The sequence below is a fragment of the Mustela lutreola genome, chromosome 18 (genome assembly GCF_030435805.1).
Source record: "Mustela lutreola isolate mMusLut2 chromosome 18, mMusLut2.pri, whole genome shotgun sequence".
In the NCBI taxonomy this organism is placed as follows: Eukaryota; Metazoa; Chordata; class Mammalia; order Carnivora; family Mustelidae; genus Mustela; species Mustela lutreola.
In genome coordinates, this window is record NC_081307.1 from 14,520,424 (window position 1) to 14,808,781 (window position 288,358).

The window sequence follows — 288,358 nt, forward strand, 5'->3', positions numbered from 1 at the left end:
TCATGATCTTGGGGTCCTGGGATCAAGCCCTGAGTTGGGCTCCCTGCTCAGCAGGGATTCTGTTTCTCCCTTTACCCTGCCCAAACCCCCTATCCTCCCCACCCCCACTCCTGCTATCTCTCTCTCTCTCTCTCAAATAAATAAAAATCTTACCAAAAAAAAACCCCAAAAAACAAAAAACCTTGCATTTTATACATCAAAGGATTGGGCATAAAATAATGAAGTTAGAATATTGATACCCTTACAATCAACAAATAGTTGGACCACTTTTTTTTTAAGCTTAAAAGCAAGCTTAACAAGCTGAGTATTAAAACTGAAGTAACTCTTTGTCTATATGTTAGATATATCTGAATATGTGTAAATTAAATTTCAAATAACTAAGCTCTTTTAGGTAGTCTCACAAGAGAAACTTTTTAAAAAAAAACAGAGACCCATAATTTAGGATATAGTCATGCCCCTAATTTACACCTTTGGCAAATTTTTGTGTTTTTTTCAGATATTTTATTAAATTCAAGTCTGCTTTTATTACCTAAAAAAATTAAAAAATAGTGGCTAATCATGAACCAGAGTTTCTGACAACAAAGGAAAATCCAATTCTATCATCTGCCAATGCTGACAGTCATTTCAGAGAAAATATTGAGGAACTGGGGTGCAAGAAAACATAGAAACTCCTTCTTGCAACTAAACTTACAACAGGACCTTCCTCTGGACGATCTATCATAGTAACACTCCACCAGCAGAAATGCCAGCCCTTCTGAGGCACAGGAAAGTTGCCAATGGCCTGAAGGATAGAGCACCACCTTCTTGCTACAAGAAGCTAAAAAAGGAAGGTTCCGGATTCCCCACTCATTTCTTTCCATGGCCTCTGAAAAAGAAGCCCCTTAGGAAGTTTGTCCAACTTAAGCCTTTTTCATTGTAAAGGTCCTTTAAAGCTATTTTAGATCACCTCCTAAGGGACAGAGCTATTGCTTTCACTGTTCAGCTGCTCTGAAACTACACACAGGGTAGTTGAAGGTGACCTCAAACCGAGTATTGTTACAGATCACAAATTCCATTTCCATGAGGCACAGAGCATGTTAAACCTTGGAGCAGATGGCCTTTCAGCATCACATCTGGTGAAGGCTCTTCTAGTAAATCAACTCAGAGACCAAAGTGTACATCCATGGAAAGATAAGTCCCAAAGCCCTTGGGAAGTGAACCTTCTGGTGACCTTGAGTGGGCACTAAAATGGATGTTTGTTCTACAGACAGATTCTCTTCTCATTCTGTTCCTCATGGCCATTACCCTGAGAGCATTTGGAGGGTGGATTGATGTAAACAGTCTATCTAACAATTGGGGAGTTTGAAAGATGTAAAGCTTGGCTACTTACCAAGATCTAAGAGAGCCCTAGCAAACAGGAGAAATCCATATAGGACCCCCCAAAATCAAGCACTAAGCAGGCAGAGGGCTGCTTCTCCCCAGGAAATGGGAACTAGTTTGAAAGGAGTAATTCAGAAATAAAGATAAATTTCATACTAATCCTGGAGGGGTTCCCCTGGGGTCCTCTGAAGAAAGCTTGAGTTTTGTAAGAGCAGCCTGGAAAAGGGGAGTGAGTCACCCTTTCTTTTCTCTTGCAGATTAAGTGCAAGCCTCCTGGAAGTTAGGCCCAGGCAGGCACCATTTAACATGACAAAAGGCAGAAAAGCCTGGGCTAATTACAGCCCTGGAGGGAGGCAGGTGGCCAGCATTTCCTCAACACCCAGCTGTCACAGAGAATGAGTCACTCTGAACCTGGCTGGGGGGCAGCTCAGTGCCCCTGAGACTTCATTTATTCAGGAACCACCATCTGAGCCAGCCCAAGACAAAACTGAGCCATTTGAATGTGCCCCTGGTATCCTCCCAAAGTATAATTTTCCAAGCCCTTTAGGCTCCTGAGCAGTAGAACATTACCTCCCCTCCCCTGAGATTCATGATTTTTCTGGTCTGTCTTATTGCTAGAAAGTTTCCAAAAAGAATTAGTTGGAATCATCACATGATTCCATGTTCCCATGACTATCCAAGTCATGGGAACAACCCCAAACCTGAATCTGCATCTCTCGATTGGAACTCTCCTGAATTCCCCAAATCTCCCCCTCTGCATCACAAAGCCTTTCTCCACAGTATGACCTGCATGTCCCAGAAGTACCTCTAAACACAGCCTACACACTGATATCTCTCAACCCAGTTCTCCAACACCTCCAGCATTCCCTCTTGCTAAACCACTACCATACAACCACTCTTCCCAGGGAGAAGCTGGGCACCATTACAGTCAGCTTCCCTCAATCCAGTCTCAAAAGCCTAACAATCAAAGCATTTTAATATCTTTAAAATGTGTCTCTTCTCTCTATCCCCATCACCTCCTAACTGATGTTAAAACTACAACCAAACCAAACAACAACAAATAACCGACATGTCCAAAATGGCATCACTTAGATTAAAGCCTCAAGTCAATAAACCAAGACTTATTAATACCTAAGTATTAAGTAGTTTTGATCCCCTAGGTATGTCACCTTTAACTAGCCAGCATGTGGACTTCCTGGTCAGCACTAGGAAATTCACTGATACACCCCTGTGATCCCATTAGGAGGGCAACCTTACCTAAAATGAATTGTTTGCTAGTAATTTCCATTTTCCTTCTCCCACTCCACCTTTAAAAACCTTTCCTTTCCTGTAGCCCTCTGGAGCTTGCTAGAATCAATTAATAAATCCAATTAGATCTTTAAAATTTGCTCAGTTGAATTTTTGTTATTGAACACTAAGAAGCTCCTGGGTTATAAAATTGAAGTAATTCCTTTTAATTGTGATTTTTTTTTTAATATTTGGAAGAATGAAAGATTATTTTTTACATTGGGAGTTAATTATTTCCATATTAAAAGTGAATAAATGAGGTTTTATCTGGAACCCTCAAGAAATGGGACCACCACTTTCTAATAGGACGTTCTTTAAGAGACATATATGAACCTAAATAGAAAACACCAGATAATACAGAATAGTATACACATATTGAAAGACCCACGGATCCCCTTACCCAAGAATCCAACACTGCCACTGGATGCAATCAGCAAGAGGTTCTTTATTGTTACGCAGGCGCCTGCGGGTGGTCAGCAGCTCCTGCTAGCTGAGCACACCCGGCTGGGGTGGTGCCGGGTTTTTATAGACAGGTACAAACAAGTTTTGGGTGGGGCGCAACTGATTGGTTGACAGTTAGAACTTTTGAAAAAGGCATACGTGGAGTTTGCTGATTGGCTCTAAGGACCCACGCGCGAAGAGAGAGGCGGGAAGGGGGAACAAGAAGGGGGAAGGTAGGAATGCCATCATGGCGTCCCTATTATTTCTATAAGCCAAGCAGTTACAGAAGGGCAAGAGAGCAATTAATCACGCAATTAATAACCTAATCTACGCCTAAAAGCCAGCAGTTCACAGAAAAGGAAACAAGCGGTTAGTTATCCTATCTATCTTCTAGGGGAGGGGTCTTTCAATATCACAGATCTGAGAGAAACTTGACTATTTCCTCCAGGTAACCCAGTATTTTAGACTATGTTAGGGTTAGTCCCTAAGCTGAGTATCTGCTCTTTGCCCTCTTTCATGTCAACCTTTCTCCCTTCCTTGTGACCCCAAGGAGGTTTACTGGAAGATGTTATATCAGGGGGATATTTTGCTTGTTGACTTCCATTTGGATTTGGCCAAGGGAAGGCACTGGGGAAGGATCAGAGGAAAGAAGGAAAAGAGGTTTGAAAATTTATTCTCTACCTTCCCCATCAATTCCCTTCCTCTGGTTTGCATTGAGTAGACTGACTGCCTCTTCCTCCCAAAGGCCACAACCTCTATCCAAAGCTTTCTCAACAGATCTTCCCTCTCCAGAATCCAGTGACCACTTCTGCCTCTTGCCTTTTCAGAGTGGTATCAGCTCCCCACAATCACTAACCCACAGTACTACATTATCCTCCATTGGTCTCCTTAAACCTTACCTATACTTTTTTAAATAGTTCCTTATCATTTCTTCCTCAAAATGACTACTTTGAGTGTACCACTTGTTTTCTGACAGGACGCTGACTGATGTAGTAATTGGTCCTAGAGTGATCCTAGGGAAAATACTTTAGAATGGAATTCCGTGACCTGAAAAGTGCCCAGATAACTCTTCTGTTAAGACAACATAGATTCAAGTAATCCATGGCACAGTTGGCAGGCATCACAATTACTCAAACTTTACAGGGCATGGATATACTACAGGTAGAAGGCAAGTTGCTGAGAAATGCTATGTCTGGGACATATCACTGCTATGATAATACTTGTCCTTATCAAAATTTGGAGAGGTTGATTATAAAGATTGTTGGGCCAGCTGGCTTCTGACAGCACTAGAGAACATATACGCAGAAAACAAAAAATTAGAGTTTGTGACCTTCTAGCTCAAAACACTGGTGGAAAATCAGGAAGATTCTATGGCAGAATTTAATGAGTCCCTTATCTTACCATAACATAGAAGATATATATGGCTAAGGTACAAGAGCAGGCCTAATTTTACAGGATATAAGTTGCAACACCTAGTAAATGTTCAGCTCCACCATGTCTCTTCACCAACATAAAGGTATTGGCTGGTGGTGAAGAAATGAAAACCTGAGATGTGCAAGGGGTCATTTTGAGCAGTCAGAAACGAGGCTGAAAATTTTGAAACCCTAGATCCTTCTGAACCTTCCTTAAAAGTGGAGCCAACCCTTCCCTACTCTCCACCTGAGGGATGCAGCCTTCTGGGGGAGAAACATATTTCAATGGCTATACCTGAAGTAGTTGCTTCAAAAATGGATGCATATTCTCCTCAGGAGCCGGCCCATCAACATTTTCTTGTCTCCAAGTTCATCATAGGAGTCCAGTTGGTAACAGAGCCAAGCCAAAGGAGTGAAACATCTGTCACAAGATTCTGAAAAGCACGTACACAAGTGATTTGAAGAGTGTGACACCAGGGAAACAAACATAAAGCTTCATTGGACGGATTTGTTGGCATGAGTACACTTATGCAGGAATTAGAATTGAATAAATTGGCTTTAGCACCCAGGAGTGGTGTTAACACTCGACTGGACTGGTTAATTAAAGTCTGGACTCAACAGGAACAAGCAGTCAATGAGGTTAAAATCCCCCAAATTCTCTGGCTTACAAGTAGAAGAAGAAATCCAAAATCTCAACAAGATGAAAATGTTGGACCAGGTCTATTTTAACCAACCTGCTCAGCCACTTCTAACCTAATCTTACCTTCTAGAAGGAACTGAGGACACTCCCTCCATGAAGACATTAGGAAATTAAGATATTTATTAATGAGAGGGGAAGGTATTATTGGTGAGGAAGGATGATAACTAGCCACTTTGAAAAGCTCTGTGGCAGCTGTCCTCTACCAACAACAGGGAGCGATGCCACAAGGGAACTACACTCCCTGCTTTCAGCGGAAATAATGGGATCCCCAAATAGAGACAAAAGGCAGTAGCCCTCATCACCACAGACAAGGTAGACACAAATGCCACAATAAGCCATAAGGACCAGGTTGTCAGCAGAAGGTCTAGAGTCACAGGACTCTGTAAGATCATCATCTAATTGATCATGAAATCCCAGAAATAAAGTGGTTGAGCAGCCTACAAAAGAGGCTGCTTGGCATGTAGAGGTGGAAAAATTCCAGGTCTGCTGGGCAGACGCCTAACTCTAATTGCTATAGTGAGCAGTTCACAGCCCCTTACCTAGTTCCCACCCCTAAATAAGTTCACAGATCCAGAACTCCTTGACTGAGCAAGAACTTTGAGAAAGATCCTGTAATGCAGTCACAGATATCTATCCATAAATCATCCTTCAAGGCTTTCCCAGAGGTGTCAACAGCCAGTTAAGAGAATAACTAGACACTGGAAGGTGAAACACCAGATATTTTGGAGTTACTAGATACTCCTCTAAAGTAACCCTATTCTCCAGAGATCCAATATCCACTGTGGTCTACCAGAGTGGAGGCTTCAGGTCAGGAGATAAATGGAGTCTTGGCCCAAATGGATCACCCAGTGGGTCCAAATGGGACAAGAGACCCATTCTGTTTATGGTTATTCCCCTTATCCCAGAATGTAGAGTGGGAATAGATATATTTAGTAACTGGTAGAATCTCTATCTTGGTTCCCTGGCCTTTGATATAAGGGCTATTTGGGTAGGCAGGGCAGAATGGAAGCCTCTGGAACTACCTCAACCCTTTCCAAGATAGTAAACCACACACAATGCAACATCCCTGAGGTAACTGCAGCAATCAGTACCACCACCATTAAGTATTTGAGAGATGCAGAGATGATGATTCATGGGTTGGTTTGTTTTACTTTTTCAAAAACTGTGGTTAAAAAAAACAACAACATATAACATAATTTACATCTTAACGATCTTTAAGTGTACAGCTGAAGAGTGTTAAGTGTATTCACATTCTCGCGTAAAAGATCTCCAAAACCTTTTCATCTTGCAAAACTAAAACTCTATACCGATTAAAAAAATTCTCCATTTTCCCTTCTCCCCAGTTCCCGACAACCCCCATTCTTCTTTCTGTTTCTATCAATTTTGACAGGATGGTATTCACTTTTTTTTTTCTTTTTATTCATTTGTCAGAGAGAGAGAACAAATGCAGGCAGAAGCAGAGAGCAAAGCAGGCTCCCCGGTGAGCAAGGAGCCCCATGTAGGACTCAATCCCAGGACCCCGGGATCACGACCCAAGCCCAAGGCAGTGGCCCAACCCACTGAGACACCCAGGCATCCCAATTTTGAGAGGATGGTATTCTTAACACACCATTTAACATTTGTGTTTGCCCAACGCAAAAGCCAGATAGAGCATAAAGATAAATAGATTCTCACAAACAGTAGCAAATAGTGATGCCAATCACTAGGCAATTCAGATGTGGTATCAGCACTGGATTAGCATAGCCCCTGTGCACTTAGCAATTTTTTTCATTCTTATTAAATACAATCAGAAGTGATTGCCTTCCTGTGGTAGTAAGAACCATATACCTACACTGCCTTGAGTCACAGCTATATACACAAATCCCAAAATTCAAAAGACATATTGGGAATAAAAATAAAAAGAAATGATACAGGAAATAAAATTTAGTAAGAAAATGAACAGATCAGATCTAAATCAGAAAAACATAATCTCTTTTTAAGAAAGAGAGAAGAAATTATTTAAGAAAAAAAATTTTTTAATATTCCAGAACTTCTCAATTGAAAATATCTACTAAGTACCCAACACAGTGAATGAGAAAACACACAAAACACATCATCAGGACATTTCAGAAGCCTAGCAATAATGAGAAGATCTTAAAAGCTTCCAGAAAGAAAAACAGTTCAGTAATGAAAATGATTTCAGGGGTGCCTGGATGCTGCAGTCCAATTCCTGGCTTTCAACTCAAGTTGTGATCTCAGGGTAGTGAGATTGAGCCCTGGGTTGGACTCCACCCTGAGTGTGGAGTCCTTGCTTCTGTCTTTCCCTCTGTCCCTCCCACTCTCTCTTTCTCAAATGTTTAAATAAGTCTTAATTTTTTTTTTTTTATTTTAATTTTTTAAAAACATTTTTTTTTTTAAATTTTTTTTTAATTTTTTTTTATTTTTTATAAACACATATTTTTATCCCCAGGGGTACAGGTCTGTGAATCACCAGGTTTACACACTTCACAGCACTCACCAAAGCACATACCCTCCCCAATGTCCATAATCCCACCCCCTTCTCCCAAACCCCCTCCCCCCGGCAACCCTCAGTTTGTTTCGTGAGATTAAGAGTCACTTATGGTTTGTCTCCCTCCCAATCCCATCTTGTTTCATTTATTCTTCTTCTACCCACTTAAGCCTCCATGTTGCATCACCACTTCCTCATATCAGGGAGATCATATGATAAATAAGTCTTAAAAAAAGAATAGCTAAAAAAAATGATTTCAGACTTCTCAACAACACTGGAGGCTAGAAGATAATGGAAAATTGTCCTCAAAATTGTTAGGAAAAAGGATTTCTTTCTTTTTTTTTTTTTAAGATTTTATTTATTTGAGAAAGAAAGAGTGCTCAGAGGCAGAGGGAGAGGGACAAGCAGACATTTAGCTAAGACTGGAGCCTGACGCAAGACTTCAGAGATCCAGAAACCTGGGATCATGACCTGAGCAGAAGGCAGACGCTTAACAACTGAGTCACCCAGGTGCCCTGACCTGACAAAAAGAAAAAAAATTTTTTTTTAATTTAGTTGACAGAGGGATCACAAGTAGGCAGAGAGGCAGGCAGAGAGAGGGGGGAAAGCAGGCTCCCTGCTGAGCAGAGAGCCCAAGACAGGGCTCTATCCCAGGACCCTGAGATCATGACCTGAGCTGAAGGCAGAGGTTTTAACCCACTGAGCCACCCAGGCGCCCCAGAAATATTTCTGATGTAGAAAAAACATATATATATAGTTTGCTATGGACTAAAGGTGTGTGAACCCTCAAAATTCATATGTTAAAGCTCTTACCCCCAATGTAACTGTATTTAGAGATAGAGACTTTAAGGAAGTAATTAAGGTTAAATGAGGTCACCAGGGGGACTGATCTGAAAGGATTAGTGCCCTTACAAGAAAGGACACTGGAGAGCTCTCTTGGTCTCTTTCCATATTTAACAAAGACCAGATGAGAACATAGTGAGGAGATCCATGTCTGCAAGCAAGGAAGGGTTCTCACCAAAAACAGAATCAGCTGGAACCTTAATCTCAGACTTCTAGCTTCCAGAACTGTGAGAAAATAAATGTCCATGTTTAAGCCAGCCAGTCTGTGGTATTCTGTTATGGTGTCATGAACAGATTAACACATAGTTGAAACTACTGAAGTATATGAGTAGAATGAAAACATGTTCAGACATGCAGAATTTTAAAAAGCTAACCTGACATGAACCCTTTTTCTAGAAGTTTTTAAAGAATGTGCTTACCAAGTATAGGAATACACCAAGAAAGAGGAAGGCATGTGGTCCAACACAAGAAAGAGACAAAAAGAATTTCCAGAATGATAGTAAAAAAAGGAAACCAATATTCAGAAAACCTCTTGGAGAGAATCTATTCAGATTGGGGCACAACTCAGGGCTACAGAAAGTCACCAAGTCTGGGCAGAACTAGAGGGAACGGGAGGAGGGCAGAGAGAGATTGGCAGGAAGGAAGGAAGGAAAGGGAGAAAAGAAAAAGTGCCCAATGTCTTAGAGTGTATTGTGATGAAATTTATAGTTCTGACAGATGCAGTTTGGGACTCAACTAAATAGGTCAATACAAAAAGCTAGAGGGTACCTGGGTGGCTCAGTCGGTTGAGTGACACACTCTTGGTTTCGGCTCACACCATGACCTCTGGTCATGGAATAGAGCCCCACATCAGGCTCCATCCTCAGTGTGAAGTCTGCTTTAGATTTGTCTCCATCTCCCCCTCTCTCTGTCCCTTTCCCCACTCTCATCCTCTCTCTCTCGAATAAATAAAAATAATAATAAACTTTAAAAGCTGGAAGTTTTAAAATAAGCACTATATTTAACAGATAAAAACCTAAAGTTGTATAAAAAAGTAAACTACAGGGACACCTGGGTGGCTCAGTGGGTAAAAGCCTCTGCCTTCAGCTCAGGTCATGGTCTCAGGGTCCTGGGATCGAGCCCCGCATCGGGCTCTCTGCTCAGCAGGGAGCCTGCTTTCCCCTCTCTCTCTGCCTGCCTCTCTGCCTACTTGTGACCTCTCTCTGTCTCTCTCTATATATCTTTCTGTCAAATAAGTAAATAAATAATCTTTTTTAAAAAGTAAACTGCATGCTCATCTGTGGATACGTACACAGTCAAAATAAACTTAAACACTGATTTATCATGTATGTGATACTATTAGGATGGGTTGTTATAGGTGTGGAGGGGTGGGAGGTATAAAAGTTTTAAGTACTCATCTGACAAGTGGAAATTTGGGGGAGGGAGGAGTCAATAAATAGTGATGTCAATATGCTATTTAGAAATATGACAATACAGGGGTGCCTGAGTGGCTCAGTTCGTTAAGCGTCCAGCTCTTGATTTCAGATCAGTTTAGAATCTCAGCATTGAGGGTTGGAGTCCCACATGAGGCTCCATGCTCAGCGGGGAGTCTGCTTGAAATTCTCTCCTGCCCCTCCCCCCACTGTCACACACATGCACACATGCATGCATGCTTGCTTGCTCTCTCCCAAATAAATAAATAAAGCTTAAAAAAAGAAAGAAATATGAAGTAAATAACAAAAGGAGTGATTAAAGTGTCAAAAACAGCAATTAGGGTGAGAAGCAACAGGGCCTTGTCAAATATTCTACTTTATATACTGTTTCATTGCTCTTTATTTTATAAATATTATAATAGAATGCCAAAGAAAGAGTACCCTCCTTAAAAATTATTAAACAACCATTTCTAACGGTGGAACCCAATCCTTACAATTAGTCCAACAGTTTTAACAGGAGAAACACAGCCTTTTTTAAAAGAGTAACCCTTTGATTCATGAAGATTTCCTTTAATAAACAATAAATTCAGGTCTTATGACTTTTATTTTGTTTCAGATGTTAAAACATCACTACAAACACCTCTGGCTCTTAAAAATGGAAAGGAAAAGGAATATTCCTCTGGTGACTTGTGGGGCTTTACTACCACAGACCAGGAGTAGCAATAACATATACCTGGTTCCATTAACTAATTACTTCCACTCTGAAGGTATTATTCAAGATGAACTATTCAAATTCAAAATCTGAGGTTTTGGTAAATGTAGTCTAATTCTTAACTGCCTAGAAATCCCACACTGTGTGTCTCTTTGGTTAACCTGAAAGATTCACCCAGAACTAATACTACCAAATTTCGATGCCTTTTTTTCCTTCTGCTTATATTGGGAAGCCTAAGGATTTTATGACCATGATTTCTTGTATAAAAACTTAGAATTCATTAACCCATTTGTTTTGTGTTAGAAACACTCCTGCTTTTTTATTTTATAAAAACAAAATCAAGTAAGTAAAATAAAATCAAACCTGTGCCTCATTCATGAAAGAAAATCTGAATAGTTTTCTACCCATGACATTTGGCTACACCCAAATCAACTACCTAATACAGAATACCATCCATCCAGACTTCCTGAAGGAGTATAATCTCACAATTTTGCCATCCAGTGCTGATCAAAAGCAGTTTCAAAGCATGATTTTATGGGTAATTGCTTGACAATAAAAAGACTGTTTTTTCCTGACAATCAAAGAACTAAATACCAGGACCACATCATTGAAGTCCTCATAGGATGGTTTATACTGAACTGTTAGTGACACCGTGACAGTAGCTCGCTTTGACAGATAAAATAAGCAGCTCTACCATATCCTTTATAATACCCCATTTAACACATCTTGATCAGCACAGATTTGTTATAAACCAATTTATGACGGTAAATCTTATGGGTCAACTTGACGGGCCTCAGTGCCCAGGTAGCTGATAAAATATTATTTCTGGGTATGTCTGCAAGGCTGTTTATGGAAGAGACTAGCATTTCAATCAGTAGACTGAGAAAAGAGATCTGTCCTCACCAATGTGGGTAGGCAACATCCAATCAGTGGAGGCCCAAATGGAACAAAAAGACATAGGAAATGAGAATTCCTTTTTTTCTTCTTGAACTAGGCCATCCATCTTCTGCCCACTGATATCAGAGCTCCTGGTCTCAGGCCTTAGGTCTCCAAGACTTAAACACCATTGGCGACTCCAGTCCTCAGGTCCTTTAACTACACCAACTTTCCTTGTTCTCCAGCTTGCAGATGGCAGACTCTGGGACTTAGTGGTCTCTGTAACTGCATGAACCAATTCCTAGGATGAATGAATGAATGAATGAATGAATGAATAGATGGATGGGTAGATAGATAAAAATATATATATATTCATCTATTCATGTTTCATTCTGAATACATATATATGTTTCTGAATATATATATTCTAAATATATATTCCTGAAATATATATATTCATATATATATTTATCTTTCTTTATATATATAAAATATATACATGTTATATATATAACATATATGTATATATGTATTTCTCTTTCTTTTTCTCTGGAGAACCCTAATGAATATACACCTGATTCTGAAATATCTTTCTAAATAGACATAAACAACTTTAGTACAGAGTTTATATACCTTCCCAATGTTTTGCCTGCTATTTTTAGGCATTCTTGATGACTCAGAGTCACCTGTTATATTAAATAGTCCTTCTGTCTCCAACTTTGCTGTCAGCTGTCATTGCAGTTTCTTTTCTCTTAAAATGTCTCGTTTCTTTTCTCTTAAAATGTCTCTTCTAGGCCATCTGTACCCCAATGTTCATAGCAACAATGGTCAAAGTGGTCAGACTGTGGAAAGAACCAAGATGCTCTTCAATGGATGAATGGATAAGGAAGATGTTGCCACAGTGGTCAAACTGTGGAAAGAACCAAGATGCTCTTCAACGGATGAATGGATAAGGAAGATGTTGTCCATATACACTTTGGAGTATTATGCCTCCATCAGAAAGGATGAATACACAATTTTTATATCAACATGAATGGGACTAGAAGAGATTATGCTGAGTAAAATAAGTCAAGCAGAGAGAGTCAAATATCATATGGTTTTCCTTATTTGTGGAGGATAAGAAATAACACGGAGGACATGGAGAGATGGAGAGGAGAAAGGAGTTGGGGGAAATTGGAGGGGGAGATGAATCATGAGAAACTGTGTACTCTGAAAAACAATCTGAAGGTTTTGAAGGGGCAGGGGGTGGGAAGTTGGGTGAGTCTGGTGGTAGGTATTTCGGAGGGCACGTATTGCATGGAACACTGGGTGTGGTACATAAACAGTGAATTCTAGTACACTGAAAATAAATTTTAAAAATAAAAGATAAGAAAAAAAAATGTCTCTTCTAATTTGCCACAAAGCTTTCTTTTTTTTTTCTTTTCTTTTTTTTTTTTTTTTTTTTTTTTAGATTTTATTTATTTATTTGTCAAAGAGAGAGCAAGAGCGAGCACAGGCAGACAGAGTGGAAGGCAGAGTCAGAGGGAGAAGCGGGCTCCCTGCGGAGCAAGGAGCCCGATGTGGGACTCGATCCCAGGACGCCGGGATCATGACCTGAGCCGAAGGCAGCTGCCCAACCAACTGAGCCACCCAGGTGTCCCACAAAGCTTTCTTTTAAGGAATCACTTCTACAAGCTGATTCTATATCAGTAGACACTTCAATAGGTCTCTCTGAGGAAGGCTCATTCCCAATGGATGGTGGTTCTCAGAGACATTTGGCTACACCACGAGTCTCTTCATTACTCCAACTGTTGATTTGCCTTCACAGTCAGCTGTATTACAAGATCTTCTTGACCTTTTTTGTTATTATATCATGGTGATCATCTGTGAGAGAGAAGCTTCATGGAAGCATTTAAGAGTCTGGATGGAATGGAGTGGACCAGCATCATGACCACTATGACAAAGGCAAGAACAATTAATAGTCCCTATAAGCTGCTGCAAAACCAGAAAACAAATCCCACAGGCCATAGGATCAAACATAGAAAGCCAAATGATTTTTCCCTCAAGGTAATGTTTCATTGATCAAAGTATAAAAAAAAAAAATTAGCAATGACACAGACATCACTATGACTGTTAAACAAGAAACCTAGAGCAATGCAATCACTCATCATGACACATGCCAATGAGTTGAGACTGATCTATTCTGTTTTGGGCAGAGATGGTGTCTTTAATGACTTCTGCTAGACTTAGTGATAGGTTTACTGACAGTCTTTTCTATTTGTGTGATTTCCACCACTGGGAACACTGCTCTGATTGTTCTAATATAAACAATGAGTCAGTAATTCCCCAATATAGTATGCCTGAATAATCAAGAGTGACCTCATTTTGGAGGTCTCATGAAGATCTGAGTCCAAACTTGGTGACTTTGAGAGTTTGGATCTCTGTTACAGACAAGTGTCAGAATACTATTCCTAAAGTGTATGAGGTACTAGTCTAAAGACAAACAAGACCAGGTGTCCTAGCGACAAAGGAAGCAGTATCCAGTAGGGGCACATGGATATACAGGGAAAAAAATGAAACATTCAGGACATAAGCTTGGAACCAACACCTTCCATTAGTTGAGTCACATACTTGGATCCCTATGAGTCTCTTCCAGATTATAAGTATTTGGTCCATTGCCCCATGAAGTTTGCTGAATTCAAATTTAGAATCACCTAGGGTCTGACTGATAGGTTGTAATTATTAGTTCTTTATCCGGGGCAAATAAATATTAGCAAAGTCACATGTTAATTTAAGGTCAGTTGTCCACGTAGGTACAAGTGGAAATGCTATCAGCTGTAAATCCCTATGGTCTCAGAATTGTACAGAAGTTTTATCATGGGGTCTGGTGATGGACAGCATATCCAGGAGTCAGTAAGATTGAGAGCAATGTTTACTGTTTGTTTAATCTAAGAATGGTGTCGGTATGAGTATGTCCTGACCTAACAATTATAATAATGAGGAAGAAGGAAAGAAAGGGTTATTATGAAAGGAAAAGACCAAAAGGCCTATATAAAAGAGTAATTATTATAATCAAGCAGGTAAATAAAATATGAATCAGATAAGGGTCTTGATCCAACCTCTTGGGCAGAAGCTACCCAATATCCATTGTCATCAGTTTGTTCTAAAGATGTTGGATCAGCTGTCTATTTCTAAAATTCAACTGTTTCTGGAATACTCATTTTGACTTACCCTATTGGAGTAGACTTCCAATTGTGCAGAGTTCTGAATTTCTGTTTCAGTTGTAAAACATGGACCCAAATATTAACTCCCTGGAGTTTTCACTGCTGTCTTTGTTGTTAATGGTGCTTATAGGGTCCCTTCCAACAAGTCTCAAGAATAGTTTTTCTCCAAGGTCTCTTCCAGTAGTGAATCTCCTGGTTAAAAATCATGGAAAGACTACTTCAGACTATCAGGAAAATGTTGTGGGAAAGGTGGCTTTAACCTATTGGTGAGAGAACCTGGTATAGGACATGAATCTCTTGTAATATTTTGCCATGTCCACATGCAGTAGGGCAAAGCCTAGTGTTCAAGGTGAAATCTAAATATACAGATTTTCCAGTTACTAATTCATGGGTGAATAACAAATGTGATCCTGAGAGAGTAGACTGCATGGCCATAAGGACTGAGGGGAATACTTCTGGCCAAGAGAGCTAAAGAGTTTCTAAAAGTTTCACTGATTTTAAGGATACCATTGGCCCTTTTAATCTTTTCAGATTGATACTATCAGTGGTAAGGACAGTGTAGTTTTTGGACAAGGGGTAATGCCTTACAGATTTCTTTTACAATGGTTTCCAAAAATGTGTACCCCAGTCACTTGATATGAAAGTATGAATGCCTTAAGTTGGAAACTCAAAATCCAGTGGCCTTTTAACAACTGTAAGGACTATAATTTTTTTAAAAAATATTTTATTTAGTCAAGCGGAGAAAGACAGCTATCATATGATCTCCCTGATATGAGGAAGTGGTGATGCAACATGGGGGGTTAAGGGGGTAGGGGAAGAATAAACGAAACAAGATGGGATTGGGAGGGAGACAAACCATAAGTGACTCTTAATCTCACAAAACAAACTGAGGGTTGCTGGGGGCAGGGGGGTTGGGAGAAGGGGGGGTGGGTTATGGACATTGGGGAGGGTATGTGCTTTGGTGAGTGCTGTGAAGTGTGTAAACTTGGCGATTCACAGACATGTACCCCTGGGGATAAAAATATATTATGTGTTTATAAAAAATTAAAAATTAAAAAAATAGATTTTATTTACTTATTTGACAGAGAGAGATCACAAGCAGGCAGAAAGGCAAGCAGAGAGAGGGAAGCAGGCTCCCCGCAGAGCAGGAAGCCCGGGGCAGTGCTCAATCCCAGGACCCCAAGACCATGACCTGAGCTGAAGGCAGAGGCTCAACCCACTGAGCCACCCAGGTGCCCCAGGACTATAACTTTTTGGCAAGAAAATGCCTCAACCCTTTCTGGAAATAGACATATTATAACTAAAACATATTCAAATACCACAGAGAATAAAGTTGGATAAAATCCATCTGAAGGTGTTCTAAGGGACCCTGAGGTTTTGATTCCTAACTGTGTTCCACATTTGCAATTTTCCCAGGATTATGTTGTTGACATATGGCATATGATATATGACACATGACCCAGAAATACTCTATGTCATATTTTTTAAAGTTTCTGTATCAATGTTGATTGAAGACACTAATCAATTTCCCTCATCTATGATGAAAAGTTTCATGGAAATCTTAGCTAATATCCATTTAAAATCATTTGGCGCTACCAAGCAGCCATTTGAGAACACAAGAGATTATCTGAGTGAAGGGTACAAGACTTTTTTTCTAATCCTCCTTTTCAAAATCAGGGACTACAGGCTGATATTTTATAATGGCCTCTTTGACTCCCTCAAGAGAGTTATCCTTTAAAGGTTTTAGTTAGGATCATAATTTTGGTTAAAGCAGCTTACTTGGTATAGTGATCTTCTACTAGAACATTTCCATTAGCTTCCATATTATCTGTGTATATGGGTTCCAACCTGTATAATTGCCACTTGTTCCATATCCACCTGGAATATGGGAGTGCATCTTGAAGTTCTTTAACTTGCTATTTGTAATAGGTATTCCAGCAGAGATGAGAAACCCTCTTTGTTTCCAAAACATCTCAAAGTCATGTAATACTACAACAGCACGCCTGCTATTAGTACATATGTTTGCTCTCTGCTCTAGTGAGTGCAGTAAATTCTTTCAGTCTGGGCCAATTTTACCTCAGGTCAAAGACTGTATTCTTAGATGAGTGATTGTATATCCCACTTGATAACTTCAAATTTCAGTTTGAAGTATAATTCATCAGCAAATGATATTAGGTTAGCACTGGGGCACCTGGGTGGCTAAGTTGGTTAAAAACATCAGCCCTCAGCTCAGCGCATGATCCCAGGGTCCTAGGATCAAGCCCAGCATTGGGCTCCCTGCTCAACAGGAAGTCTGCCTCTCCCCCTCTTTCCCTCTGCCTGCTCATGAGTGCTCACTCCTTCTCTCTCAAATAAATAAATAAAATCTTTAAAAAAATATATTAGGTTAATTTTTTTCAGTAAGAGTCTCTAATAAACCTTAATGGGGTACAGAAAGTTCCCCCCAAGGCAAGATGATCATGAGGCTCCCCTTCTTCTGGTAGGTGCAGGACAGGATTCAGGGTGTTTATGGTGGTGTAGAATTGGGAGGAGTCATAGAGTCCAAATGTTCCCCTGAGTCACCAGTAGAGACTCACATCGTTCTTGGTGAAGTTATGCCATTGAGAAAGACAGGCATGAAAATTAGGAGGTAATGAGAGTCTGGGTAAGATGCAGGCATTTTTCCTGGCAGAGGAGAGGATTTAGACTTAGACAACCCAGGAGATGTGGCAATGGTTGGAAGGAAGGTAATGCTTGTGCGCCTTGTGTCATGGGTTCCCAGCCTAAGACTGGCTGCCTCTGAAAGCAGACCTGATCATCTGCTCTTCCACCCCATTCCAGGCAGAAAACCAAATATTGCTCTCTCAGCATGAAAGCCAAACCAATCTAACATGTAAGGAAAACCTCCTCCAGTTTTATTGGTGATTCACAACAAAGCTTGTCCAAATGGCTGCTAGCCCACTCAGAACCACGAAGTCTGTGAGGCAGATTCAAACAGGCTTACAGGGCCTATGTCCTACCCTATGATTCTCCTTGTCTAAGGCTCTGAGACAGCATAACACAAAACAACAATGCAAAGGACTGCAAAAAGGGATGATGAAAAGGAATGGCTTGTCTCTACCAATGATGCTCCCAAAATGAGAACCAGTAACAAAACCTAGGACCAAACTGAGAATAGTCAAGCAACTCAACAGTAGAGCAGACTCTGCTTTGACTGACCATGTCATGTCATGGACTCAACAAGCCTCCAGCAGCAAGACAGAAGGGACCACTGGGCACTGCACTTGGTTGAAGGCTGGGATCTATGACAGAAGGTCATACAAATCAGGCGTCTGTTGCCTCTCCACAATAACTGTGGAGTAAAGACCACCCAAATGGGAAGCGGAGGCTATTTTGTCAGATCTTGCCACATATATCAAGGGAGTCAGCCTCTATCACTTGCATTTGGCAGAAACTTGAAGGCAGAGGAGTAGGAAAGCTTCATAGTGGGAAAAGGGGACAGCCTCGAGTATACCATGGCTGGAGGTTGTTGGCATGAGGAAGCTGTAGGAAAACTAACTGGAAGCAGGGATGTATTTGGCTTTTTCTTGTTGGTCCTAAGCTAGGAACACACAAAAACTAGGGAAGCTGTCAGTTATTAATCAAGTCCTGGCTGTTTTCACCAACTGTTATGAGGGCTATTGTCTGGATTCCTGCATTATTTGCTAGAAAGAGTGGTCTGCTTTCCCACAAGTCTGACCTGTAGATAGTAGGTGGCTTCCTGGGCTGTTTGCTATAGAAAATGGGTCGGTTTCCTGGGCCTTTGGATCATGGGTCAGAGTTCTATTTTTATGTATGATTTGGACACTGTTCATTTGTATATTCAGTCTCTCGCAACAGAGGGTAAGTACTATTATACTCATTTTACAAATGAGGGGAATGTGACATAGAGACACAGTAAATGGTAGAGCAAGAATTCAAACTAAGGCAATCTTTCCAGGGTGTGCTCTCAGCCCTGAAGGTAGCTGTCTCAAATGTTGCTATCTTGGTGTTGGGTCCATTCCAGAAAATTCTTTTTGGTGAAGAAGTTCAAATCTCTGTTCTTCTACCCAGTTGTTTGGGGTCCTACCTACTTGTTTTTGTGGCCCAACTAAAGAAGATTTATAAAGTATTGTTACATTAATAACTTACGAGATAATTTTTGGTTTTTAGTTTTTGTTTGCAATTTTCTTCCCTTTAAAGACTGGAGAAGGAGACATTTTATAGTTGGGTTCCCTGAAGCAGAGATGAGTGTACAGTAGGCTTATCAGAGAAAGCTCTTGAACTCAACCCCTGAGGAAGTGGGGGAGAGGCGAGCAGAACTGAGCAGAGAGAAGCTGAGCTATGATACAGTCTCAACCAAGGTCTCAGTCACAACCATGGGACTCAGTGGTGTTGGGATGACCCTTCAGAGTCTTCACTGTCTCCTAGCAACACTCCCAGCATCTAGGAGAATGAGTGCATCCCCCATAAAGGGGAATCACTGTGCAGCATGTTTAGGTACTGGAAATATCACTCTAAGAGAGAGCAGCTCTAAGAAATTACTCCTCAGAAACCATTAACAATTTAAAAAAAGGTGGAGGGTGGTGGTTTTGAGGGCTAATTCCTAGAAGTGCTACATTTGGCTGCACTAAGATGGAAACTGTTGAGCCAATAAAGGACAAATCCTGAAGGCTGAATGACAACCTTCTGGATAAGTGCACTAATAGAAGTACATACCCAGAAATGTCAGGGATGGTGGTGGTGGCAGAGGAACTTCTTCCAAAGATGCCTTGGGTCCCCGCCTGATCCTCATTCACACCACACACTGGGATTTCCTAATAACATTCATATAAGTACATGAGATTTGATTCCTGAGCTGCAATAAGACCAGAGCATGGGTTAATCCATAAATTCTTTTGGACTTATTCCTACTTGCTCCAGGTAGAAATCTTGTAACCTCTGAGCCAGGGGTCTCTCCCTTGAACTCAAGGGTGATCTGGAAAGAGATTGAAAAGTTCCATGAGGAGGCGGGGATGGAGCAACAACATGGAAGAAGAGAGTAGACCGATGTCAATGAGGAGGAGAGAGGGGAAAAGCAAACTAAGACTAAGAAGGGGGAGGCTGCTTACTTAGTGTCCTACCGAACCACTGGAGGCAGATTAGGAGACACTTCAACATTTTTTCATCCTCATGATTCTAAGATTAATTTGGCATTGCAAGTAATTTCCTGGTAGAGATCATATGTCCATCTTCCCACCTACCAAGGCTGGTCTTATGTTTGGAGAAAAAAACATTATTCTACCCCCCGCATGTCCTAGAGGAGAACACAGTAAAGCTTCAGAACCTTTCCTTCCTGTCAGTTGTAACAAATACTCTACAGAAAGACACAAATCATGCAATGTAGCAAGCCCTCCCCAAGAATAAGGAAAATGGGTGAGAGATGAAGCCAGGATATTACCTGAGTCGTGAATGCTGAAAGCTGTCTTTTCAATTCGCACTAAATGCAGGACTACAAAAAGGAATCATCTGTTTTCCAAGTGATTTGCTCTTTTATAACAAAGTGCTCAACGCAAAACAAAAATGCTTAACAGTTCAGAAAATAGCTTTGAAAATTCATATATAGGAACATTTTCTCAAAATGTTTCGCCTATGCAAGACTATACCACTTGTGGGAGAAAACATGGCTTTCCAAAATGTTGAAGGGCCCAATAAATGCATCTCTTAGATTTTTCTAAATACCCTAATAGAAAATCCTTCTCCGTGTTGCACTGAATGATCCCGTCAGAATGTTAAGCACAACTTTATTCTGAAAGTGTACTGCTTTGAGATTTGGATCTTTCTTCTTTTTCACAGGTCTCTGACCAAACCATTCAGGACTCCAGATCTCGTGCTGTCTCAGACAGCTCAACTCTTCACAGGTTAAGGCAGGTTTTGGAAACTTGTTTTTTTGACTTAAATATAGCTAATTCCCAAATTAATTTTTTAAAAAGTCATCTTTACACAGATTTAGCTAAAACTCAAGTAGCGTAAACCGCATTCACAGTAGAAGATGTTAGAAAGTATAACCCTTGTGTTATGCAATAAGATTATTTTTTCCCCTTAGTTTTATTGTTTGGCATTCAGCCTATAAAAGCCTAGAAAATGATTCAAAGTTACTAAGAGGGGATGCCTGGGTGGCTCAGTCAGTTAAGTCTCTGCCTTCAGCTCAGGTCGTGATCCAGGGTCCTGCTCTGCTTCTTCCTCTCCTTCTGCGCCTCCCCTCTCCCTCTTCCCCCCTTCCTCTGCCCCTTCCCCCCTCCTTCTCTCCCACCCCACCCTCTGCTTGTGCTCTCTCTCTCTCTCTTTCTCTCAAATAAACAAGTAAAAAATCTTTTTTTAAAAAAAGTACTAAGACAGGGGTGCCTGGGTGGCTCAGTGGGTTAATCCTCTGCCTTCAGCTCAGGTCATGGTCTCAGGGTCCTGGGATGGAGCTCCGCATTGGGCTCTCTGCTCGACAGGGAGCCTGCTTCTCCTCTCTCCTTTCTCTCTCTCTGCCTGCCTCTCTGCCTACTTGTGATCTCTCTCTGTCAAATAAATAAAATATTTTAAAAAAAAGTACTAAGACATGTCATAGGTATTTGGCAATCACTTAACTATCACTTATTTAGCCAAACTGTCCACTGAGGTCACTTCTGGAGAGGTTTTTTTCATTTTGTCTTTGGTTTTGTTTTTTATTTTGGTATTAGAAGATCCTCCTTCCTTTTTGGAAGCTATTAGAATTTTTTTGCATGTATTTAAACCGGAAATGTCTTCGAAGAAATTCGTAAGGTTGAACCATGGAGCCAAGAATATGCTCTAAGTTTTTACTGGGGGTGGGGCGGTCAGTCTGACCGAGTCTGTTGAGACTGACCGAGTCAGTCTCAACCAGGGATGACATCATCATCTCTAAATGTGGCATATCCTACTTCTTTTTATTTAGTGTTAGATGATAGTATTGTTGTTAGTACCTGAGACATAAAAAATAGGCTCACTTAGGCTGTCATTCCTCAGCCACCATAACACACTATACTAAGCCCAACCCCAGTCTCATCAACACTCTGGGACCCTTGGATTTCAGAGTCATGGTGTCTCCATTGTAGTGACTTCTCCACTTCAACAAGGTTCTGAAATTTTATATGACCTGTTTCTATAACTTGTTCCATTTTGTGCGGTATTATGTATCCCCTGGTATTATGTATCTGCCAGGGGAGACACCACTTGGCAGGAAGGGGCTCTCAGACTAGAGCAAAGTACCATATCACAGGAAGGCAAAGCTCCACAGAAAATGCAGAAAAAAACTGATGCATTGCAGTCTGTCACAGGAAGGAAGGGTAAATAAAAAATCGTCACTTCAGCTCTGCTCCCGTTTCCTAAATGCCAGTCTTACAGAGTGTGGATCTTGCTGCGATGGAGATGATGGTGCATGATTTCAGAGGCCCCAGGGCCAAGAATTTAATTTTCTTTTCCATCAAGTTTTGAAGTGGTATTTTTCTATTTTTCCCAGGAGCACAGAGAGACTAACATAGAGGAGAAAGAGAGAATTGGTTGGCGCTAGTGTTAGCAAATTATCCCAGTTTTGCTCAAAATAGACTTTGGTGAAATTCTACATGGGGTTTATGCTGTGCCAAACCAATTACATAACTAAGGTGCTAAGAGAGTATAGAGGAGTCAGCAAAAGTTTCTGTTTGAGTAGATCCGTGAAGGCTTCATGGTGGAAGCGACATTGGAACTAGGCCTTGAAGAGATGGCAGAGTTTCAGTCGTTGGAGGGCATTCTGAAGCAAAGCAGTCTGAAAGCCCCGGAACCCCCGTGGCAAGGCTGGCTGAGTGCAGGTGCAATGACTCTTCTGAACTCCTGGAAGAAAATAAAATATCCTGCAGTCACTTTCAGCCGTAAAATAGTGCAAATCAACAATTAAGATAACAAGTCCCACAGAACAGTGAACGTTCCAGAACTTAATTTAGTGTTACATTAACTTTGCTGGCTTCCATTCGGAAGTGGGGAAAGCAGTGTGTGGTTCTTCACCCTCTGCTCTCTTCAAGCTTGCCTCCTTCCCCAGGGGGAAGCTATAGTTTCAGAACCTTCCTGGGTCGAAGCAGGTGGCAGCAAGGGAGGAAATAAGAGCTTCTTGCTTGACTGGTTAGTATTCCCAGATGGATCTGGCTGGTAACACCACATGGATTGTAGTAGTGCTTTCCATGAGCTCTTAAACGTTCCCTGAAGTTTCCATGACCCAACAGACTGTTAACAACTCATGGGCATCCAGATGGGTACCGCCCTCTCAGGGCTGAGTTTCCCTCACTCTGCCAGTCAGCCCTCTGGGGCAGGCTCTCAAAAGACCCCAGACCAGGTCTCCCCTCCACTTGGTCCACATGTGTCCTAATCGCACATGCGCTACCCTGACAAACTCTAGGATACCAGGCTGCTCCCAGCACACCAAGTGCCTCTCCTGGCTCTGCCACCAGACCAGCTATTAGTCTCTCTAGCACACTCTGGAATCCTATACAGCTGTCAGACCCCGGTCCTCCATGTCTCCCAGCTGTGGAGAACACGTTTCAAAGCTGTCCAGCTGGCCCCATAGATTCCCTTGCAAGTTAAGTTTAGAAACGAACCCTCTCAGGACACCTGGGTGGCTCAGTCAGTTGACCACTGGACTCTTGATTTTGGCTCAGGTCATGATCTCTGGGCCTTGGGATCAAGCCCCAAAACAGGTTCCATGCCAAGCCCGGAGCCTGCCTGTCTCAGTTCCTCTGCTCCTTCCTCCCCACCGCATCCGCCACCCTCGGGTCCTGTGCTCTCTCTCTCTCTCTCTCTCTCTCAAATAAATAAATAAAATCTTTTATAAAGGAGATGAGAAGAGGGAAGGGAAGGGGGAAAAGGAAAGGAAGAGAAGGGAAGGGAAGAAGATGGGTATCCTCACTCAACTCTCTTCCAAAAGGTGCATTTGTTTGTGCACAGGTGTCGATGGATGGACGGATGAATGGAGAGAAGACAGATAAACAGGTAGATAGAATAAATGACATCTACTTAAATGGGATCATACCACTTTTAATAAAATGTATTGAATTTAATTTCACTTGAGTTTAACTGAAGGAAAATTATGAACATTACTCAGTGTTCTTTCTTCACAGGAGATACCGTTTCTTAAAAGACCCTTCTAAGGATAAGAAAAAAACATTCAAGAAAGTTTTCAGTCATTAGGTTTTTTGTTTTTTTGTTTTTTTTTTTTTGCTTACATGCTTCAATTTTAGACATAATTACCTAATGAAAGAACACGTTCTCCCATATTCCTTCTCCCAACTCCTTGATTTTTCTTACTGACATTATTATTTTATGCTGTTCAGATTTATATCATTGACTTTATATTCTGTAACCATGATTCTTAAAAGCTTTAGTATGAGATCTATGTTTAAATGGATTTAATGTATTTCACATTTTATCAGTGTCTCTATTCTTACATTTTTATTTTAATTCAGCTCTTTTTTTCTAGATCCATTTGGCTAAGAAATTTAAATGAGTATTATAACTTTTATGTGCTTTATATTAGGCAATAGGGACCAGCAATCTTTAGCTGAAGGACATCTTCACTGGCTATAATATTCTTGGGTCAGAATTACTTTCCCCCAGAATTTTGTAGACATTTTCCACTGTTCTCTGACTTTGAACACTGGGGAGCTGGGGGAAGGGTGGGGCCAGTCTGATTTCCCCCATGTAGCTGATTTGCTTCTTCTGTTAAGATACCCAAAGGTACAAATGGAGTTGAAGAAACAGAATATCACAGGAGCCAGAAAGGACCATGGTACCCATACAACAGCATAACCAAGGCAAGGCTCTTGGTTCTAGGCACAACCAAGTGCTCTCTGCTTGTGTTTTAATCACTCTCCCTAACGAGGAGCAAAGGTCTACAGGAATATTCTCTCCCCCAGAGAAAAGCAATGCTTTTCAGATCCTTGTGACTGGTGGGAACAGCCCAGATAAAAGTCTGTATCTTCCCCAAAAGTTCTAACACAAACAATATTGTGAATAGAATTTTTTTAAATAAATAAATCAAGGCCTATCAAGTATTTCTCCATCATAATATACAATTAGAACAATACAGTTTAAATATTTGGAATAAATAAGTCTAAATATTTGGAAAAGCAAAAGTTTCTTTGGTCCAGGCTTGATTTGAAGAAAATTACACATATATAGCAACTGGAACCTAAAGTTTACCAAATACATTTAAGGGGGGAAAAATGAGACCTAGGCACTAATAATCTTTAACAAGATTTATAAATTTAAATATTGTAATGAATTTCTTACAGTACAAAAGTCAGTTAAAATTCAATAAAAGTTTATTCAATGCGTATAGTGACAACTTATCTTAGAATAATTCCAAATTACAGTAGTTCCCTCTTACCTGTGGTTTTGCTTTTAACTTAAAAGCTCTGGATACAACCAAAAAGCATTGGGAAACCCTAAAAAATGGAAAGAAAAAAGTGGAATGCCCAGGGATCTCAAGACTTAAGAAAAGACAGTGGTAAGCCCCCTGGATGCATTATCAAGGCTCTACAGAGCAATAGAATGGAGGGTATATATACAGATTTACACAGAACGAGATTTATTATGAAGGCTATCTCACGTGATTATGGAAGTTGAGAAGTCACACAATATACCATCTGCAAGACACTGACCCAGAAAGTCCAGTGGTGTAGTTCCAGTCCAAACCAAAAGGCCTGAGAACCAGGGACCCAACAGTGTAAATCCTGCTCTGCAGAGTCTGAACCTGAGAGTCTGAGCCTGAGAACTAGGAGCACCAATGTGCAAGGGAAGAGAAGATGGATGTTCCGGATCAAGCAGAGAGCAAATTCACTCTTCCTCCTTTTTGTTCTATTCAGGCCCTTGGTGGATTGGATGATGGTCCACCCACACTGGGGAGCACAATCTACTTTACTCAATCTACTTGTTCAATTGCTAATCTCTCCCAGAAAAATCTAGTAGACACACTCAGAAAAGTTGTTTTACCAGCTACCTGGGCATCCCTTGATCCAGCCAAGTTAACACATAAAACTGACCACCACCTTGGGTTTCTTTGTTGGCACACTTAAATCCCTGACACAGTGCAGAAAAGCCTCCAACCTGAGATCACCAGCAGGAACATTAAAGCTCAAGAAAGGGCCTCCTAGCCGAAGGACTGAGGAAAAGGTGAGCTAACAATAGAAAATCTTTTTGGTAAGACCTGCTGTATTCCAGCCAAACACCAAAAGGAAAACCTACAGCCATCCCTATCTCCCTGCGGTCGGAAGGGGACAGGCAGGGATCGTCCCTCCCACCACTCCTCCTCCTCTCTGAAACAGGCATGAAGTGGTGTTGGTGTCAGTCGGGCCAAATAAGGAGGTGGTCTTTCATCAACCCCTGGATGAAGCGAATGATGCCTCGACCCGCCCCACCCCCGCCTGCACCCGCCAGGAGAGTGCCAGCTGGTGCCTTCAACCCCACCTGACAGTAATAAGACTTGAATGATGCCATGCAAAGTTCCCACTCCCCCACCCCCAGTATCTTCAGGACCCAGTGAGAACCGTGGCCTCCATCCTTGCCCAACAAACTAGAGAAACTGAAATCATGTCAGGTGGGTTAGTCAACACTCCACTCACCTTATTCCTCTTCCTGGTGGCAGGAGGGCCTAGTAGGGAGTTGAAGTAAAAATCCCACTTGGAAACAATAGGGCGGTAAAAGTCAGTGTCCCCCTTTGACCAGGAAGGTATCAGTGAGGACCAAGGAGAAATTTGAACTTCCACCCTACCTTTCTGGAAGGAAGCAATGTAAATCAGTGCTTCACTCTTTCTGGAGTGGTATCGGGGGGACCCCAGGAAGAAAGCTTAATGCTGGTCTTCCAGCAACACTTCAATAGGGGGACAGCCTGGTAAAAAGAAAATTAAATAGCATGCTGAGTCTCGTAATATAATATCCATGTTCAGAAGACAATTTTCTAATTCCAGTATAATCAACATAGGTGTTATATCGGCTTTAGGTGTACAATACAGAGATTCAACAATTCTATACATTACTCAATGTTTATCACCGTAAATATACTCTTAATCCCCCTCACCTATTTCACCGATGCCCCACCTACCTCTTCTCTGATAACCACCAGTTTGTCCTCTATGTTTAAGAATCTGGGGTTTTTTTGTCCCGGATTTTCTTTGTTCATTTGTTTTGTTTCTTAAATTCCACACATGTGTGAATTCATATGGTGTTTGTCTTTTTCTGACTAACTTATTTTGCTTAGCATTACACCCTCTAGACCCATCCATGTTGTTGCAGATGGCAAGATTTCATTGTTTTTGATGTCTGAGTAATACTCCATTGTATATAGATATACCACATCTTTTTATCCATTCATCTATAGATGGATAACTGGGTTGTTTCCATATTTCAGTTATTGTAAATAATGCTTCAATAAACATAGGGATATATATATCTTTTTGAATTAGTGTTTTTATATTTGGGGGTAAATATCCAGTAGTGGAATTACTACTAATTACTACTAGTTAATCATATGGTAATTCTAATTTTGATTTTTTGAAGAACCTCCATGCCATTTTCCACAGTGGTTGCACCCGTTTGCATTCCCACTAGTGATGCATAAGTGTTTCTTTTTTTAGGAGACAATTTAAAAAGTCACTTGTCATACCAGGAACCCGGTAAACTATAGCATGAATTTTCAAAGACATTTAAGGCCCAGATGGGTTTATCCATGAATTCTATACATTCAAAGGAAGAAATTATTCCAGTTCTCTGGAATTTTATCAGTTCTCTACAATCTCTTCCAGAAAATAGAAATGCAGAGGATACTTCCTAACTTATTCTATGGGATTAGCATTACCCTAATATACCAAAACCACACAAAGACATTACAAGGCTACAGACCAATATCTCATGAACATTGTTGCAAAAATCCTCAATAACATATTAGCAAATCAAATTCAACAATGCATGAAAAGAATTATACATGAGTACCAAGTGAAATTTATTCCAGGTATGCAAGGCTGGCTCAATATTTGAGAATCAGTTACTGTAATCCATCACATAAAAAAGCTAAAGTAGAGGGGCACCTGGGTGGCTCAGTGGGTTAAGCCTCTGTCTTCGGCTTGGGTCATGATCTCAGGGTCCTGGGATGAAGCCCTGCATCAGGCTCCCTGCTCGGTGGGGGGCCTGCCTTCCCCTCCCTTTCTACCTCCCTCTCTGCCTACTTGTGATCTCTCTCTCTGTCAAATAAATAAAATCTTTTAAAAAAAGAACAAAGGCTAAAGAAGAAAAATCACATGATCATATCAATAGATACAGGAAAAACATTTGACAAAACCCAACACCCATGCATGATATAACTTTCAGCAACTAGGAATAGAGAGGAACTTCTCAACTTTATAAATAACATCCATATAAAAAACCTACAATTAACATTTTGCTTAATTGTGAGAAACTAGAAGCTCTTCTACTAAGATCAGGAATAAGTCAAGAATGTCTCTGCACAACTCCTTTCCAATATCTTACTGTAAATTCTACCTAATGCAATAAAATAAGAAAATAAAATAAAAGGTATACAGATTGGGGAGAAAGAAATAAAACTGTCTTTGTTTGTGAATGAAATAATTGTCTATACAAAAAATCCAAAAGAAAGGACAAAACAAAACCCAAAAAATCCATTCTTGGAACCCATCAGAGGTCATAGCAAGATTGCAAGGTACAAGATTAACGTACAGAAACCTACCACTTTCCTATACACCAGCATTGAACAAATAGTGGAATTTGAAATAATTTACATTAGCATGCAAAAAAAGGAAATACATAGATATAAATCTAACAAGTATGTACAAGATCTATGTAAGGAAAATTATAAACTATGATGAAAGAAATCAAAGAAGAACTAAATATGTGCAAAATACCCAGAGCAATCTACAGATTCAATGTAACCTGTATCAAAATCCCAATAGTATTTTCACAGAACTAAAAACAAGTAATCCTAAAACTTATATAGAACTAAAAAAGACACCAAATAACCAAAGCAATCCTGAGAAAGAAGAACAAAGCTGGTAGTATCATGTTCCTCGATTTCAAATTATACTACAAAGCTACATACAGTAATCAAGTTTATATGATATTGGTACAAAAAAAAGACACATAAACTAATAGAACAGAATAGTGTCCATAAATAAACCCACACTTATATGGTCAATTAATCTACGACAAAGGAGACAGAATATACAATGAAGAAAAGACAGTCTCTAATAAATAATGCTGGGAAAATTGGACAGCTTCATGCAAAAGAATGAAATTGGTACACTATCTTACACCACACATAAAAATAAATTCAAAATGGATTAAGGACCAATGTAAGACCTGAAACCATAAAACTCTTTAAAATAAAACATAGCGGGCGCCTGGGTGGCTCAGTGGGTTAAGCCGCTGCCTTCGGCTCAGGTCATGATCTCAGGGTCCTGGCATCGAGTCCTGCATCGGGCTCTCTGCTCAGCAGGGAGCCTGCTTCCCTTTCTCTCTGCCTGCCTCTCCATCTACTTGTGATTTCTCTCTGTCAAATAAATAAATAAAATCTTTAAAAAAATAAAATAAAATAAAACATAGCATCTTGGGCATGGCCTTCGCATATTTTTCTGGATGTGTCTTCTCTGGCAAGAGAAACAAAAGCAAAAACAGCTGGGACTGCATCAAACTAAAAAGCTTTTGCAAAGCAAAGAAGACATCAACAAAACAAACAGGCATCTTACTATATGGGAGAAGATATTTGCAAATTATTTGACTGACAAGTGGCTAGTCACCAAAATATTTAAAGAACTCATATAACTCAGCACCAAAGAAACAATCAGATTAAAAGATGAACAAAAGAGAAATCAAAATACATTTTTCCAAAGAAGACATACAGATGGTCAAAAGACACATGAAAAAATGTTCAATATCACTAATCATCAAGGAAATGAAATTCAATGAGATACCACTTCATACCAATCAGAATTGTTCTTACCAAAAAGATAAGAAATAACAAGTGTTGGCAAGAATGTGGAGGAAAGAGAACACTTGTGCACTGTTGGTGGGAATGTAAATTGATGCAGCCACTATGGAAAACAGTATAGAGGTTTCTCAAAAAATTAAAAATAGGAATACAATCCAATAATCCCACTTCTGAGTATTCATCTCCAAAAGAAATGAAAACAGTAATTCAGAAAGATATATGCACACTATGTTTATTCCAGTTTTATTCACAATAGCTAAGATATGGAAGCAACAAAATGTCCTCTGATAGATGAATGGATAAAGAAGATGTTGTATAGATGTATAATGGAATATTACTCACCCAAAAATGAATGAAATCCTGCCACTTCTGACAACATGAATGGACCCTAAGGTATTATGCTAAGCAAAACCAGTCAGACAGAGAATGATGAATACCATATGATTTCACTTATAAGTGGAATCTAAACACAAACAAACAAACCAACAAACCAACTAACAAGAAAAATAGAAACAGACTCATAAATACAAAAAACAAACCAATAGTTGACAAGGGTCAGGGGAGGATGGGCAAAATAGGTGAAGTGTATTAAGAAGTACAAATTTCCAGTTATAAAATAAGTAAATCATGAGGATGAAAAGTATAGCATAGTCACTGTTGCATACTATCTAGTCAGTAATACTGCAATAATTTTCTATGGTGGCACATAGTAACTACACTTATGGTGAGCATTTCATAATGTACATAATTGTTGAAGCACTACATTGTATACCTGAAATCAATATAATTGTATATCAACTATACTTCAATCTAAAAAACTAAATAAATGAAGTGATGTTCCATATTCATGAATAGAAAGACTCAATATTGTCAAGATATTGATTGTTTCCAATTTGCTTTATGAATTCAGTGCAATCCCAATCAATATCCCAGAAATTTACTTGGTTAATACTGACAAGTTGATTCTAAATTGTGTATGGAAAGGCAAAAGACACAGATTAGCCAATACAATATTGAAAGATAAAAAGTTGGAGTACCCATGCTACCTGACTTGAAAACTCACTATAAAGCTTCAATACAACTTAACACCATATAAAGACAAATCAATCAAGACAGTGTTGTACTGGTGAAATAACAGGCAAATACATCAATGCAACAGAATAGAGAGCCCAGAAGTAGACCCAAATAAATAGTCAACTTATCTTTGACAAAGGAGCAAAGACAATACAATGGAGAAAAGGTCATCTTTTCAACCAATAGCACTGAAACGACTGAACATATACATGCAAATAAGTGAATCTAGCCACAGACTTTATACCCCTCACAAAATTAATCCCAAATGGATTATAAACCTAAATGTAAAACACAGAACTGTAAAACTCCTAGAAGATAACATAGAAAAAAATCAAGATAACCTTGGGCTTGATGATGGTTTTTATTTATTTTCTTAAGATTTTATTTATTTATTTATCTATTTATTTGAGAGAGAGACAAAGATAGTGAGAGGAAGCACAAGTGAGAAAGAGAGGGGGAAGTAGGCTCACCACTGAGCAGGAAGTCTGATGGGGGCTTGGTCCCAGGACCCTGGGATCATGATCGGAGCCTAAGACAGCCACTTAACCAATTCAGCCACTCAAGTGCCCCAGATGATGACTTTTTAGTGTAACGCCAAAATTACCATCCATGAAAAAAATAACTGCTAAGTTGTACTTCATTAAAATTTAAAAATTCTACTCTGCAAAAGACATAGTCAAGAGAATGAGAAGATAAGCCCCAGACTTAGAGAAGTATTTGCAAAGACATCTGACGAAAGACTGTTTTCCAAAATATACACAAAACTCATAAAATTCAACAATGTGAAAATGAACAACCTAATTTTAAAAAGAAGCCAATGATCTGCAGGGAAAACTCACCAAAGAAGATATGCAACATATTTCTCCACTTCATTGCACCAATCAAAATTATGTATGTATTTGTTTGTTAGGAACTGGATTTTGCATATCCCTAAACTCCCAGTACCTGGTCCAGTCCAACAGCATATCCAAGAAAGACCAATTGAATGAATAAATAATTAAATGAGTAGATGAACATAGCAGAAATAAAAATGGATAGTTTCACTTGTAAATAGAGGAAAAGTTGAAGAAAGCCAAGGAGAGGGAGAAGAGAAAGGTAAATGGAAAAGGAAAGGATATGTAAACAAAAAAGGAAGAAATGCACATAAAATCAAACTCAGAACTTTTTGTTTCAAGTTAGTTTATCTCGGGGTTTAAGAAGTTCTTATGGAGGTACAATTCAATTAATTATTCAAAAAAGTAACCTGACTGGTTGAAGTTTGGCATTCATGGTTGATTCATTTTTGTCTCAGGAGTTTGATTTAAAGGAATTTGTAGAGTCATGTAAATGAACACACATCCATATTCACATCCACCTAGTGAGCACTGATCACAGGAAAAATATATATATAAAGATGACTCAACTTCGGGGATCCTAGGTGGCTCAGTGGGTTAAGCCTCTGCCTTCGGCTCAGGTCATGATCTCAGGGTCTTGGGATCGAGCCCCACATCGGGCTCCCTGCTAGGCAGGGAGCCTGCTTCCTCCTCTCTCTCTGCCTGCCTCTCTGCCTACTTGTGATCTCTGTCTGTTAAATAAATAAATAAAATCTTTAAAAAAAAAAAAAGATGACTTAACTTCTATTTCTCATCCCAGATATTTATGCAGCTTAAGAAAATGCCCATTAAACTAGTGGCTTCTTAATATAACTAGGGCATTTTATCACAAAAAAGTCAAGGTTAGAGCCATCTGAATTAAATAAGTTCTCTCCCATTAGAGGAATTGAACTTTTGGAAGGAAGCTAATTGGTAGGTTCTACAATCACTCATCTCTAAAACTGCAAGGCACTTTTCTTTATTATGTTATATTGAAATGACATACCCTTGAGAAATTAGTTAACTTTTTAATATCATCAAAGCCAGGCAGTACATTGTTTTATTTTTAAATCAATATCCTGGCTCACTCGACAGAACTCTGAGCAGACTTATTGATGGATTAGCAGTCTGGGATCCTGGCACAGGAATTCTAGAGGAGACCTGCCACAGTGCAGAGCAGGATTAATCAGGCAGGCTATGATAATCTGATCATGTCATTTTTGAAGGGCAGAGTTCATCTCATTAATTAGAAAATTACAGTGGGAACCCAGGGCATTTCTGGGAATTGATGGTCATGAGGGAAACCTAAGGACTTCAGATTTTGTTTACTCTTATTATGCCTAGCCCTTAACCAGGAACCAGCCATTAGCTGCTCATTGATCCCCGGGATCTCCATTTTGTTGATCTCGCTCTAGTGTGGACCTCCCTTCCCCCATCCTTCTCCAATCCTGCCACCATCACTACCGCAGCCATAATCTTGCCATTTGAAGTTAATCTGGAGGAAAGTAGGTGCGAGGAGGGTGACCAGCCGACCCCTGGGATGGAGCCTACGGGAGGAGGACTTTGAAAAAAAAATGCAAAAAGCCTTTCCATCCTCAGAAGACTATACACTAACATAGTTAAATCATATTTAATACTGTTGGTTGATAAAACAGATGCTAAAATCTGGTGACGTCCATGTGAATGTCTCAGCACTCATGAAAAACAAAATTGGACCAATACACTTCAGCTCAATAGTGGGAAGTATCCTTTCTGCAGGCAGAGCCAAGTCCTGCTAATAAGAGAAATAGTCTTTCCTTTTCTTTCTCTCTTTCTTTTTATTTTTTTTTCCCCTTTCTCCTTTTTTTGGTCATCTGATCTTCATGCTGTACACTGTATCATTCCATCCCCAGGACTTATTTATTCTATAATTGGAAGTTTATACTTTTGACCAACTTTACCCATTTCACCCATATTTCTTTATTTATAAAGGATTAGACCATGTTGTACATTTTAAAAATTGCCTTTTAAACAGTTATTAGTTGACTGTCTAGCGGTTCCATTGGTAGGAAAATTATCCTAGAACTGAACCATTGTTCACCTTCTCACCTTCCCTGGACTCCAGCCCATTCTCCTGCCTGAAAACAGGTGCAGAGCCAAACAGCAATGTCTTTTCTTATCAATTCATTAAGTAGTCCTCTTTCTCCTTTTCCTGGGACTGAAAGATTAAAACAGAGACGCATAGCATTTCTGGATCTCCAATTCTAACACTGGAAATTACAGGAAATTTTGCCTATGAGATTAAGCTACAGAGAGAAATCACCAGACTCATCGAAAAGAAGTAAACATGGGACACCTGGGTGGCTCAGTCAGTTGAGCTTCTGACTCTTGGTTTTGGCTCAGGTCATAATCTCTAGGTGGTGGGATCAAGCCCAGGGAATCTATTTGGGGGTTCGATCCGTCTGCCTCTCCCCCGGTCACACGCATACTTTCTCTTTCTGTCTGTCTCTCTCTCTAACATAAATAAGTAAATATTTAGAAAAGTAAAAATAAAAGAAATGCACTATCATGAGGTATGGGAAGTACATGTCCCTTTATGATAAGATTTTCTTGCAAGAAACATATAGTAATCTTTGAAATATATTGTATTATCACTATAATTCAGAAGGATGTTGTATCTAAGAAATGGGGGAAATCCAAGGTCAGGGAAAAATGGAGAAGATTGTTAGTCTACTTTGATAAATTCAGAGGAATGTGGAGATGAAAGAAAGAAAAGAATGTGCAGGCCAGTATCACAAGGGTTCAGCCGAGTCTAGAAGCCCCTCAAGTCCGGATCCAAAACCCGGCTCTGCCTAAATCGGCAACCTACAGAATTATGTAGCCTTTTTAAGACTTTTTCCCCCATCTATAAAGTAGAATCAATAGTAACAGTATCTGAGTCATAGGGTTGTTGTATGATTTAAATGAAAAAATGTATGTAATGGGGGCACCTAGGAGGCTCCGTTGGTCAAGTGTCCAACTCTTAATCTCAGCTCAGGGCTTAATCCTGGGGTTAGAAGTTTAAGTTCCATGAGAAAGAAAGAAAGAAAGGAAGGAAGGGGAAGGGGGGCGCCTGGGTGGCTCAGTGGGTTAAAGCCTCTGCCTTCGGCTCAGGTCATGATCTCAGGGTCCTGGGATGGAGTCCCGCATCAGGCTCTCTGCTCAGCATGGAGCCTGCTTCCCTCTCTCTCTCTCTGCCTGCCTCTCTGCCTCCTTGTGATCTCTCTCTCTGTCAAATAAAATAAATAAAATCTTAAAAAAAAAAAAAAAGAAAGAAAGAAAGGGAAAAAGAAAGAGAAATAAATAAATAATTATATGTAATGGATGTGACTCAGGGCTTGGCATTTAGAAAACACCTAATAATATTACTGCGGATGTTGTTGCTGGTGCTGATGAAAATGATGTTGCTAATGGCAATAAAAGATTCAGAAACATGGACACACTTGTGGTGAGAATTGCGGAACGAGAGAATGAAGTAGACAGTCAGCAGCTATATGTCAGAAAGGATGTCTCGGCCACAAGCCATAGAAAACCCCACAAAAGTAGTATAAGCAATAAGGAAGTTGACTGATTCACAGAAAAGATACCCCAAGGTAGGGCAGCAAGATCCAAACCCGCTCCCTCTCTGTATTCCCCTGTCTCAGAGGCTGTCAGCTAACCCCCTCCCGTCAACCAGATGGCTTCAACAGCTCTAGGCCTCACATCGCCACATACCAACGTCTGCACCAAAAAAAGGTGGGATGGGGGCTCTCTCCTTGCAATCCACTTTTTGAAGCAAAGAAACCTTATCCAAAAACACTCCTAACCCAACAGACTTCCCCCGTCGCCTCACTGGTCAGAACCAAGTTCCATGCTCATCCCTGAACAAGGATGACGGGACACTCTGATCTCCATTAGGCCGTCTCTCTGTCCTAGCAGTTAACGAGGCAGAGTTACAGGAAAGTAGACTTCTGGCAAGTCATGTTCTCTGACTTAAGTTGGGGTGTCTATCAGCAACGTGTCCAGGTGCCCACTACAGGAAACACAACCATCGCTGCCATAGGTTGTTACGGGAACTTACCTACCCAGAAGTCCCAAGCTTGTGCGACTTGTCAGCAATGCCATCAGGGACCCAGATTCTTTCTTTCTTCTCTGTCGTTCTTAGCATGTGGGAGTTCCTTGTTAGGCTTGTCTTTGGTGTACCTCCAAACATCAGATCTGCATTTCAGATCTGCATTTCCTCACTGCGTTTCAGTGAGGAACTTTCCTTCAGTGAGAAGGAAGGGAAAGGGGCAAAGAAGCAAAAGGGATTCTCCTGGGTCTGCCTTTTTGTTCCCAAAGCGACTCAGTCTCCAGGAACTTGGGCCTACATCTTGCTATGCCGGAACTAGCTGTCAGGTAGACCAGAAATTGAGTCATTTTAGCTGGATACATTGCTGCCCTCAGCAAAACCCAAGTTCAGTTTCTAGAGAAAAATGGAAGAAAACATATTAGCAGAAACTAGCAGCGCTGGTTATACTCATAAAATGAGAAATAAAGAAGATAGACATTTAAAAACATCAAACACCCTGCAAATTTAAAATCAGTCTCCGTAGTAATCCCTGGATATAAGAGGAAATAAGAATTAAAATGCCACCCATACCAATTTTTATTATTATCATATAATAATATATGAAATTTTATATAATTTTAAAAATGTATATAAAATAACCCCAAAGTGCTAGAGTTAAGATTTGGTGTTTTTTTTTTTTTTTAAGATTTTATTTATTTATTTGACAAAGAGAGAGAGAGATCATAAGGCAGAGAGGCAGGCGGAGAGAGAGAGGGGGAAGCAGGCTGTCTGCAAAACAGAGAGCCTAATGTGCGGCTTGATCCCAAGACCCTGAGATCATGACCTGAGCCAAAGGCAGGTGCTCAACTGACTGAGCCACCCAGGTGCCCCTGGGATTTTATTTTTATTATTACTTTTTTAATAAAAATAAAGAAATTAATTGAGGAAACTATTAAAAAAAGACAACAAAATTAACCAAGTAAAAGAAGGAAGTAGAAATGAGTTATGGTAAAACAGAAATCAATTAATTACAAAATTAAAAAGAATTACAATTGATAAATAAATACCAAGTCTATTTTTTGAAAAGACCAATAAAAAAAATAAGAGACATAAACCTCTAACCAAGAAAAAAAGGGAGAAAGTGAAAATAAAATGCATTAGAAATTAAATACAGTCACAAATAAAGAGGAAAATTTCTTACTTGTAAGGCATGTATAATTTTTCAGTGATAAATGTGATGACTTTGATCAAACTAATTTCTATACCGATATAAATTACTACAATTGACTCAGAAATTAAGTTAAACTTTTTTTTTAAACAATAAAAATGGTAAAAAATATATAACTAAAGAAAAACTCAATATTTTAATGAAGCTGGGACAACCATATACTGAAACCTATTGAAGGAAAGATGAAAGGAAGGAAGGAAGGAAGGAAGGAGATAAGAAAGAGAAGGGAAAAAGGAAAGAAATAATGAATCACACTACAAACAGAACACAAAGTAAGATATGAATATATTAATTATGGCTCTAATTTAAATAATTCATCACTACCAGAAAAATAAGAATTCTGAAATACTAGAAAAATCTGTATATAATCAATCATATTTACAAACCCAATGTAAAAAAGAAAGTATATAAATCATTTGGACAGATGTCAATAAAAGTGTCCAATAAATAAAATATCCATCCTGGAAAAAAATTAAAAGCTTATAAATAGAAGGAAATTTCCTGGAAATAGTAAAAATGATCAGAAATCACTATTAAATATAATCAATGATAAAACAAAATTATTATCAGAAGCAAGACAAGAATACTTGATTTTACCACAATTACTCAACATTGCTGTCAATGTTCTTTCAATGCATTTAGAAAACCAGAAGAATTAAGAGATATTCATAACACACAAGAAGATAAATCATTTTTTTGGCACATGAAATGCTAATCTGAGCTATGATATGTTAATCTCTGGAAAGTCATAAAGACACAATGAAAAATTTATAAAACTAACAGTGCTCGCTCAAAAAATATTATTAGTCCTACCATAACAACTAGGAAAAGTTTCTATTCAGGACACCGAGGTGGCTCAGTCAGTTGAGCGTCTGCCTTTGGCTCAGGTTATGATCCTAGGATTGAGCCCCGTCATGGGAATCCCTCCTCAGCAGGGAGTCTGCTTCTCCCTTTCTCTCTGCCCCCTCACCATTTGTGCTCTCTCTCTCTCTCTCTCTCTCTCTCTGTTTCTCAAATAAATAAAATCTTTTTTAAAAAAAAGTTTCTATTCCTCATACACAAACAAGAACAACAAAAATTACCTAGGTATAAACTCAAGAGACATGATATATATAGAACCTAGACAAAGAAAACAGCAAAGTTTTCTTTTCTTTTTTTTTTTTTTAAGATTTATTTTATTTATTTATTTGACAGACAGAGATCACAAGTCCGCGAGAGGCAGGCAGAGAGAGAGGAGGAAGCAGGCTCCCCACAGAGCAGAGAGCCCGACTCGGGGCTCGATCCCACGACCCTGGGATCATGACCCGAGCTGAAGACAGCGGCTTAATCCACTGAGCCACCCAGGTGCCCCAAACAGCAAAGTTTTCTTGAGAGGCATAAAAGAAATTTAAGAAAACCAAGAAATAAGCTGTATTCCTTATATGCAAATTTTTATAATGTTGTAGTTCTCTTCCAAATTATGAAGTTAATCCAATAATAATCAAAAACAAAAAAAAATTTTTTTGCAACTTAAAGTAATTCTAAACTCATTTAGATGAACAAACTTAGAGTAGCCAAGAAATTTTTGAAAATGGTAAGGAAGGATTCCATAGTAGATATTAATTTATTAGAGTCGCAATATTTAATATAGCATAGCACTGGCACAGGAATTGATAGAACAATGGAACATAATAGACCAAAAGAGATCTAATTTCTAAAAATTCAGTAGGTAATACCATGAAAGCATTAGTTGTTCAGTAATTGGTCATGGGGCAACTGACCAAACATTAGAAAACTCTCTAATCTCACTCTCCTTACTCCAAAATAAATTCTAAATAGAATTTTATTTTTAAATATTTCTAAATGGAGCTTAATAAAATTTTATAATATATATGTCTTCATTTTGTTTATAGAAAATATATCATGGATACAATTAAGAGGTAAATGACTCCCCCTCAAAAAGATAAAGGACAACCTGGGAAAAATTATTAAATAGGTACAACAGAGAAAAAGTTAAATACTTCACTGATTAAGATGTTTTTATAATTTTATAAGTTGCTTTTTTTTTTTTTTTTTTAAAGAAAGAGAGCATGTGAATGGGACGGGGAGGGACAGAGGGAGAGAGAGAGATTCTTAGCAGGCTCCACACTCAGGGGACCCCAACTCAGGGCTCAATCTCACAACCCTGAGATCAGGACGTGAGCCAAAACCAAGAGATCAGATGCTTAACTGACTGAGCCACCCAGGCACCCCTATAAGGTTTTTTTTTTTTTTAAGGCAAAAAAAAAATTTTTTTAGATTTTATTTATTTATTTGATAGAGAACACAGGTAGGCAGAGAGGCAGGCAGAGAGAGAGGATGAAGCAGGCTCCCCACTGAGCAGAGCCCAATGCAGGGCTGGATCCTAGCTAGGATTCTGGAATCATGACCTGAGTGGAAGGCAGAGGCTTTAACCCATTGAGCCACCCAGGTGCCCCGCAAAATTTTTATTGGATAAATAAAAAATACAAATTGCCAAAGAAAACCCATGAAATAATGTTTGATCTTCATTAATAATAAAAGAAATTCAAAATATATACAGTGGTGAAACAACTTTTGTCCTATCAGTTAGGCAGAAATACAAAAAAAAAAAAAAAAAAGAAGAATAGTCCTGGAAAGGGTGAGAGAATGAGCAATTTCTGAAAGACAATTTAGTAATATGTATCAAAGCCCTAAAATGGGGGAGTTTTGACCCTACAAGTCTACATCCAGGAATGGAAAAATAGGGGGTTAGTTACATAAAGCAGGTAAATCATACACTAGAACTCCATTAGCCATTAAAAATGATGGGTGCATGACAAAATGTCAAAACCTATAAATGAATGAGAAAGCAAACCCCTGATGGAAACTGTGGTTAACTCTGAGTGGCTGGACTGTAAGAATTCATTTTCCTCATTGTATTTCTATTATTTTTGATGAACATATGCTATATTTGCAACTTCACTGCTAAGTTGAACATAAGGGAAGCTAGTGCCAAGTGCAAAAGGCCTTGCATTTCCAGCTAAGGTTCTTAGAGCAGAAAAAATCCAGACAGGACATCTTCAAACGTCAAGGAGCTTACTTCTAGCTGATGCTCTTCCATTCCCCTCTCCATTGTTCAGGATGAGCTCACCAGCTCCCATATGAGGTCTAAAAAGGGAAGAAATCGGCTGAGGCTTGCATCCCCACCCTGGAAAACCTCTGGCCCCAACAAGCTGAGTGTGTGAGTGGAAAACATCGCGCAGAGAAAGCCTGTCTAACAGTCCATTTTCTCAGGATGAGGTTGAGCGATCCAGGAACTCAGGGTGTTTTCATTTGCTAAGACTCCATGACCAAACACCACAGCTTGGCTGGCATCAACAGCAGAAACGTATTTTCTCACCCTTCTAGAGGCTGGAAGTCTCAGACAGAGGTGTTGGTCATCAGGGTTGGCTTGCTGACCTCCTCCGTGTGTCCCCACATGGTCTTCCCTCTCTGGGTGTCTCTTTGCCCAAATATCTACTTCCCATAAGGACACCGGTCATATTGGATCGGGCCCCCATAATGTCGTCCTTTAACTGAATTACCTCTTGAAAGACCCTACTTTCAAGTACAGTCACAGTCTGAGTTGCTGGGGGAGGGGAGGGGTTAGGATTCCAACATCCAAGTGTGGGGGGACACAACTCAGCCCACAACACAGGATCATCCTGAGATTTCAGTTATCCCAGCTGGGAATGGATGGCCTGAAGGTGGGTGTCGTCTAGGATGATAAGCAGTACAGTACTTACCGTAGGCTTCTGAGATGCTCTTTACAGAAGTGCTATCCCATCTTCAAGACACTTGGGATCTAGGTTTGGAGATGAGACATCATCATCACATTTGTTAAATGAAAACTAAGCATTGTTCTCGTTCTATGAGGCCAGGGGTTGAATTCTCTACACTGGGGTGTTACGGTAGATGAGAAGAAAGTTTTAAAAGCTCCTTTCTGGACTGTGGGGAACCACAGTGGGGAACCAAAGAATCTTCAGTCCTTTCTGGACTGTGGGGAACCAAAGAATCTTCTGAATCTTCATCCAGGTCCACGGAAGATTTCCAGTTGGGAGCAGAGAAGTAAATCCTAGTATGTCCTGCACATAGGAACTGATGAACAGGCTTAATTCAAATTCCTGCTGCTCTATAAATGAATGAACAGAATCCAGCTTCTCTGTAGCTCATAAAAAATGGCCCGGAGTAAATGCCTCTCTCTTTCCTTCCAAATCTTGACACATTAGCCACGCAGCTGAAGCCAAAACGGAAGCAAATGATCAGACTTCCCCGGCGCACCATATAACCTGAAATTACCGAAATTGACCAGTAGGTGGTGCTCTTGCACCAGCCAGGCAAAGAGTCCTCTCCCTCCCAGTGTGAAAATGATGAGCCACAGGAGCAAAAGAAAGAAACAAACTGATGATTCTTGGTGGATGCTTAAACGGTAAGAAATTTAAGTGAGTCAATGAAAGTACTAAACTGCCCCTATTAGAACTTAAGACAAAGAGGCTCTTGGGCCTTATCAAGTCCCATAACTTCCCTAAGGCTTACTTGCATGTTTCAGCAATCCCCAGCTTAACTATCTCTATCCTTAATCAGCTACAAGGAGCCGTTGAGGAAATTAGAAGAAATTTATTTTCAGAAATGTTGAGACTGGGTCTTAATAGAAAGCCAGTTCATGAACCAGAATATCTCATCAACTTCCAAATGTTTTATTATTCCAGTTACTTTCTTAAAGGCTTCTGGGATGCCCATTCCATCGTATCCTTTGTTAAATGAAAATGTTAAATGAAAAATAACAATTACTTTAGTACATCAGGAAATCTACCTGGTGCCTTTAAATATCAAAATTACCTAACCACTGTCTCTGACCAAACTACAAGGCAACCTTCTGATTAGAATATACTTCCCTGTAGCCTTCCTCTACGTAAAGGGTGAGATAGCATTATTCCCACAGTGTACTAAGAACTGTGCTAAATCCTGTACTTGTAATTCTCCAACTAAGCCTGTTTCCTCTTCTATAAAATGGTGTTAATAAATGAGACTTATAGAGGATTGATTTGCTCAAGGTCATGGTGAAAGCTGTCAAATCCATGCTAATTCCAGAGTTCATTTCTCAGCAAGTCCTTCTGTGACCCACTTTGCAACACTCCCCACCACCTTCTCTGCTTTGTCCTTCTAATGCTTATCACCATGTAACATTTTACTTCTTCTGTTTTGTCATTGTTGTGTCCCTAGCACCTGGGACAGTGTCAGGCACACAGTAGGTACTCCATAGAATTTGTTGAATATTTACTTCCATCTCTGTCAACTTGGAAAAAGAGAGTCCGAATCTACCTTTGAAAGAAGGATCCACTTTAGGGTGGGGACACCCTGAATTTCTGAGCGAGAACAATGAGGGGCACACACTGGACCATGGTGATTTCACAAGTAGTGACCAAATAATGTCTAAGGAGATAGGTCGCCTCCTTGGGACACCCAACCACAGAGTCTGTCTTTTCCCTTAGAAATTTCTACAGTTACAACTAGGTGAACGGCAGTCAAGTGTGCCAGGCATTGTTCAATGATCTACATGCACTGAGTTTAATTTCAGCTACTTCTCTTAGGGTTACAAAATGTCTAAATGAGCTGGAAGTATCAAAGCAATTTATGCAAAGTCACACAGCTAGTAAGTGGCAGCGCTATGGACTTTAGTGAACTACTAACGTCCAGAGGAAGTTATAAAGGGAAATTGGGCTATTGGTGCTCATGGACACACCCCACTCTATCGGCCCGTGGCTCTTTTCTGCACCACAAAGAGCTCCTGTGCAGACATGTGAACACTCAGCCTGGACATCCAAGCCTTGTCCATAGTCCCTACAAATAGCCATTTTTTGCCCATTCTTCAGGCCAGGAAGGAGCATACCACAGAGTGAACCAAGGCCAGAGGCCGGCCCCTGCGGGCTCAGGAATGTTCAGGCCAAACACTCTGGGGTCCAATGTACTGGGAATACAGTTTAGAAAAGGGGAGAAGGTATGGGCTCCTCCAGATAAGCATGACCCCTGATCCCAAGGATTCCTCACCTGCACAGAAAGGCAAGGGATGTCTTCTCATGAAGACTCAGCTGCCAAGGAGTCTAGCAGGAGGCAGGTCATCAGAAAGCTGTCAAAGCAACAGGATAAGCCCCTGACCCCTCAATCTCACAGAGTTCTCCCACTTGGGGAATGAAAAGAATTTGGTCTCCTTGCTTAGTTTCTCCTGAGTTCTTTGGGAGTCCAAAAGATCTGACACATCCCAGAAAACCCAAACCAACCTTCCCTCTGAGGTCCAGGCATCTCCCTGGGATCCTCCACAATCCTATCTTTGTCCTAGCTTTCCCTGACCCAGGTATCAGTCACCAGCCAGGGCTCTAAGACCTTGCTCCCCTGCTGGTCCTAGCCAGCAAGAGCGGCAGATGGAAGTTAAACTGGGACAGGGTGGAAGCAAACATACTGGTCTGCCTTCACCCGGGATGCCTTCCTACTTTAGTTTCATATATATATATATATATATATATATATATATATATATATATATATATATTTTTTTTTTTTTTTCCCTGCATACTGGTCATTAACAATGATTATTACACCAAAAAGCCATTTTTATTACACTTATGTGCATGTTAATGTTTTGATAAAAGTGCTATTTTTCTCATTTCCTGTGGAGGTTTGGCATAATCTTACAAAATCTGTAAAATAAAGAAAAATGTAGAACTTAAATTTAATTGTGACTAGGAAGCCTCAGCTGAGAAGGTCACTTCCCCTACTGAGGTGCAGAACAGCATTGGTGGCACACACTCTCACCTTCCCCCTTACTCTCTTGGGAACGAAGGGAGCACGGCGGCTTCCATCTTTTATGTCAGCCCCAGACTGTCCAAGCGCCTTCCGAGATAGCCTTCCCTACGTTCTGCGGCAACGGTGCAAGTAGGGGCCTCTTTCCCAGTTTCATTCCCCGCCCTGCAACTCCACTGCTGAAACAGGAGAGCCCCGTGTGTGATGAGGCTCCCACAGAAGGCAGAAGCAGGAGAGCCGGTGGAGAGCGCTTTCTGGAACTTAGCAAAGATTATTACATCCCAAAGCTGACTGATAAGAAATCTAACTAGAGACCATCTTTCTACATAATCCTAAGCTTCCAGAGACTTGAAGAAAAACCTACAGTTGACCTCATTTCTAAATTTCAGACCCTCAAGCCCCCACCAGACTGGTGTCTCATATTGAGTGGCAACATTGGAAACGGAGTCAAGGGTGACCTTGACATTCAGAGCACAGGGCCTCAACTGTGGGTCTGCCAAGAAGAAACAAGGAAAACAAAAAGGGGAGTAGGAGGGGGTGAGCGAGGTTGGGGTCTCCCCTTCCCGTCCTCACCAGGAGCAATTTCCTGCCTCTAAACAGTGTTAAGAGCTCACAGTGGCCGCAGCAGCATCCCTTTGTCTGCTCAGTTCCCAATCTCCTGTTCTGAAGAAAGACGGCATCTTCCAGGCACTGCTCTCCGCAAGAGGCCTGTTACTGCTCACAAGGTTTCCCAGGGGTGACCCCACTTGAGTCGATGCTGGACTGTTTCAGTAGAGTATCACCAATCTCGCATCCTCATCAAGCATCCGTGAACAACCAGTTTCGCTGACAGGTCCACAACCAATTTTGCTTTAAAGAGAAACTGGGTACGAATGTGTATTTACAAGATTCCCCCGTCTTTTAACATCAGTGGTCATTCCATTCAACATTTTGCTCCCATGTTATCTGTAACGGCAGTCTCTGAAGACCTATATATTGTCGAGTAGTTTGGTGAAGCTCTAACAGTTTTCTGTATGTATTTTTCTTTGCAGATGAGGAGGAAATTTTTTTTTTAAGCCAAAATGCAACTGAAACCGTAAGGATGGTACTCTGAAGAGTCTGTAATCTCTGATGTGATCTTAGGGATGGGAGTTCAGTTTTAATTTTAAAAGCAATATTTAAAACAGAGATTATAAAAATGGAAACATCTGGCCCTTCCACTCCCCCGAAATAATAAATGTTAATCATTAGGAGCGTCTCAGCCCACAACTTCTTTACGCTCCTACGACCACATAATGGGCGGACAGGCTGGGGTAGAAGCATAAACTTCTACTTTTTCTAATTGCCACGGAGTGTCAAATCTCCTTCCTTGACAGAGCGGCTCACTTTCTATTTCAGCCAAATTCGGGGGGTTTTGCATCCCTTTGGGGATGTTGGAATGCTCTCAGTTCAGTTTTCCATCCTCAGTGACACATACGAGTCACTGTTCTTCCTTTCACCCCGACCCCAGCTCATGCTAGACGGATGGCCGCAGCGGTCTCCCCTAAATCACCTCCCTCCTCTGCATCCTTACCCTTTGGAGTTGGGGGAGGGAGGAAGTGGAGGAAAAGCACAATCCCATAACTGACTAGCAGAATTGCTCATTCCTTTTCAATTCCGATTGCTTCTCTAATTGACTGGCAGTTGTTCAGCGCGTTCGCAGATACCCAAATGCCAGCTCTCTCCCGGGGTGCATTAGTTGGTGGTTTGTTGCCCTCCACAGGCTGTGTTCCCTTGCAAACTAAGTTCTCCCTCTCACCCAATACTGATCTTTCATGGAGGAGAATGGAGAAGTAGTACCAGGGCCAGTTTTCCTTGGTTACGTGTTCACATCTTGTGATCTTCTTTTCCCCGCTTTTATATTCTGTCTACACCAAGGTAAGCAAATACACGTAGGCAAATACAGGATTCTAACTCTTCATGTTCTGCGGAAGGGTAACTGCCCAGGGTGTGGTACACAGCAAATGCGTAATAAATGATTAGCTTAACGATTCCTTTATGGTCTCTTTTTTTCTTCCACATTGGTCATTTTTTTTCAGTATCTTAAAAGAGTATGTGATGTATCTTCTTCAAAATGTTTTGTTTGCTGCAAGAAAATACTTTTGTGATATGCTTTTTTGTTAATTCTTCACGGCATAACTCTTCCCCTCTCTTAAGCATGGGATCCATGTTGTGTTTCCTTCTTCTATTTGTTCCTTCTTTATAAGGCCAGTCTATTGTCTTGCAGCCTATGAATGCAAACGTTTACTGAATGAAGAAGTATTGAATAAATGAGTACACACTTCTCATTAATCCTTTTAAATCGAGTTAGAAAATGAAGCTGGATGTAAAGCAGAAGTTTCATAAATTTTCTGAAAAATAATGAAAGCTCTGGGTTTAATGGATATAATATTAATATGAATCTTAGTAGTAATAGTAAGCATAATGTTAGATCTTTTTTCTTTCTCTCACAAATGAAATTTGTTGGTGATAGAATTCTATGCAATAACATGTTTTTTAATCCTTATTAGATATTCCAATAATGTTTCAAACTTGGTAGGATTTCAGCTTTAAAAGAACAAGCATATGCTAATTTTTCAATGATACATATTTAAATGGAACCACAAGAATAATCTGTTATTCTAAAAGCTAAATTTTCCTGAGCATTTCAGATGCTTACACTATCAAATATAGACCTCTTATTCCTTAACCCTAAAATACTACCACCAAAGGTTTAATTTACTTCATATTCTACTTGTTTATAATTTCCTCCAACGTTTAAACACATTTACCTAAGGATGTCTGTATGTTACCCCAAATGATTTTTGGGTTGCCTTACCCCAAAAAACTATGTGGCACCTTTTCAGGTCGCTGAGATCCTGAAGTTTGCAGTTCCTCTCATGACTGTAGTGAACCCTCTTCAGTGTTTTTGTTGGTTTTGCTTTTTTTTTTTTTTTTTTTTTTGCTTCCCATAAGAGAGATTAATGTCTAGTTAGCTCTAAAATGACTTAACCGTCATGCCATTGGATCTTTCATGTTCTTAGTTACTTCTATAGCAACCTCTCTGAACATGAAGAATCCTACATTCTTTGCTTACTCTATCTGGTAGCACCAGAGACTTGTGGTTTTTTGTTTTGCTTTTGTTCTTAAATTCTAAATAACCATCAAGGCATTGTCTGACTCCATAGTCAGAATTCTAAATGACAACACAAGAGATCATCATCACTACTTTGTGGAGGACATAGCATAATACAAAAACCTTAAAAGAAACTCCTTATTTTTGAGAACGAACCTGAGGCAAACTGACACGGCTGAGGAATGATAATACACCCGGGAAAGTAAAGCCCAGTTCATCAGTTCTTAGTACGTTGTGCTGTACTGAGTCATTTGGTACTAGACACTTGCACCTGGTGACAAGGCCGAATACAGCAGAGCCTCCCCAACGCCCTCTGGTGGTAGACAGTGATAGGGAGCACGCCCCGGCGGAAGGGAGTGCTAGGGAGCTCACCCTCTTAGTAGGGAGTGGTTGGGAGCTGGACAGGGGAGAGAGATATGGATATGGAAGTTCTACAGGGAATGCAGGCGAAATGGGGCACCTGGAGATTTAGGAAGTCTGCCCCTCCACCAAGGAGCAAGCTGCTTTGTCGCATACTTTGGGGCACTAGCTCTATGAGCTTCCCACATCCTTCACCATTTAAAAAACATCATTATCTTTTGTGTCTGTTGTTGGGGGTGTCTATCAATGACATGACCGTACTGTGGTGACAAGTGCACAACACTGTAAGTTAAAAACGAACAAAAAACCCTTATTCAAACAGGTTTGACCTAAGTAAGGGGAATTTAATGCCCATGTATATGAAATATTCAAAGATATGTCTGACTTCAGGAAAGGCACGAACTAGTAGCAGGACAATATCACCAAGAACCTGATTTCCTGCGGTTTTCTACTCTGCCTACCTCAGCACCGGGCTTCACTAAACGATGACTCCTCAGTGTCCTAAAATTGCTCCAACGTTCCCAAGGTTCATGCTTCCTCATTAGTATCAGCAAGGGTAAAGAGAACATATTTGTGCCAGCATTACCATAAAAAGTCCCAGGATTCACTGTCATTGGAGTAATTTAGCCAGATCCAAATACTGTGGCCAAAGAGTAGCTTACATGAAGTCATTGGTGCCAATCCCATATCCAGATTGTAATTTTTCTCGTTGGAGCTAACTCAAACATAAATCAAGAGCCATGTAGCTAAAAGGCCAAAAGTCCATACAAAATTATAACCAAGACAAAAAATAATAACTCTCTCCCTCTGGCTATTTGGCATGAGATTATAACATATTTCATTTTAAGACTGTTCAAAGCAGAGCTTTAAAAGAGCAGAAAACTGGATGTGATTTAATGTGCAACAATAGGAAATCAGCTAAATAATTCATAGTATATCTATATAATAAAATACTATGTCAGCAGATCTCAATCTACTATATCTCAAGTTTCATTTATATTCTTAAAAATTATTAAGGACCCAAAAGAGATTTTGCATTAATGTGCATTAAATATATCATTATTTAACATTTTACAAATAAAACTGAGAAATGTTTAAGAAATGTTTATTAATTTAAAAAAACCAGCAGTAAATCCAATATATGATAACATAAATAAATTTTACAAAAATATCCCCCACAAAATAGAAGAATAGCATTGTCTGGCTTCACAGAAGTGGCTGGAGTCTCAGATCTGCTTCTTCATTCAATCTGATCCTATATTCAATATATGGTCTTTTGGTTGACGTGTGTGGAGAAAGTGTGACCTTAATTAAGAGTATTTTAATAGCTTTTCCAGATAATTATAGGCACTCTTCTTTGAAACTATACCACAACTGGACATCTGTAGTTTCTTAAAGACTGGCTGCAGTGTACAATCTGAAACCATATAAATAAATGTTTTCATACTCTGCTACATTAAAATCCATTGGGCCACTTTGTGGTTTGGATGACTCTTTTACTCATGCATGATTTTATAAGATCACGTATTAGTCACCTAGAAAATAATGGAGTTCACTGAGTTATGCAGATCTTCTAAAAATTTTGTTAATCGTATGAATAATATCTCATTAGAGAAGCCTTTATAATATTGGAAGCTTTCAAACTCCTGGCAGCAGACACAAGTTTTCCAAAACTATAAATTCTGCCAGAAATCTCAAATTTTATCATTGCCAACAAATAACCATCAGTTTTCCCTGAAGTGACAGGATGACTTGATTCAATTTTGAGAAAATATCCACCAAATGCCCAAGTCTCAATAACCAATCATAGTTTTCTATCAGTCATTCTTTTCAGTCAGAAATGGTAGTCCATGGAAAAAGAATTAATTCAGTTCACCATTCAAACAAGAGTTTTTCCTGGAGACAACCATCACACTTTGGTACAGAGCAGAAGTGTTTTATACACACTTGCCATTTCATCACATAAAAGATTGAGAAGATGTGTTTGAGGACTGAGAATTAATAAAACCAGCAATCTGGTGTCACTGTCTTGATTTGCACTTAAGTACCAGTGGTTTTACTCACGACTGCTTTGCACCCTCAGTGGAAAAAACATAGGACAAAAGGCAAATCCCATCTTGGTATTATGAAAATAGTTTTCCTTTGTAAATTCCCGGAAGGAGTCTCAAAAACCCCTAAAAGTCTGCAGACCACACTTTGAGAATCACTGTACTACAAAAAGCCACCGAAAAAGATTCTGTGGAAAACAATTTAATGACATGGAAAAAAATATTCATAATATATTCAGTGAAATATAAATTTCATTCTCTAATTCTACTTCTAGAAATAATCTAAAGTAGAAAAAAAAGACAAAAATCACCAATATGAAAGTGATTATATAAAATACAATATATTCAACATATAGAATGGTAGGGAGCTGTAAAAAAGAATGAGACAGACCAATATATATACTGACATGGGAAGTTCTTCATGACATATTAAGTGAAAAGAGTTTGTTGCAGAAAGTTGCATACAGCATGATCTAACTCACTTTAAAAAACAGGAATGTATGTGTAGATATATATGCAAGGCATATAAATGCATAAGGAATGATGAGAGAACTATAAGTCACGTACTTAATAGGAGTTACTTTCTGGAAAGGGAATGGTAATGAGATGCAGGAAAATGGGAATACAGAGATCTTTTGTGTTTTAACTTAAATGTTTTACAAAGAAAACACATTCATTTATTATTCATGTATCAAACTAAGAAAAGCAGTGAATACAGAGGCTTAGCAGGATACAAAGAAGGGGTTAACTGATGATCTGCTGGGTACAACCACCACTGATTTTTATTTTCTTCTTTTCATCTCTCCAGATTTCCTAGTTCTCCTACAATATCTCTTCTTTATTAATAGTGATTTTTGTTACAAAAACATCAGTTAAAGGCCGTAAGGTGAACTGGTTAAAGTGATATTAACCATGGTTTACCAAACTCAGCATCAGAGTATGGGTTTCGATCGCGAAGTCACATGTGCTACATAAAGAGGTATTACACTCAAACTCCAACATCCTCAAAAACTGAAAGTGCTCAAGGTAATTAAGTAAAAGTTAAAAAAATATATATATACACACACACATATATATATAAAATGCATATATAACATATATATTTTGTAATATTCAATATGAAGGAATTTAGTACTTGAAAGATAATAGAAATAGCATACAAAATACAAAGTGCATGGTTGCCTAGTGAAGTTGGTCTACTTTGCTACATTATTTTTCTCTACATGCATGGAACCCAGAATGTTTCATTTTCACTGGTCTGTTCCACTAATACCATTTATCAATGTGTCTAAGAGCTTCTTATAAAGATGGTAAGGACATTGTAAAAATAACTATGCTTCCTTCGTTCACAAGAAAGCAAGCTGGTAAGATATGAAGATTTTCTATTACACACGTAATCATCCTACAACCATCAGTCTGTTATTTATATCAAATCGGCACCCCTTAAATATACTGCTGAAATAAAGAGATTAAGAAACAGAGCAGTAACGGTTTCTTAGAGCAAGCGTAAAGGAGATTAATGTATTTATTCTATTCTATGATTACTCACTCAGGCTCTCAGAAGACTCAACTTTAGTAAACTGCACAAGGCTGGTTTAAGATGTTAGCTGTTCAACAAATGAGTCAGTCTTACTTTTGAGATTAGAATAATTTGTTAACTGAAGTACTCCTTGCCACTATTTTCAGAAATGAAACACAGTTCCCCTCTAATACAGTAAGACACACACAATTCCTCTGGCAATTGCCAGTTTAACTAAAAAGACCTTTCTTTTTTGTTCTGGCCATTGATTTCTGGCTGGTGTCAGCTGAAGTCTCTCTGCCTTTGGCAAACCACTCAGGTAATTTTCTCTTTGAGGTTACAGAGGCAGGCTATAGGAAAAAAACAGAAAAAGAAAATATGTTAATGTTGAAAATGTGTCGGTTGTAAAAAGTAACATAGGTTACTGTATATATACCCCCTACCTTCCCTTGTAGAGTAAAACAAAATAGTGAGAGCCACAGAATTTATTTCTAGATCAAAAAGTAAATAAAAGACAAAAATCGCTATATCATTTCTTCAGGCAATTTCCTGCCATCTTGTTATCTGTTCTTGGGCACTCAAGTGTACATACACATTTGAAAAGGAAAGAACTAGATATTATTTTAGACTTTTGTCTCATGTGTACTTGGTTTGGGCTGACCAAAATGGTTAATTTAATGTTCGGAGGAAGGCATCTGCTCAGGTGCACACGCACATATAGACACCCACACATACACACAGATACAGCCATACACAGAATCACATTAGGTGTTTGAAAAAGCATGTGTACTTCTATGTCTCCAAAGGTCGACTGACTAGCAGAGCGATTCAAACACTATCAGTGCCTTGCAGAGTTGCTGGGACATAACAGATACCCAAAAAACAGTCACTGAAATAAATGAAAAAAAATTTTGTTTCAAAGAGTTTTTTGAAATCTGCTAAAAACAACAATTCGTATTGTTACATATAGTCAACCAACTTCTGAATGTACACATATGTAATAATTGCACAATTTTAGGAGACTTAGGCACCAAATGAAGCCTCGAGACCCTAAGTTAAAAGTCCCTGAAAAAAAAAATTTAGGAACCCAAAGGCAGCAGTTGTGTATTATGTGATCTGCACTTGAAAAAGATAAAACAATTTTGAGTTATGCTCCCTAAGCATAAACTGGTAGTAATTATTGTTATCTCAGTTTGACAAGAGCCTCAAACCCACAAGACAGACAAATCATTCCAAAGTAAGCACACCTTGGAATCCAGCAGTTAATTTAGTTATTGGAACTATCTGAAGGACTTTATGATAAGGTGACCTCAATCTAAGTTATAATGTGTCTGTTAGTTGAAGGTAAAAAAGCACAATTTATTCAATTTCCAGAATGAAAACTGTATATATGGTTCATCAATTACCTGCTATGTTTTGTTACATTTTCTATGTTTAAAAATGGTTTCAAAAGATTTAAGAGTGGGGAAAAAAGTAAAAGATCCTTCACAGAAAACTATGAATACATATATTTAGAAAAGGTTAAAAAACCCTATTAGCTGTTTTGGCTTAATTAAAGAAATCCAATGAAGAAGAAAGAGCTACTCACACTTTAGTAAAAGCTACAGAAAAAAAACAGGCTAAGGATAGCAAATTTCCTCACAGGGAAGAAAAGTCCAGGAGAACAGATTACATTTACATAGACTGTATGAGATGATATTTGACTCAGAACTAATAAATACTGGCGATATATAATGCCACAGACTAAAGGTATTTGGGCAGAGATAAAACTGGTCCAGAAATATTTATTCTTCCATTAAGATTTTTTTTTTTTAATTTTATTTATTTGACAAACAGAGATCACAAGTAGGCAGAGAAGCAGGTAGAGAGAGAGGAGGAAGCAGGCTCCCTGCTGAGCAGAGAGCCCGATGTGGGACTCGATCCCAGGACCCTGGGATCATGACCTGAGCAGAAGGCAGAAGTTTAACCCACTGAGTCACCCAGGCACCCCTTCTCTTAAGATCTTACTAACATAATCCCTTGCAGCCTACAGTTGCTTGCAATTATAGTTAGAACACCCGCGTGCATCTGGAGGAAGGAAAGAAGTTAACATGGTAACAAAACCAAAAAGCAAAACAGAGCATGACATCTGCACAGGAACAGAACAGAGGAAAAAACACTAAGTCTTGTAGCTGAATACCATGGAATAAATAGGGACTGCCAACCAAGACAGAATTAGGTTTGAGCTCCAATTGAGTCACTTGCTAAATGTATGGCCTTATGAATGTTATTTCAGCCTCGGTTTCTTCACACAGAAAATGAGAATAACAGTACATAACATCTTTGGATTACCTGGAGGGTCAAATGAGAATATATGCAAGCTATCAAAACACATCCTGATTTAGTCTTGGTATTCATTAATTAGTAGCTAATGTCACTGAAAATGTTCTATCTTCTGTAATATTTCTACAGAATATGACCTTCAGTATTTATCACACTATTATAATAATGATCTGTTTCACTGAGAAAGAAGGAAAGTGCTGTATCTTTTGAGTCTCAACAATAAGTTTTTGGAGAGACTTTAATTATGAGAACTGAGTTACCTAACAGAAACAATGCCTTTCAGTGACTACTTTCTTCTTTAGTAGTCAACCAAAATTCCCAAAAACCATAGTTAGATTTTCAGGGGGGTTTTCTGATACCCCAAATTCTATTAACAAATATCATTAAATTGAAAATACAAAACATTAACTCGTTTATTGAGTATATGTGAGCATATATATGTAAGCAAACAGCGAAATATATGTTATATTCACATTTAATTTCATCTACACTAAGACAAATCTAAAAATAGTAATTATCAAGTTGGATGCAGTTATCACTAAAACTACTTTATTAATTTAATCTTAATTGAGAAATGAGAATCCGTAAATAAATCTGTTTTTAAATCGCTGGCTGGCTGATTCCAAGAAATTCCCAAAGTCTTAGGGAATTTTTGTGACTTTCATCTTTTGGTGAAAAATCACAAGGATGTTTTCGATCAACCTTTAACATTATTATAGAACACAAAATAGTTACAGCATGCACTATTTTCTTAGAGAACAATACAAAACAAAACTATGCCTAAAAAAGCAAAGTTTTAGAAAATCCTAATTGTTCTGAAGTATTGAATTTTAATAATAATAATTATAATATTATTCATAAGGCATTTTTTTCTGAGTATCTCAAAACAGTTTATAAATAATATTGTACATTTTAATTTATAATGAAACTTAGTGGCAGGGTAGAAAATATCGCATACATTCTCTCTTAGGCAGTAAAGAAAAATAAGGAGGAAAAAGGTGATTTGGGGAAGAGGGTTCTGGGAAGATGGTGGAAGCAGCAGCATAGTGTTTTAATCTCTCTGAAGCCCACCATTAAAACAGAATTGACAGGAAAACTCTGAACTCATAATCTACATTTACAATAAAACTAAGTTTAAAGGTATCCCAAGGAAATCCAAACACTGAGCATGTGAGGAGAAATCACCAGTAGCCATACGAGCTGCAGAGTACCACTTACCTAAAACAGAAAGCAGAGGAAAGCAGTGAGGTGCCCAAGAAAAGAAGAACCACAAAGTAGCCTACAGATAGACATCAGAAACCATGATAGATTAATGGGAAAACAGCAACTGAAAGTGAGAGGGCTTCTGCCTAACCCAACAGCAAATGACTTATAAATTGTGTCTTCGACGGCTAACGCAACTGGTTCCTGTGAACGCTCCTGACCAGCTACCACAATGCCTTCTGGGAGAACTACTGGAATGAAATCGAATTAGCAGTTCAAGTAAAACAGAGACAAAGGGAAGAGTGACAAAAGAGTATATCTCACAAACTAAGTTTCCATATTTTGAAAAATTACACAAAATACCAGAAGGGAGAGCTCTGTGAACTTGGGAAAAACTACCTTGAAACATGCTTTCTTTTGAAAGTGCAGGAAAACTAATTTCACGTGAAAATGAACAACAGGAAAGTATTAAGATCAAATGGGACACCAGAAGAGTTGCAAAGATATAGAATAAAACTGTAACCTCTTAAATGAGTTGAAAAACATTAAGAAAATTATTCAAAACATGAAAGAACACCATAAATCAAAATCAGAAAAATTCAAAATGGAGGAGAAAAGTTTAGTTAAGAATTAGAAGCAAAAGGAAAAATGTAAAGAAGTGAATACTAAAGTAGGAGGAACATAACAATAAACATAACAGAGTCTGTCCAGAGAAATAGGAGTGAAAAAGAAGAAGATGAAGAAGAAAATTTTAAATTAAGGAGAAATGGAAAGCTAGAAAGAATTCATGGAAAGTGACAAATATTGCAGCTAGGCAAAGAAGACCTAACATATACTCGAAGTCCCTGAAGAAGAAATATAAAGCAATGGGACAAATTCTAAGAAGTAAAATTTAAGACTTTCCAGAAATTAAAAAAAAAAAAAAAAAAAGATGCACTCAAATAATCCACTGTGTACCTGCATATTTTGGATCAGAACTACCAATATCAAGACAGAATCTTTCTTCATTAAAAAGGCATGATGGAGCTTCTATCTTGAGTAATCGCAATAGACGTAAAACTAACAATGCACCAACAAATACAAAGAATTTGTTTTGACATTATTCTTTATCAGAAGCCTCATATTCATCCAATGAAACAAATTAAGAGATATAATCCAGGTCAGCAGAGAAGAGAAGATGAATGTTAACAGGAAAGATCTGAAACCAGTCCTCCAACAGATTCTACAGTATTCGAAGCAGCCTTCTGTACTTGGGAGTCAGATGAAAGAAAAATACTTAGGCTGGCTCATTCATCTCTTAATCTACTTCCTGTCCCCAATATCCTTGTTCTCCTAAATGGGGGGGGGGGGGGTTGGTAAATCCAGTAGGCTCAGCATGACTTCTACCCATCCACCCATCACCGCCAAAATCTCCCCACTCTGTTGTCAGCATCTGATATTATTTCAATAAGGGAAAAGCCAAACGCTAATATGTGGCTAAAATAATAATTCATATAAAATGTGCACCAATAATCAGGAAAAAATAACAAGTTTCACCTTTTCCTTCACTGATATTTCCTTCACTGGGAAAAACAAGGTTTTAGGCATCTGGTATAGATTTCAGAAATAAAAGGCTGGGAATAGAGGCCAAATTTCACTACTACCACCCAACATTATTTTCTTTAATATCCTTCCCACAGCTACTTCAACTGACTAAATAATGTAAAGAATTCCAATTAGGTTATCTATGACATGTCTGTATACAAGCCTAACTGAAGTACAAGAATATAAAGCTCCTCTTATTTTTAAGCTATTGAGAAAATGGGTTTAATTCTTGGAAATCTATAAAGACTATCTTGAAACTGGAATGGAATCCCCAATGCACTATATGAGAAAACACCTACTACCATGCTCAATTTATGATCTAGAAACTAAAATAGTTTTTTAGTAAATCACTAGTTTTCACAACTTTTATCACAGAATCATAAAATTTTAGACCTGGAAGATAACAAAGGTTAAATTTTCAAATTTATACAATCATTTAATAGAATCATCATCAAAAACTAGTTCTCATACAACATATAGAGCAATAATTTCCAAAGCATTTTAATAAAACTAAAATAATACTAAATAAGACTAAATTCATGGTCTTTCTCAGAAATATGTATGGTATATGCGCAGGACCATGGGCAACAATTTTCCTTGTACCTAAGAGATTCAGTATGACAAGAACAAAGCAGGAGGAGATAGAATGATAGACAAACTAGTTTTGGGGGTATTTATAATGGAATTTGTTTTCATTTTCATAAACTACATAAACTGCCATAAGTTCAAAGCCAATAGTATGTCTATGAAAGCAAAAGGATTTCCTATATATATATATATGTAAAATCGGTATGAGGTAGAAGTAAAATTTCAGATGACATTCCACACAAAAAGCTAAATAGATGAGCTACATTTCCCTTTTTCTGTTGTTTAAAAAAATCACTTTTCTCAGATAAGATTTATGAAAAACAAAGGAAATAGAGCACAGATTTTAAAAAGTAACCTTATATCAGAATTTATAACAGTTTAAAAAATATAGCATTTTAGTGTTAGAATATGTAAATCGAACCAACCGACAATGTATGAAAATTCTACATATAATTAACACCTTGGTATTAGCGCCTACTTCTTCCCTGCTTCTCTTAGAACTTGAACAGCTCTCTTCAGAGTTGGGGAAATATCTCTTTCTGTTGGAAGTACATGAAAGCTGGTCTAACAGTCTGTTGTCACAGTCTTTTCCCAGGATCTCAAGTGCCATGTGGATAAGGTACGTGTCAATGTTTTCAGGAACCAGCTTTCTAATTAGTTTAACTTCATTTATATCTGTAAAGGATGAAAAAAAACAAGAGTTGAAAATAAATTACACAGAACATTTTAGAAACCTATGAGCTGGAAAGAGTGAAATGCTTTGTAGAAAGGAAGGAGGAAGGTGTCCGAAGAAAATGTTTCTCTGGGTGCCTGGGTGGCTCAGTGGGTTAAAGCCTCTGCCTTCAGCTCAGGTCATGGAATAAGGGCTCTGGGTTCGAGCCCCACATCAGGCTCTCTGCTCAGCAGGGAGCCTGCTTCCTGTCCCCCCACCACCTCTCTGCCTACTTGTGATCTCTATCAAATAAATAAATAAAATCTTTTAAAAAAAAAGTTTCTTTTTAGAATGCCTATAGCCCTACAAACCAAAATGAAGTAAAGCATATTCTCCCCTCATCTCTTACCACCTGCTGCCTTGCTTCTAAGACTTAAAGTCAGGTCAATGCCATTGACTCTGTATAAATAATGTTTCAAACTGCTTCTTGTGAGGTGCCCTGAGAACCAAAACCAACCTTCACAGAATTGTTTCTAAAGGAATTACACTTCAAATTCCAAATATCTATTACAATTTTTTTTTTTTAAGATTTTATGTATTTACTTGACAGAGACAGAGAGATCACAAGCAGGCAGAGAGGCAGGCAGAGAAAGAAGAGTAAGCAGGCTCCCTGCCAAGCAGAAAGCCCAATGTGGGGCTCAATCCCAGGACCCTGAGATCATGACCTGAGTGGAAGGCAGAGGCTTAACCCATTGAGCCACCCAGGTGTCCCTACAATTATTTTTCTAAGAGAACTTATTCTTAAAATAGAAGCTAATCGTACTTGTAAATCAGATGCTAATAAAAAAAAAAGACCCTTTCAATGGCTATTGTAGCTTAACAAAACATCAATCATTTAAAATGCATATAACGAAATGAGTTTTTTGGGAAAAAATCACTTATTTTCACAATCAAGGATTTTTTACTTTTTTTAACTCAACAGAACCAATTCAGACTGTGTCTTCACACCTTTTACAAATTATTTAGCAATCTCCTACAGACTACTACTTATGTTTCAAACACTTTCAACAACACATTCATCTGGAATGCCCTAGAGTATCATAAAACTAAGCAGCTCAGTTTCACCCATCTTCATGTAATTATAAAACTGGTATCAAACACTTCTGACACCCAATTCAATTTTTCAAGATTTACATTTTCCTTTCTTCCAAAGATCTTATCTTGCTACTCTTGAACTTCAAAAACAACAACAACAAAAAAGAACCCCTGCAGTTAAGTTTAAAAAACAAAAACAAAAAAAAATCAACAGGTGGTGTCTGGGTGGCTCAGGGTCCTGGGATCAAGCCCCACTTGGGCCTCCCTCATTAGGGAGTATGCTTCTCTCTTTCCCTCTGCCTCTTCCTGCCTGTGCTCTCTCGAATGCACTATAAAATAAATTAAATTTTTTTTAAAAGATTTTGTTTGTCAGAGAGAGAACAAGCAGGGGGAGAGGCAGGCAGAGGGAGAAGCAGGCTCCCCACTGAGCAAGGAGCCTGATACGGGGACTTGATCCCAGGACCCTGGGGTCATGACCTGAGCAAAAAAGACCCTTATCATCCTGAGCCAGCCACTCAGACATTCCTACAAATAAAATCTTAAAAAAAAAAAAAAAAAAAAAAGAAAACACGCCAGCAAGAGGTGGTTACCCAGCTAACAGAAACTAGGACCTTGGGGTATATATATATTTAGCCTGTACTCTGTTACTTTAAAGTGTTAAGATATAAAACTGATCCTAATCAAAATCTTAGAAAATAAGATTTTACCTCTAAATGTAATAAAATTAGCAATATGACTACTAAGTCTATTGACCAACTAAAATTCTATTTGTCCTTCAGTCATTATGCCATCCAAATACCACAGAAATTTGGCCAATTTTACTACTTCATTAATTTCTTAATGACTGAGGCATCTTCTTTTGTATTGTCTATCCAAACTTACTTTGAGTTCCCTTTTATTTGTCTTCAATTTTTCTTTGAAAACAAAATGACCCAAAGAATATTATATTACACATTTTTTCCATATCTCTAGATTCTTAGAAGTGGGATTGCTCGTTCAAAGGTTAAACACATTTTGTGTTTTCATGGGTATTTCCAAACTACCTCTGTAATTGTGCTTCTGCTACAATGAGCACTAACAACCTGTAGCTGACAAGCTCCTCAAATGTGGCTAGGATGGTTAAGAAACTCAATTCATCAATCTGAAATTAAATTTAAAAGGTGATACTTGAAAAAAAAAAAAAAAAACTGATATTTGATTTAATTATTGGAAAGATTTTAAGATGTTTGGAACACAGAGTATCTACTTTATTCAAATGTAAAGTTTATGAAAGCTAAATACAAATCAAGTATTTTCAATTAAAATTTAGCATCAGAATTGAGATATGCTAAAAATGTAAAACACATTCCTGATTTCAAAGGCTTAGTACAAAAAACACACAAATATCTCTTAATAATTCTATATTGATTATATGTTAAATGATAACATTTTAATATACTTGGTTAATTAAATTATATAATTAGAATTAATTACATGTTTATTTTTGTTTTTTTAATTCCATTTTTTAAACTTTTTTTTTTTTTTTTAGATTTTCAAACTTATTTTTATTCAGGGAGAGAGAGCAATCAGGCACTTGAGATTAATGGAGACAGGGGGAGATGGAGAGAGAGAATCTTAAGCGGACTCTATTCTTAGCGTGGGGCTGACACAGGGCTCAATCCCAGGGCCCTAAGATCATGACTTGAGCCAAAACCAAGAAATGGAGGCTTAAATGACAGTTACCCAGGTGCCCTATTTTTTTTTTCGACTTTTTTAAAGTGGCTAGTAGAACATTTAAAATTACAAACTGTGGATAACATATAGACTTGCTGAATCTCTGCTGTACATCTGAAACTAATGTAATGTTGTATGTCAACTATATTTCAGTAAAAGAATTTGTTTTAATTTAAAAATAAAATAAAATCACATATATGGTTTGTATCACAAACATCGCATATATGGTTTCTATCACCATACAAATTTTCCTGTACTCTAGCCAATTAACACAATTACATTATATTAAATTCATTTTCTTTAGTGGGTATTTAAACATTAGATAAATAAACTATGCACCCTTTATTTCATCACACTGTAAATGTACATTTTATATGACAATTTTTGGAAATATAGTTCAATAATCTTGAACTATCATAGCATCATAGGATCAATGAATTATTTTGAAAGGAAAAATGAGATATTTTATTCCATCAAAACAAATCTGTTTCTAAAATTAGAATGTCCTTTTTTCATAAAACTATGATGTATCATTTATTTATGGTTTTAAACCAGTTAGTTATTTAACAAATATACACAGTTATTGTACTATAATCTGAATATAATTTCTAGATATAACTAGAAAATCCATATATTCATTTACACATTTCTGTAAATCCTCTACATTTGTACCTTAAAGTCATCCTACAATATGCTTATGCAAAAAAGGGGCATCTAGCATTAAAGATACATCTGATTGTGTCCTAACTTTCCAGGCAAGTAAGTGCTGAAAATTTCTATTGGGAGAATAATGAACACCGGCTGCACTCCAGTGCTTTAAAAGAGATCATATTACTCCTATTTTTGTGTCAGGTCCCTTAGAAGCCACCCTTAATTTTCCAGTTACATGCACATAAAGAATGGAAGAATGAAATTATTCAAAATATTACCTAGACACCTCATTAAATGCCTTAATTTATTCTTAAGCATAGTTAGAATTTCAACTCCATAAAAGAAGCTTAAAATTACATAAGTGTGGATAAACTAAAAGATTAAAATGTTATAGAATTCCTTTAAATATTAAATTACAAGGACAAAAGATACTTAGCAAATAAGACAGCATGAAATAATACATATGATTTCTCAACTCAGAATTACTCTATTTTCAGGTATATTATGCCATAACAAAACATAGAGAATTCTCAATTCAGAATTTTGAAAAATTTAAGTGCCAATCAAACTTGTTCATTTAAACACCAAAATATGTGATAGAGCTACAATTAAATTAAAAAAAAAAAACATACCCGAATCATTAATGTAGTAAGTCCATCTGCATTTTTTTCTTTTCTTTTTCTTTTTTAAATTTTATTTATAAGAGAGAGAGATTTTATTTATTTATAGAGAGAGACCACAAGTAGGCAGAGAGGCAGGCGGAGAGAGAGGGGGAAGCAGGCTCCCTGCTGAGCAGAGAGCCCGATACAGGGCTCCATCCCAGGACCCCAAGATCATGACCTGAGCCAAAGACAGAGGCTTGACCCGCTGAGCCACCCAGAAGCCCCCATCTGCACAATGTTTTCTCAAATAGGAGAACAAACAGTATTTTATCAAGGAAAAACAAGAATTCAAAAGTAAAGTTTCACATCAAAAACTGTTGTCTTAGTATATACTCAGAAAACTATAAAGTACTCATGAAAGAAATTGAGGAAGACACAAAGAAATGGAAAAATGTTCCATGCTCCTGGATTGGAAGAATAAATACTGTGAAAATGTCTATGCTACCTAAAGCAATCTACACATTTAATGCAATTCCTATCAAAGTACCATCCATCTTTTTCAAAGAAATGGAACAAATAATTCTAAAATTTATATGGAACCAGAAAAGACCTCAAAGAGCCAAAGGGATATTGAAAAAGAAAGCCAACGTTGGTGGCATCACAATTCCGGACTTCAAGCTCTATTACAAAGCTGTCATCATCAAGACAGCATGGTACTGGCACAAAAACAGACACATAGATCAATGGAACAGAATAGAGAGCCCAGAAATAGACCCTCAACTCTACGGTCAACTAATCTTCGACAAAGCAGGAAAAAATGTCCAATGGAAAAAAGACAGCCTCTTCAATAAATGGTGCTGGGAAAATTGGACAGCCACATGCAGAAAAATGAAATTGGACCATTTCCTTACACCACACACAAAAATAGACTCAAAATGGATGAAGGACCTCAATGTGCGAAAGGAATCCATCAAAATCCTTGAGGAGAACACAGGCAGCAACCTCTTCGACCTCAGCCGCAGCAACATCTTCCTAGGAACAGCGCCAAAGGCAAGGGAAGCAAGGGCAAAAATGAACTACTGGGATTTCATCAAGATCAAAAGCTTTTGCACAGCAAAGGAAACAGTGAACAAAATCAAAAGACAACTGACAGAATGGGAGAAGATATTTGCAAACGACATATCAGATAAAGGACTAGTGTCCAGAATCTATAAAGAACTTAGCAAACTCAACACCCAAAGAATAAATAATCCAATCAAGAAATGGGCAGAGGACATGAACAGACATTTCTGCAAAGAAGACATCCAGATGGCCAACAGACACATGAAAAAGTGCTCCATATCACTCGGCATCAGGGAAATACAAATCAAAACCACAATGAGATATCACCTCACACCAGTCAGAATGGCTAAAATCAACAAGTCAGGAAATGACAGATGCTGGCGAGGATGCGGAGAAAGGGGAAGTCTCCTACACTGTTGGTGAGAATGCAAGCTGGTGCAGCCACTCTGGAAAACAGCATGGAGGTTCCTCAAAATGTTGAAAATAGAACTGCCCTATGACCCAGCAATTTCACTATTGGGTATTTACCCTAAAGATACAAACGTAATGATCCAAAGGGGCACGTGCACCCGAATGTTTATAGCAGCAATGTCCACAATAGCCAAACTATGGAAAGAACCTAGATGTCCATCAACAGATGAATGGATCAAGAAGATGTGGTATATATACACAATGGAATACTATGCAGCCATCAAAAGAAATGAAATCTTGCCATTTGCGACAACATGGATGGAACTAGAGCGTATCATGCTTAGCGAAATAAGTCAAGCAGAGAAAGGCAACTATCATATGATCTCCCTGATATGAGGAAGTGGTGATGCAACATGGGGGCTTAAGTGGGTAGGAGAAGAATAAATGAAAGAAGATGGGATTGGGAGGGAGACAAACCATAAGTGACTCTTAATCTCACAAAACAAACTGAGGGTTGCTGGGGGGAGGGGGTTTGGGAGAAGGGGGTGGGATTATGGACATTGGGGAGGGTATGTGCTTTGGTGAGTGCTGTGAAGTGTGTAAACCTGGTGATTCACAGACCTGTACCCCTGGGGATAAAAATATATGTTTATAAAAAATAAAAAAATAAAAAATAAAATAAAAAACAAAAAAAAAAAGTAAAAAAAAACAAAAAACTGTTGTCTTACATACCATAAGTGTATAATCAAAAGAAAATTGAGTTCCCATAATCTTAACTTTATCAATTTTTGCTTTGGAAGTAAATTACAATAATATATTTTTTCATATTGTATTGTATAACCTATATACAGTATACTGACAGAAAGATGAATTTAAAAGTGTTCTCCCTTCTTTAAAATTCAATTTAGTACTTATCCCTAAATGAAAATTTATTTGCTATATTCAGTATATAATGGTAAACATAAATGTTTTAAATACTGTTTTAGTCACTATTGATTACAGATGCTTCTCTTCTCTCAGATATTTGTTGAATCAGGCTGTGCAATTCTATGTGCAATTTTATATTCACATTTATATATTGTTTGACTTTAATTTTTTTTAAAGATTTTATTTATCTGAGAGAACAGAAGTAGATGGAGAAGCAGACTCCCTGCTGAGCAGACAGCCTGATGTGGGACTTGATCCCAGGACTCTGGGATCATGACCTGAGCTGAAGGCATATGCTTAATGACTGAGCCACCCAGGTACCCTGGCTTTAATAATTTTTAATTTAAAAAAGTTGTCTGGGGCGCCTGGGTGGCTCAGTGGGTTGGGCCGCTGCCTTCGGCTCGGGTCATGATCTCAGGGTCCTGGGATCGAGTCCCGCATCGGGCTCTCTGCTCAGCGGGGAGCCTGCTTCCTCCTCTCTCTCTCTGCCTGCCTCTCTGCCTACTTGTGATTTCTCTCTGTCAAATAAATAAATAAAATCTTTAAAAAAAAAAAAAAAGTTGTCTAATGTCAGAAATTAAAATTGCTAAAATCAAAATTTAGAGGAGACTAGATAGAGAATATTTAAAGGCACTATACATAAAATATGTTAAACTGAATATAATTAAGTATATCTATTTTACCTATCAATTAGAAGTTTATAAACCCAAATCTTGTATCAGGATTAGAAACTGCATACTTCAGGGTATCTAACGAATTCTTGATTTCAGCTCAGGTCATGATCTCAGGGTTCTGGGATTGAGCCCCACCTTGGGTTCCCCATGAGCTCGGAGTCAAAGTGGAATTGTCTCTCTCGCTCTGCTCCCCAACCCCTGCCTTGCTCACTCGGTGCTCGCTCTCTCTCGCTCTCTTTCACTCTCTAAATAAATAAAACCTTAAACCAAAAAAGAACTTGCATATTTCTTTCTTTAAATAGTTGGCAGTACACTTTAACATGGTATAGTAAAAAGAAAAACTTGCTCAGTCATTAATCTTTTAACAATTTGCAACTCTCTAGGCCTCAAATTCCTCTCTCTAAAACAGGGCGGGATTCGTAAAGTGAAAATTTAATGATTTCCAATTTCCTTCCCAAATCTAAAATCCTAACTTTACAACTATATGATTTGGAAAGCAACTTAGCAATACCTGGATTCTTCACCATCGCCAAATAAAATAAATGTTGTCAGTAATTGGGTAAATAACAGAATCTTAAATCCTCCTCTACCATTTTCTCCTGCCAATAATGAACTGAAATTAGAACATCTATTTTATGTCACTCAATAATATTTGCCCAAGAATTCTTCAGTACTTGAAAAAAAAAAAAGGTAATTATAACCAGCCTGAATTAAACCTTAAAGTCTTAAGGTTCTATAAAGTTCAGTTTTAGGGTGCCCAGGTGGCTCAGTTGGTTAAGCATCTGCCTTCAGCTCAGGTCATGATCCCAGAGTCCTAGGATAAAGTCCCACATCGGGCTCCCAGCTCCACGGGGAGTCTGCTTCTCCCTCAGACCATCTCCTCTCTCATGTTCTCTCTCACTGTCTCTCTCAAATAAATAAACAAAATCTTTTTTAAAAAAAAGTTCAGTTTTAAAATCTCTCTTTTTTTGTTTTTTTAAAGATTTTATATATTTATTTGACAGAGAGAGATCACAGTAGGCAGAAAGGCAGGCAGAGAGAGACAGGAGGAAGCAGGCTCCCCACTGAGCAGAGAGCATGATGAGGGGGCTCAGATCATGACCTGAGCCAAAGGCAGAGGCTTAACCCACTGAGCCACCCAGGCGCTCCTAAAATCTTACTTCTTGTACACTTTTTTATTAACTTATTTTCTTAATTAGCTACTAAAAAGGATAGAGTATAAAAGCAATCATATTTAGAGGGTTTTTTTAAAATGATTTTATTTATTTGACAAACATCACAGGTAGGCAGAGAGGCAGGCAGAGAGAGGAGGAAGCAGGTTCCCCACTGAGCAGAGTCCGATGTGGGGCTCGATCCCAGGACCCTGGGATCATCACCTGAGCTGAAGGCGGAGGCTTTAACCCACTGAGCCACCCAGGCCCCCTGGAGGGTATTTTTAAGAAGCTATAAGATCTTACCATCTACTTCTTCATTCATATCGTTATAATCACCATCACTGCCACCATCACCATCTACAAAATATTTATAGGTGCCAGAGCGTTCTGTCAGTCAGTATCTAATTATTTCTCACAGTTCTGTAAGAAGAGGCTACATTATCTTGCCCTGTTTTAGAGATAAGGAAACTGAAGCTTAGGGACACTGGGCCATTCACCCAAAGTCACATGGCTTTGAAGTGGTGCAGCCTATGTCGAAGTGAATCAGCTGTTACCAGAGCCTTTGCTCTTACTGACCAGGCTAACACACCCATCAGTACTCAGGATTTACAACAGACCGTCAATAATAGTCACAAAGGGAAAACGAAAAAAGAAAAAAAGCTGCACAAACTCAGATAATACGGCCTACTATCCAACAGCTCATCAAAAGACACATACATTTCTTTATGTCCGGAGAGATTATACATACATACATACATACATACATAAAGAAAAAAACACCAAATGTATTAAAATTAAGATGATATCTGAGTTTTTTTTTACCTTCTCTAAAATACTATTTTACTTTGCATTGGAGAAAGAGAGGTTTTATATGATCACAATTCTAACTCTATAGAATAATTACTGCTTTCCTTTCTCTGCCTTAATTTCTAGTTAGGTGGCTGCTGGAGTTACACTGGAATGGGACCAGGATAGCTGCTTAGCTTTCTTGTAAGAGGACTCAAAGCTAAGTTACCTTGGATGTTTTATCGCAGTCCAGGATATGGCCCTAAGGTTTTCAGATTTAGAAACCCAACTTTACCTTAATAGATCCACATTAACCATGTTCACAGATTGTCAGTTCACTGATTTACAATAATGGGTTTATAATTTCACATAGATAAGTACCCAGATTAGCATGACTAGTGCATACTTTCACTATAGATAGACCTACATGAAAAATCAAATTGTAACCAGAAAGTGAGGAAGTGATATAGAAGCAGAATTAGTTGTTATTTTCCTCAAATAAGATCTTGGCATAACTTATCAACAGGCCCTCAGTATACTTGAAGTCTTGTTGGCCAGGATTAGAAATTGCATATTTCCTTCTTGTAAATAATCAGCAGTACAACTTTAATATGGTATAATACAAAGAAAAAATTTTAGGGGACCTGGCTGGCTGAGTTAGGAGAGCACGGGATTCTTGAGTTGTGAGTTTGAGCCTCACAGAGAGATTGTGCAGAGAGATTACTTTAAAATAGTAACAACAATAATAATAATAATAACAGGGCATCTGGGTGGCTCAATCGTTAGGCATCTGCCTTCAGCTCAGGTTATGATCTCAGGATCCTGGGATTGAGCCCCACATTGGGCTCTCTGCTCAGCAGGAAGCCTGCTTCTTCCTCTCCCACTCCCCCTGCTTGTGTTCCCTCTCTCACTATGTCTCTCTCTGTCAAATAAATAAATAAAAATCTTAAAAAGAAAGAAAGGAAGAGAAAGAAAGAAAGAAAGAAAGAGAGAGAGAGAGAAAGAAAGAAAGAAAGAAAGAAATTTGAATAAATAAGTAAATAATGTTTTAAGAAAAAAAAGGAAGAAAAATTTTAGTTCCCTGAGAATAATTTAGATGACCACTGCCCAGATTTGTCCCTGTCTTTCTCCTGTGCTTCCACAGTTGACCAATGCAACACATGAAGGTGTTCTTTCTTTACACTTCAGTCAAGTCTTTCTGGAGTTCAGAATTAATGCTGTCTTTTTAAATATGTTTTTTAAAGAGTTTATTTATTTAGAGAGACAGTACAAGCAGGAAGAGGGGCAAAAGCAAAGGGAGAGAAAATCTGAAGTACACTCTGTGCTGAGCACAGAGCCCAACTTGGGGCTCAGGTTCATGACCCTGAGATCAAGACCTGAGCGAAAATCAAGTCAGTCCCCTAAGGGATAACCCAACTCCCTAGGGAGCACCCAGATGCCCAATGCTGTCTTTAAGGTGACTTTAATAATTTTGTTCTGACCAATTTAGTACAGTATTGACTGTACTTTCAGAGCGTGATCGTATTTCCCTTATTTTTAGATTTCTGGGGGGACCACCTAGTTGTTCCCAAGAATTCAAGTTAATAAAAATTTAAGTATTTGCATTGCAGTTCCTGAGATAAGGCTTTCTGTATGTCTACTGTCCTAAGAGTCAGTATGTTCTGTCCTAAGAGTCTGAAAATATACTGAGTTAAAACACATCTAGTTTGTACATTTATGGGGAAAAAATCCTCTGAGGTACCTAATCCTTAATTCTGTAAAAAAAGAGATAATCTAAAACTTTCTGCAGGGCAGGCAACTGTGCTCAGTCTCCACGAGCCCAGCTGACACTCTGCAGCAAAGGGACAACTGGAAGCCCTTCTACAAGGGGCCAAGAGACCAAGGACCATCCCTTCAACACCACAGCGACTGAGACCACTGATTGCACTGCTTAGAAAGATTACTTACGTGGGCCAATGACAAGGAATCTGTAAGATTTAGGGGAAAATGAGAAATCAGTAAGCTATGAGAAATGAATATGGAAAAAAAAAATGTGTTTTTACCAAGAGATGAGGTAGAAGTTAGAAAAGGATGAAAGCCCAGTTTGGGAATGGGAGCAGAAGTCATAATTTAAAGCTGCAAAGGAATACAGGAATTTCTCAGATTCAGACTTTCCTCTGATAATGGGAAGAAAGACTGTTTTTCAAAAACAACAGAAAAAGCATTACAAAAGTAAAGTTTCCCTTGTAGCATAAGGGGTTAATGCTGGTAAAGTGAAAAATGCGAGTGGGTTGCTTGTTTACTAATGACTCGAGTCATTGAGGGTCAGAGCATCACCTGAGTTGATGGGAGGGTTTCGGATAACATCAGCGATAATCTTCTGAACCTCCAGAGTCAGGCCTGCTCGTTCCATATCAAGTGGGCAGCCAGCTTTCAGTGCTTGGGTTAAGTGCATCCCAACCGTTGTGACAGGCATAGCCCTCTCCTGGGCTATACTTATCTAGAGAAACAGGAGCAAAACCACCAACAAGGTCTTAAGAGTTTGCAATGTACCATATGTAAATAAAATGTCCAAAACCTTCAGGTAGTCAATGTTCACCAAGAAATAATGCACTGAACCTTCACTTAAAATTTTCATTTTCACTATTTCTTTAAAACTACCCATGTTACAGATCTCTACATGTTCTACCTTTTATCCTTACTACAGTGAATAAAACAAAATCCTGCAGCTTTAGCTAAGAACTCAATCATCATCCCTCGGTAATTGTTCACTTCGAAAACCCATTAGTGGCAGAGACTGATCATTCTGTGTAAATCTAATAACTGCCACAGCCTTCTGAAAATATCATAAATTGTAATCCAATATTCTCTATAATTGAACTAACACACGGTACTTTAGTTATGTGAATGTCCAAGAAGACAAATCCTAAAATGCTTAGTGATAGTGCAAGGCTCCGGATGCATTCTATAAACGGTTCTTGAGAAAACTTTAATAGGGTGTTTTATATTGGCTCTATTCATAAAATAATAACCACAATTTATCAAGAGCTGTCGTTTTTTGCCTAGCATTAAACTTAACATGAATTGTTTTAAATTTAGGATAGCGTTACATATTTTATGTAGCTTTTTAAACAAAAGTAGCTCCAAATCCATTTAAGATGTACATTTGATAAAACATTCTTTTAAATACTCAGGAAGTTTATGCAGCTCTAGATTATTTCATGATACCTTCTTTTAATGCATCTTGGAAGTCTGAATTTGGACTGTATTTATGTGAAGGCTGTACTTTCACAGAACGGAGCATTTAAAGCAGTATTTTCAGCCTTCAAAGGTAGGTTTTAAGTTACCTCATTAAATGTCTACCTTTTTCTACTACACGGTCTGCACCATGTGTGCATAATATCAGGGTTATTTGATACCAGGCATCAAATTACCTAGAACTAATTGTATTATTGCTCCTGATTAATTAGTCCTTAGGCATGTTTAATTTTGTGGTTAACTGGCACAGACCCTCTCAGCCCCTGGGAGGAACAGATAATTATACCATGATATTACACAATAATATACAAAAAAAATAGCAAAAGATATCAATGAAAATATACCACTCTGTATTTTTAATCATGAATATATAATACAATACATGAAACCATGTATCAGGGCTGAGTATTACAATGTACTTTTATTCAGAAAATTTGGAGGCTACAACAAATTTTCTTAGTATTCAGTTATACTATATATATGGTCAAATTATGTATTTATAAGCATATTTAACACATGTAAGTTACTATTTAAATAAGAAACTGAACTTAAAATTTCTATTTATCATGCAATTCACTTCAAAAATAGTACAATGGAGGGCGCCTGGGTGGCTCAGTGGGTTAAGCCGCTGCCTTCGGCTCAGGTCATGATCTCAGGGTTCTGGGATCGAGGCCCGCATTGGGCTCTCTGCTCAGCAGGGAGCCTGCTTCCCTCTCTCTCTCTGCCTGCCTCTCCATCTACTTGTGATTTCTCTCTGTCAAATAAATAAATAAAATCTTTAAAAAAAAAAAAATAGTACAATGGAATTGTTGGGTTTCTTCTATAATGGCTTTTGTACTTTTAAGTTCAGGAATCTGACTGTTTAATTAGAACATCTATTAAGTGATGAAGACAAGCTATAAACTGTTTTTCTTATTTATACTGGATTTTAACCAGAATAAGAAGTATAATATAGCCTAGCGAATACAGACACAGAGAACATGAAAAGCAGGCACAGGACCATATAGCCTTTTCCAAATCAATTTAATGACAGAGAGGATAGGAATTCAAATTAGTTAAACCGAGCTGGAAGCCTAATTCTGTCCCTATTCCACTAAGTTATACTCTTCATTTTGTATATTTAAAGAAACCTCAACAGCCTTAAGGACTGAGGCCAGAACAGTGAAGAAACATTAAGTGTGGCCATTTTTCACAGTAATTAAGATTTTTTTCAAAGACCAATCAGGCATGGTTTAAAATAGAAAATAATAGTAGAGGATCTAGAATGAAAAGCAAGCTGTTTTTTAAAAACTTATTTCCAGCTTCTTGGACATCCTTCCAAAGACAGTTTACGCATTTTTGTATACATACACAAAAATATGTTAATATATAAGCATGCATATATACACTCACTTCATTTATGCTTTTCACACTGCTATCCATCTTCCTTTTCCTTAATATATCTTGGAGATTATTTCTTATCAGTACATATGCTAAATGTTTTTAAACTATTAATCCCAGTTTAAAAAAAAACAGTCTTAAAATACAACTGCTCTAATATCCCTAAGCTGTAAATATGTTCAGCAGAACCTCTGATACAACCTCTACAAAGTAACCAAAGTACACTTACTCTTTTTAATTAATTGACAAAGGTAGGTTTGGCAGAAAAAGAAAATGACATTCTAGCCCTAGATTAAATGTAAAATGAAACAATATAAAATACTGCAAGATTAGAAGAAATTTAACCCAAGTCACAATTTTACTATTTGAAAAGCTGATAAGAACACGTTTAGATAAATTTGAAAATCTGTTAACTTGAAAGTAAAATACTAACCAAAGACATCTTCTTTTCTTGGAATAAGTAATACGTGATGGCCATAGGCTGTGAAAGGGAGCATGCTTCATTTTTTGCCACCACACTGTTCCTTTGTTCTTCCTGAGGTTTTGTCCTTGAAAAGAGGTCTGTCTACAAAATTTTAAATGTAACACAAATGATCAATAATAATATCAATATAATGATAAAGCATCAGTATGATCATTAGGCATGAGGGGAAAAAAAATACACAAAACTTCAAAGGAATGATCAAAAATTCCCTTTATATGAAGAGCTGAAAAAGGGTTTTGTTTTCTTTTTGTTTTTGTTTTTACATATTGATCTAAAAAGGTAAAATAAAGATGGAGGGAGTAAGTTTTTAAATAAGATATATGTAATAGTAAACATGGTTATAAAGCTAGAAATTTCTAGTCTCTCCTTTAGCCAAGAAAGAGGGAATAAAAAATGAACTATAATGTTGACCACTCTGACTCTAAATTAGTCCCTTAATCTCTGGAAGTGAACACTGAATGAATGAATAAACCAAATTAATATTCAAATTTTGATACCATAGTCACAAATTCTGCTAACATTTTGTAAGTAAATACATTACTACTATATACATATAGTTTAAAAAGATACATACAAACTGTGGCTCTAAGCTTGAAGCATTATGTAAATTCTTAAATACGGTTCCTTAGGAAACGTTTAAAAGAGAAAAAGCAGACAAAGGATTGAAAAATGAGATTAATAGAGCAATAGTGGAATTTTTTAAGAGCCTGAAAATATGTAAAGACCAAGTGAGAGTTATGATAGAATTATATGATGTATGATTCGCATGGATTAAGAATAGTTTTCCCCATGCCAACTTTACTTTTCAAAACATAAGCACCAATTTAAAAGAATTAAATCCAACAGAAATTGGCGTATTGTAACCCACAGCAGTCCATTTCTACCCTAAATAAATAAGTGAGTCTGTAGATTAGTTCAGATACCTGGGACAATGCAATTTGGGGAACAAAGAAGCTAGACGATACCACAAGTTGTTTCTAGGCACCTCTAGATTTTCAAGGAAGAATATTTTTTATTAAATGAAGTGTTTCTATCTGAGACCTTAACAATGTCAAATCTGGCCTTAAAATGCTAGGCATGCTTAATATCAGACCCCATTAGCCCGATTCCTCAGTCTATCGGTATAGGCTATAGCTGGAGGCAACAATGGGATACCCCGATATCAAGGTCTTAGAAATGTGACCACTGTGAATTATACTGGCAAATCCATGAAGATTTTAGTACTTATAGGACAAAATCATGATGTCATCTGTAAATCTGAGACTAAAGGGTTTAGGAACATTCAAAACACTAAGCAAAGTACTATGAGGGCAGTAATCTCAAGAAGGAAGGGCTATTCTAATTAAGCAAAAGTCTAATCAAATCATGCTCTGTGTAGATAAAAGATTATATGAACAGAGAGTGATCAATGGAAACATAAGTAGGAAATCAGTGGAAACATAAATAAGAAAGGCAGAAGGACCAAAGCAGGCAATACCTAGCCAAGCACTGTTCAGATGACAAGACATCTTGGCTAACTAGATTTGAATGTAACAGTTTCCCTGGCAAGTAATGTAGGACAATGCCTAATCTGCCTTGATGTGACAGACTACTCTGACACTATCAGAATTCCCCTTGTGATATTCCAGGCTTTCTAAGCGACTGTCAGATAAGCTGGCTTCCCATATACCTTCTTACTCAATAGGAGAGGGGAAGATGCTGGTTGGGTCTGGTGAAACTTCTCAGTTACAATTCTCATGATAAATTAATGAATTTGCATTCCAATGTAACCACTTACATTCATATTTGCACACATGTATACATAAAAACAAGCTCACAGAGAAGGATAATGCAAATCTACTCCCCAAAACACAACTATTCTGTGACAAGACATATCAGATTTTTAAAGGGGGATCCAAATGTGCGTGTCCAAGGCTTACAGGAGATTCTTAGAAGCGAAAACAACCTCTTAATACTGCCTTCCATACTTTTAATGCTTCCAACTTTTTATACCCACCCCTTATCTTTTGTCTTTCTTTTTTTGTTAAGCTTTATTTATTTATTTGAGAGACAGTGTGTGTGTGAGCAGAGGAAGGGGCAAAAGGAGTGAGAGAGAGAGAGAGAGAGAGAGAGAGAGAAGCAGACACCCTGCTGAGTGCAGAACCCAGGACTCCAAGATCATGATCAGAGCCAAAATCTTAAGAGTCAGAGGCTTAAATGATTGAGCCAACCAGGCATTCCTATCTTTTGTCTTTCTAATTAATCTATTGTTTCCTTAATATGGGGAAGGAAAGTATCCTTTCCATTGTAGTCAGGAAATGGAAACCTAAAGATGTTAAAGAACACATACAGAGTCAGGCTCCCTGCTCAATGGGGAGTCTGCTTGTCCTTTTCCTTCTGTCCCTCCCCTCCTCATTCTCTCTAATAAATAAACTCTTTAAAAAAAAGGGGGGGGGGTGCCTGGGTGGCTCAGTCAGTTAAGCATCTACCTTCAGCTCAGTTCATGATCTCAGCATCCTGGGATGGAGCCCCATACCACTCCCCCAGCCTCCAGTGGAGCAGGAAGTCTGCTTCTCCCTCTTCCTGTGTTCCTCCCCTGGCTTGTCAAATAAATCTTTTGAAACAAGATGGGATTGGAAGGGAGACAAACCATAAGTGACTCTTAATCTCACAAAACAAACTGAGGTTTGCTGGGGGGAGGGGGTTTGGGAGAAGGGGGTGGGATTATGGACATTGGGGAGGGTATGTGCTTTGGTGAGTGCTGTGAAGTGTGTAAACCTGGTGATTCACAGACCTGTACCCCTGGGGATAAAAATATATGTTTATAAAAAATAAAAAATTAAAAAAAAAAAAAAAGAACACATTCGGCTTCAACAGGTAGACCATGGGAGAATTAAATTCCTAATTCCCTGATTCTGAGTTTAGTAGACTTTCTACTACCTCACAATGCCTTACTCCTATGTCAGAGTACACAAAGCTAATAGAGTCTGAATGTGGGGTTTAAAGAAAGAAACCCAAAGGATCCTTGTGGAAATGGCCATTTATGGTAGAACAAAGAGTAATAAAAGAATAGGAAGAAAATGCTATTAAGACTGAAGAGAAGAACATGTATTCTATTTAATATCAAAGGACAGCATGACTGGAAGGAGAGGGTAATTAGGGAATAAAATAAACAAAACAGAAAAGAAAGTGGCTGGGCTCCATGCCAAGTGATAGCAAGGTTAACTTTGCAGCTTTAATTTCTATCTCCATCTGAAAGTAAAATAATTTATCAACCTAAAACACAGTACTTTTTCAAATTGAAAAGCAAAATCACTCAACAGAACAGAAAGACATGAGCAGCCTGGACAACTACTTAAGCATCATCTTAAAAATTAGGTAACATGTTTTTGTAGGTGATTTACTACAAGAGTAATCTGAATTGATTTTCTAAGTGTCCAGTGTAGAAATGAAAACACAGCTGACCCTTGAACAAGATAGTGTGAAGTGGCCAGGTCCACTTAGATGCAGACTTTTTCAATAAATACAGTACAGTGCTAAAACATATTTTCTCTTCCCTATAATTTGTTTTGTTTCAAGTTTTTATTTAAATTCTAGTTACTTAACATATAGTGTAATATTGGTTTCAGGAGTAGAATTTAGTGATTAATCACTTACCTACAACACCCAGCGCTCCACAAAAGTGCCCTCCTTAATACCCGTCACCCATTTAACCCATCCCCTGCCCACCTTCCCTTCGTCAACCCCTTATGATTTTTTTTTTAAGATTTATTTATTTATTTGAAAGGGAGAGAGAAAGAGAGCGTATGCACGAGCATGGGAGAAAGGCAGAGTGAGAGGGAGAGAGAGATTCTCAAGCAGATTCCTGGCTGAGCGTAAAGCCCAAGGCAGCGCTATATCTCATGACCCTGAGATGATGACGGGAGCGGACACTTAACCAACTGACCCGCCCAGGCATTCCTCCCTTATGATTTTCTTAATAACTTTTTTTTTTCTCTACCTTACTTTATTACAAGAAAATAGTATTTGGGGCACCGGTGTGGCTCAGTCTTTTAAGCATCTGTCTTCAGCTCAGGTAATGATCTCAGGGTCCTGGGTTTGAGCCTAGAGTCGGGCTGTCCGCTCAGTAGGAAGTTGGCTTCTCCTCTCTCTGCCCTTCCCCCCATCCCTGCTTGTGCTCTCGGGCTCTCTCTCTCCCAAATAAATAAATAAAATCTTAAAAAACAACAACAACCAAAGAATACAGTAAATAAGACATATAACATACAAAATATGTGTTAATCAACTATATGTGTTCTCAGTAAGGCTTTTAGTCAATAGTAAACTATTAATGGTTAAGTTTTGGGGGAGTCAAAAATTATACATGGATTTTTGATGGTGTGGGGGTCAGTGTCCCTAACCTCCCACATTGTTCAAGGGTCAACTGTAAAGGGAGAAAATGTTTTTCAAAGGTGTTTTTTAAATCATCAAAAAATGTTCATTCTCTCACAATTCCTGCACACCACAGTATTTTACCTGAATGCTATTTATTTGACAGAAATCTTTGATGACTTCCAACAGAGGGGTCAACATATTAGCTTTGCCTTCAGACACACCATCGATCCTTTTCACATTTTCAAACGTAGTAGGTCTGTCATTTAAAAAAATTAAGAAGTCAAGAAACCACTAAAACATCATCACTCCAGCAACATAGCTGATGTTTAGCTTCATATTAATACTTAATAAATGTATATTTTTCCATTAACCAAAAGCAATGTGTAATACAAGTAATGATGTTTCTCTTAGCTTTCCACCATTTAAAGATTTTTATTTTAGCAGTTTTTGAATAAAAACACCACCACCATTATATCACCACAAAAACACAGTACTAACTGGCAAACAGGCCATTAGCATGAAGAAACAGGCTAATGTTCTACTCTATTACTGATCTTATCACTATTACTATTTTTACAGATATTAAAAAAAACTATGAGGCTCTGAGGATAACCAAGAGGCTAAGAAATACAAAAGAAAATCTCATTCATTATATACAAACTATTTACCTGTAATAATAAACTTGCTAACTACTTTAGGCTTTTAACTCAGTATTTCTTATTGTGTCCAAAATCCAAGAGATTGTATAATGTCTACTTTCTAAAAATCTGCCAATCTAATTATTACTCATTTTCCTTTAAATTATCTTCACTAAATATTGAAATGTGGTTTTTGAATATTCACTTTTAATAAAATAATTATTTTAAAATATAAGCACTATATTATTAAAATTCCTACACTAAAGTAACATCTTTTGGATAAAACTTAATGACAAAAACAATTTTTTTTAAAGAAAGTATAAAAGATGAATACAATTGGGATGCCTGGATGACTCAGTTGGTTAAGCATCTGCCTTTGGCCCAGGTCATGATCCCAGGATCCAGGGATAGAGTCTCATATCAGGCTCCTTGCTCAGCAGGGAGCCTGCTTCTCCCTCGGTCTGCTGCTTCCCCTGCTTGTGTGTGCTCTCTCTCACAAATAAATAAATAAAATTCAAAAAAGAAAAAGGGCGAATACAATTATCAGGCAACTGCTTTTTTTCTTTTAAAGATAGAAATTTTTTGGAAAGATTTTATTTATTTCTTTATTTGTCAGAGAGAGAGAGAGAGAGAGAGCACAAGCAGGGAGAGCAGCAGGCAGAAGCTTAACCCACTGAGCCACTCAGGTGTCCTTCAAAAACTGTTCTTTGGAAATAATTTCTTCTAAATACTTATTGATCACCTCATCTTTATTAGGCATTGTGCCAGGTGCTTTGGAAGACACAAAATAATGAGGAAAACAGTGTCTTTATTCAGAGTTTACAATCTGGAAGATACAAGCACATATACCAATAATAACAAAAAATAAAGCATTATGTGAGATGTGTCACAGAAGCATCTTCTAAATTTACATTTTAAAGTCCTTTATGAATTCAGGGGAAAGGAATTCCTTTGCTGCTAAGAGCATGAAAGACTTATGGAGAAAATCTTGAAGGATTTCCTAGCAGGAGTTTTGGGAAATCAAGGAAACGACAAGGCAGAAGCAACACTGTAAACAAATACATGGAATTTGAAAGGGGATCTTCAACATGCGGTTGGATAAACCACTCGAAATTCTGTGACATGGATGAAAAAGCATGTTTAAGTCCATAAATGGCTTTAAATTCAGGGCTCTGAATTACAAGCTAAAGAAGTTAAGACAGTTAGGAACTAGTTAGGCAGAAATAGGACATGAGAAAGAAAGACTGATTTGGTCTCATGTACCAGATGAAACAGAGACGGAGAGATGAAGGAAAGATTTACTAGTTAAGAGGTTTCTGCAACAGCCCAGGGGCAATGGTCTGAACTAACAGGGTGTCACAAAGAAGAGAGAGGACAGCATACACAGATGCACGAGGAACTCTTTAATGAAAAAGTCTCACAACTATTTAAGTAGGACTAAGACGGGAATCCACGTTAGAGGAGTGAAAATAACAACAGGCATTTTAAACATATGTCATTGAGAACATAAAGGTAGGAAATGACAAAAAAAAGAGAGAGAAGAGTTTTGGTAGCTGCACAAAATGCATGCACGGAGGGTTGCGGATAGTGAGTTGGATTTCATGTACACTGAATGTGATGGCTGAAAACGGTTTTCATTCATGTTGAAACATAAGACTACAGCTCAGTGGAGAGATGGGGCGCAGCATGGGAGACTGGGGAGTCACCTCATAGACAAGACAGCTGGACCCCAAGTCGTACTGTCACTAAACAATCTATTATGTTAGGAGAAAATAAGTTAGAACACATACCTCATTTTGGCCATATCCAGTAGTATCTTATTTGTTGCCAGAATAGCTGGAGGGACATCCATTTTACTGGCTTGTTTCTGCCTGGCTTCAACCAGTTTGCCATACAACACAGTCTGAACGAAGAACAAAGAAACAACTGAACATTTGTTGTTGTTTTTTAATGTACTGAGAAAAATCCAGTCCTTTATTTTTAGAGTTTCAGCTATTACATTTTCCCTCAGGATGAAGAATTAACTATGTCTCAGACTCAAGCTCAAGAACAACTTTTAAAATGCTGGCAACAAAATTTTAAGCACGCATATAATCCTTTCAAGCACTGCTTTTTCACAAAAGCCATACCTCAGTCTCCTGCTCTTGAGCTGAAATAACAGGTTCTGAGGACTTGTGAGGTTTTCCTGGTGAATGCACCATGAAGCTAAAATATGTAAAAGAAAATACATCGTAAAGGCTTTTCTTTCTCCATGTTCACTTTTTATTTCACCCCCAAAATGAGAATATTGTTGCAAGTCAACGGTAACATTTATTTTTCATAACACCAGTAAAATAACTGTGACTTATATGGCAGCCTAGATTTTAAGCAATTTCAATCAAATGCATTCATTATAATAGTAAAGTTAAAACTGTAATTCGAATTCATCAAAATGTAGTATACTCCAAAACAGCCTTTGCCCCATCCTCATCCTCAACCAAATTCTTTAAAATACTCCTTCCTTATCTATACTGAAGATGACTTTTTTGTCCAAGAGAGATATCATCTATGATTCTTTACTGTGACATCACTAATTTTTGGTTGGTAAGGAACATTAGCATGGGACTAATCAAACTGTTCACGGTTTTCTTCCAAATCAAACAAAACTAAACCAAAGGGGATTTGTCTTTTGATTCCACAAAAGAAAGATAAAAAGCATGCAATTAGCAAACAACATGGAAGGAGTAAGGCAGCAAACTAGACAGAAAACCAATTTCTACAAAGAACATTGCCCATTGATGAATTATTTCTAAAGACAAAAAGATATAAAAATGGAATTGCATGGAATAGCTTATATAAAAGATGCCCAATTTAAATAAAGCCCTTTTTTGGTAAGGAAAGGGCGAACATGTTTGATATTTAACAAATGTTTATAGTAAGATTTTCACAATTATCAAATCCTATCGCTAAAATAAGCAGATTTAAACTAGAGGGAAAAAAACACCAGTTCAAAGAATTAGTAATATCAGGTTATTCAAGATAATTATAAATTTGTTTTAAATAATAAAATTATATAACCCTTTATAATAGTATTTATAAAAGTCTTTATACTAACATACTGCTTACAAAACGGTATTTTAAATTATTTTACAAATAAATTTTATTATCATATATATTGGCAAAATATGGGCAATATAGCCCTGAAGGAGAAATATACATGGAAAACAATAATAAATGTTTTGCCTATGAATACTATTACAAGTGCACAGAAGAAAAGCCCAAAATTACTATAATGAATATCGTGAAAAAGTGGAGATGTTGGGGGCACCTGGGTGACACAGTCGGTTAAGTGTCCGACTCTTGGTTTTGGCTCAGGTTGTGATCTCAGGGTCATGGAATCAAGCCCTACATGGGGCTCTGCACTGAGCACAGAAATCTGCTAGCTTCTCTCTCCCTCTCCCTCTCCTCTGCCCTTCTGTAATCAATGAATCAATCAATCAGTCAATCTTTGGTGGGGGGAATAAAAAGTGGAGATGTTCTACGCATGAAACAAGAAAAGACTACCATGTTAAAGAAGAAACAGAACAAGAAATAGTTCTTAGAAATTAAGATTTTAATAACTAAAATTAGAATCTTACTAGATGGAAGGGAATATAAAGTCAAGGAATCCAAAAGAGTACACACCAACAAAAAGAAATTGAAAACAAGGGGGAAAAATGAGTAATAAAAACACTAAAAACCAAGCCAAGAAAACAAAAAAGACAATTACTAACAACAAGGAAAATTAAAGTAGTCATGCCATAGCCACACAGACTGGCTTAGTAGTATACAATATCTGTCTAAGTATCATAACGTAAAAACAAATTGTTAATACAGCCACAACTTGAAATGTAATTCTGTTTTGGTCAAGGGAGGAGGTTAAGGAAGGGAAATGAGGGAAGGCCATGTGGAAGATAAGCTACAATCTACCATTATAGGTCAATAAAAAAACTTCTAAAACTGATAGGTCCAAAAATAGGAATCTAAGAATGTCACTTAGAAATATGGAGGCAGGGGAACCTGGGTGGCTCAGTTTGTTAGGCATCTGACTCTTGATTTTGGCTCAGGTCATGATCTGAGGGTCATGAGGTTGAGCGCCAGGACAGGCTCCATGCTCAGCAGGAAGTCTGCTTGAGATTCTCTCTCCCTCTCCCCTTACCCCTCCTCCACCTTAAAATAAAAAATGCAGGCAAATATCTGCAAGCCCAGCTGAAAGATTAGAGGATAACCACTTCTACAGAACAGAGCAAAGTGGATTTGGGAAGGATGTGAACTGGCTTGCTTTGTTATATGCCATTAAGTACCAACTGACTTTTAAAACCATGTACATGAATTATTTTAATGAAAATTCAAATGAACTTTAAAATAATAGTTATTGATATGTAAGCATCTTTCTTGCTCCTATACACTAAACCCATATATTAAAATTAATTTCTGGGCCACTCCACAGGTATGTCAAACCCAGTATGTCTTTTACGAAACTCCTCATCCCCTAAATACCCAACTTCTCAAACCTGTGCTCCTCTTATGTTACCAGCGAAGGGAATGACAACACTCTCACCTGCAATCAGACACAAACCTAAGTGTCATGTTCAAGTTCTCCACTTTCCTAAGCCCACCTCTGTTTTCAATCACTTAGTCCTAACAATTCTAACTCCTAAATATCTTCTAGTCCTTTCTCTTTCCATGCCCACTGCCATTTCCCTTGTCTAAGTTCCCACCCTCTCTTGCAATAGCCTCCTTATTGTGTCTCTACACTCTGATCCTCCTGCCTTCCACTCCCTCTATGGCCAGAGTCATGGATCAAGGGTCGGCACACTAGGGTGCACGGGACAAACCCATCTGTTCTGATAAGGCTTGTAAGCTAAGAATGGTTTCTTACATTTTTAAACAGTCAAAAAAAAATCAAAAGAACATTTTGTGACATGTGGAAATTATATGAAATTCAAATTTCAGGGTCCATAAATAAAGTTTTATTGGAATACAAGCCACATTTTCTTTACATATCAACTATGGCTCCTTTAAGGCTACAAGAGTAAAGTTAGACAGAGACCACATAGCCCTCAGAGCCTAAATTGTTTACTATCTGATCCTTGATGGAAATGGCAACCTCTGTTCTCAATCGTAAATTTGATGTCATTGTCCTACTGAAAAATCCTTCCTTAGCTCCCAACAACTCCTCTGCTTTTATGATCAAGTTGAGGGCTGGACAGGAACTGGATATTCTGGGCCCTATTTAATTCTTCAGTCTTAAATTTTCGCCACCCCTCTGCTTCCCTCTACTAGGTAACTGCTAGGACTGTTGAGTTCCTTGATCATATCACACCCTCTCTTGCTTTCCAGTTTTAAAAAGTGGGCCATTCCTCTGCTCAGAGAACTTATGCTCACATCACTTAACTTCTACCTAAAGTCTCAAGTGTCATTTCCAAGTGTGTTTCCAAAGTATTACAACTCTGGATTGTAATTTCATGTTCCCCTACCCGTATATCCCACTAGAGTATAAACCCTGGGAAGGCCAGGGACTATGTCTCTATTTTCCCTACCAAATCCCAATGCGAAGAGTAATACCAGGCACAAAAATGTTTACCAAAAATGAAACAAATGTTTAAATGAAGAAATACTTCAGCATACTGAATGGATATCTTGTTTTATATACTCCTTAACCCTTTTGTTTACACACTGTAATTAATTAGCCCACATCTAAACAAAAATAAAGTGTTTTGAGTGAGAGACTGGTATTAGGGTAAATATTTCTGTCAGATCGAAAGTAGTATTATCTAAGTGAGGAATCCACCAGAAAGTAACAGCATCAGAGCACATTAACTTCCGTTCACCTGATATGTATATAAACAAAGTCCATTCAATAATCTGTATATAAGTCCTGACAAGTTTTTCAAACTCTCCATCTTTAGACCTTCTCTAATTCTGTACATTCTCCACACTTTCATTAAGTCAGCAAGTCAAATACTAAGCTCCAAAGTGTAATAGGTCCATTCACTATATCTACGAACTCTAATATCTACCATTTTATGTTTTCATAACATATATTTTATATGGCCTTGGAATATATATTTTATACATATGTAGTGAGTGTTTAGGAGCTAAAGGTTGGGGGCGCCTGGGTGGCTCGGTGGGTTAAGACTCTGCCTTCAGCTCAGGTCATGACCCCAGGGTCCTGGGATCGAGCCCCGAGTCAGGCTCTCTGCTCAGTGGGGAGCCTGCTTCCTCCTCTCTCCCTCTCTGCCTGCCTCTCTGCCTACCTGTGGTCTCTGTCTGTCAAATAAATAAAAAAATAAAAATTAAAAAAAAACTTAAAAAAAAAAAAGAAGCTAAAGGTGGACAAATATAGATTTGAAAGTCAGATCTGCCATACGTGACTGAACAGTTAACTCCTTAACCCTTGGTATCTTCAACTTTAAAATGGGAATAAATAATAGTAGCCAACTTACAGATTGTTGTAATAATTAAATGAGATGTTACAAATAAAATACTTAGCATGTAGCGTATGGCTTGGCAAATAATAATACCCAAGAAGTATTAGCTATTAAATTAATATTAATACTATCATTTTATAGGTCTTATTTAATAATTATAATTTATATATTATATATAATAATTTTATCCACATAATAATTATGATAGGCTTATACTTTAACTTTAACTTCCTTCTACCAATGAAACAGTCCAACATCTGACAGACCTTTCTCTAGGAAAGAAAGAAAAAAGGTGTCAATATAGTTAACACAGAAAATAAACATTTTGAACTCTGTACCTTTTTTTAGGAATGTTTCTCCCAGAAGAAATTTTATCAGTTGCTTTATAAGAATACATCTTCTCCAAGTTAAGCTGCTTTTAAACATGTAAAGATTCATTACAAAAAATCAGAAGTTTCAAAACTTTCAAATACAAAAAAAAAAAAAAAAATAATAATAATAATATACAAAAACCTCACGATGACAACTTTTCCTCTGATTAACCAAGTTACCAAATAAAAGTCATCACCTGAAAATAACTCTTGGATTATCAATTTCTAGGATTCTAAAGGCAGTTGGAAATGTAATGTCCTATTTCTCCCAAATCTATAGAGAATACATAATCAGAGTAATTATTTGAGGCACAGTAGAGGCCCAACTTATAAAATGATTCAGTTAAATTCTGCATACTTTAATAAAACAGAAAAACCCTGACAAAAAATTAATTCAGCACATTTTCCTGTTATTCCAGTGTTCCAATTAGTTTAAGTCTGCCTGTGGTTCTTTAACCTGTAACTGTTATCTAAGATCCAAAAACAAAGCAAGAAAGTATGTGTGCATGTGTGCGTGAGTATGCATATAGCTTTCATGAGAACACTTAGGAATCGGGCTTATTATTTCTCTTAGTTTTAAGTATTGTACTTTGTAAAAAACAAAACAAAACCAAAAAACTCCAGGCCAAATGAGTTATAAAACAGGTTTTAAAAAAATTAAAATAAGTCACTTTCTCAAGTATTTTTAACTGTCCTATTAGTCCCAGAAATCACATCCTGCATCTTTTATTCTGTTCACATCACTACTCTTTCCAAAGTTTATGTTTTATTACATATGGCATTTCGAAGGAAATCAGTAGGAACCACCTCTTTAAACAAACCAACCTTCTTGTCTATTGTTGACTCAGCTGGTACTTGATTATAGGAACCCTGTTCAACGCCGGGTGGTACAGTTTTAGAACTGAAAAAATAATAAAATCAAATTATCTCAAATGCTGAAATATGGTTATTCAATTATCTAATATCATAATGCATCCAGTCTCACAAAGACAGATGAGAGTCTACTGTTCCAAACTGAAATTTTTTTTTATTTATTTTTTAATTTTTAAAAAAGATTTTATTTATTTACTTGTCAGCGAGAGAGAGAGAGTCAGAGAGAACACAAGCAAGGGGAGTGTCAGGCAGAGGGAGAAGCTGAGCAGAAGCTGAGCCCAATGTGGGACTCGATTCCAGGACCCTGGGATCATGACCTGAGCCAAAGGCAGAGGCTTACATGACTGAGCCACCCAGGAGTCCCCAAACTGAGATTTCTTTAAATTAATTTTTTTTTAGGACAAGCTCCAAAAGTACATTTTAAGCTCTTTAAAATTTAAGTTTAAAGCTCTTTAGAGCTTTTTGACTTTAAAAGAAAAATTGATAATATAATGCACACTATAGGGATTACCATCAACAATATTATATTATAAACTTCAAAGTTGTGACGAGAGTCGTATTCAACACAGAAATGATAATTATGTCACAAGATAGAGGTTTTAGCTAAACCACTGTAGTAGTCATACGACATTATATAAATCTATCACACTAACACGTTGTACACTTCAAACTTACAAAATGTTATATGTCAATTATATCTGAATTTTTTAAAAAAGGAAAAAACCCATAAATGATCAACAACATGTAAAGATACAAAAAAGAAGGCAACAAGTATATTCCCTTCCCACCTTCTAACATAAGAAGAAAATTTGAGGGGTGCCTGGGTGGCTCAGTGGGTTAAGCCTCTGCCTTCGACTCAGATCATGATCTCAGGGTCCTGGGATCGAGCCCCACATCAGGCTCCTGCCTGCTTCACCCTCTCTCTCTGCCTGCCTTTCTGCCTACTTGTGATCTCTCTCTCTCTGCCAAATAAATAAATAAAATCTTAAAAAAAAAAAAAAGACAATTTGATAAATGGATGCTTCAACATTGACCTCAGTGCTGTTTCTTTAATCAATGGAAAAATAGCTTTCTAAATACTATAATACTCAACTACTTCTTATCAATCAAGAAAATGATCTATGATTTATCTTTCACCCACTAACTCCCAATTTCAAACTAGCTAAAAGACGTATGCAAAGCAATCTTTACTCACTTTATCTTTGGGGTGCCTGTGAATTGGTATGATCTGACATTTCAACAACAAAAATACAGAAGTTAAGAAAAAATGAAAAATGAACCTTGGTAGAAGAAATACCCTCGGACACAATTCTTCACTAGCTTGGAGGATAAGTTTCTTAGGAGACTCTGTACCGGCTTCATGAAGCCAACATCTGCCCTATTGAACACAAGAAGAATCTTTTAATACATAGTGAGAAAAATTAAATCAAACAGGTAGTCTTCTACATTGCTTACCTTTTCTGTAAGAGTGCAAATCCTTACAAATCTGCGCTTCCCAGAAACTTCTACCAAGAATCCCTCAGCCATGAGCTGGTGGGACAAAGCCTTCCACCAACTCTCTGTCTGATTCTTGCCACTGCCAAATAAATTGTGTCTGCGATACTGATCTGGAAGACGCTGGGAACTCTGAAATTAGGAATAAAATCAGTGTCTAAAAATGCTTTTTTCACTTAACAGGATAAGTAAAATGGAACTGCCTATTCACTTTTTGGATTTAACACTAAATTTCAGCTTTAAATACCTACAAAATTTAATGCCCATCCTGCTTTTTCTGAGCACTTAAGTAATAAATAAATATATAATCAAAATAGTGTTGCTTTCCTGTGTAAAATAATGGCTGATAATTTGATACACGTTTTCCAATGCACAGGATTGGATATGTTTGGCATATTTAACCTAGGCTATTTAGGCCTTTTATCAACACACATTACTGTCTGAAAACAGTACTCATTGTTTTTTTTTTTTTTAAGATTTCATTTATTTATTTATTTGACAGAGATCCAAAAGTAGGCAGAGAGGCAGGCAGAGAGAGGAAGGGAAGCAGGCTCCCCACTGAGCAGAGAGCCCCATGCGGGGCTTGATCCCAGGACCCTGGGATCATGACCGGAGCCAAAGGCAGAGGCTTTAACCCACTGAGCCACCCAGGCGCCCCTGAAAACAGTACTCATAAGCTATAACTCAAGACTAGAAGCAGGGGTGTTAAAAGGCAGGGGGACCCCACAGCTAGTCATCAGTGAGCGCACTGCAACAATTCAGTCCCCACAGCGTGGCTGCATTCACTGTACTTTTGTTCACGAGGTACTACAAAGTTTACTTAATCATTTCTGATTTAGCTACTTTACAAAGAAACCCCAGGGAAAACAAGTGCATGCTACACAGGAACTGTTTTTGAGATTCTTTTTTTTTTTCCTAAGTGACGAGAGGATTCCAGTAGGAGATTCTGCACAGGCCATCGCATTCTGGCAATGTTGGGGAAGATGGTCTGCCACGTGCAGAGTCTCCTATGTAACTCTCCTGCCCTCTGACGGAGGGGACTTCCCCCACCTTCACTCTCTGTAAAGTACTTTTCCGTTCACTGTGCTCTCTTACTACCTCCTCTACTTGCCCTACACATGCAAGAACTGCCTTTAGAAGTCTATAGTATTTTATGAAAATAATGCTTTATGGAAAGTTGCTCCTGTCTAATGTACTTGTGGTGAATACGTCAGATGGTCTTTCAAGGATCATTCTAACCCTCAGCCACTGTACCCTCTTTCACTGAAGAATCTGCAAAGTTATAAATATTGTTTCTCAAAATCCCTTTCCACCAGAGTTCTGGGTATGACTTAAGAGGCATTTTTGTGTGACATCTCTAAGCAGGAGATGAGGTCGGGCTACTCTGCAGCTGTTCTTGCAGGGACACGTGATTGTGGAGGTGTTCGCTTTTTATGAGAAAGTGTTAGCCAAGAACCCAGCATATGATTACTAGCATCCTAAGTCTCCAGAGGCATATACTTTTTGGATACAGATTATAGCAAGTACAGGTGGTCACCAGAACAAGAAGGGGAACCTCCCTGGCTGTTAGAGCTCCCTGTTCGGTGCACTGTGGAGTCTGGTGCTATAGCGGCAGCTTCCCAGACTGACAGCTTCTTGTCACAGAAGAGGCAGCAGGTCTCATAATCGATTATTTTACAGTACAATCTATAAGTTTTTTAATGCCCAGTAACACACAGCTTTCTGTTTAAATTATTTAGAGTGATTATGAGCAAATATAAATTCTGTATTTTAGGTTATATTTAGATTTCAAAAAGAGTAATCCCTTGACTATGTTAAGAGGTTATTCTAAAAATTTCAATATTAAATGCAATCTAAAATTTTTGAAACAGGCATAGCCCGTCATTCAACATTTTTACATTTTACCTATATTCCATGAAGGCTTAATAATCAATGCATATAAAAATCCAGGGGTCAAAGTCAAAACAACTCATAGACAGCAGACATAACTCAAGTACTAGAAGGTTCTCTATTATGAATGTACTGGTTTTATTCAACTGATGAAAATTGTTACAGCTACCAGTTTATCATTCTGGAACATTGAAACATGTGAATAAAAGTGAAAGAACCCTGGGAGGCCTGTGTGCCTCAATCAGGTGAGTGTCTGTCTTTGGCTCAGATCATGATCCCAGAGTCCTGGGACTGAGCCCTGCATCAGGTTCCCTGCTCAGCTGGGACCCTGCTTCTCCTTCTCCCACTCCCCCGACTTGTGTTTGCCCTGTCTCTCTCTCTCTCTCTCTCTCTCTGTCAACACATGAAGGAAACCTAGGCTGATGTTAGATTAAAGTGGAACAAATTCCCATCAGAGACACTTCAGTGCCTAGAAACTGAGCTTAATACCCATCGGCTTCTGACAGGTTAAAGAGTCTATAACATGCATTCTACTTACCTTAAAAATAGAAATAGAATTATTTTTATTACGATAGATAAGTAATGAGCTTTAGTATCATGGTGATTATATTTACCAAAATTTTATCAGAACAAGATTTAGAGAAATAGAAACACCCAGGTACAACATGGTACCCTTTTCCCTATCTAAGTCAAATGACTTGAAAAGAATGCTTAAACTCAAACATCAGAGAATTTCAGAGCTAGAACACTGGAGTTCTTTGATCCACATGGTTATTTTTTACTCATATTGCTAATAAATAGTTAGAGGCTCAAAGAGTTAAGTGGTACCCTAAGGTCCTAGAACTAGGAGTAGAACACGGGCCTCCAGAGTACTAGTTTGAAACTTTCATTATTATATCATGTGAATACACACAGAAATATACATATGCAATACATACATATACAACAGAGATACCACATATTCATCCCCCACATATCTATATCCACACACACACACACACACACACACACACATTGTTTGTAGTTATTACAGCAAGACTACCTGGATTCAAGTCCCAGGAATACTTTCTACCTTTTTACCAGGCAAGTTACTTAACTTACCTGGGCTTCTAGTTCCTCAGCTGCTACCCAAGTATTAACAACACCTTCTATCTCTTGGACATGTTGTAAAGACTGAGTAACCAAGACAGAGCCTGACTCAGTAACATTAACTTTCTTCTGATTAGTTAACAGTTGATCCTTTAACTCAACCTAAATTCCCTAATCTAAAAGAAAAACCATTATAGGGACACCTAGGTGGCTCAGTTGGCTAAGTATCGACTCCTGATTTCTGCTCAGGTCATGATCTTAGGGTCATGAGACTAGGCCTTGGAGCTGCGTGTGGAGCCTGCTTAAGATTCTCTCCTTCTCCCTCTGCCCTTCCCTCCCACATAAGCACATGCATGTGTGCACTTTCTCTAATAAATAAGTAAATACCTAAAGAAAAAAAAGAAAGAAAGAAAGAAAAATCACTACCTAGTATCTAGTCAGATTTCCTTGTAACACTGGTAATGGTACTCTACATCTACGAGGGGCTTATCCTTGCAGCAGGAGATTCTACTGCTTGCAAACTAGTAAGACCATAGGTATTAAATTGCCTAACTAGCACTTACTAGCAATCTCAACACTAAAATTATTCTTCTAGCCTTTCCTTTCATAAGAAAAAAAAAAAAAAAAACCGACAAAACCTGAAGGGAATGAACACATTCACCAGTATGAAGCAATAAGATTTTTTCCTAATCAGCAGGGAGTAATTGTCCTTCCCCTCATGATCAATCACTGCAAATACTATATACTGTGTGAATAAATTCACATTGTCTTGTTTCCATGGCAATCACCGTGCCCAGAAAGCTGCTATAGAGAACACAGGGATTTGGGCATTGATTTTTAAGGAAGGCACATTTTACAGACACATCCTGTACCAACTGCATTCATTCTAGTATCTCCAGATCATTTAATCTAAAAATAAAAATGTAAAACTGCATGTGAACAGCATAATGAATAGAAAAGGCACTAGAACAGTAGTCAGGAAAGCTGCTTGCTCATCCTGATTCTGGCACAAAATAATGTGACTCAGGGAGGTCCTCTAAATTTCAGGGATTCAGTATCAACCACTGTCAAATAAGGCAAGAGGAATAAATAGGGTTTTTTTGCTCTAGGAGTCTACACTTCTATGGGACACACTCAAAAAGGGAAATTATCTCATTCTTTTCTTTTAAAAATCAGGTTGGGAAAATAAGGAGCACCAAACTGGTATCAAGCAATATGGAAACCCACTAACTATGGATAGTGTGTGAACAAAAAGAGCAGACTGGCTAGAATCCATGACCCAAAGTATCACTTTCTGATAAAAGCAAAGTCTGAACCTTTATCTGATAGAGGAAAAAAAACAACAATAACACACAAATCTGCCACCTGTCTGAAGTAACTTCTTTAAAGATCACAATCGTTTTGTAAGGTAATCTTTCTGCTGGGAATGCCACACTCCCCTCCATCTTTCTTTCCTCATCTCATGTCTGAATGCCAAAATCTACTATTATCTCCCACAAAAAAAGAAAGCTCCAGCAATACTGACAGCATCACAAAGACTTCTCTAACTTGCCGGCTGTGAACAAGCACTCTCTCCAGAACCCATGTCTATTCCTATGTCTTTTATCTCTTTCAATGCTACACTATACTATTTTTTCCCAAGTAATACCTTTCATACTAGAGGATGAGTTTTGGTTTTTGGATTCCCTACAAAACACAGTGCCTTACGCACACATACACAAAAAAGAGGTTTAAGAACGAGTGGAAAAAAATAGGTATGAGCTCTCTCAAGTTTTAAATCTCTAAGTTCTTAAAGCGTAAAACAAGCCCACAGTTTCTGTCTACATTTTAACTTTTTTTGCCTCTTTCCCAACTCCTACAAGCCAAAGAAGCTTGGAGCTGCCACTTCAGGGCTTAACAACGTCACTTCCAGGGCTTTTATTCTAAATGCAAAATAAAATTAAAAGATTTTTAAAAATTATCTCTAGGAATATATTTCAATCAGACAAAAGCTTATCCAGAAAATAAAATTGATAACCCTCTCCTGTTCTCAGACAAAATAGCTTATCCAGAAAATTAAATTGATAACCCCCTCCTGTTCAATACTTTGAAAATTATAAGGGGTGTTAAAACCACCAGTAGTTTTCTTGTGGCTGCCTGTAGTCAGAGCATCTTTTATCAGAAGTATTACCTAATTCTGGAGCCATGACAAGGCTCAGCACTTTGATAATATGATCAGGAATGAGGTTTCACTTAATGTCCTGGTTATGCAAATTAAGTTCTGTGTTTCTGTTTTCGAATCTATACTGTTTCTGTTTTCGAATCTATACAGTTATTATTGTATAGATTCGAAAACAGAAACTTATTCATACAGGGTGTTTAAAAATATTTATGTAATGAGCTATTTAGACAGCTAAAACAAAGTTTCTTAGGCAACATTTCTAGTATTTAATTTCTAATTAAACTTGTACTATTTAAAAACAAAGTTTTAAACTCCATTTACAAATACGTGGATGGGCTGTACAACTGTTTATACTATTTAGAAAAATCTTGTGTAAGAAATGAGAATCACATGCTGCTTAAATTATATTTCTTATATATATATAAAACTATTATCTCTTTAAAACTCTAACGGTTTTCAGTTTAATATATTTATCATCTTGCAGATCAAAATTATCTACAAAGCTATAAATTTTACCTAAATTAGTTAAGGTGGACGATTTACTAAATTCCTAAAGGAATCATAATTATAATTTTTAAAACAATATCCCAATAGATACCAAGATCACTGAAAGGAAGGGGAAAAAAAATTACCTTATTTTTCCTTGTAGATAATGTCCACAAATTTTTGTTAAGTGGTACTTTTTTGAAAAGTTTTATACCTTTATCTAGCAAGGGTAGTATAAAATTTCACAAAGAATAAACTTCTTAATTTAAAGACTCCCAGAAGAGACTGTCAGTATAAGCAGTCTGACTTGGTTTTCAAATAATAGGTGAAATCTGATCCCTCTTGTGGCCAGTTCAAGTTTGTGTAGGAGCCCACTTATACTTATTTGTTGATACTGGATACTGCTGGCTTAATCCAAATTAAAACAAGGATAATTTTTATAAATTACACATTCAACTGGGATACACAGATTTTGAAGATGACAGAGACAGAAGAAACTTTCATAGATCCCAATTAAGCTTAATCTATCTCTTGTAACTTAAATTCTTTAATAAAAAAAGATACTAGCAAAAAAACAAAAAAAATAGTAGCACTCATAGCAGCTAAAACCAAGTTCCTTAACTTGGAACACTACTTAAATAATAAACAGTGACAACACTTATTAAATTTCTAATCAAACTGGTGATTTAAAAACAAAATTATAGCGGGGCTAGGGAAAAAATAACAAAAAATAAAAACATAGTATTTTAAACTCCATGCAGAATCTAAAACCATCACTATCTGAAAAGTTCACATGTTTTCAATATTTCATTTAAAATATTTCACAAATAATTTAACATGTCCCTTTCTAAACAAGATAAAAACTCAGAAAATAAAGATTTACATGAAGCATTCAAGTATTTAACAAATAAATGCTTACTTAAATTATTTTTTAAAATTCCATGCAAACTGAGAATATTAATCTCTACTTTTAAGTATATTTTTAATAAATATACATATTTGTGAAGGATTCTACCTCCGACTTTGTTTTACTCAACTAATAGCAATGCATGACACTTGGCTTTGCTTTAGAGAACTCTAAGCCAGGAATAAAATCATATGAACAAAAGGATTACTGACTGTTAAGGGTCATGACTTACTCATAGTGTACTTGCAAATGTTAGCATAATTCTGGCATGCTAATCACTAAAACAAAAAAAAAGTAGCTGAATTGACTATCGCTATTTATTCAATAGTAAAGCCAAAAACGAAACAAACAAACAAAAAAAACTTGGAATTTTAAATACCTGAGATGAGAAACAGAAAAAGTGTAAAAAGAAAAAAGTATACCTCCAAATATTGTTACTGAACTTAGACATTTACAAATAATCACTGAAATTAAAGTTTTGCTCAAAGAATTTACTACTTTTCAGGGCACCCAAAGAGATACTTTTGTTCTGTCTCCTGATACAATGAAAGCTAACTTTTCTTGATTATCCTAAGAAAGACCAGTTTAAGGATTTATCCAACTGTAATCTAATAAGCTAATAGAATGCTTCTAGAATGAGCTGCAAAGCTGAACATCAACTTGAAATATGAAAACAGCAGTACATGTGATAACATGCAGGTTTTGTCAAAAGTAATGAATGTTGTGTTTGACTGGAGCTTCATAGGGCTGACTTCCAATAACTCATCTAAAGCCAAAGCTGCCATCCCAAGACAAACTTCTGAAGAAAAGTGTAACAGAAGTGCAAGAAGAATTATGAAGGTGATTCACAGGTATACTTACAGATCCTTGGAGAAATAAAATCGGAAGTCCAATTCCAAACTTTTCTCCTAAGATTTCTACAGCAGATAATAGCTGGAATGCTTGTGGACCAAAGTCCTTTGATGTCTCATCTGAGTCATCAATGGCACAGCAATGATCCAATCTAAGTAACAGTATAATAGAAAGTTTAGCTAAGACATGTACCTTTAGAAAGAAAAAGATTCCGTGTAACAATTAGCTAAGTAAAAAAAAATCTCAAATACGCCAACCGAATCATAAGCTAACAAAGTTCATTACAGCCAAGACCATGTGAAGTATATAAACCATGAAATATAAACCATAATTATAGCTTTGTATGTTATGTTGATGGTTCTCAACCCTAGAACCTTGGAACCCAAATTTCATGGGAAGTATCTTAGAACATAAATGGAAGATTAGTGAGGTTCAAGCAAGCAGAATTCAGAAGTGAAAAGCTCCACTCGAATGATTATATAAATACTGGGCTTTTGGGTTAGGTTGTAATGGGAGAAAAAAATTTTTGCAAAAAAAACGAAAGTTGTTAACTTAAAAACCAAATCTCCTATGCAATAAATTATTAGCTTAAACTCCGATGTCTATAAAATATGACACAAAGATAAAGTGCACCTCATTTAAGTCCACTTGGAAGTTACATTCCTAAGCCATCCTTCAGGTAGATTTAGAATTATCATTAATGCAAATGAGAATTTTTTTTTAAGATTTTATTTATTCATTTGACAGAGATTACAAGTAGGCAGAGAGACAGGTCTAGGAGGGGAAGCAGGCTCCCTGGTGACCAGGGAGCATGATGGGGGCCTCAATCCCAGGACCCTGAGATCATGACCTGAGCCAAAGGCAGAGGCTTGATCCACTGAGCCACTCAGGAGCCCCAAGAATTCTTTAAAGCTGCTTGAGAACAAAAGGACTCCTTAGACAAAATCAACTAATACAGTTCAACTACCTAATTCAATAGCTTTCTTTAGAACAAATAGCTTTGAAACAGCAGTAGGAATACAGTCAATATTCCAGCTATAATATGTTTTGGGGGAAAGACTACATTTAGGTTTATTCTCCTATTCTAGCTTCTTTAGTAGGAAACTTAGCTCATTACTTTTCTTTTGTAGTATGAATATTTAGCTATCAGATTCTCACAAAGTGCCACCTCTGCTGTATCTCCCAAGTTTTAATGTATAATATTGTAATCATTACTAAAGTTCTAAAAATGTTTTAATTTCATCTGATTCCTTCTTTGATTTATGAGTAAGTTAAAAGTGTTATTTATTTTTAATGTCCAAGTGAATGAGAATTTTGTTTATCCTCTTATTTTCTTCTTCTTTTTTTAAAAAATATTTTATTTATTTATTTGACAGACAGAGATCACAATAGGCTGAGAGGCAGGCAGAGAGAAAGGAAAGGAAGCAGGCTCCCTGCTGGGCAGAGAGCCCGATGTGGGGCTTGATCCCAGGACCCTGGGATCATGACCTGAGCTGAAGGCAGAGGCCTTAAGCCACTGAGCCACCCAGGTGCCCCATCCTCTTATTTTCTTCTAATTCAATTGCATTCTGATCAGATGAAGTGGTGTGTTTAATACCAATACACTGAAAACTTCCGAGACACTGCAATCTAGTATAAGGGACAGAAAGCTTTTTATAAAGGGTTAGATAGTAAACAGTTTAGGTTTTGTGGGCCATACTATCTTTGTGTCATAGCTACTGGGCATTCAACTCTGCAAAAACAGCCACAGACAACATATAAACAAAAGGGTATGTTGTTTTCCCAGAAAACTTCATCCATAAAAACAGGCAGCAAAGTGGGTTTGGTATACAAGCCATAGTTTGCCAGCCCCCTGCTTTAACACGGAGGCAAATTTTTATCAATGTTCCATGTATGTTTGAGAAGTGCAGTCTCTAATTCAGGGCTTCCCAGCTAGTGTGCTGTAAATGGATTATAGGGATGCTACAGAGTTAACCACAGTTCTGGACAGAATCTGGACCTGAGTAGTAAATAGCCTAGTGTGCTATAGTGGTATTATCACTAGTTTTGTGGATCATGAAGTGAAAATGTTTGCAATACATTGTTCTAAATGCTTAGTATAAGAGTTCTAAATAGCAAGTGTGTGATAAATCAAACTTTTTACTATGTTGACCAAATTTTCTACAGCTTACTCATTTCTGGGTTGTTTAACCTACCAATAACCAAAAATTATGTCAAACTCTTCTACTTTAATGGTGGATTTGTTGATTTCTTCCGGCTGTTGGTTTGTGCTTTATGTATTTGTAGGGTTTGGGGTTTGGTGCATAGAACAATTCTGTCCTTTTGCAGAAAAAACTTTTTGTCACCACAGAGATCATCTTCCTCCCTAATAATTACTTCTTTGTCTCATAGTTACACAGCTACTATGCCTAGGTACCTATGGTTAACTCAACTAGTCATACAATTTGTTTTTATTTTTTCAATTAATATACAGTTAAATTGACTGTGCATCTGTGCATATGTAAAGTTCTACTAATTTAAATACATCTATTGATTCATATGCATAGATTCATCCAACAACCATAATCAGCTACCATCACAATGAGGACACACAACAAATTCATCAGAGTAAACACTCCCTTATGCTAGCCCTTTGTAATCATAACCTCCACCTCCCTCTAACCTCTGGCAACCACTGATCTTTTCTCCATCCCGACAATATAGTCTTACTTTTGCGAGATTACCATATAAATGGGACTATACTGTAAAACTGGTATTATTTCTTCCTTTAAAAGTTTGGTAAAATTTGCCATTCAAACCATTTGGGCTAGGAAATTTTATTCCAGAGGTTTTTAACAGCTCTAATTTCTTTAACAGTCGTACAACTATCCGGGTTATCTATTTCGTTGTAGGTGAATTTTGTCAGTTTGAAGTTATCAAGGAATTGGGTCTGTTTCCTCTAAATTACTGAATGTACATGCACTGAGTTATTCACAGTGTTTCTTTATGACTCTCTTAATGTCCGTTGGGCCTGTAGTGAAATTACTTTCATTCCTCATATTGGTAATCTCTGTATTCCCTTTTTTTTCTTGTGAGAAGTTTCTATCCATTTTATTGACCTTTTCAAAGAATGCGCTTTTGAATTCTTTGGTTTTTCTCTTTTGTTTTTGTTTTCTATTTCATTTCACTTATGCTCTTCTCTTTATTTCCTTCCTTCTGCTTCCTTTTGGTTTATTTTGCTCTTATTTGTTATTAAGGTGGAAGCTTAATTACAGCTTTGAAACTTTTCTTTTCTTCTAAGTATTTAATGCTCTAAATTTCTCTCAGTATTTCTTTAGCCGCATCCCATACATTTTATATAATGTATATTTTATATACATTTCATTTCATTCAGGTCAAAATATCTTCCAGTTGACCTTGAGGCCTCCTCTTTGGCACATGGGTTACTTAGTACTGTGCTATATAATCTTTGAGTGTTTGGAGGCTTTCCTGCTATCTTTCTGTTATTGGTTTCTAGCTTAATTCCTTTAAGGTCAGAAAACACATTCCATATGAGCCGAATTCTTTTAAATGTATTAAGGTTTGTTTTATGACCCAAAATATAATCCACATTTGTGAACATTCCATCAGTACCTGGGAAGAATGTTTACTCCACCGTTGTTGGGTGGAGTTTCTATAAAAGTTAATTAGATCCAGTTTGTTGGCAGTCCTGTTCATTTCTATCTTCTTACTGATTTTCTGTCTATTAGTTCCATTAATTACTAAGAGATGTTGAAATCATTAACTATAATTATGGATTTCTTTATTTCTCCTTTCAATTCTGTCCGTTCTTTTGTTAAGTATATACACATTTAGGATTATGTGCTCTTGAATATGATGGTTAACATGAAGTGTCAACTTGGGGAGGCTATGGTGCCCAGTTGTTTGGTCAAACACTAGATGATGTTATAAATATTTTGTAGATAGGATTACCACCTCCAATCAGCTGACTTTAAGAAAAGGAGATTACCTGTAAAGTTAAGTCTCATCCAATCAAATGAAGGCCTTAAAGAGCAAAGACTGAGGTTTGTTGGACAACAAGGAACTGTACTCAAAAATATTAACACAGAAATTCTGCCTGACTTTCCAGCCTGCCAGCTTATCCTACAAATTTCAGCCTTGCCAACCCCCACAACTGCCATCAGCCAATTCCTTAAAATCAATCTCTGTGTGTATGTATGTGTGTGTGTATCTCTGGTGAACTATGATTCATTGGTAAACTGACCCTTTTACCATCATGTAATGTCTTTCCTTATGCCCGGTAATATTCTTTCTCCAAAGTCTCCTCTGTCTGATATTAAAATAACAACCCAGCTTTCTTTTGACTAGTGTTTTCATGGTATATAGTTGTTATCCTTTTATTTTTAATCTACCTGTATAATTACACTTGTGGATTTCTTATGGTCAGCATATATTTGGGTCATTTTCTTCCCCCAAGTTTACTTATTAATTTTTAAATAATCTCTATACCCAATCTGGGCTCAAACTCATGACGCCAAAATCAAGAGTCACATTCTTCTCTGACTGAGCCAGCCAGGCTCAGTTGTATTTTTAAGCCAATTCTAACAACGTCTGCCTTTAAGTGGTGATTTTGGACCATTTACACTTAATATAATTATTGATACATTTAGATTTAGGTCCACCATTTATCTATTTATTTATCTATTTTGATTGTCTATTATCTATTTGTTTATCTATTTGTAAAGCAAAATAATATTGCTTGCTTTTTCCTACATTTAAATAAATTATTTTGTTTTTTAAAACTGTAATATATATCATTCAACAAAAACTCAATTGAAAATTATTTGAGGGGCCACTGGGTGGCTCAGTCAATGGAGCATCTGACCCTTGATCTCAGAGTCTTGATCTCAGAGTCATGAGTTTAAGCCACCTGTTGGACATGAAGCCTACTTAAAAATATATATATTTGAAAAGGAAGAGAAACAAAGACTTTTAGAACCTCCATCTAGAAGAAAAATATCTTTACCTGGACCTGCAATTATCACAGCATTTTTCAGTTCCCATAATACCCACGGAGGCCTTTCGTAGTTGTTTGTCTTCAAAATGAGACAAGATGAGTCTACCCAAGAGAAAATTTAAAATTAAATAAAAGAACAAAACCATATATGTTAAAATCATTGCTTAAAATAATGAGGTGAAATCATCACTAATTGATTCACCTGAGATCTCATTATCTGGCTTCAGTTTACTGAGGCACAAAGGAAGTTACCTTAAAAATTCAGCACATATGTAATACCAACAAGATATGGTTTTTAAATATTTCTAATTATTTTGCATCATTCCTAAAAGAATTCCTAAAAGAGCATCATTCCTAAATCTGTTATTAATTAATATAAAACAAATAATACCTACTTTCGCCTACACCTTCTGGAATGAAGATATTTTTCCATCTTTGCCATCATCTTTAATTTGTATAATCGAAACTTTTCATTGGGAATCTCACTAAGGCGATGCCTGTCAATTACAAATATCACAGGAATATATAAAATTGCAATAGTGATTTTGTTATTTTTACATTTATTACTGTTTACTCTTCACAACCTATACCATCTACACTTCTATCAAGATAAAAAAAAATTTCTATCATCCCAGAAAGTTATATGTCCCTTTCTAGTCAAGTCAATGCCCCTAAGAGGCAAGCCTTTTTCTAACTTCTATGAAAATTACTTTTGAAAAAATTCTATATCTATATTCAAGTTATTCAAGCATCAATTTTTTAGCTGCCTTTGAAAAAATTATTATAAACCCTAAAATTTTTCATTTTTGATTTATATTCTACATGCTTTTTGGCAATATTCCCACAATATATGGATTTTTACATTTTCCCAGCAAAAGGTTATTGTTTATTTTATTTTATCTGACAAACTAAAACATACTGAAAGAGGTTCAAATCCAAATATTAGCCTTAATCCCTATTTGCTCTTCAGAGGATTTCTCATCCCCCCTAAAACTATCCCTTTATACTATAGTCTATTTTGGGACACTAATAAAACACCAGAATTAAATTCTTCCTCGAACAATTATAACTTATTTTTCTATAATACTGAATTTACTTTAAAATTGTTAGCACTAGACATGTTTGTCTTTAAAAAGTTAATTCTAGTTTACTGTGAAGAAATTCCATGAATATCAGATATCAGAAGATGATGCACATCTTTCCAAGAATTCTTTCAAGAATAAATAGAAGTCTGAGTTGCGTAGATTTCAGATATTTCAAAAGAAAACAATGTTTGCATGTAAGCTCTAATTGATAATGCTGATCCTCATCAAAATGGACCTCACTAATATTATGACTATTCAAACTTCTGACTGATAAAAATACCTCCGTACAATTCTCAAAGATGACACCAACAGGGAATCCAGTTAAATGACTTCTGGAAAGTTTGAACATACAAATGATCGCTTATTCAAAAACATTCTTATGATTTGACACCACCAACCACCATGCCTTTCTGTATAATTTACTCCCAAATCTCTTCCAACTATTGACTCTGGTTCCCCATAATCTCATTCTTCCTAGCCCATCCCCTAAAAATTCCAGTTGACCATTAAACAACACAAGTTTAAACTGCATCGGTCCACTTACATGTGAATTTTTAAATAAATACAGTAGTGTACTATAAATGCATTTTCTCTTATGATTTTTTAAAATGGAATTTTCTTTTCTCTAGTTTATTTATGGTAAGAATACAGTATATAATAGATACAGCATATGAAGTAAGTGCTAATCTACTGTTTATGTTATCCATAAAGCTCCAAGTCAACAGTAGGCTATTGGTAGTTAAGTTTTGGAAGAGTCAAAAGTTATATGTAGATTTTTGATTACCTGGAGGAATCAGCACTCCTAACCCTCATGCTGTTCAAGGACCAACTATAGTTATGTTTTTGCTTTATTTATTTGTTTAGCTCACCTCTTTCTCCTCAGGAAGGACAAAGAAAAAAACACCTACACTCTAAGTACTATAGCCTCCCTTGTATTTGGTTCAGATGACCTACATTTAACTTTTCATTATCAGTGTCAGTAACAAATCTGGAAAAACAAAATTACAAGTCTCTAAAAGCAAATTTGGTAAATATTTATTTTACTTTTGGGACTATTAAAGTAAAATATTCTACAGAATAAAAATAAGTTGAAAAGAAAAAAAAATTCTAAAAGCAACCCATAAATACAAATCAGTTGGAACCAGATGGAAGAATTATTAAATTGAAATTAACCTGCAAATTATTCCCTTTTTAAAAAGTTTACAATAATATTGGGTTTGACTGTTTAATAACCAATGCAGACACTGAGATGTTGCCAATGGTACTGCTTCTGCAATAAGAAATAAAAAATTACATATTTACACTGAGGAATGGACAAGTTTCTTTTCTCAATCATAGCATTCTAGTATAAGATACACTTTAAAAGTTTTATGAATTACAGTAATCTTTCGACTGAGAACAAGAAACTCCATTTATTCTCAAACTTTGTTTCTTTCAATAGAAGAGATCAGTCCCAAGAATGACACAGATCTGTCCTAAATCCTCACTGAATTCTCTTTTATCATGATTAACCCTGTAGGTTTAGTATTTCCCTTAGGATGGATGCAAAAACAACCTGTCTTTACTAAAATTCAAGTATGGGTTTTCTGGCACCATTATTTGATTACTAACCACTATTACTTCTGTGAAATCTTAAAGAGATAACCATTTAAAATATCTTTTGAAACCAAGATGCCTTCAACAGACAAATGGATAAAGAAGACATGGTCCATATATACTATGAAGTATTATGGCTCCATCAGAAAGGATGAATACCCAACTTTTGTATCAACATGGATGAGACTGCAAGAGATTATGCTGAGTGAAATAAGTCAAGCAGAGAAAGTCAATTATCATATGGTTTTACTATTTCTGGAGCATAAGGAATAACAAAGAGGACATGGAGAGATGGAGAGGAGAAGGGAGTTGGGGGAAATTGGAGGGGGAGACAAACCATGAGAGACTGTGCACTCTGAGGAACTAACTGAGGGTTTTGGCAGGGAGGGGAGTGGGAAGTTGGGTGAGCCTGGTGGTGGGTTTTGTAGAGGTCACGTATTGCATGGAGCACTGGGTGTGGTGCATAAACAATAAATTCTGGAACACTGAAAATAAATTGAAAAAAAAATAAAGTATCTTTTGAGACCCAAATAAATAGCAACTATATCTACTGATGAACCTGCATAGTCATAGTATAAAACTCCGGCTGTTAAGTGTTCAGCACCTCTAGTACAATATATAAATAAATGAGAATTGGTAAGAATCAACATATGTTTGAAACAACCCCAAATTTAATAGTATCAGATAGACCTGTTCTCTATCCCAGTTATTTTAGTTTATAAAAAGCTTTTACATAGGCAACCGTCAAAAGAAAAACAATAATTGTTCTGTTTAAGGGGATGGTCTTACTAACTCTGTGTTAAGAAATAAAAGCTATCACTATTCTTTAAAGAGCTTAAAATTTACACCAAACGTTTTTATCTAATTAATCCCTGTTCTTCTTTCATAACTCACCCTATCACTTCTTGAAGGAAGACTTAACCTGAACTTTTTAACTTGGTAAATATGCAATCTAGTGTATTCTTACTTACAATTCAACTGTCCTTCAAAGTACCTAACACAGCTGTAATTTTTACAAAGATTTGCATAATCCCTTCTAAAAACTCTTTTGGTTATTGAAATTGTCAAACACAATGAATTCTATGTATCTAGAGTTGTGGATACATACTCTGCATGTATATACAGAATCACAGAATCTGTGATTAAGATCTGCCATTTCCATTATATTCTCTGAGAGCTGAGAGCAGGCACCATATCTGTTTTTATTTATCACTGTATCCCCAGCATAGATCATAATGCTTAAAACATAGCAGGCACTCAGAACAAAACACTGCTGAATGATGAATAAAAATAAAAACTCTATTGGATAGGTACTCTCATCATTTTAATAATACGAGCTAATATGTCCATGCAAGAGCTCAATTTATTCAGCAACATGGATGTGAATTTTGAAAATACCTCATCTTAACAGCCACATCAATTACCATATATAGGGTTTTTTTCCCTGAGATTTTATCCTCCTATGGATGAGGGCATCAGTTGCTAAACCCTGCCCCTGAAGTTTTTGCAAGATGAAGTTTTCCATTCCAGTATACATCTCATAGAACACAAGTACCAATAAAAGACTTGCTTCATGTTTAAGTAGAACGATCTTCCTACATTTAACTGAACACTTAATGTTTTTCATGGCTGTCAATCAGTACAATGAATGGCTAGCTATAGTGCAACATGAGTATTCACACACAATCAAGGAGAGCTGCATGTTTTCACAGAACTAACAAAAGAAACAAATGGTAAAGAGAGTCAAATAGCAAAATTCACTTGGAATAAGCACCATTGTAGCACAGGAAAAAAGAACCAATAACAAAATAAATGCTATCTGAAGAAAACTATGGCTGCAGACATATCAAAACTCGAGAGGACCTGGGGAGAAAAAGTTTGTCCATGCACAATATTAGGAAAGCTCCCATAGGATCCATGTTCCATTCCCAGTATAGTCCTGATTGAGTTAATTCTTCACACTAGATGAGGTATAGCTGAAATCAGGTCATCTCTGGGTGGCAACACTTAACCACAAAGGTTCTTACATGTCCTCTGTTTTGTTGGTTTTAAATGCACTTATACACATTACTTGGAATTTTGGATGCAGCTTCAAAATACTTTCAAAGCTTATACGGAAAGAAAGAAATCTGCAAAAGTAAAAGCAATAAATGGTTTTACCTGTTTAAGTTAATGTCTGCTGGAGCCCACAGTACATGACAAGAACTCTGAAGCCCATCACGGCCAGCTCTCCCAATCTCCTGGTAATACGATTCCATTTCTTTAGGAGCACCATAATGAATGACTTTGCGAATGTCGGCTTTATTAATGCCCATTCCAAAAGCTATGGTAGCTATAACACACTGAGAATAAATAACAACACAGTTTGACAAGTATGTAGCAGAACCAAAAGCCGACATCTTTACCTTTTGGCAAGAGTAATAATTAGCTCATTAACTAAAGTCCCTGGCATGAAACTGAATTTAATATAATTTCAATCAACACTTACAGATCAAAAGATTATCTGCCCAATTTATGAATTAGAGATTGGTAACCCTAAAATGGGATTTCTATTTCCTCCCTATAAAAAGTAGCAACTAAAGTGGTCTCCCTGAACACCTATAAGTTAGTACAAGACACAAAATAGATTCTTAAAATACTTACTATATTAAAAGGGACTTCATGTTATTATGAAGTTTCAAGAGTCCTTACCAAGTATCTAAATATCTAAAGTATCTAAATATTTTCTAGCATTATTCCAGATGGAAGGAAACTTCTCATTAAAGATGGTAAAATGGAACATGAATTTATCTCTGCAACTTTAAAAGATTCCTAACATATATGAGCATACTGAAATGATATTTACATCATTGGGAGAAGTTTTAGGGAAGAATGAGTGATAAGAACATAAAAAAAAACTAAAAAAATTTTAAAAGTATTAACAGTAAAAGAAGATGTGCAATAAAAGTAACTATAATTTTCTGCATGGCTTAGAGATAAAAAACATTTACAGAGAAATATATATGTATCAATCTAACCAAATTATGTTAATGTTGGGAGGAATGGGGGTTAGAAATACATGAACAGTGTAAGCAGAAGGGCAGGAAGGGGTATGAAAGGGAGATAAACTCACTCCTCATAGTGGGAAGTCAATAGACGATGCCTACATCTAATAAATGAAAACTAATAATAAATTTTAAAAATCTAATAAATAAAAACTAAGTAGTAACAATAAAAGCAAATCACTGCACAATCTAGTGGTGAACAGCAAAAGAATAAACTAAGAGAGATGAAAATAGGAGACAGAAGTGGGGAAGAAAGGAGGCGCTTATGTTCCCATTGTAAACACTGCAGAAGTAGCTAGTATTTTAAATTGTGCCTGTATAACCAATAAAAGTTAAAGTACTATTACAAAAATCTATTAAGATGGACCAAGAATATAAGAAAGACAGAAAGAAGGGGGCAGAGAGGAAGAAAGAAAAAGAAAATAATAGATAAAAGAAAATATAAGAAAAGTGAAGGGAAAAAAAACTTTGAAATAGAAATTTATTAAGAAAAAGCTTTAAGGGGTGCCTGGCTGCTCAGTTGGTAAAGCACTGACTCTTAATCTTGGGGTTTTGAGTTCAAGCCTGAAAATGGATGTAGAGATTACTTAAAAATAAAATCTTAAAAGAAAAAGCTTTGAGTGAATAAATCTAGGCCATTTTGCTGAATTTGAAAGTGAATAAGCAACACAATAATTTTAAGGTCTTTAAAAATGTATTTGATTCAATTTTCTTCCAGCTTAGGTGACATATAACACTGTGTAAATTTAAGATGCATAATCTGATAATTTGATACACATATACACTATGAAATGATTACTTATAAAGTAGTAAAGTTACTTATCACATCCATCACATAAAGTTACTTACCACATCCATTACCTCCCATAGTTAGCATTTGTAAGTGTGTACGTAGTATATGTGTGTGTGGTGAGAACTTTGAAGATCTAATTTTCACCACATGATCCTGGTTTGTTTGTTTTTTTAAGATTTTATTTTTAAGTAATCTCTACACCTGACATGGGGCTTGGTATCTACAACTCCGGGATCAAGAGTCGCATGCTCTAGTGACTGAGCCAGTCAGGCACATTTATGACACTGTTTTTCACCCTCTTCTACAGACATGATGTTCAAAATGCCATTATTAACTCTCCATTGAAAAGAAAGTATTTTATCAAGTAATTTATTCAAGGACTCATCTCAGAAAGAAAAGAATCTGAGACCTTAAGAAAGCAAATGAAATACAAAAGAACATGTAACAAAATCAGGACTAAAAGTAAGAATGAATGATCACAGTCTAAAAATGCTAATCTATATCTGAATATGGTTAGATTTGGTTAAGAACAGTAAGAAAAAATTTTTTTCTAAAATTATAAAATAGAAAATAGTAAGATTCTACTTATCAGTCGACTCAAGATATAAAGAGCTTAGGAAGTGAGCTCTACTTTCAGGCCCACACCAAAGAATAAATCAACTTCAGAAAGACAGTAGAGTGAACATCTAGAATTCTATGCATATATGCATTTAGTAGGCACTCAATAAATACTCAATGGCAAGTAATCAATTCCACGAGCACCAGACTATTCTATATAGATGAGGAAATGTATTTTTATCATCTTCAGGAGGTGTCTGAGGACTCTTGATGCAAATGTGAAGCTTACAATTTATTATAATAGCAAAAAAGGAGTACATTAAGGCCAGTTGTCAGATACAACAGGACCCCTAATGTCGCTAGGGTGACAGCATCAGTACTAATTTATTAATTTTCCTAATGTGCATAAAACTTTTTGGCATCCTGCCACAGAAAGGGAAAATACTGTGGCACATACATATAACACCTTTATAGGTATCAGGTATAACTGGTGATCACTGTGAGGTTTTTAAAGCCATATTTCAAAGCATCAGTGTTTCACTGAAGCTGAACATGGGTAGCAAAACCAGATGCATCCAACGAAGTCTCCCCTCACAATATAACAGAGAAAGTTTATAATCTCTCATATCTGTAAGAGATGCTTCTACCTAAATGAGTAATTAATAATAAGTCAAGATGAAAGAAATCATTGATCAGTTAATGGCTCGAACATCAATTGTTAAGATTCAGTAAGCAACAGCCAATAAATTTTATCTGATAATTTTCAAACTCCTGAGATAATAAAAGTATAAACATTTTAGAATTTAGGTAACTCTATTCTAAGCAGTTGTGATAACTGTTCCTATCTTTAGAAAGAAGAGAAAGAAAAAGAATGCTTTTAGGTAAGTAAGCATTATAGCATGATAGTGCATAGTGAACTTTACAGTGCATATGAACCATACTTGGGGTAAGTTGTTTGAACAATGTTGGTTTGAGGATCATTACCAACTACAGAACTGGACAGAAAGGAAATGGAAGACCTTCAGAGCAGAAAATGCAAAGCAGAAGTTAAGTTCACGTCTCAACTTCAGAGGAGGCCTAGTCCACAGGCTTGCATTAACAGACTTGGGATAGGATACTGACAGCATGAAGTTGTAAACCTTCCAACATGGTCTGAATTTAAGTCCTCCTAAATATTCTGCATGACACCCACTAAACCAGGATTCCAATCACTTCAGATTGGAATTATTACATTATTTCAATCATTACAGCAATCTCAGCTAGAACACTTCACAGTGACTTCACTGATTCCCTTTCTTCCTTCAGTCTTTCCTCTTCAAATCAATCCTGCTTAGAGCTGCTAATCTAATGTTTTTATGATACTATGATCTTGCTCAAAAACACACATTAATTTGTCATAATGGTTTTCAAACGCTATTCTGTGGAGCTCTGAGAATTATAGAATACCCCCAGGGGCTGTCTTGGGATAATGGAAGCCTCTTGGATCTCTTTCTCCCTCACATCAACTTTGACAAGAATTAATCCACTTCGATTTGTCTTACCTATCAGATAAAAATGAATTAAAGAATTAAATGAAAATTTAAATTAAAAATTCTAAGGCTACAGTGGTCTAGAAAAACTACAGGTACATTACATCAATCCCAGCCTGCCTCTTTGCAAATTTTAAGGCCCTTCTCCATAACCTGGCGAACCAACCCATTCAACTTTTTTCCTGTGAGTCTCTAACAGTTCTTCCCTGCCTCTTCAACCTGTACTTTGAACCAATCCTATTCCATACTCTCTTTCTCTCCAACCATTTCAAACTATTCCCAGTTTCCTAAACCCAGTATGCACTTTCCTACCACAGTGTCTTTGCAAATGCTAGTCCCTTTCCTGGGAATTCCATAACCAAGCCCTTTGCCCTTATCACGCACTGGCCTCACATACTCGACACACTTCCACTTACTTGTTCAGATTCTATGCTCAAACTGCTTCTTCCTGGTTGGATCATCACAACAGAAGCTACCTTAACAGCGAGCATTTCTTCCTCTATGTACCTAAGCACTATGTGCAGCCTGCTCTATGTACTCACCTTCAATGGTCTGTTCACCTGTCACCATATTATACATTAATTCCCTTTGAAAGAAACTTCTTCTTTTTTTTTTTTTTAAGATTTTATTTATTTATTTGACAGAGAGAAATCACAAGTAGGCAGAGAGGCAGGCAGAGAGAGAGAGGAGGAAGCAGACTCCCTGCTGAGCAGAGACCCGATGCGGGACTCAATCCCAGGACCCTGAGATCATGACCTGAGCCGAAGGCAGTGGCTTAACCCACTGAGCCACCCAGGCGCCAAGAAAGAAACTTCTTTACACTCAACACAAACAAGATAGAAGCTAAAGATATGGGAAATAAATATTAGAGAAACATCGGTTTCCATGGGGAATAGAGAGTAATGATGATGGATCTTCATACCTGAATTTCATCTCTCATGAAACTATGATGAACCTCTCTCCTTGATTTAACACTCAAGCCTGCATGGTATGTTCCACAGGCTAAGTTCAGTTTCTTAAGTTCAGCTGTAACTTGTTCTGTCATTTTTCTGGAAGGACAATAGATGATAGTTGGGCCCTCAAATTCCCAGGTGGTACTAAAATCAAATAAACAAACACACACAAACAAAAGAATAAAAACATATAAATATATAAATATATATATAAATAATCTCAGTTTGAGATTACCTTATTTAATTTCCCCTTTCTTTTTAAAACTTTAAATTTCATTTGTTAAATTTTAATTAATTTTCTTTTCAGTAAAACACTATAAAAAGAAAGCATATAGAAAACAATGATACATTTAATTACATAAAAATGTGGAAAGTCAAATGTGGAAATGAATTATATTAAATCCCAAACACCTTAGACTCATCTTTTGTTCAAATTAAAGTTAAAACCAGAGACAAGTTTATTTAAGCAAAAACCTTGATAAAAACTTAACAAGCTACTGGAAATTCAATTTCCATACTTTTAGAATGCAAAGCACTAGATGAAGGATTAGTCTTCATTTACATAAGAAGGGTAAGTGAATATTTACATAGGAGAATAGTCTTACTCTTTCTCATCATCAAAAAATTGAGTTTCTATGTATGTTTACTAGAAAAACAGTAACTTTTTGTAATATTAAAGATCATTTTTATAGTTCAAAGAAGCATTTACTAGTAAACTTGGGACTACTACAGACAACATCTGTTCGAAAGTCTGTTTTAGAATCCTGTGCTTATTTATTAAAAATGCAAAGGTTGGTTTCCAAAGAACATTTATTTAATACCTCAATATATTCATTTACATGAATATATTCATTTATGCCAACTTAACCAATATTAAAACTGTATTATTTTAGATTTGGGAAAAATTTTAATTTTTAATGCATATATTCTGATATAATTTCAACTTTAGGAATTTATTTTACAAATATCTGCCAAAAGACACATATACACAAATATTCACAACAGAACTGTATTAGTGAAAAGTAAATGTTCATCATTATGTACATTCATACTATGACATATTAAGCAAGCAATAAAAAATTACTGTATCTGAAAACCTTTAAGAAGGACTTATGGCAAAAGTCATTGAAAACTTAAACAGAGGGGAAAAAATAGGCAATAATTTGACTCCACAAGTTTTACTGAATCATCTACTCAAAGCAATTTTTTACAGTGACCAAATGGGCTTCCATAACAAAATGTCCAGCAGTAAAATAAAAGAGAAAAATTACAAAGTTTTTTAATACACAAAACTATCATTTTTTTTTTAAGATTTATGTATTTGAGCAAGAGAAAAAGAGAGCACAAGTGGTGGGAGGGACAGAGGGAGAGAATCCCTAAGCAGACTCCCTGCTGAGCCCGGAGGCTGACAGAGGGCTGGACACCACAACCCATGAGACCATGACCACAGCTAAAACCAAGAGTCAGAGCTTAAACTGATGGAGCCCGCCCCGGCACCCCTCACAAAACTATCATCATTTTAAAAACATTTCTCAAAGAAGAAAAATTTTTTGCTAAAATGTGAACATTGTAATATCCTACATATTAGGACCCTAATTTTAAAAAATCACATTATGCAGAAAGATAGCAAAAATGCTTTTTCTTAATAATGATAAAAGTTTCCATGTACTGAAGATATAAAAATCCTAAATATGTCTGTACCAATTAACAGAGCTTTTTTTTTTTTTTAAAGATTTTATTTATTTATTGGACAGACAGAGATCACAAGTAGTCAGAGAGGCAGGCAGAGAGAGAGGAAGAAGCAAGCTCCCCAAAGAGCAGAGCCTGACGCAGGGCTCAATCCCAGGACCCTGGGATCATGACGTGAGCTGAAGGCAGAGGCCTTAACCCAATGAGCCACCCAGGCGCCCCCAATTAACAGAGCTTTAACACATGAAACAAAAATTGATAGAACTAAAGGGAGAAAGAGGAAACACATCTATCTCTCATAACCAGAGATTTTAACCTGTATCTTAGCAAAGACACTTCAAATCAAAGGAAAATACTGTCTAAAATATGGAATTACTCCGTAACTACTCCTGCATAAAGTTAACAATAAAAACTGGAAGTGCATATCTGCACAGCACAGTTAGAGAAAAGAAGGGTATAAAGCTCAATGCCCAAATAGTGATCATTTATGAACAGTGATAAATGAAGAACAGAACCGGAAGATCTAAGTATTCTTACCTGACATATTTCTGTAGTGTTCAAATTGAAACTAAGACCATGTATCAAGTTTTACATTTAAAAAAAGTAGAAAATACACGAACATTTAAACTTAGTACAGAAATCAGAGGAATAAAATTTTATCTCTATTACAAAAGGATTCATTACTTCACCAAGTGGTTTACTAAACATTGCTATTTCCTCCCAACAATTTCCTGCAAGGAAAGAAATCTATCTTCACCTAACCACCAAATTAGATGGATGAGAGAGGCTTGCCTATTCAATTTCAATGTATCATGAGTATAGAAAACAAATAAGGTCAGAATTTAACAAACAAGTTGGCCCAATGAATAAGGAAAAAATGGCAAAATTAAATAAAGAGAAGAAACAGAAAGAAAAGGCAACACTCTGAAGTCTTAACTACCCTTCATCTAATTATTGCTTGTTAAGGGGAAAATTTCTATTTGCCTAAAGTCTACGGGAAGCATTCTGACTCGCAGTGGTTGGTGCTACCATAACTCCTGGAGGACTGAAAATGGGTGCAAAATCTTTCTTGCTTTGATCTCAGAAAAACCACTGTCACAAATATAAAAATCTCAGATGGTCTTGGATGTTAGACTAAGGAGTCTTGCTGTTAGTCCACAGGAAAGAGGGAGGCACCAGAGAGGAATGCCAAGACTCAGGGCTGTGCTTTCAGATGATGAATCTGACAACTGTGTCTAGAATGCAAGGAACACTGAGGAGGAGGGAGGTCTCGTCAGGGACATGGTAACAGTCTAGGCTAAGAGACCCCCACTAGTATAATTAACATGAAAAATGGTGAGAAGAAAACATAAAAGGACAATATAGTCAGAAAAGATAAAATGTCGTAATGTCACACACACAAAAAGGTAAACAGTTTCAAAAAGGAGAAGGTTATTAGGGGAAAGTCACAGAAATTGAAAATAATATGGACGGAAAAGGATCAAAGATTAGGATAAAGGGAAGTGAAGTACAATGAGTACTCACTTCAGAGAGATCACCAGAGCTGTGCAAGTACTCAATACAGCCATTACTTTCTTGTTTTATTTTTTATTTTTTTAAGATTTTGTTTTTAAGTAGTCTTAACACCCGATGAGAGGCTCAAACTCAAAATCCCAAGATCAAGAGTCACATGCTCTACCGTCAGAGTCAGCCAGGCACCACCATTACATTCTTGTTTTAATCTGAATATAGTACAATTATGCCAATAGAAGATCCTACATTTAAAGTCATCCTAAAGAACCCCAGGAGTCCTTCAGGAAAATACTATTGATGTTATTTAAACTATTTACCCAGACTTGTTTTGTGTTTGTGCTGGTAGGTCAAACATTATTCACGTGTATTCATTTTTTTTTTAAGATTTTATTTATTTACTTATTTGAGAAAGAGGAATGAGAGAGAGAGAACACAAGATTAGGGAGGGTCAGAGGGAGAAGCACTCTCCCCACTGAGAAGGGAGCCTGATGTGGGACTCAATCCTGGGACTCCAGGACCATGCCCTGAGTCGAAGGCAGTCACTTAAACCAATTGAGCCACCCAAGCACCCTATTTTCATGTACTCTGATTTAAAAACACATTTCGTAACATGACAGTTATAAGCTTTTCACCAAGACAGATCAGGGAGATAAAACAAAGGAAAGCTTCTTAGTATACATATAAAATGTGTCCAAACAAAAGAAACAGGAAAAAGTACTAGAGACAGCTTCTTCTTCAGTAAAATGAAAATAGTATGGGGGCGCCTGGGTGGCTCAGTTGGTTGGGCAACTGCCTTTGGCTCAGGTCATGATCCTGGAGTCCCAGGATAGAGTCCCACATTGGGCTCTCAGCTTGCCAGGGAGTCTGTTTCTCCCACTGACCTCTCTCCTCTCATACTCTCTCTCTCTCTCTCTCAAATAAATGAATAAAATAAAATAAAATAAAATAAAATAAAATAAAGAAAATAGTATGTAGCTTACTAAGAGTTATAAGAATTACCAGATCATTTATATAAAGCACCTAGGATAGTCCCTGGCACATAACAAGGGCTCAAAAATATTTATTATTAAGATGACTTTTAAAATTCCCTAATACTCAATTAGTCATATAATTAGTGACATAATTAGTGAGCTAAAGAAAATTCAGTTAAAAGACTCAGTTGTTTTTACTGTTCACTTGCCAACTGGTTTTTTTTTTTTTTTAAGATTTTATTTATTTATTTGACAGAGATCACAAGTAGGCAGAGAGGCAGGCAGAGAGAGAGAGGACACAGGCTCCCTGCTGAGCAGAGCGCCCGACTAGGGGCTCGATCCCAGAACCCTGGGACCATGAGCCGAGCCGAAGGCAGAGGCTTAAACCCACTGAGCCACCCAGGCGCCCCATACTTGTCAATTATTAGGAGTGTAGGGATGCCTGGCTGGCTCAGTAAGTAGGATATGCGACTCTTGATCTCAAGATTGTGAGCTCAAGCCCCATGTTGGGCGTAAAGTTTACTTTAAAAAAAAAAAAAAAAAAAAAAAGGTGTACATCCTGTTCAAGCAACATGAAGTACCAAAATACCAGAATTATTTTCTGCCTTCAAAATTAAGCTATTTTCTCAGTTGTTGTCTTGATTATATAACATCACACTTGACTTGAACCAAAGCTAAGCAAAATGTGAAATATGTTAAATATGCATTAGAAGGAAGTAATAAATAAATAGACAAATACGATCATAAAACAAAGAAAAAATAAGGAAATAGTTAACCAAAATTTATCGACATGACATCCTCACTTTGTCTTTCGGATAAGAAATTGGACAAGATCCTGAACGATGTTTCCTGTTTTTCGCCCAACTTCTAAATACAAGTTTGGTCGATCAAAACCAGTACAGGTAATCTGAGGATTCTTCAGGTTTAAGCAGCGCACAATGTCTTCCCGGATTGAAGAACTTGCAGTGGCAGTAAGTGCAACAATCGGAACCTGAATGAAATGAAACTGATTTTTTAAAAAGTAGAACGCTCATTAATTCCCAACATTTCTACTGCCTTCTTACAAACAGACTGGATGACAATTATAAGAGGAATAATGTTTAAAATGCAACTTTAAAATTACTCTTTTTCAAAGAAGAAAAAGAAAACTTCCTATTTACTTGTTTCTCACCTTTGGAATACTTTTTTTTTTTTTTTTTTTTTTTAGAAAGAGAGAAAGTGAACACGCCAGAAGGGGTTGGGCAGAGGGACACTGGGAGAGAGAACTTCAAGCGGGCTCCTTGCCCAGCGCAGATCCAAGGCAGGGTTTGATCTATTAGCCATTAAGATCATGATCTGGGCCAAAAGCTGGAGTCAGATGCTTAACCAGCTGAGCCACCCATGTACCCTGGAATACACTTACTTTTTAAAAATCAGAAAGAGTTTAAATAAAACACTAAATCCATAAGATTTCTAAATACAATCTACCTACTTATTAGCAATCTAACTCTCCACTATTTTTTATTTTTAACATTTATTACATTAGTAATAGTGCTGATATAAATGAGGGATATGGTATGCCTTATTTTTTATTAATCTATAATTCTCAAATTATAAACCTTTTCATTCACTGAAAATCTAACAATACTAAGCAGTTAAGTCTTTTTTTGTCTTCTGTATTAAAGATACCGGTTTATGGCTTCTCAGATGTAGAAGCAAAGCTCTTAATAACCTGATAACCTCTGTCAAGTTTACTAAGTTAATCATGGCATACTATACATAAGAATGTATAACAAAACATCCATTATTAACTGATTCCTTAAGCAACCAAATCATGTTCTATTTTCAGTCTAGCAAAGACTTCTTAACTGAATTAGCAGCCAAAACAGGAGACACGGCAGTTACTAGGAAAAACAGGAATATGTAATCATTCAGAAATTCTAAACTAGATAATGACATACCTCCCATGAAACTTGATTCATTATTTGTGCTCCTATTATCATGGGGAATTATGATAAATTAAGTTATTATCTTTTTTTAAAATATATTTTATTTATTTGACAGACAGAAATCACAAGTAGTAGGCAGAGAGGCAGACAGAGAGAGGAGGAAGTAGGCTCCCCGTGGAGCAGAGAACCCGATGTGGGGCCCGATCCCAGGACCCTGGGATCATGACCTGAGCCGAAGGCAGAGGCCTTAACCCACTGAGCCACCCAGGTGCCCCAAGTTATTATCTTATATTCAGAAAAAAAAGGACTAAGTCTTCAAGTTGTTCCTAAATCATTAGCTATTCTATGTCCAAGAATACACTTTCTTAAAATACTTTTTGTGGTCTATTACAAGTAAAGTAAATGACATCCTCATAAAATAGCTCTCCAGATGCCCTGTACCTACCTCATAAATCAGTCTAAGCAATTATCTTCCATGGAAGTGAAAATTTAGGTACAACTATACAAAAAGCAATTATACAATTTGGAAAACAAGATACAGTTTGCTAACACTATAAACTAGTTTTACAATCAATATGGCTTTACTGAATTAAAAATTATCTCAAAGCTCATGTAAAAAAGTTAAGTTTGCAGTAGGTTTTTTTTTTTTTTAAAGATTTTATTTATTTATTTGACAGACAGGGATCGCAAGTAGGCACAGAGGCAGGCAGAGAGAGAGAGGGGAAAGCAGGCTCCCCGCCCAGTGGCGAGCCCGATGTGGGGCTTGATCCCAGGACCCTGGGATCTTGACCTAAGCCGAAGGCAGAGGCTTTAGCCCACTGAGACACCCAGGCGCCCCTGCAGTAAAATGGAAAAAAAAGGTATCAGAACCAATGTGACCAGGTAATTGGCATTTTTGCATTCTATCCTTTCATATTCTGGGCACTTACTTAAATTACTAAATATTATTTAAATATTTTATTTTTTTAAAAAGATTTTTTATTAATTTACTTGACAGAAAGACAATGAGAGAGTGAACACAAGAGGGGAAGTGGGAGAGGGAGAAGCAGGCTTCCCACTAAGCAAGGAGCCCTATGTGGGGGTAGAACCCAGGACCTATTTTTTTTTAAAGATTTTATTTATTTATATGACAGAAAGAGTGACACAGTGAGAGAGGGAACACAAGAGGGGGAGTGAGAGAGGGAAAGAAGCAGGCTCCCTGCCAAGCAGAGCTCAATCTCAGAAGGCAGGGCTCAATCTCAGAACCCTGGGATCATGACCCAAGCGAAGGCAGACATCCAAGCCTGAGCCAGCCAGGCACCCCAATTTAAATAAATTTTTAAAATTTTAATTTCATTATTTAAAAATGAAACTCCCAAATTAACTTCATTGATTTCTGGCTTTCAATCAGACTGTTCTCTGAATTAAGAGAATGCCTAACTAACAACTTATAAAGAGACCAATTAACAGAGAAGTTGGTTTATCTAAAAAAGCTTATACATATATATATATATATATATATATATGCACACACACACACACACATATACACACAGACACATATATATATATACACACATACACACAGGTATATATATACATACATACACACAGAAAGTTTAAACATTAGAAGCTCTTAGGACATGCACATACTCACCCTCACAAAAACATTTTTTTTTACCACTCTAAGTGCTTTACTCAAATAATTTATAAATAAATGCATTAACAACATCCTTGTTTAACTGCATATGCAGAGAAAAACCAAGGTTTTCAGGATACAAAGAGCAAGAGGGTTTGGCTTGTTTTTCTAAGCAGTATAATGTATGAGTGGATAGGCAATGTACTTACAAAAATAAAATAAACATGAAACAGGATACCTTTTAAAGAAATTAATTTAAAAAATCAGGCAATGCTGTAAAGTGTGTAAACCTGGTGATTCACAGACCTGTATCCCTGGGGCTAATAATACATTTTATGTTAATAGAAAATAAAAATCTTTTTAAAAACCAGGCAAAATAGCAGCATGGTAGTGAAAAATAACTGGCTTAAAGTCAGATGCCTGAGTTCAAAACCCACCTTTGTCACTAAGTAGATGTGAGATTTTGAGCTTGTGATTTCACTCTTAGCTTTGGTTTCCTCATATGTAAAGTGATAACGATTACAGCAATCTCATAAAGTCATGGCGAAGACCGAATGATGACACAATGTGTAACATGCTGAGCATGATGCATGGTACACCGTAAGCACTCGAAAAGTTTCAACTATTGGGGCGCCTGGGGGGCTCGGTCAGTTAAGCATGGGACTCTTGGTTTTGGCTCAGGTCATGATCTCAGCGTTGTGAGATGAAGCCCCCCACCAGATGCACTACTTCAGATTCTCTCTCCCTCTCCCTGTCCCTCCCCACTTGTACACTCTCTCTTTCTCAAATAAATATATAAAATCTTTAAATTAAAAAAGCATTAACTATTATTGATGTTGTTATCACAACCACTGAAAAGAATTCTATACAAGAATTCCAGAGGCATGGGCATCACTCCCAGATTTGCCACTGACTTTGGCAAGGGCTCCTTTTAGCCTCAGTTTTCTTCACTAAAATATGAGATGTAGAGGGTTACGTGATGTTAGACTCTCTTTTAACTTAAAAACTCCCACTTTACCATTAGAAACTCCCTAAGTCCATGACCTGTAAGCAGTGAAAAATCAACATAAATGCAGTCTTTCACTCCCAACATTCTGGAAGTTTGCAGTTAAGAATGCTGCTTCCACAACTAGAAAACAGAATAAAGTAAGGGCATATATTAAACTTAAAGGAACAATGGTTATTTATATTCACTTCAGAAATGAAGAGAATCTTTTATAAGTCTGTGGTGCCTTATGACGTTTAAAACTTATAAACTAGAGTGAAGCCTGGATATAACACACAGGCCGGCTAGGAGAAAGATGATCACACATCCTGGTTTCCAGGGACACTCCTAGTTTATCCTGTCCTCACAGCAGAAATACTGACACCTTGCAGTCTCTAACTTTCAAGAGCAAACTGATTTGGACAATAAACTTATAGCATCACTTAGTTATATCAAGTTCTTAATTCATCAAACTCTTACTCTTTAAGTAGGAAAATTCAGTCTCTTTGGAAATAAGTACCAAGTTTTGTTAAAAGAAGCAAAAACCATAAATTAACCTTGTGACTATAAATTTAGGAATGGTTTAATCACAGGCTTCAATGGTGCAGCATCCACACATTCAGAGAACTGTAACTGTTCCATCTGTTTCTAAATTTGGGTCATGTTGCTAATTCTAACTCTGTACTACATAATATCATGCTTCATTCATTCGTTCACTCATTTCAAGAAGTTAGCATTCACATTATTCAAGGAGTGTCTACATATGCTATCTATGGGAAAGGACTGGGGAGGGAGGAATGGAAAGAATTAACATGTCTCATGGATATCACAGTACATTTTACTAGAATTTTACAGAATCTTAAGACTGATACAGAGCTTTCCGCATCGCTGCTCTTTCTGAAACTCACTTTGTCTGATTCTCTCCAAATGCGAATCTTTATGCCAAGTGGTTTAGTGATTTCTTTGCTATTTTTAAACTTACTGAAATCATATGGTATGAAGCTGCAACAGTTGTCCCAGTGTAATCGCAACTGGAATGAGGAGAAAAACACTGAGAACAGTGAGGAAAATAAGAGTCCTACAACCACCAGGTGGCATTTCTCACCACTTAGCTAATCAACAGGACCCATGAAAACACTAGGGGGAAAAGGTTTTCTCAGCCATTGCTTGACAAACACCCTGGGCTATACTGAGTCATTGCAAGAAATGAAAATGATCCAATAGAGTTCAAAGCCAGACATAATAAAAGATTTAATTCACCACTGAAAAGTGTTTAAGAGCTGCATAAAATATTTAAAACTCCTCTAACACAATCCTCTTAGAATCAAAGGCCTCAGGAAGGATTACAGAAAGCAATCTTCCTATTTTCCAAAAGCTTACTTTAAAACCATTCTAAATTAATGGAAAGCAGTCCTTGAGGCACACTGAGCCTCCTGACTTTCACCATACAAATATCTTGTTTCTCTATTACGTGTACTATTAACCTTTCTTTATTATTTGTACTGTTTCACACATCATATACTGTGTTCCACATACCATTTACTGTTTGATACTTTTGCTTCTACCTTTACAGGTATGAATCTAAATTCCTTTACTGCACCATGAGCTACTTCAGGGCAGAAACTATGTTTTATACTTATTTCTCATCACTTGCTTGAGATACCAGCACTGTGTTCCAGTGTGAAGCTATGGCCCACCTCTACCAGTCCCCGCTGGGAAAGTGACGTCTCTGATTCTTTGCTTTCTCGTCGGAATTCATTTATTCATTTACCCAAGTACTTACGGAGCTCCCATTATGTGCCCGGTCTTGTTCTAGATTATATGAACAAAACCATCAAAAACCTGTCCCCCATAGAGAACATTCTAGTAGGGACCCACAGACAAGAGACAAAATTTGATATGGTAAGTTAAATAGTGATAAGTGCTATTAAAAAATAACAAAGGAATATGAGGTATATCGAATGTTGGAGGGGGAAATTAATTTGAAATTTTTAATAAGGTGGCCCAAGAGGCATAAATGAAAAAGTAATACTTCAGTAAAAACTTGAGAGAAGTAAGGGATCATCCCATGGGAAAAGTATTCAGGGAAGGGCACCTGGGTGGCTCAGCTAGGTAAGTGGCCAACTTCTTGCTTCAAGCTCAGGTCATGATCTCATGGGTCCTGAGACTGAGCCCCATGTCACTGGGCTCCACACTCAGCAGGGAATATTCTTGAAGATTTTCTCCCTCTGCCTTTCCCTCAGACTTGCACACAGGCACGTGCGCATGCGCCCTCTCTCTCTCTCACACTCTCTCTAATAAATAAATCTTTTTAAAAAATAAGTATTCAGGATGCCTGGGTGGCTCAGTCAGTTAAGACTTTGCCTTCGGCTCAGGTCATGATCCCACGGTCCTGGGATCGAGCCCCACATCAGGCTCTCTGGTCAACGGAGAGCCTGCTTCTCCCTTTGCCCGCTGCTCCCCCCTGCTTATGCTCTTTCACACACACACACTCTCTCTCTGAAAAATAAATAAATTTTTTTTAAAAAATTTTTAAAAATTTAAAAAATAAGTATTCAGAGAGACGGAAGAGTGGGAACAAAGGCCTACTGTAGGAGCATGCTCCGTGTCTGAAGAATGTCAAGGAGAACAGTGTGGCTAGAACCAGCGAATGAGGAGACAAGCAGTAGAGAATGGAGTCAAAGACAAAACCAAAGACCAGATCACATAAGACCTTTGTCATGGCTTCTGTCATTATTTAGAGTGAAATGGTCACTGCTAGAGGATTTTCAGCAGAAGACATGACCTATCTGGCTTATTATTCCAAAAGGATCACTCTGGATGCTGTACTGAGACTGAAGGAGGGCAAGAGTGAGAACAGGGAGACCGACGAGGAGGCTGCTTCAATAACGCACCCGCAAGGGCATGATGGCTTGTGCCAGGGCAGTGACAGGGATCGAGAGAGAAAGTATTAGATTCGGTATATAATCTGAAGTCCTCAAAAGAGTTCCTCACTGTTTAAATGTGGGATGGAGTGTAAGAAAAAGAGAAGAATTGAACATATTTGGCCTGAACACCAGAAGGATGATCTGTATTAAATGACATGGGGGAAACTGAGGGAAGAGCACGTTTGGGATGGAGAGAAAATCAGAAAGCCACAGGACTAGGTTAAGTCTGAATTGCCTATTAAGCATTTAAGTAGAAAGATGCCAAGTAGTCAGTTACATTTATGTGTGTATGTATGTGTGTGTGTATTACCAAATGCTAGCAAGGAGGCAGAGAAACTGGATCACTCATACGTTGCTGATATCGACTGAGGGTGGGGATATAAATTTGGGAGTTGTTGACATATAGATGGTATTCAAACCATATGTTAGACGAAATGACCAGGGGCTTAAGTGCAGATAGGAAAGAGAACAGGTCAAAAGACTTCAGTTTCAGGCATCCTGATGTTAAAAGTGTGGAGATGAGATTAAACAAGCAGAGGAATCTCAGAATGAAGTGACAGGAAGGAAGGAGGAGAACCAAGATAATGTGCTATCCTAGTGAAGGTAACAGAGATAATAATCTTGCTGGCTTTTTGTGAGGCTTAACCAAAATGAAAGCATCGAACAGGGTCAGTCCCATAACTGGTGTTCAATTCAGTCTAGTTTGATTCAGTATATACTTGTTAATAGGTACATTCAAGGTTTTTGTGTTGGTTTGTTTTATTTAGTCTGCTCTAACCACATCTCTATGAAAAGAGCTACCAAAAAAAAAAAACAAACAAAAAAAACAAACTCTCAATTTTGCTACCTGTAAGCATAATCAATATGCAATGGAAATGAACTAGATAATTTACCAAAAGAATAACAATCTCGAATGCTTTTTCTTAGTTTACTCGTACTACTGTTAAATCTTGAACTCAGAGGAAATGATAGCTTCACTATTAACAGGAAAACCTAAACATAAATCAACCTTGTTTATTCATTCAAAACTAATACAATAGATTAGAGAACCCAGAAACAGATTCACCCACATATACCAAAGTGATTTTTAGCAGTGTCAAAAGCAAGAATTGCTTGGAGTAACTGGACATTATAGACATAATAAATAAATAAATAAATAACCTCAATATAAACCTCAAACCTTAAACAAAATTTATTCAATATGAATCCTGGACTTAAGTGTAAAACATAAAGCTATTAAAATTTTGGGAAAAATCATAAAAGAAAATCTTCAGGACCTAGAGTTAGGTGAAGAGCATAACAAAAGTTGCAAGTGATAAACTGGACTTCATAAAATTAAAAATCTCTGCCATGCGAAAGACACTGTAAAGACAATGAAAAGGCAGCTACAAATTGAAAGAAAATATATATAAACCACATATCTGACTAAAGATTCATAGTTATAATAAAACACTTTCAATAGTTAAAAAAAAAATACCGATTAGATCAGGCATTTCACAAAAGAGGTAATTAGTACATGAAAAGATGTTATCATTAGCCATTAGAGAAATGCAAAGTAAAAACAACAGGATAGGGGCACCTGAGTAGCTCAGTATGTTAAACGTCTGTTTTCATCTCAGGGTCCTGGGATCCAGCCGCAGGTTGGGCTCCCTGCTCAGTGGGGAGCCTGCTTCTCCCTCTCATCCCTACTTGTGCTCTCTCTCACTATCTGTCTCTGTCTCTCTCAAATACGTAAATAAAATCTTTTAAAAAATTAAAAAAAAACAGGATATAGGCACTTGGGTGGTTCAGTCGGTGGAGCATCCAACTCTTGGTTTCGGCTCAGGTGTCGGGCTCCTCATGCAACAGAGTCTGCTTGAGATTCCTTCCCCCACACCCCCGTCCCTCTTCTCTTCCCTTTTCTCATGCTCTCTCTTGAATAAATAAATAAAATCTTAAACACACACACACATATACACAAAACAGGATAATACTCCACACTTAATCAAAATGGCTAACATAAAAAATACTGGTAACATCAAATGCTGGCAAGGATGAAGAGAAATGGAGTCATTCAGACATTGCTGGCAGGAATGTAAAATGGTATAGCCAAAATAGTTTGGCAGTTCCTTAAAAAATTAAACATGCACTAAGTATAGCACCAGCTACTGTATTCCTGGGCATCTACCCTAGAGAAATTAAAACTTATGGTCACGTTGTCTCACCAACTGAAGGACCTTTGGGTTGTACACAAATATCACAGCAGCACTGTTCATAATAGCCCCAAAGTAGAAACTACACAAAAGTTCCTCAACAAGTAAATGGTTAAACAAGCTGTGGTTAAACAAGCTGCAGCAATACAAAGCAACAAACTTGACTTACACTCCAACTTGGATGGATCTCAAGGGAATTATGCTAAGTGAAAAAAAGCCAATTCCAAAAAGTGACATACTGTATGATTCCATTTATACAATATTCTCAAAATAAAATTATGAAGATGGAGATCAGTGGTCACCAAAAGTTAGGGTGAAGGGTGGAAGGAGAGGTGGGCGTGTCTGGAAAAGGACAGCAGCTCCAGGAACCTGATGCTCATGGAGCAATTCTGTACCTTGAATGCAGTGGTAGTTGCACTGATCTACACACAGGATAAAACTATAGATAACACAAACACACGTACTTATAAAACCAAAAAAATAAGGGTAATCTGTGAAGGAGCGCCTGAATGGCCCAGTCAGTTAAGCATCTGGCTCTCGATTTCAGCTCAGGTCGTGATCTCAGGGTTGAGGGATCAAGCCCCTCATAGGGCTCCATGCTCAGCAGAGAGTCTGTTTGGGATTCGTTCCCTCTCTCATCCCCCCACTCATGATCCCTCTTTCTCTCTCAAATAAATAAATAAACTTTTAATTTAAAAATAAAAGAACTATAAAGACCATATCAATGTCATATTCCTAGTTTTGATATTGTACATTGGGGAAACTAAAAGGTACACAGAGTCTCTGTACATTATTTTTTTTAAAACTGCCTATGACTCCATAGTTTTTCAAAAAATAAAATGGTTGCCATTATTGTGAATTTATAAGGTGCTCATATAAAACATGCCATTCATGTAGAATACTCATGTAGAAATCTGCTATTCTTTATGATTAGGGAAGAAAGTAGAATTCTGGTACTAAAAGCTTTATTAAAACCTCTCCGGAATAGTTCATTTCTCATGTTTTCAATATGATGTAAGAAGAGGTAACCATGCTTTCACAGCATCCGAGAGTAAAAGGACACACACATAAGAGCTCATGGAATCTAAACATGGTTCTAAAGTCGAGTCTGTCTTCTACAGGTCAAAGTTGGTCCATAGACGGTTTTGTTACTGCCCACAAGACAACAGTTTTACATTTTTAAAGGTAGTGAGAAAAAAACAAAGAAAAATGTGACAGAGACCATACGTGGCCTATAAAGCCTAAAATATTTATTACCTGGTTCTTTCAGAATAGGTTTTCCAACCCCTGCTTTATAGTATACCTCAATAAATTACATGCCAACCTTAGAAGAAAGCCAAAATTAGAGTTTTTAAAAAGTCCTTCCCTTGCTTTCACAACCTATTTGCCCTTTCATAGAGAAGTCTTCAGCCTTCTAGCAATTCCCCAATCCTGGACTCTCCTTTGATAAGAACATCATCTCAAGACGTTGCACTTGACAAACTTACTGATGGGAGTATCGCCTTTAAGGAGCCCAAAGTTCGGAATGAAATTCTAAAGTCATGTCCCCATTCAGAAATACAGTGAGCCTCATCCACAGCAATAAGAGTAATACCTACAAAAGTGAAAAACATAAAAATGGGGGAAATAAAGTTCAAAAAAAAGTCATAAATTCATCTAAATCAATATCACCTCCACTTAGAATATATAAATACTACAGAAAGGAGAAAAAATTATTCTAATCAAAGTATATGCTTCATATAAAAATATAAGCGTAAATGACATCGGGTAACACCAAAATAATCATCATGAGAACAGAGGATGGGAGATATATGGGTAAAGGTGTATGGATAAAAGGAAACATTTATATATTATTCAAACAACATTATTTATTAGATTTCAGCTTTCATCATTATTCCTCAAAGAAATGAATTACTTACTACTACAATGCCCTCAAAATGATCACTCATGAACCATTTGCAATGACAATGCCTTAAAAAAGAAGAGCTGGTTTTCTTTTTCCCCTTGGTAATACTTTCAATTTTATCTCATGAATTAGTTACCAAAAGAGATTAAAGAGTACATTCCTACTGAGATGAGGTGCATTATCACTGTCCATGACCATCACATATCAGACCACCGAGAGTTCCTCTGGAATGCCAGTATTGGAAGACAGGATGATAGCTGCATTTTCTAGTGTAAAATGGTAAGAACTAAAACTCGGTATGTACAAGTAGGTAAGAAGGAACAGAACTCATTCTTTCTTCCCCGATCAACCCCCCCACTCTGCCCCCATACCATACACCCACACTGAAACAGAATCAATAGTGTATAGTAATGCATTTCAGAAAAGGGCTTTATTGTATAACAGTCCATTAAAATGTCCAAAGTAATGACAGTAGCACTTTTGCCCTGTATTATCAAATTAATACTTGAGACAAAAATAATTTTTCCATTAATGTAGATGATCATTACTTGATAATTGAATATTAATGACTTTCTGCCATTAGGGGGGTGATGATGAATATGTGCTCTAGAGTCAGACAACCTGGCTCCACCACCAACATTGTATTACCTTAAGCAAGTTATTTAAGCTTCCAAGTGTCAGTTTCCCACAAATAAAAGGTAAATATAGTAGTACCTAACATTTTTTAGTCACTCTAAAGATTAATTTAGGTATAAAATACTAAGATAGGACCTGGCAAAAAAGGCAACTCAATAAAAACAAAACAAAACACCAAACAATTATTATTAGAGTCATTAAATGCCTACTATGATCCAAACACTTCTCTCTAGGAAAACATTAATAAGATGTACTCTATAACCTTGAGAAGCTCCGAATTCCAAAAGAGGAGACAGACAAGCAAACAAACAATTATAATTCACTGAGATTACAAAATACAATAGAGATGAAAGAGAAAGCAAAAATAAATAAATAAATAAACCTACTAAATACGAATACAGGCTGATTAGCAACAAAATTCTCTGGCTGCTGCTGCATAGCTGGGAAAAATTCAATGTTACCACTAATTTTGGCTTTAGAAACTAAATGACCCAAATTTTAAATTAGGTTAAAACAAACATGATGGCTTCTCTTTTATTTTAAAACCCTGCTAAAAATTACAAGTTTAACTACCTACCTCTTAATGAAGCTGAACTTTGTCCCTTAGCATCAAATGGAGCTTTTGCTAACTTTACTTTAAATTTGCAAGTCCAAGTGTCTGCCCAAGTCCTATGCATACTTCATTTTGGCATATCTGCCATTCAAGCCTTATTTCTAAAGTCAAAAGACAATTATAAGTGTCTTTGCTTTTAAGGAGTCTCCATATAAAATTATGTTTGCTGCTTCTGTTATATACTCATACTACTTAAATAATGTAACATAAAAAGCATAAATCTGATTAGCTAAATGTCAGACTACCATACAAATAGTATTCTGAGTAGATTCATTTTTGCAAGCATTTTACAACTTCCTACAAATAAAAGCCGAAGAAAAAAATATTTCAAAAAGAATTTATCCCTTTTTGCTCAACATTGAGAGTCAACCCCCCAAAAAAAGGATGTTCATCCATCCTATGCAGAATATTCCTAATGATGGCAGTATTCATAATTTAATCCATTACAAAAAATAAAAATAGAAATTAGAACTAGCTGTCAAAGGATTTAAGTAAATACTTAAGCTAACAATTAATTAACCCCACCCCAGAAACAAAGCAAGTATTAAAATGGAACAAAACATATCCAGCTTACCAAGGACACAAATCCTAACTTTTGATATAAAGCCATAAAATACATATATCTAGGGTAATTAGGCTTAATCCAAAGTAAAATATCATTACGAACTTCATACAATCTTATAAGAGACACACCAAATTTGTCTTCCATTAAAGACAAAAATATATTATGCCAATAAGGGATAAGAAATTGATAACACATCACTGATAATGTATTTAATCAAATGTTAACTTCTGCTCTGATTCTTTTGTTCGTATTTAATATATACCAAAAATTTACAAATTTGTTTTCATTTTATTGTTACAAAAATTATTAAATGCATTCCTAGAGTTATATGCTACTAAGCAACAATGAAATGAGATGTTGCCATGTTGAAAATTAACCTACCCAGAATATTGTAATATATAACTATACAATGAGATCATATAATATTAGGAAACTAAAACTGGTTAGTTCAACTGAATGTTTCAAATAACAGTACCTATGACTGCAATTTGTGGGTAGCTTAGTCTAGCCATCATGAAGGAAAAAAAAAGACAAAAATTTTTGAAGTACAAAAAGGGAACCAGCTATGGATTAATTCTGTATTCACATTTTCTAGGAAATAAGCTCTGACTTACTATCTTTTTAAAACCATACTCAATAGTGGGAAATAATCAAAGGTAGTATGTTTTCCAACCCTAACTACATATCAGATTCACTCATGAAAAACTATAGGTGCCAGGGGCCCACCCCAGGCATGTTGAATCAGAATTTTCAAGGTTGGAGGACACTATATTTTTCTAAAGTTGTTAAAATGATTATCACGAACAATGGTGGAGAACCACTACTGTGATTTAATTTAGATTCAGAATACAGAAAAAAGAAATTATCATTTTACAGAATCTAAGATTCAACATTTATTCAATAATACATGTAAATCCCTGCTATCCCTGCTATGTGCCAGGTACTGCATTAGGGCATTTTTTTTTCCTCAAAAAGTTTATAGTCCAGTGAAAGAAAAGAGATATATAAACACGCAATTTATAATACAGGAACCTGATTTCTACAGCAGAAGGACTTTTAGGTACTACGGAATAAAACTGGAAAGACATCAAGTTGGAAAGTCAGAGACTTCCTGGAGGAAATACTGTCTGAAATCAACTTTAAAAGAAGTGAAATCCAATATCCAACCACATATTTAACTTTAAAGGATAACTGAATTAAGTCAGTACTTACAAAAAGATCCTATGGTACCACTTACCAATATTAGCCTGAAGTTGCTGGAGTAGGCTCAAGTTACCTGAACAGAATTCTGGAGTTAGGTATACAATGCGGTATTTGCCTCTGTAAAAATAAGCAAACAAAAAAGAAACAGGAAAGGAAATATACTATACTAAAGGAAACAATCATCCAGTGAACTACAACTTAAAACCGTAACACCTGACAAATTTTTAAATGATGCATTACACCACTTAAAACTAAACAAACGTTCTATGTATGTATATATTCACACATATTAGTCCTCTGACTACTTCAACAAAGCAAAATGAAAAGTGGCTCTCAGGGGGTACTCAGCACTAAGGTGACATTAGAAGCTATGTTCTAATTTCCAACAGTCTAGCCCCAAAACTATAGTGTTTGAGTTAAACAATCAAGTCTAGGGTAAGTCATTTATGTGCTGGCAAACCACCCACATAGCACCCTCCTTCTTGGAGAACTACAACCCATCACCCTCCCACTGACTCCCTATGATTAAGCCCATAGCACCCATGTTTCTCCTGTGTATTTTGTTCTCTTGCCTAAATACATCTTCTTGGGACAGGGTTAGCAACTGTATCGATGTCAAATCAATTAGTCTCTGTCCTAGATTTTGGGGGTCTGACCAAGAAACAACCAATCAGTCCCTGCCAATGGCAAGACCTGTAATATTTGAAAAAAGTTGCTGCAGAGTGGTCTTCTCCATCTTGTGACTAGAAAAGTGGAAAATGCTCATTTCCTCAGAAGAATAAGGAAGACACACAGAGGCTATAAATAAAAGAAAGCCTTATTGTATTCTTGATACCCAATTCCAAGTCTCTTCCTAAGGGGTAGATAACTTGTGTTCACTGTGATCCACGAGACATTCCTATATCCAAAATTCAGTATTTGCTTAAGCTAGCTTGACTTTTTTCTGTTCTGGGCAGACAGAATCCTAACTAAGACAATGTTGGTAATAGAGGTTAGTAGGGCATTAAAAATATATAGTCTCCTTTTCATTCTACCAAGTGAAAACATAAAGTAAAATAGAATGAAAATTAATTTCCCTTATAAAAAGACTTCAAAATATTTCATCTACTGCATGGTAGGCATGGCACTTTCATTAGGAATTAGGAACAAAATAGATATGCTTTTAATCTCATGAAATTATTCAATATTCTAATTCACATTAAAAAACAGTATAAATAACAAGCTCTGATGTCAAACTGCCCAAGGTTTGAGTCTCAATTCAACTTCTTATAAGCTAAGTGATCTTAGCTAAGTACTTAACTTTAGTGTGCCTCAGTTTCTTCAGTGTAATATAGTAATAATAACTATAAGGACAGAGGCACCTGGGTGGCTCAGTGGGTTAAAGCCTCTGCCTCCATATGAAGTAATGTATTCACCAATTAAAAAAAAGGAACGAACTATTGATACATGTAACAAGATGGATGAATCTCAAAGTAATTATGCTGTGTGATCTACACCAGACAAAACAAGAGCACATATTATAGGACTAATTCTGTTTATGTACAATTTGAGGAAATGCAAGCTAACCTAGAGGGACAGAAAACAGATTCATAGTTACCTGGTGAGTGGGGTAAAGAAGGTAGGAAAAAGAGAGGGGGATGGATTACAAAAGGAATGAGCATACTTTGAGGATAACAGATATACGTGCATCATCTGGACTGTGATGATGGTTTTGTGGGTGTTTATATGCCAAACTCATCAAATTAGATATATTAAGTATGTAAAAATTATTGTATGTCAATTATACCTCAATAAAGGTAATTTATGATGTTGAAAGAGAAAGAAAACATTCAAAAAAACTTATAAGAATGTTCATAGCAGCTTTATCATTAATAGCCCTAAACTACAAACAGCTTAGGCATCTCCTGATAAGGAAATGAAAAAAACAAACTATCGTATTTTCATACAATGACATAGCACTCTGATATATTTTTTAAAAACCACGGATACATACAACATGAAATATTCTCAAAACCTTTTGCTGAATGAAAGAAGTCTTACAGAAAAGTTCATATTGTATGACTCCATTTATATGAAGTTCTAAAACAGGCAAAAGTATGGTAGGAAAAAAAGACAGTGGTCTGCCTTAAAATGGAGAAAGAAGGACGGACTGGGAAGCGACATGTACAAGCTTCTGGAGCGAGAGTAATACTCTATACCCTGATAGGGGCTTGGGTGATATATTTGTATGAATTTATCAAAACAATAAATACATGTATATATGTGTGTTTACTAACAAAATACATGTTAATCTATATAAATACACACAAATTTTTGTGTATGTTCGAAATTTCATTCTTATTGGGAATTAAGCCATTTAGGACTGGTGGGGCAAGAGATCTAGAATCCAGTCCCCGCTCAGCCATTAACTCATCGAATGACTTTAAGCAAATTATTTTCTCTGGGCCTCAATTTGCTCCTCTGTAAAAGGAGATACCTACTCTCCTAATTCTTGTTCAAAACCAAAATTTTAAAACAATATGACAATGCTAACTTCACAGTCCAAGAACTAAAAATAATAGATTTAAGTTTGAAAGATTTTTAAATTGAACAATTCTATAAATGTACTATAAAAACAAAGTATATTTTTAAATCATGAACATTTTGTCCACAAATTAAATAAAAATTTTTATATAAAATTTTAAATAAATTATATATTTTTATATACAATTTTGTATAAAATTCTCACATACATCAGAAACCATATAAATTACTCACGATTTAATATCTTCTAGAACATTTTTTGACTGTGCTGATCCCAGAAAACAAGCTGGAATGTTGGACATTCTATAAGAAGAAAAACAAGTATTCTTGGAGCCATGTACATACTACATAGATCAACTTCATTGTTAAGGACTAAGGAAATACAATGAACAGTCCTCTTCTTTGTAATCCTCACTCTTTTTGTACCTCATTAATTTGATAAACAAATTCCTCCAAAGGCAGTATTAGAAAGAAGGTTGTTGGGGCACCTGGGTGGCTCACTTGGTTAAGCGTCTGCCTTTGGCTCAGGTCATGGTCCCAGGTTCCTGGGATTGAGCCCCACTTCGGGCTCCCTGCTCAGTGGGGAACCTGTTTCTCCCTCTCCCTCTGCTCCTCCCCCTGCTTGTGCGTGCGCGCGTGCACTCTCTCTCTCGCTCTGTCAAATAAATAAAACCTTTTAAAAAAAGGAAAAAGAAAGCAGGTTGTCAGGGCAGGTTTTTCAGAAAAATTGCAAGCTCACATTAAAGAGGTTTAAAATTTTTCTGTAACTAAAAATTATACTTCCATGTATATACTTTATACCAAGCTAAAGAGCAAGGGTAACTAAAAGAGAAAAGAATTTTGAGATATGGATGTAAACTGGCTTAGAGTTTGCGGTTACAAAAATTTTTATTGAGACCATCTGGTAGCCTTGGACTATAAAGAACTCAAGAAAGAAGATAAGTTCTTCCACCAAAGAGTCATTTATCACTAAAAAAGACAGAGCAACATTCACAGAAATGTGTTACTGGGAACTAGATTTTAACATACATGATAGGTCACATGTTTCCCTCATGAAAGAAAAAAAGGGTGATAATGTAGCAATGAAAACATTACCAGGGCACCTGGCTGGCTGAGTGGATAGAGCCTGCAGCTCTTCATCTTGGGGTTGTAAACTCAAGCCCCACATTGGGTGAGTGATGACGTAAAAATGGAAGGAAGGAAGGGGGGAGGAAGAAAACATTACTTACTTAAGCTGGAGGACTTGGTCTTCCATCAAAGAAATAAGAGGAGAGATGACAAGGCCTATCCTGCCTGAATACACAGCAGGGTACTGGAAGCACAAACTCTTTCCATATCCTGGAAATAAAAATAATACACTGATAAAAATAAAAATAAAGCCTTGGTACTTTCTTCCTACAATGTACTTGTGTGAGATGAACAGTCCCTACTAACATGCTATCCTCCTAAGAGCTAATTTCTGCATAAATTTGAGCATCTAATCTCAGATTACTCTCTTCTGTATTTTATACCATTTGCATTTGTATTTATATTTTGAGAGTGTAATAAAAGATCACACATTTAAAAACCTTTAAGTTTTATATTTTAGAGGACTAAGTTACCGCTTATGTACAACTTACCAGTTGCCATCACAACAACATTATCTCTCCTTTCTTCCAAAACAGAATGAATCACCTTCCACTGAACCCTGGAGGGTAAAAAGCAAAAAGGCTATTTTGTTTTACTAACAAGAAACCCAAGGACAAGTGGAAAAACATTTAATTTTTTCACTACCTCTAACAGAATTTCTTTTTCTTAAAGACTGTATGTATATATTTTATTTTATTTTTTTAAAGATTATTTATTTATTTGACAGAAAGAGATCACAAGTAGGCAGAGAGGCAGGCAGAGAGAGAGGGGGAACCAGGCTCCTTACCGAGCAGAGAGCCCAACGTGGGGCTCGATACCAGGACCCTGGGACCACGATCCAAGCTGAAGGCAGAGGCCTCAACCCACTGAGCCACGCAGGCGCCCTATTTATTTTATTTTAGATTGTATTTATTTGTTTTATTTTAGAGAGAGCATGCACGTGAGCAAGTAGAGAGAGAGGGAGAGAATCTCAAGCACACTCCATGCTGAGCACAGGCCATCAAGGGGCTCGAGCTCACCACTTGAGATCACAACTGGAGCCAAAACCAAGAGTCATAAGCTTAACAGAATGACCCACCCAGGCACCCCTCTAATAGAATTTCTTTTACATTTTTGAGCTTCAATATATTGACATAAATTTATTGATTAAAACAAAAGAGGGACAACTGGATGGCTCAGTCAGTTAAGCATCTAACTCTTGATTTTGACTCAGGTCATGATGTCAGGGTTGTGAAATGGAGCCCCATATTGGGCTCTATGCTGGGCATGGAACCTGTTTAACATTCTCTCTCCCTCTCCCTCTGCCCCTCCGGGCACTTGCATGCGCAAGAAAGTGCAAGCACCCTTTCTCTCTCGCACTCTCTCTCTCATATGTGTGTGCACATGCTTTCTCTCTCTAATTAATTAATTAATTAATTAAAGAAATGCTCCAGAGGCCAGGATTGCCTGAAAAGGGACATGAGGGAACTTTCTGGAGTTACTGTAATGTTCCATATGCACATTTAAGGTTTGACCATCTTCTTGCATGTAAATTTTCCATCAAAAGATTACACCATAAATATTTAACTACAGTTAATGATTTATACACTGAAGTACTTAGAGAGATAAATAATGATGTCCAGTCTACCCTGAGATGCATTTTTTAAATTAGGTAGATTAAAGAATGGATAGAGAGGTGATAGATGGATATAATGATAAAGCAAGTATACTAAAATGTTGAATAACAGGTATTCATAGTAAAAAAAATTCTTTCAACTTTCCTGTACCTTTGAAAATTTTTTTAATAAAATGTTGAGGGAAAAATCAATAGGAAAGGTGATCTTCTGATGTGCTGATAATGACCTATTTTTTTCCTTATGTGAGTCCTGGTTACACTGGGTGCTTGTAAAAGTTCATTGATCTGTACATTTATGTGCACTTTTCTCTATGTAGGACATAGTTTAATTTAAAAAAAATTAAGATCAAAGAAGAAGAAAGAAATGTTTCCATGGGTTAAATTTTAAATTTGCAGAATAAGAAAAATGCAGTCTAGGTTTTAACATTCTTATTAGTTTTATTCAAAATTACTTGTTCCTCACCTCATTTTTATTCACCTTATTTTAATACTTATAAATGTGCCCCTTTAGACATAAATACATTTGAATATATTAAAACTGATAAGATTATCACTATTCTTCAAACTGTTATCTCATGAATTTCTATTATCTCAGCATGCTTTGTACAGTAAGTTGTATGAAATAGACAACACATACTTAATGAAAAACAAGTCAACATTAAGTTAAGATTAATTTATTAATGTGTTTAAACTAGTATCTATACAGAACTCTCTATGGTAAAGAAAATCACTTTCCTCTCATAAATATAATTTGTAGATACAAATTTTAAATAAATATTATTTTAAAATAACTTTGTAGTTATTTTAGTCACTTACAGGAAATGCAGTGTAGAATGTATAAACTACAGTGAAGTTTTGCTATTACTATTAAACAGATGGATTATTTGCTATTTTTCCTTTGTGAAGAAAATTGTAAATATGCAATTTAATTAACTGAAATTATACTCACGGCTTAAAACTGGAATGGCCAAAATAGATCTTGAGGAAATTAATTTGGCTTGCATTAGGTCCTGGTAATGAATGGTCTTAAAATAAGATGAAATAGTCATTTATGTTATAATACAAGTGATAGGGAATGCAAGTTTTATTTCATCGACTTCTTTTAAAGAATACAGTGATAAGTACCAGACATCTCTGTTTCCTGTCTTTTAAATCCAACTAATTCAGTCCTCTGGATACCAGTCATGATTTTAGTTACTTTGATTATTACCTAATACTAAGGATTATAATTTTGTACTTCTACTACAAAATGATTCACACTTTGTCAACACTGGAAGAGAACAATGTTTTAGAATTTGCTAGTTTGCTATAGTGCTAAAACCTAACATTCAAACCCAACCATGGCAAGCGACATACCAATGCAAATTTCATAATACATCCAACTTTAAATTAATAGTAATCAGAAATTACATTACTACCACAAAGAAATCCGCAGATAAAATTACATCTTCATTTTAGTTAGCTGTCCACCAAATCCTTGACTGCAACTCTAAAGGCATAGAACAATGGAGTTACGTTGATTTTATTCAACTAATTTTTATTTTCTACGCAGGTTGAACAGTTCATGAGTGGCCAAGGCAGAGCAAAGCAAAGAATCAAGACCACTCATCTACAAACAAATGAACATTCATTATTAGATTTCTCAGCTTTTAACAATTCTAAATAGAGAGCTAAATTGATTTGGAGATGTTATGCCTTCATTTAATAGAAGAAAACAGAGTAACATTTTCTTTAACATTTTCGTGTACTTTCCACCTACAATATCTATTTTAATTTTCCCACACTGTAACACTGACAAATATAGCTCTTGAGGAGTGTTCTACTTTATGAGAAGACCCCGTGATTTGCTATAACAAATATTGTCACTTACACTTAAATAATAAGAGGTTCATTTCACAGATTCCTAACTATAGTTAGCATACACAGTATGAAAATCAGTCCATTTTGCTGCCTGACATTGTGCCATTTGTTTGAAGGAATAAGTTCCTAAAAAACAAACAGCATGTATCTATGCCTTTAACAATAATGTTTATTAAGTAATTATTCTTAATAATGATTTTCTACTATTTTGACAAAATACAAAATTCAGGAAGAAAAGTTTCACGTCACCAAGTGCACCAAATACCACAATGCTTCTATCCCTCTACTTTCATAAATGGTAAGATTGTTGCTTTATAAAGACCAAACACCAAAGCAGCTAATGACAAGGTTTTAGGACCTCATTAATTACACGCCACAAAATCCTTGCCTCCAAAATGTTTAAAAACTAGATCCTAAATTCGAGGCAGCAGTAGGTAGGAGAGGTGAGTCGTTTCAAACATGTTCCAGTGCTTACCTGCACCCTCCTTTTCTTCTTCAATAGCTTCAATCTCATCTTCGTCATCTTCAAAAGGAACATCCGGATTTCTTTGCATGTCTCTGCATTTTGAATGAACTGGATCTGCCGTGCCAGTATTTAGGTTTTCTAAAGACTGAAAGTTTAAAAGCAATCTTAAAAGCAAAACCATTGACAGTGTCGCATCTTTTCACCCAACACAAAAGAAGTATTATTAACAGAACCTACAATTTTGTTCAAAGCTGGCAGATGTGCAACCAATACCACAAAAGAACATGTGTGCTCTAGTTTAAATATGTGTTCAAGAATGGTTTCTAAGGCATAAGGCCAAAGATGGAATACTTCCAGCATAAACAGGGTTCGTTAATAGCATATCATAAACTGCCTGTGGGGCAAGTTATTAAAATTTTGAATAAAATTTGATTTTAGAACTTTTTTTCCTTTATCATACTTCGGTGTTTTCAACTGTCAAGAGGTACATGTGAGTTTTACTGATATTTTTGAAAGGAGTTTCTCCTATCATGTGTCAGTAAGCAAACAATAAATGTGTTTCTGTGAATTATGTGAATACGTTTATGTGAATTATGAAAACAATAAAAGATGCAAATTTTAAGAATGGAATATTACAAATGTGAATAAAGTTGCTCTTTATTTTGGCTTGACAATATTGGATTTTCTCCCCTAAATGAAGATTATCTGTTTAAAGAACATTAGGATATTTCAAAATTGTTTCATCTGTACAGTTTTTTACTGAAAAGAGACAGAAGGATTATTAAACCACAGTTCTCATTTTCTCGTTTTATTAAACCTTCAATTTAATAAACTTGACTTTCATAGTTTTCTAAAAAGCGTATTCATTTCAGGCCTGGGAAAGAAAAAGAGTGATTCTGTTTCTGATTTTTTATTCAAGTCAACAAATATACTTAGAAAAGCATTTTGAAAATAAAGTTCTCTCATATGGGCATCCAGATTGCCTTCTAAGAGGTTCAATATACAATTTAAGTTTGTGGAAGTCTGCAAGTGTCCTCTACATGTGCTACTTGAACAGCACTCCTCAGAGAAATGGTTAATCATAGAATATGATTTAGTATTTATGTCCTATTATTACTATTAGCTAATATTTATTAAACACTTAGGAAATGCCAGGCTCTGAACAAGCTCTTCACAAATAACACCTTAAATAATAACAGCTATTAACTGAGTATTGAAAAGACTAAGAAACATGCCCAAAGTCACAGAGCAAATAAATGGAGACGCTGGGATTTAAACCCACATCTAAATTCAGGCTCATATTCCTAGTCACTACTTAGTGACTCCTAATCACTATATTCCTAATCATATTAGGACTATGATTCCTAATCACTACCTACTATTCCAGTTCATAATGAAGAATAAGGAACCTAATCTCATTTCGTTAAAAAAAGAACAAAAATTTCACATCAATCTAAAGATGAGGAATAAAAAGCATGAATAACAATGAACTTTTGTGTTTTTCTTAATTTTCAATTAATCTGAAATTTAAGATTTTCTTATTGTCCATCCCTGGTTCATCCCTGGTTCATTCCTGACAAAGAAACTGGAGGTTGGGTATAACGGTAGAAAATTTATAATTACAGGGGCACCTGGGTGGCTCAGTGGTTAAAGCCTCTGCCTTCGGCTCAGGTCATGATCCCAGGGTCCTGGGATCGAGCCTTACATCGGGCTCTCTGCTCAGCAGGGAGCCTGCCTCCTCGTTCTCTCTCTTTCTGCCTGCCTCTCTGCCTACTTGTGGTCTGTCTGTCAAATAAATAAAAATCTTTAAAAAAAAAAAAAAAAAGAAAAGAAAATTTATAATTACAAAATAATATTTTCAACTTTGATAATAAATTAATGGAAAATGAAATAATTTAAAACATTAGAAAATGATATATAATATATCCATAGTAACTAAAGCCAAAAGAAGTAAAGAAGAATATTGAATGTATACCAACAGAACTCCCAAATAAAAGGGGATACACATGGATGGGAAGAGAAAGAAACCTATTTCAATAGAAGAGGGAAAAATCACTACCAACATTCCAGGAAGAGATTAAAAGAAGTGACCTGACAAGAATATGTTTTATAATATGTAAGAATTAGTATACTACTACTAAAACATTCATAGGCCATATAAAGATGTAAACAAATATGAAACGGAAACAATAAATAAACGGAAATAAATAAACGGAAAATAAAATCTAATGGTTATATAAATGATAGTAATCTCATTGTGGGGGGACATTTAGAACTAGGTAATATTTTACATAATTGTCCTTTTTGAAAGAACTGGAAGTAAATTTTCATAATTTCAAACATACCTTAATCATCTCCATTTCTAAATCTTCATCACTTTCAATTACATAAGATAGATCCTCTTCTTTATCCTTAGAAGATAAATGTTTTAAAAAATATTTTGAACATTAATTTTCCAATATAATTGGCCTCATACCCTGTTTTCTACAAAATAAAGTTCCTATATACTAGATATCTGTAGACTACTTCCTCTTCTTGCCTAATAGATAAATTTATAATACCTATTTACGTGGTTATATGAGGCATAGATAGGAAGAAAGGGTAGTAAGGAAGAAGAAAAAGGCGAATAAACAGAAACAAAGAATCAAAGAAAAAGAGAAAGAAAGAAATGTAATTGGAAAGATAGACAAGAGAGACAGACTTGATATAAAGCCCACAATCTAAGACAGAGTACAAGTGCTAAGTTCAACAATAGTTAAACAATATCAAACTGTGTGTCCCAACTTAAGCACAAGAACCTCTTTACTGTGTTTAAAATTTCTATTCTATTGTAAGACAGTTGGTTCTTTTATAACCACTCATTTTTAAAAGATCACAAAAAGCTCCTATGACTATAACAATACCTTTAAATAAATCATTATTTTTAAAACGGCTTCTACAAATACTTGAAAAATAGTGTCAGATAAGTTATTTATACAGCTGTTGTCAATGTTTGGATATGAGAAAACTTTATAATAATTTGGGAATCCCCAGGAAGCAAGTGTCCAACAGCATGGGACCCCTGAATAAAAGAAATGTAGAAGGACCCCAAAAGTCTAATATTTAAGTTGAAAGTAGGAAAAGGAAGCATAGTCATAATTTATCTGCAAAAACCAGTCTTTAAAAGTATTTTATTTTTATCTATTTATTTATTTATTTATTTGAGGGGCCTGGAAGGGCAAAGGGAGAAAGAATCTTAAGCAGGCTCCTTGCCCCAATGAGGGGCCTGATCTCACAACACTGAGATCATGACCTGAGCTGAAATCAAGAGTCAGACACTTAACTGACTGAGCAACCCAGGTGCCCCTTAAAAAATGATGTTAAGGGGCGCCTTGGTGGCTCAGTGGGTTAAAAGCCTCTGTCTTCAGCTTAGGTCATGATCCCAGGGTCCTGGGATCGAGCCTCGAATCAGGTTCTGTGCTCAGCAGGGAGCTTTCTTCCCTTCCTCTCTCTTTCTCTCTCTCTCTCTCTGCCTACTTGTGATCTCTGTCAAATAAATAAAAAAAATCTTTAAAAAAAAAAAAAAAGGATGTTAAAATAAGCTTTAAAAAAAAGAAAAAATTTTTTTACTTTTAAAATAGGATCTTTAATAAGTAAAGAAAAAAACTGCTAATTATCACACAATAAAAATGGCAAGAATTGGGATAAAAGATGACAGATCATGAAATCCTGGTCATAATTCTATATTATGATACAAAAAATACTGTCTTAAAATGTATACCTAATAAGAAATTTTCAAAAAGCTAAAGCGTGATGCAGACATTAGCAAATGATATTTCCTAAAAGGGGAATCTGTTTTAAAAGTGGTTGGTATGAGAACAGTCTGAAAATCATTTTTTTTAAATGCATTTATATATTGGTAGACGTGATTTCTAATATAGTTACCAAACAGAATTTCTCAACTACTGAGACTTTTTACTGACATTAGAAAACTGAAGAGGGAAACAGCCCTATTAAATGACTTTCAAATTTAATTTTAAAACTATAAACTTAGTTATTACAAAATAAAATGTACAAAATTCTACCAAATACGGGCATCATAGGTAATTTCCGAAACTAATGAAAAACAAGTGAGATAAAAAATACAGCTACATGATACCTCATTTTATAATGTGTCTTTACAATAAAAAAAAATACAGATTTCTTCTCTAATACAACTTCAGTATTTCAAAAAACATCCTTAACTTAGCCAGGAGAAAAACAACCTCACAAATTAAACTACTCAGAACATATTAGAAATCTAAATATGAAGCTGACAGATAATATAAAATGTTTCACAACAATCTATTAAGAAAAAAACGTAGGTCACTGACTTTCCAGATAACACTAAAGGTTAGTGTCGAGTAAAAACACTAGTTTATCAGAAACACTCTCACAATAAGTAAGCAAAGAAAATCTTGTATAGGGAAATATAACTACTCCCAAAAATCAAGTTTGGAAGCGTTAACTAGTAGAAATATGGGAAATCCAAAAAAGCCATCTTTATCTATTACATCTTTATCTATTATTTATTTTTATCTATATCTATTACATAAAAATAAGGAGAAATACTAAAATACAACAAATGTGTACTGGCGTTTTAAATCCTTCCATTATAAGACCATTAAGTTGTGCTTATTATACTAAGTCAAAAACAGCAAACTATAACTCACAAGCCAAATTCAGCCCACTTTTTGTTTTTGTTAATAAAGTTTCATCAAGGTGCACCTGGGTGGCTCAGTGGGTTAAAGCCTCTGCCAGTCATGATCTCAGGGTCCTGGGATCGGGCCCGGCATCAGGCTCTCTGCTCAGCGGGGAGACTGCTTCCTCCTCTCTCTCTCTCTCTCTCTCTGCCTGCCTCTCTGCCTACATGTGATCTCTGTCTGTCAAATAAATAAATAAAGTCTTTAAAATAAATAAATAAAGTTTCATCAAAATACAAACAAGCTCATTTATTTGCACTTGTCTATAGTTGCTTTCACACTAAATTTTTAGACAGAATTGAATAGTAATACCAGAAAACATGTAATTGATCTGCATAGTCTAAATGTTTACTATCTGCCCTTTCACAGAAAAAAATCAGCCAACCCCTACTAATGAATAAAAATTGTTTTCTATTTTTTTAGTACCTCAGGAGATTTGCAAGTCTCATTATGAAATTTTTCCTGAGCCTGCTGTTCCAAAATTTGGAGGTCACGTTCTGTAATATCTAACGACATCAAACAAATTCTTTCTTTGTTCTCTTTCAACTTATTGCCTTCTTCTAATCCAGCTTCAAGCCCATCTTCTTCTTGTTTCACTTCATTTCGAAGTACATTTCCTTCATCATGTATAATTAAGTTATCAAGTGTTGTGTCCCATAGATCATCTTCAACTTCAGTAAAAATTTTCTGTTTTCTAATTTGTTTCTGTTGTACTCTGTCAGCAGCTGGATCTTCCAATGGTAATAACTGAACAGTCTCGGCAGAACCAAGTATCATCTTCCTCAATGAATACAGATTTTCTGAAATATCACGTAATAATACAGAAATCCTAAAAAAATTAAGAGAGGGTAAATTCAACTTTAACTTCAATAACTACCAGCACAGTTGTAATGCTTTTTTGTAAGTACAAGCTTTCTAAATTGACCTTCATTTAAAGGACACACTGGATTACAGTTATTCTTCATTCCCTAATAACCAAATATGCTTACAGCTGTTGGCTACTCCCTAGTACAGCAAGGTACTTCTGCATTCAACTTATATACTTACTAAGCATCTATGCTTATAAGCATGTTGACTTGTATGCTTCCTAATTGTCAGTAGTGTTTAGTCCCAAACTAATTCTTTATACCAGATATACTTTTTATGGTAATTGATTTAATTAAATATGTCAAATCAATGACACATGACCACAAAAAAAAAATTTACACTGAACATGTTAAAAGACACAGCAATTTCCTTTTTTAAATTTTATTTTATTTAATTTATTTATTTGACAGAGAGAGAGAGATCACAAGTAGGCAGAGAGGCAGGCAGAGAGAGAGGGGAAAGCAGGCTCCCTGCTGAGCAGAGAGCCAGTTGTGGGGCTTGATCCCAGGACCCTAAGATCATGACCCGAGCCAAAGGCAGAGGCTTAACCCACTGAGCCACCCAGGCGCCCCAGCAATTACCTTTTTTTAAAAAAGTTCTGTCTGATGAACTATTGTCAAAACAACTATAAGAGGAGAAAAAATCTTAAACACTCCTAAGACTATGCCATCAGATTCTTTCAAGTGTCTTGTTTCCACTCCATTTTAAAGAAACTAAAACTAGAAATTGCTGATGATACATAATGAGTGTGCTTTAAACAAGAACCACTCTGCAGAATTCCAAAGAGTAGTCCTATATTTAATGAAGAAACCATGATGAATATCAAAACATTGGGACACAAATAAACACTAATATATTAAGTTAGAAGAAAATTTTTATGATCCCACGTTTTAACTAAATTACTCAATTTGCCAATCAATTACTTGTTCCAACTGTAAAATATAAGGGTTTTTATGTTATAATTCGAAAATGATGCTGTTGTGCATGTTCAATAATCACAAAACCCGACATATATTCTTTGGAACAGAAAATAAATTGAACAAAAAACTTCCCATCAGTGCAAAACTGTAAAAGGTAAGAAAATATGGAAAAGTTGTACATCAATAAATACGAATTTCTTAACTCCTTAGTTATAATTGCTAATATAACATTTTAACTAAGTGACTTTTTTTTTTTTTAAGATTTATTTATTTATTTATTTATTTAATTGAGAAAGAGAGCATGAGCAAGAGAGACAAGCAGGAGCAGGGGGAAGGGCAAAGGAAGAGGGGGAAGCAGACTCCCTGCTGAGCAGGGAGCCTGATGCAGGGCTGGATCCCAGGACCCTGAAATCATGACCTGAGCCAAAAGCAGATGCTTATCTAACTGAGCTACCCAGGCACCCCTAACTAAGTGACTTTAAACAGCTATTTAGGGATGCCTGGTTGGCTCAGTTGGTTAAGCGGTTGCCTTCAGCTCAGGTCATGATCCCGGCATCCTGGGATCGAGTCCCACATCGGGCTCCTTGCTCAGCAGGAAGCCTGCTTCTCCCTCTGCCTCTGCCTGCCACTCTGTCTGCCTGTGCTCACTCTCTCTGACAAAAAAAAAAAGAAAAACACAACAGCTATTTATAACAAACCTGGTTAACTGCAAAGGAAAACCACTGCTAGAGTGTAAAATAAGGCATACTATCTGCTAGTTATAGGGTTTATTAAAGCAATTTTTAATAACTTTCTAAAAGTATAAGTTTGACGGAGAGGAGAGAATAAAAGAAAAGAGACATTTTTCCTATTTAATTAACACTTTTGATTAGCTTTTCTAATTCTTCTGTATTGAAAAGAATACTTAATAAAATCCAATATGACTTTTAAAGTTTTATATTGACGATTCAAATAAAAATCTGGTCATTTATGTAACAAAACTATCAAAAATGTTGAGTTGTTTCATGATTTTCTTCCATGCTAAAAATAGCACCAAAGTTGGGCTCAAGCTTAAAGTGCCAAGTCTACATCAATATAAATAAAAACAAAATCAAAATTAAATTCAAAATCTAAAAACTCACTAATTCTCACATTCTAAAATTTTCAAATCTTATAAAGAATAGTCAGTATTATACACAGTTATTCAAATATAAGAACTTACATAAATACTTTAGTAGGAACAGATATGTGACACTATTTAATCGTTAAATGCATGGGAATGTTGTAATACATAAACATAGAGACAGTGACATACAGATTGATAAAGACTGTAAGGGCTTCTTTATTCTGTGCTAACATCAGAGAATGGCATGTCCCATATAAGATAACTATTTACTCCAACAAATATCAAACGATGTCTTCAGTAAGACATAATATACATTTCCTTCTTTCCTAGGATTGTTATTATGCATATTAGTAGCCTACAGAAAGCCTCAACACGCAACAGAATGTTAAGTACATGACAGCAATACAACAGATGTGTAATGAATTTAAATCAGTGAGTAAGTAGTATTGTACAATCCAATAGCTTCCAGGGCCACTGAAGCATAAAGCTGTTCCCTTCTGTAACAAAACTCAAACTACTCTATTTTAAAGTTCTCAATTGTAATTTTTCTACTTTTGTCTACTCCTTCACAGACTGCCAGCTGTAACTGCCAGCTATGGTCATGTGCATAACATTTCTTATCAATACCTTGTTTTCATTTTAACTGGATAGCTAAGCTTGTCGAACTGTATCTATAAATGAGAAGAAAATAAGCTCTGAATGTGCCCTCATGTACTCCACTGGAAATACAGTTAAATATGAGTTTGAATTCATGATTATGACATGTATTTTAGCATGCAGAGGTCTTTTTGTTCCTCTCTGGTTCTGAGGTGTAAGTTAGGCATTACTGTAGACTTCTTACAAAGAACCTGAAATAAGAAATTTAACTAGTTCTTAATTGACACAAACTTGACAAGATCTTTCTTTACTAAAATGAATCAAGTATTTCCCATTCTCAAGTTTTAAGAAAACCTATCTTAGCTTTGTTATTACAAAGCAAAGCATTAAAGGAGATATAATTTACATTCAATAGATAGTTTAACTGCTAGAACAAATTCTGAAATACATGTAAACATCACGTAAACAGTAATTATTTTTCTTTCATAGAGGAAAAATGTGAAATTGAATACAAAATGGCTTAATTGTTACCCATCCCCATTTGACAGTTATGTCTTTCAGAAATTCTCAGTTACATTAAAACTACTAAAACAAATAGCTAGGAAGAAAAGGGACTTTGAAAAAGAGCTAAATCTCTGTATCATATTTTGAAATATCAGAAGCAAAATTTATCACAAATCTCATCTAAAAAAATACACCAATACTGCATTTTGTCAGAATCAGAATTCTATTTCAACTAACCATTTAACATTCTACAAAGTATTTTTGCCTCAATATATAACTACATTGTAATCATTCACTGTTCAAGAGCATTCCTGGTATTGGAAGAAGTCATTCAGCAATTAGGGCTAGGGAAAGTCCTGGTTCCAGAGTTAGCTACAAGGCACTGATAATCTAATGTCTATTAATCCAAATATCTCAAATTATGTAGGGTTTCAGACATAAAATGGCATTTAAAATCTGAATTCCTCTTGTTCTAACAGCCTAGTGATTATATAAAATTCCTATTTAATAATCAGATAAAAACATGAAAAAAGAAGCTATTCAATATAAAAATTATTTGTATGTATATATTTTAGGTGACCAAACTATGAATATAATTAAATGAGAGATGCCTGTAAACAGAAGAAAAAGACAATTTTGAATCTAAAGTACTTTCCTTTCTGTGGACATCTGAATTTTATTTTGCCTTGTTTCATGAAACATCCTACAAAGCAGATAGAAAAGCCTTAAACTTCTTGATGGGCAATTTAACACACTGGAAAAATATTTCTCAAATTTATAGATCAGGCTGTGGGCATGTGTTGAAGCAAATTTCTATCTGTCAACGCACATGAGGCTGACAGCAGACTTGTCCACACAGACCTTGCAGGCCAGAAAGGACTGGCATAACATATTCTATGTGCTAAATGGGAAGAATATGCAGCCAAGAATACTTCATCCAGCAAGGCTGTCATTCAGAATAGGAGAGACAAAGAGTTTCCAGGACAAACAAAAACTAAAGGAATTTGTGAACACTAAACCAGTCCTGCAAGAAAAATTAAAGGGGATCCTTTGAGCAGAGAGAGAGCCAAAAAGTAACAAAGACCAAAAGGTACAGAGACAATATATAGGAACGATAACTTTACAGGTAATACAATGGCACTAAATTTATATCTTTTGAGGCACCTGAGTGGCTGCCATCGGTTCAGGTCATTATCCCAGAGTCCTGGGATAGAGCCCCACATCAGGCTCCCTGCTCAGTGGAGAGTCTGCTTCTCCCTCTCCCTCTGCCTTCCACTCTGCCTACTTGTGTTCTATGTCTCAATCAAATAAATAAATAAAATCTTCTTTTAAAAAATTAATTAACTAAATAAATTTATATCTTTTGATAATTATTCTGAATGTAAATGCACTAAATGCTCCTATCAAAAGATATGGGGTATCAGAATGGATAAAAAAAATAAGTTCCATCAATATGCTGCCTATAAGAAACTCATTTTAGATCCCAAAACACCACTAGATTGAAAATGAAGGGGTACGGAAAAAAAAGGAAGTAAGGAGGTGGAGAACCATTTATCATGCTAATGGAAATCAAAAGAAAGCCGGAAGGCCATTTTTATATCACAAAAACTGGATTTTTTTTTTTAAAGATTTTATTTATTTGTCAGAGATAGAGGGAGAGAGAGCGAGCGAGCACAGGCAGACAGAGAGGCAGGCAGAGGCAGAGGGAGAAGCAGGCTCCCTGCCAAGCAAGGAGCCCAATGTGGGACTCAATCCCAGGACCCTGGGATCATGACCTGAGCCGAAGCTAGCTGCTTAACCAACTGAACCACCCAGGCGTCCCACAAAAACTAGATTTTGAACTAAAGACTGTAATAAGAGATGAAGAAGGGCACTACATCATAATAAAGGGGTCCATTCAACAAGAAGATCTAATAATTGTAAATATTTATGCCCCTAACTTGGGAGCATCCAATTATATAAACCTAACAAAATTTCAAAAACTCACTGATAATTATACAATAATTGTAGGGAACATTAATAATCTGCTCACAGCAAAGGACAAATCATCAAAGTAAAAGATAAACAAGGAAACAAGAGCTTTGAATGACACACTGGGCGAGATGGACTTAACAGATATATATAGTGCATTTCATCCTAAAGCACCAGAACACACATTCTTTTCCAGTGTACATGAACATTCTCCAGAAGAGATCACATCCTGGGTCACAAATCAGATCTCAACCAGTACAAAAACACTGAGATCATATCATGCATATTTTTAGACCACAAGCTATGAAACTTGAAGTCAGCTACAAAAAGAAATTTGGAAGGACCACAAATACATGGAGGTTAAAGAACATCCTACTAAAGAATGAATGGGTCAAACAGCAAATTAAAGAATTTTAAAAATACATGGAAGCAAATGAAAATGAAAACAGTTCAAAACCTTTAGGATGCAGCAAAGGCAGCCCTAAGAGGGAAAAATATAGCAATATACACCTTTTTCAAGAAACAAAGTCTCAAATACACAACCTAACCTTACACCTAAAGCCTAAATCCAGCAGGAAAACAGAAAGAATAAAGATCAAAGCAGAAATCAATGATAGAGAAATCAAAAACATAGTAGACCACATGAACAAAACTAGGAGCTGGTTCTTTAAAAGAATCAATAAGACTGATAAACCCCTAGCCAGCCTTATCAAATATAAAAGAGAAAGGACCCAAATTAAAATTATGAATGAAGGAGGAGAGCTCACAACCAACACCGAAGAAATACAAACAATTATAAGAGAATATTATGAGCAATTATACGCCAACAAATTAGACAATCTGGAAGATATGGATAAATTCCTAGAAACTTATAAACTACTAAGACTGACACAGAAGAAATAGAAAACCTGAATAAACCTATAACCAGAAAGAAAATTGAATCAGTAATCAAAAATCTCTGAACAAAAAGTCCAGGGCCAAATGTCTTCCGAAAGGAGATCTACCAAACATTTATAGAAGATTTAATACCTATTTTTCTGAAACTGTTTCAAAAAAAAGAGAAATGGACAAAAACTTTCAAACTCATTTCGTAAGGCCAGCACTACCATGATCCCAAAACCAGACAAAGACCCCACTAGAAAGGAGATTTGCAGCCAATATCCATGATGAACACAGATGCAAAAATTCTCACCAAGATATTAGCCAATAGGTCCCACAGTACATTAACAGGATTTACTCCTTGGCTGCAGGGGTGGTTGAATATGTGCAAATCAATTGATGTGATATACCACATTGATGAAAGAAAGAAGAACTATATGATTCTCTCAATAGATGCAGAAAAAGCATTTGACAAAATACAACATCCTTTCTTGATTTAAAAACCTCCTCCATATAGGGATAGAGGAAACATACCTCAATATCATGAAAGTCATATACAGAAAACCCACAGCATATATCATCCACAATGGGGGAAAACAGAGCTTTTCCAATAAGGTCAGGCACATGACAGGGATGTCTACTCTCACTACTATTATTTAACATAGTACTGCAAGTCCCAGCCTCAGCAATCAGACAATAAAAAGAAATAAAAGGGATTCAAATCAACAAAGAAGAAGTCAAACTTTCACTCCCTGCAGACAAAATGATACCCTATGTAGAAAACTCTAAAGACTCCACCCAAAAACTGCTAGAACTGATAGAGGAATTCAGCAAAGTCACAGGATATAAAATCAATCCATAGAACTCAGTTGCATTTCTATACACTAACAACGAGGCAGAAGAAAGAGAAAGCAAGGAATCAATCCCACTTACAATTGCACCAAAAACCATAGGATACCTAGAAACAAACCTAACCAAAGAGCTAAAAGATCTGTACTCTGAAAACTATACAATGCTTGCAAAAGAAACTGAGGAAGACAAAAAGAAATGGAAAAATGTTCCAGCTCATGGATTTAAAGAACAAATATTGTTAAATGTCTACACCACCCAAAACAATCTACACATTAAATGCAATCCTTATCAAAAGACCATCAACATTTTTCAGAGCTGGAACAAACAATTCTAAAATTTGTATGGAACCAGAAAAGACCCTAAACAGCCAGAGTAATGATGGAAAAGAAAACCAAGGCTGGAGACATCACAATTCTGGACTTTATGCTCTATTACAAAGCTGTAATCATTAAGACAGTATGACACTGGCACAAATACAGACATGTAGATCAACAGAACAGAACAGAGAGCCCAGATATGGACCCAAAACTATATGGTCAACTAATCTTCGACAAAACAGGAAAGAACATTCAATGGAAAAAAGACAGTCTCTTCAACAAACGGTGTTGGGAAAATTGCAGAAGAATAAAACTGGACCACTTTCTTATACCACATACAAAAATAAACTCAAAATGGATGAAAAACCTAAATGTGACATAGGAATCCATCATTTGACATAGGACATAGAAATCCTAAAAAAGAATTCAGGCAACAACCTCTTCAACCTTGGCCACAGAAACTTCTTGCTTAGACAGGTCTCCAAATGTAAGGGAAACAAAAGCAAATATGAACTATTAGGACTTCATCAGGATAAAAGCTTTTGTGCAGCAAAGGAAACAGTCAAAACTAAAAGGCAATCTATGGAATGGGAGAAGATATTGACTTATCAGACAAAGGGCTAATATCCAAAATATATAAAGAATTTAGCAGTCCCAACATCCCCCACCAAAAAAAAAAAAAAAATCCAGGCAAGAAATGGGCAGAAGACATGAACAGACATTTCTCCAAAGAAGACATACAAATGGCCAAGAGACACTTGGAATTTGCTCAACAGCACTTGGCATCAGGGAAATACAAATCACAACCACACTGAGATAGCATTTCACACCTGACAGAATGGCTAAAACAAACAACTCAGGAGATGACAGATGTTGGCAAGGTTGTGGAAAAAGGGGAACCCTCTTACACTACTAGCAGAAATGCAAACTGGTGCAACCACTCTGAAAACAATATGGAGATTCGTCAAAAAGTTAAAAATAGAAGTACCCTATGACCAAGCAGTTGCACTACTAGGTATTTATCCAAAGGATACAAACATAATGATTCAAAGGAGCATCTGCACCCCAATGTTTATAGCAGCAATGTCCACAATAACCAAAATATGGAAAGAGCCCAGATGTCCACTGATTTATGAGTAGATAAAGATGTGGTATATATCCACACATATATCTATGAATGGATAAGGATGTGGTACACACACACACACACACACACACACACAAGATGTGGTACATATCCACATACATATATTATGAATGGATAAAGATGTGGTACACACACACACACACACACACACACGATGAGGTATATATCCACATATATATGTATGAATGGATAAATATGTGGTGTGTATACACACACACAGGAATATTACTCAGCCATCAAAAAGAATGAAATCTTTAGGAGCACCTGGGTGGCTCAGTGGAGTAGGGGGTCTGTCTGCATCTCAGGTCCTGATCCTAGTGTCCTGGGATCAAGTTCTAAGTTGGGCTCCCTGTTCTGCAGGAAAACTACTTCTCCCTCTCCCTCTGCCTGTCGTTCCCCCTGTTTATTCCCTCTCTCTCAAATAAAAAGTTTTAAAAATCTTTAAAAAAAAATGAATGAAATCTTGCCACTTGCAACGACCTGGATGGAACTAGAAGGTATTATGCTAAGCAAAATAATTCAGTCAAAGAAAGACAAATACCAGGTGATTTTAACCGCCTATGGAATTTAAGAAACAAAACAGATGAACATAGGGGAAGGAAAGAAAAATAAAATAAGACAAAAACAGAGAGGGAAGCAAACCATAAGAGACTCTTAACTACAGCAAACAAACTGAAGATTGCTGGAGGGGATGTTAAGTGGGGGGATGGAGTAGTTTGGTGATGGTCATTAAGGAGGGAACATGATGTAATGAGCACTGAGTGTTATATGCAACTGATGAGTCACTAAATTCTACCCCTGAAACTAATACTATAGTATACGTTAACTAGATGGAATTTAAATAAAAAATTTCTGAGTCTACCTTAACAAACAGTAATTCTTTATAAATAGGAATGTGAAGTAAGAACAAACAGAATTGATAAAAACAGGTAATATTTAACCTCTGCGGATCTTCCACTTTTTTCCAAGTGTCAGGGAGATGCTTAGCCAGATCCATCATATTCCCAGAGATTGATGTCAGTTGTTTCTTCACATCACTAGGTAGCATTTCCTCCTCTGGACAAAAAGAATCAATGTTAATTTTCAAACCACAAAGCAGAGGGATTTATTTAGTCATTTATTTAAACAGTGTTAGGGTTCCATTTTCATTTTCTTTCCTTAAGCAAATTCCAGCAAAAGGAATTTCTTTATTCTACCTCCATGTCACCTCAGTTACTTTACTTCCCTTTCAGATTTTTGCTACTTGAATTTTAGAATAAATTCCAAATGATCTACATTCATACACATTACAACCAGCGATTAGAATCTAGACTGAGGAAGGCAGAAATGAGAAACTGAACCCATCTACACTATCTCAAAATCAGAACAGATTTCTGCAGGCTCTTACTTACGAAACATAGTTCAGTAAACATAACCTGAGCCAACAGCCAAGCCTCACTTCCCTTCTCATCAATCATGACCAAAATAAAATGCAAACCTTTCTAATCAGCGATCATCTTCCAAACTCTCAACTTCATTCTGTCTGGCACATCCTTCTCCATCAACACCACGCCTGCCTGCCTTCCTCGAACCCTTCTCCTGCTTAGAGTTCCTTAGAGCTCATCACCATTTTCTCTTGTCCTCAAAAGTCCAGCTCCGCTGAAGCATGTGACAAGTCCCATCTGCTATTCCTGATTGCTGCATACTTCGACCTCAAAATCACATCTTTCATTCACTGAAGATTTCACTGCCTGGTTCACACAGTCTTTCCCTTCACTGCTACTCCTGTGATAATTCCACCTAAAATTGTGGCCTTTTCAGTGCTTTGATCCTTCCATTTCCAATAATCTTTTCCTCGACTGACCTCAGCCACCCATTCCTAGACATTTGACCTTATGAATGCCAATAAAGTCACTACTTCCAAACTTCAATGGTAAGCATTCCACCCGCCCTCGGAACACCAGCATGCTGGCTTGCCTTCCAGGATGCCCTCCCCAACACAACTATGCCTTCACACTTTCAGAATCGAATCCACTGATCGCAGCACCTTTTCCATACACCTTTTTCTTCCCACTCCCACTCCCCACCAAGTCTTTTTTTCCTTTCTTGCCCATATTACAATCATCATCCCCTTGTAGGACTTTGACCTCTTTTGCTCCTTCCTCCCTCCATGATACTTTTTATCTAGGAAAACCCCTACTCTAATTAAACCCAGCTCTTTTACCTACTTGATGCCTATATTCACACAGCTGACTATAACTGAAGATAAAACACAGCCAAGATGACTCAGCTCGCTTTAAATTCATGACACAGATCTCAAAGGAACTCTCGGTAGACTGCTAAATATTCTGTATTTCCCACTTTTCTACTATTAAGATGAATATTTCATACCTCTTTCTTTCTCTCCAAGCCTCTAACATCTGCTTTCTCCTCCTTTTACTCAAGGAACAACTTCACCCTTCATCACACTAAGAAAATAGAAAAAGGAAACTATCTCATCTCCCCCCCCACCGCAATCTGCTCATTAGTCTGTACTCACGGAACTACTCTTATTTACACCAAAATTCCATGAAAGAGTTGTCCACACATATGGTCCCAAATTTTCTACTCCCAATTTCCCCTAAGCCTTTACCCCAACCAGCACAGCATGGCTGCTTTGGGAAAGATTATCCCGTGACCTCCACGCTGTCAAATCTAATTGTCAGGTCTAGTTCCTCATCTCCTTCAGATTCTCAGCTATTTGAAAGAGCTGATAATTCCTTCCTCCTTAAAATACGTTCTTTCTGTGGCTTCTGGACACAACACATCTTGACACTCTGTCTTCCACCACCACCTCTTCTTAGACCTTCTCCACTGCACTTTCCTCCTCTCCCTGATCTCTAAATGTCAGTATGCCCTCGATATCAATATGTGGACCTCCTCTGTTCTTTATTCTAGTCACTGCCTCTTTCATCTCATCTCCTTCCACTGCTTTAACTGCCATCTGTATCTTGATGTTTCCCAAAGTTACATCTCCAATCTCAACCTTATCCCTGAACTCCAGAATCACATTTCCAACTGTGATATCTGCCTGAATATCAATAAGCACCTAAAATTTAGCATATCCAAAACTGAAATCTAGATTTTTCTCACCCAATCCCCCTTTCCCATAACCTTTCCACCATAACTGATCCTTCCATTAACTCAGCTGATCCAACCAAAATATGTTTATTGTCCTCTCAGTCTCTGGATCTTTCCCCTACGGAGAATTCATTGGCAAATCCTTCACAATTTATACCTTCAAAGCATTTACACATTCTACCACTTCTTACCATCTCTACTGCTACCAGCCTAATCCAAACAATTGTCATCTCCTGCTTGGACTACTAGAGTAGCCTAATAGACTTCCCTGCCTAAACACTTGCTCTTTTATAGCAGCCCAAAAAAAAAAAAAAAAAAAAAAACCTTTTAAATTAAAATTTAATCATGTCATTTTCCTGCTCCAAACTCTCTAAGGGTTTCCCATCACTCTACTTTGTATTTATTGTGATTAATAAAATATGAAGCCATAGTCACCCCTAAGGCCCTAAATGGTCCATCTGGCCCAAGCTCCTTTTCTAGCCTCATTTCTTCCCACTCTGACCCTTACTCATTTCGGCTCAGTTCTCCTCACTGTTCCTCAAATAAGGAATGCCTGTTACATTCTTCCCTCAGATATTCATGTGGCTCCTTCGCGCATTCTGTGAAATGAAGTGAAGGTGCTTGGTCTCCTGTGTTAAGGGCACTTTCCCCCACAACTGAAACTGTGTTGATTCATAATAAACATCCAACAAATATGTCATATGCATGAATGAATATCCCCTCACAAACAAATCTTCTAAAAAAGAAGTTGTTTATACATGCTTCCTCACATTCCTTGGATCTAGTAACTTCTCTAGTCATGTTAGTATGACTTCTACTCACACCACCCCACTACTCCACTCTTGCTCTGCTTATAGCACCTCCATGTTCCCAAAGCCTGTGACCCTTCTTTTTTTCTTTTTTTTTTTTTTTAAGATTTTATTTACTTGATAGAGACACAGCAAGAGAAGGAACACAAAGCATGCCAAACAGAAAGCCCAATGCAGACTCTAACCCAGGATCCTGGGATCATGACCTGAGTTGAAGGCAGATGCTTAATGACTGAGCCACCCAGGTGCCCCAACCCTTTTCCGTTTTAATAGCACATGCCCCAAATAACCACTCTACCCCAGAGAACACTCTTCTGTCACCTAGTACACCAAAGCTGCTGGAGTCAAAGGTTACAAATGATTGTTACATTGCCAAAACTGATGATTAATTCTAAATCCTCAGTTTCTCAAACTCAGCAGGACTTAAAACAGGTTGATAACTCGCACGTAAAGCATGCCTCTTCACTTGGCTTTCTGCACACCATATCTCCTAATTTCCTTCTACGCCAGTGGTAGACAACTCCTTTGTCATCCCTTCCACCATGCAAAGACAAAATACTAAGAGTTCCTCAAAATTCTTTGTCCCAGTTCTTTACTCTAACTAAAGCTGTCCTCTGAGCTACCACCTGGATATCGGAGTCCCACCTGGCCCCCTCCACCTTTCTGACAGCCCTCCTTCCTTTAACATCTCTAAAATCAACAGTGACCCCTCAGCTCCAAAGCTTGTTCCTTTTTGTCAATGGTTTTCACCCCTTGTTTGTGGTAGCAACACAGGAATGATCCTTGACACATGGCTCTCATCATCACACCAAATTCTGCTGACTCTACTGCTCTATTAAATGAATTTTGAATCTATCCCCTTCTCTCCATTCTCAATACAACCATCCAAGCCGGGTAACCACCGCCTCTCCCTTGGATTGCTCTCACGGCCTCCTAACGAGCCTTCCCACTGTAACCCTTGCCCTGTTACAATCCATTTTCTACTCTACAGCCCAAGTTAGTCCTTTTTTCTTTTTCTTTTAATATAATCCATGTCACTCCTGTGTTTAAACCCCCTAATACCTCTTAGGAGGAAATTAAACTCATGTAAACATAGCCTATCTGCTCTCCTTGTTCTGCGTCTCTGTCCTGCACTCCATCATATTTAACAGTTCACCACGCTGAACTACTTGCAGTTGCCTATCGATCCTATGATCTCTTTCTGTGCCGGCTGGTTCCTGTGCCTATGACACTTTTCCTTTATTCTTCCACTACCTAACTCTGGTTCCTATTTCAGGTCTCACCTTAAACATCACTTCCTCCAGAAAATACTGCAATACTTCCAAATATGCATCAGATGGTTCTCCTATGTGCTAACCACAGTGCCTTATTTTCCCACATCATGAGACTCATCTCCCTATAGCCATGCCTCCTTTGTTCATCTCTATATCCCCTACAAACCTGTAGATTTCCCTCTTGGGAAGCAGATCATGAGTATCTTGTTCATTACTGTATCCCCTATCATAAAGTCCTCAACAATTTTTAATAAATGAGTAAATGTATTTTTATCTACTATATTGTTCAGCGTTTATTAGCTACCATCCTGGAGTAAGCTAATATTTTAACAAGAAGAAACAATGTGTGAATATCCTTTTACTTCCTGATGTTATAATCCACTTTAATTCTTTAGTAAGAAGAAAAAACACAATTTTATAACTAAAAGTGGACATCTGAATACATCATGTATAAATACACCAGGGAAATTAAACAACAGTGAGGCTGATACCTCTGGCTTCCTAACAGGAAGGGAGGAAGGGAGGGAGGGGAAAAAAAAAAAAGAAGAGTGGTAATCTTTGTCACAATTCACTTAGGATCCTAGTCAATGTACCTCACTTCAGATGTCAAAATATATTCACACATATAATGCAATAAAGAATAAAAGTGTGTGTCAAACAATGCAGTACTGAAATGACAGGTACACAGATACCAGGACTTCTTGTAGCGACTTATAAACATATGGTCCTTTAGTGAGAAATACCTTAAGCATTTCCTTAGAAGCATTTTAATCAGAGACAAAATTGTAAGTATAGCCCTAGAAGTAATATGGCAAACCACAGATTCAGAAAACCATGAATCCCTCTGTTGAGTTGACTTCTGTTATGACTTCAGTAAGTTTTATATTGTTCTCCAGATTAGCTTCAAAAACATATCATCTACTCAATTTAAGCAAGATAATTTCTAGCCACAGTACCTTTGGTTATAGAGAGTCAGTAAGCTCTCAACAGAAGTGACTTTCCAGGGAAAGAAAGAAAGCCTAAGGAGTCTTCTACCTTACTAGGTAAAGAAGGAGGGTCTATTACAAAGGACATGAATCCCTTCTTAATGGTAATCAAAAAGGGTACAACATAATTTTATATGAGGAGGTCACACCTTATCTTTAAACTTATTTAGCAAAACCACTAATTTAATTAACCTCTTAACAAACACAATTATTTAAAATCTCCAAAACAAGCTATAAGAATAGGAATAACAACTCTATATAGATCAATACAGGTGCTCAAAATAGTCTGTTCCTTAGTGCTCACTATTCTATGCACTAGATATGGGGCTATCATCTATACTCCAAGCACGGGGAAACATGTAAATCTCAAGTCACATGGCAGGGATTCCCCTTTGATTTCTGTCACAGGAAGAGCCCATGCTCTTTCACTCTACTGTGTAGAGTGTGTAGCTATCACTGACCTATTGAGGCATATGAGAAAAGCATGGAAGTGGAACAAAGTGGCCATACTTTTTGGAGGAAAACAGCAATTATCTTACCCTAGAAAAAATGAGAAATTTAAACCAGGACACTATAAAGTAACTTGTACATTTTAAATATTTATAGCAAGGATGTAATAATCTCCAGACTGGGAGATAACTGGTTGTGTCACTAATGTTTTCAAACCCACAAAGCCCCAACCAAAGAAGCCTAATGAAAAGCTATGTGACAAAGCAGTAGTAAGTCCTCCTCTGCCACGAGTAACGTGCCTGAAACTCCAATCTTGGGCCACAGAGATCTCACACCCCAATGTCAACATGGTTCAGACACTCAAGGAGTTGTAATACTAAACAGTTTGCACATGCGTGAATATTGACTTTTGGAGATAAACCTCACAAGAGAGTAAATTCAAATTTTATCTTGTATTTTTAGAGCACCACATACCTTTTTTATTTATAGCAAACCTTTGCACAGCATCACCTAAAATCTCTAATTTTTGATAAATGATGAGACCAGCCTATTAAAAAAAAAAAAGCAGAAAAGTGAAAAGAGTTTGCTAAAGGTAACCAAAATAAGGCTTTATGTCCCATCTTTAGAAAAATCAACAGTGACTCCCAAAGCACCCAAAAGGCTGCATTCAACTTATTATGTTACACAAAGATCTATGTCTTCATTAAATCACCATACCAATTTTGAGAGTGGGTAAAATAAGCTACTTGTGCCTTAAAAGTTTTACATTTTTATCTTTTAATATTCAATATTCTAAGGAGTTATCCAAATCAAATAACTTATAAGTGGGACTCCAACAAAATACAATCAAGTACGAGAAGTCTGTTTTGGCGACACGTATCTACTCCCCTGTATCTCATTAAATCAGCTGTGAATGTCGGCTTAATGAACAGCCCTCCTTTCAGGCACTGTTAACAGGAACAACCAAATCACACTGATTTTTCATGAATAAAAATATTACAGAACTTGCACAAGTTCTCAACAAGTTCTATAATTTTTTTTAACAGAATGCAAAGGAAAATTATCACCCTATTTCCTGACAAGATTGAATTTTTTTGTTTTGAAAAAAAGGAGTTTCCAGGCCTAAAAATAGATGTGAACAGGGAAACAGCAATATATTCATTTACAATTGAAAGTATAAATTAAGGAAAAAGAAATCCACAGGGACATAAAATGTATTTCCTAGCAAAAAACAAAACTGAGAAATAAATAATGCTATACATTAAGCCCAAATTTCAGTATGTATGAATATGTAAATATGAAAATACAAGTGACTAACAGCAGTGGAAAGCTAAATTTGGAGGTAATTTTCCTAAATTTTTAGCATATTTTAAATGTAAATATAAGAAATAATGCCAGTCTCAATATAGGAACTATAATTATTTTTATTCTGAGTTGCTTATAAGTCAAATACATCATCAATATCATTTGTGTTTGCTCAGCCTGTGTTTATTAGCTATCCATGTTTTCAGAGAGATTACATTACATAGAAATTAGACATTATTTTGGCTTCATGACAATAAAAACTACTAGCAGTGAATAATCCATTGATCGGTACTTGCCAATTAATATTGGGAATTATCAGTTTCACTGTCTTCTTAAGCATTTTTAATGCCAACCTAATTTAAAATATTTGAGTTTGTACAACAATTACAACAAAATTTTTCTAAAGTAATTTATTATAAGTTTAAAAAACACATCATAGTTTAGAGATCTTTGATACATACATATGCATCAGTGGCTGCATATAGCTTCTGATCCTCAGTGAGAGGAAAGTCATTCCAATTGCTACAGCGGATAGACCTGTCTTTCAGAAGCTGTTTGCCAAAGAGATGTTTAACCAAACCATTCAGGCTCCAGATTTCTGTACATTTCAGCTGGAAGTAAAGAAAAATCAATACTGCAAAAAATTATTTCTTTCTATTTTCAGATATTTCTAAATACCAGCAAATGCCCATGCCACAAATAAAGCCAGAAATGTTACACCAAAATATATGGCAGAGTTAGTCCTTAATAATTTTCCAAATAGTGTAATATTAGCTTCGGGTGTCCCGACATGGTAATTCAACACTTCCACACAACACCCAAGGCTCATCACAACAAGTACATGCCTTATGTCTACCTTTTCATTGGCAACATCTGTCAGCTCCACAAAATTCTTCAAATCAATGTCAAAGTCACATAGAAGCTTCCGCTGATCACCTTTGATTCCTACACCTGCTTTTTTAATTGCTTCATTTTCAAGCAACATCTTTAATCCCTGAGGAAAAACTGTAACATTTTATTATTATTTCAATAGGTTCTATCAAGTATTACTGATTTATTTTCTACTTCTTACACATGCTATGTTTATATTTAAATTTATGTTTATGTTAAGATTAAATTCAGAAACACATTCACCTAAAAAAGTATTCTTTTTTTTTTTTAAGATTTTATTTATTTATTTGAGAGAGTACAGAGGGAGAAGGAGAAGCAGACTCCCTGCTGATCAGAGAGCCCGATGTAGGGGTTCAATCCCAGATCCCTGAGAACATGACTCAAGCCAAAGGCAGATGCTTAACCAACTGAGCCACCCAGGTGCTGCCACCCTGAGCATTTCTTTTCTTACCTAAAGCAAAGTCCTCACTGATAAATGACAAGAAAAACAACTGGTTTAACTACTTTCTCTGCTAACATTAACAGTATATTCCTGATCATTGAGCCCCTCTAAACTTCACTTCTCTACTATCTAAACCAGGAATAATAACAATACCTGATGAAGATGTTGTAAAAATAAATAAAACAGGGATATGAATGAATCAGGTGGAACATGAATACCTCAATAAATGATGAGAAAAGCACGAGCTAATTCAAAAGCTTAATTTTGTAGGCATAAGGTTGACATAATACAACTATCAACCATATAAAAATGAAACAAAGAGATACTAACCTGACATAGAAGAAATATGAAACAAATAACATTTGCTCTCTGACACACATAACTGAATCAGTGCAACTCTGCTCTGTTTCCCTTTACTGTACGCTGGTGGCCATTCCATGTCAAATCCTACCACACCTCCAGTACTCAGATCCGTGCTAAAGGGGAAAAATATAGTACAGATGAACTACATTAGTATTTTACCTTCTGTATAACTTCTGCATTCCAAAAATTAAAAGACAAGTCATATATGGTAGAAGATATCTATGATACAAACACCTGATAATGAACAGCCAGAAAATATTAAAAATTCCTTGAAAAGTTGGTAAGAAAAAAAGAAAAAACAGATAATCCAGTAAAAAGGAGGAAGAGGAGGAGGGGGAGCAGGAAGAGGAGGAAAAGGAGCACAGTATCAAGTACTGAGAAAGATACCTACCTGCTCAAACACTGGTGAATGTAAATTGGTAAAATCCTTTTAAAAAAGGCTTTGATAATATTTTGCTGAAGATGTATAAACACTATGACCCATAAGTTTTTTCTCGTAAATATATCAAACTCTCAGATGCGTACAGCCCGACAGATGTTTAAGAATGTTCACTGCAGGGGCACCTGGGTGGCCCAGTTGGTTAGGCATCCAACTCTTGATTTCAGCTCAGGTCATGATCTCAGCATCCTAGGTCTGGCCCTGCATCAGGCTCTGTGCTCATCAGGGCGTCTGCCTGAGGTTTCTCTCTCCTCTTCCTTTGCCCCTCCCCCCACTCATACTTGCTCCCATGTATGCTCTCTCACGTTCTCTCACTCTCTCCAAATCTTTAAAAAAAATAATAATTTGCTTTAAAAAAAAAGAATGTTCATTGTAATACTGTTCTTTCTGGCAAAAATGGAAACAAACTGTATTTCCATCAACAAAAGAATGGACAAATTGTGGCATATGGAAACAATTAAATATTATATAAAAATTAAAATAGAACTACATATACCAAAAAGGAAAAATTCTCAAAAAAACATAAAATTTTGAGTGGAAAACACAAGTGGCAGAATATACATATAGTTTGATAGTATTTTTTAAAGTTTTTAAATGGGCAATATAACAGCATATGGTATTTGAGGGTATAAAAGTATAGATATAATAAAAAACATGTGAGGGAATGTTAAACACTGAACTCATGCTAGAAGTTATCTCAGAGGGCTGCAGAGGGGAGAATGAGAATGGACATACCTGGGGATTTAGCTGTATTTTACCACAACACTTCTTAATAAAGATTTAAAGAAAATGGATATTAAGATTTGCTAAAGTGAGGGTTTTGTTATATTATTTTCTATTTTTGTTTATATTTGCCTATTTTATAATTTTTAAAAATTAAAAATATATATCACAAAAGAATCTCAATTTCTGCTTTGGGCCAAGATGATAAGACATATCTTTCCTCTATGAACAAACAGAAAATTGGACAAAATAGGTACAGACACTGAACAATAGGCAATACAGGACTGTGCTCTCTGAGGGAAAGAAAACCATGGGGGAGCCCTACCGCTGCCCCCACTTTCTACCTGGAACACTTTCCAGACAACAGAACAGGGAGAAGTCAAAGCAGAGCACTGAGTTAGGGAGACAGGGTTCCCAGCCAGAGAGGCTGAGGGAGCTAGAAGTTGTTTCTGGAGAGGTGGGAGCTAGGCAAGAAAGAGGCTGAACAAAGACCAACCAGGGAACCATGGCAGGAACAATTCCTAGGGCTTACTTACATGTAGGGAAGAGGCATTAAAGTTCTGAAAAGTGGCCTTATAGAGTCTTGATCGCCTGGGGCAGTCAGCAAAGACTCCGTGAGGCCCACACCTTATTATTATAGGGCTGAATTACTCCCAGAGGAAAGACGCCTATCAACCTGCCCTAATAAATCTTAAAAATAATGGCTCAAAAGGTAAAAGCTGATCTTCAGGTAACTTAACTTCCTGACAGAGTGAAGCTCTTTTCTTTGAAGAAAAACAAGCAAACCCAACATTCAGCAAGGTAAAATCACAATGTCCAATCAAAATTGCTGGCATTAGGAAAAAATAGAAAATGCGACCTCTAACCAGGATAAACATCATTTCAAAGAAAAAAATCAGTAAAATAATGGAATTAATAGACAAGCACACTGAAACCACCACTATAAATATGCTGAATATGTTCAAATATTTAAAAGAAAACATGAATATGAGAGCCAAACTGGAAGATACTTCCTAAAAAGAAACAAATAGAACTTCTAGAGAAGAGAAAAGAATAACAGGATGGGGGTACTAAAGAAATTTTTTAAATCTGTTAAGACTAGAAACCCACAGGTCTGAAAAGGTCAATGAACCCCCAAGCAGGATGAAGACAAACCACGCTACACAAAGAGACATCATAATCAAATTGCTGAAAACCTGTGATAGCAAAAATCTTTAAGCCAGACAGTGCGGGGTAAGAAAGAAAAGCCTGCCTATCATAATGCACACAGAATTCATCGGAACTACATTCCTCAAATCACTTATGCCTATTGCTTTTACATATGACATGCTATGGCCCTGACAAAGGTAAGATGGTAGAGTTAATATATAATCATAACTGACAGATTTTACCTTCTCTGTGAGACAAATTTTGTTCTATATAAAGAGACCTAATAGCAGGGCCAGTTAACTGGGAGTGAGGGCACTTGAATACTATTTCTAGAATTCATCTAGAATTCATTTCTAGAGATCATAATAGCTTAACTTAGCTCTGTATCTTGTAACCATTGCAATGTACAACAGTTTAAAAAAAACAAATAGGTATAATAACTTCAAAGAAGATCTGAATGAATTCATTCCTTCTTCTTCTCCTTGTAAAATGCTTTAAGAGCCTTGGATTGCATTATTGCATAATCCTAATTTAACAGGGCAATTTTAAAAAATATTAACAGTCATTTCTAATGTTCTTCTTAGGAATCATTTGCTATAACTGCTGCAAACTAAACCCAACAGAGCTGATCACAACCACTATTCGCTACTAATTTGCTATTTTTTTTAAAAAGATTTTATTTATTTATTTGACAGAGAGAGATCACAAGTAGGCAGAGAGGCAGGCAGAGAGAGAGAGGAGGAAGCAGGCTCCCTGCTGAGCAGAGAGCCCGACGCGGGACTCGATCCCAGGACCCTGAGATCATGACCTGAGCTGATGGCAGCGGCTTAACCCACTGAGCCACCCAGGTGCCCCTACTAATTTGCTATTTTTAATGAAATATAAAAGGGACATTTGGAGGTTGAATAATTCTTACATTTTTTTTTTTTGCCCTATATTGGTGAAATAAACAATGTGTTTAAGTATTTAAGTACTGAAAGTAACAAAAAATTAGCTAATAGGATTATGAACAACATGTACATTACACATTTAATCCAGTAATTTTAAGATTTTTTAACATAAAATTAGAACTTGTCAAATGATATTCTACATGTAGAAATGATTACACATTAACTGTAAAATTCAATCTACTTACAAATATTGTCATAATAGTTATCTTCTAAGGGTTCAAATTCAAATGAAACTAGAAAATTCAAATCTCTTACCTAATATCTTCTGATAGAAAAGAACAATCACTAGCTTCATAACTATAAACAATTGATCCAGTGTATTCTAAGAAAGGGAGGTCATCTTCGAAAACACTCTTCTGAACAGATGCCTTGAGTTAAATAAAATTTCAAAAAGGCACAAATAAAGTTCACATTGAATAAGAGATATTTACGGAAAAAATGCAGTTCAATGGAGCATTCAAATTATGGTTCCAAGTTCTATCAACTAATGTTTTACAGACTAATGAAGTCATGAGGACAATGTAGCAAAAATAAACTAGCCACTATAAAATTATTTTTCTAAAAAGTTATTTACAAACTTCCACTCCTATTTTCATAAGAGCACTTATAGTATTAATTTTTTCTGTAATTATATTAGCATTCTAGATGTAATAATGTTGCCTTAAGTTGCTGAAGAATGGCTGGTAGATCTTGTATCTATGAAAACTTAAACATCCTTACCCACAAAAATTCACCAAAGTAAATACCTTTCTAAATTGCCTAAATTAGAACAGACTAATAAGGTCAACCCTACACAGCAAGAATAAAGGTAAAATACAGAGTAAGAAATCCCATTTTGTAAACCCCATTAAAATTTAGTCCCATTCACCCAATAAAGGACTAAGTTGGGATTCAACTGCACAACAGCTATTCTAACTTAAATGGTGACCTGAAGTTTACAAGTGAAGACTGACTGATTTTATAGTCAAATGTACACTAAATTTTCCATTAACTAATAACTGGTGAACTGCATACCTTTCCTTCTACTGCAGGACAGGTCTCATTCTGCCCAGACATCCATTCAGGAAGTTTCCGCTGCTGTGGAGTTGTTTCCAACTTTTTTTCATTCATCTTTAATAGGCTCCAGTTGCAAAATCCAAAAAACAATTACTCTGTGAATAAAAACAGTGCAATCTTTGAAAAAAAAAAAAAAAACAACAAAACAAAACTCAGAAAGAGTCCTGTGGATACGATAACTGAGGAATCAAACATGCAAATTTAAAGTTACAGCATTTGGCCCACCTATAGGTTTTAAGAGCTAGAATTGCAAAACAAAAGGACACAGATATAACATGCTGGATCTAATAATTATATACTCAGTAGTATTTCTTCTTTTTAAAATAAGTGAGCCAATTTAATTGAGTTCTAAGGTTCTAGTAGTTTCAAAATCCTATCATTTTATGACTTTGCTCCTTTCAAAGAATAATCTTTATCTCATCACCAATGACAATCCTTGAGTGTGTAAATTCTTACAGATTTTGACATCTTTAATTTTCTTATCATCTGTCCTAAGATCTAAGGAAACTCAGCAAACTGTTGGACTTGTTCACAAGTCTACTTGAAAAATGAATTTTTAGACAGAGAACAGCTTTTCTATATTAAGGGTTTTCTTTTATTAAGCTCTTGGCCTAGTAAGTGAACAAGTTTCCCTAAGAATAAGAGTTTCGCAGAGGATATTTTTAAAAATCTGTTACTAGCTCTGAGGGCTCTTCTCAATATAAACCACACGTAAAAAATGGTTATAGAAAACACAATGAATAGGACAACCATGACAAACTCTTTTTTTTGTTTGTTTGTCTGCTTTTTTTTTTTTAAGATTTTATTTATTTATTTGACAGAGATCACAAAGAGGCAGAGAGGCAGTCAGAGAGAGGAGGAAGCAGGCTCCCTGGTGAGCGGGGAGCCTGATGCGGGGCTCGATCCCAGAACCCTGGGATCACGACCTGAGCCGAAGGCAGAGGCTTTAACCCACCGAGCCACCCAGGCGCCTCCAAACTCTTTTTGTTAATGGCAAATGGATCCATACCCTAGCGTGACCTAACACACTAAATTGAAGCAGTTTTAATTTCTTCATAAAATCTTTCCAACTCCAATCTTAGTTCCTATTATCTCAAATTGCTAGTAAAGGAGCAGCAGTTTAAAATATATAGCTGAAGATTCTTATGATGAAACATGTTACTATGAAATAATCACAGCAACTACTTATGATTTAGGATGATCTGTTATCCCTATTGATAGTTAGCAATATAAACCCAGAAGAAATTACACAGTAGCAGCAGGTATCCATTTTAATTGCTCATTTTCTCAAGCAGAAAGCCCCAAAACTGAGAATACTGATAATTTATGAAGGAAAATTTTTTAAGGAAATTTTTAAAAGATTACTCTAGCAAAATCTTCTGTATAAAACCAACTCTACCACTCTTATGCATTGGGAAGGAAGGGGTTAAAAACAGGCTAGTAATTTACTCTCCTTACTGGGAGAGAGGAAATGAAAGACCTCAACCAGGGATCCCAGTAATAACACTCACCATCTCAAACCAGATGGTAGCCTTGTAAAACTACAATGATATTTACTAGCAGAAAAGTACCAAAGAGTACCTATCTAAAAAATGCTATTCACAAGATACAGCTCAACTATCTTGACTGCTCATCACAAATGAGCCTGGAATCAGGATTTATTAATTTATGGCTGAAAAATGGGGAGTAGTCAAGGAAGCTGTGTCATTAAAACAATATAAAATAGAGGCATTCCAAAACCAACACAACCTCCTTTGTGCAATTTTTTTTTTTTTTTTTTTTTTGCCCACATTGCTCAAAACTATTCTGTTAATCTAAAACCATAACATGTCCTATTGCAAAAGAAAAGGACATTTTTGGAATCCGTGTCTGACAGTCTGGGGATCCTCCAAAAAAAGAATATGCCATCTGCACTTGGTGCTTGCTTGTATTCTTTGAATCATTAGCAAAGTTTGGCGTTGGGTAAGATCTATGATTCACTGAATCAGAATGGACAACTCAAGTTTGGGTGCTACCATTTACATTGTATTGGTAAGATAATATATGTAAAATATATGTTTTTATAGTCATCTTATAAAACATTTTACAAATATGAGTAGTTATTAATATGTTTATATGTGTCACAAATTCAAAACTCTTAACAGGAGAGTTAAAATTTGATCCCAAAGTGTACTTTTTATATATGCTCCGTTCTTGATCTTAAAATATTATTTTTATGAAGCTGGAAAACAAGTTTTGGCTATACACAAAGTAGATAATTTGCAAAACCACCAGAAAATTGTGGTTTCTGCAAATAATAGACAACTCTATAAAAACACTATAAAATCTTAGAATTTTTTTACGTAATTCATTCACACTGCCAAAACAGAAATAAACTTCAGTAACTCTTCCCTGAAGCCACCTATAACACTAAAATCATTTTAATTTGAAATGCTTAGTTTTCAGATGTAAAATATTCTCTTTCACACACAAAATTCTGTCTAGATGCTTCCAGGCAAAGAATTTGAAAGCAAACTTGTTTATGGACCTAACATCTTCGTCAAATTTACTTAGATCTCAGGACAGATAAAAAGCACACAGAAAATTAAGGTTGTAGAATAATTTGCAACAAGGAAATTCTTCAAGATACATGAGGATTTGATCAGATAAAGGTTACTCTCGGAAGGGATCCAAGTCATTGGATGATAGAATTTTTCATTTATATATTTAGCTGTTGTGTTGTTGAGTATAAACAACTTTTTTTTTTTTTTTAAAGATTTTATTTATTTATTTGACAGAGAGAAATTACAAGTACACTGAGAGTCAGACAGAGAGAGAGAGAGAAGGAAGCAGGCTCCCTGCCGAGCAGAGAGCCCGATGCGGGACTCGATCCCAGGACCCTGAGATCATGACCTGAGCCGAAGGCAGCGGCTTAACCCACTGAGCCACCCAGGCGCCCGAGTATAAACAACTTTGACATGTCTTTTTCTAAAACCCAGACTCTTATCATTTCATAACACTTCATCTTGTACCATTAAAAGATCTTAAATTCCACTTTGAAATAAATACAGATGGTCCCTAACAATGGTTTCACTTGGGATTTTTCAACCTTACAATAGTGCAAAAGCAATGCACATTCACTAGCAACCACAGATTTTGAACTTGGATCTTTTCTTGTGCTCGTCCTATGTGGTACAACCTTCTGTGGTGAGGCTGGGCAGCAGCCTGGAGCCACAGCTCCTGGCAACCGTTCCGTAACCATGCAACCATTCTGGTTTTCACTTTCAGTATAACATCTAATAAACTACATGAGATGCTCAATACTTTATTATAAAATAGTCTTTCTGTCAGATGATTTTAGCCAACTGTAGACCAACTTAAGTGTTCTGAGGACATTTATGGTCAGCTAGGCTAAGCTATGATGTTTGGGAGGCTAGGTATGAAATACATTTTCAACTTTCGATGGTCCATCTGGAAAGTCCTAAGTCAAATAAGATTTGTAATATACTTTGATTTGCATTGGTTTGGACTTTCCTGGAATCATTCTGCCTGTCTACCCACCATTACCGGCTACTTTTCAGTCTTGATCACTTTTTTAAAGGCTACCTTTAAACATTATACAACTGGGATTTTTATTATTTTTTATTTTTCAATTTTTTGTTTTGAATAATCCCATTGAACATGTCTCTCAATAGGGTAATTCATCTCATTTGCATTTAGTATAAGAACATGAGTTTTCTCTCTCATTTTACTTTGATTAATATTTACCTTACTTTCTTCAGTTTTCTTACTTTTTTTCATTTTTCCTGATTGATTAAAATTACCATCCATTCTCTTTTTCCATTATCAATGACAAAATGTCAATTTTTTTCCATCCGACCATTACCATTATCCAACTATTACCATATTACCATACTATTACCATAGTCTCAGCAAAATACTACAACAATATCCCTTCCCCATCCGGATCCTACATTTGCACTGTCCTTCCCACCCTTCTAATTACTGTTTTCTGCTGATATGGTTTTGGCTACAGCCTGTCAGTCTTCTTAGTACTGCTCTTCTATTTCAACAATCCTTACTATTTTCCAAATATTTATTTTATAAATTCCATCATCTATTGTAATATAAATGTATTTATAAATTCAAATAAGAAATATATTGTTTACTATAGTTTCCTCTTCCCTTCATCTTATCCCTCTTGTTCTGACTCAACTGTTTGTTTAGAGAACTCTAAATTATTTTCATCAGGTAGAATATGAAAGTAATAAACTCTGATTCCCTGCATATGTGAAAATGTATTTCTTCAACAGATAAAATGATGTGTTTGTTGGCTGAGTAAAACAGTCCCTCAGCTGTCTGTAGTTCTTCTCTTACTGTGTTCTACCTTTTGATGCTGCAAGTAAGAAATTCATTGTTTCTCTGATGCTTTTTCTATTTTGAGTCACCTATTTCCCATCTGGGAACTTGAAAGACTTTCAAGGATTTTTAGATTTTAAGGAGCCTAAGTGTAAATTCTATTCTCCTTGGGATCAGTGAGTCCTTGGAAAGGGCTCCTTTCCAAGTCTTTTTCTTAAGATCAGAAAACTTTCCCCTCAATATGGGTTGAATTGCATCCCTCCTCAAAAAAAAATGAAGAAGTGTCAAAGTCCTAATCTCCAGTACTTCAGCATGTGACTCTTTATTTGGAAAAAGTCATTACGGAAGTAATCAAATTTAAACAAGGTCATTACAGTGGTCTCTAATCCAAACCGAGTGGTAGCCTTACGAAAAGGGGAAATATGGACACAGAGATGTCTCAGGCATGCACTGAGAGATGTTGTGAAGAAACACATAGAGAAAGAGCCATTTACAAGCCACGAAGAGGTCTAAAACAGATCCTTCCCCCACAGCCCTGAAAAGAAAACAACTCCACTAACAATTTGATTTCAGACTTCTGGCCTCCAAAACGATGAGACAATAAATTTCTGTTTAATCATGGAGTATGCATCACTTAACTGTGGCACCTGCAACAAACTAATATACCCCTATTTCTAGTTTAGTTATTAATTGCCACTATCTCTTCCCTTTTCTCCTTCTATATTTATTCACATGCTGATGAATTTCTTCCTGCCTGAATTTCTTCTCCTAGACTCTATTTTTTCCTTCCTGACTACCATTTCTTGAATTTTGTTCTATGTATTATAAGACACTCCTTACACTTGACTTCTAAGATGCTAATTTCACTCCCAATGGTGATAGCCCTTTTCAGTTTGTCTACTGAATTTTTATAATGTTAAGATCTTGATTGTTAGTTCCAGAAAGTTTCCTTATGCTCTAGTTGAGTCTCTCTAAATATGCTTGTTATTTCTTTCTTTTGTAAAGTTTATAATCTAGTTCAAATATCTCTTTCAATAAAAGTCTCCCATTCTGGGTGTTCTTTGGTCTTCTTTCCACTGATGCTGGCTTCCTTAGTTGGACCATTATTTTCCTTTGCCTATAAATTCTGTTTATCATCAGCAGTCATCTGCTCTTAGGGTCCCTCAGGAACCTGAGAACAGGACAAAAACTGTTAAGTTTTCCAATGAAGTATTAGGAAGCAATTTTTCTATTAACAGGTCTTCTAAATTGTAATCTCAAGACCTAGACCACCAACACACTGAGCTCATCAGTACAACTCCTCTGGAAATGTTCTAAGACAGGAAAGATGAAGCAGGCATCCCTGGACTAGTTGTTCAGTTCACTCAACAAATACCAGCCATATTTGTTCTACCACAGTAATTCTACTGAGTATTTTATTTAGGGAATTATGTTTCAGTTCCTTTCTTATCCTGCTATTTTCCTTTTCAACTACATTCAATTTCCTATTTTTCTTTTTCAATTTTTTATTTAAATTCTAGTTAATTAAGATATTGTGTAATACTGGTATCAGGAGTAGAATTTAGTGATTCATCACTTACCTACAACACCCAGTGCTCATCTTAACAAGTGTCCTCCTAATACCCGTCACCCATTTATCCCCTCCCCCACCCACCTCCCTCCATCAATCCTCTTCAGGGGGGTTTTTTGTTTGTTTTTTGCTTGTTTTTTCTCTTTGGTTCTTTTATTAACACATTTCCTGCTGAATCTATTGATAATACTTATAAAGACTTTGAGGGTTTCTTTGTTTAGAAATTATTTTTTAAAGATTTTATTTATGTGACAGAGAGACTATAAACAAGGAGACTAGCAGAGACAGAAGGAGAAGCAGGCTCCCCATTGAACAGGGAGCCCTACCCTGGACTGGATCCCGGGACCCTGGGAAGGCAGAAGCTTTACTGACTGAGCCACCCAGGCGCCCCTAGAAATTATTTTTTATCAAGGGTCAACTACTCAGCTAAGCAAGCTTGATAGCTATTGATTTTTCTCAAATACATGATGATTCTCAGTGCCCACTTCATTTATAAATGAAGGTCTATACCAGGAGTCTACAACATCCCTCAACTTGGCACATTCAGAAAACGAAAATATTTTTATAGCATACTGGAAAGGCGATCTGAGAGTGTGCATATGACATTTTGTAAAAACTGCATATCTTCATTGTAAAATTAAACTTTTTAAACAAGAAACTAAGTTGTTTGGTTGAATATAACTTTTGCATATTTGGCTTAAAATGACTACATACAACTTAAAATGACTACATACAACTCCTGATTAAAACATTTTAACATTTTCTTAATATTCTATATAGTCACCATCACAAGGAAGCTTTATTAGAACAATTAGTAACAAATGGCAGAAGAGCAGGCTTTACTCTAAAAGGCTGAAAACTTTTTAACAATTAACCAGTATTCCAAGAACTCGACCTCTTTAAATTCTACTTCAACAATGCTGAAGTTCTTAAATCTAACAGCTTCTCCTTTTCTTCTGTTGAAAACTATGTTAATTCCTTCTGATGATATAAATAAGTTTTGAATACAAATGAATTTTTTATAACAAGTATTTCAACATAGTGTGCTGAATTTGCTCAAGTATTATTAATTCATTCTTAGGATTGAAATGATACCAATTATATGTCACTTCTAAAACTATTTTAACTTCATTCTCCCAAAGCTGAATTATTACTCTGAATCCATAAACTTTGTAAGTACATGTTAATATATTTTTCCACATAATCGCTGCACTTTCAAATTAATTCAGGTGCTCAAAATGTCCGTTAAGAATACTGTTTATTGAAACCGGTAAGTATACTTCAACAAATCTGTAAAGTAAGAACCATTCATATGGAATAACTTGAAATTTTCTTTTAGCATATAAATCTTCCTTTAGACTGTCAATACACTTCATTACTGAAATAGCCAACCACATTTCTTCACCTAAAGCTGAAAAGAAGGTACTACAGTAGCTTAGACTTCATTAGGTTCACCATTTTTATGACTTCATTTAATGTGAGCTCAGAACTACAGGCAATTTTTAATATACAGGACTTTCTCTGTGAACAAGACAAGTTATTACTTAGAATATCAAGGGTTTTTTAAATATATTGAACTAAATGTACAGCCTAAACCCCAGTTATTACCAGTCCCAAACTTCCACTGTTTCCATAATATCTTGTATGTTTCAAGATATTTTCTTTGAATACTTCAGTTTTGAAGCTTCTTCGCCAAGGAAATAATGTTCTTTCAAGCATTTTTCTTCAAGGATTCCTATAGCTTTCTGAGGCCCATTATCAACATTTATGGATTCATATCTACAATGAACACCTTTTCATTAGATAATCTTCTGAATTAGTACTGTCTTCTTCTATGTCTTTGACAAATCTTGAACATACCTTCTAACAAAATAATTGAAAATGGCAACTTTTTCATTTCCTTTGCCTTACGGATCCCAAACACAGTGTTCCATACAGGCAGGAAAATAAAGAGCAAATTCGGCAAACTAGTGAAATATAGGCTTTACTAACTGAGCAATCCTGTATCTGGTTTCTTGAGCTCAATCTGATGATCACAACCTCTTAAAAGAATTTTGTTTTGGGGCGCCTGGGTGGCTCAGTGGGTTAAGCCGCTGCCTTCGGCTCAGGTCATGATCTCAGCGTCCTGGGATCGAGCCCCGCATCGGGCTCTCTGCTCCACAGGGAGCCTGCTTCCCTTTCTCTCTCTCTCTGCCTGCCTCTCTGCCTATTTGTGATCTCTGTCTGTCAAATAAATAAATAAAATCTTTAAAAAAAAAAAAAAAAAGAATTTTGTTTTACAGGCACCTGGGTGGCTCAGTGGGTTAAGCGTCTATCTTCAGCTTAGGTCCTGGTCCCAGGGTTCTGAGAAGGAGTCCTGAATATGGCTCCTTGCTCAGTGGGGAGTCTGTTTCTCCTTCTCCCTCTCCCCAGCCAGCTCATGCTCTCTCTCTCTCAAATAAATTAATAAAAATTTTTAAAAAAGAATTTTATTTTGTGTTCAAAGATGATTTCAAAAGTTCATACTTTTTTTTAGTAAAATAGCTGTTTTATGAAAAGGTACCAGAGTATTTTGACACCCTTATTTCATTTGATTTAGCCTATAAAGAATTATGGAAACATCATAAAATTGAGATAATTCTTTACTTTAGAGCCTAATTATTGATGAAATATTTAGTGTTATATTTAACTCACAGATCAGATGACTTTACAACTTTTACCAATAAATTAGAGATTATAGTGGGAAAATAAATATCTGCAGAACTTAAATTTATTTGAATATAAAATACTTTAAAAATAAAGTGCTTGAAATATTTTAAGTCCTTCATTCCTTGGGAAATGCTTGTCAATTTTTTAGTCTGTCTAAACTCTTACTTTTTTTTTTTTAACAAACCTTATCCCAAAAAACTTCTTTAATGAAAAAGACTAAACAAAAAACAGTGTGCTGAAATATTTTCAGTTCTTGAATAATTTAAATGTTTAAAGTAAGCAAAATACACTTGTAATCAAAATCTTTTTAAATGAGGTTCTGAAGTTACAAAGGCCTATATTTCCCTTGTTAAAATCAATGGAATTGTATTATGTTCAATTATTGATTATTTTTAGATATAAGCACTATATATAAATTCTAAATGTAAATTCTAAAAACAAACATATTGTGAAATTCTATCATAATCAGGGTTTGACAAATTGTCACATCAAAAAGCCATAATAAATAAATAATTAAAAGTTACATAACAAGCAAGAAAATAAACAAAATTCATTGTTTTCTGTTAGAAAATACTGATAAGAATTCGCTAACAATCATGCTCTTTTCTGTTAGCAGTAAAATAATTATGAAAATTAAGACAAAAATGAAAGAATTTTGGGGTGCCTGGGTGGCCCAGTCAGTTAAGCATCCGACTCGTAATCTCAGGTTAGGTCTTGATCTCAGGATTTTGAGTACAAGCCCCACATGGTGCCTACTTGAAAGAAAGAAAGAAAGAAAGAACGAGCTTATGTAAACACATATAACTTTCCTAATTATTAAATCATATACACATACAAAATGAAAATAATAATTAGATAGTAAATTATTTAACAGGAAAGTCAGGCGGAAGGGCTACATAATACAGCCACAGAACAACCTTGTCTGACCATGTTTCCTATGCACAACCATCCAGGTTACTGTATTGTGGATAGGAGTTCCTGTGACTTGACCGGCATGACAGACCACCCAGGCCTGCACGGTGGCAGGGAGGTTAAATAAGGCTGCTTATAAGACTTGTGCTACTGAAAAAAAAAAAAAAAGTGTGCTACTAAATAATCTCAGGAGCCTGGTTAGCTGACATCAGCTAGCCTCCAGGTCAGAACTGGCCCTTCTGGTCTAGACACCAAGAGCTGTAAACTTTGCCTTGCGTCTCCTCTAGCTCCAGCCTGGGAGGTCCCCAAGAAGAGAATCCAAAATGAGAGGCCAGCACATATGGCCCAGGCTCCTTGAAGATGTAAAGCCATGATAACACAGAAATGCTGCTCGCTCCTAACTGCACAGAGGCAAACAAATGCTTAACTTCACACCCGGTCATTTGCCCTATAAATACCACCCTTATAGGGATGGTCAGTTGGAAGTCTCACCTGAGAGGAAGACGCTCCGCTCAGGCCTCTCAATCTGGACCCCAGCCTGGCTGTCTCCACAGGGCTTCCCCAGCTAATGAGGTTGGACACTGTAAGAGCCCAACTGGATGTAATTCTTCCTTATTCTCCTTTACTGCTTACTATTGCCCTCATTTATGCATAGATTTCCCTTTCCTTCTATTACCACTAGGTTTTTTACTTTATAATGAAGTATTTTCCTCCCCGCCCCCCAACTCGAAACTCAGTATGGCTGCTGTGAATCCTTTCTTTAGAAGTTACCTAAGTAGGGGCGCCTGGGTGGCTCAGTGGGTTAAGCCACTGCCTTCGGCTCAAGTCATGATCTCGGGGTCCTGGGATCGAGTCCCGCATCGGGCTCTCTGCCCAGCAGGGAGCCTGCTCCCCTCTCTCTCTCTGCCTGCCTCTCTGTCTACCTGTGATCTCTCTGTCAAATAAATAAATAAAATCTTAAAAAAAAAAAAAAAAGTTACCTAAGTAGTTTACAAAAGGATCACCATATAGAATAATGTTCAAATATGATTTCACCTATTATAAATCTTTGAATGTTTCATAAAATGCTTCTATGTTTGAAAAATATAAAAAATATGCAGCCATCAAAATCTTGCCTTATAACCCACATCACCATGCTACAGCACAAACTAGAAGCCACTAACTTTGCTCCAGCTAACTCTTGCCAGTAGTGAATATGGACCCAGTCAGTGTTCCCAGGCCTTCCAATTTTTCCAGATATGAAAAAACTGCACCATGCAATCTTCCATTTAATACCAGTATCCAAGACCCCTCCACAGGCCAAAATTTGGCCTGCAGTCCTTTCAATTTACAACTTCTGCCACAGACAGAGCAGTACTAGCAGCTGGTGTGGGTACCCATAGTAATTTTTAATGTCAATGTCCACTTCCAAATCATTGAGTGAAATACTTGGGTACATTTCTATAGAAACACTGTGGAGTTAGTGATGGCAAAAAAACTAGGAATATGCTAACAAATGGCAGTTCCTTTAAAGAAGCATCCACAGGACACAGAGCGGTTGACTGGAACAGCTACTTAATTAGAGCAGTAGCAAGTGAATTCCCCTAAGAATGGAGGACATCTCTTTTTATGCATCTCTGAGTCTACTGTGTCAACTCGCACTAGACCGGAGCATTACTCCACTTTCCTCAATGACTCCGATAATAATGCTAGGAGCAGGCACACAAGAAATCTACTTTCCCAAGCTGCCAAATTGTGAGTATAAACGATGAAGCCACAGTGAAGCACAGGCCCAGTTCCTTCAGTCCATCTACTATAGTATCAACTATACGCTTTGGCAGTCAAGTTATTTAAGGGCTGGTTTGATGGTCTAGTGTGAAAATTATTATGTTTAACCAGAGCTGAAGCTAAATGAAAAATAAGCCATCTATTTCATGAAGGTGGGCCAAGAAAGTATTTTCATGCACTACCAACATTTCCCTCAAAATAATTCTCTAGTTTTACACAGAGTTTCATTTTTAAGAATTAATCTTACAAAAAAAAAAAAAAAAAAGCATTCCTCAGAAAGATTTATATACAAGGATAGTCATTCTTGTCATATATGGTAGTATTTAAGATATAAAATGTCATATACAATATTTATAGTGATAAAGAGTTGAAAACAGTGAAATATCCAACAATGTTAAGTTAAATAATAAATTGTTACATCCATAAAGCAGAGCACTATGTAGCCATTAAAAACATACTTGTAATTTATCAAGTGAAAAACCAAGTTAGACTCTAATTTTACATAATAAAAATGTGTATATTTGTATGTGTGTATATATATTCTATAGAAAAAAACATTTGTATACATACACATATATAGGCAAACATTTACATATATACACATACATATTCTATATTTTTAAAGGTGTGGAGTAATGTATACCAAAATATGAGTAGTTAGCCCACAACTGCAGATGGCTTTTTATTTTCTTCTTTATACTTTTCTATATGTTTCAAATTTTCTGTAAAAACATGTGTTACTTTTAGCAATCAGGAGGAAAGTATGCTAAAAAAAGGGAGAAAGGTTGATTGTTTGGTTTTTTTTTTTTAATGAACAATCAAAGCTACATTTTTTATACTCTAGAGCAAGAGTTAGCAAATTCTTTCTCTAAAAAGCCAGACAGTAAATATTCTAATGCTCATGGCAGATTGTCTCTGTTTGGAACTATCAAGTCAGACATTGTGGCGCAAATGCCATAAATAATACTTAAATAAGCATGGCAATGTTCCAATAAGACTTTATAGACAATGAAATCTAGATTTATGCAAATTTTGCAAAATTTTTCCTTTTGATTTCTTAGCCACTTAAAAATATAAAAACCATTTAACTCAAAGTACAAAAACAAGCAGCAAGTCAAATGGGACCCACCACAAGTTTGCCAACTCCTGCTACAGAAGAGACAAAATGGTCTAAGACTGTAAAATGTCCAATGCTACTGGCATTAAAAACTACAGTTTTTTTTAATCACCATAATACAGTGATAAAACAGTTAATAAGATAAAAAATACCTAATAATAATAAAACTTCTTAGTAAAACCTTTTTGATATATTACTTGCAAAATGGACTTAATGATACCTGAATGGATAGACCTACTACTCAGGGTTAGTAATATTACCCGATTAAATGTTAAGAGATTATCTCCTAAAACTAGGAATTAGGTTTTGAAAAAAATTTATCTTAAAAGATTTTATCTGACATCCATTAGAGGGAACACTGTCTACTGCAGGCACTTTTAGTGCCTTTTAGTCCATAGCAAAAGAAACACATCAGTAAGATTCAAGATTTAAGTTTGACCAAATACAGGAATTAAAACCAACTGTATCCCATATTAACTAAGAAAGGATAGCTTTTTAATTACCTAGCTTTTAGATCCTACTCTACTTCACTCTATCAGAGTAGAAATTCATCTCAAGAGCATATTTTTCTACTTGAAATGGTATCCTCTTCTAAAGAATGGACAAAATAACTCCTGTTGCATAGAAGTTGGGTTTCACTAGATTAGCTCAGAGATGTCTTTGCTCCTAAAACCTTTAACTAACGCTGGGGTGTCTGGGAGACTCAGTGGGTTAAGTCTCAGCCCTGTTGGTTTCAGCTCAGGTCAGAATCTCATGGCTCCTGGAATGGAGAGCCCTGAGACAGGCTTGCCACTAGACATAGTCTGCCTAATATTCTCTCCCTCCTCCGCCCCTCTGCCCCTCTGCCCCCTTCTCCACACTGGTTCTCCCTCTCAAATAAATAAATAAATAAAAACCTTTAATTAAGGTAAGGAAACTAATACCTACTGTTACCATGGTAACTGAATAAAATATCCCAACCTTCTTAAAAAGCATAAAAAAATAAAAAAACCACTGGTTTTCAGGGCCAGGAAGAAATTATTAGTAAGTAGTGAAATATTTAACTGTTAGGCAATTACCTTGTTTAACATGAATAAATTTTCACCTACTACTTAAAATGGTTCACCTCTATTTTTTTCAAAATACATAAAGACTAATCTGATCAAATACTTTTTGGGGGTTTTTCTAAGATTTATTTATTTATTTATTTGACACAGAGAGAGAGAGAAAGAGAAAGAGAAAGCGCGAGCACACAAGTAGGCAGAGAGGCCAGCGGGCGGGGAAGCAGGCTCCCTGCTGAGCAGAGAGCCTGATGCAGGGCTCAATCCCAGGACCCTGAGGTCATGTCCTGAGCCAAAGGCAGAGGCTTTAACCCACTGAGCCACCCAGGTACCCTGATCAAATACAGTTTTATAAATTCTGATTATTTAGTCAAAAATCAAGAATGTTTACAGTGACTCTGAAATTTGCTAACAAAATGTCATAAATGTGTAGTTTTAGTACATAAGCTATAATTTTAATTTCTCACTTTTGGTATTTATGCAAATTTTGAAATATCCATTGAGTTTCACAATATTCCTCTAAGGAAAAAAACTATCACCATCGCTGTATAACAAAGGAAAATGTGTCAAATAGGAAAACTAATAACAAAGAGTAGCTAATTTTGCAGAAGTTACGGACTACTCTAATGGTAAAAATTATGCTATGAAGAGGTAGGGAAGTAGAATGGAAAGAAATCTGTACTTAGAGTCAGAAAACTCATATTCTCATGTTGCTTTGTGTCAAGAAAAACTATCCAAAATTTAAAAGACAAAGAGAGGCAGTATGTCCATTCAATGACATAAAGGAGCACAATCTTAATCAAAGATGACTTCATTAGAGAATAGACCTTTACATGACTCACTATTTACTACTGTTAAAAACTGAGGCTCTGTGAAGTTACTTGTTAACTTGCAAATTTTTGTCTAGTAAAGGTACAACTGAATTCTGCCCAGTAGAAAAAATAATCTCAAAGGCTATGCTTTTTACTGCTCTGTAGGGATGGTTTTTGTATCTAACCCAGCAATTTTATTCCAAAATTCTTTCTCCAATATGTATATGTACCGGTCAGTTTTATGTGTCAACCTAACTAGGGGGTTACCCACCCAGAGCTAGTCAAACACTATTTCTAGGTGTGTCTGGGAGGGCGTTATCAGAGGAAATCGGCGTTTAAATAGGTAGACTTTGTACAGAAGACTGCCCTCACCAATAAGGGCATCATCCAATCTGCAGAGTCTCAAAAAAAACTAAAAGGCAGACAGAGGGCAAATTGTGTCTCCATTCAAGCTGAAACATCCATCCTCTCTTGCCCTCCCACATCAGCACTCCTCAGTTCTTGGACTGTCATACTAGGAGGAGAACTAGACTACTCGCTCCTCTGCTTTGTAGGCCTTCAACTTTGGACCACAATTACATCACTGGATTTCCTGGACCTCCAGCTTGGAACAGCAAATTGTGGAGTTTCGGCCTCCACAATTGCATGAGCCAATCCCCCACAATAAATCTCTTTCTGTACTTCTATATATATATCCTACTGGTTTTGTTTTTCTGGAGAACCCTAATCCACTATATCTTTGTTCCTCTTTGAAACAAATTTATCTCCTGCTGGTTCCCTCATTAATGAGCTAAATAATGTGACATATGTTCATTCTGTATTTGTATGAGAACCAGTCTTTAATATTTTGGAAAATTGTACTTTGACGCTTTGCTACTTGGTATCCATGTGATCTTGGACAAGTCACTTTACTTTTCGATTTTCATTTCCTCATCTGTAAAATGGGGTTAAATTCCTACTATATTACTTGTTTTATTATATTACATTATTTTTTTAAAGATTTTATTTATTTATTTATTTATTTGACACTGAGAGAGAGAGAGAGAGAGAGAGAGCATGAGCAGGGGGGAGGAGAAGAGGGACAGAAAGAATCAGACTCCTCACTGAACAGGAGTCCCGAGGGGAGCTTGATTCCAGGACCCTGGGATCATGATCCCAGCTGAAGGCAAATGCTTAACTGACTGAACCACCCAGGGTTCCTATATTACATTATTATTAAATATTATATTACCAGGGGGCCTGGGTAGCTCAGTCATTAAGCATCTGCCTTTAGCTAAGGTCCTGACCTCAGGGTCCTGGGATGGAGCCCCGCATCGGGCTCCCTGCTCAGTGGGAAACTTGCTTCTCCCTCTCCCACTCCCCCTGCTTGTGTTCCCTCTCTCACTGTCTTTCTCTCTGTCAAATAAATAAATAAGATCTTTAAAAAATAAATAAATAAATATATTACTTGTCTTACTGCATTAATATAAACAGTGATAAACAGGATGTCACATCTTTTAATCTACAGTTATAGTAAGTTGGTATATTGAGAGTGTTAGCTAGGATGTAACAAAAAGTTACTCAAATCAGAGGCCTGAAAGCTATCAGCAGAAGGGAGAAGGGGAAGAGACAAAAGCAGGGAAGGAATATGTTTTGTTTTACAGAACCAGCAGTTGGACCAATAAGATACCCAGCCAGATGGTTTCAGCTAATAGCCCCTTGCTAGGTGTTTCACCATATAGCTTCTTATGTGAGACAGTGTGAGCCATCTTGGACTGGTTGAGGACCTGAGCAGAAGCCCCAAGTTGTCTTGAAGTTATCCTTAACTCATTATAATATGAAGATATCCTTCTCTTTTTTTTTTTTAAGATTTTATTTATTTATTTGACAGAGATCACAAGTAGGCAGAGAGGGAGGCAGAGAGAGAGGAGGAAGCAGGCTCCCTGTTGAGCAAAGAGCCTTATGCGAGGCTCCATCCCAGGACCCTGGGATCATGACCTGAGCCTAAGGCAGAGGCTTAACCCACTGAGCCACCCAGGCACCACTGAAGATATCCTTCTACGGGGGAGTTTTCCCCCTTTTTTCAACATACTATGGATGCACTAGAACGCTGACATGCTAGGCATAAACAGTTGAACTGAAGTGCCTAGGTAACAGAATATGTGTAAGTTCCTTGATGTATATACAAGCTCCCTCCCTCCGCCCCCAAATACACTGAATAAAACCTTCCTATACCAAACCCACAGGGAGACAGTACTTTGAGAGCAATCCCCCTCTCTCTTACTGCATGAGGTAATAAAGAGTTCTTTGCTTTCAATACTTCCTTGTGTTGTGTTCAATTATTTTTTTTTAAAGATTTACATATTTATTAGAGAGAGAGAGTAGGAGAGGCCGAGGAGCAGACGGAGAGGGAGATAATCCTCCAGCAGACTCCCTGCTGAGCATGTAGCCTGATACTGGGCTCAATCATAGGACCCTGAGATCAAGACCTGAGCTGAAACCAAGAGTTTAATGCTTAACTGACCAAGCCACCCAGGCACTGTGTTCAATTTAATGTACCCCAAGGAGCGAACCCTCCGAGTTCAGTTACAATAAAAATGATAGATCTTTTACTACTATTATACCTCCTTCTCTTTAGTGTACAGAGAGGAATCAAGGAAAGACAACCAAATTCATACCAACTAGACAAAGTTTATAAATTTATCAAAAATTAAGCACTGAAGTGCTTCAGCAGTAGAATGTTCTTTTAAATGATAAGTTCAAACAGAGAAAATGGATTCATTTATCCAAGAAGACTTCATTCTTACCCATCAGACCTGACCCAAGGAGCAATGGATTTCAACATGAATCCACTTTTTTTTCATCTGTAACTATACTCTACAAACTGTATTTAGGAAGTTTCCAAATACAATCTAAATTACAACAGTAATAATCATATACTCATCTAACTTTCTGTGTATGTAGAAAGTAATAAAAATGAATTTAAAAAGAAAGTGTCAATGATTTGTAAGATGGGATAAATTAAGTATTTAAAAAAAAAACCTAACACAGCTTCTAAAACCAAAGCAACTTAAATGTTTCAGCAGTTCAATTTGGTTATCTATGCCCTAATTTTGGTTAGATTCTTTGAGTTTCACCTATACAATTATGTTCTTTTTACTAAGAGGCAAATTCTAGTCATGAAGTCTTTCAAATTTAATCAACAATACAATGAACTTTAAAAATTCTGGGTTTGCATAAAACTTCTAAAAGAAAACAGGCAGTTAACTTTTGGACATCAGTCGTAGCAATATTTTTGGGATCTGACTTCTCAGGCAGGGCAACAAAAGCAGAAAACAAAACAAAAGAAAACAAAACCAAGAAACAATTAGGACTGCATCAAACAAAAAGCTTTTACACAGTAAAAGGAAACCACCAACAAAACAAAAAGGCAACCTACTAAAAAGGCAACAGAGCAAGATATTTGCAAATGATATATCCAATAAAAGATTAATATTCAAAATATATAAAGAAATCATACAAAAAAGTCTGATTTTAAAAATGGGCAGAGGACCAGAATAGACATGTTTCCAAAGAAGACATACAAATGGCTAACAGACACATGAAAATATGCTCAACATCAGTAATCAAATCAAATTTTGAGATACTACCTTACATATGTCGGAATGACTACTGCCAAAAAGACAAGAAATAAAAAATGTTAGCAAGGATATAAAGAAAAGCAAACCCTTGCGCGCTGTTGATGGAAATGTACATTGGTATAGCCACCACAGAAAACAGTATAGAGGTTCCTCAAAAAATTAAAAATAGGTATACCAAACAATCCAGTAATTTCACTGCTAGGTATTTACTCCCCACCAAAATGAAAACACTAATTCAAAACCACCTAGAGCATTTTATTGTAAATAACGTTTATTGCAGCATGATATACAACAACCAAGATAGGGAAGCAACCTAAATGTCCACCTATGGGGGAATGGACAAAGAAGATACAGTATACAATGGAATACTATTCAGCCAAAAAAAAAAAAGAACAAGATCTCATTACCTGTGACAAAACGGATGGCTCTGGCGGATATTTTGCTAGGTGAAATAAGTCAGAGAGACAAATCCTATATGATTTCCCTTATATGTGAAATTTGAGAAACAAAACAAATGAACAAACAAAACCAAAATAAGACTCAGAAACACAAAAAACAAAATGGTGGTTGCCAGAAGGGAGGGGGGTTCAGGAACAGCCAAAATGGACAATGGGGATTAAGAGGTACAAACTTTCAGTTATAAAATAATTAAGTCAAGAAGATGAAAAGTACAGCATAGGGAATATAGTTAATAATACTGTAACAACTTTGTATGGCAACAGATGGTAACCATACTTATCATGGTGAACATTTCATTCTGTATATACAGTTGACCCTTGAACAACATAGAGGTTATGGGCACCAACCCACCACATAGTCAAAAATCCACCAATAATTTTTGACTCCCCAAAATTTAACTATTAATAGCCAACTTTGGTGGGCAGTCTTACTGATTTTATAAACAATTAATATGTATTTTTTCAGGGTGCCTGGGTGGCTCAGTGGGTTAAGACTCTGCTTTCCGCTAGGGTCCATGATCTCAGGGTCCTGGGATTGAGTCTCGCATCAGGCTCCCTGCTCAGTAGGAAACCTGCTTCTTCCTCTCCCACTCCCCCTGCTTGTGTTCCCTCTCTCACTGTCTCCCTCTATCTCTGTCAAACAAATAAAATCTTAAAAAAAAAAAAAAAAAAGAGAGAGAGAAAGAAAATCATAAAGAAAAGAAAATACATTTATAGTACTGTGACTGAAAAACATTCATGCACAAGTGGACACATTCAATTCAAACCCATATTGTTCAAGGGTTCATTTTAAGTGTCAAATCATTATGTTGCACACCTGAAACTAGTAACATGTCAACTGTACTTCAAAAAATTCTGGGTTTGCTTTCTTTTAATTTATTATGTATTTTCTGAAAATATAACCTCACCCTTTAAGTTTATCTACACTTACCAATATACTAGCAACTACTTTTTTTTTATTAGCAACTAGTTTATACACACACACACACACACACAATCTATAACTTATTGTAGAAAATATAATTTATAAAGTATTCTTCTGCATTGTTTTTGAGAATTCTTTCATCTTTTCAATGTACTAACAGGAATAGGAGGGGGTAGAGGAAAACAAAGAAGAACCAAAGAATCCGTGACAAAGCCCTCATTAAATCCCTAATTAAAGAGGCTTTTAAGATTTTCATTAAACTGTTGCTAGATTTCTGGTAATCTTAATTTCTTCCCAAATAACCCAGGCAAGCAAATTAGAAAAGCTTAATAAAACTACTTAGAGGATTTTTAAAAAATATTTTATTTATTTGACAAACAGAGATTACAAGTAGGCAGAGAGGCAGGCAGAGGTGGGGGCGGGGGAGCAGGCTCCCTGCTGAGCAGAAAACCCCACTCAGGGCTGGATCCAGAACCGGAGATCAGGACCTGAGCAGAAGGCAGAGTCTTAATCCACTGAACTACCCAGCAACCCCTCACCTAGAGCATTTGGTTTGGATAGTAAGTAACTGAAATTTGAAAAGTAATGGGATGGGGGTTTTTTTGAGATTATTTATTATAGATATCACCAAATGTTCCTAACTACCAAGTATTATATATGATTGATATTAATAAAGTATAAATAAAAATTTATATTAATAAAGTCAATTGAAATAAAGTATAAATGAAACCAATCAAATAAATATAATAAAATGCCATTAAAACACTAGCAACAGGGAAAAAAGATAAATGCCTCTCTCTATGCTGTGTCACTGTGAGAAGCCACACTGCCCATAAACCAGGAACACAACTTGACCTGAACTGAATCCATAGCTCAGTGAAATGCTTTATAACTGAATTTCACTATCCAACTGAATAATTCATTATTTTTAGTGAATTTCCTCTGTTCTGTAAGTAGCTACAGCCAGTCAGCTGAAATCAACCATTATAAACTGGGAAACGGTAGAGAAAGTTTTCGAGTAAGTCAATTTAAAATTTGCTTTTAGGCTGCCTATTTTTTCTTTTATATTTATTACTGTTACTTCACATGGCCTGAGATGAAATTGTATAGGACTCATTATCAAGGGTACATTGATGGTTGCCCACCCACCATCCATTTCACCCAACACCCTTTTTATGGCCGTAAATTTAATTTAGAACAGACCAGTTATTTACCACAAAGGCAGCATGCTTCAGGAAAGCTGCCCTCACTCCCAGCTCCCACGGTAAACCCAAGTGATCTACAAGTAATCCCATTCCCTTTGACACAGTGATGATTCAGAAACTCAGGTTAAACTCAGGGCATTCCCCCAAATTTGGTTTTAAGAATAAAATATACAGGGGCGCCTGGGTGGCTCAGTGGGTTAAGCCTCTGCCTTCAGCTCAGGTAATGATCTCAGGGTCCTGGGATCGAGCCCCGCATCAGGCTCCTTGCTAGGCGGGAAGCCTGCTTCTCCCTCTCCCTCTGCCTGCCACTCTGCCTGCTTGTGCTCTCTCTCTACCTCTCTGTCAAATAAATAAAATCTTTTCAGAAAATAAAAGAAAAGAATAAAATATACAGGGGCACCTGGGTGGCTCAGTTGGTTGGGCGTCGGCCTTCAGCTTGGGTCATGATTCTAGGGTCCTGGGATTGAGCCCCACATCAAGCTCCCTGCTCCAAGGGGAGCCCACTTCTCCTTCTCCCACAGCTGCTCCCCCAGCTTATGTGTGTGTGTGCGGGCGCGCGCTCTCTCCCTCTCTCTCTCAAACAAATACATTTTTAAAGAAAAAAAAAGAATAAAATATACAACTTTTTTTTTTAAGTAATCTCCACACCTGACGTGGGGCCTGAGTTCATGACCCTGAAATAAAGAGTCACATGCTCTTCTGACTTGATTTAGGGGTAGCCAGGTACCCCTAAAATATGCAACTTAATTCAGGCCAATGAGACACAAAGAGGAGAGTTCCTCTAAAAAAATACTATCTTGCAATGGAAAGAGATGCCCTCTGCTTGACAATGTGAAGTCTGGGCCTTCTACACCCTTTTTGCCACTATAATGGAAGTCAGCTTGATGAGAAAGCCATATATACAACATACAGAAGAAGGCAATGATGAGAATGGAGCCATAGTCAACAGACAAAATCAGCCTACTAGTGAGTCCTGCCTCAGGCTTCAAGTTACATTTTAATAATAAATTTCCTCATTTTTTTAAGTCTGAAAGAAGTTTTCTGTTCCTACATTCTAAGTAATACACAAATATAAATGAAAATTAAATTGTGTCATTAATCCTTCCCTTTAATCTCTCATCTTAAAATAAAGCTAAAATAGCCACACAGGGCATACAATAACAAAAGTTTCATAACTTGGTATATAGTTTCAAAACCTTTAAAAATCAGAGTACAGGGGCACCTGGGTGGCTCAGTGGGTTAAAGCCTCTGCCTTCGGCTCAGGTCATGATCCCAGAGTCATAGGATAGAGCCCTGCATCGGGCTCTCTGCTCAGCAGGGAGCCTGCTGCTTCCTCCTCTCTCTCTCTCTTCCTGCCTCTCTGCCTACTTGTGATCTCTGTCTGTCAAATAAATAAATAAAATCTTAAAAAAAAAAAAATCAGAGTACAAATCAAAAGTAACAGTAAATAGCAATTTAACAGAAACTTGTAACAACTAAATGGGAGTAAAATTTAACTTCAGGATGCAAAGCTCTGCACTGGGTTGAAATGCAGCACTGCCACATAAAAAGAAAAAAAAAATGCATGAATTTTATTTATTTTTTTTGGAGGGGTAGGGAAGGACGAGAGAGAGAGAGAGAGAGAAACCCAAGTAGGTTTCAAACCCTGCATGGAGCCCAACACAGGGCTGGATCCCACAACCCAAAGATCATAACTCAAGCCAAAATGAGGAGTCAGGTACTTAACTGAGTGAGTCGACAGGGGCCCCAGAAAAATGCATAAATTTTACAACAAGATCAGTAAATATCAGAGGAAGAGTGAAAAATAAAAATAAAAATGGAGACTGGGTAAAAAAGAAATTGGGAAATTAATATACAATTCCAAAAGCAACCTTAATTTTATCCAACGAAAATCTTTTCTAAGAACCTATCTCTTAAGACAGGGTGAGTGTACATAAAATGAATAAAAGGAAATATCAGCAATTTTGTGATTACACACCTCCTAGAAGGCAAAAGTTATCTTCCGTCCAACTGTCTTTCCACTGTACTTCAATGCCTTCATTTTTAAAAAAAATATTATTTACTTATTTAGGGGAGAGAGAGAGATGGAGGGGGGGCAGAGGGAGAGAATCTTCAAGCAGACTCTCCACTAAGCACAGAGTTCAATGAAGGGCTCACTCTCACCACCCACAAGATCATGACCTGAGCCGACACCAAGAGCTGGACACCTAACTGACTGAGCCACACGCCCCTTCAGAGACTTCAGTTTATGAATGAACAGCAAAAGCAGATAAGGTTCCAGTAGGTGATGACCCATGCTGCATGTCAAAATTTCTAGGAGAAGCGTAAGAGCTTCAGTATTTTGTTCAATGGCTTCTATTATTCCTATCGGACCCTAGGAAGGTCCGATCCCTCTTTCTTCTTGGCTTCAAAGACCCTAAAGAGAGGGTGACTCTATGCTTTCCTCTGAAAAACCGGCCTATCAGACAAAAGATGGAAGAGATCATAAAATGCAGAGATAAGAACCTGAAAGTCTGAAAGAAACAAAGGTTTGAAGTAGGCTCAGGAGAGAAGGTCTCACTGGTTTCACTTATTTTGGGGAGAATATGAAATTAGTCCAATTGCTTATTTTCCCATAAAGAAATTATTTTTAAAAAAAAAAACCACCCTCTTTCTTAATTCTCCCATAAAATTAAGCATTTTCTCAAAAAGAAAGAAAGAAAGAAAGAAAGAAAGAAAGAAAGAAAGAAAATGCTGACTACTACTACTAACCAGCTTTTATAAGAGATAAGCATAACTTTTACCAAAGAGCTAAAGTCTCAGGGCACCTGAGTGGCTCAGTTGGTAGAGCATGCAACTCTTGATTTCAGGGTTATGAGTTCAAGCCCCATATTAAGCATGAAGCCTATTTAAAAAAACAAGAACAAAAACTAAAGTCTCCTAAAATAAATAATGTTCCCCTGTATCTCTATGGCAGGTAATTTACCCCTTCAATTAAAAGGAACAAATACTCTGACCAGATTCACAATAAGTGTACCAAATTAAGTACTTTTCTGTATATGAGCAAGAACCAATTAGAAAATATAATTTATATTTGAACTCAGTAACAGCAAAAATGACAATCTACTGAGAAATAAGCCTAACATAAAATATATGAGACCCAATTAAAGACAACTAGAAAAGTCTACTAAGATGTCCAAAAAGGGCTAGATAGGACACACTGAGCTCCTGGACAGTTAGTCTCAAAATTATGTTAATTACATCAATATGCTCAAGAAGCAATACCAAGAAAAAAATGTCAACATGATTTTTCATCAAATCACACAGATTTATATTAAAGTTCTCTAGGAAGAGAAAATCCTCAGAAGTAGCAAATATTTTTTGAAAAATAAGACCAATAAGGAGAAGCTCACTCTAAATAGGAAATGGTACAAAACAATAGTAATTACAATCATGTGGAACTGGTATAAAAAGAGATATAAAACAAGGGAATAAAATATACCATGTCCAGAAACAGATCCATGTAAATACAGAAATTTTATATACATTAAAGGCATTTGCCATCTTTATTTTTTTTTTTTAAGATTTTATTAATTTGTCAGAGAAAGTGCATAAACAAAGGGAGTGGCAGGCCAAGGGAGAAGCAGGCTCCCTGCTGAGCAAGGAGCAGGATCTGGGACTTGATCAGAGGATCTTGGGGGATCCTGACCTGAGCCAAAGGCAGAAGTTCAAACAACTGAGGCACCCAGGTGTCCCATTTCTCATTTTCAGAAAGAACAAAGTATTCAATGAATGAGGCCAACAAAACTGTCTATAATCCTGATATATTATTATCAGCAAAAATTTAAAAGATTAGTCATATATAATATATTTGCAACAGAAGAAAAACTGGCCTTACCATTTTCAAAGACATTTCGTAGAAGTTATCAGCATTTTAAACTGCATACCCTTCAAGCCACCAATGGTATCTATCCTATGGAAATACACGCACACATGGACCAAGATATATGCAAAGGATGTTCATTACATCAATCTGTAATAGCAAAAATACAAGAAGCAATTAGTAAGGTAAAATTAATAGTTAAGTAAACAATAACATAGCCATAAGATAGCATAATAAGCAGTTAGTAAGAAAACAGAACTACATGTATTCAGATGACAAGTTCTATAACTTGTGCTAAGTCAAACAGGAAAAGCTAAGTGTCAACAGTAGTTACCATTTAAATTTCAAAATACTAAATGACATTCTGTGTACATATAAATGCAAAGAACAATCCAGGAGGATACATATCAGTTAATGGGGGCCCCTACAGGGAAAAGAATGAAACTGAAGTCAGGTATGCGAATGGAGAGTTTGAACATTCTATAGTTTGTTTCTCAAAAAGCATCTCTCTCTCTCTCCCGCCCTTCCTCCTCCCTCCAGTCTACCTCTTTCTTGCAATCTGAGAGTAAAAGAGCCTCTGTAAATAATGAAATCAATAATGATTTATAGTTTTCCAATCTGGGATCCTGAAGATAAATTCTCACAGTTTTAGTAAAATCAAGAATGAGAGGGGCAAAACTAGGCTGATTATCCTAATACTAGAAAAGAGGGTAACAAACCCATTTAGTCCATCCCAACCACCCCCCCTAGTGTTTAATAGCAAAGCACTTTCGAAGAGAATGACCTCATCACCAGTACCAGGAATGAAACCCAACTGTTTTAAGGTCAGGGGGGAAGTCCTATTCCACCTGCCACACAACTGACTCAGGGGCAGGAATTACAACCTAGGTCTCAGTTCTCTGTCTCTATCCATTGTCTAACTATAAGATCCAAAGTGATCCTCAGGAGTCTCTTTCCATGGTATGGGAAGAGATGCTTTTGCTACTGCTACATAGGAAGGAAGAAATATATTACCAGGGTGGATGCACACAGCCATCTTAAAACTATAAAAGAAATTACCCCGAAGGTAAAACACTTTCATGCCTTCTTTGTAGAAGAGGGTCAGGCATGGCCAGAAAAGTAGAGCCCTGACTGCACTTGCCTGCAGGCCACTCTATTTCAGGGTGTATCAATTAAGCAGGCCAGTAACCTTTCATTGCTAAAGTCAACTTGACGTGGGTTTCTCAATATTTGCAATTAAAACATCTCTGCTGATGGGATGGAATAAGTAAAACTCAATGCTACTTTTTGAACTGATTTTTTTCAAGACTATATAGAATTCCATTTTCTCTATCTACCATAATTTATTTAACTATTCCCTATTGATGACAGGTGGCTTACAAATTTTATCACCAATAGCAGTCAATGAATACCCTTATGTATATCTTTAGGCATTCATATTATTATTTCTATAGGATAGATTCCTAGATATGAAATTACTAAGTCACAGAAAACTCCTACTTCTCTGCCTGCCTTCTCACCAATAAATTATTCACAATCCTGAGAGAGAAGACAAGCCAAAGAAGACTACACAGAAAGCAGAATAAAATTTCTACAGAAGCTGCACTATAATAAGCCTTTGGTGAAAGATTTCAAACTGACAACTAAGAAAAGATGCCATATGTCACCTGCCACTCTTGTAAGAACACTTGGGTCAAAGAAAAGAAGTCCATGAAGGGCTTATGGGTTGACTATGAGTTGTAATATACCCATATGTAATTTCACATCTAACTTTTCAGGTTGGGTAGAGTTCAAGTTGGTGATATCTGAGTTGCATGTTAATGGGCCATTATCATCACCATCAACATCAGTATTATGATCATTTACATCTACATCCCACCTTTTTTTCCCCTCTACTTGTCCAAGGGCTTACAATCTTTGATGCAAAATTTCCAAAGAAGATAGTGCCTCTCAGTTTTCTGACTAGTTCTCCAATTACCTTGCCCACGCCCTGCTTTACTCATTTGTTCCCATGGGGATGCCATGTCATTACCAATGACTGAATCCCTCCATAATCTCAATTCTAAGCATCTCATTGACCCCAATCAACATCTCCTATTTTTCAAGTTCATTCCCTCTAGAAATTAAATTCAAACAATCCTCTGACTCAACTAGGACCTAAAATCTAATGGTCCTGCTACCTTTTCACTCTCCTCACCAAGTAGTACTTACTTCCCCCTTGACCAGTTTAAATTGCAAAATTTAACCACTATATAAAGTGGTTTAATACAACCACTTCTTTCATACTCCTTAACTTCGCTGCCCATCTCTGGCTTCATGTTTCTCTCCCATCAAAACTCTACCCCTGAATAAGAAAAATTCTCTGCCTACTCTGTGTCTATACCAATGCAGCTAAATGAATGCAGCCTGTGAAAAACACAACCATGTTGACTGGTCTCACCTTAAATTTATGACCATCATCCTCAAGTGCACCCTCCAACTTCCTAGCAAGTCTACAACTTTTCACTTACCTATTTACCATCCTCACCTTCATAGCTTTTCCTCTCTGCTTAAACCCAACACATCTCCTCCCCATCCTCATTCTCAGCTCACACCTTGCTTCAGATTTCACTGAAAAGAAAAACAATTTAAAAAGAACTTCCACAGGTCCGTATCCTGTAGTTTAGTCACATAATTGTATCTATACCCATATACTCTGCCATGATGGTTAATTTTATTGTGTCAACTTGAATGGGCCACAATGTGCCCAGGTTTTCAGTTAACCATTATTCTGGGCATGTCTGTCAGAGTGTTTCTCTATGAGATTAGCATTTGAATTAGCAGATTACATATGGCAGATTGGTCTTCCTGGGTGAGCCTCGTCCAATCTGTTGAAGGCCTAAATAGAATAAAAAGGCTGAGTAAGAAAAATTCACTCTCTGCTTGAACATATTCAATCTAGGTTATTAGTCTTTCATCTTCAGAATCAGACTTGGAATGAAATACGTACTACTAGCTCTCCTGGTTCTCAGGCCTTCAGACTTGGACTAAAACTATGCCTTCAGCTCTCCTACATTTCCAGTTTGCCAACTGCAGATTATGTGTGTGTGTGTGTGTGTTTGTGTGTGTATAATATAGATAATATATAATAACATATAGTATATGTAATACACAATACATACAACATACACACATTATAGTATATATCTCTCACAATAAGGAATTGGGAACTAGCCCATGCTACTAAGGAGGCTGAGAAATATATATACACATCGATATCAAAATCGATATAGGTATCAGTATAGTGCGCGTGCATACACACACACACATACACACACACACACACACATCCTATGAGCTATCTGTGCTCCTAAATCTAGCCCCTCCCTGTGTGCACTAGATTCCATACTCAAGGGCATTTTTCACCTCTCTCATGCATCACCAATTTTTCTCTACTTGTCTCCCAGAAAAGTCCCAAAGTCCCATCAGTATATACACATACTGCGATTTCTTCCATTTTTAAAACACACTCTTAGCTAACTACTCCATTCTTTTCCCCCTTGTTATAGAAAAACTACTCAAAAGAGTCACCTGTACCATCAATCCCATTTTCATTTCTTCCACTGTCTCCTAAACTCACTATAACCACTCATCCCACCAAAAGGGCTAATACCAAGGTACCAATGACTTTCGTGTCACCAAATCCTACAGTCAATTCTCAGTCATCATTTGGCTCAATACATCAGCAACATATGACACAATCAGTCACACCCACCTTCATAAAACACTTTATTAAACTTCTGTGACAATTCTGGATTCTCCACCTACATCAGTAAGAATTCCTGCTCAGTATCTTTTTTTTTAAGATTCTATCCATTTACTTGATAGAGTGTACAAGCAGGGGGAGTGGAAGGCAGAAGAGGAGAGAGAAGTGGACTCCCCACCTAGCAGGGAGTCCAAGGCAGGGCTGCATCCCAGGATCCCAGGACCCTGGGATCATGACCTGAGCCAAAGGCAGACACCCAACTGACTTAGCCACCCAGGTATCTCCTTACTCAGTATCTTTTGCTGGTCCTTCCTTACTTCCCCAATCTCTAAACATCACGGCATTCTAGATTCAGGTTACAGAACTTTTCATTCTCTTTTCTTTACATTTACTTCCTTGAAAATCACAACCTGATGGCTTTAAAATAATCTACAGCACACTGATGACTTCCAAACATCTCTAAACAGCCTGGCCCACTGCACTGAACTTCAAACTTGTATATCCAATTACTTACTATATACTTGATTCCTAATGGGCATATCATATCAATATGTATAAAAACTTCCCCAAACTGCTCCTTTTATACGTTAGAGTTCTCAGTAAATACACCTTCATCCTTCTGATTACTCAGGCCAAAAACCTTAGTCATCCTTGACTCTTTCTTTCACACTTCACATCCAATCTATCAGCAAAAATTTTACCTTCAAAATAAAGCTGTACCTACCTTCTATCACCACCTTCGCAACTAAAATCTTGGTTCAAACCACATTACTTCTTCTCTCCCTGCCTCTACAATCTATTCCCAAAATAGTAGCTAAAATGATTCTGTTGAAAGATAATTCAACTTAAAGAATGATACACCATAACCAAGTGAGATTTATGCTAGGAACACAAGACTGGTTCAACATAAAATCAATCAATGTAATGTATCCCTTTAAGAGAATGAGAGAAAAATACCACATAATCTTCTCAATTAACACAAAAAAGGCATCTGAAAAATCCAACACCCTCTCATAATAAAAGAGACTCAGAAAACTGGGAGTGGAAGGAACTTCCTCAAAATGATAAAGGGCATTTATAAAAAACGCACAGCTAATATATTCAATAGTGAAAGACTGAAGTTTTCACTCTAAGAGCAAGACAAGACTAGTGAGCATATCAAAATGTGTATGATTGTTGAGTCACGATGCTATACCACTGAAATTAATTTACTATTATATATCAACCATTCTTTGATATAAAATAGAATTATTTGGAGGGCACCTGAGTGGCTCAGGCGGTTAAGCATCTACCTTCAACTCAAGTCATGATCCCAGAGTCCTGGGATCGAGCCCTGCATTGGGCTCCCTGCTCATCGGGGAGTCTGCTTCTCCCCGTTTAATTGCTTGCTCTCTCTCTCAAATAAATAAATAAGTAAATCTTTTTTAAAAAAAAAATTCAGAATTATTTTTAAAAAGCAAGACAGGGATACTCACTTTCACTGCTGCTATTCAACACTGTATTGAAAATTCTGGCCAGAAAAATTAGACATGAAAAACAAATAAATAAAAAGCATTCAAACTGGAAATGAAGTAAAACTCTATTCACAGATGACATGATGCTACATACAAAAATCCCAAAAAATCCACAAGAAACTTACTAGATCTAGTAAGAAAATTTAGCAAAGTTGGAGGGTACATGATCAACACACAAAAGTCAGTTGTGTTTTATATACCAGCAATGAACAATCTGAAAGAAAATTATGAAAGTAATTTCATTTATAATAGCATCTAAAAGAATAAAATACTGGCACAAATTTATCCAAGGAGGTGAAAAACTTGTACACTGCCAAAACATTGCTGAAAAACAAAATGTAAAGATACCAACTAACGGAGGGGTGCCTGGGTGGCTCAGTCAATTAAGCTTCTGCCTTCAGCCCATGTCTGGATCTCGGGATCCTGGGATCAAGGCCCACATCAGGCTCCCTACTCAGTGGAGAGTCTGCTTCTCCCTCCCCCTTTGCCCCACGGCTCAGCTCATGCTCTCTCGCTCTCTCTGTCAAATAGATAAAATCTTAAAAAAAAAAAAAAAAAGAGGAAGAAAATTATTTGGAGAAGATATGGAGAAATTGGAATCCTTGCAACATCGCTGGTTGAATATAAAACAGGGCCACCAATGTGGCTGTGCAGTTAGTTCCTCAACAAGCTAAACAGAATTATCATATGATCCAGCAAGTCCACTCCTAGGTATATCCCAAAAGAAATGAAACAGGAACTCAAGCAGATATCTGTAATGTCCAATGCAGAATCACTCACAACAGCCAAAAGTGGAAAAAACCCCAGTGTCCATCAACAGATAATTAGATAAAACATAGCATAATCACACAATGGAATATTATTCAGCCATAAAAAGTAATTAAGTTCCTATATGGTACAACATGGATGAACCCTGAAAGCATTATACTGACTGAAAGAAGCCAGATGCAAACACACAAATATTTTTTTAATTAATTACAAACAAAAATAAAAATAAATTTAAGGGCGCCCTATCCATCCCAATATCCCTAAAAGTAACGTGCCAAATGATACAAAACCTGAAGTACCATGACTTAAAGACCGCTAAATAAGCATCCTAAGGATTTCATACCATAGGGACTGGTATTTTAACATACTCAAATCTATCCAGAAAATTACTCAAATTCAGCCGGGGGTGGGGGGAGGAATACGGATTAAACGATTTAAACTCAAGAAAACCAACTTAATTTGCTAAATTACACACAACAGTTTATCTCCCCTTGACTCTGCTGTATAAATGGAGTGGCTCCACTTCTGCAGGAGTAAAGGCTGGATCCGAAGGGCCCAATCCTAAGGCCCCACGACAGGCAACCGGTGGCACAAGAGGAGGGAGGGAAGCTCTGGGCAGGCCAGCGGCAGGTGGCGGGGGGTGCCCTTTGCCTGTCTGCTCCGGAAGTGGGAAGGGGCAGAGGACACCCATTTCTAACGCACCTCCCACACGCTGTCCAGAGGCCCGGTCTGCGGGACGGAGCACCTCCAACGCCGGAGAAGGCTGGAATGATCGAAAACCCGGGGTCTAGAGCTAGCTCCAACGGGGTGGAGAGGACACGTTACCCGGAGAAGAGACAGTTCAACCGGCCTCCTCTTTCAGCTGGATGACTCGGGAAGTGCCACAACAGCAGGGCCTGGAATCCAGGACAGGTAGCAGTTCCACAGACTTTATTCCCGCGCTGCGGAGCGCACGCCGCTGCGTCACGGCGCCCCCAACACACATCAGCTCTGCAAGGCGGACGCCCCGCCCCGTCGCCGTCCTCCGCTCCTGGGGCGCTGCAGCCCGGACACCCAGCCCAGCTGGCTACGCGGCGCGCATGCGCAAGGCCCCTCGCTGCCGCAGAGTACTCCGGGAGGTGTAGTCTCTGTGCGGGCGCCGGTGGGCCGCCGGAGTCCTGCGTCCCGGCGGAACCTGGAGAAGTCTGAACACACTCGCCACCCCCCGTCCTCATTCCCATCTTCACACCTGTCCCGTCACCTCGCACTTACGCTCGGTCCCCGCGCGCTGGGCTTCGGTCTCGGCGCGCCCGCAGGAAGAGCGCGAGACCTTCCCTTCAGCAGGCTCTGCTGGAGGAGGCGGGGTCCACGGCCCGCCCCCTGCCGCCACCCCCCCCTCCCCTCCCGGCGGGTATCGGGCCGGTGCCCGAAGAGAGGCGGCGGCCCCCGCAGCGGCCGCAGGAGGGGCGGCGGCGGCGGGCGCCGCAGGCGATGCCCCTGCCCGGCTGCTCCGGCGGGGGACGGTGCGAGCGGCGGCGGGGGAGCTGGCGGGGGGCAGCGGCTGCGGCGGCTGCAGCAGAGGGGCCGAGAGCTGGCGGCGGTGGCGGCGGTCGTGAAGGGCATCGGTAGCGGCGGTGATGGCAGTGTCGATGTGAGTGTTGGCTGACTGGGGTCCCCGGGGCTGCGCAGCCCGAGGCTGGCGGCCCGGCGGCGAGCGGGAGGCCGGGGCGGCGGAGGGATGCTATGTGCGCGGTGCAGAGCCGGGAGACGCCGCCTCTCGCCGCCGACGGTCGGGCAGAGGCGGGAGCCGGGGCTCTGCGGCTGCGGGCGCCGTGCACCGCGGCCCGGAGTGGGGGTCCCGGGCGGAGGCGGGGGCAGCGCAGGCCGAGGGGCGTCTGCGATTGTTCTCAACACCCCTCCCCCACCCCACCCGTGTGTCTGTTTGTCACTTGCAGCTGAAGATGGAAAGAGCCAGGCGAAGGGGAGGCGGCGGCGGCCGCGGCCGCGGCGGCAAGAATGTAGGGGGCTCTGGCCTAAGCAAGAGTAGACTCTATCCCCAGGCCCAGCACTCCCACTACCCCCACTACGCGGCTTCAGCCACCCCTAATCAGGCTGGGGGCGCAGCCGAAATCCAGGAGCTGGCCTCCAAACGAGTGGACATCCAGAAAAAGAGGTTTTACCTAGACGTAAAGCAAAGCTCCCGGGGCCGGTTCCTAAAGATAGCCGAAGTCTGGATAGGGAGAGGCCGGCAGGACAATATCAGAAAGAGTAAACTGACTCTGTCCCTGTCTGTGGCAGCGGAGCTGAAGGACTGTCTAGGGGACTTCATCGAGCATTACGCCCACCTGGGCCTGAAAGGCCACCGGCAAGAGCATGGCCACGGCAAAGATCAAGCCTCCAGGAGGAGACAGAAGCACTCGGCACCCTCCCCACCTGTCTCTGTAGGGTCCGAAGAGCACCCTCATAGTGTCCTCAAAACAGACTACATAGAGAGGGACAATAGGAAGTATTATCTAGACCTAAAGGAAAATCAACGGGGTCGCTTCTTAAGAATAAGACAAACCATGATGCGAGGGACTGGCATGATAGGTTATTTTGGTCACAGTTTGGGCCAAGAGCAGACTATTGTGCTCCCAGCACAAGGAATGATCGAGTTTCGTGATGCCTTGGTTCAGCTCATTGAAGACTATGGCGAAGGCGACATAGAAGAACGAAGAGGTGGAGATGATGACCCACTTGAACTCCCAGAGGGGACTTCTTTCAGAGTGGACAATAAAAGGTTCTACTTTGATGTGGGCTCTAATAAATATGGAATTTTCCTGAAGGTAAGTGAGGTGAGGCCACCTTACCGTAATACTATTACTGTTCCATTCAAAGCTTGGACAAGGTTTGGGGAGAATTTTATCAAGTATGAAGAAGAGATGAGGAAAATTTGCAACAGCCATAAAGAAAAGAGAATGGATGGCAGAAGGGCCAGTGGTGAAGAACAAGAATGCCTCGACTAGAGTGAAATTGAACTCCATCAGGCAAAATTTAAAATCATAAATTGGCTAAAAGTACTGATCCATAATCATTTGAAGAAGTTTTTCCTCTTTTTTTGGCCCTTTGTTATTAGTAATACCTCTGGTAGTTTATACTTCAAGGAGTCTGATTCTCATGTTATACACAGAATATTATAATTCTTAAGGGAATTCCAACCTTCCCAGAGCTAAGTAGTTCAGCTGCTTCACCTGCTCCAGACTATTGAAGTATGCAAATCAGCACAAAATGTGATATTCTGACCTTCTAAATACCATAACTAAGATTTACATTGCACTATGACATGATCCCGAGAAAATACACATATACTTAATACGGAAGTGTGAATTTCTATTTAACAAGTTCCCCGAAAAAGTATTCCATCCCTACTTCTTTAAAAGCTGCTAAGCTTACCTGTAGGGCAGTTACCACAGAAACAGAAATTGACCTCAAGTATAGTATAAATATATTTCTTTATAAAAGTACATGTAGAAATATATTAGTTGTTCACTGGATGACTGAATATCAAAAGTACCATGAAAAGAATTAAATCTTACAGTTATGATAGTATTCTATAATTTCAAATTTTGTGGTAACCCTGCAGTTGATCGTTGCCATATCAAAGCCGTGGGAGAGTTTTAATTGGTTATTCTAAACTAGTTGTAATCCCATCTTTACCTCTATTCACCATACCCTATATTTTTATTGACTTTCCAAAGTTTGAGGAATTACTTTTATGTCACTGTTGAGTGGGAGGCTTCATCCTATGGCTTTGCTATGGAAATCTTGGTGTTTTAGCCTTTCATGCTAATTTGAAGGTTGTGCGAGGTTTTTTCCCAAAATATATCATGGACTCAAGGTGTTATATTTTATGCTTCTTCTTTAGCACTATTTCAGAGGGGTTGGTGCACCAGTTAACTGATACAAAAATACATCTGTAATAATACATTTTAGTAGCACTTTTGCAATTGCTACCCTTAAAACCGTGTCAACACTTCCAATATAAACCTGGCTTTTACAGGTATTTTAATTCCAGAAAGAAAAAAAAAAATCTTTTTCTAAAAAGCATTTAGAATATAAATTTTCAGCCTGGGAAAATTATTTAAGGATTGGTTATAAACATATTTGAAAGGAAAATTCAGGCATTTTCCAAGGTGCTCTTTATGATACTTAAAAATAAGGTTTACTTTACACAAGACTTACCCATTTACCTGTATTAAAAATTACTTTCCAGGAAGTGCCACAGCAATTTTTCAACACCTAAGCAATTTTTAAACAAGTGGTTATAGTGTATATGTGTACCAACCCACCGTGTATTAACTGACTGGAATTTTATCTGTTGAGCTGCATTTTATTCTGATTGAAATTATTGTCTTTTATCTTGGCTTTATTCACCTCCCACACAATAAGTCCATATAATCATCTTTAAGAGCCAGACACTGATTTCAACCCCCAAATATAGCTCTCATTGATGAGAGCTGGCTGCATGGATTGAGATCAGAATGTAGCTCTCCTTTTATATGCTATAAGTAGTTCAAAATTATTTTAATCATTTTTTCCTTCAGCAGTTTGTCCCCAAATCCATTTAAGTAAGGTCACTAAGAGAACTTTGTGAGTTAAAATAAGAATATTTCTGGCTTATCTTATTTCAAAACAAGCAATCAGTAACCCAGATATATACACTGGTATTGGTTTTCAGATTGTATTTCACATTTCCTCAAGTAGTATGAAGGAATCTCATTAGTTCATTATAATTGTGGACCATCTGGATTACTATGGAACAACTGAAGGTTAGAAGATAATGTTAGTACTAGAGTTAATAGCACATGGTGGGTGTTGAGACTCTAAAAGTAGCAAGGATCTTTAAACAGTCCTAACTGTAAAATAACTATTGTAGACTTGATAAAAAGTAGTTCTTGGTATATGAAGGAGTGATGTGCACTTGAATTACTGTACTACTGATTGTTATTGCTGCCCATCATAGTGCCTACTAATAATTATCAACCTGTCAGATTTTGGCAAACTGGAGTGATGAATGTTCCAGTATTCGAGTGTTCCTATCACTATTGCTATGACTATATACTCTTTCTTAAAACCTTCCCTCCTAAAATATTTATATCCATTAAATCTACATGATTTCTGTTTTGGTTTTAGTCTGATAAGATTTGCGTGTTTATGTCTATATATATACATATGTGTGTATATATATACATATACACAATACTATGTCAGACTTAAAGATAAATATCTTTAATTCATTGTATATAAATATTAATTTTGCATTAATTATTTAAGTCAAGAATTAGTTAAGTAGCCAAATCTTCTACCTTGTATGTATACTTCAAAGTTATTACCATCTCAAAGCTATAGGTTGGTAGATGCATATATACCGGCAACTGAATATAAATTAGAATCACTAAGCCTTCTGCCAGTCCTTTTGTTTCACTTTTTTATATGTATTCATTGAAAAATGAAATGTTATGATTTTTTGATACTTAAAATTCCCAATTATTCATTAGCCATAATCAAATAAGATCCAGTTCAAAACTCTGGTATTAGGACATGTATTGCCATGTATCTTATAAAATAAGCTACTATTTTTATCTGTGCAATATGCATTTTATTTATTGTCATTTGTAACATAAATGAAGCTGCAAGTGTACATGGTATTCTTCAAAATAATAGGATCTCAGCCTTGAGGATATTAAACTCTTAAGGCAACTGGATGTTAGAAGTCAAAAAGTGAGCATTCAAGTTAGTAACCAAAATTACTAGTTCACTGTATAATTCTAAAACACTGATGATGTTTGCACATAATAACCCAAGTATAATGTGGTATAGACTCAAAACTGTAATAATATAAGCTAATAGTATGAGATTTGGAAACGGGTTCCTCATAACGGTTGGCAGTGTGCTCCTAGCAATTGAAAGCAACACTAATCTGTTGCTTATATGCAAAAGATGCAATGTATTATAAAAGTATTAAAAGTTCTGCCACATTTTATAATTTTCCTTGTTAAAGCCCCAAACTGCCATGTCCCTTAAACTTGAGTCAAACACAAGCTTATTTGCACTAAAGAGCATGGCCAAAAAATAAACGACAGGGTGGAAAAGCTAGTTGGAACCTCTTGAAATAATTGGTTCTAATGGGAGAATTTCACATTTGTCTATTTGAAAGCTATATGGTCCAGGCAGACAATCTGTCAGTTCACTAATTTAATAATGCACTTTACCTTTTGTATATAGAAGATGTACATTTATGCCACTTGACAGGTGGGATGTGTTTCAATAACTATGTAGTTAGAATCTGTAGGGTGATCTCTTGCATGCAGATGTTTGTGTTGGAACTGCTATAATAACAAGTTTCCATTAAATCAGTGTAATGAAGGAGGATCGAAGATGCTTTTGAAACAAGTCCCAATACATTTAACAAACACTTTTAAAGTAGAGTTCATATTTGTATTCTTAAGACCTAAAATCAATAAAAAAAAAAAAAAACATATTTCTAGCCCAGCTTAGTATTACAGTTGAGACTATATCTAGTTGAGACTCCTCATAATACCCTGAAAGTTAATTTTGGGAATTTGTGCAGACAAAAAAAAATTTTTAATAATTCTGTTTCATTGTTGATGTGTGTTAAAATGACTAATGAAAAGACAGTACATTATACTGTATTAGAATTAAAAGTATGGTTGGCTGACATGGCGTCATTAAGAAAACACCCAGACTAAAGAAATAAAGTTTCAAATTAAGAACATGCAAAGAGCCTAAGAACCATCGCTAAAATAAACGTAGTATTATTTCAAAATTTGCAGAACTAACTTTCACCGACCAAAAAGGGTATTGGGAGATTTAGCATATCCTTTCATCCTAAAAACTTCCTGAGATGTACATTTGAAAACTAGATAATTGTTGCTTAATAATAGGTTGTATGTACTTTACTAAGAAACACTGTGTACTAATAATTCATTGAGAATATGCTATATTTACTGCATTCATTTTATATATATGGATAAGAATACATTATATATAGTCATTCTATCTTAATATATTCATGTATTTATATTGTAATTTTGCAAATATTTTCAGTAAAATAAACATTTATCTGAGCTGCACAATTTGAAGAGGATGAAATTGGAATACACCCTCAGTCACTCATTTTTAATAAGCAGCTACCATTGAAAGTTGATGTATGTACTATCACTCCTTTAGATTTTGTCATATGGTTTATTTTAATATTTAAGTGATTAGGACTTAATTTGAACTTTTAATGGTGTTCTGAAAATAACTTTTATAAGTGTGAGATATTTTTCCCCTGCTTATTTCAAAATGCCTTTCATTGGAACTATTTATAAAATCCTATTCCACGCTTTATGTAAGGGCTTGGCTTAGTCACCACATAGTTTGAAGTCTGTCTTTACCAAAACACCAAACATCTTTGGCAGGATAAAATCTAAAGTAAACCACAAAGAGAAGTTAAAATTGATTCTATGCCAACAAAATAATACAGGTACAATATTTATCACTGCCAAATAAGGTTCTTAAAGTCCTTCTGAAGTTTTCTTAAAGATTTCTTGAATTTCTCAGAGATATGGTGGCTAATGGCTAACCCATCGGAAGAGAATAAGGATGTTAGCATGCTGGTGAGACAATCCATAGTCCACAGTGCTGTAGCAATGAGGTAGAGGGAAAATGTTTTTTTCCCAAGCTAAGGTCATGCAAAATTTGAGTTTTTAGATCACAATTACTATCAGAAAGTAAATATAACAAAATTTAGGTAGGTGGATCTTGGGAAAACAATATATGCATTAGTACATTTTCTTGTATATTGTAAAAAAATTAGTCTTTTTTTCTTAATTTGACATGATTGTTAAAATTAATTTTAGTAGTGGCTTTTTAACCAATATTTTTGAATAGGGAAAACATATATATAGTACAAATTTAAATGCTACAGTTAATGAAAAATAGCCAATGTTAACCAATTTCTTGTGTATCCTTCTAGACTTACTCTGAATATACAAGCATATGTGTATATACATATATTCTTTTTGCACATCCAAATGAAAATATATACACTATCCTGTACCTAGTAATATCAATTTTAGATCTGTCATTTTAAATGAATTTTTTTCCCTTTTATTCAGATACCATATTTGATCTAGTTAACATAGCACTTAATTTGAACTGTATTATTACCAAGGGAACCTCAAGGAAATTTTGAATGAATCCCCTTGATATTTACTTAAATGCAAATATATGTATATATTAATTTAAAATGTATAAATATTTAATTTCCCTTCCCTGTCCCTAACCACCTTGTCCCTCCTGTCTTCCCATCTTCCTTCCCATAGAAGAGTATTGGTCTTTTTCCTGAAGTAATAAGGTTCAGGACTGGCAGGATATTAAGCTATTTTACCAAGTGTTATTTTATCTTAACTGTGTTCTCCAATGAAAAAAACCCGTATTTAAAAGCTTTAACAAATTATCACTTTTAGTCAAGTTTTACTAACTCTGATATCTCATTTTTATCCAAAGACCTTGCCATTATGAGAGCAAATGAGCACTAGAACTATAGTGGAAGTTTATGCTATGACTGTTGAAATCTTTTGATTTGTTAACATGAGCTTTATCTTTATGATGATAAGGTTATTAATAAATAATGCCTTTAGCAACTTAGTCAAATCCAGCCCTACATAAAAGGGTAACACTAGTCCTGATTGTTTAAAGCATTGATTCCCCCACAGAAGGACTCTGGTCCTTGGGACCAGAAGGGGTACTATGATGATTTGGAGAGAGATGAAAACTTTGGGGCTATGAGGTTTCAAATACAACTAAACCATCTCCATTCTCCGCTAGAAGATTATAAAATGGTATATTATTTTTTAAAAGGAAGTTAGCATAGTGCTTTAATAGTTTTTCAAATCCCCCAATCCCAAAAAGATCATTATTCTCTTTTCATTCATATCAGGCATGTATTTTAAAGTCACCTTTCTAATAACCACCAAGAAAAAATTATATGACACAGCGGAAGTCCTGTACTGGAACCCTGAAGGATACTATCTAGTTATAAATCAAATCAACCAGAGTAAAAAATCCAGTACTATTAGAAATACCTTAAGATATATGAGGATTGAGGAGGAATTTTTTTAATGGATTTGTTTCTGTAAATTTTACAAAAATTTTAAGAGGCTTAAAAAAATTCAAGCATTGGTTTAAACTTTAAAATAATATCTCCATAATTGGTTGCATGATTTTCTGTTTGTAAAATGACAGAGTTGTTCTTAGAAGACAGAATCTTCTTAAACATATATTTTTAAAGCATAAAAGAGTTCTTTTAACGATGAATAACTTATCATCCTTTGCAGAATCTATAACATTGGTAAAAATCTCCAGATATTTACTTGTTAAGGCTTAAAATGGTTTTTATGTTTTGTTTCTTATTTAAAGAAAGGGCTCAAAAGGGAGGTAAATTCTCCTGCAGGAATGAGTTTTGCTTAAATTCAGGCTAAAAAAGTTAGGAACTTCCCATACGTAATCAAGGGGTTTCCCATGTTAGTCCTTTCTGGTAAATTATGTTTTCCAAACTTTATCTTCTTTTGAACATCCTTGGTGAGAAATTGCTTATTCTTATTGAGGCCAGTGATATTTACCAGTGAGTAAAAACCGGCTCATAATGAAATTAGTGCTGCTATAGTGAAGTTAGTTCGCAATGTGAATATAAAGAAAATACTCATTTAAATGGAATATACAGTTACTTCTGTTGTTGACTTATTTCTAAGACTAAATAGGAGTTGCTTGTTCTCTCATTTTTTCCTCCTTGTATACTTAGTTTCTGTGTTATTTTATTCAAAGTTTTCATCCTTCCCAGGAAATAGTATGGGTAAAGAACAGGAAAAGTAATCCCTAAGAAAAATGTTCATAGTAGTTAAAAGTTAGAGTTGCTCAAAGTGTAAGATGGGGGGAGAAAAACGCTTTTGTGCGGTTTTGTCTTTATCAAAATGATTATATAAACCTGTTTGCTTTATTTGATCTGATTAAAGACAATTTCTTTTGAGATGCCGATGTTAGAAATATTTAGTATCTTAATTTTCTTAGAGAAAATGGCTCAGTTGCATAATACATACTTTTCAGGATTTTATTTATTACTTGTGGATTTGATGAGGCTGTTGTGTAGAGGTAGCAAATGTACAAGTAAGAGAGAAGAGAAAGGTAGTGACTCATTATTTAATTTGCCTATAACAAGGGAAATCAGTATAACTGAAATGGGAGAAATAAGAAATTCTCAAAACCAAACCCCTATTTATTTAACCTTTAAAAGATAAGGAGGGCACGTATTACTTGGAGCACTGGGTGTGGTGCATAAACAATGAATCTTGGAACACTGAAAAAATTAAATTAAAAAAATAAATAAATAATGACTTGAGAAAGAATAAAAAGACCTAATTCTGCCAGTGGATGGCCTCTCAGCAAACCATTTCCTTCAGTAGGAAGGCTTCCGCTTATGAAACATGAGCAAGGGGCTTCTGGGTTACTCAATCCTGTAAGCATCTGACTCTTGGTTTCAGCTCAAATCATGACAGGGTCATGAGATCAAGCACTGTGTAGGTTTCTGCACTCAGCTCTGAGTCTGCTTGAGATTCTCTCCCTTTCTCTCCCTGGTTCCCCAACAATCTCCCCACTCCTGCTTACTCTCTCTCAAAATAAAATAAAGACTTAAAAAAAAAAAATGAACAAGATCAGGTTGGAAGCTACTTCCCTCCTACTCTAAACTTCTAAAATTCTGTATCAATGGAGTGTGAAAGAAAAAAATAAGAGAGTACCAGAATTGGAAAATGTAAGACAGTCTCTCTCTATATTAAAAAGAGCTGTAAAAATGCAGCAGTCTGTGATGATACCCAAAGAACATGCAGACGTGGCGGTTTTTTATCACATGTATGTACTTCTTTAGCCACACAAAATGAAATTTTGTTCCTAGTCCTTTCTAAGATCAAATTGTTATGCACTATCTACATAACTATCCTATGCTTTAATTTTTTTATGGAAATATTTTTGTTATCTATATGAGGTCTTATCCTTTGGAAGCATCACTTGTTTCTATATACTCTAATAATTTCTTATATTCTACACGGCAAAAGAATTTTAAAAATAACATCACTTCCTGAAATGTCATTGTACCTGAAATAACCTTAAATTACATTGCTAAATGATACACTGCTACTATCACTGCAGGGGCCCCTGAGAAGGAAGTACTACCCTTGACCCCTATTTCCTTGGTCTGTTGAACATAGTATGTTACAATAATGATGTTTAACAAAGGAAATCAGGAAGGGCACTGAACCGTGAACAGTAGGGTTCTACTTTAGAGGACCTGTAATTACTAGGGTGTACAAAGATAAAACATCATAATGAGTTTGTTTTGTTTTTAGCCTTGATAAACTACCAAGGTTGATGATTGAAGGGGAAGAAAAAAACACACAAGGGTTTTTTTTGCCCCAGATGCATTTATTAGGTGCCCCGGTCCTCCAGTGGACAGTACACTACCACCACTCTCAATAGAGCAAAGGTAAAAAAGAGAGACCTCTCCTACTGGACTAATCTTTTTGGTGCCCATTTATTTATCAAAGACAGTGCTTTCGAGTAACCAAAGTGTATTTTGAAGCGTGTGTACACATACATATTTTATTAATTTCAAAATATCTGTGCACATAAAATTTCATTACAGGCATATTCCATATACTAAACCAGCCTTTAGCCGGTTTCACACTAGCAATCTGGTTGGTCAAATTCTATAGAGTGAATTGGCTGTTGTAGAAATGTTTTTCTCCCCCCTCTTCTCAAAACAACAGATACATTTTATTGCTATATTGTTTCTTCTTCAATGTTGCTTGAAATCTAAGTGGGATATGAGAGAATCATTTAGTTTTGTGATAATTTGCCCTTGCCATTTTGTAGAAATTGTCCTTAGCTTCCCATTTCAAACATTCTGAGCAACTTTACCAAAAGAACACACGCAAGGGCCAGAAGTACCCATTAAATAAAACAGCAGAACCATAAGATAATAATTTAGAAAAAAAGGATATGTACAAGACACCTAAATTTAAAAAAAAAAAAAAAGTCCTTATCATTTGCTTCAGAAGCTGCTGTATTTTATTTCTAAGTTTTTCAGACTAGCAATGTGATTTATACCAATGGTTGACAGTCTAGAATCTCAATAGGATAAAATAGTTAGAAAGTTCAGTTGAATTTATTACGGAATTTTATCTATTGCTTTTCTCCAGAAAGGGTAAGCCATACTATAAACATATATAGAAATAGAGTTCTAAAATTCCACCACTCTTAATCTTCCTCCCTTCTTTTTCTCCCTCTGATGCACTGTACCCTGTTGGAAGTGGGTAAGAACACTAATTTCTCCCACTACCCCCATGACCCCACTCCATCCTATTTGTTTAAGTGACAGTTGAAACACAATAGAGAAGGCTAAAGAAATTGCCTTATGAACTAGATCTGTAGACTAAGAAAGAAGGGCTACTACTTCACTCAACTATTCTCAACACTCTTGCCATATTCCTTTACAGTAATTTAGGATGAATAATAACATTTCACTTGGGAAGATATGGACTGAAAGGTCAGTTAATCTAACTTTCAGTACACAGTGAATCTACAGGAAATAATTTGACTAGCATGATTGACAGTTAATTTCAGAAATGAGTTTAGCCTCTAGAAAAATTGCACCATGACCATTTTTAAAGAGAAGGTGGTGACAAAAGGAAGAGTCGATCAAGATTTATTAGTACAATCTATTACTTATTGAACACCTACCATATATTAGGCATTGCTGAACCCCTTGTAACTATTCTAATCATTCTAACAACCCTATTACTATCCCCTTTTTAATATGATTTTCTGGAGATTTTTGAAACTGATTCAGTATTTCAGATGAAATATTAGTATTTCAGAACTAATATATTTGAACCCAAGTTGACACCACGCCAAAAGATTGTGCTCATTCAATTAAGCCAAAGTATCTTGAAGACTTCCTCCAAAATGTAAGCCCCCTGATTAATAAAGCACAATCTATCCTGGAACATCACTGGTAAATCTGCCTCAGATTACTAGGAATTATTTTATCCAAAACTCTTCCCTATGTATGCGGCTAGTACCAGCAGGAGACACTCCTTATTGAAGGGTTCATCTAGTTCATTAAAGTTCAGTACTAATAAATGCAGTTTATTTGATCTTTAGTATAGTTTTGACATTGAACCTCTAATCTCAACCAACTATGTCAATAATTTTGAAAAGAGATCAAATGATGAGAATATAGATGGATCATCCCAATTTAATCCTTAAGGGCAGAGAGGAGACAAATTACTATTTACCATGGATCTACAATTTCATTTTCATGAACCAAAACCAAATGGTCGTGTTGAATTGATTTGGATATAAGTCTTATCAATATTAGGGAAAAGTTTATTTTTTCTTGCAACTCCTTTTACCATCTTATTCTTCCTATACCACTCTACTTATTTCCATATTTCATTACCAATTTTCCTCCTCTTATCCTTATCCACAGCAGAATAAACTGGTATGACTACCCTATTTACAGATACACATTTTCTCCATGACTCCAGGCCAGTGGTTTTCAAATTTTGCTGTGATTAAGAATCACTCAGAGGGTTCATTAACACGCAAGATTGCTGGCCCCACTTCCTGAGTTTATGGTCTGTACGTCTGGGATGGTGAGGAGAGGACCAAAAATTTGCATTTCTGACACATTCCCAAGTGATCTGATGCTGCTAAAATGGGGGCCCCACTTTAAGAACCACTGCTCTACGTTGATGTGATTTTACCTTAGCTGCAAAAGACCGTGAAAGAGAAATGTGGTCAAAATAACTACAGCATCTTGGTTGGTAGAAGACTCAGAGCTATTCATTCTGTCTTGAAAAATTTACAAATCTAAAACAATATTTTTTATAAATTGCCTAGACGTTAGATAAAAACCATTTTCTTCTCTTTTTATCCTTTCATTACATTTTATAACTTCTATCTGATTTTTTGACAGCACTTTTGAGATAATTCTGGTAGGGATTAACAATTATGAATTCTTATATGAAAAGTTTAGCATTCAAATTTATGAAGACTGAAGCATATTTTTAATTTGTTAAATAACTGATATATAAATCTTAGTAAAGGAAAGTAAGTGATTTCTATACTCAACAGTTATTAATATAAGTGTTAGTGAATATTAAATATTAAGTCTTAAAGGGACCCTAGGATTAGTTCAGTCCCTCAATTTTCCATTTTGTGACATATGTCATGTAGCTCAAATGGTTCATAATTACTAAAGTAAGCCAGGTAAACAGAAAATAAAAGCTGAAGTTCAAAATGCTGATTGTTTCTTAAGATATATAAATGATAATAAATATACTAATTTCTTTTAAAAGCATATGTATCACCATCTTCCTGTGTCTTATCTATATGTGTAGGAAAGAGGAACTATATATGTACTGTAATGTATTTATGATAATTTTTCAAATTAACAGTGGGACCCATTGATTTAAATCGAGAGATACTTCCTCTGGATGCTTGTTGAGCGTATTTGAAAACATAACTAACATACTTAAAAACAATTAATACTATGTTTGCTAACCTGTGGACATTCCATAATTAATGTGTTGATCAAAATTAATAAAATTATATTTTGTATATAAATCTATATAATTAATATGTATGATATAACCTTAATAGCTGTCATTCTAGTGGATCATATTTTATCAGAAATACTAGATCATTCATACATATACATTTGGCAGTTCTGCAAGTTCATTAACTTCTCTTTCCAACTACTACACCTTCAATGATTAGTGCTCCAAAACAATGATTTCCCAGTTGTGAAAAAGATCAACATAACAGAGATAGGCACCAAGTCAAAAAGATCATTACAGGCAATATTAATAACTTTTAAAAAAAATTATCTGTCCTGTTTGCATTATAGCTACAATTTAAGTTTTAAGTCTTACAATTATAATCTGGGGAAATTTCAGGCAGAATGGAAATTTATAGGAAATTTCAGCTCAACCTGAGGGCAGACTTCAAGAAGTAGTGCTGTTTCCCTGTTTCTGAAATTTTTTAAGGCAGAGAATAGACAAGCAATTAATTTAGGATGTGTAAAGGGAATTAATAAATCAGAAAAAATGGATTGTTATTACCTTGAATATTCTTTTCAACTCTGAGAGACAGGATTTTGAGAATTCTTAGAACTTTTGTATTCAGGTCTTCTATTAATGATCAAGTTAGATAAAGAATTAGGATTTCGGTATTTCTAGCGTTATTCTGAAAACACGTTAAGAAAAAATAATCATATCCTCCCTCCCCTTGTTACTGCAACACAATATAAGATAAACTTTCAGATATTTATGAGCTGTACTAATTAAATGAATTAGTTAAGATAGACTTCATGAGATTTGCCCTACAAGATTAGGTCGATTTTTTATGATTTTCATAAGAAATTTTGCACTTTTAATCATATTTTTCAGAAACAACCATTTGAAGGAATGAACATAGTACTTACGTTGCTTTTTCAAAAGTACCTGCTACAGGTTTATTTGGAAAGACGTAGGTGATAGTACAGTAAATTAGAAACCCAAATCATTGGATATTATCAAAGTTGGTCTCTGTAAAAGTCTAAATTAAGTTTGTTTAAAGATCGAAGCAATTAAGTAATATTCTCCTTCTCTATTTTTTCTTGCACACTGATTTGAGATGGAAAAAAAACAACCCGGTCCGCTATTTCATCTTAAGGTTTCCAGATCAGAGAACAAGATTCCAAGTAGGTTGATTATTGCTGCAAATAATCTATGTGATTCTCTCCCAGAGAGTTTCAAGGCTTTATACAAGGCAAAAGGGTGGCTGTGGCAATAATATCTAAATTCAGGGATCTTGTATGAACCAATACGGAACTCCGTTCTCAGTTGCAGGGTCCACTTTTTCTTTTCCTTCTTTCAGGCATCTTGCGCTTTCTCGTGATATAACAACATTTGCATATTTCGGTGGACAAATAATAATGCCTTTTAGAGAGACTGCTGAGTAAGTCAAAATGTATTACACCAAAGTCTATAAGCTATATCTGCATTACACATTTCTAAGTATTTAGCTAAGTGAATTTTACACTGCATGAATATTACACGTGTGTGTGCGTGTGTGTGTATGAAATTTTAAAGGGAAACCAGTCTTCCCCCACCCCACACCACCTCCATGCCCCCAGAGCAGTACTGACAAATTGGTTTCATCTTGTTCATTACTACAGTTGATTGGCTGCCCTAAAGTGGTATGTTGAGAATGTGAAATCTGCATCTATAGGGAAAGAGAGAAGAACAACATTCATGCCAAATATTTGCTATTTGTCATCCCTGCTTTAGAGCTATAAAAGTTCTCATTATAGCTCTAAACATTTCAAGCTTAGCCAGGCAGCTGGTTCTTGCAACACAGACTACCATTTGACTCACTTACGAATATCTCTTCTAATATTTCAAAGAGATTGTTTTAATCCAATAATCCCTCCTTTAAAACAACAGAGACTCTCGGATGTGCCTCTAAGGAGCTCAAAGAATCATGGCCATGATGGTGTCATCAAGAATACCCTTAAACATTAAACTGTGTATTTGCCTCTAATGAGTTCTAACCTCCATTAAAATGACAGCAGTTTCTCCCTTTAAAATTTAGTCCAGTCATTCTCAAACACTCGTGTACGTAGTATATTTATTAAACATGTAGATTCTGGTCCCCACCCCCAGAAATTCTGATTTGATTGGTCCAGAGTGGGGTTCAGAAACGCATTTTTTGTCCTGCTCTTTCTGAATGGTGTGGAGGCCATTTTTTGTCATGCATGGCCTTAGACTTGCATTCCTTCTTCCATATCATCTTTTCAGCTGGCGTTGTTTAGATTTTAATACCATCAGCCAAAACGATTTTTTTTTTTTGTTATCCTACCAACAAGTAATATCTAGCGCTCACTTTAAACATAGAGAGGCTAAACACATAAATCCAAGTATTTAATCTAGGACTTTGTATTATATTGTCTAGCTTTCTGGGCAATGATCACTGGGAATGCTAATTTCTCCCCCCACCTCCTATGTTCAAATTCAAACTATTTGACAAGTAACCATTGGTTACTTTGCAAAATTCAAGATTTCAAAACCAAAATATTCTGTCTTTCCAGCCTGAGTCAAGTCCATAAGTGGTTGGTCTTTCACTTTCTCACAAGTTGACCTTCTAAGTCTCGAATGACTTTTCTCTCTCTCTCTCTTTTTTTTTTTGATAGAAACTCACAATGTACTGGGAGTACAAAAAATATCCTTAGTCAATCTGAATACCTCACTTTTCTGGTATAGTTCAACACTTTTTTTTTTTATTGTGGTTAAAAAATTTAAAAAAACATAAAAGTTACCATCTTAGCCATTTCTAAATATGCAGTTCATTAGTGTGAAGTATATTCACCTTGTTGTACAACCAACATCCAAAACTTTTTCATCTTGCAAAACTGAAACTCTAAGCCCATTGAATAATCCCCTATCCCTCTGCCCCATCCCATGGCAACCACCAGACTACTTTCTTCTCATATCTGCTTTCTCCTATCAATAAAGGGTTTATAGTTATTGCTACTTAGCTCTCCAAGTATATCTTTACAACCAGTGTTGTTACAGTTCTCACTTGTGAAAAGATTCACATTTGCAGGGCAACTGCGTGGCTCAGTCAGTTAAGCCTCCAGCTCTTGATCTGAGCTAAGGTCTTATCTCAGAGTTGTGACTTCAAGCCCTACATTAGGCTCCACACTGGGGGTGGGGCCTTCTCAAAAAAAAAAAACAAAAGATGTATAATCACAAAGCAATTGTGCTTATATTAAGTGATCCTTATAATCTTTGGGTGACTGCAAATGAAATACATCTGGTCCTGGAAGCTTTCCTCTGGGTTACAAGGAAAGGGAAACTTTATTCCTCATGAAACCTAGGGAATTCCAGAGGGATACTTCTTGTATGTTTGTTTGTTTGTTTAAGGTTTTAGGTTAGAATTTCCAGGGCAGTTAAGCTTAAATCATCGAATTTCTGTAGATTTTTCCTATGTATATTCTAGAATTGGTTCCTCGTTATTTATGTAGTAGATTGGAAATTTGTCTGGAACTTGGCAGAGTTATTGTTCATTAAATGCTTTCAAAGTCTTTGCTGAGTCCAATATGAAACCTTACTTTTAAGCAGCTTTATTAGAAATATAATTTGTAGACACCTAGGTGGCTCAGTTGGTTAAGTGCCCAACTCTTGATTTCCGCTCAGGTCACGATATCAGGGTCCTGAGATCAATCCCCAGGTTGGGCTCCACCCTGGGCATGGAGCCTGCTTAAGATTCTCTCTCACCCTCTGCCCCTCCCCCTTAAAAAAATAAATATAATTAGGGAGGAAATAGGCACAAATAAAAATACATTTTCTGCAAATGGAGTGTTTCAAGCACTCTTTTCAAAATCTTTGGCAGTAAGAAATACCCAAACCCAAGAAACATTCTTAATACTCTTACTTCTCAAAAGCTTTTTTTTAATTTCTCTGCCTCTGTTATTAAAAATTTTCAAGAAGTTAATAAAGTTTTATTTTTGAAGAAGTTCGTAAAGCATTAAATCCTACAAGCAATCTTCATCTAAATAAACAGAAATGCTATAATTTTGAGTATTATGCTCATGATTTTGACATAGAAAAATATGTACCTTTTCTTGGCCTAAGTTATCTTGAAACTAACACAAAAACTAGTTGATAGTGATTCTTGGATAATGGTAACTGAAGCTTTCTTCATCTTATGAATTTAACAATCCATAATATGAATGTATATGATTTTTTCAGACAAATGTTATTTATTTAGAACAATTTTAAGTAATTTCATAATTTTGGTAGCACCCAGCTATTGCTTTAATGATCTCCTGCAACGTACTGATAATATTTACTTCAAAGAAAATTCTTTAATATTGAATCTCATTATTCCTTTGAACTCCATTAAAGAATTAGAAATGTTTTCTCAATAAGAGGAACAATTTTTGAGTTGAAAATATTTAGTGAAAGAGTTGTAGTGCATCCAGTTCAGTGACCTACTAAGCAATTACTCCTTTTCCTTTCCAGTGCCCCATCACTATTTAAGATCTTTCCTCATTGCACACCATTATCACACCTAAACCACAAAAATTCATTGAATGCTAGCCATGCAATCCTCAGGGCACACACTGCCAGCCACCTAGAACTTAACCTCTCCTTCGTAGTCACTAACATAAGCTTGGCACTAGTATTTTGCCCAGAAGACTCTTTAATACAATAAAAACTTCAGGCTGAAAATTCCCCAAGTCCTGAGCCTTTTTGATAATTGCATACTTCATCAATTATAATTTTAAATTTACTTACAATAAAGAATGCCCATTTGATTTATAATAACTAAAGCTAGTTTGCATTCTTGTTCTTTGTGTGCTATTAAACTGTACTCCTATTTAAGGAATCCTTTGAGTCATCAGGTTACTACGTGCAATTTGGTTTGTTAATCACCATTTGCTGTTTGAATGATTTAAAAAAAAAAAAATTACACTTAATGACATACCAAGCCGGGATTCACACAGTGCACATTAAAGTGAGTTGCTTCTGACTTTAGAAATATTATATAAGATCTATGTTTTATTTGATAGAAATTTTTTTACAGTTTATGTTGTAAAAAAATCAATCTTAGGGAAATAGAGTTCGATTCTTACATCAGATTTTCAATAATTTAATTCTAAATGATTCATCGTAATTATTTTGTTACAAAATAACTACAAAATGAATGTGATGCCAAATTACTCACTGTATTCGTGCTATAATTAATAAAGCCCCCTAAAATGTATTGTGTATTATTCAAACTATTGTTTCAAGCATTCATGGAATTTTAAGAATTCTAAGTTCTTTTTCCCTCCTGGTGGGTAGTGGGTGTGGTACAGAACAGAAGGCTTGGTACCCAATGGAGGTTATGACGCTCTGTGAGAAGCCTGGGCTCCCTGCCTTGTAGCTGACCCTGGCCAGTCATTTAATCTCTTGCTTATTCATTAGTTGTGGGAATTGGATCACAATAGATGATAGGAATCTTTCAATATCTATATTCTTGGGGTCAGTGAAACTTCTCTTCCAGGTACCTTCGGCTTCCTTGTTTGGCCTTCCCTCATTTCTCCCCAGATGCTCTTTCTTTCTTCTGACGTTTATGGTCCATCCTGTCCTCCTCAGTATCCTTCATACTTAGCGATGGTTGCTTTAGAAAAGAGTTTCAGTGGACGGTTCCCTCTGTCTCATTTGTCCAATCCCCTTTTTTATTAAGTTTAAAACCAGAGACTGTTTCTTCCTTTTTTCTGTTCCCCTCCACACCTAGCACTGTGCTGATTACTTCCATCATCTTTCTGCACATAATCACAACTGTTCCCCTTCCTGTTTTGCTTTGAAATCTTGCTTCAGGATTACAGAACTTCATAGACAAATCAAAATGATGCCAAGTGGGAATGAAAGCGGTAATTTTAAAACCCGGTAAGAAATACCATATCATTTTATTTCAAGGATTGACTCAACAAATTAAGACGCATAGAATATGGGATCTTTTGTTTCCTGCCTATCCTAAATTTTACTTCAGAAAATTCTTTCCCTTGCTTAATAGATCAGTGATCCTGTTCTATTCACTCAGTGGATGTCGAGTGGCCACTCTGTGCCAGGCTTTATGCTAGGGACTGGAGATAAAATAATTTACAAAAGAAAAATATCCACTCCCATTAACTTTAAGTATGCCATGTCTAAAGTTACTTGATTCAAATCAGCTTTTGGAACCTAATCAAGCTTTTTTCATTCAACAGATACTCATCTGATTATCCACAGCTTACCAGACACTGCGTTGGTATATGTGAGAGGTGTGTTTGAAGCTAGCGATTATAAAATGCTGAATGTTATTTTCCCTTTAAATATGATTTACTTACCTACATTACTTAATTTGAATATGATATAATTATCTACCTATGTTATAATGATCAAAGTGTATTTCACTGATGCAAATTTAGAGAGCCACAACAATACTGTTTTAAATAATGATTCTGTCTTCTCCGTTCCAAATCTCGTTTTGATGTCCTAGGATGAAAGTAATGATTCTGTTTCATCTCATGGGACATCTTCATGTGACTACTGTATTCAAGTGGTAATGATTTCCTAAACTCTAAGCTGGAGATGATTGTGAAGCCCCTTGCAGGCTCATCATGGAAGACTACTGTGGTTTCTGTGTGTGCATGGGGGATTGAGTGGGGGAGAGACTGAGGAAGGCGGGGAGTAGTGACATCATATCATATATTTGCCCTCCCTGCACTTTAATTTTATTTCACTCTCTTCGCACTTAACAATATCTTCACAAAATCCTTTTCTCTCCATATGTCTGGATTTATAGCAAACCATCAATGTGCTCAACTATGAATCTCACTGATACCTTAGCCAAATGAAATGAGCCTGATTCTACTGTTACCCTGTTAGTAAATCTGAAGCTAGAACAATTTTCTGTAGATGCATTTCAAAGAAGAGCCATTCATGGATAAATTCAGTTAGTTACTGATACAAAAGATTCATTTGTCCTGAAAGTTTTTCCATAACTGGAATTTCTAATCAAATTAAATGTAAAAAGAATATAGAATTTTAATTACAATAATTTACATATAATTTCACATATTTTCCAAGTTCCTTCACATATTGTATCTCATTTCATTCTGATAAAAATACTGATTTTGTTCATTATCTCTGACCTCACTTAACAGATGAAGAAAACAGCCCAGGCAGGTTAAATGATTTACTATAGATCACTTAGTGATCTAATAAAATACTAAGGTTTATAAAAAGCCCACTGCTCATTGCAGCCTTCATAATAATGTTACAGAAATTTTAAATGGTAAACTTAAAATCAAAATTTCATAAAATTAAGCACATATTTTTACGGATAATTTCAATAGTTATTTTAAAAGTTAAAATTGGCATACAGTATTATATTAGTTTCAGATGTATAAGAGAGTGATTCGGTATTTTTATACATTACAAAATGATCACTACAATAGGTCTTGTTACCATCTGTCACTATACAAAGTTATTACAATACTGTTGACTATATTCCCTATGCTGTGCATCACTTCCGCATGATGTCTTTATTTTATAACTGGAAGTTTGTGCCTCTTAATTCCCTTCATGTTTTTTGCCCATCAACCCGCACCCCCACTTACCCTCTGGCCACCACCAGTTTGTTCCCTATATCTGAGTCTGTTTCTGTTTTGTTTTGTTCATTTGTTTTTTAAATTCCAAATATGAGTGAAATCACATTGTGTTTGTCTTTCTATGACTATTTCAGTTACCATAATACCCTCCAGACCCATCTGTGTTGTCCTTGTCATGTGTATATCTTGTTTGGGGAAATGTTTACGTCCTCTGCCCATTTTTTTAATCAGCTTGTTTCTTGTTGTTGTTGTTGTTGTTGTTGTTATTGAGTTGTATGAGTTATTTATATATTTTAGATATCAATCCCTTCACAGATACATCATTTGCAAGTGTCTTCTCCCATTCAGCAGCATGTTTTTTCATTGTTGGTTATTTCCTTCATTGTACAAAAGTGTTTTAGTTTAATGTAGTTCAAATCATTTCTTTGCTTTTGTCAGCCTTGTATAAGAAGACATATTCAAAAAACTATTTCTTAGGCCAATGTCAAGGAGTATTTTATGTGTTTTCTTCTAGGCATTTCATGATTTCAGGTTTTATATTTAAGTCTGTAATCCATTTTGAGTTATTTTGTACATGATGTAAGAAAGTGGTCCAGTTTCATTCTTTTGTGTGTATCTGTCTAGTTTTCCCAACACCATTTATTGAAGAGACTGTCTTTTCCTCGTTGTATTTTCTGTCCCTTAGTTGTAGATTAATTGGCCATAACAGTACAGGTTTATTTCTGGGCTCCCAATTCTATTCCATTGATCTGTGTGTCTGTTTTTGTGCCAGTACCATACTGTTTTGATTACTACAGCTTTCTAGTATATCTTGAAATCTGGGATTGTAGTACTTCCAGCTTTGTTCTTCCTTCTCAAGATCGCTTTGGCTATTCAGAGTCTTTTGTGGTTCCATACAAATTTCAGAATTATTTGTTCTAGTTCCGTGAATTAAGCACATGTTTTTATAGCCAATTTAAATGGTTTTTTTAAAATGTGCTCTAAACATTTTGCTGTTTTCATCATATCTTTGGGCTCAGTTCTGCACTCAGTATACTGTGGGTTTTGACCCTAGCAGAAGGTATATCAAATCATTATTTTGGTAATCAATATATTTGTAATCAATATATTGATTGATTGGTAATCAATATATTTGCCTAAAGTCAACCTTTTTTCTGTAATTATTGAATCTTTGGCATCTCTATTCTTTAGTCTATTTCCTGAACTCCCACCTTTTAAAAAATTTTTATTTATTTATTTATTTATTTGTCAGAGAGAGAGAGAGAGCACAAGCAGGGGGAGCAGCAGGCAGAGGGAGAAGCAAGGTCCCTGCTGAGCAAGGAACCTGATGTGGGACTTGATCCCAAAACCTGGGGATCATGACCTGAGCCAAAGGCAGATGCTCAACAGACTGAGCCTCTCAGGTGTCCCCTGAGCTCCCACCTTAGTGAACCTTCCAGAACTTGATCCTAATGACTAGAATACAGATCCCTTGCTGTCCTATCATCACAAGTCTTATCATGGCTCCTGCAATGCAGTGTAGCCTTCAAAAAGTGTTATTTTGAGAACTTCAGAGATAAAAATACTTCATTTTCCGTCAGGTCGGTTAATAATTAAAAACCGACTGGAGAATTTTTTCTTAAACTCTTATGAGCAAGAGTAAATGGCCACATAATAAGTTGGAAGCAGGTTTTTTTTTTTCAAAACCTATTTGAAGGGGAAGTTCTAAGTTTATACAAAATTTACTTAAGAACCTATATATTCTTCATTTACACCATTATATGGTGATTATAGTTTTGTTTTGTTGTTTTTGTTTGTTGTCCCTGCAGTGATTATAGTTGTTAACAATGAAGATTATAAAGCATTGAAGTATTCTCATTCATACAAAATTTTATTGTGCTCTCTATATTGTATTCAATCAATATTCAATAGGAGTCAATTTCAATAGGATTAAAAGTATTGTAGTTAAAGGTCTGTTGCTAGAAATTTCTTTAAATAAATAACCTTGCTCCTAGCATTCCCAGTGAGCAGTGGCTTTGCAGCATCACTGAGGAGTTAGCAGGCTGAGCTCTAAAGTATATGTGCAGATTCCATTTTTCTGACCCCATATATCCATGGCCATAAAAGTTTCATATTGGCTCCATCTGCACAAGTTATCACATAGTTATAAATATAGAAAGATCAATATGGCCAAGATTATCAAGAAGGAGCTTAGGGGCACCTGGGTGGTTCAGTTGATTAAGTCTCTGACTCTTGATCTCAGCTTGGGTCTTCATCTTGGGGTCATGAGTTCAAGTCCTGCATTGCGCTCCATGCTGGGCATGGAGCCTACTTAAAAAAAAAAAAAAAAAAAAAAAAAGAGGGGCACCTGAGTTGCTCAGTCCATTGAGTGAGGGTTGGACTCTTGGCTTCGACTGGGGTCATGATCTCAAGGGTCATGGGCTTGAGCTCTGTGTTAGGCTCTGAGCTCAGCCCAGAGTTTGCTTGAGATTCCCTCTACCCCTGCAGCCACTTGTGCTCTCTCAAAAAATAAACTTAAAAAAAAAAAAAAGGGAGAGGGGTGCCTGGGTGGCTCTGTTGATTAAGCCACTGCCTTCAGCTCAGATCATGATCCCAGAGTCCTGGGATCAAGTCCCGCATCAGGCTCCCAGCTCCACGGAGAGTCTGCTTCTCCCTCTGACCTTCTCCCCTCTCATGCTCTCTTTCACTGTCTCTCTCTCAAATAAATAAATAAAATCTTAAAAAAAAAAAAAAAAAAGAAGGGAGGCATGTTTAAAAGAAATTCCACATTTGCTTTTTGCTAGGAGAGGAATAAAACACAATAACTTTAAACCATTCCATCCACCCCTTAAATAATGGCAGTAATTTCAGCTGTATCTTTAGGTTCTGGGTTCCCCCAGAGTTATCAGGCAGTCTTAGTGGCCTCAGTACAGAATTATAAAGAACACAGAATTTGGTGTCAGCCAGTCCTAGGTTCAAGTCCAAATTATGTCACTCTTATGAATAGTAGGCAAATTATATAACATTATAGACTTACTGTGTGAATTTATTCATTCAGCATTCAGTTTATACCTATTAATTACTCTGTTCTGGGACAATTTTCTTGGCCCAGAGGATGTATCAACAAACAGATAAGATTTCTTGACCTTACAGAAGCTATAGTCAGCCAGGATTCTCTTTAGAAAATTAAATGTTAAGATATATGAAGCTGTTAGCAAAGTTTCTATCACATAATAAGCATTTGATAAATACTAATAACATCATTATTAATTCTTCCCAACCCATAACATGAACAACTCCCCAGAGAGTATAAAAAAATTATGCAAAATTAGAAAGGAACCTCCTTTTACCACAGGAAGTCTCAGGCCCAGCAGTAGCTAGGGAGTTGGACTCATTATAATCTCCTGAAGCTATTGTCAGTCAAATAGAAAAGCACACAACTATGTAGGCAGAACTTTCTTGGACAGGAAACAAAAGGTACTAACTTTTATAAAAGAAAAAAATTAAAAATATGATACTGCATCAAAATTAATGTGTTCTTTTTATCAAAAGATACCATCAAGAAAATGAATAAACCATCCACAGGCTGGGAGATATCAAAGTATATGTGTGTTGCTGGAGAGAATCTGAACTGCTTTATTTCCTTTTTTAAAAAGATGATCGTCAGTTTGCATGATTTGGGGATCAATGACCCCACTACTAAAAGGATTATATTCACCTGTTTTACTTCATGACTTGACAACATAAGATTTTCTTGTCTAAATCTGCTCTCAACTTTAATGTTTTTTTGCCTGAAGGAGTCTTTGGAGTCATTTAACACCCTCATAGTAAAACAGATAGGAAAAATATTAATATTAAAGAGAGTGTGTGACTTGTTCATAATCATCTAACCAGTCATTTCAGAACTTGAACTAGGTTTCAGGAAGTGCTCCTTCCGCTACTCCAATTCTGCTTCCTGTTGCTTCCTTGAAAGTCAGCGGGAGATAGTATATGGGCTTTACTCAGGATATTTGTTTTCTTCTGTCAGCTGGAACGGTTTTCACAATCGTTTATTTCAAAGTTGAAAGCATTGCAAGATTATGGTTGTGGGTCATTTTTGACTGAAAAAATAGCTTTTTGATGGTTAATACATGCTTTAAAACATGGTTTCAGGATGGTAAATGTAGTTACTGGTACCAGTCAACTGTCATAAAGAGGCCCCTGCAAACCGTCATCTTGATTTCTGAGCTTTTTCTCATTTCATATAATCTCAAGCTATATATTTTTTTTCTATCTTCTAGCACTTGATATTCCATTTATCTTTGGTACTGACGAACTTTTAAATCTCTATGTCAGAGATTTATGTGAAATATTTCACAACTATCCAGTCTATTAATTATGAAAGTTTTTATTGTTCATCTAGCAAAGCAAACAACGTCCTTTAGTGTCATTGATTTAGTTGGGTTTTTAAAAGATTTTATTTATTTATTTATTTATTTATTTATTTATTTACTAGCCCAGTCTAATCCGAGGTTCAGGCTCACAGCCCCGAGATCACGACATGAGCGAAAATCAAGAGTGAGACACTCAAATGACTGAGCCCCCCAGGCACCCATAATTGAGTTATTTTTTAAAAAATTTTTAACGTTTTATTTATTTATTTGTGAGAGTGATTGAGAGAGAGTGAGAGAGCACAAGCGGGGGGAACAGCAGAGGGAGAAGACTCCCGGCTGAGCAGGGAGCCCCACTCCAGGCTCAATCCCAGGACTCTGGAATCATGACCTGAGCTCTAGGCAGACACCGAACAACCGCACCACCCAGGCGCCCCTTTAATTGAGTTTGTTTGTTTGTTTGTTTGTTTTAAGATTTTATTTATTTGACACAGAGAGAGAGAGATCACAAGTAGACAGAGAGGCAGGCAGAGAGAGGGGGGGAAGCAGGCTCCTCACCAAGCAGAGAGCCCGATGCGGGGCTCCATTGCAGGACCTTGAGATCATGACCTGGCCGAAGGCAAAGGCCCAACCCACTGAGCAACCCAGGCGCCCCTTTAATTGAGTTTTTAAAAGGAAAATTTTATAGCTAAAAAATCTCATCTTCTATCAATATAGAATTTACCTTCTATCAACTTGTTTCGCTTTCACAATTGTGTTGGTTTATATTTATGTGATTTTTATTTATTTATTTTTTTTCGGATGCATCTTCTCTCTCCTTATTTCCGCAAGTCTACACACTTATATACGTTTACATGACCAATCAGCAAGCAGGGTACAGGAGGGAGCAAATCAGGCCATGCACCTAAACGAACAACTTCGCTAGCAACCAGTGCTGTTTACTTCCTCTTTGGGCCTTCTGCTTAGTCTCACCAGGCAATCCTAACCTGGCAACTAGCCAGGCGCCATCTTTTAATGGCGGAGGCCACCCTGGCCAGGGGCCTGCCTCCGACATCTCCCCCTTTTTTCTTTTATGGCAGGGATCGTGCCTGTCTTAGGTTGTCAGTGGCGGGGAATATCCTTACCCGTCATCAGACGGCAGATATCAATGATCTGCGTCCTGTCTTAGGTTGGTATATTTCCCCCACCAATCTTACCCGTTGTTGACTACCGATTTTAGGTCAACAAAAGCTGGAGCAGCAATAATGACACATGGCGTAGGGGTTTCAGGGCAACTGCCCTCTTTTACTAAGTCAATGTCTATGCTTTTCCTTTTCCATCATACTGAATTTTTAATTTGCAGTAAGAAGCCACTATGTGAGGTAAGAAATGATAATCAAGGGAAAGGAAAACATTCATTCATTTATTCAGAAAATATTTATTGAGTTGTCAGAAGCCAGTCATTATGCTAGGGAAATTGGTTACTTTTTTTTTTTTTTTTTTTTCATTTTTTTCCTGTCTAGTCTCAGGGGAGATCATGATGAGTAGTCAAATTAAGTGTTTTAGGTGTCGCCGTATGACATGCAGATTTAAAACAACATAAACCCTTGGTGGATTTGAATTGGAATTAAAAAAGAAATAAATTGGATAAGTAATTATCTGGCTTTTGATTATAGTTTTAACTGCCCATGAATCCTTGGCATTACTTATAGGTAAATTCTATTCAGGGTATTACTACTTTCTTCTCAGAATTAATATAATTTTTTCACTTATTTATTTTTAGAACTGTCAGTGTAATAAGGTTATTTCTGTAGGAAATTGGGACTTCTGTGGGTTTTTATTCTGATTATAACCTCTTTAAAGCTGATGAACATATGGCCCCTTAGATTGAAGTGGTGAGGTAATCATAAATTAGGCCCCAAACACTGGCATTCAAAATGGTTTTAAAATGTGATATTCAATATATACACTTGAATATGCACCAAAGTAACATAAATAAAATCTTGCTTTCTTTCCACCTAAATGTTTTAAGTTCCTCAGTCTTCTTTAGATACCAGTGGTATACTACTCCTCTCCACCAGTGTTCACTCATCCTTGGGGAAATAAAAAAAGAGTGAAAGCCATATTGCCATAATCACTAATAAGTAGCATTTGAGCCAAGTTTTTTATTGCTATTTTTTATGCTTTTATAAATTAGTATTTTCACAAGGATAAATCAAACTTAAAAACCCTTTTCTGTTCTCGGGTATTTTTTAATGTAAGATGTTTTATTGTCCTTTCTTAGAGCTGGGTCCATAAAAGAATTTGTCTTCTTTTTTTATCTTCCCAGCAATAAACTAAACCTGGTTTAGTTCAGTGCCCTGATATAAAATCCACATTCTCTGTAGAGTATTGGTCATGGGTCCCATTCTAGGATGTGTTGCTCTTTATGGGACCGTCTGAAGGCAGAAGTTCTGAAATGAAAACAAAAACTCCATCCTACACTAATGCTTCAGTAAGAACATTGTGTTCAGTGGCAATGCTTTTTCATATTTTCTATTAAGGTGTAATTTAATTACAGTAAAATGCTCAAATCTTAACATATCATTCAATCAATTTTGACAGATATCAAGACACAGAACATTTTTCTCACCCCAGAAAATTTGTTTCCCTTTCCAGTCAACAGCGCCACTCTTTCCCCAATCCAAACCTCCAAAAGCAATCCCTGATCCAATTTCTGTGACTACAGGTTAGTTTGGTCTGTTCTGGAATTGTATATAAGTGAACATGTAGTTTCATCATTTGGCTTCTTTCACTCAACCTAATATTTTTGAGATCATCTGTGTTGTGGAGTTCTTCAATAGTTTCCTTCTGTTGCAGATAATTCTTTAGAAAAAACAGGCAAGAAATAATTAGATCTTCACTGAGCATCTTAAATGGCACATGGCTATCATTAAAGCCAGGACAGCAAAACTGCAGCAGGAATGAGGGGTCAAAATACCCTCTAATATTAATATTCAGTGACAGTACTCCCACAACGGCTCTGCTACTATATGTTTCCTTCCCTTTGTATGTCTGCTTTGACCTCAGAAAGCCAATGTCAGAAATAACTCCAGGTGAGGAAGTACATCTTATGATATCTCTGTGATCAAAGCATGCTGGAAGGGATGTTTTCACTGTTTATCAATATGGTGGTGATGGCTCAGTAGCTTTTATGCACTCTTAAAATTGTATAACATAGACTTTATGAGCTCAGTTTTATTATTACAAACTCACTTAGATCCATAATTTTTACAAATAGAAGGAGAACAGATACAATGAAACCAACATCTCCAGATTACATTTTTGGGGTTTTTCTGTGTTTTTTGTTTTTTGTTTTTTTAAGTTCTAATTGAATTTACCTAAAAATTGCCATTTTAAGCAAGGATTCACTGAGATTTGGGAGCCATAGTAAATTTAAGTGAAGATGATATCGTGACTCTAGGGAGTCACAGTAAATTGTGTACCAGCAGATGTGAATTGTTACTATCTGCTGTTGTCTTCTCTCTCCTTGTTTTTTTTTTAAGATTTATTCATTTGTTTATTGGACAGAGAGAAAGAGAGAAAACAAGTAAGCAGAGAGGCAGGCAGAGAGAGAGAGGGAAACAGGCTCCCCACCGAGCAGAGAGCCCAATGCGGGGCTCCATCCCAGGACCCTGAGACTATGATCCAAGCCAAAGGCAGAGGCCTAACCCACTGAGCCACCCAGGTGCCCCTGCTGTTGTCTTTTTCAAGAGAACATTATTCTGACTGAAAAGGACTCTGAATTTTTACCTAACTACATAAAGGCGAGCACTAAGCTGGCCCTGGGCTAGTTTCTCCCAATCCATACCATCTCCATCTGTAAGATTCTTAAATAAGAAGCTGTGGAACCACAAAATCGCAGAACATTAACTCACACACCAACAGTACACACAATAAGCACCTTCTTAACTTTATGGGATGTTAGCATGTCATTTTCAGTGTTTATACAACTCTTCAGCCAGAAGAAGAATAACCGTAAAATACCATGGTGCTTCTATCAGTCCTATGGAAAAAGGCATACAAAAAAAATTAGAATTTTTGCCAGATAACTGAGAAAATAATGTTTCAGATTATTCCCATCCTGTGACTCCCTCTTATCTACTGATTTTCTCATTTCTTTCTGCCTTCCACTAAATACACCTTCCTTCTCCCCTCTCATGCTTATTTTTCTCCTTATGGTTCCTAAACTATTTTATTTACCACATTCATATTTCATTCTAATAATTCCAGAAATGTTGAAATGATACTTTCCTTATACAACCTACCTTAGTGTAGAATTTGGCTTAAGTTAAGCTTACTTCTCATAAGTCTTAGTTCATATAAAAAAGGAGTTACATTTAAATCCTTAAAAGAATCCCATTAGTATAATTTAACCTGTACAGAGGACTTGCTGTGCTATCCTACCAAGCCTCAAGGATCTATGTTCTAAACTGTAAAGATGATTAACTACTTTTGAGCAGTATGCATGAATTCTCTCAGCAGTTTGTCATCATTTTAGTTGGAGTAATTAATTTTAATTAACTGCCAATAATGTTTGTTGCCATGTGGAAAAATGAGAATATGGCCCTTGTTCCCATTTTAGCATGAGTAATGATATCAGTTTAATGTTAGAAGGGTAAAGAGGTCTTAGGTTATGAAATAAAGAATTATAAACCTGATTTCCCAGGGAGTACACTCTGCCTGAAGGGTTTTGAGAAGTCCTAGCTTAGCAAAAATTAAAGCTGATAGTAAATCATCTTTCCTCTGGCTTTTAAAAATTAGATTCTTCTCAAGAAACAAGGACAGTCTCAAGTACACAATCTAACCTTACACCTAAAGGAGATGGAAAAAGAACAACAAATAAAGCCTAAATCCAACAGGAGACGAGAAATAATAAAGATTAGAGCAGAAATTAATGACAGAGGGGAAAAAAACAACAGTAGAACAAATCAACAAAACTAGGAGCTGGCTGGTTCTTTGAAAGAATTAATAAGATCGATAAACCCCCAACTAGACTTATCAAAAAGAAAAAGGAAAGAGAAAGGACCCAAATGAAAACTTGATTTTGCTTCCTAAGCAAAATTTCCAGAAAAATGTTTTTTTAAAGATTTTATTTATTTATTTGACAGACAGAGATCACAAGTAGTCAGAGAGGCAGGCAGAGAGAGAGGAGGAAGCAGGCTCCCCGCTGAGCAGAGAGCCTGATGCCTGATGCGGGACTCGATCTCAAGACTCTGAGATCATGACCTGAGCCGAAGGCAGAGGCTTTAACCCACTGAGCCACCCAGGGGCCCCTAATTTCCAGAAAATTAAAGAACCTCTAGTCCCCAGTGTTTTTTGCTGTAATATGTCTGCCTTTTCAGTCCCTTCTGATATTCTCCATAGTCATGCTGATAATTACAGGGGTGAGGATTTTCTTGATTCTTTATGTCTGAATTAGCTTAAGAATAGTACAGTGTGTGCAGAACATAACTTTTAATTTAAATACTTGGCCAAAGAAAAGGTGAATAATGTAGTTTTAGGAGAAGTAGCAGTAAAAATTGAGTCACCAGTATTCTGGAGGACACATACCAGAGGGTCTTTGCCATCAAGGTTTAAGAGTGAGTAATACAACCCTATTAGGTAAGAAAGGTAATACCACTTACGTTACTGTGGTGGAGAAGCAAGAGTTGGGTACTCATGGCTTTTCACTTGGAAGTCAAGGGTGAGGGGCAGTATGTTAAGCTACTTTGTTTCATTTTTTTCAGTCCTATTTCTCATTCCTCAAATCAACAGATATTTATTTTGCATTCAGCATGAGCTAAACATTCTGCTAGATCTAGGTATACAGCACACAACAAGATCGAGTCTTTGACCTCAAGGGGTACAGACACATAGCAGAGGGCATTGCTAGATATAACTGCGTACAAAACAGAGAAGATACATAGGATCTTGAAAACCCTGTGTGGTTCCACCACTTCACAAGCCATTTATTAACTTTGCCCTCCTTCTGGAATGAGAAATAACTATTATAATCAGTTGTTTGGCATTTTGGAAATGAAAACTGCTATAAAAGAGCGGAATAATAGAAAACAAGATTAAAGTATATGGTAGGAATGGCTCTTACAGGTTTGTCCAGTATTTGTCCTCACTCTAGGACCGCTACCAGGGTAAAGCTGTTAGGTAAATGCAATTGCCTAGGTTTTGCGAAGACAGGAGAATATCTGTGTGTATTGCCAAGAGGAATTATGCAATTTATATGACTTTGGATAATGCAGGAATTAAAGATAGTAGGAATCCCACGTGGAGTATGGGGTTTCCACTTGCCTACAGCTTCTATTAAGGATCTTCTGCATTTCAGTGTTCATTTGAAGTATTTCTTTAACAATTTTTAAACCTTGCCACTACCCAAAACTGTTACCCACAAGCGATTATATTTTCATATTCAGAAACTACAAGAAGATTCATTAAATTATATAGAACAAATATCTACCTTCCTGTGATTGACCTATCTGTATATTGGATTTGGGGAAGTCGTTATCAGTGATTTATCATGCCCGATTCTTTCTGATTTTACCTCTTTTTTTTTTAAGTTTGTTAATTCTCTCAGAGGACTAGGATACCAATCGACATCCCATTCTCCATCCTCAGAAGATGAAGAATTTATTGAATTGGGCATTTCTTTCAAATGCTTTTATATGATCACATTCTTACACTGAACCTGGAGATTCTTGAACTGTAGGAAAAAGAAGGGGTTCTTTTTTGATAGTCATTGAATGTTCCTTGACTATGAACTAATCTTAATTTTATTATTTGCATTTTTATGCTTTTGTCATCACTTTCACCCTAATTAAATGAGGCACTACACAATGTTTAGCCTGTCACATAGTACAATGCAGGTGACCTGTCACTGAGAATCATGATCTTACCTTCTCTTTTTCCCTCTGAACAATTTTGTTGGTCTCAGTTTATAATGACATACCTCTGTAGTTTAACTTCATCACATTCAAACAACAAAAATATTAAAAATCTTACCTTATATATGTGCCACTGATTTTTTTAAAAAAGCATATTAATATAATTATTGCTTGCTAAACAGATCTTATTTTTTACTGTCCTCCCCCGATTTAACAAATGTAATGATATGGAAAATTTCCATACAGTTGCTTATTATTTTATTTGCTCCTTATCTGTGCTCTGGTCTTTAACATGCTCATGTCCTTACATATTATCTCTATACATTTCCATTTAGAATAAACAGATAGAAGCATGAAAATTAATAACCCATGCATCAGACCTTTTTGCCATGCTTAATAGGAATAAGCAGTTAAGGCTAGAAACCTCAATGTTTAATGCTGTTTTCAAAACTCAGTTATTCCATATATTGTCACTTCAGTGATTAAAGAGAGTAAGTAGAATATGTAGTCAGATTAAAACAGGATAACTAAACCAGTGTTTAAAAAAAAGAAAAAGCTATGGTGTCTGTGCATTGCATGGCAGAACTATTAAAATTTGCCTAAATAATTTTCATGATGTTTTTGATACTGTGGAAATGCTTTCACTATACTTGGGTTTGAATCTTCATAATGACAAAGGTTCTAACAGTTATTTAAAAAAAAAAAAACCACTATCCTGTTTTTAGAAAGTTATAACTCATCTTCCCGGTTCTATTTATGATAAGTTTGTGAAACTATACTATACTATTATGAAAAGGGTAAAACTTATGTGTACTTAGATTTTGATAAGTAGCATTGTATGCATTTAAAAAGATTTTTTGGTAACTTGTGGCACTTTGGTAAAGGAATGTGCAGTTATAAAGGTTTATGCCATTTTGATTTTTTTTTTTAATCGCCAGGAATTACTCTTACTAGGCTTTAGATTGAAAACCAAACCCAATTTTAAGACTGGCACTTTTTTCCTACTGGTAGTTCCTGTTTCTCTAATTATGTAGAACATTTCATTTAAACCATTCTTTTCAATGAATTTTAACTTTCCTCCTCCCTCCTAACCTCAAAAACCTTTAATTTAAGGAACATTTTTAAATCATCCAGTGGTGGTTAGATAAGCATTTTTGGTATCATGGACATTTAATCTGGTGCCTGGCTTTAGTAATCTTCTGATAAAAATAGCTAAACTCCTGAAAAAGAATATTCGAACATTTTAATTATTTTGTATGGGTTATAATCAACTGAGTAAGTTGATGTCCATATAGTCATAATTTATCTTAAAATCTGGGGCTGTCAACATAACTAACTACACAGATTGCTTAAAATACCCTCATGTATTCCAAAGAGAAATGACAAGAAGAAATAGAATTCTGTATGATTATAGCTATTGTATACACTTCTGTTAGGTTTCCAGTATTTTACTGTGATACACCCATGGGTAGCAGAAGCAAACCGAAAACAAATATAAATGCTTTAACATTGGATGTTGGCATACAGTTCAGATTATGCATAAGCTATTGCAATAAAAAAATATATTCATTGTGCCTGTATTTGAAGAATTTATCTTAGATTTCCTCTGGCCTTTTATACTTAAGGCTGTGCAATCATTTAAATGTAGAGACAACAGAATATATGAATGAATGAAATGATGGCCCTGTTGGCCATGGGATAAATATTCTGTTGAATTTTTTGAGAGCATTGCCTGTTGTCTATTATGACATAAACTAAATTGTTCACAAGCCACATGTGAGTCTTAAGTACAAATCACAGCATTGAGAAATTATACATCTCTTTTTCCTCACAAAATGAATTCAGAATTTATAATTCAGATTTATAATTTTAAGCTGCTGATTATTAAAAAGCACCTAATATGAATTTAAAGATTAAATGAAATAAGACCTATGAAAGAATGCTAATTAATAGCATAATCCTGTATACTATCACACTTCTGATAATGTTAAGTTTCTTATAAAGCCTTAAAATATTTTAGTGAAAAATAAATTACCTAGAAATGAAGGCACTTTATTACCTTGAACTAGCTATTTGTCTGTATAGAATTTGTCTAAAATCCCATAAAATATTCTTTATCCTTTTATAAATTTATCCTACTTATGTGTTTTTCTAAAGCTTCTTATAATACAATAATTCAAACTATTTTAACTTAATAGAAAATTGTGTTATGTGATAGAACCAATGAACAATTCAGAAATAAAACTAGAGAATCAAAAGTGTGTGTGAGAACAGCAAAACTGTTAGTCTAAGTCTACAATCATTTGAGGTTAAAATGTAAAATTTGGAGGCTTTTTCATTGAGCGATTTTTAGACAGCTTTTATTTTTTTTAATCTTATCTTTAATTGGTTCTACCTTGTGTTGAAATGTTGGTCAAATTATAAGGGCAATCGAAAGTATTAAGCCAGCCTGTCATAACTCAATTTTCTTTATTTGGGTGTTTTTTGTTTTTTTTTTTTTAATGTAACTCTAAAGCATTAAGAAACAAGTCTTGTTTCTTCTATGTTCAAGTCAGCCCTGCCTGGCAAATTATCAAATTGAAATCAGGAACGTGGATGTGCAGCTCTCTAGAGCTGCTGTACCCTCTTCAGAAAATTAATAGTTGATTTATACAAGGGATTTGATTCAGAGGAAAAGGCATAGGATCCTTTTTTTTTTTTCAAAAGTTAACTTTTTTCTGAAATTCATCCTTACATCTTTCTGATATTTTAAAAAAATAGACTAACTTTTATCCAAGAATGTTTTTTAACAGAAGAATATTTCACAGAAAACAAACTTTGCTTTCTTTTTTTGTTTGGGGGAAGTTCACTTAATAAAAAAAAAGTTGGTTTATGATTACACTTATCTTTAGTTCTTTCTCTGTAGTGGCCATTTTTCTATCACCAGTTTTAAGTGTTTTACTAAATGTGCTGCTTCATAGATGCAATTATCATTACACAGTACAGACAGGAGTCAAGTTTATCAGCAGTCTTCTCTTATCAAGGAGAAACTAAAAATAAATTCCATGTCAGTTCTTTGGTTTGTATCTTGGTATCTTTTTAAAATACAATATATTAACCCAAAGGTGTGTTAATGTCATGGCATGAACAATCTTAAATGTAGATCTATTGAGTATTTTGTGATGCTGAGTAACAAACTTTTCTCAAATCTCTGTGATGCTGAATATTTTCCTTAGGAGGTTTTGTTTCATGTTAGATTGTTGTTCTGAAAGATGTTGGTCCTAGTGGGATTTTTTTTTAACTGGGAAAACAAATAAACGCATGTATTACAATTATAGCAATGGTGAATTGTAAACTTACCGTATAATATTGATTCTATTTTCAAAAATGTTTTGCTGTTAAATATATACAACATAAAATTGCTGCCATACTGTAATTGAGTACTTTTTCTTAAATGACCCTGTTATCACTATTCCAGAATTAGAAGTTGGGCAGATACATGATTGATTCATGTGTCTGCATAGATGCGTCAAGGTATATTCTTCTCTTGGTGAGTAAAAATATATTTTCCTTGGCATCAGTGCATTGAGATTTGAATATACCTGTATCTATCTGTTCCTATTACACATTTCTTATACAGTATCTTTTAATATGCCAAAATTGGCCTCCACACAACTTAAAATTGAGGGTTTGTTACATGCTTTCTAACAGAAAGGTTTTCAGTGATATTCATTATGGGTTTGTACTGTGAAAATAGTGAAACTCCCTTTAAAATTTCATATATGCTAAATTTAAATTAATATTTTTTCTTTAGCTCAAATTTCCCTAAATCCAGAGAGAATATCAACCCTTTTCACTGTTGTCAAATCCAGCATAAGGAACAGCCCTATGACACTACAAAAACAGTTGAGGAATAAGGAATAAGTCTCTTGTGTTACACTTCAGAATAAAGGCATTGTGTGAACGAAATGAACCGAAGTTCATCGTGAATGCAAGGCTTCTTTACTTGACATTCCTCCACCGAAGGGAAGACAAGTGTCAACACCATTGGCGTCATTTTTCAAACCGATCTTGAGTGGAATACCTTCCACCATCCTGGAGTACTTCTTGACTCTTACCAGGTTTTGGTTTGGGTTTGATTTGGTTCTCATTCATCGAGCCTTTCAGTTTTCCAAAAAAAAAAAAAGCATCTGTCAGCACTGAGGTAGAGAGACATAGATTTGAAAATACTTTCTTAAGAGATCATGTAACTCTATAACTCAATTTCAAAAGAGGAAGAGGGTATAGTTTCAACCCACTGCCTCTCACAAGAAACATGTTTTTTGAATCTGTAACTGTTTTAGTGTTAACAGGGTACAAAGTGTTTTTGTCCTGTATTGTACTTAAAGGTTCTCATTGATTGGTGATTATATTGTACTGTATGAAAACAAATCATAAATTGCCTTGTACTGTTTATAATAGACCATACCACGTACTACTTCAGTTTTTATGTTCCAAGTTTTCCAGTGATGCATGTTAACAGTTAGGTCCTAAAATTCTGTGGTGCTAATTCTTCCATATCCAATGGTGCTTTTGTGGATGCTAACTGCACACATGCTGAACAAAGCTTGAAGTTTAAAACTTTCCTCCCTTCCTCTGTTTATATAAAGTAAAATGAAATAACTTGAATTTGTCTCAAAGTATCACTGACAATCTAATAAACTGGTTTCTATGTGTGATTACTTTGGATTCTTAATTATTCTTCAGAAAGCAGATTAGTTCTCCCGGGCCCTTCAGTCAACCAAAAGTTGATTTTACTATGTGCTTATTTCATTATTTCATTTGTGCCCCAAATTTTGGGGTATGTATGGGAATTTAAATCCAGTTGGCCTAGATCCCTTAAGCAAGTTTATGTTAGATCTACAAAAACTAGACCCATCAGACATGGAAATTAGTATGTTGAAAAAACCAAAAATGTGCTGTTTGAGTGCCTTTATTTTAGTATGTTACTAATAAGGTTTTATTATCTACTTGAACCATGAGATAACATTTGCATGGAAAAAAGTATGCCTTCAGAACGTTTATTATTGCTCAGATGACATTGAAAAGGCCATTTCTGTATGATGACATTTAAAGTAAAAGTTCCACTTCTCATGTATGAAAACATGGACAAAAAAATAAAATAAAATTGGAACTTTCCAAGACAAACTGATTCCATACGCCAGAATGGCATGGTCTTACTGGATTTTTAATTTTAGCATCAGCACTAAGAATCACAGAATTAGGACAAGTGAAGCTGCTATCCTCATGAGGGCAGAGGTCTGTTTGTCCCAAGCTAGAGATAAAGTCAATATTAAAGAAGTGTGCAAATTTGCATTCTAATCTTGGTCTCTTGTCCACCCCATGGGTAACCTTAAATTTCAAAAGAAAAGATCAAAATCAATCTATTAAAGCTCCTTAAGCAACAATCATTGATCTCAAACCTGTCCATCTAATCTCGTGGGTCCAATGACATTCCCATGCTGCTGTGGTTTTTTATTTTATAAAGAGTGTAGGTGCAGCACTTTTGTCTCAAATAGTTATTGAATCATGTCTAACTTCTATTATCAGAAAATAAAGTTCACAGAATAGAGCCAATATGATTATCTTGAACATCCCCAAGACTATCTTGAACAAATGCAGTATTAACTAAATCACAACCTCTCCAAAGATATTTCTACTGTATATTTTTGTAACTATCTTTACAGCATTCCATTCTATGAAAACTGGCGAACAATAAATGTGCTACAAAATAATTTCAGGTCTTCTTTCATCAAAAAGAGAGAGAAAATAAGGAAGTCTATGAATGTTTTAGAATATCTTTACTTCTACAGTAATATTTTGCCTGTTAATTGAAAGAAAATTAATTCTAATTTTATTAAAGGATAAAAGAAAAAACTGCTTTTGGAAAAATATCTACTTTTCAATCTACATGAAAAAATCTCTAATTTTTATACCTACAGCCACCAGTTTTATGTATTATTGTTCACCATAATGTTTGTCCCACCTAAAAAAATTATTCTCACAAAATTTATCAGGTTTTTTTTGTATGAAATTATCTTAAAAAATCAGCCTTAAATAAAATGAGTATACTTTGTAAGTTTGGTTCATTTATGAAGATAATGTAGTCTCTCCCTCTTTAAGTTAATTATTTAAGCTTTTTAAAAGTTACATAAAATTATGTTTGTCTTTAGTTTTATCAATATTATTTTGGTAAGTTGTATTTTTTGTTTCTAAGATAATAATTTCCCTTGAAGATCTTAAGCTCAAGGTGTCATCTGTAAATCTTTGAATGAAAGTACTTTCAATAAAGATCCAGATATTCTCCATTGAGGGACATCTTTTGAAATAAATTTCATGTACATTAAAAACCTAACCTGATTCATCTTAGGGAACTGACTTTTCTCATCAGGAATTGCTTTGAATTTGAAAATGGCCAACAATAATAATCTTGCCCTTATTAAAAAAAAAAAAAAAGTCAGTCTGTAACCTGTATCATTTCAGATTTGTCTTCATGAATTTTTTTAAACCATTGAAGTGGGTGCATTCTGAGACCACATTGAGACTAAAGTCACTTTTCTTATCCTCCAGTTTATTGTTAGGGCAGTGAAAACTCATGCAAAAACAAATGAGTGGTAGTTTATAAGATTGCATAAGCCATATAATGCATGAGCACAGCATTGTACGTATTCTCCCAAATTAGTCTCATATTCTGTGAGTAGTACCTAAAGCTTACACTTTCTGTAGAGCATAATGCTTGCCATCATAAAAGACAACAAAAAAACAGCTAATGAAAATACAAAGGACACTTAATGGAAGAACTGGCCCTCAGTTTGGGGTATGTAAAAATGCAGTTTTGCTAGTTCATTCTGAGTAAATACACAAGAGATTTCTTTTAAACAAGATCATAAAGAAAACACCTTGAGCATCAGATACCCAGCGAAGAAAATTAATTTACAACAAAAAATAAAGTGTTATTCCCATTGAGTAGGACTGAAAGGAAACCATGTATAAGAAGTAGACTTCAAATTTTGCTTTATACAACTCTTTAAACTATTTATTGATAAGCATGTATTACTTTTATCATTTTTAAAATGATTTTTAGAGGAAGGAAATAAATGCTAAATAAATTAGAAGACCTGCATCAACTGGTTGCATATTCTCTTCCTGGAAGGAAAGTCTACTTATAAAATCTAATTAACATCAGGACGTTGCTTGATAAGTATAAAATCAGGTAAAAGGAAATGAGTAATATTAATGAACAGCCTCATCATGTTATGATGGGCTCCATAAGGAACCAGAAATCATTACATTAGCTCATCAGAGCAGTCATTCCAGTCAGAGATGGAAATCACGAACATGCCCTTATGTTTTGTATCTTTTTTTGTGATTCCATCTTTCAGTGTGAAAATATTATTGCTTACCAATATAATTAAACTACATATTATATTTTTATCATTTTAGGCTCCTTAATGATATAATTATCATTCATCATTAAGCATTAACATTATTCGTATATTACATAGTCATTATGTATTAAATCATTATTACTAATGCAGTCATCATTATTAGTAATAATTAGCCATATTTGGCATTATTCATTCACTATAATAATACCACTCATCATTAACAAAAGTTTCGTATACAACAGATATCCCTCAGGCTGCAACCCGTCTTGATGGAGATTTTAGGAACATCCCAATTCACCAGTAGCAACTAATGAAGGATTAAAACCCTCTTCCCTTGCCCACAGGGCAGAACATATCAATAGGTCATGGAATTCTTTCCGAGGGACCAGAGACAGCTCTAGAATCTTTTTCAGCTCAGCACTCCTAGCAGCCATTACCAGTTGACAAGACTTAGTGCACAAGGTTGGCATATATGACACTCTGCCGTTGACATCTCAGGAACATATAGAAGCCATCTGTGTAAGTCTGGGTCCTCCAAGAAGCAGATGCCAAGATGGGATTGGATGGAAAAATAGAGTTATTAGAGGAAATGCCACTGCGGGAAAATGGAGGAGTTGATAGAGGCGTCACAAGGCAATGCAGGTCTATACCCTAGGAAAGAAAAGACAGAAGAAACCAGGAAGGGAGGGAAGAAGGGCAAAAGGAAATTACTTCTTAGACTTCAGCACAGTTCTGAGAAAGTTTCAACTAAATGATGGGCAGTCCTTGAGCCAAAGTGACCCTTCCGAGGAAGCCGGCGTCTTACAGGTATGGGCTGGCTTAATTCCTCTGCCACACTCAGTCATAAGCTGAGAGCCACCACGGCAAAGCACAACCTCAGTACCAACTTGGTGATGGATTGCAGAGCATAGCAGCTCATCTGTGGGTCACTTATGTGCCCTGAAGGAGGAAGTCCGAGAGATGCCTTTTCAGGGCCACCACAGGTTTCTGTTTGCACGGCTGAGGTCTACATGTCCTAAGTGGGAGGATCACCCTCTCCATGGTCCTCACAGGCCTTTCTTCGCAAGGGGAAAATTCAGTAAAGAGAAGTGAGGGAATCAAGCCCCGCCCCTGACGCTGCATTAGCTCTCAGGGTCACAAACAGAACGTCTCCTCTTCCTCCTCCCCCATCCATTCTAAATGACCCCTCACCTTAGCACGACTTGCCTTGGCAGGACTTGTCTGGTGGTAGGACTCAAACCTTCATTCCTGAGGGATCTGATCTCCTCAATAATCATACTCTTCTTGGGCTGTGGTTGCCGTCCAAGTCTACTAGAAGTTATAACGGGGCAGGGAAGAACCAAGAAGCTGCGGGAGTAGATCGTGCACACATTCCTTCCTCCCTGCCTCCATTGTTTATTTTTTTTTTTTTAAGATTTTATTTATTTATCAGAGAGAGAGGGGGAGAGAGCGAGCACAGGCAGACAGAATGGCAGGCAGAGGCAGAGGGAGAAGCAGGCTCCCTGCCGAGCAAGGAGCCCGATGTGGGACTCGATCCCAGGACGCTGGGATCATGACCCAAGAAGAAGGCAGCCGCTCAACCAACTGAGCCACCCAGGCGTCCCCCTGCCTCCATTGTTTAAAGCAGCACTATCTCCTCCTAATGGTCGGGGCTAATTATCCCCGCCCAATTGGTGACTGCTGATTCCTAGGCACAAAAAGTCCCCAGTGCCCTGGCAGCAACTATAAGTTATAGTTCACTGGATACAGGCTGTGTCCTTTGCCAAAAATATGCCCCATTTGGGGACCTCGAGACTGCAAAGCCCAGAGCTGCGGGGACAGGAGGCACCAGCCCCAGTGGGCCATTAGTAGTGATGATACCTGACACAACACCTGCTTCCACACCCTTGATTCTCAGATTGATGTCCTCTTCCTATTAAGTGCACAGCACTACAGAGACAGGAGTCCCTGGTTTAGTGCACATACTGCATCTTGAAGGCTGGCATCCCATGCTTTCAGAGTATTGCCTCCCATTGGCCCTTCTGCTTTCCGTAGAGCTGACTTTCTCTGGATGGTGTGATAGTCATAGTCATAGCAGAGGCCAACTCCATCCACCTCCTTCACTGGGAAGTGGGTGTCCTGGTTGGATGTCTCTGTCTCTCCTACTGCATGAACATGCTCCGTTCATGTGCCCACTGTGCTAGTTCTGAGGTGGCAGTGGCAATCTGACCCATGTCCGTTGGCCAAGTCATTTTGTCTACTTGTTCGGGGCTTCTTCCATGATGGACGCCTTCTGGTGGACATTCATTTACATAAAATGTCTCTACCCCAGACTTTTTGTGTTCTGATCTTCCAGTTTTTTTTTTCCTTTCAGGCCACTGACCAGAGAGCCAGGCCAATGACCACTGTCTAGGAACTATAAATACTTTCGCCTCAGGCCATTTCTTCCATATAGAGCTGACGATAAGGTGCACTGCTTGCAACTCTGCCCACTGGAAAGATTTTCCCTGTCCACTGTCTTTTAAGGCCACCTCACCCGTTTTCAGCTTGTACTCACATACCTAGTAACTTATCCATAAGCCAAGCTCAAGTTTTCTCTTTCTCCTTCATCTGGCTTTATGCGAACCTTCACATGAGCATAGGTGTGAGATGGGAGAGAGAGGGATGCTGCTGCATCTGTTAAGGATGCTAAGGATGGGGCGCCTGGGTGGCTCAGTAGGTTAAGCTGCTGCCTTCGGCTCAGGTCATGATCTCACGGTCCTGGGATCAAGTCCCGCATCGGGCTTTCTGCTCAGCAGTGAGCCTGCTTCCCTCTCTCTCTCTCTGCCTGCCTCTCCGACTACTTGTGATTTCTCTCTGTCAAATAAATAAATAAATAAAAATCTTAAAAAAAAAAAAAAGGATTTTAAGGATAAGGACCGCAGGCTACCTGTTCAGACAATATATTCATAATCCCTGGTCCTACCCAGGCTTGATCTAGCAGGTATTATTTCCATCTCTTGGTGGACTACCCTTGGGTCCATCCAACTTCATGACTTGCAGGGTTCAACAGAACCTGAACAATGATAGGCAGTTTCTAGTCCACAACCCTCATCTCCACCAATACCCTACCCCTACCCTTCAATATCTGTTTCTCAAAAATTTCAAATTTCCTGCCACTTGGCTTGGTCTTATTTCAGAATTGCAGGTGCCTGTCCTGTGACTCTTCTACTGGGGTTTGCCAAAAACTCTTACCTTTTGTCACTGCATCCTTCTCAATCCTGAGACTTCCAAGGAGGTAGGGTCTGCATAATTGTAGGAACCAAAGAGAAGGACTGCTGTTCCTGCAGCAGAGTATTTCCTGCTCTGAGGCCTGCCCAGATCTGGCAGTTTTCTAAGTCACCCTGTATGCCGGCCAGAGTAATATGCCTATCTGTGGAATGTGTTATCTCCTGAGCCCCAAAAAGCCAACCAGGATGCTGAACTTCCTCTATATTGTAGGGATGAAAGATGCACCCCTGTATCTTTTACTTTGGAAAAGATATGCTGGCATGCTCCTGATCATCGGACCCCCTAAAAACTTCACCAAAGTGGCAGGAGCCTGAATATTCACAGGATGCATAATGGAGCTCCCGCTTTCCACAGCCTCGTTATTCCTTCCCCTGATCATAGGGATCCATGAGCAATGTGGGCTGCACCGCAGCCTGAGCCCATTGCAGAATGCTTTCCTACTGAGAACAACTCAGAAATTCCCACTTCACTGAGTGTTGTCATTGCTCTTTCCAGACTTCTCTCAGAACTGCCTAGCAGTGAGTTTGCCCCATTCCCTGAGGCTTTTGAAAATCTTAGATCCTGAGAAAGTTAAATTCCAGGCTCCTTATCAAGTACTCTCAAAATATAGTCCAAGCTATATGCCTCTGGCTCCTGCTGGTATGTGCCAGAGAATTCTGGCAGCTTCTCTGGTGTGCAGTTTCTTTTCTTCTTCATCATTCCTAGCATGTGTCCGCCCAGGCTATGCTGGGACTAATGTTTAGTTATCAGACAGGGAGGAAGTGAGGCTGGTTGCAGAGGGGAACCTGTGTTCCTTGTAAGGGAGAGGTCTCTGCAGCATCTTCTAGGGGGACAGAGTGCTGGCTCTTGTCAAGGAAGGATAGGACACCTCTGCAACCCTAAAGGACGTGGCAGCATTGGGGTATTTCTCTGCAGAGAAAATATACTCAGGAACATCCATCTACATGTCCTTATCCTAGCTCTCAGGGTCGCAGGGTCCCCCAACCAGCACCTTGACCTTGGCAGGAGAGATGTGTCTTGGCTGAACATTCTAACATCTGAGGAATCTCTGCAATTCTATCTGATTCTCAGTCTGTTCAACTGTGTCTGTCTCCCACACTATGGAGGTAAGGTCCTCTTTGTAAACTACCAAAGTGACCCTCTGGTTCTTACACTTAACCATTAACGGCTTATTAATGGCTCTGAGCCTTTCATTATCCTGCTGGTATCAACACAACTTAGCAGTCATCAGCCAACTCTGCTGTCTTTGAGGACATTGTTCTCACCATAACTTTAAAATGCATGAATCATCACATCTGCAACAGCATTCCCTCCTCAGGCAGGACATCTCACTAGGTCACTATCAATGAAATATGTAGCGCTTGAGTCACCACTTCATGCTAGGGATTGTCCTTGCCCCATCTATCAATCAGGTTAACACCCTCTTTGCCCACTAAATGATCAGTGGGTTGGTCCCAAATTGCAGTTTTTTCTTGGATCATTCTTTGGGACTCATTGTGTTAGTCCAGGTCATCTGAAAATCAAAAGCCAAGATAGAATTAGGTAAGTGTAAGAGATTTCTTGGGGCAAAGGCGGAGGAAGCTGGGAGATCCATCAGACCAACGCAGATCCCATCCGTGTGCAGGAGAGAAAGAACATCTCAGACAACAGCACTGGTCTAAGAAAGTTTTGGCAAGCCCAACAGGAGTCCTCAAGTCAAAGGTATCCTTCTGAGGACTCCTGTGTCTTCGAAAAATGGACCTGCCTTTGTATTCCTGCCATGAGAAGTCATTGGGAATAGTTCAGGGGAATGGAGCCTTAGCATGGATACAATGATAAAGGTCAGAGCACAGCAGCGGAGGCCTTTGGTTAATTATCTTCCCTGCAGTAGGTGACCTGGGAGGCATGGGCTCAAGGTTGCCAGGCCATGCCATCCCCTAGGGGCATTTGTGTTCACAAAAAGTCTTTCTCAGCCATTGTTGAAATGCTAATGCTTACTTGGCTCAGTTCGAGAAAGGGATAATTTTTTTTTTTTTTAAATTTTTTATTTTTTATAAACATATATTTTTTATAAACATATATTTTTATCCCCAGGTCTGTGAATCACCAGGTTTACACACTTCACAGCACTCACCAAATCACATACCCTCCCCAATGTCCATAATCCCACCCCCTTCTCCCCAACCCCCTCCCCCCGGCAACCCTCAGTTTGTTTTGTGAGATTAAGAGTCACTTATGGTTTGTCTCCCTCCCAATCCCATCTTGTTTCATTTATTCTTCTACCCATTTAAGCCTCCATGTTGCATCACCACTTCCTCATATCAGGGAGATCATATGATAGTTGTCTTTCTCTGCTTGACTTATTTCGCTAAGCATGATACGCTCTAGTTCCATCCACGTTGTTGCAAATGGCAAGATTTCATTTCTTTTGATGGCTGCATAGTATTCCATTGTGTATATATACCACATCTTCTTGATCCATTCATCTGTTGATGGACATCTAGGTTCTTTCCATAGTTTGGCTATTGTGGACATTGCTGCTATAAACATTCGGGTGCATGTGTCCCTTTGGATCACTACATTTGTATCTTTAGGGTAAATACCCAATAGTGCAATTGCTGGGTCATAGGGCAGTTCTATTTTCAACATTTTGAGGAACCTCCATGCTGTTTTCCAGAGTGGCTGCACCAGCTTGCATTCCCACCAACAGTGTAGGAGGGTTCCCCGAGAAAGGGATAATTTTGATCCTTATGCTGAAAACTGGGGAAGACAGATTAACCTAATTGGAGTTTGAGCTGACCATAAACAATAAACTTAAAAGTAATATTAAAATATGAATGAATACTCTTTTTAAATTTTTTAAAAAGATTTTATTTATTTATCAGAGATTTAGAGCATGAGTGGAGGAGAAGAGCAGAGGAAGAGGGACAAGCAGACTCCGTGCTAAGAGCAGAACCCCACACATGGCTGGATCCCAGGACACTGAAACTGTGACCCGAGCTGAAATCAAGAGTCAGACGCTTAACTAACTGAGGCATCCGGGCGCCCCATATTCGTGAATAGTCTTAAGTTCAGTAGTCAAATTTATACTAAAAAAAAAAACCAGAAGTTTTTTTGAGTATAAAAAACTTTAGAAGTTTTAAAAATATTTTGATCTACAAATATCTCATGTGTATTTATACACATCTTATATTTTGAAAGAAATATTTTCAATACAAAAAGCCTAAATTTATACAAAAAGTAAATAATAGGGTGATTTTTGTGGAACTAAGGATTTTTTTTTTAAAGATTTTATTTATTTATTGGAGAGAGAGATTGAAAGCTAGAGGGAGGATAAGAGGGAGAAACTGACTCCCTGCTGAGCAGGGAGCCTGATGCGAGACTCCCTCCCAGGACTCCAGGATCATGACCTGAGCTGAAGGGAGTTGCTTAACCACCTGAGCCACCCAGGCGCCCCAAGGATTATTTTTAAAAGATTTCCTATGTGATGTATTCATGAGAAAACCGCTAGTATATTTATTTAATAATTTAAAAGTATTTTATTTTACTTAATCACAAGTTATATGTATATATTATATCATTTTAAAGGATTTATTTATTTGAGAGAGCAGAAGGAGAGACTCTAAGCAGACTTCCCGCTGATTGGGGAGCCCAAGGAGGGGTTTGATCTCATGACCTGAACAGAAACCAAGAGTCAGATTTTGTTTGTTTGTTTGTTTGTTTTTAAACAATAAACAAATAGTTTATTTTTTTATTAATTTTTTTTATTATGCTCAATCAGCTAGCATAAAGGACGTCATTAGTTTTTGATGTAGCATTCTTAGCCTAATGTTTTCCAGGCTTATCCATGTTGCAACATGTACCAGTGCGTTGTTCCTTTGTAGGCCTGAATTACATTCCGTTGTCTGGATATACCATTTTATGTTTGTCTGTTTATCAGTTGATGGACATTTGAGTTATTTCCACTTCTTGGCTATTATATACAATGCGGCTATGAACATTTGTATTCAAGTTTTTAAGTGGACACCTGTTTTCAGTTCTTTTGGATATATACACTTAGGAGTAGAATATTTGAGTCATAGGGTAATTCTGTGTTTAATTTTTTGAGGATTATTGCCTACAATGGCTATACCTTCTCACCAGCAAGCAAATTACTTTTTTAAAAAATGACTTATTTATTTTGAGAGAGAGAGACCACCAGCAGGAGGGGCAGAGGGAAAAAGAGAGAGATTCTCAAGCAGACTCTGTACTAAGCCTGGAGCCCCATGCAGGGCTCAATCACATGACCCTAAGATCATGACCTGAGCTGAAACCAAGAGTCAGATGCTTAACCAACTGTTCCACCCAGTTGCCCCAAGGAAATTACTTTTACACTTCAAATATGTTAGGCACCTTTCTGGGCATAGAGATTAATAAAATTATTTTAATAGCTATTTAGTAGTCCATTACAACAGGGCATCAAATTTATTTAATTAATCTCCTGATAATGAGCATTGCATTGTTCTCAGTTTTTTACAATTTCAACTAGTGCTGTATTCCATTTTACAGATATTTTAAGAAGTAAAGTTACTTGTACAAAAGAGATACTTGTTCTAATTCTTTTATTGAGGAATAATACACTGTACCCATTTCAGATATATATAACCTGATACATTCTGATTATGTTTACAACCATGAAACCATCAGTATGGTCAAAATAATAAACATACATATCATCTGCAATGTTTCCTTCCTTCTTACACCCAACCTCATCTTTACCCCTACCTGCAGGCAAACACTGACCTACTTTCCATCAATATGGGTAAATTTGCATTTTCTAGAACTTTATATCATTAATTCATACATTATATTTTTTTTGTCTGCCTTCTTTTACTCAGCATGATTTTTTTAAGGAATCCAAATGGTCTATATCAATAATTAATTCCTTTATATTGCTAAATAGTGTTCCATTGTATGGACATAGTATAATTGTAAATATATTAATCACCTGATGGACATTGGAGTTGTTTCCAGCATCTGGCTATTAAAATCAAGCCGCTGTGAAAAGCTGTGTTCAGATATTGTCATATACATTTGCTTTCATTTCTCTTTAGCAATGGAATGGAATTACCAGATCATGGTGAGTATAGGTTTAACTTTTTAAGAAACTGCCAAACTGTTCTCCAATGTGTTTGTTCCATTTTACACTCCTTCACATCTTTGTCAATCCCTGGTATGGTCAGTTTTTCTAATTTTTGCCATTTGAATAGGCATGTAAGGGTAATTCATGTGATTTTAATTTGTATTTCCCTAATGCCTAGGGACATTGTGTCTTTCCCTATGTTTATTTACTATCCATATCTCTTAAGTAAAGTTGCAAATCTTTGCCTATTTACCAATTTTTTCTATTACCTTGTTTTAATTTTCAGAGTTCTTTATACAAGTACTTTATCAGCTATGTGATTTGCAAACATTTTCTCCCATTCTGCGGCTAGTGTCTTCGTTCTCTTAGCAGTGTCTTTCAAAGAACAGAAGCTTTTAATTTTGATAAAGTTCAATGTATCAGTTTTTTCCTTATAAATTGTGCTTTTTGTACCATTTCAAAGAACTCTATGCCTAACTCAAGGTCACAAAGATTTTCTTCAATGTTTTCTTTCAGAAGTTGTCTAATTTTATGTATCATATTTAGGTCTATGATCCATTTTTGTACATCCTGGAAAATATGGATCCAATTTCATTGTGTTACAACAGAATATTCAGTTGTTGAATCACTATTTTTTGCTAAGGCTCTTCTTTTTCACTGATTTACCCTCACATCTTTGTGGAAAAATCAGTTATCCACCTATGTGTGGGTTTATTTCTGTTTTATCTCTGTTCTGTTCCATCACTATATGTGCCTATCTTGGTGCCAATACCACACTATCTTGATTAATAAGTCTTGAAATCAGGAAGTGTTCGCTTCTCAATTTACATATTCTTTAAAAAGTAATTTTGCTATTCTAGTTTCTCTGCATTTCCAAATGAATTTGAGAGTCAGTTTCTCAATTTCTGCAATAAAGCCTACTGGGATTTTGATGGGATTGTGTTCAATCGATATACCCGTTTTGGGAGAAATTACATTTTAACAATATTGAGTCTTCCAACCATTTATTAAATTCTTCTTTAATATCTCTCATGAGTTGTAGTTTTAAATGTACAAGGCTTGTACATCTTTTTTTCAAATTTATTAAGTAGTTCATAACTTTCATATTACTGCAAATCATGTTGTTTTTGTAATTTAAGTTTCTTATTGTTCATTCCTACTCTATAAAAATACAAGTGATATTTGTATATTTTGTATATAATTGATTTTTTATATTTTATATCTTGCCAAAATTGATATCCATATATGCATATATATTATAGGACTACATATATTTAATAGTTAGTAGGACACCCTATTTTGGCTTTTTTTGTTGTTTCTTTTTGCTGGCTTTTTTTTTTTATAAGGAGCCATATTTATCTATTCCTCAAGGAATTTTTTTTTCTATTTTTAAAGTGTAACATACAGACAGAAAAATACAAGATACAAAGGCATATTTAAATAAAATACACAAATAAGTAAACAAATATGTGAAATACAGAAGTCCTAAGCTTGATAATTTACAAGAAAATGAACACAACTAAAAAAAAAAAAAATGAACACAACTATGTAACTAGTACACTGGCCAAGAAATAAACATTACTAGCCATCCTAGATAGACACTCCCCCTGAGTTCCCGAAGTCTGACTTGACTCATATTGCCTCCACAGAGTTTATCACTTTCCTACATCTAACTGTAAAGACTAGATTTATCCATTTTTAAAAACTTAAAAAAATTTGTTTTAAATTAATATATAATGTATTATTTGCTTCATGGTTACAGGTCTGTGAATCATCAGTCTCACACAATTCACAGCACTCACCATAGTACATACCTTCCCCAATGTCCATCACCCAGGCACCCTGTCCTTCACCCACCCCTCCATCAACTCTCAGTTTCCCGAGGTTAAGAGTCTCTTGAGGTTTATCTCCCTTCCCAGTCCCATCTTGTTTCTTTTTTTTCCCTCATTTCTCCCCCATACCCCCCCACTCTGACTTTCAAATTCCTCATATCAGAGATCATATGATAATTGTTTTTCTCTGATTGACTTACTTCTCTTGGCATAATACCCTCTAGTTCCAGCCACATTGCTGCAAATGGCAAGATTTGGGGATTTTTGATGGCTACATAGTATTCCATATATATATATGGAATATATATATATATATATATATATATATATATATATATATGCCACATCTTCTTTATCCATTCTTCTGTTGATGAACATTTAGGTTCTTTCCACAGTTTTGCTATTGTGAGCATTGCTGCTATAAAAATTCAGGTACCCATGTCCCTTTGGATCACTACATTTGTATCTTTAGGGTAAATACCCAGTAGCACAATTTTGGGGTTGTAGGGTAGCTCTATTTTCAAATTTTTATGGAACCTCCAGATGGTTTTCCAGAGTGTCTGCACCAGCTTGCATTCCCACCAACAGTGGAAGAAGGTTCCCCTTTCTCGGCATCCTCACCAACATCTGTTGTTTCCTGACTTGTCAATTTTAGCCATTCTTACTGGTGTGAGGTGATATCTCACTGTGGTTGTGATTTGTATTTCCCAATGTTGAGCACTTTTTCATGGGTCTGTCGGCTATTTGGATGTCTTCTTTGTTGAAATGCCTGTTCATGTCTTCTGCCCATTTCTTAGTCGGATTATTTGTTCTTTGGATATTGAATTTGATAAGTTCTTTATAGATTTTGGATACTAGCCCTTTCTCTGGTACATCATTTGCAAATATCTTTTCCCATTCTGTTGGTTGTCTTTCGGTTTTGTTGACTGTTTCCTTTGCTGTGCAAAAACTTTTGATCTTGATGAAGTCCCAATAGTTCATTTTTGCCCTTGCTTCCCTTGCCTTTGGTGATGTTTCTAGGAAGTAGTTGCTGCAGCCGATTTCCAAGAGGTTGCTGCCCGTGTTCTCCTCAAGGATTTTGATGGATTCCTGTCTCACATGGAGGTCTTTCATCCATTTGGAGTCTATTTCTCTGTGTAGTGTAAGGAAATGGTCCAGTTTCATTCTTCTGCATGTGTCTGTCTAATTTTTCCAGCATCATTTGTTGAAGAAACTGCCTTTTTCCCATTGGACATTTTTTCCTGCTTTGTCAAAGATTAGTTGACCTTAGAGTTGAGGGTCTATTTCTGGGCTCTCTATTCTGATCCATTGATCTCTGTGTCTGTTTTTGTGCCAGTACCATACCATCTTGATGATTACAACTTTGTAATAGAGCTTGAAGTCTGGAATTATGATGCCACCAACTTTGGTTTTCTTTCTCAACATTCCTATTTGGAGTCTTTTCTGGTTCCATATAAATTTTAGGATTATTTGTTCCATTTCTTTGAAACAAGTTGATGGTATTTTGATAGGTATTGTGTTAAATGTGTAGATTGCTCTAGATAGCATAAACAGTTTTGCAATATTTGTTCTTCCAATCCATGAGCATGGAACATTTTTTCATTTCTTTGTGTCTTCCTCAATTTCTTTCATGAGTACTTTATAGTTTTCTGAGTACAGATTCTTTACCTCTTTGGTTAGGTTTATTCCTAGGTATCTTATGGTGTTGGTGTAATTGTAAATGCGGTCAACTCCGTAATTTCTCTTTCTTCTGTCTTTCTGTTGGTGTATAGAAATGCAAAGGATTTTTCTGCATTGATTTTATATCTTGACACTTTATTGAATTCCTATATGAGTTCTAGCAGTTTTGGAGTAGAGTCTTTTGGGTTTTCTTTTTTTTTTTTTTTTTTTTTTTTTAAAGATTTTATTTATTTATTTGACAGAGAGAAATCACAAGCAGATGGAGAGGCAGGCAGAGAGAGAGAGAGGGAAGCAGGCTCCCTGCTGAGCAGAGAGCCCGATGCGGGACTCGATCCCAGGACCCTGAGATCATGACCTGAGCCGAAGGCAGCGGCTTAACCCACTGAGCCACCCAGGCGCCCATCTTTTGGGTTTTCAACATAAAGTATCGTATCATCTGCAAAGAGTTCTCACTTTGACTTCTTCTTTACCCATCAGGATGCCTTTTATTTCTTTTTATTGCCTGATTGCTGAGGCTAGGACTTCTAATACTGTGTTGAATAGCAGTGGTGACAGTGGACAGCCCTGCCATGTTCCTGATCTTAGCATTAAAGCTCTCAGTTTTTTCCCATTGGGAATGATATTCGCTATGGGTTTTTCATAGATGGCTTTGATGATATTGAGGCATGTACCGTCTGTCTCTACACTGTGAAGAGTTTTTTTTTTTTTAATGTTGATTTAGTTTTATTTTATTTTTATTTATTTATTTTTTTAATTTTTTATTTTTTATACACATATATTTTTATCCCCAAGGGTACAGGTCTGTGAATCACCAGGTTTACACACTTCACAGCACTCACCAAAGCACATACCCTCCCCAATGTCCATAATCCCACCCCCTTCTCCCAACCTCCCTCCCGCCAGCAACCCTCAGTTTGTTTTGTGAGATTAAGAGTCACTTATGGTTTGTCTCCCTCCCAATTCCATCTTGTTTCATTGATTCTTCTTCTACCTACTTAAGCCCCCATGTTGCATCACCACTTCCTCATATCAGGGAGATCATATGATAGTTGTCTTTCTCCGCTTGACTTATTTCACTAAGCATGATGCGCTCTAGTTCCATCCATGTTGTCACAAATGGCAAGATTTCATTTCTTTTGATGGCTGCATAGTATTCCATTGTGTATATATACCACATCTTCTTGATCCATTCATCTGTTGATGGACATCTAGGTTCTTTCCATAGTTTGGCTATTGTGGACATTGCTGCTATAAACATTCAGGTGCACGTGCCCCTTTGGATCACTACGTTTGTATCTTTAGGGTAAATACCCAGTAGTGCTGTTGCTGGGTCATAGGGCAGTTCTATTTTCAACATTTTGAGGAACCTCCATGCTGTTTTCCAGAGTGGCTGCACCAGCTTGCATTCCCACCAACAGTGTAGGAGGGTTCCCCTTTCTCCGCATCCTCGCCAGCATCTGTCATTTCCTGACTTGTTGATTTTAGCCATTCTGACTGGTGTGAGGTGATACCTCATTGTGGTTTTGATTTGTATTTCCCTGACGCCCAATGATATGGAGCACTTTTTCATGTGTCTGTTGGCCATCTGGATATCTTCTTTGCAGAAATGCCTGTTCATGTCCTCTGCCCATTTCTTGATTGGATTCTTTGTTCTTTGGGTGTTGAGTTTGCTAAGTTCTTTATAGATTCTGGACACTAGTCCTTTATCTGATATGTCGTTTGCAAATATCTTCTCCCATTCTGTCAGTTGTCTTTTGATTTTATTAACTGTTTCCTTTGCTGTGCAAAAGCTTTTGATCTTGATGAAATCCCAATAGTTCATTTTTGCCCTTGCTTCCCTTGCCTTTGGCGATGTTCCTAGGAAGATGTTGCTGTGGCTGAGGTCGAAGAGGTTGCTGCCTGTGTTCTCCTCAAGGATTTTGATGGATTCCTTTCACACGTTGAGGTCCTTCTTCCATTTTGAGTCTATTTTCATGTGTGGTGTAAGAAAATGGTCCAATTTCATTTTTCTGCATGTGGCTGTCCAATTTTCCCAGCACCATTTATTGAAGAGGCTGTCTTTTTTCCATTGGACATTCTTTCCTGCTTTGTAGAAGATGAGTTGACCATAGAGTTGAGGGTCTATTTCTGGGCTCTCTATTCTGTTCCATTGATCTATGTGTCTGTTTTTGATCAAGAAAAGATGTTGTACTTTGTCAAATGCTTTTTCAGCATCTTTGAGAGTATCATATGGTTCTTGTTCTTTCCTTTATTAATATAAGTATCACACTGATTGATTTGCAGATGTTGAACTCAAACCTGTAGCCCAGGAATAAATTCCACTTGTTGTGGTGAATATCCTTTTAATGTACTGTTGGATCCTATTGCCTAGTATTTTGGTGAGAATATTTGCATCTGTGTTCATCAAGGATATTGGTCTATAATTCTCTTTTAGGATGGGGTCCTTGTTGGTTTGGGGATCAAGGTAATTCAGGTCTCATAAAATGAATTTGGAAGCTTTCCTTCCACTTCTATTTTTTTGGAACACTTTCAGAGAGAATAGGTATTAATTCTTCTTTAAATGTTTGGTAGAATTCCCCTGAGAAGCCATCTGGCCCTGGGCTCTTGTTTGTTGGGAGGTTTTTGATGACTGCTTCAATCTCCTTAGACCCTTTAAGTATGATAGTGTCCTTCTTTATCTCTTATTATAGTCTTTAGCTTAAAATCTAATTTATTTGATATAAGGATTGCCACTCCAGCTTTCTTTTGATGTCCATTAGCATAGTAAATTGTTTTCCACCCCTTTACTTTAAATCTGGAGGTGTCTTTGGGTCTAAAATTAATTTCTTGTAGACAGCATATTGATGGGTCTTGGTTTTTTATCCATTCTGATACCCTGTGTCTTTTGATGAGGGCATTTAGCCCATTTACATTCAGAGTAACTATTGAGAGATATGAATTCAGTGCCATTGTATATCCTGTAAGGTGACTGTTACTGTATATTGTCTCTGTTCCTTTCTGGTCTACTACTTTTAGGCTTTCTCTTTGCTTAGAGGACCCCTTTCAATATTTCCTATGGGCTGGTTTGGTGTTTGAAAATTCTTTTAGTTTTTGTTTGTCCTGAAAGCTTTTTAACTCTCCTATTTTCAATGACACCCTATCTGGATATTGTATTCTTGGCTACATATTTTTCTTATCTAATGCTCTGCCTATATCATGCCAGTCCTTTCTGGCCTGCCAGTTATCTGTGGATAGGTCTGCTTCCAATCTATTTCTACTGTTGAATTTACAGACCTCTTGTCCTGAGTCCTGTCCCTTGTCTCAGGAATTTTTCTTTGTCACTGAGACTTGTACATTTTACTATTAAATGACAGGGTGTTGACCTATTTTTATTGATTTTGAGAGGGTTCTCTATGCCTCCTGGATTTTGATGCTTGTTCCCTTTGCTAAATTAGAGAAATTCTTTGCTATAATTTGCTCCAATATACCTTCTGCCCCCTCTCTCTTTTTTCTTCTTCTGGGATCCCAATTGTTCTAATATTGTTTTGTGTTATAGTATCACTTATATCTTAAATTCTTCACTCATGATCCAGTAATTGTTTATCTCTCTTTTGCTCAGCATCTTTATTCTCCATCATTTGGTCTTCTATATTACTAATTCTCTCTTCTGTCCCATTTATCCTAGCGGTAAGAGCCTCCATTTTTCATTATACCTCATTAATAGCTTTTTTAAATTTCAACTTGGTTAGATTTTAGTTCTTTCATTTCTCCAGAAAGGGATTTTATTCCTCCAGAAAGGGATTCTCTAGTATCTTCCATACTTTCTTCAATACTTTCTTCAAAAAGTATCTTCCATATGTTCTTCAAACCCAGCTAGCATCTTGATAATCAACATTCTGAACTTTAGTTCTGACATCTTAATGTCCATATTGATTAGGTCCCTAGCCATTGGTACTCCTATAATTCTTTTTTTTGAAGTGAGCTTTTCTGCCTTGTCATTTTATCCAGATAAGAGTAGATGAATGAGAGAACAAAATACTAAAAGGTTAGCAACAATCCCAGGAAAATATACACTAACCAAATCAGAAGAGACCCAAAACCAGGGCTAGAAGAAAGGAAGGAAAACATATATATATATATATATATACATATATATATATATATGATCAATCATAATATTTTATATATATTAGACTGGTGAGTGGAACAGAGCCACACACTTGATTTTGGGTATATTTTGGTCTGTTAGAAGAAATTGCCTCCCAAAGTTTTAAAGAAGGAAAAACTTACATATATACAAAAGTAAGGATAAACACAGTAAAGGGATGGAAAATGACTGTAAAGATGAAAATTAAAAAGGATTCTAAAAAAGGAATTGATAAGAAGTTGGCTGAAAAGAGAAAAAGAAAAAGGAAAGAATGTGATCAAATTGGAAACTAGAACAAAGCCATTCACTAGATCTAGGGTATATTTTGATCTGTTAGAAAAAACTGTACCCCAAAATTGTAAAAAAAAAAAAAAAAAAAAAGAAAAAGAAAAAAAAACACTATATGTATACTAAAAAAATAAGGTTAAATACAATGAAGTGTATTTAATGAAGTGTATTTAATGAAATTAAATACAATGAAGAGATAGAATATGACTATAACAATGAAAATTTTAAAAGATTTTTAAAAAGATATTGATAAAATAAAATAGTTAAAAAGGGTTAAAATAGGACAGAGGAAAATTTTTTTTTAAATAGAATAAGAAAGGGACACCTGGGTGGCTCAGTTGGTTGGGCAGCTGCCTTCGGCTCAGGTCATGATCCCAGCGTCCTGGGATCGAGTCCCACATTGGGCTCCTTGCTCGGCAGGGAGCCTGCTTCTCCCTCTGCCTCTGCCTGCCATTCTGTCTGCCTGTGCTCTCTCTTTCTCTCTCTCTCTGACAAATCAATAAAATCTTTAAAAAAAAATAGAATAAGAAAAAAATAAAATTAAAACAAGTTTTAACTTTGGAAGACTAAAGAGTCATGGGGAAAAAGCCACGGATTCTGTATTACTTTTCCATAGCTCTGGAATTCTGCAGTTCTCATTGATCGGTGAACTTGGTCTTGGCTGGATGTTCTTGCCGATCTTCTGGGGGAGGGGACTGTTGCAGTCATTCTCAAATGTCTTTGCCCAAGGCAGAATTGCACCGCCCTTGCCAGGGGCCAGGCTAAGTCATCTGCTTGAGTTCGCTCTCAGGAGCTTTGGTTCCCTGAACGCTTCCTGTATAGCTTTGGAGGAGGAGAATGAAGATGACGGCCTCTCACTCTCTGGCAGGGAGGAGCCAAGAGCTTAGGGCCCTATTCCTCAGTGTGCCCTCAGAGAAAAGCAGTCAATCATTCCTGTCTCCCTGGTCTCCAGCTGCAAGTTCACTCGGCCCATGAATGAGCATTTCTATCTCTGGTGTATGGCCCCTTTTGGAGTCTCCAAACCCAGCAGATTGCTGCAGTGCTCCAGCACCACTCTCTCAAAGGGAGGAAGGTGAGTCTCCCCAGAACTACCACTTGTGGGGTCCCTGCTTGAAGAGAAGTGGTCAGACTCTGCCTTGGATCATGGTTTAAGGTAACCCCAAGTTGAGAGCTCACTCCTCTGCTCTGTCTCTACAGTCAGCTTCCGTGCTCTGTTACCTGGGAGCTCTGCCACTCTCAAGCACCCCCTGGTCTTTCTGTGACCCTACAGAAAGGCCTACACTATTCCCGTGAGGGCTCCACCCCCCCTTAGCCTCTGGAGCGATGTCCCTCAGTGTAGCCAACTTCTAAAAGTTCTGATTTTGTGCTCTCTGCTCTACTGCTTGCCAGGAGCCGGCCTCTCCCTCCGAGGTCTGTCTTCCCAAATGTCACCTCAAATTCACTTCTCCACATGTTCTACCTTCCAGAAAGTTGTCGGTTTCTGTTCCTAGAATTACTGCTCTTCTTCTCTTCCATATCCTGTTGACTTTGTAGGTGTTCAGAAGGTTTGATAACTATCCAGCTGAAATCCTGGGACCCGACAATATTTATGTCTCCTACTTATCCACCGTCTTGCTCCTCCTCCCTCAGGATACCCTATTTTGATTCCTTCATCTTTGGGATAAAATATATTAAAGTGGTGTCTGGGTAGCTCAATGAGTAGGGCATCTGACTCTTTATCTTGGCTCAGGTCTTTATCTCAGGGTCATGAGTTTAAGCCCTGTGTTGTGTTCCACACTGGGCATGGAGCCTATAAAAAAAATTTTTTTTTTAATGGTAAAAGGCAAGTGAAGTCTCTGAAACTACCCCAACTCAGCAAAGATAGTAAATCAAAAATAATATCGTATTTCAGGGAGGAATGGCAAAAATTAATTCTACCCTTAAAGACCTAAGTGGTACAGGTATTATTGGTCCCCATCATACATGTATTTAATTCTCCAATCTGGCTCCTACTGAAACTAAATCATGAAAGATGTCAACTCAAACTCAACAACATACTGGCCCAAATTGCACCTGAAGTGTCAGATGTGGTATCTTTGTTGGAGCACACTAACACTGTCTCTGGTATATGGTATGTGACCATTCAGCTGTCAAATGCATTCTTTGTCATCTCTATCAGAAAGTTCACATAGACTTATGCCAGACAACATAATGCATTTACTGTCTTACCAGTGGTCTAAGTTAACTATTTCATTCTCTGTCAAAATATAGCCCAGAGGTAATTGAATTTCTGGACATTCTGCAAAATATTATCTTGGTCCCTTGTAGGGACATTATCATGTTGACTGGATCAGATGAGCAAGAAGTAGCAAGTATGTTAAAGGCCTTGTTAAGACACACATTCTGAACAGTGGGAAATAAGCCCAGTAAAGGCCCCACCACACCAGCAAGAATTTGGGGTCAATGGCCTCAGGCATGAGAGGATATCCCCTCCAAAGTGAAAAGCAAATTAGTATCTCTTACGCTTCCTGCCAGCAACATGGAACCATAACACCTAGAAGGGATCTCCAGGTTCTGGAAGTATCATACTCTACACTTAGAAATATGGTTTGGCCCATTTTACCAAATAACAAGGAAGTCTCCCAATTTGAGTAAGCCCCAGAGTAGCAAAGGGCTCTAAAGCAAGTCCAGGCTGGAAGTAGCTCTGTCACTCTGCCATCTGACCCAGGAGACATTATGGCATTAGAGGTATCTGTGATAGAAAAAGATGCCATATGGATTTTATGGCAAGTTCCGATATAAGAGTCACAGTACCAGAGCACCTGGGTGGCTCAGTCAGCTAAGTACCTGCCTTCAGCTCAGGTCATGATCCCAGGGTCCTGCAATTGGCACATCAGACTCCCTGCTTAGCTGAGAGCCTGCTTCCCTGCTTCTCCTTCTCCCTCTGCTCTTCCCTGCACTAATCACTCATACTCTCTCAAATAAATAAAGTCTTTAAAAAAAAAAAAAAAGGAGAGAGAACCACAATGCAGATCCCTTGGATTCTGGAGTATGATCATGCCATTTGCTGCAGGTATTATAAACCATTTGAGGGACACCTAGCTGGTTCAGTTAGTAGAGCATGCAGCTCTTTATCTAGGGCCAGGAATTCAAGGCCATGTTGGGAGTAGAGTTTACTTAAAAAAAAAAAAAAAATCAATTTAAATAAATCATTTGAAAAACAGATTCTGGTATGCTACTAGCTTCCATGGAAAAGACAGAAAACTTGACTGTTGGACATCAAGTGACTATGTATCCAGAAATGCCTACCACGAACTGTGTTCTGTCAAACCCACACAGTTATAAGGTCAAGTGTGTTTGGCAACATTCCATTCTGAAATGGAAGTGACACATTTGGGATTGAGCACAAGAAAAGGCAAAGGGCAAAAGTAACCTGCACAAGCAGCTGCTCCAGGTTCCATGTCACTCACCACCATGGCACCATCGTCTGTCCCACAGCTCACCCAGGACTACATAGGGGGACCTTTATGAACAGCTCACAGAGAAGGAAAAAGACAGGACTTCGTTCATGAATGATTCTGCTCAGTATGTGAGTACAAGTCAGAAATGGACTACAGCTATACTAAATGTCCACTCGGGGACGGCTCTGAAGATGGGGGGTGAAGGAAAGTCTTCCCCGCTGAGAAGAACTTCCCTTGGAGCTCTTCATTCACTTTGTGTGAAGGGAAAGTGGCCCAGGGAAAGACTGTGTAGACTCATGGACATGGACATGTGGTTGACTGTTTGGTCAAGAGCTTAAAATGAGAAGGATTAGAACACTGAGGATCGGGAGGTCTGGGGAAGAAGCTTATGGATGGACATACGGGAGAAGGTAGGAAGTGTGGAGATCTTTGTATTGCTTACTCCTATCCACCAGAGAATAGTAATCAAGGAAGAGGCCCTAAGAAAATCAGTCACTAGAACAACCCACACACAAGTCTTAGAGTCTCAGAGCCTATTTCCCAGAGGAACCTACCCATGGCAAATACACAGTCTTTGGTTCTTTATCTGATTATATTCAGTACCAAACTGGGTCTTTTCTCCCAAAATCACAATTTTGATATCAGAAGAGTGTCCATATTTTTCATATGTATATAATATGGTACCATTTGTACAAAGACAGGGAAAATATTATATGCTCATGATTGCTTTCATATACAGAAAATATTCCTGGAAGGACATACCAGGAACAATGAACAATTGGTGCCTTAAGGAAACAGAACAATGCGATAGATTAAGAAGGAGAACTTTTTACTGTACACTCTTACTTTTTCTGAAACCATGCACTATGAACTTCTAAATAAATTAGAGGGCGCCTGGGTGGCTCAGTGGGTTAAGCCGCTGCCTTCGGCTCAGGTCATGATCTCAGGGTCCTGGGATCGAGTCCCGCATCAGGCTCTCTGCTCAGCACGGAGCCTGCTTCCTCCTCTCTCTCTCTCTCTCTCTGCCTGCCTCTCTGCCTACTTGTGATCTCTCTCTGTCAAATAAATAAATAAATAAATAAAAACCTTTAAATAAATAAATAAATTAGAAAATTCCAAAAGAGTGAGTCATTTTTTCACACAAAATTTCTTTGCCCTCTTTCCTCATCATAATTCCACACTCACAGAAGTTGCCACAAAAGCCCTAATCCATCCATCTTCAGGAACTTCAAAATGAGTTTCAGGCAAACTCCACTTACACAAGCTCTTCGCTCTCCCTAGGTACTTCCCCTTTCCATATCTATTCTTTGTCATCTTCTAGTAAAGCCTTCTTTTTTCTCATGCAGCCTCACTGATCTCCCCATGCTCTTCAGGCTCTTCATTTATTTGTTGTTCCACTCCAACCATTATCCACACGAACTTAGGCTAGTAATAACATAAGCTTCTTCCTCCCAAAGGTGAGGCGAGAGATTAGAAACAACTAAAATCTAATATATTTTCCTTTCTCATGATGACATCCCTTCTTAGCATCACTATCAGTTTTAATGACTTGGTTTAATAGAGTATCTCCAGTGCCCAAGACAGGACCTGGCACCTGATTGAGCCTTATTATTTATTGAGTTAAATGAAAGGACAGAATTCGTAAATAAACAATACTCTCTGTTCAGAGGTCAGCTCATTTTTTTCTATGCAACCTTAAAATAAATGTTGCCATTCCCAGATTTTAGGAAGTCTGTGGCCCCAGTGTCTGTCCTTGGAAGTCCCCTAAAGGTGATCTAGAGAGACCCGACTCCCGGCTGGAGACACATGTTGTTAGATGCTTCCCACTGTGGGGATATTTTTGTTGGTTCTGTTTTTGTTTTACCAGATCATCAGTTTATGTGAAAAGTATATAACTTAGGAATAGCTACATGGAGGAGATAGATACTCAGGGCAAATATGGGGAACAGGACAAGGGCCAAGGGTTGGGGCAGTGGAGACCTTTCAAGCTCTCTCTGGACACCCCATTCTTGCAGCACCTCCATGCATGCACCAAACCGGAAGCTCTCTGAACCCCACCCTTTCAGGGTCTTATGGAAACTTCCTCACATGGGCAGGATTGATTAAAGCATTGGCCATTAGTGATTGAACTCAATCCCTAGTCTCTCTGGGCAGGGTGGGTTCCCCTATCAGTCGACCCCCAGCCACAGGGGCTTTCCAAAAGTCAGATCATTAACATAAACTCAGGTGTGGTTAAAAAGGAACTTGTTGTGAATAACCAAAGACACTTTTATTACCCATATTATCACGCTCTTTCCACTTAGGAAATGTCAAGTGTTTCAGGAGCTCTCAGGAGCCAGGAGTAAGACAGACAAAGACCAGCACCATGGTGATATTTAATGATACTGCAGGGGTGGCTTGCTGTGCTTCATGATTTCTCTGAATTCTCTAATCTCTCCGTCTCCTGTTATTGTTGCTGTTAAAAAAGCGTTTTGGCTTGGTGTCCGTGCACTCCACGCTTCTCTCAAATCAGCTTGAAGGCTAGGGCTGCTAAATTGGAAAATGTCCTTGTCTCTCAGGACACTACTTCTATAACTGCTTGATTTGTAGGTCTCCAAGCAGAAGAGTGAAAATTTTTAAATTTCCTCACAGTTCTCAAAGGAGGCCAGAGAATAAAAGATTGAAAACACCAACACCTACCACACAGATTGGATATTTTTTTCCTCCATGCTAACAAAGTGGAGATGCTAACAAAAATTGGATCATCTGCTTTCTCTGTTCTGTCCTTTCGCTTCTGCCCAGGAAGCAAAGGTCTAAATACTGAAAAATCACTAATTATATTCCGAATCCTTCGTATAGCTGCAGCAATTATGTATTAGTGAAGAGCTTCAAGCTGAAGCCTGCTTTCTCTTTAGCAGAAAACACCCCCTCCTGCTTATTCAGAAACTACTATATCATTTATTTATCACACACCCACCATATGCTAGACACTATGTTATTTTCTTTCACATAAGTGACTTCCTTTAATGTATCTCTTTGTGAGTGTGTGTACATTTATTCATTCATCACACAACTGGTAGCAGGAGAAAAAAAATTCTAACAAGGATTTATCCTTCTTGACTTGCTGGGGTCCTCAGCCATGAGGACAAAGCAAATGAAGGGTTAGTGTAATCAGCTTTGATTTTCTACAGATGGAGTATTGTTATTTAAATATAATTTCTTTCTGGGGCGCCTGGGTGGCTCAGTGGGTTAAGCCGCTGCCTTCGGCTCAGGTCATGATCTCGGGGTCCTGGGATCGAGTCCCGCATCGGGCTCTCTGCTCTGCAGGGAGCCTGCTTCCTCCTCTCTCTCTCTGTCTGCCTCTCTGCCTACTTGTGATCTCTCTCTGTCAAATAAATAAATAAAATATTAAAAAAAAATAAAAAAATAAAAAAAATAAATATAATTTCTTTCTTTATTTTGTAGTTCCTGGTTTTAAAAGACGGGTTCCTAGTTAAGCTAAAACTAGATACACAACATCAGTCATTTAAACTCTCACTTGTTAATTATATGAGAAAACATTGCACCCTGTGTATGGATTTGAAATCGCTGGCCATACTCCCACTTTGTGAAAGATGCGGTATAAACAGAAGTATGTCTCACCACCAAGTTAACTCCAAATACAACCAAGTGATTTTGCTATGTCAGTACTTGAAGTGATATATACTTCTGTATGCAAATTTACTGAGGCTTATATAGAAATAAAAGAGGGTGGCTCACCAAAACCCTACAATCTAATTTTAGGACATTTTCCTCCCTTATAAAAGAAACCCCATACCTATTTGCTGTCAATGCCATCTTTCCCCTATCCCCCACTCTCATCACTTCCCAGCTCTAGGCAACCCCTAACTTTCTGTCTCTATTGATTTTCCTATTCTGGACATTTTATATAATTTTTAAATTTTTTAAAAAGACTTTATTTATTTATTTGACAGAGAAACAGAGAACATAAGCAAGGAGAGAAGCCAACTCAGGGAGAGGGAGAAGTAGGCTCCCCACTGAGCAAGAAACCCAATGCGGGGCTTGATCACAGGACCTTAGGTTCATGACCTGAGCCAAAGGCAGACACTTACCGAGCCACCCAGGCGCCCCTGGACATTTCATACAAAGGGAATCAAGGCTCATCCGTGTCGTAGCATGAATCAATACTTCATTTATAAAGAAAGCTTTTTTAATATCTAAAAATCAAATAAATTCTTTGTGAGGTAATGAAAAGGGTATATGAAAGATAAACACATAATTCAGTTATGTACCACCAAGTATCTTATTTTGATCATGTCAAGGTCAGGATTTTTAATTTGCACATTTTGATAGACAGCTGTGTAGTTTCAGAAAAAGATAATTAAAGAGAAAGACTAAAATAGGACATGTTTTATTGTTAAATTTGGTGATATATTTCTCCATTTCTGAAAATTCATAGATATTATGGAAAGATGCTGGTTTAATGCATTCACAAAGGAAAAAAATCTGAAGGGCTCAAGAAAATGGGTGCTTGAAAACTGACGCAGAGATTGCTCTTCTTTAATCAAATACCAAACAGAGGTCTGAAAACTCATTTTAGCGTAAGAATATTTAGTTGCCTCATAAATAAAGCAAGGTCATGGGGTTTCCATTGTGTAAAGGGAACATGAAAAATATCATGCCTATTGCCAGCTGCCCTTAGGGCACCAGGCAGCAATAATACCTTTCAGCAATTCACCCCTAATTCTTCTCAATTTTTCATAGATCCCTTCACGGTTCTTTGCTCTAACCTTCCTTTGACTTTCAGTCACCTTCTTTCCCTGTTCTTGGTCTGCTTTGCTATCATCAGATGCGTCTTACAAGGAGGAAGAGAACAAAAGTCACCAGGCACAAAAATGCCCAACTGACCTTTCCTTCTGCAGAAGCCTAAAGTGACAGCCACATTGTTGTGGACTTGCCCGGGCTCTATACGAGGCCAACTAAGCCTTGGTTAAGGTTTCAACATATCAGGGATGCCAATCACGAAGAAAAAATTAAGTAAGCCTATGTTTCATATTTTCAAAACTCCTCTGATAGCTATGGTAGTATAAATTTTAAAATAACTGGACTGACTGACACTTACTGTATAAGTTAATATTGCTTGTATTTTATATCACACAATGGTGAGGTGTTGCAAACGGATCTCAGCCACTTTAGTATGCACGACACTTATGTTCTTTTGGAAAGATGACAGTAGCCACCTAAGAAGTTTGCCTGGAATAAAGATTAGCACTCCCCCACAACCTTGGCGCCTGGCTATGAAGAAAGGAGCCCGCAGACTACATTCTGCCAATACACACACATTCACCATCTAACCATTGCCTAAGCAGGCAAGCACAAAAGCCATTCATACCTCCTATTCTGAGCTCAAAAGAAATTCCTGCTTGCTTGCTTTTCTTTTCTTCCCTTCCTTCCTTTTTCTTTCTTCTTTCATTCCTCTCTCTCTCGTTTCTTTTGTCTAGATGCTCTAGTCACTCTAGGCAGACTCTCCAGGACAGAACGCAAGAATCCTTTGAGCCTAAGATTACACACCGAAGAAAACCATGCTGTAGAAATCTGTTGATTTTATACCTTATACATGCAAGCATGGGGAGTGTCTCTAAAACATCTCACAAATCAATACATCAAAATTACCCATTTCTAACTTTCTTCATGCTATTTTACAAATCATTAATTTTACCATTAAAATGACCATGGTTGACCTTTAGTCTGCTAAGAAATAGAGTAACTACCAGTTGGTCACAGCACGGGTAATCACAGAAACACCATCTGTGTAGGCTAGCTGTCTGTGGCAATCTCTGGTTAGAATGTGAGCTGTACTTAGTTGTAGCTTAATCTTAGTAACAAACACATAGTAACAATCAGTCCATGCTAAATTATTTTTTAAGATTTATTTATTGATTTGAGATAGAGAGCAAAAGACAGCAAGTGAGCACAGTGTGGGGAGAGGCAGAGGGAGAGGGAGAAGCAGACTCCTCACTGAGCAGGACCCTGAGATCATGACCTGAGCCGAAGGTAGATGCTTAACCAACTGAGCCACCCACTGCCCCTGGTTCTAGAATTTTTTATGGTTTCAGGTCTCACATGTAGGTCTTTTTTTTTTTTAAAAGATTTTATTTATTTATTTGACAGAGTGAGATCACAAGTAGGCAGAGAGGCAGGCAGAGAGAGAGAGGAGGAAGCAGGCTCCCTGCCAAGCAGAGAGCCCGATACAGGACTCGATCCCAAGACCCTGAGATCATGACCTGAGCCGAAGGCAGAGGCTCAACCCACTGAGCCACCCAGGTGCCCTCACATGTAGGTCTTTAATCCATTTTGAATTTGGTTTTGTGTATGGTATAAGAAAGTGGTCCTGATTCCTTTTTTGCACGTTACAGTCCAGTTTTCCCAACACTATTTGGTGAAGAGACAATCTTTTTCGCATTGCTATTCTTTATTGAAGATTAATTGACCATATAATTATGGGCTCATTTATGGGTTTTCTATTCTGTTCCATTGATCTATGTGTCTGTTTTTGTGCCAGTACCATGCTGTTTTGATTATTACAACTTTTGTCAGGTAATTTGAGGTCTGGAGTTGTGATGCCTCCAGCTTTGCTTTTCTTTTTCAAGATTGCTTTCGCTATTCAGAATTTTATTTTTTTTTTGTTTTAAGTAAACTCTAGGCCCATTGTAGAGCTTGAAGTCATGACCTTAATTTAAGATCAAGAGTCACCCACTCACCAACTGAGCTAGCCAGGTGCCCTGCTCTTTGGGGTCTTCTGTGGTTCCATACAAATTTTAAGATTGTTTGTTCTAGTTCTGTGAAAAATGCTCTTGGTATTTTGATAGGGATTACATTAAATGTATAGCTTGCTTTGGGTAGTAAGACATTTTTATCAATATTTATTCTTCCAATCCACAAGCATGGGATGTGCTTCCATAAGACTAACTTTAATGAGGACATATACAAAATGTGTCGATTGTGATTGAGTCCCTACTATATGCTAAAAGTGCTAGGAAGTGTCAATGACTAAAATGGGAAATTCTCTGCTTTCATGGAGCTTACATAGATTTGTGTCACACTGTTAATACCTCTTTCTCCTATTCTTGGATCACTTTGCTTATCACCAATTCATTAAAAAAAACTGTTGGAAACCTAGAATCACTTTTCTTAAATCATGTTAAATTTCATAAGTGATATGCAAACAAAACTTGTGTTATGAAAATCTGGTTTCAAGCCAATTTTTTAAAGTGTAGATACTCTCCTGTCCTATTCGCAATCCTGAACTACCATGAGGACTAACTCATGCACTCACTTTTTAAAGACAATTATTTACTGAGTGTTTATTATGTTCTGGTGATGTAGCAGTGAACCAAACAAAGGTCTTGCCCCAGGAACTTACTATTCTAGGGCAGAAAGACAAACAATAAACAAACAAGAATGTGCTGGGTTGTAACAGGTCCTAAGAATGGAGGAAAAATAAAGTAGAATATGAAGAATAGGGTGGGCCAGGGGTAGAACTAAGTCCTCATCCTTAGGGGAAGGTCTCTCTGATATGTTGAATTTATGCAAAAACTTGAAGGAAGGGAGGGACGCCTGGGTGGCTCAGTTGGTTAAGCAGCTGCCTTCGGCTCAGGTCATGATCCCAGCATTCTGGGATCGAGTCCCACATCGGGCTCCTTGTTCGGAAGGGAGCCTGCTTCTCTCTCTGCCTCTGCCAGCCATTCTGTCTGCCTGTGCTCGCTCTCTCCCACCCCCTCTCTCTCTGATAAATAAATAAAATCTTTAAAAAAAAAAAAATTGAAGGAAGGGAGGCAATGAGTCATATGGATATAAGGAGGAAGAGCATTTTTTAAAAAGTTTTTTCAATTTAATTTACTTACTTGAGAGAGATAGCAAGAGAGAGCGAGCACTAGCAGCAGGAATAGGGAGAAGCAGGCTCCCAACTGAGCAGAGAGCCCGATGTGGGGCTCCATCCCAGGACCCTGAGATCAAGAACTGAACTGAAGCCAGATGCTTACCTGACAGCCATTCAGGTGCCCCCAGAGGAAAGAGCATTACTGACAGGGGCAACAAGAGCAAAGACCTCCAGGTCTTGCCATTCCTGGCAAGTTGAAGGCACAGGAGGGAAGTCAGGGTAGTGGGAACAGAGTGAACAAGAGAATAGATAAGATCAGAGTGTTGAGAGGGGTAGAGGAGACAGATTCTGTGGTAGTGTGGAGGCCATCTTAAGGACTTTTACTCTGAGTGAGATGAGAAGTTACTGGAGTGTATTAAGCATGTGAGGGTCGTGATCTGACATATATATTATTAGAACCAAATAAGCCACCAAGGGCAAGGTGGAAACAGAGAAAACCATTAGGAAGTTTTAGGAGTGACCCAGGCAAGTGATGACAGTGGCTTGAACCAGGGTAGCAGTGGAGACAGTGTGAAGTGGAAGGACTGTAAGTATGTCTTGAAGCCTCAATTTGGATACATTTTAGATAATGTATGTGAGTTATGAGAGAAAAGTGGGACAAGGGAGACCCAACTGTTTAAAAGGTGAATCCCTTCCAAAAAGGAGATAATGTATCTTTAAAATGATAGTGCAATTTTACATGTCATGTGTGTGAACTAGAGCAACATAGTAACTTTGTATTTGACATTCTAAAGGCTTCTCACACTTATCTCCTTTTTCTTCATGTATCTGTCAGGTAACCCAAAAATCTCTGCTACTACATTATGTAAACATACATGTTCATATATAAAATACCTCTGCCTATCCATTGGTAAAACACCAAAACAGTGGGTTGGCTTCCTCAGGTTTATATGACACATTATTTCATACTCTCATTCCAAACATTGCTTTTTCTTTTCATTCCCATGCACAGCCACATCAACATTATCCTCCAAAATTCTGTTATACATGGTATGAAGGTTCACATGAATGATGGGTATTACATTCAATTTTCAAGAACTTACAGGCAGGAAAAAATGTCTCTTCCAGTCCTTTAAAATGAGGTGACTATGATGCAAAAGTTTTCAAAAAATGATTTTTCAGGAAAAAACATTATTTAAATCTAATGTATTTTTGGTCTATTATTATTGGGCTTTTAATATCAAGTCACGTAATTTTGTAGGCATTTGCAAGTAAAATTTTTGCAAGGTTGAGCTCTTCTCTGGCATGTTTTACACATCTTTAAAGCTCACCAACCCTTTTCACGTTCCAGCTCTGTTGTACATTAGTAGCACAATCTTGGACATTTCCTCATTGTATAATGAAGACAATAATAGTGCCTACTTCATTAGGTTATTGGGGATTAAATGATGTACAGAATAATGGATGGCACATTGTAAACACTCAAAAAATAATATCTTCAGCCACCACTGCTGCCATTCTCATCATCAGGCTACCACAGTCTGTTGGTTGGTAAATCTTAAAATCTTAACTTGTTTCCACTCAATGCAAAAAAAAAAAAAAAAAAAAAAAAAAAATTCGTTGCAGTCAATACGTTAAAAATATCATGAAACTTAGTACAGACAAAACACCAGTTGTCCGTTAGATTTTTCCCCCACTGCCTTTTAGCTGATTGTTTTTGACATTCCAGAGGAACAGACAATGGAAAGAAACTTTGCTTCCCATCTAGCCAGTGTTTTTTCAGAAAATTGCTGCCAACAGGTATAGTCACTTAAACAGCAAGGGATGGCTCTTCTCTTTCAGGGTAATCCCTTCTTGTTCCAGACATTAGCAGCCTGCTGGTTAGGGAGAAGCAGAAACAGGTCAGTGCCAAGTGCTTAACGTTGGCTTTCTCTCTTGCTCTCATCATTACCCTGTAGAAAGTTGTTGGAACAAAGCAAATTCATTCATTGCAAATAAAATTAAATAAAATCTTCAAGCTTGAGTTTCTGCCCATTTTTACCTTAAAAGGATGATTTCTAACAAAATTCACTTTCTCTACCAAGATAAAGCACATTTGTTTTGCCCTTTGCCCTGTATGTTCTATGGATTTCCCACACAAAATCTAAGCAATATCTTCCATCTCTCCTTAAGCTTTAAGAAAGCCACTCATCTTATAAATAATACTCCACGATGGGGAGAGGGAAAAGGGACCAATGTGAATGATGATTATTTTAATCCCAAACATGAGGTACCTCTTTCTCTGCATCCTCACCAACACATGTTGTTTCCTGTGTTATCAGTTTTAGCCACTCTGACAGGTTTGAGGTGATATCCAATTGTAGTTTTAATCTGTATTTTCCTGGTGATTGGTGATGTTGAGCATCTTTTCATGTGTCTGTGGGCCATCTGTATGTCTTCTTAGAAAAAAAGATGTCTATGCATGTCTTTTGCTCATTTTTTAACTGGATTACTTGCATTTCTTAATGTTGAGTTTTGTAAGTTCTTTACATATTTTAGATACTAACCCTTTATCAGATATGTCATTTGCGACTATCTCCTCCCATTCCAAAGGTTGCCTTTAGTTTTGTTGATTGTTTCCTTCACTGTGCAGAAGACTTTTATCTTGATTTCTTATTTTTTAAAGAAAGATATGTTCATGGGCGCCTGGGTGGCTCAGTGGGTTAAAGCCTCTGCCTTCGGCTCGGGTCATGGTCCCAGGGTTCTGGGATCGAGCCCCACATCGGGCTCTCTGTTCGGCGGGGAGCCTGCTTCCTCCTCTCTCTCTCTCTCTCTGCCTGGCTCTCTGCCTACTTGTGATCTCTGTCTGCCAAATAAATAAATAAAATATTTTAAGAAAGAAAAAAGGAAAGATATGTTCAATGTAGGTATCAAAAAGAATTCTGAGAAAAATCACTCCACTTGAGGACTTTTAAGTAGAAAATTCAATCTTGCAAATTATTATTCTTTCACTTGCTCAGGAGAAGTGGTGATTTATTAAAGACAAAAGTAAAGAGATAAATTAGTACCCATGTTAAGCACTTGGTAAAATCGGAGATGATACCCTTTTCTGGCCTTGATTCTTTTAAATAAATCATAGGAAAAAGTTTTAAAATGCCAAAAGACTTAGAGACCAATAAAAATAATTTTAAACACCTGTTTATTCGCTAACCAAAACAGAATTAAGCAACCAAAAAAACAGGTATTTTTATACCAGTTTTAGCCTTCTGTTTATGGGAGTTCTTCCTTTCTTCATATGTTTGATCAGATTTAGCCCTCCCCACACTCAACAAAAAGGCAAACACAATGGTTCTCACCTACACTGGTTTTCCCCTACTTCAAGGGGAGAAAACATCTGGACCTCAGGGTGCCTGACTGGCTCATTTGGTGGAGCATGTGATTCATCTCAGGGTTGGAAATTTGAGCCCCATGTTGGATGTAGAGATTGTTTAAAAATAAAATCTTAAAAAAAAAAAAATCCTCTGATGCAGAAGGAGAGGGGCAACAGTGACATCTGATTGTATTTCTATTACCTTAGTTAATAAGGGTTCAGTGGATGGGTTCCCTCTCTTTCCTTTCATACTGATATTAGCATTTTTAGCAATATTAATAAATTTCAGTTTATACTAATATTAGTACAAATACTAGTGATTTCCCATAGGAACTTTGAAAACATCACACATTCCATTTGTGGTGATAATGCAATTTTTTTATCCAAGAAGACTCCACACAGATCTTGACGAGACTTGCTTAAGAAAACGAGTTAACAGTCGGTTTTTTATTTCTATTTTTTTTTTCCCAAAAGAGGGGGAAAAATGAATGTATAATGAGTATCAATAAGCTCAGGGCTATAAAAAGGAATTTTACCAAAGGTCTTCTAGAATAGAACTCCAATATATAAATAAAATCTTTACACTAAAAAGCACGTAAACTGACTTTATGTAAATAAGTTTACTTCCTAAGTGCTGCGAGGGTCATTCCTATTTAAGAGCGTCTATGGAACACTTTTTCGAAATTAAAGAATCTCTTTGTGCTATGAATCTTCTTAACTAAACAACTTGGATGCATATTGAACTTTCTTAGTAGAGAATTCATCAATGTGTAAGTGAATTGTGGTTCACTATAGAATGGTCTGCTATGTTGATCATAATACCATTCAGCAATGGAATGGACCAAACTACTGATTGAGAAGTGGCCTACCATTGCAGCTATTCCCCCAAAGACAATTACAACAAACACCCTGGATCCCAACTTTTTTTTTTTTTTTTTTTTTTGTCCCAGGAAATGGCTGGCCACAGAACACCCTCCATCTAACACTGAACACTCCCTCCTCTTTTGAAATGTCCCCAAACTGTTCCCTCTTGCAGGGTACCAAGGACTACCAAATACATGAAAATCAATTAGAAAGTCTCCCCACTTCCCTAAATCCCACTTTAATAGAATACTTCCCTGCCAGGGACTATGTCAGTATTTCCCCTTTTTCCTCCATAAAACTTATTTTCCTTTCTAATACATCTGAGTCCTTGCTGAAGCAAAAGTGATGACAGATGGGCTTCCTTGCCAAGAGTAAATGAATAAACAGTCTTTGTTAATTTTGTCTCAGATTTAGTTTTATCTTTGACATGATATACACAACATCATGGATGAATCTCAAAAACATGAAGTTGCTTAAAAGAATCCAGACACTGTATGTTTCCATTTATATAAAATTCTAGAGAAGGCAAAACTAAGCTATGACGATAGAAATCAGCTTAGTGGTTGCCACTGGGAATGGAATTGACTGGAGAAGGCCCAAGGGATCTTTCTGGAATGATGGAAATGTTCTATATCTTGACTGGGGTGGTACTTACACTTTTAGATATGTTTTTCAAAGCTCATTGATTTATACACTTAAGCCTTGTTCACTTTGTTGTATGTGAATTATACCTCAATTTTGAAAAGTGAGAATGTCTGATTTGGAAGAGTCAGAGATTATAACATTCAGTGTCCACCTATGATTGATTTAGAAAAACCAAAGCTCAGATCACCTGGGTGGCTCAGTCAGTTAAGCACCTAACTCTTTTTTTTTTTTTTTTTAAAGATTTTATTTATTTGAGAGAGATCACAAGTAGGCAGAGAGGCAGGCAGAGAGAGAGGAGGAAGCAGGCTTCCTGCCAAGCAGAGAGCCTGACGCGAGGTCTCGATCCCAGGACCCTGGGATCATGACCTGAGCCGAAGGCAGAGGCTTTAACCCACTGAGCCACCCAGGCACCCCTTGATTTCAGTTTAAATCATGATCTCAGGGTCCTGGGACTGAGCCACACACCTGATCCTGCACTCAGCAGGGAGCCTGCTTCAGAATTCTCTCTTTCCCTCTACCCCTCCCCCCCATCTCTGTCTCTAAAATAGATGAATAAATCTTTAAAAAAAGAAAAAGCAAAGCTTATTTTGTGCCTTACAAGGAAATCCACCATCTTTCTAATGAACTCCAACCTCTGTACCCCAAAGCTGGCAATAGAGAAGGAATCCCCAGAATAAAAATCACAATCACTACTGTTTCTTGAAATCTTACTGTCTCCTTCACATATATTATCTCATTTAATTCCCACAATAGCCTTCTGAGGTAGTATTACTTTTATCCTCAGATAAGAAAAGAGAAAACATAGGCCCAGAGAGATTAACAAAACTTCCCAGTTAACTAGTAAGTTGGAACTAGTAAGTGGAGAATTCCAGTATGAAACCCAGTCTGTTGGATCCCAAAGTCTATGATTTTACTCATTGTGCTATATTGGCAAAGAGCCCTTGGCTTTGACCTCAAAACTCATTTTCTTTTGGGAATTCTCATTAATCTGCTGTTACAAGACATCAAAAAGTAATAAGCCATTTTAAGAAGGTTATTTCTGTCACTCACAACAGTCCCAGTGTTGGTCCACATTGGTAACCAAATCTGTCTAAATGTCCTTCAGGGACCCAGGCTAATAGCTGCCCTACAGTCTCAATGTGTGGTTTCCAAGGTCACTCTAATCTTCTTCTTCCCAGGCAACTGGCAAGAGAAAAGAACAGTTACTCAAAGTTAGGAATTTTTTTGTAAGGAAATGAAAAGTCACAAAGATCACTTCTGTGCACTGCTCAGGGATACTTTAGCTATAGGGCATACCTAACTGCAAGGGAAGCCAGGAAATGAAGTCCTTAACTACGCAATTGTGTGTGGTCTAGTGTAAGTTTTTTATTATGGAAGAAGCAGAGAATGGATTTTGTTAGTTAGTCATCTCTTCCATATTACTCTAGACATATATACATCATTCTTAATTTCCCTAGACATACCTAAGACAAAGCTGGAAAATGAGAAAATATTATACTTTTGGGAATAGTAAGAGGAAGAATTAATGCACAATATACTGCAAAATAATGCGTCCTAAAAGGTACAATTTGCTTGCTAATGTCTTTTCCCATCTCCTAGTCTATTTCTTGAGGCAAGAACTATCTTGTTCTAGGCTCTTTATAGAAGTAAGAGGAGAAAAGAACTACACTCAAATTTAGCTCCAGTAAGAAGACATCTTCTGAAAAGGATGCACAGGCAATCTAAAAGATATCTCCATAGGGTACCTGGGTGGCTTAGTCAGTTAGGCATCCAACTCTTGATTTCTGTTTAGTTCCTGTTCTCAGGATCCTGGGATCCAGCCCCACATTGGGGAAGGTGGGGGTCTGTGCTCAGCAGGAAGTCTGCTAGAGATTTTCTCTCCCCCTTTGCCCTTCCCCACCCCTGCTCTCTTGCTCTCTCTAAAAGAAATAAATAAATCTCAATAAATAAATAAATAAATAAAAGATAACTTCACAAAAGAAATAAAGTAGAATTGATTAAACTACTTAGGAAAGAACTAGAAAAAGAAAGTTCTGGATATTGTTCATTCATTCAACAAATATTTTTGAGTATTTATTATGAGCTACAGAGCACTGTTTTAAGTGATGTAAACACAACAGCAAAAAATCTCCCTGAACAAACCTTCTTAATGATAGATAAGTCTGAATTGTAGTAATGGAGACAGATCGTAAACAAAGTAAGTAAGTGAAATATATAGCATATTACATAGTCTTAAAATGTTATGGAGGAAAAAGAAAGAAAATGGAAGTAGAGGAGCATCTGGCTGGTTTGATCGGTAGAGCGTGTGTCCCTTGATCTCAGGGTTATGAGTTGGGGCCCCATATTTGTTGTAGAGATTACTTTAAAAGAAAATCTTTAGGGGTGTCTGTGTGGCTCAGTCATTTAGGCCTCTGACTTCAGCTTAGGTCACAATCCAGGGCCCTGGGATCGGGCCCCTGCCTCACACTGGGCTTCCAGCTTTGCACTCAGTGAAGTCTGCTTATCCCTGTCCTCTGCCCCTCCCTCTGCTTGTGCCCTCCCGGTCTCTGTCTCTCCTAAATAAACAAATAAAATATTTAAAATAAAATAAAATAAAATCTTTAAAAAAAAAAAAAAAGGAAAGAAAATGGGAGTAGAAGATATTCGAGTGATACTTTGCAATAAAGATTGGTCAGTTACTACTCAAACCCGCCATTCTCTTCTTCCATGGCTAAATTACATTTCTCAACCTCACTTTGTAGTTCACTGTGGTCAAGTGACCATGAGTTTTACTCCATGGAACATAAGTAGACATGTAGTAGACATCTACATAAATAGATACTCACCATCTTTGCATTTCTTATCCAGGACACCTCCCTGAAAAACCCTCTGTAAAATCCAACAAGAACAAGACCCCAAAGAGGACATACATTCCCTATTATACATTCTAAGTTCTGGTTTATTGAGTTAAGGTCAATTGGATACATGACACCAGGAAAAATTGTTTCCTTCAGAGAAAACTCTCACTCTATTCATAGGGGTGGGGGTGTGTTCTACAACATCTGCAACACATTAACCAAATCTGGATTCAACATACTAACCCCAACATGACAAAAAAATTATATGTAGAGTAACAAGCAAGGCAGCTGTTTTGATCATGGTGAACCACTCTCAATTACCTTTCATCACTAGTGCCTTCTATTGTCCTTAAGAATTGGAAGGGAAAGGGGGCCCTGGGTGTCTCAATCGGTTAAGTGGCTGCCTTCGGCTCAGGTCACGATCCTAGGGTCCTGGGTTCAAGCCCTGCATTGGGCTACCTGCTCTGTGGGGGACCTGCTTCTCCCTCTGGGTGCTCTGCCTGCCATTCCCCCCTGCTTGTGCTCTTTCTCTCTCTGTCAAATAAATAAATAAAATCTATTTTTTAAAAAAAGAATTAGGGGGAAAATACATACTCTCGCTTGTGGTAAGAATTCTTGATGGGGACCATTATCACTTCTCCTGAATCTTCCATGAAAGATACCTGAGGGCTTGAAATAGCAGAACTCCTGAAAACACAATGATCTAAAATCTACACAGAAATTTCATGCCCGTGTACCAGTGAACATGGCTCCTGAACTCTATGCAGCTAACCAGGAGAACAGGGCAAATCTTTCAGAAAATCAAGGAGATTCTTGGCCTAAATGGACTCATTTTAGATTTCTAAAGGGCTTTGGAGACAGGCTGAAGTGTTACCGGCTCTTGCCTCTGGTGGTATTGCATGCAGGACTTAGGAAAAGAAGAAGAAAGGGAAAAGGGCACATGTGGGAGAGAAAGTGTGTCAGGAGAGAAGTGGAGAGGGACAGTAGAGAGAGCAAAGGAGACAGGCATTTTTGAAGGATGGGAAATGAAAGATTGCCTCTGACATCCCCTTCAGATTCTAGGTGAAGGCCACCGCTGGTTACCCGGTTGAGACTGAGACGGTTTCTTTTTCAGCTTTCTCTATATTTTGCACCGCCCCACCCCCAAACCCCCACCCAACTCCACTGCAGGCAGATACAGACGCACACACAGAGGCTGTTTTACTATATTCTAATGTGTACTTCCCATCAACCAATTCACTTTGATGCCCTGTGCTCTCTTTTCTCTATTTTTTTTTCCAAGTTTTAAAATGCTTTCAAAATTATTTTTGTAAAGACTCAGAAAAGTGTGGGACGCCTGGGTGGCTCAGTTGGTTGGACGACTGCCTTCGGCTCAGGTCATGATCCTGGAGTCCCGGGATCGAGTCCCGCATTGGACTCTCAGCTCCACGGGGAGTCTGCTTCTCTCTCTGACCTTCTCCTCGCTCATGCTCTGTCTCACTTTCTCTCTCTCAAATAAATATATAAATATTAAAAAAAAAAAAAAAGACTCAGAAAAGTGAGAACACGGTAAATCACACTACCAAGGACTTGGGAGTGTTTTGATTTGCCAGTGGGAATCCCATAGTATTTACACGTCCATCAGCGTCTCTGATGATGAGTCTTAGTCTGCTTTCGTTACTTCATAAGGCTTTGCTTTTACTGGCACTGTCTATAATCCTAATATTAGTGCTGTGGATTAACAAGTCTGCCCAAATTCATACACTGATGCTCTAATGTCCAGTGTGATGGTATTTGGAGATGAGGTCTTTGGGAGGTAATTAGGTCATGAGAGTGGAGCCCTCAGGAATGGGACTAGTCCCCCTATAAGAGGAGACACGAGAGATAATCTCTCTCTCTCTCTGCCATGTGAGGATACAGCAAGAAGACGGCCATCTGCACTGGGAACTGAATCAGTAGGCACCTTGATCTTGGACCACCCAGCTTCCAGAACAGTGAGAAATTAATGTTTGTTGTTTAAGCCACTTAGTCCATGGTATTTTGTTAGAGCAGCCTAAACTAAGATAATTAGAGTAAGAGGCACTCAGGGAGCAACAAGACTGTGTCCACTCAATATGAAATTGGGGGAAATAGCTCCATTGTGACTTGTGGATGGCTTATTTTCTGGCCCCCACGGTATTGCCAGTACAAGTTAATTTCATATAATGGTTTTAACTCAGCATTATTGAAATTGACTTGATCTCTTAAGATACAGATTATAAAGAAGAAAATTTACCTGAAATGCTATTTTTTAAACAGGTTAAGCTAAATGGATAGGTTGATAGTTATACAATATTATGAATGTATTTAATATCACTGGACTTTAAAATGGTTAAAGTGGAAAATTTTATGTGATGTGATGTTTTTACTACAATAAAAAAGGCTAAGCTTATACTAATAATAGACAAATCAAATAAACAATGGAAAGAAAAAGCCATTGATCTATTAAAGGTTATATGAGCCAGATTTCTTTGGTTCTTAAGCACAAGAAAGGCAACTCAAATTTGCTTATGCTAAAAAAAAAAAAGAAAAGAAAAGAAAAAAGAAAGACACAAAGAATATATTGGCTCATGTAACTGAAAAGTCAAGGGATAATTTTGTTTTATTCTAGTCATTGCTACTTTGAAATATTCATTGTCATCATAACTCCTGTCTATATCTATTGGTTGTGCTTTCCTCTGTGGTAATTTCATTCTCATCCAGGTTCTCCCCAGATGATGGTAAAAGCGACTACCCACAGCTCCAGGCTTATATCCCAGCACCTTAGCAACCACAGCAGAAAGAGAATGATCTGTCCCAAAAGTTCCGATAAAAATTCTGGAGCTAATTTCATGGTCTGGCTTGGATTAGGGCCATTCCCTGAGCCAGTTACCTTGTCTGGGGTGGGGGTGGGGGGGTGAAATGCTCTAATTACGTAAGCCTGGCATGTGTTCTCACCTTTAGAGCAAGGACAGAAAACAAGCCCCACCTAAGCCAACTAAACGGAGCTGGGGTAGAGGTGACTCCCTAAGAAAATGATGTACTATTACCAAATAGGAGGAGAGACGTTGGGCAGGCAAAGAAGGTAGATGTTCAAGAAGGGTACCGAATTGGCACTGGGACATGTTTGCCCAAAAAATGAAAATCTGGGCGCCTGGGTGGCTCCGCGGCTTAAGCGTCTTCAGCTCAGGTCGTGGTCCTGGGATGGAGCTCCCCGCTTCTCCCTCTCCCTTCACCTCACCTCCTCCCCATCACTTGTGCTCTCTCTACCTCTCTCTCTCAGATACATGAATAAAATCTTTTAAAAAAAAGAAAAAAAAATCAATGGAGTCATTTACAGACTAAAGGTGGAGACAAAATTTTCTGACTGTATTTGGTAAAATCCCGTTAGGATGGGTGTTGCTTCCTGGACGGTTTGCTGGGTTTCGACCCTGCATTTCTCTATTAGCTACCACTTTCTCTCTCTCCCTTCCTTTTTTGGCCAAGATGCTTGAAAGACTTGGAGACGCTCCTGGAGAACTGCGGTCTGAAGTGATAAACAAACGGCATCGCCACTCCCCTTCCCCTTTCCCCGCCCCGCGAAATTAGCATAATGGACTGCCAAGCGCTGCCGAAATGAGAACATTCTGTGAGTTATAGATTGAATCTGCGTCTTTGGCCTCACACTACATCGCCTTCTCAGACTGTTTCCATGGGAGAAAGAGCTGACATTTGCAGGCTAGAATTTCGTAAATATGCCTCTGTGTTTTTTCTTAATGTTCATTATCACAATAGGGGAGTGCTCCCAAATCCAACAGTTCCAACATGAAACTCTCAGCTTTCAGAACTCCTCTGGGTAGGCTGATAGCGCACAATGGCTAGCACCCTCCAAGCTCATGTGACTTTGTCCCTGCATAATCATTGGAGGCACACATATGCTTTGTCCTGTCTGACCTTGACCAGCAAGCACACGGATGGCCAAGAAGATAGCTGGACGATGGTAATCACAATCACTCACTGCCTAACCATGTAGTTAACGGAACTATAACCTGAATCCTCCCCTACCACCCCAAATTCTTTTGTTTCTCTTCTTCACAAAACTTTCTGGAAATATAACCACATGATCAAATAGTGAGCAGAAATACCACTTTGTCAAGATAACAGATCACCTGTGCCCCTGTGTTCAACTGACGATCTTGTCATCATTATTCCATTAGCCCAAACAATAGTCAGGAAAAGGAAGGCTGATTTCTGAAGCCATGTTTAAAATCCATTAATGTGGGGCAGCTGGGTGGCTCAGTTGGTTAAGCCTTCCTCTTGGGTCCTGATCCCGGGGATGGAGCCCTGCCCTGGGTGGGGAGGGGTGCAGGGACAGGGGGTGGTCCGCACTGGGTGTAGGGGCTCTGGTGCTCCCTCTACCTCCGCCCCTCCTCCCTGCTTAAGTTGTTCTCTCTCTCTCTCCCTCTTTCAAATGAAGATATAAATAAAAATAAATAAAAATCCACAAATGCTACCTGGGATACATTTGTGAGGCAGAACAGACAAGGATTGTCTTTTCTCGCTGTCTACTAACCCAAGGAAAAATTCACCTAGCTTCACCTTGGAAACCAGAAAAGAGCAGAAAATCTCAGCATTACATTAAAATCTTAGTAAATTTGGAGACCAGACATTTCCACAGAGGGGCAGTCATTATGCAGGCACTGGAATAGGAAGGAAAAGTCCCAGATGAACTCACAGTCCTTAGAAAGAATTTTAAAAGGGAGAATCAGGTTGAAAGTGGGGGGAGTGTGGAACACAAGCAAAGAAGTTAACAGGAGGAAAGCAGGTATATTTGTCATTCAATCTAGGAAGGATAAAGAAAACCAAACAAATAGATATTGTGCCTAGTGGGGAAGAAGTAATTGAAACATGGTGAAAGGGAATTCATAAAACACGAGGATTCTGCCGTGGTCTAGTATGAAACCAAAGCCCTGTCACTTAGATGGGAGGCAGCGAAGCAGACTGGGGAATCACTCCCTCAGTCAAACCAAACTGAATAGAATACATTAAGACAGTTCAATGTTTTTCCATCTCAAGCTTAGAAATTTCTCTGTATCTCCTGTAATATTGTAGGAGCTTGAAGCAGATCTGAACTACTGAAGAGAAACTCATGATAAGAATTTATGCTTCGGAGAAATCACCCTATCTTCGTTATCTTGCAACCTTACACCTAGAAAAGTGGCAAGCACATAGTAGGTATTCAGTAGGTGTTGAGTAGTCGAAAGTTGTAGCAGATACAGCTAGAGCTTTGATTTTGTCCTCTTGGTGCCCCCACCGAGATCGTCAGCTGTCTTAATTGTGAAATCTCTTCTTGCTCAAGGCCTCTGTTGTGTTGGTCACCATCTAGGGACAGTGATGCTTTGGGCATTTAATTTGGGCATGCCTAAACTATTCACTTGGGCCCATACAACTCGTGGCAGCCCCCACAGCCATTTCTGACTAGAACCAATGTTGTGGCTGGACTGGTCCTTTTGTGGTTCTTATTATGAGCACAGGAAGAGAGCACGGGAGCATGGACCTGGGTTCTGCCTTTGTTAGGATCAAGGGTAGGGTGCCTAGGGTTTCTCAGGTTTGCTCTTTATTGGCAAATGTAAAACATAAGAGTGGGAATTAAGGTGCAGGAAGGGAGAAGTGGGGGGTCACCCAAGCAGTCAGTGATCCATGTCACCCAGGGCCTTCTAAAAGGGGAACTTGATGGGGGGGGGGGTGGCCTGGTTCCTTATCTGGTTGTGTTACTAGTAAACTGTGTCCTACAGCTGGCAATAGATTTAATCAGGACGGGTGTCCTGGAAATAGATACCTTGGCAATGAAAGCTTAATATCAGGCACCTACACTACAGCTTCCTAGCATTTCTTGCCTGCAGGAGCTTTCAGCCTGGGCACAGAGCAGACCACAAGTACCATAGGAATGATCCTCAACTAAAGATAGGCAGGAGTTGGTGAATTTAAAATCTTCCTTGTTCTTGGGTGAGACAAGTCTGAGGTATGGTCTGCAGGGTCTCCCAGGGGGTTCCTAAAGGACAGACCATTGCCACCGCTATAACCAGCTCATTAAGGAACATTGATTGACTTTCCTCTCTTCTGTCTTATTTCTCCAACCCTCTACTATGGCTTCTGGGATACACTCTGAAGAAACTACTTACACTCAAATCATCGTCCTTTTTTTTTTTTTTTTTTAAGATTTTATTTATTTGACAGAGATCACAAGTAGGCAGAGAAGCAGGCAGAGAGAGAGGAGGAAGCAGGCTCCCTGCTGAGCAGAGAGCCCAATCCTGGGCTCGATCCCAGAACCCTGGGATCATGACCTGAGCCGAAGGCAGAGGCTTTAACCCACTGAGCCACCCAGTCACCCTCAAATCATCGTCTTAAAGTTGCCTTTTGGGTGGTTCAAAAACTAAAAACAAATTGCTGATAACCTATTAAGTCAAGTGACTTTCTCTCATTATTCCCTTGACCTTGTGATTCCTTTCACAGAGTCTATGAACTCTGGGCTATAAAATTGTTAGTCAGGGAGAAACATGGCTTTGAATCCCAGGAGACAAATTTTGTTATTCATCGGAGTGAATAAAGTCTGAATAATAATCAGATTCTGTTGATTATAAAACCGAGGCAAGATATCCATTTATCAACATTTTTTTTTTGAGAAACCCGAACACCAAACTGTGTTGAACCCGTCATTTATAACTCATATCCAAGAGGCTTGTATTAATTCTAGTATTAATTCCCTACGTAGACCCAACTTTTTCTCGTCCAAATTACCCTCTGAGCAGCTCCATTTTTCTTATTTGTGGAATGGAGATAATCAGGCTCACCAGCTCCTTCACAAGGACGCTGTGAGGATTCAATTTTTTTGTCCACAAGAAAAAGCAATCCATCCACAGGGTAGCCAGGAATGATTGAGGTGCTCCCGGGTACTTTTTCCCAGGCCCTCCCCTGGTCTGCTAATTGCTCTGTGGTGGTGTGTCGGGGCTCCTCTCAGCTACTGTGCAAGTGACCATCCCTCCCTCACCTGCTGTGTGACCAGGTGTTCCCATCACTCCTGGAGCCCTTTGAGGCTGATTTAAATGAGCTGTCTGCTTCTATTCTATATCTTACTTCTTTCTCCTAATTCACCTCTTTGAAGCCTGACTCGGTGGATTCTGGGCAGTAGTCAAGGAGGAGTGGAATAAAGTCTTTAATATTCCTTTGATCAAATTATCGCCTGCATCACACTTGGGCAATTTTCCATGATGTGCAGGATGACGTCCACTCTTCTTCTTTTGGCTCTCTGCCTTGTCCATTCTTAATTCGACCACAAGGCTCTTTCATCCCTCTCTGTCACTATCATCCTACACAGAAAGAAAACCCAGGCTTCTCTTATCTACCTTACAGCTTTGAACACGTGGATTTAGTCCTTTTTTTGGCCCTTTACTACCTGTGTGACCTTGTGTAAATTCTTTTTTAGCTTATTTTTTTTTATCAACATATATGCATGTGGCACAAAACTCTAAAGACACAAAGAGTGTAAAAGTAAGCCTAACGATCTGCTCTCTGCAAGCTGAAGGACCAGGAAAGCTGGTGGTACAGTTCAGTCCAACACTGAAGGCCTGGGAACTGGGAGGGCTGACGGCCCTGGAGTCCAAAGGTACAAGAATCAGGATCTCCAGTGTCCAAGCCTGCTTCTCCCTCTGCCTCTGCCTGCCATTCTGTCTGCCTATGCTCGGTCTCTCTCCCTCTCTCTCTCTGACAAATAAATAAAATCTTTAAAAAAAAAAAAAAAAAATATATATATATATATATATATATATATATATGCCTTGCAGAACCTTCCTGAGAAAAAGAGCTTGTGAGGTAAATGTTTCTGTCTGAGAACATGTTTATTCACCCGTCACCATTTTTTGATAGTTTATCTACATAGAGAATCTAAGTTAAAAATATTTTCCCTGGGGCGCCTGGGTGGCTCAGTGGGTTAAGCCACTGCTTTCAACTCAGGTCATGATTCCAGAGTCCTGGGATTGAGCCCCACATAGGGCTCCCTATTCAGCAGGGAGCCTGCTTCTCCCTCTCCCACTCCCCCTACTTGTGTTCCCTCTCTCACAGTGTCTTTCTCTCTTTATTTCTCTCAAATAAATATATAAAATCTTAAAAAAAAAATTTTTTCCCCTTAAGGTTTTGAAGACGTTTCTTCTCTGCTTTCCTGCTTCCAGTGTTACTGTTAATAAGTATAACATGTTTCTAATTCTTGACCCTCTGCAAATATGAGGGTTTTTCCTTATTCCAGTGAGGAGGATTCTTGGAAGACAGTATTAGCCGAAGCAGTTTGAAACTCTCCAAATCCTCACATAAAAACAGAGTATTTATAGTGCAAAACAAAAACAAAAAAACTAAGTAATGAGATATCTCCCAAGCCCCAAAGTAACAAGCAGGTGAAGACAAAAGACAGCAGTCATAGAATCTGCAGTGCTATCTGCATTTAAGCAGTAAAAATGCAAAGGGAAGCAAAACAGGAGAACCCTGAGGCTAACAGGTAGTCACTGGAAAGTGCAATGGGTCAAATTTAGACCAGCATCTGAACATGAGAAAGGTTTTGTCCACTCCAGGAGCAGGTAAGATCTCTCCTTGTAAAATAAGCTAGACAAAACAAATATTAAATCTATAAATCAAGAAATCTTGTCTTAAAAAAAAAGAAACTTAAAACTACATGTTGAAAGCATATACCACAGACATATTTATGTCAACCTGAAAATCACCAACCCAGGACACTTCTAATAAAATTACTGACCTTGAAAGAAAAAAATTATTTGGGCATCAAGGCACAAACAGCAAATGACATAAAGGAAAGAAAACTATACTGTCATCAAACTCTTGTCAGCAGCAGTTGAGGCTAAAAGAAAATGGAGTAATAGTTTAAGATACTCAAGAGAAGAAAATGTGAGCCAAGGATTTTATATCCAGCAAAAACGACTTTCAAATATAAAGGGGCAGAGGCAGACAATTATTAACACACACAAACTCAGACTTCTTGCCTGTTGTTCCCATGGGCCCTTTCAGGGACCTACTAAAGAAGAACTTTGAACAACCAGGGTGACTAGAAAGACAGAGACAGAAGAAATGACTGAGAACACGTGTGTGTACCAACTCCATATGTACACTCCAGGTAGGTGTTTCTTCATGCATTGTCCTGGGAATTTAAAGGACAGTTTCAATCTTGAAACTTAGTTCAGAGAAATGTTCTTGTATTCTTCATTTGCAAATAACCTCCTCTAAAAACAGAAGGAAGCGGAGAGGGGGTTGCGCATCTGACTGGATCAGTCTGTAGAGTGTGTGACTCCAGTTCTCAGGGTTGTGGGTTTGAGCCCCACATTGCATGTAGAGATTACTTAAAAATAAAATCTTTAAAAGGAAAGAAAGAAAGAAAGAAAAAGGAAAATTCTCTCCCCTATATTTTTTAATTTCTCTTTCTGAAACGCCTATGCATCAGATTTACTGTGTTTGTCTCTTTGCCTTTTTGTTATACATTTTGAGTTCCTGACTCTATCTTCCAGCTGTTATACTAAAAGTTTTCATTTTTATAAAATTTTTCAAGGATTTTATTTTTGAGTAATCTCTACACCCAGAGCGAGGCTCAAACTCACAACCCCAAGATCAAGAGCCACGTACTCTACTGACAAAGCCAGCCAGGAACCCATGAAAATCTCTCATATTTTTAATTTCCAAATGCTTTTTCTTCTATTTTTTTTTTTACAGAAATTGGGTATATTTTCGTGGATGGAGTATCTTCTCCAATATCTGTGAGGATATTATAGTTACAACGATTTTCTTCTGCTCTTTATAATATGTTTCCCCTGAGTCACTTTCCTAATCTCTGTATTTCACAATACTGACTTTCTTGCAATGTATGGAGACCCAAAATTGTCCACTCATATTAAAATGAACATTTTTTTTAAGATTTTATTTGAGAGACAGAGAGAGAGAGAAAGAGACAAATAGTGAGAACAGGAGTAGGGAGGAGAGGGAGAAGCCGGGAGTCTGATGTGGAGCTCAATCCCCGGTCCCTGCGATCATGACCCAAGCTGAAGGCTGATGCTCAGGGCTGACTAAGGCTTGAGAGCATAGACTGGTTTGACCAATGTAGGGCATTTAGGCAAGGACCCTGGTGATTTAAGGGACCTAAAAATATCTTTTTGTAACTTCTTTCCTCTGAAATCATTCTGTTTCCCTGGAAAAGTATCTTGCAGGGGGGTTTTTTGTTTAGTTGGCTGTTTGTTTTGTTAGTTTTTTGCCTGTTTTTGTTTTTTACCTGGAAGGTATAACCTTGATTGCTACCATCTTGGAAGATGAACAGGGAAGGGTGATTGGTTGGGGGTGGTGGGTGCTCTGACTTTCAATTGTGCACATTATTATTATTATAGATTTTATTTATTTATTTGACAGAAAGAGCACAGCAGAGGGAGAAGCAGGCAGAGGGGGAGGGAGAAGCAGGCTCCCACTAATCAGGCGGCTCGATCCTGGGACCTGGAGATGGTGACCTGAGCCAAAGGCCGACACTTAACCACTTAACTACTGAGCCAGCCAGGCGCCCTCAATGTGCAAATTCTTATACTGCTTTCTGTCAGTCAGACACCTGACTCTCCTCCATGCTGCCTAGTGTCCTCAAGCAGGGAACTTCTCTAATTCAGTTTCTCCAGAGTATAAACCTCTGCTGCCCTATAGAGACTGGAGAAAAGCTTCTCCCTACAGAGAAAGGAGGAATACAGAGACTTAGCTATGGTGGTGGGGGCCGGTGGACCTGGACTCTGTCTTATATACAGACTTTCAGTTAATCATTTAGCACCATCACTTACTCTTACCTTCCACTGTTCCTAGAGCTTCCAGGAACTGACCCTTACTGTAATTTGGGGGAAATGGGCTCTCTTTTTTTTTGTCATCCTTTTTTTTCTTTTGTTTTAAGATTTTATTTTTTTGACACAGACAGAGAGAGAGACAGCGAGAAAAGGAACACAAGTGGGGGGGGGCGGGCGGGGGGCAAGGGGGAACAGGCCTCCCGCTGAGGGGGAACCCAGACTCAGGGTTTGAGTGGGGGCTTGATCCCAGAACCCTGGAATCATGACCCGAGCTGAAGGCAGCCACTTAACAACTGAGCCACCCAGGCTTCCCCTTTTTTGTCACCCTTATGCAAACATGTAAGATTTCGGCTTTCTCTGTTCTGTCAGTTATCAGTCACTCCTCTCTGTGCTTACTATCCTCCAAAAATTCGTTGACATACTAGTCCATTGTTGTCTCTGTTTCTCTTTACCCTTGTGAAATCTTCTATTTCAAATGTATTTTCGGTCATTTTATTGGGGCGTTGGGAGGAAGCAGCTATAAACAAACCTATTCAATGTATGCTTAAAAGGAAGTCCTCCTTTCTATTCCTTGAATAAAAGTATTGTGCTACTTTCAATGGTGGAGTTTTCACACATGCTGTTCCTCTCTATAAAAGGCTCTTTGTCCTTCCTTCACTCCCGAATATCCATTCACCTGATATAGGGGGTTGAATTGTGTCCCCAGGCAAAAGATAGATGCAAACCCGTACCTTTGAATGTGACCTTATTTGGCAATAAGACCTTTGTGGGTGTAATTAAGTCAAGGATCTCCAGGTGACATCTTCCTGGATTTAGGATGGGCCCTAAATTCGAGGACTGATGTTATTATGAGAAAGCTGAGGGAGGTTTGTGACACATACACACAGAGAAACCCAAAGAGGTCTCTGTGAAGACAGGGGCAGAGATTTAAGTGATGCAGCCACAAGCCGTAGAACTCCAGGAGCCACGAGAAGCTGGAAGAGGCAAGTAAGTCATCTTCCTCTGAGACTTCACAGGGAGCACACTCCTGCCAACATCTTGATTTTGGACTTCTGGGCTCCAGAACCGTAAAAGAATAAATTTCTGTTGTTGTAAGTCACCACCTTTGTGGTTATTTGTTGTGGCGGCTCTAGGAAAGCAATACTTCTGGATAATTTCAACTCATTCTGCAGGTCTCTGCATAAACATCCCACTAACGTAGGTGCACCAAAGTCAGTCCCTCAGCTGAACAACCTCACTGCAGTCCTTTGTAGTTTTATGGCAATTTCCATTGTATAATCATTTGTGTACTTTTGTTTTGTATCCACCTCTCATAAAGGGCAGGACTACATTAGTCTTGTTCACTCTTTTTTTTTTTTTTTTTTAAGATTTTATTTATTTGAGAGAGAGAGAGAGCAAGAGAGCACAAGCAGGAGGAGTGGCTGGCAGAGGGAGAAGCAGGCTCCCCACTAGGCAAGGAGTCCAATGCGGGACTCAGTTCCAGGACCCTGGGTTCATGACCTGAGCCAAAGGCAGACTCTTCTCTTTTTTAAAAATTTATTTATTTATTTGACAGAGAAAGAGAGATCACAAGTAGGCAGAGAGGTGGTGGGGGGGTGGAAAGTAGGCTCCCTCCTGAGCAGAGAGCCCGATGAGGGGCTCAATCCCAGGACCCTGAGATCATGACCTGAGCTGAAGGCAGAGGCTTAACCCACTGAGCCACCCAGGCACCGGGAAGGCAGCCCCTTAACTGCCGTCCTGACACTCGTATCTTTCTGATACAGTGCATCGCATGTAATAGATGCTTCATTCATTTGTTAATTCACTCACTATTCTGCAATATATTCCCTCATTTTTTTTTCAGTTCTACCCATTTTGATAGGTATTGCTGCAAAGCATTTCCTTATTCCAACTATGTTACTGATAACCTAGACCTGAACTATTATAATCACTTTCTCATGTGTACATAATTTATCTCCCCAACTCCACTATGAGGTCTTGGCATTCCAATCACTCATTCATTCACTTATCCATGTACATTGAGTAAAAAACCACCTACATGTAAGCTAACAAGTGACACCCAGCCTCTACATCTAAAAATCAAACACTGGGAGCACCTGGGTGGTTCAGTCAGTTAAGTAGCTAACTCTTGATTCTGGCTCAGGTCATGATCTCAGGGTTCGTGAGACCAAGCCCTGTTTTGGGTTCTGCTTTGGGCTCCAATGTGGGCTCAGAGCCTGCTTAAGATTCTCTCTCTCCCTCTCTCTCTGCCTCTCTCTTCTTTCCCTCTCTAAGGAAAAAACAAACAATGAATTAGAGAGACAGAACAAACTATAATATGTAGTATGATAAATGCCAAAGAAGAGGTAAAATGTACAGGGAAAATTTTAGCTGGAGAGGCCAGGAAATTATTTGTAATAGAGATGACATTTAGGCTCCCTATCACCCCAGCAACCATAACATCTATCATGGTGGGAGCAAATAGACATTTGCTGGTGGTGGTCATAATAAATCCTTCAAAAGTTAATCATTTATTAGACAATATAGTTAAGCTGTCCTCTCCTCTGTGTAATCATCAAAAATTTAAAAAGTCAGAAGCAGATGCAACATACTTTTCCCACCATATCTCTGGTTGGGAAAAAAGAAAAATCAGTGACTCTGTGGGCTTCCGTGTTTATAGTCTTTTAAAAGATTTACTTATTTGAGAGAGCAAGAGCAGGGGGGAGGGGCAGAGAGAGGGAGAGAGAATCTCAAGCAGACTCTGAGCTGAGCACAGAGCCCAACCTGGGCTCAATCCCATGACCCCTTGATCATGACCAGAGCTGAAACCTAGGGTTTCAACTGCACTACCCAGGAACTCCTGTGTTTATAACTTTTGATCACAATTTAGCCAAGTATTCCTGAGGCTGGAGCAAGATGTCCTCTAGCAGCTTTATTCTATACATCTTTTAATTTGTATAGACCCTTAGTTTTATACCCAGCACAACTATATGATGTAGATATATGTGTGAGTTCATATTATGTAACTATACATTTGTGTGCTTCCCTGACTAATATGAAAGACCAAAGAGAAAGACTATGACTTATTCATCACTACATGCCTCTCCCCTAAAAAAATGCCTGGCATACAATAGGAGAGCAGTATATGTTTGCTAAGTAAATGAATGTCACTTGGTGAAACTTGCTCTGTACCTGAAAGTTCTCATTCTGGATAATTTCTAAGAGTTGAACTTTTTAAATACTATAATTGTATGTGCAGACATCTAAGGTGCCTGCAAATCAGGGCTTAAATCCGACGGCTGCTCTTTTGGAATTCCTGGACCTAATTTCAACGTGTGTATGGGGGCGGAGGGCTTTCCTAGCAAGTCTGGAACACCAACAAAGTGTCCAAGACAATTCTGACACTGTCTACCTGGAGATAATGTCAGATTCCACAGATTAAGGGCTCACACATACTAGAAGGTCCCCTGTCCTCCATCATATACAGTCACCAGCTCCAGGATGCTACCTGTGCTTCTGACCAACAGCCTACCGACTGGAGGTTCCAACCACTTCTTAGGTTTGATTAATTTGCTAAAGCATCTCATAGAACTCAGGGCACCATGCTTACAAGTTTTCTAAAGGATATGAATCAACAGCCAGGCCAAGAGATACACAGGGCAAGATCCTGAACAAAGAAGCTTCTGTCTTTATGGAGCTTGGGTGTGGCTTGGTGGCATGTGGAAGCATTCTGATCTTGAAACTCCCTGAAGAGAACCAAAAAGTTGTCATCTTGAATTTTTTGGAGGCTTCATTACAAAGTTGTATTGACTAAGTTATTGGTCTTTGGTTGATTCAACCTCCAACCCTCTCTCCTTCCCAGAATTTGGGGGTATAGGAGGACTAAAAGTTCCAACCCATTAATCACATGGTTGGTCCTCCTGGCCTCCAGCCTCTTGCCTTGGATGGGGTCCAAAAGTCACCTTCATTAATAACAAGACATCCATTTCACCTTTATGGCTCTGAAACAGTTTCAAGAACTGTGGATAAAGACTAAATATATCTGAGAAATCTATTTCGGTCATTTGAATGATTGAAAATAAGTATTTTTTTTAGAATTTATTTATTTATTTGACAGAGATCACAAGTAGGCAGAGAGGCAGGCAGAGAGGGAGAGAGGAGGAAGTAGGCTCTCTGCTGAGCAGACAGCCCGATGTGGTACTCGATCCCAGGACCCTGAGATTATGACCTGAGCTGAAGGCAGAGGCTTAACCCACTGAGCCACCCAGACGCTCCCAAAATAAGTATTTTTAATAAATCATTATATCATGGGTGCTCATTAATGCTCAAATTGATTCCACTATTCTACGTGCTTTGTGTCCCTGTAAATAGGCATGGTGTAGAATTCCATCCTACAGTGAGGCAAAGGACAAGAATAGCTACATCCTTCCTTTATACTATTATCACTAATATTAGAATGTGTACGCATTAATCCTGATGACAGCTAAACAATGGGAGACACAAGCATGTGCCCAGACGAAAGCTGCTAGTAGTGAGGAGTCACGAAGCATACTCATACAGACACACAAGAAAGAATTCTCATCTCTCCAATTTAACAAATAGTGTAAAAGGCCTACCTGTTTCGCTATGTTGTTGTCCAACTGCTGTGTTTGCTCTCCTCTTCCAGAAGTCCAACTACCCAGGTAATCAGAAAAATCTCTTGGGGGCGCCTGGGTGGCTCAATGGGTTAAGCCTCTGCCTTCGGCTCAGGTCATGATCTCAGGGTTCTGGGATCGAGTCCTGCATCGGGCTCTCTGTTCAGCAGGGATCCTGCTTCCCCTCTCTGCCTGTCTCTCTGCCTACTTGTGATCTCTCTCTCTCTGTCAAATAAATAAATAAAATCTTTAAAAAAAAAAAAGAAAGAAAAATCTCTTGGAAGAACTGACAAATATACCACTACAACACTTCAATCAGTGACATGGACATTATGGGAATTGCATTTACATTCCCTTCAAACTCCTTCAGGACTTTGAACTCTCAGGGTCTGCAGAAGTGGCCTTAGTGTCCCTGGCTAGAGGATAGCAGCCTGCTCCTTGCCTAAAGACTACATAAGTCCTCAAATGAAGCAGATGCCCTGTGCTCCTCAAGACCAAATATGCCCTTGACCTCAGGTGTGGCAAACTCTTCCTCTCCTGGCCACAAATCTCACTGCAACCTGACTGGAGAGGTGCTGGCCTTGCCGCAAAGAGTATTTACTCAAGGAGCTTCAAGGCCTGGCTAACATATCTGGGAATGGTTGTTGAGGATGTTGGACCTGAGTGTGGGACAGTATACTAACCTGGATAAAGAAAAGTTTAATATGAGGCACTATTAGATCACTCAGGATTTAATACCCAGGTAATGGAACCAGTTTTAATGTGCTGTTGAGCTGGCTTTTAGAAGTTTATGGGGGGAAATAGCCCACATTAAAAGAAGTAGAGATGTCAGAAATGCCTTTGGCAGAGTGTTAGGGATGGTATTTAAAGGCTCAGAGATAAGAGCATGTCAGGGTGAATCAATTATTTTAGACTCAAGTACCCATTCTATTCCTTGTAAGGGCCCAAAGAACACTCCTTTCACTTATGCAGTAAGGAAACTTCTAATGAGAGGGACATAGCACTCTTGAGACATTCAGTTGTGAAGTCCTTCATTACCAAGGGCTGATGGTTCCAGATGCTGTTATGGAACCATTTTCCTTAATGACAATGGGGATGGTGGGATTCCGGAATAGTAGAGGCCAAGAGGCAGATCTTAACTACCAGAAACAGAGTGAACTTCATTACTATAATGTTTGGCAAGGTTGGAATTGTTCATGGATGGTCAGCTTATTGAAGGAAGCTGCACATGAAATGGACTGCACCACAGCCCATCCCATGCAAAAGTGTTCTTGAAGACAGTGGTGAGGAGAAATCCTCTTAAGAAGCTGAGTCAAGTAGTGGTATGTCTGGTCCTCTACAAGTATGGAAAGAAATGATCCAGAGTGAGGGTATTATATGGACTGTTGGGCAGATATCGTTGGGAGAAGGGGCAGTGGGGGCATGCCACCCCAGCATGGAGGGATAGTTTAATACGTACATTGTTTAGAATTGTCACTATACAGTGACAATAAAAAGCAAACTGAATTTTAGGCATTTTTATTATTGTTTGAAAAATCTCTGCTGATAACACACAACCATCTTACCTACACAGGAGAGGACCCATTTTGCCTCTGTCTCCCTAGTTCACCACTGCTCATAGCAGTGATGATTAATTTAGTTGATTAGTTAGAGATCTGGAAGGAGTAAGACTGGGGACATGACAGCCTGGGGGCCAATGTATATAAGGATTTCTGTATCCCCCGTATGCTCACCAGAGTGGATCCATTGCAGAAGTTGTGTTAAACAACAGAGGACTTGCCCAAAATGTCAGTCGTCTGTCACTAGCCACTTGGTGCCTGCACAAAGATGGCCAAGAGGGAAGCTATGCAGGGCCTATCCAAATGGACACCCCTCCACCAGGGCTGATTTATTAGCTAATGCAGTTGCTAAATGTGTCTGATCTATCACTAGCAGGGACCGACACGAAGCCTGCAGTATGGTACTTTCCCCAAAGGAGGCCAATCAGTGTCATGGTGGAAAGTTAATTACATCAGATCCCTTCCACCCAGGAAGGGGAAGTGACTGCTCTTGACTGAGATTGACACATTTTCCAAGTTTGATTTCCTTGTCCACAGTATCTTGGAATCCCACTAATAAAGCCTCACTTTACATACAAAGGGAACCAATTAAGAGCAAAGGAGTCACAGCAAGGACCAATGGTCCTAAGATCCATTGAGCCAACCACAGATGGCATCACGTAGGCACAGCTTGCTGATAGTTAGAATGATCTTAAAAAAGCTCTTAAAGACACAGCTCTGACACCAGCTTAGGGATGACTCCCTATAAGATCAGGTCACTGCCTTTCAGAATGTTATAACTTCAACCACAAGCCTTTCTTTTATTATTATTATTATCATTATTATTATTATTATTTATCTATTTATTTTTAGAGGAGGAGAGAGAGCAGCAAGTGGAGGGGTGGTGGCAAGTGTGGGGACTGTGCAGAGGGAGAGGGACAGAGAGAATCTTAAGCAGACTCTATGCTCAGCACAGAACCCAACATGGGGCTTGATTACATAACCCTGAGAGCATGACCTGAGTCCAAATCAAGACACTTAACTGACTGAGCCAGCCAGGCACCCCACCCAACAGCCTTTATGTGGTGCTGTGTGCCTTCCCTCACAATCAGAACACAGGCCCAGACACTGAGGAGTGGAAATGGAAGTGGCATTGCTGGAGACAGACCCATTTGGAGAATTTATTCTTAAATTTTTACAGGTATAGGTTCTGTAGTCCACATATCCTGGTTGCCAGAGAAGAAATATTTCTGCCATGGGACACCATATAAGACTTCTAATAAACGTGCAGCTATAATGCCACATGGTCTTCCAGTGTTCTTGCCATTAGAGTAAAAGCCAAAGAAGAGTTACTACACTGACAGGGGCAGGTGACCCCGTTCATCGTGAGAACATAGGGCTGATGCTACAGAATGGGGAAGGATGGATGCCTTCTGAGTCCCACTCAGAGGACCCACTGGGGCAAGGTATGCTGTCCCCATGCCCAGGTTTAACTCAAAAAGAGGAACTGCAGCAGAAATGGCATAGGGGCTTAGGAACCAGGGACTGACCTAGCAAAGATCAGGGTCTGGGTCACATCAGTAAGTAAGCCCTCTGTGGCCAGAAGAAATGTTTTCTAAGGAGGAGCTAAATGAGAATGGGTAGAGGAGGGAGATGATGAATATCAGTTATGACCACCAGGCTGTCAGTACCAATGGGGATTTAGCTGACTTCACCAATGGTCTTTTGTTAAGTTTCACCCAGGAAACGTGGCCAACCACCATCTTGAAGGAGGTAAGACAGGATGGAATGAACTTAGAGACTCAAGTAGATCTGAGTGTTAGAATGAGGGGATGGTAGGGGCCACTGTTGGTATTTTACTGGACCCCCTATAATTCCTTAATTCTTTCTGTGTGACCTCTCTCATTTTCTGTGTTTTTTTGTTTTTAATAGTTTGGATATGCAACTTTCTTCATACAACTGACTGAGAGTTACTAGAGCCTCTGCCCATACTTGCTGAGAGCCCAAAATACCTGGGAGCTTACACCCCCTGGAGAGGTCTTAACCAGTAACTGACCGGTGGGAGAATATGCAAGTCAAGCTTCCTTGCTTTAAACTCTGAGATATAATTTATACTCTAGAGCTCCCCACAGCATCATGTTAAGGCTGGTACTATTCCCTGGGGTAGGCAGAATTCTCAGATGGCTGCCATTGACCCATAATACCCTTGTATAATCCCCTCCCCTTGAGGGTAGACAGGACCTATGGGATATCAGTCCCATGGTCATATTGTATTACATGGCAAAGGGGAAATGGTTTTGCAATTGTAATTAATGTCCTAAGTCAGTAGACTTTGAATTAATAAAAAAGGAGATTGGGGCACCTGCCTGGATCAGTCAGAAGAGCAGGTGATTCTTGGTCTTGGGGTTGTGAGTTCAAGCCCTATGTTGGGTGTAGAGATAACTTAAAAATAAAATATTTTTAAGGGCGCCTGGGTGGCTCAGTGGGTTAAGCCTCTGCCTTCAGCTCCAGTCACGATCTCAGGGTCCTGGGATGGAACCCCACATCGGGCTCTCTCCTCAGCAGGGAGTCTGCTTCCCCCTCTCTCTCTGCCTGCCTCTCTGCCTACTTGTGATCTCTCTCTCTCTGTCAAATTAAAAAATAATAATAAAAACATTTTAAAAATTTTTTTAAATATTTAAAAAAATGAAAATAAAAATCGGGCACCTAGGTCGCTTATTTGGTTAAGCATTTGACTTCGGCTCTGGTTATGATCTTGGGGTCCTGGGATGGAGCTCCCCATTCAGCAGGGAGTCTGCTTGTCCTCAAGCAGATAAATAAATAAATGAGTAAAAATAAATGAGTAAAAATAAATGAGTAAAAATCTTTAAAAATTAATGTAAATAAATAAATGAGATGATCTCATTTATGCCAGGATTTAAACAGGTGAGCCTTTCAAAGAAAGCTCAGGCCTTTCCTGAGAAAGGGAGTCTAGGATGGAGGTGACTGCAGCAGTCCAGGCAGGTGTTGATGGCAGGGGGGCTGGAGATGGGGTGAGGGTAAGTGGTCGGATTATAGATAAATTTAGAGGCAGAATGATGGGTTTGCTGATGGCTGATAGGAATTCTCTCAAAAGCACCTTCCTAGATCTTCAGACAACTCTAATTCAACTAACAACTGGTAAAAAAAAAAAAACAAAAAAACTCATTTTTTTGTTCTGCCATCATTGATAGAACGTTTTCTCTGATGC

The 288,358-nt window shown here is 37.4% G+C and overlaps 2 protein-coding genes across 12 annotated transcripts; one reads left to right on the forward strand and one right to left on the reverse strand.

Moving 5' to 3' along the window:
- Positions 1-48,335: 48,335 nt before the first annotated feature.
- On the reverse strand, positions 48,336-192,963 carry WRN (WRN RecQ like helicase). 8 transcript variants are annotated; one of them, XM_059156394.1, is made up of 36 exons: positions 192,779-192,962; positions 188,454-188,536; positions 185,942-186,076; positions 161,571-161,707; positions 160,812-160,924; positions 157,263-157,408; positions 156,456-156,604; positions 156,061-156,210; positions 154,769-154,841; positions 148,618-148,732; positions 138,944-139,346; positions 136,142-136,207; positions 133,806-133,941; positions 132,420-132,495; positions 130,347-130,414; positions 129,957-130,065; positions 128,962-129,030; positions 126,239-126,321; positions 122,769-122,875; positions 112,435-112,622; positions 107,429-107,603; positions 102,743-102,924; positions 98,297-98,398; positions 97,911-98,003; positions 92,915-93,056; positions 85,482-85,652; positions 85,307-85,404; positions 83,979-84,054; positions 83,121-83,197; positions 78,460-78,535; positions 78,121-78,233; positions 75,834-75,948; positions 71,289-71,420; positions 68,555-68,717; positions 56,972-57,186; positions 48,336-51,164 (listed from the first exon to the last, which is right to left on the reverse strand). In XM_059156394.1, exons 4-36 carry the CDS (start codon positions 161,664-161,666, stop codon positions 51,045-51,047), a joined length of 4,197 nt encoding a protein of 1,398 aa, XP_059012377.1. In that variant the 5' UTR covers positions 161,667-161,707; positions 185,942-186,076; positions 188,454-188,536; positions 192,779-192,962; the 3' UTR covers positions 48,336-51,044. The 8 variants fall into 8 exon arrangements, with proteins under 8 accessions (XP_059012377.1, XP_059012376.1, XP_059012375.1 ...); XM_059156393.1 differs by lacking the exon at positions 188,454-188,536; XM_059156392.1 differs by lacking the exon at positions 188,454-188,536 and having other exon boundaries at positions 192,656-192,962.
- A 21-nt stretch (positions 192,964-192,984) lies between these two features.
- PURG (purine rich element binding protein G) lies at positions 192,985-230,162 on the forward strand. 4 transcript variants are annotated; one of them, XM_059156401.1, is made up of 4 exons: positions 192,985-193,583; positions 193,888-194,757; positions 207,710-207,776; positions 229,259-230,162. In XM_059156401.1, the coding sequence occupies exons 2-4, from the start codon at positions 193,894-193,896 to the stop codon at positions 229,366-229,368; spliced, it is 1,041 nt and encodes a 346-aa protein (XP_059012384.1). In that variant the 5' UTR covers positions 192,985-193,583; positions 193,888-193,893; the 3' UTR covers positions 229,369-230,162. The 4 variants fall into 4 exon arrangements, with proteins under 4 accessions (XP_059012384.1, XP_059012387.1, XP_059012385.1 ...); XM_059156404.1 differs by lacking the exon at positions 207,710-207,776 and adding an exon at positions 202,816-202,817 and having other exon boundaries at positions 229,259-229,361; XM_059156402.1 differs by lacking the exon at positions 207,710-207,776.
- The last annotated feature ends 58,196 nt before the right edge of the window (positions 230,163-288,358 follow it).

What these genes read in the sequence shown, in the direction of transcription:
- WRN (XM_059156397.1), bottom strand. Translation starts at nt 161,666, where the DNA reads ATGAATGAAAAAAAGTTGGAAACAACTCCACAGCAGCGGAAACTTCCT. An exon ending in TCATATTTCTTCTATGTCAG is followed by an intron (nt 156,605 to 157,262) that starts GTTAGTATCTCT and finishes AAAATGTTACAG; the next exon opens with TTTTTCCTCAGGGATTAAAG. An exon ending in GTCAAATAAATAGCATTCAG is followed by an intron (nt 71,421 to 75,833) that starts GTAAAATACTGT and finishes AAAATTTTGTAG; the next exon opens with ACAGACCTCTTTTCAAGGAC.
- PURG (XM_059156400.1), top strand. Translation starts at nt 193,894, where the DNA reads ATGGAAAGAGCCAGGCGAAGGGGAGGCGGCGGCGGCCGCGGCCGCGGC.